The 249,365-nt window shown below is 33.5% G+C and overlaps 12 protein-coding genes across 19 annotated transcripts; 3 read left to right on the plus strand and 9 right to left on the minus strand.

Moving 5' to 3' along the window:
• Positions 1-2,258: 2,258 nt before the first annotated feature.
• On the minus strand, positions 2,259-30,318 carry LOC123714254 (probable metabolite transport protein CsbC). Of its 2 annotated transcripts, none has more exons than XM_045668453.1 (9): positions 30,093-30,318; positions 21,687-21,809; positions 12,409-12,638; positions 8,904-9,020; positions 8,088-8,294; positions 7,386-7,518; positions 6,394-6,623; positions 4,995-5,189; positions 2,259-4,613 (listed from the first exon to the last, which is right to left on the minus strand). In XM_045668453.1, the coding sequence occupies exons 2-9, from the start codon at positions 21,766-21,768 to the stop codon at positions 4,326-4,328; spliced, it is 1,482 nt and encodes a 493-aa protein (XP_045524409.1). In that variant the 5' UTR covers positions 21,769-21,809; positions 30,093-30,318; the 3' UTR covers positions 2,259-4,325. The 2 variants fall into 2 exon arrangements, with proteins under 2 accessions (XP_045524409.1, XP_045524410.1); XM_045668454.1 differs by lacking the exon at positions 30,093-30,318 and adding an exon at positions 23,467-23,491 and having other exon boundaries at positions 21,687-21,808.
• A 4,377-nt stretch (positions 30,319-34,695) lies between these two features.
• Positions 34,696-47,086, minus strand: LOC123714595 (facilitated trehalose transporter Tret1-like). Its single transcript, XM_045668932.1, has 8 exons — positions 46,966-47,086; positions 41,547-41,776; positions 40,185-40,354; positions 38,634-38,787; positions 38,105-38,237; positions 37,496-37,725; positions 36,579-36,773; positions 34,696-35,611 (listed from the first exon to the last, which is right to left on the minus strand). The coding sequence occupies exons 1-8, from the start codon at positions 47,036-47,038 to the stop codon at positions 35,369-35,371; spliced, it is 1,428 nt and encodes a 475-aa protein (XP_045524888.1). The 5' UTR covers positions 47,039-47,086; the 3' UTR covers positions 34,696-35,368.
• Positions 47,087-55,546: 8,460 nt separating this feature from the next.
• LOC123714626 (mannose-1-phosphate guanyltransferase alpha-A) lies at positions 55,547-63,210 on the minus strand. The gene is made up of 9 exons (XM_045668979.1): positions 62,797-63,210; positions 62,249-62,447; positions 61,756-61,924; positions 61,034-61,245; positions 60,006-60,096; positions 58,939-59,097; positions 57,865-57,985; positions 56,932-57,075; positions 55,547-56,047 (listed from the first exon to the last, which is right to left on the minus strand). The coding sequence occupies exons 1-9, from the start codon at positions 62,834-62,836 to the stop codon at positions 55,947-55,949; spliced, it is 1,236 nt and encodes a 411-aa protein (XP_045524935.1). The 5' UTR covers positions 62,837-63,210; the 3' UTR covers positions 55,547-55,946.
• A 555-nt stretch (positions 63,211-63,765) lies between these two features.
• On the minus strand, positions 63,766-91,168 carry LOC123714612 (E3 ubiquitin-protein ligase RNF123-like). Of its 4 annotated transcripts, none has more exons than XM_045668959.1 (35): positions 91,001-91,168; positions 90,230-90,338; positions 89,867-89,936; positions 88,028-88,170; positions 87,286-87,479; positions 86,469-86,594; positions 86,053-86,203; positions 85,017-85,130; positions 84,252-84,434; positions 83,378-83,530; positions 82,618-82,727; positions 81,820-81,938; positions 81,108-81,161; positions 80,575-80,687; positions 79,908-80,027; positions 79,341-79,462; positions 78,802-78,909; positions 78,186-78,274; positions 77,704-77,809; positions 76,909-77,056; positions 76,359-76,458; positions 75,790-75,884; positions 74,848-74,994; positions 74,058-74,155; positions 72,518-72,588; positions 71,690-71,815; positions 70,103-70,265; positions 68,832-68,969; positions 68,382-68,455; positions 67,337-67,476; positions 66,688-66,873; positions 65,891-66,061; positions 65,389-65,494; positions 64,672-64,864; positions 63,766-64,004 (listed from the first exon to the last, which is right to left on the minus strand). In XM_045668959.1, the coding sequence occupies exons 1-35, from the start codon at positions 91,129-91,131 to the stop codon at positions 63,908-63,910; spliced, it is 4,368 nt and encodes a 1,455-aa protein (XP_045524915.1). In that variant the 5' UTR covers positions 91,132-91,168; the 3' UTR covers positions 63,766-63,907. The 4 variants fall into 4 exon arrangements, with proteins under 4 accessions (XP_045524915.1, XP_045524914.1, XP_045524913.1 ...); XM_045668958.1 differs by having other exon boundaries at positions 79,341-79,447; positions 85,017-85,151; XM_045668957.1 differs by having other exon boundaries at positions 85,017-85,151.
• Positions 91,169-92,273: 1,105 nt separating this feature from the next.
• On the minus strand, positions 92,274-123,666 carry LOC123714538 (glucose-6-phosphate 1-epimerase). 2 transcript variants are annotated; one of them, XM_045668818.1, is made up of 8 exons: positions 123,587-123,666; positions 123,023-123,074; positions 101,563-101,621; positions 98,449-98,605; positions 97,477-97,657; positions 95,613-95,769; positions 94,554-94,705; positions 92,274-94,069 (listed from the first exon to the last, which is right to left on the minus strand). In XM_045668818.1, exons 1-8 carry the CDS (start codon positions 123,651-123,653, stop codon positions 94,061-94,063), a joined length of 834 nt encoding a protein of 277 aa, XP_045524774.1. In that variant the 5' UTR covers positions 123,654-123,666; the 3' UTR covers positions 92,274-94,060. The 2 variants fall into 2 exon arrangements, with proteins under 2 accessions (XP_045524774.1, XP_045524773.1); XM_045668817.1 differs by lacking the exon at positions 92,274-94,069 and having other exon boundaries at positions 94,530-94,705.
• A 318-nt stretch (positions 123,667-123,984) lies between these two features.
• Positions 123,985-128,237, plus strand: LOC123714092 (protein disulfide-isomerase A3). The gene is made up of 9 exons (XM_045668219.1): positions 123,985-124,229; positions 124,307-124,515; positions 124,742-124,970; positions 125,638-125,748; positions 126,066-126,198; positions 126,379-126,539; positions 126,954-127,182; positions 127,478-127,615; positions 128,066-128,237. Exons 1-9 carry the CDS (start codon positions 124,081-124,083, stop codon positions 128,168-128,170), a joined length of 1,464 nt encoding a protein of 487 aa, XP_045524175.1. The 5' UTR covers positions 123,985-124,080; the 3' UTR covers positions 128,171-128,237.
• Positions 128,238-129,707: 1,470 nt separating this feature from the next.
• LOC123714094 (adenylate kinase isoenzyme 6 homolog) lies at positions 129,708-131,096 on the minus strand. Of its 2 annotated transcripts, XM_045668222.1 has the most exons (5): positions 131,049-131,096; positions 130,875-130,948; positions 130,599-130,750; positions 130,323-130,468; positions 129,708-129,908 (listed from the first exon to the last, which is right to left on the minus strand). In XM_045668222.1, the coding sequence occupies exons 2-5, from the start codon at positions 130,912-130,914 to the stop codon at positions 129,719-129,721; spliced, it is 528 nt and encodes a 175-aa protein (XP_045524178.1). In that variant the 5' UTR covers positions 130,915-130,948; positions 131,049-131,096; the 3' UTR covers positions 129,708-129,718. The 2 variants fall into 2 exon arrangements, with proteins under 2 accessions (XP_045524178.1, XP_045524177.1); XM_045668221.1 differs by lacking the exon at positions 131,049-131,096 and having other exon boundaries at positions 130,875-131,030.
• A 2,964-nt stretch (positions 131,097-134,060) lies between these two features.
• LOC123714093 (elongation factor 1-alpha) lies at positions 134,061-136,401 on the minus strand. Its single transcript, XM_045668220.1, has 2 exons — positions 136,304-136,401; positions 134,061-135,697 (listed from the first exon to the last, which is right to left on the minus strand). The coding sequence occupies exon 2, from the start codon at positions 135,684-135,686 to the stop codon at positions 134,292-134,294; it is 1,395 nt and encodes a 464-aa protein (XP_045524176.1). The 5' UTR covers positions 135,687-135,697; positions 136,304-136,401; the 3' UTR covers positions 134,061-134,291.
• Positions 136,402-139,132: 2,731 nt separating this feature from the next.
• LOC123714753 (FERM domain-containing protein 5) lies at positions 139,133-150,723 on the plus strand. Of its 2 annotated transcripts, none has more exons than XM_045669255.1 (12): positions 139,133-139,474; positions 139,561-139,665; positions 139,797-139,839; positions 139,923-140,099; positions 140,414-140,514; positions 140,756-140,896; positions 143,776-143,928; positions 144,523-144,611; positions 145,068-145,203; positions 146,328-146,409; positions 146,536-146,727; positions 147,525-150,723. In XM_045669255.1, exons 1-12 carry the CDS (start codon positions 139,385-139,387, stop codon positions 147,860-147,862), a joined length of 1,647 nt encoding a protein of 548 aa, XP_045525211.1. In that variant the 5' UTR covers positions 139,133-139,384; the 3' UTR covers positions 147,863-150,723. The 2 variants fall into 2 exon arrangements, with proteins under 2 accessions (XP_045525211.1, XP_045525212.1); XM_045669256.1 differs by having other exon boundaries at positions 146,557-146,727.
• Positions 150,724-151,497: 774 nt separating this feature from the next.
• Positions 151,498-153,262, minus strand: LOC123714754 (STE20/SPS1-related proline-alanine-rich protein kinase). Its single transcript, XM_045669257.1, has one exon. It carries the CDS (start codon positions 153,260-153,262, stop codon positions 151,796-151,798), a length of 1,467 nt encoding a protein of 488 aa, XP_045525213.1. The 3' UTR covers positions 151,498-151,795.
• Positions 153,263-153,340: 78 nt separating this feature from the next.
• LOC123714393 (acyl-coenzyme A diphosphatase NUDT19-like) lies at positions 153,341-157,047 on the minus strand. The gene is made up of 7 exons (XM_045668633.1): positions 157,022-157,047; positions 155,377-155,443; positions 154,831-155,018; positions 154,499-154,643; positions 154,221-154,418; positions 153,642-153,849; positions 153,341-153,552 (listed from the first exon to the last, which is right to left on the minus strand). The coding sequence occupies exons 1-7, from the start codon at positions 157,045-157,047 to the stop codon at positions 153,341-153,343; spliced, it is 1,044 nt and encodes a 347-aa protein (XP_045524589.1).
• An 80,730-nt stretch (positions 157,048-237,777) lies between these two features.
• LOC123714311 lies at positions 237,778-240,199 on the plus strand. Its single transcript, XM_045668531.1, has 3 exons — positions 237,778-237,968; positions 238,736-239,750; positions 239,824-240,199. Exons 1-3 carry the CDS (start codon positions 237,794-237,796, stop codon positions 239,996-239,998), a joined length of 1,365 nt encoding a protein of 454 aa, XP_045524487.1. The 5' UTR covers positions 237,778-237,793; the 3' UTR covers positions 239,999-240,199.
• The last annotated feature ends 9,166 nt before the right edge of the window (positions 240,200-249,365 follow it).

Here is a 249,365-nt window from a genome sequence, read left to right on the forward strand (position 1 = left end):
AACATTGTATTTTTCCTTTAATAGACTGTAAGTAGAGTTATTGGACACTTTCTTATGTTAAATAATTTTTTTCTGTGAATTAGGTTAGACTTAAATTACTTATTAGTCTTAAGTTAGGCTCCAATAATTTTGGAGATACCATTGGGAAGACGAGGACATAAATAGAGTGCATACAATGCAAAAGAGATAGAGAGAGCTACGTTTGGTGGCCATTGTTTATTTCAAATACGGCGTTTGTTGTAGTTTCTGTGTAAATTGGGACTCTATTTACTCTGATTCCAACTGAAGACAAGAGTCCAGCGTGCAACTGTGACGACTTTCCGACTGCCGACTGCCGACTTTCGAAAAGTAGAAACGATATGAAGCTCGAGACATGTTCATGTTCGGATCTCGGGGTGGGCTATCGGACATGTTAAACACAGATCGCAGCTGGAAGAATTGCCACAGAATTGTCAAACATGTTAATAGGGTAAATAGCACAAGGGATGACGCGGATCCCGCTGGACAGCGGCCTACGACTCGGCCATAACCATCATGAGGATATATCCGGAGTAGTTGTCACCCGCGCCCGGCGGGAGACGTCAAACCCACCAGACCTAGTTTAAGTAAATTAAGTCCCTTTTTAGTAAAGGGGAGATTTGACACTTACCTCCTGCTTCGCTTTTCTGCCACAGATCTACCTGATTGATCTGAACAGTTGACTTTATAAAAAAAAACTTGAGTCAATAAGTTGAATTAACTTGTATTAAGATACTCTGTCCTATTTTTACCACATCTCGGATTTCGAAAAAACCGAATAAGCATTTATCAAATAATAATAACTTAATTAGTTCAGATTATATTTACGTCCAGTTTTAGTAACAATTTAGTCTTAGTTCAACAGTCTTCAATTGTTAATATTAGGTCCTTACATATGAAATTGACGTTTTGTATGGGAGGAACAAAAAGTCGAATCTTTTTAAATATAATATATTTAATTAATCAAAGTATAAACCATTGTTTTCTATGGCACTTTTTCCATCTCATAGGTAGTTCATTGATCCCTTTATTAAAAAAACCAGTAGGACGGGAATCAATAAAATCTGTGAAGGCGATTTGTTCTGCCCCATCAGAGTTAAATTTTTTCCCTTGAAAGAAGTTGTGCAAATTTCGAAAAAAATGGTAATCTGTTGGAGCAAGGTCAAGGGGAGTACCCGGACCTTGCTCCAACAGATTACAACAGATACGGAGGATGTCTTAGACATTCCAATTGAAGCTCTTCTAATTTGGTAGCCGAGCAGTGTGTGGTCTAGCGTTGTCGTGAAGTAGCAGTGGCGTGGAGCGATTGACCAGCCTAGGTTGTTTAGCCCCTAGCGTTTCCATCATGGTTTGCAATTGCTGACAATAGACATCAGCCGTAATAGTCTGGCCAGATTTGAGAAAACTGCAATGAACAATACCGGCACTAGTCCACCAAACGCTTACAAGTAACTTTTTTGGGGTTAATTTTCGCTTGCGGCAGGATTTGGCTGACTGGCCAGGATTCAACTATTGCGCTGAGCACTTCCGATTATCGTAAAGAATCCATTTTTCATCACAGGTAATGATTCGGTTTAAAATACCTTCATTATTGTGCCGGTTCAGTAATGTAACGCAGCAGTCGACGCGCGTTTGCCGGTTTGCTTCAGTCAATTCGTAAGGTACCCACCTTTCAAGCTTATTAGTCTTCCCAATTTGCTTCAAGTGAATTAAAACAGTTTTATTTTATACTTGGGTCTCAGGCCGTCCACGGACCTTGTTCTGCAGGTCGAAATTTCCAAAACGAAAACGTTGGAACCAAAAACGAACTGTGTTTTCTTTTGCAACATGACCACACCAACATGGCCATACACATCATTCACCCTTCGAGTCGTTTCCACAGCACTAGTGCTACGGCGGAACTGGTACTTGTAAATAATGCGATACTTTAAGTTTTCCATTTTGTAAAATGAGTGACGCAAACGGAAAAAAACAGAAGAAAAAAAGAAATGAATGACGGTCATCGAAGCACAAATACATGAGTAAATAGCTGTACAAATTTGAATTTGAAATTCCTAACCAAAGAGGAGGTATTTAAGGTCAAAGTGGCCAGTACGACAAAACGCCAATTTCATATGTAAGGACTTATATTATTATAATAAAATGTACTTGTGTGTGACTTTGGAAGGATGCTAAGAGCAAAATACTGCTGGTATTGAATTAGTTTAGGTAAATAAAATCACAAAATATTTCAAATAATTTTATTGTCCATCAGACAACGTAATACTATAAAATAAAATTCGCAATATCACATTCGTTTGTGGCACATAATATCTATCACAGTTGACAATACCGTATTAGGTAATAGAAGTGCTTACTTAGTATGTTGACTGCTAAATGTAGCATGAGTTTGACGAAGCATTACACGCGAGTCATCGATACCAAATATATGTTAAAGATTTTTGAACCGAAAACTTGTTTAGCATCGTTGTGATTTTAAAGTCAATGAAACGAAAAAGCGACGGTAAAAAGAGACAGACACATGAATTCATAGGATCTAACGTGAGAGAAAATGAGATAGGAAGCATTATACAGTGTATATACTTTAAATTAGTGTATTTGATCATTTTCCGAGGTGAAAAAATAAGAAATTTATGAATTTTATGTACTTTTTTTTACACTAATTTAAAAAAAGTTTCGTGAGGTCTAATTTACATATTATTCATTATCATTGTAGTTTTTATCAAAATTAATAATTATTAAACTAAAAATAAAAATGATTTTTTTAAAAGGTTTGTAGACTTTTTTTTATATTATGGCAATATTTTAAACTTTATGCCAGATTTTGTAGACGTTTGACACTTCGTCAAACTTTCGATACTTTAGCACATTTATGATAACTTCGTTAAGTTTTCGAATACAATACGATAATGTTTTTGACAGTTGGATTCTCAACACCGTTTATATAATCTACGATGTCTGCTTTCGTTTAATGCTAAATACACAAAACGTTCTCAAGTTTTCACTAAATATAAGCCAACTTATTTATCAAACCTAAATCATTGTAATTTAAATTTTTTTAAATATGTATAACTTCATCCCTTCCTAACAAATTGTAATGAAAGAGATTTACATTTATTGATTTTTTTATGAATAATTTATGCGTTGATGCGTGACATTATCGTATTGACCCATACTAGACAAAACAATAGTATCATATAAACTTTGCGTATGGTGGTTATGAATAAAACTCAGTATTGAAGTTATACTTCTTTTGGCGTGTTAGGGAAAAATGATGATGACACCGTCACAAAAATCCGACACCCTGAAGTTAGCTATAGTCAAAATTTTAGGTTTTTTCTATTGTTAGTATAATTTCGTCTACAAACGTAGGATCAAATTTTTGAAAAGATTTTTATCTTGTTACACCAAAGAAGTATAACTTCTAACGCGTGTACATACACACGTTTTTTGTAAGCAGCAAATACGTCATTTTTACGACTTTATAACTAAATAAATCAGAATGTATGGGATATAATATCCAATAAAATAATAATCAAATCTCAAGACGTTGTGATGTTTATGCAAGTCTTTTTTTATTGGTATCTACCCACATTTCTTAAAAAGTTTTTAATAGTTGGAAAATACAATATTTTAAAGATTGATTGTCTTGAATAGGTTTGAAAGGAAAAACACACTTTTATGGGCACTTTTTGTTACTAAACACGATTAAGGCTAAATACATGAATTTTAATAACACTTTTTTTTAGTTTTTAGTCATCAAAGGGTATTTTTAATAAGTTACAAAAATATATAAACGAATATTGAAATGTTAAACTAACAATTATTTTTCTGGTATATTCTATGACAATCTATGTTCTGTATTCAATACTCGTCAATCATTCTTAGTGAGGATATTTCCATACTGGAAATACTTAAGTCACAACTTTAGTTCTGAGTATAAAAATATCGGTACCGAAAACAAAACTATAGAAATTTGGACATAATTCTGAAATACATTAGAAAGTTCCATCTTTAACTATTTTTTTAAGGAGTACTAATTATATTTGTTAAGAAAGAAACGTGATGAGAAGTAAGAGAGTCTTACTCTTGAAAATTCGGTCACTGGACTCGGAGCTAAGGGTCAAATATTTTTTTATTTAATTTGGCTGTATTAAGTTAAGCTATGAATTTTCCGAGATCTTATACTTAGTAATACAATTAAAATATGTGGGTAGTTATTAGTTTGCTTACATTTGAAAAAATATGCGTCAATACAAATTATTTCTAGACTGCAACAAAATAAATTATCTGGTACAACAAAAAATCTAAAGCCGACTCATTTCATTGTCTTTGTCTATACCATTCTCTACATCTTTCCTTTTCTCCTTCTGTCTTCCATCTTCTAGTAAAGCATAGATCTCTTCTACACTTCGGTCTTTAGTCTCTGGTACGTAGAGGACAGTGTAAAATGTCCCTAAGAAGCATACAAGCGAGAAAAATATGAAAACCCAGTGTATGCCGAAATATTTCAGCATTGGGTCGTAGGCCTTTGTTTGTAGGAAGTCGCTGAGTGCGTCAACACTACTGATGAAGGACGTCACCATGCCTCGATGCTGGAATAAAAAACGTTTAAAATGTATAAACTACTGATAAAATATATTTTAAGTTAATAATAATCCGCTATAGCGGATTTAACTTAAATTAATCTCGATATGAAGATACAAGATATTATATAGATATATAATTAAGCAATACAAATAAAAAATACAAAGTAATTAAGGGGGGGGGGGGGGGAGATTGGGGCAGCTGGCAACCACGCATACAAGACAAACCTTATTTTTTAATTAGTTAGAAATTTAGATATTTTTTTAGTTAGGGAACTGCCATTTTTGTAACCTAATTAAAATTGTAATAAATTATAAAATGGGTTCAGTATTTTTAGTTATTTTATACATAATTTGAACCTATAACAAACATACATAAAGCGAACTTACTTGAAAAGAAAATAGTTCTGACATAATAACATATGGGACGGGTTGGTAGCCAGCGGCGTTTGAAAATATACACAAACACATAGCCAATACTGGCAGCCATCCCGGCAGCCATATTGATAGTGAGGTAACATAGAACCATGCTCCTAAAGACAGCATAGACAATCCCGTCGCTAGTGATGTGCCAGCGAGAAGCCACTGCAAGTCAAATGTTAATTTAAAAAAAAATCCAAGTGCGACGTCCATATTATTAAAGTCTTTCAACCTATCTTGCACTCTTTTGACTACAATAATCTTTCGTCTCTTTTCAAATAGAGTTAACGGTTGATGAAAAGAGACAGATGAGTACTGAATAACTTTCTTTCATTCTTTGATTTCTTTATATGAATTAGAAAAGTGAACAGAAAAGCTGGCTTTAGAATAACATTAAGATAAGATATTTTTATAAGACAAATAAAATACAATTGTTTTTTTCCGATAATATCAATTTCTGACACAAAAACGTAGAATTAATGGGAAGTTTTCTAATAACACACACAACTTAATTGTATTGATTTGTTTCGCAAATATTTGAACTTTTTTGTATATTTTATGTACACGATCTTTAGTATAGTTGTTTTTTGTTGTATATAACTTATGTTAGCTGTAGTATTACAAATAAATATGTGAATACACGATTTTTTATATAAATATCTATCACGATACTGCTCAAGTTATCGATTCAACAGTTTTATTACTTTTAACTATTCGAATTTACGTATAGTTCCATCTGAGGTTTGACAAAATTATCGCACAGACTGTACGGACCAGTTTTTTATTTTTCGTTTATACGAAACCTTAACTTTAATCAGTCACTTTGATAGGGTAACACTGATCATAGTTATTTATAATAATAATAATTTATTTGCAAGAAAATGTTACAAAAATGTTATGGTGTACAATGTAAAGTTTGCATATTCTGCCATACATACTGGGGGCCAAATTCGTCTTAAAAGGAATTTTACATAGAAGTTATATACATTATGAGTCCTATCATTATAGTTAATTCTTATATTAAAATATCACATTATATATATATATATATATATATATAATGATATATATAACGATATATATATATATCTATATATATATATATATATCGTTATCAAAGTATTATTAATGTTTCACGCAAAAAATAATTAATACAATAATATATTTTTTCCCAGAGTTGATTTTTATACACTCTATTAGGAAGATATTTTCATATATTTCGTAAATAAACCTTGATTGCCATACCAAAGGTGTTTTATCCTATACAATTCCAGATTAATTTTTAGCACTGCCAATGTTTCCCCATGTCTAATTCGATAGATAGATATCCCCGTTGACTTTATAATTTGTTCTATTATATATATATTACCTTTCGTCCTGTCTGCTCCACGATGCAACTAGCGACTATAGAGCCAATGAGCTGTATGGCCCCCACCACTATAGTCTGTTTGTTGGGACTGAGCTTCAAACTAATAGATTGTGAAGCCTGGTCAAATATGGAACCGGCGTACATCAATACAACTAAATAGCCACAGGTCTCTTGAGACAGCATCACGCTGAGCGCTATACGGAACGCTTGGAATGTTGTCTTGTCTTGGACTGTTAATGGAAATAATTTATATATAAAATAAAAAAAATTATATGTAAAATAATAATCAGTGGCGCTACGATTATTATTTTACTATAGAAATAATGCGTCATATTAATGCGTAATTTATATACAAACAATTAAATTATTAATTGAAATCAACTTTAAAATGTATGCATTTTATATATACTAATTGACCTGGCAAACGTCGTTTTGCCATATACAATATTTCCAGGAAACATTTTTTTAGTTCCATAAAATTAACTATCGTAGAGGAGTTAGGGAGGGTTGTATGTATTTTTGTATGTTGCAACATAAAAAAATAAAATTTGGGGTGGACACCCCTTATCACTTAGGGGTTTGAAATATAAATAGTAGCCGATGCTCAGACTTATTGAAAAATTTCATAAGAATCGGTCGAGCCGTTTCGGAGGAGTATGTATAAATAAAATTATCGTGTCACAATGCTCGTTATTGTGACACGATAATTTTATTTATCCATACAGATTTGTGATGCAATGATTTTCAGACAACAAATAAAAATTTATTAACGGTCTTAGCTTAGCTAATAGTTTCCCACTGAAGTACTTCCGAACCAATTCGACTGAGGGCTCCTTCAAGAAAAGCCGGCAACACACTTGCGAGCCTTCTGGCAATGTGAGTGTACATAGGCGGCGGTATCACTTAACATCAGATGATCCTGTCCGTTTGCCTCCCATTACAGAAAGAGTTAATAAATTCATATACTAAGTGTAAATTATATTTATCCTTACATAAACTTTTCCAAGAACTCTTTTTCATAGAGCGTGCGTATTCCTCTTCTCTTTCCATCTGCTGGACTTCCTCTTCAAGATTCTTGTCATCCGGTGTTGTGTGGCGTAACCATGCTAATGCCACACGGGCTTCCTAAAATATAATTGTATAACATTTAATTTAAATAATCTTTACTTACTCATATCGTAGCTGGGAAAAAAAATATATGTGCGAGCTTCGGGTACGATACAGTTATCGTTTTGCATAGAGTTTTTTTATATACGACTCTACGGGATACCCAAACCTAGGGCATAGACACCCATTTTAATGGGTGAGTTGCCGGCCTATGAGGGAGGAGTGAGCACACAGATAAAAAAAAACTTGTTTTGATAATATAGAGAATGAATATTGGTTTTATTTGGAAGGCATAGTTAAATATTCGTGTTTTGTATCTTGTATCATAAATCTGTATACATCAATAAGTTTTTTATTTAAACGAATACTCGTTTATGGTCTTGAATTTTGCAGATTCATGGTTCGGAGAATACAACCTAATAAACAGGAAATAAATCTTTGTTTGCTTTTAAAAATTAAAAATGGAATAAAAGTTCAGCGTATTTTGTCGAATTTTAATTCTCTACTGACTACAGGACTTAACAGATACCACAGCTTATGCAAGTGTACTAATTATGAAGCATGCAGATCAACAAAAGATACCTTACCTTATATTTCCCTTGTTTGACTAAGAACACTGGTGTTTCCGGCATGGTTAAAAAGACTAGGAGATGCAGCACAGGTATAGCCGTGCACAGCCACATTACAGTTACAAAGGATAGTAGGTCTCCAGCCACGTAGACCAACAGGTATCCTAGGTTTTGTACCAGGATGAAGAGGGAACCTAGGGCGCCTCTTATGCGGTCTGACGCTATCTGTGGAAAGGTGATTTCGAGTAACTCGTTTGGCACCATAAAGATAATTTTGGACAAGTGCAATGCCAAAAAAAATATTTGTAACATGATACACCATACGATTTTTGTGTAAACATAGGTCTACCCTCAATTTTAAGTTAACGTTGGCGCATTCATCAATCAGCGCTACGGATTTTGAGAAATACATCGAAATTTCAAACGAAATTGTCGGCTTGGGTATCGCTATTGGTACTCTATCAGCGCAGTTTAGTCCATAAAAAACTAGTGGCGCTACCCTGTCTACCCACTTAGTAGCAGATTTCTGTATCTGTGTCGTAATCATTTACTTTTACTAATCAAGATTCTATGGCTGACACACGCCGTCGACTTTTTGGGGTTAATGCCTGCCTCACCATGTTTTCCTTCACCGTCGGAGCGTGTGTGCAATGCACACATAGAAAAGTTGGTTCACAGCCGGAGTTCGAACCTACGACCTGAGCGATGAGAGTCGCACTCTCAAGCCGTTAGACCAATACTGATCAATAAATCTTAAAATCTTAAAATACAGAATTGTATCTAATTAAATTGCCAATTTTTTTATAATTCGTAATTAATTAACATTAAAATTACCTCTTTTAAATATAACGGTGTGACTACATAGCAGCCAGCACAGGCCAACCCAGCAACTGCCCGTGACGTGATCAGCGCCCATGGGCGAAGTGAGAAAAGGGTTATACTCCAACTTATCTGTAACAAAATTTATCTCTATGTCAAGTTTATTATAGATAGATATTAAAATATATCTTAAGTGCTGTGAAATACAAAAGAAATTGTTTGACAGTTCTTGAAACTTGAGATTACTTGACTAGATTTTGACATATGAGATAGTTATTTTTATTTATTTATTAATTCATATTTCGTTACATTTATACAAAACAGTTAAGGGATTCAACGGGCGGCTTCATCGCAAGCGATTTCTTCCAGGCAAAAAATACTAAATAAAAATATTTATGGATAAAGTGTAAGGTCATAACCAAATCTAATAAAAAATATTTTAGAACCTTATAATAATATAAAAAAATATTAATAAAACAAAGTAAAAACTAAAAAGCTAATGTCACGGATTCATTAATTGCGATGCAATTGATCTTTTCAAGCAGCTCTTCATTAATATCAGAAGCGCATGTGTCGCAGTGTGTGTGCGCAGAAATGATTGGGCATATTTAACATAGTTTTATTTTATTTATTATTTATTAACACTTCGTTACATTACAATATAAAAATTGAACATAATTAAATCAAAAGGAGGGCAACTGGCAGCCTTATCGCTTTCGAGCGATCCCTTCCAGGCAACCACTGTGAGTAAAGAAAAAAATGTATTAAATTACATAAGGTAGGCAAGAAGTGCAAAAATACATATTACATATAGTTTAGATCTAAAAGGAACTAATCAGGAAAAAAATAAAATAAACTAATATACATGAAAAACAAAAATTAAAAAGTGCACATGAATCACGATAAACAAATTTAAGATCAGTCTCACGTCAGTTAGTAGTTAGTACGAAAGTTACGGATACGGTGTGGACAGGTAATGTATGTACAGAAGAAATTTAAAGGAAGATAGAGAAGGAGCTAAGCGAATAGGGACGGGAAGTGAAGTTTCTATAGACTCACCAACTAAATACACAATTACAAATAGCCCACCTGAAATACATAAAAAATAAATCAATGGCGCTATAACCTTTTTAGGTCTGGGCCTCAGATTTCTGAATCTGTTTCACGATCATTTGTTAATCTAATGGGCAAGTAGGTGATCAGCCTTCTGTGTCTGACACACGCCGTCGACTTTTTGGGTCTAAGGCAAGCCGGTTTCCTCACGATGTTTTCCTTCACCGTTCGAGCCAATGTTAAATGCGCATAGAACGAAAGTCCGTTGGTGCACGGCCGGGGATCTAGCATAAATGCAGTGACCTTAGAGATAAGAAGAAAATTAGAAGTGGCATATAGTTTAGTAAGATAAGCGCACGTGGTAGGACCGTTATTGCGTAGTTATTTTAATATTTTATCTCCTAGGACATTACAAAACCACCAAGGAGAAGATGGCGCCCCAAAAAAAGATGGCGGTCACTTCTCGATTACTTTTGTTTAAACGACACAGACACACGTATTAGTCTGGTTTTTTCCTTTCATGGAAATTAACACGTTTAAACTGAATAACGTAATAATGATTAATAGGAAGCATTATAAAATATAACACATAAAATAATTAAAGCTAGGAATTATATATATTGTAGATAAATGACAATTGTTGTTTATTCATGTTTGTTTCACTACTAACGAGATAATTCAGATTTAATTGAGCGCAGAGTGGTTAAAACCGCTTTCAGGTTTGTTACAAGTTATAAGCGGTTTAGTTATTTTTTGTTTGCAAAAGAGGAATAAAAAGACGGAATATTTAAAGATATCCTAATAAATACACATTATTGATATTTAAAAAAAAGAAATAAGGTTTGGTTTTCGTAAACTGACTAACATACACACCTTATAACTTGAAAGTGGCATAAAGTTAAAACTATTGCCGTTATATAAAAAAATACATATACACATTTTCATTTGTTTTCTTCCGTTAACGTAAGTTATCGATCGTTTAAGACCACGAATAACAAACACTCGCCAATTTACACCAAAATTACATGGTTGTTTTATTTTTCGCCTTGCCTTTATAAATTTAGTTTTTTTAGGATAGTCTCTGACTGGCACATATTATATATTCTGTCCTAACTCTTACGAGTAGTACATAGCGAGATGGTATTTTAATTCAAATTAAATCAAATTCATTTATTTATGAATTACACTTATGAACGTCAAAAAAACGAAATACATATTGAATACTTCTAACTTCATATTTACTGCCAGTTTTCAAATCAAGGGCCTAGAACGGAATAAAAGAACTGGCAATAAACTCTCCGCCACTCTTTTTCATCTCCAAGTTTTTTACTTAACACAATGTTTGCAGCTGCAACCATATGAGATCCATATGAGATCTTAAGTAATTTATAGTTAATAAAAATAAGATATGCCATATCTCACCATGCCTCCTCTATCAGCAGGCATGGTGAGATAGGAGCACGCATTATAACTTACATTCAAATTAATGCACAAGCAACCCATTGTCCGCCTCTAATATAACACATTAATAGCGCCAAAACCGAGCACACCACAGAGCGGATGCGTCACAGATGAGGTAGACTTTAACTACGCTAAGCGATATTCCACACATAAGTAAACAATGATTTTTTTTACTATAGATAAAGCATTCTAGTAGCATTGATGGGAAACAAAAAAAAACCTTCCTGAACTTTAAGTTTCATGACAAAAATATAATGTTTTAATATTATTTTTGGTATATTGGAAAAGTATTTATTGCCGTTATGTATTACATGCTAATATATACATTTTACATATTGCGACATATCTAGATTGAATGTTATTTATTATATTTAAATAATTATGAATAACTTAATAATTAATATAAATAACAAATCAACCTATATGAATAACAAATAAATCGATTAGTCATTTTTAAGTCCTAGCTTAGATATGGATTTTTTAAGTTGCGTTAAAATACGTTACGTCTTACAACTTAAAACATACCATTGCGGCAATATAATCAAGTAAATAATATATTATTATCTGTTCCCATGGCCCAAGGTGTCAAAGACCATTTGTACTTTTTATATCACTTAAAACGCGCGGCAAAAATTGTCATTTTTCACAATAGGTAGGTACATGATGTGCGTTGGTCAGAATGATTCATTTATTCATAAATCTTTTTTGTGCTTATTTACAAATCAAATCTTTTAATGACTGGGCGTGATGTTGTAAAAGGCGGACTTAAATGTGTGCCTATAATTTCTTTGTTTTGTCTCATTAAAACGTAAGTACAGCACAGTTAAAGTTATATGTCAAATTAGATATAAATTGGTTTCCGTCCGTGGTAGTCCGTCCGTATATGACGTACCTGGAGGTCCTAATGTCGAGACCTGTAGTTTTATAAGCAGCTGTTTACATGAAAAAAATCAGTGCCAGAATTCAAAAAGATGAGTGAAATGTTACAGTGTGTATTGAAACTTACCACCAGCATAAGCGATGTCAACATTGTAGTGGTTTTCCTGCCCCATCTATCAGCCAGGTCTCCAACTAGAACACCACAGAAGATGGATGGAAAGAATGTGATCGATGCCATCCAGGATATGGTGTTATCTGTGATGGGTTCCGGGGCTGGTCCGTCCGGGGACTGCAATATTGGCGTCATAGGTGACTGCCATCCCATCAGCATACCGAAATTTAGCACAGGAATTGTCACTGTAAAGAAATCAGTATTAATGTTAGCATTATTTATTTATATATGTATAAGTCCTTCGAAGTCCTGTCAAAGACTTATTAAAACAGTGTTTCTATGCATTATGACATTCCTCGCAAATTAAATGTTCCATAAATTCCTTTAATTTATACAGTTAGTAGCATTCTATGATAGAGAATATCATAAAAGTAACACGTATTGTTTATATCAAGACTGCAATATAGTTAATATGTCTCAGCATGTGGTCATAAAGTCATCACGTGTGCCAGAGATAACCCGTCCTTAGCTCCACAGATCCGACAATAGACACGTCCGATAAGGCTGTCACTCGTCAATAATCCCGCCAATATTTTTCCCGTTAGAAAGCTTTTAAAATAAATATAAAGTAAATAAGTAACCAGTCATTAGATGCGTAGATGCGTCTCCTATAAATAATTTGCAATTTACAACTAAAAAGAATATACATAGCCATGGCTTATCACTTAATATATAATCAGTTTAATAATGTTAAAAAATATTATAGCCTTGACTACGGACTCGGTTACATATGTCGACCCAAATGCAGATTAACCGATGAACCAATTTGGATGTAGCCTTGTGCAGTTATTATATAGACAAAGTAAGAACGTTTACTCACTTCACAGTTAACCGAACGTGTTATCTTTAACTATCTGCCACCGCGACCTTGGTTTCGCCAAAATATTTTTTTTATAATGAGCCTAATCTTTAAGCATTAATATGGAACATTGTGCTACCCTATACTGGACTCTTTGCTTGTCCGTAATAAAAACTTAAGCTAAATTAAACTAAATATTTCTATTTTTTGTTTCAAGGAATAAATAAAAAATACTTGAATCGATCCAGCCGTCTTTTTGTTTTGCGCTTAGCAACATATATTGCGATTCATTTTTATTTATTTGTTATATTTATGTTTGTTATGTATAATATATAATGCTGTCTATTAATGAACGATATGAATATTTAATTTTCTTTTTAGATAAATATAATCAAGGTTTCATAATTAAGATAAGTTCCCGTCACCTGCCACTTGAATGTGAACTCAGATGACCTCAGGTTACCCGCTACATTGGGTTATAAATGTAAGATAATAATTATCTAGTAAAAGGGTAACAATAATTTTCTATATATCGGGAAAAATATAAAAAAAAAATGCTTTGTAGATAGAAATTTTTAATATTGCAACTGAGAAAAACCTTAGCTCACTCTTAGTAGACTAGGAGTCTGATCTTATTTGTTGGAGATTCTATATTTTGGTATTTTTTTACAGGATTGGGTAGCAAACGAGCATCCAAAAAGGGTAGTCATCGCAGCCCATGGACTGTCATTTTAGTGGGTGAATTGCCTTTGAGGGAAGAGTATAGCTCGTATCTTCAACCGGGAGTCGATTCAACAGTTCGCTAGTAACAAAGAGCAAATGTGTTGTAATGTGGACCGTGGAACACTAGAATACCATTGTATTCAATAGATGTAACAAGCCGAAATGGTGGAAACGGTGTTCTAATACAGTCTCTGGCAATTTTATATTGAGAAAAATAGCAATGTTGCCAAGTGTCTTTTTTATAATAGTGAAGTTGCCATTCAACCGACATATTTTTAATCTGCTGCACTGAGGCAAAATACAAAATACCATCCATCTCGACGTCCGGTCTCCATCGTTCCACAACTGAGCGTTTTCTAAGGCAGTTTTTGCCACGCACCACCACTATGTGGAACCAGCTGCCCACTGAAGTATTTCCGAACCAATTTGACTTTCCAGAGGATCCATCAAGACGCTTACCAATTCTTAAAAGCCAACAACGAACTTGCGAGCCTTCTGGCAGTATGAGTGTCCATGGGTGATGGTATCACTGAACATCAGGAGAGCCTCCAGTTTGCTTCCTACTACATAAAAAACTTATAAACAAAATAGATGAGCCTATGGCTATCATATACATTTTACGTTTAAAGAATCCACACGCATGTCTATTATTTTTTTATACACTGTTTATTTAATTTTTCTGTCGCTGTTTTATGCCCAGTGTCGTACTCGCGTATGTAGTACAATAAACGAAATCATAATAATCTTATTGATCATAAAATATTTATTTGGGAAGTTCATGTTTATCACTTAACAGTGTAAACGTATCTCAAAGGGAAACCCGTTTTCGAGACGGTTCCTTCGCTGAGTCACTGTTTCGCATACCTTCAGGTCATTTGCGGAGCGGTAACTTTAGTTAACCTCAATGAGTATTAGATTGTTTCGCGACAAAATACTAATTAACTATTACAAAATATTGTTCCCGTCTAATTTACTGTAGTACAGACGAGCCTCCCTTAGATTCGCAGTACCTGAGTACGACTTTCGTCGTTTCGTTGTTTTTAAAGGGAATTTAAATAGTTAATTAAAACCAAAACATCACAATGTTTCGATCAAAATTTACAATTTTCTTGATCTACATAGTAATAATAAAGATATTTAAAAAAATAATTAACATAAATAAATTATATTCGTTGATTCGTCGATAATTATTCGTTGAGTGTAGAAATCACCAGCTCGGTGGTCACCGCGTGTATCGGTTATTATTCGGGAGTTAATCTTACACTAAGGGTAAACAAATAGAGAGTGCACTTATTTTAATTGGGTTATTCCTATGGGTAAATTATAGTTATAAGCCGCGCACAAATTATTTGAAGAGGTCGATTGGGTATGAGGGGGTGCAACTGTTTAATCAGTTGACATCTAAAATTCGCAATATTAGAGTGTTTGACAGATTCAAGAGGGCATTAAAAATGCATGTAAGAGTGAATGTAATGGACTAAAATTGAAACGTGTATCTTGCTCGTTAAGTAACATTAAGTTTCTCATGTAAATAAAATATAATTTTGTAATGAGAAATAAAGTTATTTAAACATTAGTTTCCCAGAATCTTTATTACTTATACGCGAAGTTTGAACAAACCAATAAATTTAAGATAGATGTATTTATGAAAAGGAATTTAAAGAACTTTGTACTGCGGTATACATGGGCGGATCGTGAATTTGTGGGGCTCTGGGCTATTACAGGGAAGTCTTAGTCCCTAAACACACGTACACGCGAAAAAATACACCTACCGATAACAAGCGATGGAGAATTTACCGTTCCATTTGATATAAGCCTGCCGCCGAAGAAGCCGCCCCTGGCGGTATAGTTCTTTAGGCACCAAGGTTAAGCCCCTGGTTATTTCTGTACTTTTAGTTTTATTATAATGTTTTTTTTTTAATTATTATTACCTATACATAGTTAGGAATATGTTAAATACTGTATGTTCGTGTGTTTTTAACAGATTTAATTTGTATAATGTTCATGCAATAATAAATAAATAACATATCTTGCTACGTGCCGATACAAAGTTATTTAAATTGAGACCATAACTATGTAGCCCAGTATCAAACTAAATATAGTAAATATATATAATATTAATTGCTGTCTAATTTACTATGCCTAGAACACGAACAAAAAAAATTGTTAACGAGAAATGTAACGTAGTTAAAACTAAAGGACAAGATGAGAAGTACAGACTTATAACAAAACCTATTAATAAATTCCTTCCACATGGATAGGTACCATGATGGAAAGGGCCACCAGGTAGAAGTTGGTAGGGAAGATTGGAAGGAAAAGGCCTAAGATGATGAGAAAATTATTTGTATATAAATTTTATGTGTGTGTATCTTATGTAAACATGAATGAATGTTTCAAGGAATAAATAAGGCTTAGTTGTTACTATAATAAAACAGCGTTTACACCATAGTAATAGTTGCGTGACAAAGTTGTTCAATATCGACATAAGTAGGGCCAATAAGGGCCTCATAGCCTTATGTGACTACTGTGGTGAGGGGCACTGGGTTCGATCCTGGTTCGAGTGCTAGTTTTAAATTCATTTAAATTTGTTCTCAGCCTTTGGTAGGGTTGTACGGTACCGGGCGAGTGCTTAAGCCGTACATGGAGGGCACGGTCGAATTTCTATAGTATGCAGTGGGCATCGAACTATAGAAAGGAGACTGTGTAGGTTTAGAATGTAGCAATACGTTCTAGGCCGAGCATGGAAAATACAAGTGGTCAGTAATTCAACATTCCTTTCCCGGGTCCCTTGGGTAGAATGCCTGGCGAACCCCGAGGGTCCATCTTAAGGGCGTGTGAAGGGCTGAGGTGTTTTTAGTGGGTCGGGTCTCACTACCCCTCTGAATAGCAGAGGGATTTGAGTGTAGACCCACAGTCCCCGCGTCAAGCTCGATATCCTTAGCGCGGGCCTGCGCAAGCGCATTTTCACCTCATACAAAAAAAAAGGGTTACATACAATATTAGCGCTCTGTCAAACTTACGGTTAACATACCCGAGTCATATTTCAGTCAGTCTGGCTTTCTAACTCTCATTCTATCATCGGCTTTAAAGTCCTCTTAAAGTAGGCATTTGCAGCAAAGTTTCTATTGCCTATCTTCAGTTCTGTTACCTAACATTAGGTTATATGTTTTAGTAAATAATTAGAAGTTACGCTTCTCGCTCGCTCGCGACGAGTAATCGTCGCAAACGCTTGAAGCCAAAATGAGCCCATTAGTTTTTTCTACACTCATAAATTGTAATACAACATTGTTTTTTTCGGATTATGTCTTTGTTAGCGTCGCATACGCACTACCCGTCATTTTATGTCAGTTATAAACTCATATTTAAAACGATATAAGTCAGTTGTTACCCAGCTTTAAACAAAATGTTCCATTTAATATATATATATATGATCATATTCATACAACAACCGCCTCTGTATTCGCGACACATAAGGTTTAGTAGTTTTTTGATATATTTAGATTTACTTATGAATCGATTATTACAATGTGTAATTAATATTCACCCCCTTTAAAACACGGATTTTAAAGGGGGTGAATAATTAATTCGGATTAATTATTTATAAAGATACATTTCAAAATATGTTAGCTCAATGTTCATAACTCGAAGATGGCTGAACCAATTCGGATCATTTATAAATTTATTCCTTGTACTCTGAAAAAGGTTTTTTATGGAGAGATTGTCGGAAAAATATTTAGTACATAGCTTTTTATTACGGTAAAGCTAACCGTATCTATGGAATAGCATAGCAAAAATCATATTAAGGCGAAACAAAGTTCGCGGGGGCAGCAATTACACACATATATTAGAGGACGTATTTTCAAAGTATGTAAAATCTATTTAATAACTATACTATGACACATTTGTCAGTAATTTAAGCATTTTTTTTTAATTATAGCAAACCTAAAAAGCATGAATGAATAATTGTGCAATTTGTAGAATCTTAATGCAACCAACATTGCTTAATATCGTGTTCATTTGTTATTCTTCCCACATATAAGTGTTGTGTCACATGCGATTCTTGCTTCATAACGCATACTAATATTAAGCTTTGCACTTAAATCATGACATCGACCAAAAAGCGATTTGAATTTAGCAGACGAGACAAGATAGATTATCTTCCTTCTCCAAATTTGTCCTTGTGCACCGACAAACTTGAAATAATCAATTTTAACTAGCGGATCCTATAGACATCCTTGTCTCACACCTTGGCATTCTGATAATCCGTAATTACACGGATTCTCAGAATGCCATTAGAGACTCCTTTTAAAGGAAAAAACTAACTACATATTTTCTTATAGAAATACCTAAACCAAAAGTTGTATTTGTAACGTGGTAAAGTTGTAAAGTGATATTGGGAAAGTGAAATTCACAGTTGATTAGCTGTTAATCGATATATGGAACATATTTTCCTCATTTCAAATATGTGAGCAATGAAATCCTAATCCTCAGCGCTATATACCACTATCTATGTATGTAACGGTTTGAGACAAGAGCCAATATTTAAGAGGTACTATCGTAAATAGAAAATAAATGTTAGTTGTTTTATTCCTTTTAGTATTTACAACCCTTAGTGAATTTGAGTGATTAAATTGTAAAATTCACCAAAATTCTATACCCAGTGGTATCATATATACACATACATTTGATATACCTATGTATATTTTTACATCGAGTAGTTTTGAGTTCGTTGTTGTTTTATTTACGTTTGGGTTGTCTAAAAGTAACTGCATTTAGATTTCTTTACCTTCATTAATTTAATTTTACTTTTCGTGTTGTGATGTAATTAAAGTGTAATTATTCATATGTAACTCAGACCTCTATAAAGACCCCTCGGGGGTCTAGGCATTCTACCTAAAGAGACCAGGAGACAAGGAAATTGCTGAGCCGCAATTACTGTCTTTGGTTTCCGACATACGTCTTTGACCTAACGGTAAAATATTACCAAGCTTTGTGAGATGATTCATCATCAGATACTGACAGCTTTTATTTCTTCGACAACGTTATTATTACAACCTACTAGACAATTATGTATATTTATGTGTTGTAAATGATTAACGTTAAAAGTATGTAATAAAATTACAAATTGTAATCGCTTTGATCGGGAATCGAACCCGACAGCCGCATACAAGCTGATTAGGCTCGTGAGGCTTTAATTGTTTATTTTTGGCATTGTATTGGAAAATCTGTTAGCTACATTGTTCTGTCGAATGTCACTTTGTGATGTGTTCAACCTTTCTTTGTTTAATTAGAAGCCTTGTATAAATTTTATCTCACAATTTAAATTTATAATTAAATAAAATTTATTACGTAAAATGCTGTAGTACAAAAACATACATTTCACAGTCATACACAGGTTTTGATTTTTTCTATGATATATTTATTTGCTCTAAATGTTTAGCCAACTTATTGCTAACAATATAAACGACTGTTAAACCAGATCAAATTATTATTTATTCATTCCTTTCCTTCTTCTCTTCTTTTGTGCAGGTGCGCAAGATGTATCTCTAGTATGGCGCGTGCCGGGGAGCCCTAAACGCGTGCTGACTGTAATGAAAATGGCGGCGGGAAGTCTGATCCTTACATGGGTCATTGCAATTGTATGCATGTGCCTTTTGTTTTACTTTAAGCTAACCTACTAATATAATATTTAGTGCAATATTGTAACTAACACAATAACCACGACTTATGATTGTAATCAATTATTATTATTTAATTAATCAATGGCGTAGACAAAAGAACTGGCAATAAAGTCTCCGTCACTCTTTGGTTTGGTCAAGGAAAAACATTCGTTCAAATTATTTAAATTATCTATTGTTCTAAATTATCCGGAAGAGGCAAAGGTTGAGGTTATTATTGAAAACATTTGCACATGTAGTTATTGATTGATACATTTAAAAAATAATTCAGGTGGCAATCTGCATGTTGAATTTCTGTCTGAATTTGTTACAAATGATTCATTACAAACAGTCGCTACACCCGAACTCGGCGTTATATCCAACGTCTTAAGTCGCTAAGCCACATGAATTTTGTACTAAAGTATGCTTTAAACACAAAGGACTTAGATTTAACGTCGTTAAAACTAAATGGTCAATACAACCAAGGTAAATGAAATCGATTTTATTTGTATAGAGCAGTTTTGCAACGTGAAAAGATTATCCTAGTATTTGCTCAAATCAAAACCAACATAGTACAAAAGCAGTATTTTCTACACATATATTACGTATTTATGAAAATCGCAACACCATTGCATCTAGTCACTTGTATGGAATGAGAAAGTTTCCTCATAAAGTAATACAGCGAGTTTATTTTTAGTCGTCCGCGGTTTGCGTCTAGATTATATATAGCCTGACATATGACCATTATAACTATTAGATATGTCAGTAAATTTAATTATTAATACAGATCTAATGTATCTTAAGAATAATAATAATAATAATAATAATCTTTATTTCTTCTCTCACATATACATACATAGCAGGTTATTATGATTAAACTAAGATGATAACATGATGATAAATGTCTCTTTAGGAAAGATATCTCAAAATAATTTCAAATAAAAAAATGTTTCAATAAAAATAATGCTAATAGAAATTACAGTAATAATTTTTATAAAGAAGTATATATTTTATGAAATAAAATAAAAAATATAACTGTGGCACTACAACTGAGTATCGAACCTTCGGCCTCAAGGATGAGAGCTGGAGCTACTGCTATATATATGTGTGTATTAGTTTTCTCTACATGTATTTGTAATTAATCTTCTCCTAAACAGCCGGACCGATTTCGATAAAAAAATTAGTGTGTTCAAGTGGAATCGAGAATTAATTCGATTTTTTTATATATTTAAGACGTATGTTCAGGACAATGTCTTTATGGGGTCCGCTTGTCTAAAAGTGTAGCTTCATGTAAGTTTAGTGCAATTTATGTATCTATCTATCTCAGGTATAAATGAAAACGAAATGTCAAAATCAATGGAATAGGAAATGATGTATGTATACGAGTAGTGTTTATAAATATGAGGAAGTCGTCGAGCCATTGGAGGTTAGCAACAATATGCGTTATGAATAAATTATATGACATTTATTAGATGAATTCATTCATTACATATAATCTTGACTAATTAGTCTGTGACGTATTTCGTACAGTATGTAACGTAAATTTCTACGTCAGTTGGATACATAATCAAAAAGCCGTATTATTTATAAAATCTAACATAAAGGTTTTCGATCCAAAACTATAAATTATAATAAAAAAGAACATAAATATAAAACATATTAACAGGGTCTAATTTTATATGGCAATTGTTTTAACTAAATGCCGGTTAGAAGTAAAAGGTAGGGAAACTAATCTAGAGAAAAAATAAACAAAGACATCAAAAAGAAACAAACGGATAAGCTAGTTAAAATTAAAATATTTACATAAACATATTTAATCTTAATATGTTCCGGATGCTTTACTTCTGTCTGTGTCATTAATTTGCAATAGATAAGTAGAAAGTCTATGTTTTTTTCGGCATATTATGTAGTCTGTGACAACGGGAAATAGGCGGGAGTTCAGTAAAGCTCAGTACAATCATTTGATAATCGTAATATTGCGATTTAAAGAGAAAGGAAAATGCTTTATACATACATGAGTTTTACTAATATTATATTTACGAAAAATTACTTACCCATAATAGCCATAAAGAATTGATTGGCGATACCGCCATGTTGAAATTTTGCGAACCATCGTAGGGGGAAGATGTCCAGCATAATGTAATTGATGTTGTTACTTCACTCTTTCATTTTTTTTTCTGAAACAAAACACAACTTTATGGTGATCTAAAGGTTAGGTTTTAAAATTAAGACTCAACGATATAAGAACATTTAAAAAATCATTTAGCTTGGGAAGTTTATTGTTTATATATATATATAAACAATCTTAGTTCGTGGTTCCGGTTTTGTTTATGCTCAGTACATTTTACTATAATTTCAGCAATCAACAAGATATTTCCAACCGGATCCTACGACATATAGTCATGTAGTACATATCAAAAGCTTAATTCTAATACCATATTAACAATGAGTAACTATATCATTGTTAATTAGTCATTCTAAAAAAATATTTGGAATTGGGACTAGCCATAGATTCCTAATTTGGTGGGAACTTGCGTCAGTCAATGTTCAAATGTTTTATGATAGACGTGAAGTGCATATCAATTGTCAAGATTTTATTACCTACGCTGTGGAAAATTGTTATTTTTGCCTGAAAGTTATTTTGGGATCTGTAGAAGAAATTGCTTAGAATCAAGTCATTACAATTTTATATTACGTTATTGTTTCTTGTTAACCTCAATAATTAATATTGTACGACGTGAATAATAGTAAATGCCATGTTTATTTTTAAAAAAATGTGTGTGTGTACACTACACACGTAAGAAGTGAAACTTCTTTATGACCTAATTTACGAAAAATGGTCTACAATATGCTACTTCACAGAATTTGGTTAAATAAATTTAAATTAGTTAAAGTTTAACAAAAGGCTATTATTATCATAGACATGAATACAAATAATACAATTATTTCATTATTGGTAATTTTTTTTCCAACGCCGATAAAGAAGTTTCTCTTCAATAATTTTTTTATATAACATATCACAATGAATGTAACACGAAAAAAAAAGCAAATGCCATTTTTTAATGGGATGCTTTTCAAGATTGTCCATACTTTAACTTAATCTAGTTTTTATGCCGACTGAAAATTAAATTTATTTAAACACTAAATTATTACGACAATATCCGCTGTTAAAACTGAAACAGACTGCATCACACCGGAATCGTTTTACGGAACTTAAATATCAATTTATTTGTTTGATATGGTAAATGCTCGTTATTGATTAACGTTTGTTAGTGACAAATTATCTAGATATAAGCCGAAAGAACTTGCAACCAGATGATATAAATGATATATTGAAAAGTAAGTTCATATCATTTAATAAAAAACTATTATATGTTGTATATAAATTAGGATAACAACACGTTCTACAGTAAATAAGATAGCTGCGAATATGGATAATGATACAGCTATCAGAGAGTAGTGGAGTATCTAGTTCAGGTACTCCCAGGAAATGCTACAATTTCTACGACAGCACCAAGACATGGCGAATAAGCACTGCCATTAAATAAGTGTGGCCCTAGCATGGTGGAAGCAGCGAACTAGCGTCTCCTCAATTGGACCTCCAGAGAATGAGAACAGTTGAAATCCATCCAAATAGTTGTCGTATAGTGATTGCCAACCCGCCGTAGCTGGTGTGGCAATTACGGCTTTTTCTTCCCCTTGATCAACTGTGACAGTACAAACGCAATATCGGGCGTACTGGAGCAAATGGAGAAGGCATACGTCCAGAAATGGACCAAATAAAGGCTGATAAAGATAAAGGAAGAAAAAAGAACTATTTAAAGCGAACAAAACCTTGAGCTGTCATAAACTAAAATGGTCGTGTGATTTTCTGGCAAAAATATCGTAAAATCACATGTAATAAAATTATAAGATTTTATTACGTTTAACACAATGAAATACATAAATATTTAATCGCATAATTGAACAATATTTTACGATTTGCCTTTATCAAATCGAAACTATTGTTTGAGCGTTTTATAACTTTAAAAATGTTAGACCGTATCAAAGTCTATCGATTTGGAAATCTGGACAATGGGTGTATTGTTAGAAAATTTGCACAGAATAAACTTAACGTTGTTTAGTAAATGTGATTTGATTGAAGGTCAGCAATGGCAAAGTTGATTTGATATTAGTCGCGTGTAAATTGAAAATTGGAGGAAATAATTTAAAAGATCAGAGGCGAACGCCTCAAGGTCTTGGAGCTTACTACAATCTCATATCTTATCTTGTTCATATTATTACTGTAATATGAATCTAATACGTGAGACGACTGTACATAAAAAATAAAAATGTATTATAAAATAAAATAAACATAGTAGGTTAACAAGTACTACATAATTAGGATTACATTAAGGCCATGTAACTAGTATAAGTTTAACAATAGTTTTTTTTTAAGTAATGGAGGCAGGACGATGATCTGATGTTAAGTGATACCCATGGACACTCGCATTGCAAAAAGACTCGCAAGCGAGTTGCCGGGTCACACACGGGTCGGTTTTCGGTACACGACCTCCGACGGAGTGAGGGAGTCCATCAAATGTTTTCACTTCTAAGTCCTTGTCACATTGCCTGCGTGTGATCACAGATGAGTCAAAAAGATTTACTAGGAACAGCCCATAAAAAAGAGAAAAGAGGAGGACCAGAAACCTAGGTAGATGGAATAATACCCTCTAGAAAAATGTAAATAGTTTTGGAGATACATCTAAAAAATTATCGATATTGTAACTAAACTTCTTTGACACGTAACGTACCGTACATTAACAAAAGCATTGATATAAGCTAAAATATACAGCTGTAGTTCGTGTAACTACTACTTACAACTCGCAAGAACAGTATTTGATAACCTATGTCGCAAAATGGCTTAGAAAGCATGTTTATATCAAGTCAGGAAACTTTGTAGCAGTTAGACACGAGGAACTCTTTTCGCTGTTATAATTGATGATCTACAGCAGTGACAGTGACGCCTAAGTAGTCCAGTCACTGGCCAAATTAGGCGTACGAAATCTAAGTCGTCGTAATTGTCGTCATGATTTATCTCTTATAGCCCGCTTTAAGAAGACAGACGTTATCATGATATAATGTCTTTATTTACTATATCTACATTATGTGGTTTTCTATTGTTTTATCATCTATGATGAGGATAAACACGTGAGTTGATCCAATGTCATTTTATCTTTTAGAGACTACTTGTACCTTGATGACGTAACGACACTTTTGTAATGAGTGGCTAAATTCAATGCCGAAAAGTTTATCGACTTTAATCACTTTAAATGGTCTCTTAACTTTGAAATTTCCAACAGTATGTCTAGGTTATATACTAGATATAAATTACTGTCTAACCTCGATTGAAATATTTTATATATACATATAAATATACATTTAATGTTTATGTTACTTTGGCATATCGTTCTTTTGGTCACTGTTTTTTTATAAACCGAGGACACATGGCAGAAGTCTCGTGATTTAATTTACTAAAAAGGATGCTGATTTTTTGAAGGACCGAAACTTAGCGTTAACTATGATTCTCGGTCGAAATCTAATAGCACTCACTTTGAAGCCTAAGCCAAATTCATTAAAGAAAAGTTATTTCTCTCCCACAATACGAATTAATTACATTTGGCAATATAATAAACACTTGAAACACAATAGCATTGTAAAAAGCTGAGAAATAAAATGTCGCAACATCTAAGTGATGGTGGGCAGGCCACATAGCGCACAAGGCTTAGAACCCATGGAACCGCAGGCTACTGGAATTGAGACCTCGGCAGAAGGAAAGACCGCGCGGCCGATACAGAGAGGCCAGTGCAGGGCGTACTGGAGGAAAATAGAGGACGCCTACGCCCAGAAATGGATCGAATAAATAGAGGCTAATGATAATTATGATTCACACAATAATTATTACAATTTACCGGTTATTTGGGATATTCAGGACATATATAAACTTCTATTAGAGAAAATTTAAAATTTGGTCGTCTTCCCCCAAAGCCCCTTTGTAAATAAATGTTATATAATTTAACAAATAAATTGAACAGTTAAGAGATTGATAAGACTTTGTTGTGTTGAAAATTTCAACGTGAAGTCTTATCATTACTCGTATTTGTTTGTTTCGATGAAAATTATAGGCCGGTGAATGCGCTGGCCTCGGTCTATAACATGTTATTGCAAACCGGATATCTGAACCAATTAAGGGGTATGTCAAACAAATGAGTCGGTTTTTTATAAACCGATATTATCTGTAACTATATCTAATCAAAATAATATTATTTGGTTCTCTATTATCAAAAATGTATTCAATCAGTGTGTGGAGTTTGTATTTGCTTCCAAATTCAGTTCCAAGGGGAGGCCGCTTCCAGACTCCAAACATCTAAAACTACAAACTTTAGGTAGGGTAAAGTATGAAGTATGACTCCCATCTGTCAAAATCCAATATATTTCATATGCTAACTCGAGAAACCAGCCAATAATATAATTATTTTTTTATTACATATTTCCAAAAGTTGTTAGGCTTAATGTGGAACAAAGTGAAAGTAGGCTTGGGTTTTTTCCAATTATACAATCATCTCAAATGAAGCTTAAAAATATGTTTTATCTCTCAACGTTGCAAAATAAAAATATTTCTCATTAAAAACTTTTTAACTATCTATAATCTACGGAAGCTACGAACGTTTACGGAAAGTAGCCACTTTAATTCTTCTCATTAATGAGTTAATAAGAAGAACTAAAGTGGAATTATTATATTATTATAACATCATTACAACAGTCACTCACATAAGAAAATATACAAATACATTAGGCTAGCGTATACATTAATTGTGTAATGTAATACACAATTCGTATACATTATACTATGTATATGACATTAATAAAAATAGTACGGTAGACAAGAAATAGGGGTCTTATTCAATTAAGTACTAGTTTAAAACTAAGTCTATAGCCAAGTTGTTCACAGGTCACAAATATATGGGATCAGGAGGAATGTTTCAATGTTTCTTTACGACTGAACAAAATCGCTGCCGTCTGTATACGACAAAGTTATTAAGAGAAATATTTATATAATAGCGTTGTATGTAGATGTCTAAAATTATGATCATATGTGGTAGAATAAAATAATTCTGCTACATAATGAATTCTGATAGTCTGTGCGAGAGGAGAGGCAGTTTCGCAAACTAATATCATTCGTGTTTGCTACGCGGAATTAACTCACATAAATATATGCTATATTTATAACTACTGTCGATTTATAATAACGTAACAGTGTTGTCTACGTAACAAAAAAGGTAATTTTGTAATCCGGCGACCTCAAATACCCACGGTGGTTTATTCCGCAAACTCTACGAGTACTTCATTCATGTCAAACGGCATACAAAAATAAATTGCATTGATTGTAATTTATTTTTGGCAAGGACAACAAATTTTTTGTTGTCATCCAGAGATTTCTTCTTACACATACTATAAAATGCGTTTAGTTATATAAAAAAATAATTGTAACATACATATTCTATTGATATATGTAAAATATATATTTACTAGAATAGTCTATAAATAATAAATAACGACTTGCGGTTAGATCTACAAGTTAGCGCAATAGGTTACAGATAAAAATCCTTCAATAAAATTCAAACAAAGAAACCACCATTCACATGTACTGTTTTTAAGAAACTTATTTCTAATACAATACATAGCAAACATATTTATAGTATGTACAATATTCTCAACCTACAAAGTATTATTAATAATAATTACAAATTGATAGATATACAATCAAAACAACATCTGATAACTGTGGCAGTGTACCTTTATTGCTGGCAATTCCTCGTTGTATTGGTACTTATTTGGTAATCGAAGCAAACAAGTGCTCTCCGGTAATACCTATTAAGCCAACTTAAACCTTTAATTAGCCTGTTCACTTGAAACCCACAGCCCAAGAGTACCTACGCCAAAGGGAACAAAATCAAACTTGGAGGAAAGACATATCTCAGTCGTTAGTCGGTAGTATTTTCCACCTGCTATAATTTAAAACTACAGATAATGAATTACGCATAGATTATGAAGTATGATATTATACTCAGTAAAGCTTTTATAATGTCAGAGTTATGAACAAATAGTGTTCTTTATAAATTAATTCATAAACTTACTTTATAACTAAGTTTTGACAGGAGAATCATAATTATTTGTTAGATATTTGATGATTATAAGTACGTTTTGTTTATTTTCTAAGTAACTTATAAAACTTACCCATGGTCTTATTACGGCGGGTGCTATATGTTTAAGTATAACTAGGGATACAAATCTATATTGCTTAGATTTTACCTAAGAATAACAGTCCTTTAAAATTATTAACTCGTTTGAAATATAAAAAGGAAAATGTTTTACCAAGACATTTAGGATCTCAGAATGAATGCTCACTCTTTTTAATCAATTCTATTCAAATTCAAATCATTTATTCATATAGGTCACAATGTCCACGTCAAATACGTTGTCAAAAATTAAATATATATGAAATGCTTCTAATTTTAAATTAACTGCCAGTTCTCAAATCAAGGGCGTAGAACGGAAGAGAAGAACTGGCAATCAACTCCCCGCCACTCTTTTTAATCGCTAAGTTTTTGTTTTACTCAACGTTTATCATGTATCAACTTATCATGTTTATCAACATTTATATGTACCACATACTTCTTAAGTAATTATTAATAATAAAATAAATGAAAAGCAAAGATTTGTTCTCTATCAGCAGGAGGCATGGTGAAATAGGTGCACGCACTTACATTCTCGTGGGAACAACACGCAAATACATAGTCGAAATAACTAACATCACCGCATACACGAATTCAAGTCCGACCAGTCACCACAAGTAGCACCCGTTCATGAGTATGACGCATGGCCAGTAATCGGCCCCCTCGCCATATTTTAGGGAGAGAGACAACTCGACGCATGAACGCAATTGTCTTTAACATAAGTTGCCCAATAACTTCAGTAACGTGCTTTTTTGTTTTTGTTTTTATATATGCATAATTTTGTATATAATGGTAACGAACTGTAAATAATAAAAAAATAATACATTTTTAACAAAATTGTTAACAGATATAATAAAGGCTATGCCGTGTGTAAGGGATTTGACATACGAATCTGGAACATCTAAATCAAAGATATCGTAACAGTATGTTATAAAGTACATAGCTAATCATAGAGATTGTAGACGAAACGATCGCAAGTAGCGAGAGAGATACCTTCGAATGCCATTTTAAAATTGAACTTCGATATAAAATATAACTTATAGATATATCTACTGAAGAATTCCTTAAATTGTAAGCAATATGTTACGGTTCATTATCTAACGACAGCTAACAATCTTGCGTGATACATTGCCTTGCGGTAAGCAAACGTATTAAACTTAAAAGCGTTTTCTTTCGTTCAAAGAAAGAAGTACGTAGTATTTATTTTAAAACATTCAATGGTATCGCTACTACAAACTTGTTTGATTCTAAATACAGATTTAGTCATTAAGTAAATAATAGTAAAATTTTATATCAGTTCGTTTAACAAAGAGTCTTCTATTTTTGCGGTTAAATTAACCATCAATGTCAAATTATTATTTATCTTAACAAGTTCAAATGATAACTCCCGAGCTCAGTTATCTTAAGTACATGATTTACGCTGATATTCCAAATACGATTACACAATGTTTTTTTTGAAAACTGTTATGTTAAAAACTAATCTTAGGCAAGTATTCTAAAACCTGTATTAACTTGATGAACTTCTAACTCGTGCTACGTCTCTTAATGTGAGCCTTGAAAAAAGAAATGAATAACTAAGCAGTGTGTGCATAAGGCGTATAAGACGTGTTAGATTTCGATAAAACATTTATTAATTTACATTGGTAACATGTAAACCCTGCTTCGATCAAAGAGATTTAAAAAACAAATTGGATTAATAGTAGAAAATACCGCTGAGCGGAAAATATATGTACATATAAATAACCACCACAAAAAGATGCGTCGCTTATAAAATAATAATTCTATAGTTTTAAGAATTTACGACGCAGCTGGTGGAATAAAGGGAACCCTTATACCGGGACCCGGTTTATGACAAAAAGGTTTTGTGTTATAAGTTTATTGTCTATGAACACGAATTTTGTATGCAGCCAGTATTTCTTATAAAAAAAATCTTTTTGTTATTTAACGGGAATATTGGATATTAGCTTATATTGAATTAAGTTTAAAATAAATACTGTTGCAATTAATAATTATATATCCAGCTGAATTCGCGCAAATAAATTAAGACTTTTTTTTAGAATTTATATTTATTTGATAAACTCATTTCCTCTAGTGTCAATTTACTTAAGTACGTCAATATTTTTAAATAGATTTTTAACGACACCTACTTTCTAGAATTTATTAATGAAATTAAAATATACTCACATAAATCAGTAGAAATCGATTAAATCCTTTTTTAAGCCTGGGCCAAGGTGGAATGTCTCCTTATTTTCACTTTGACACTTTCACAATAAATATTTTATAAAAAATATATGAAATAACAATAATAGTAGTAATAAAATCCAAATTGCAGTCAAGACTCGGTTAGATCGTAAATCTTAAAAGTCTTAAACGCGTGCGCCCGTTACCAACTTAATTAACACACTGAAGTTTATACTCTATAGTCCACGAAAGTCCACAGAGACCATAAGGAATAGAAGCGAATCCGGTCGCTGGTTGTTTGGCTAAAAAAAGTAAACAAACGGTTGTTCGTACTGGTTGACTTTTCATTGAACTGCCAGTGACAAATAACAAACGTTTTGACTAAAATAAACATATGGAGCATAGAGGCTGTTTACAATATTTGAATTTAGAATTGAATTAATCGGGTTTCCAGGAAGAAGAGCCCAACATCTATATTTGCATAAGTTTCACTTATTTGGCCTAGCTTTGAGTCTAAGGATACAAAAAATGGGGCTTGAGACGACATTTCTTTTACACACAAACAATACGTTTAGCGTTAGTGGGTCATGTCTGTCACAAAGTAATTTTGTTTCAAGCCCATGGTCGCATTCGAAAGTCAAGGTAGTATAAGTTAGAGAAATAGGCCAGTATGATTTTCATATCCCGTATACATATATAAAAAAATACTTTTTGTGCAGTCGTGTAGTCGGTTCATAATCTGTAAGTATCGCTCGAAAAGGCGATATTTGTGTACATAGCATTTTTTAACGAAACTCGGAACGATATAATAATAATAATATTTTTTTCCATGAAGTCGATACAAAAGATTGATTAAATTAAATTTCAAATAACTGTTGAGCAGTATGCAATTTTCTAAACATTCATAAAAACAATTATTTTTTATAGTTTCATAATATAATGAATTTCAAAAACAGAGCAGCTATTTAAAAAATATATTTTAAATAGCTTTGCATATCCTGTTACCGTAATTACTGACTTCCAGAATATTAGTGTCGCAGCTAACTAGCTTAATTAGCGTTTAAATCAACAGCCTAGCCTCTTAACTATCTAGCGGCCTGAAAGATATTCAGCCAATAGATCAAACATTTAGGCAGACTTTCGATCGATGACGTTTAATTACTTGCCTAGTCTATTGAGTGTTAATTTAAATTTAGTTCTACTTTCTGCCACTCTCAAGCTCGAAACGAAACACTTTAATAGGGCGTCGGCAACTTTGATGGTGTTTTGTAAAGTTTTATGAAAAACAACAAGTGCAATGGAAGAGTGCAGTGACAATGATAATGTAAATTAAGCTGTACACAAGCACAAGCAATTTAAATTTTAAAGATATATTTTTTTATGACAGATGTTTCATATTTTTTATTTCTGCCACATGATCACTATCGTACGAATGGCCTAAGCATTAGCCAGCCAGTTTATTAGGTGGTGTTACGCTACAGTTGAATATCTTTCAGGCCGCTAGTTAAACGGCGCTGTTTACTGAAAAGGCCAGGCTGTTAATTTAACGTCTGGCTGCGACATATACATGGAATTGTCAAAATAACGAGTTCATCAAGAGTTAGTCTACAGCTAACGCGTAAGAAAAATAAATAATTAACACATTTCAACAGTGTGAAACGGTTTTTGTCACCTAAGCACCGTACATAAGTAAAATTGTCATTGCCTAAGCTGGGTACACATTAATTCGTAACATAACGTGTATGTTTCACAAGTCCAAGAATGGTAATGGAAATTTATATCTGGATCTTTAGATCTGGAATTACTGAGATGGCCAACAGGCTATATGGAAATAACTGTATAGATATGAAGTCATCAATTTGATCCCATTCTTCTCCATAGTGTTTTTTTGAGTAAAGTCTAAACATCTTGCAAATTTTTCTATTATAGTCCGTCGTTCCCGTCAGCTAGACTTACAGGCTGCGTAAATTGGTTTAAAAGTTTACCTCTTTTTATGATTGATTTGGCTACTCCAGTATCCGCGACGCAAAAAGGTTCACCCCTGACAGAATTATTGTCTTCATCTATGTTACGCTTCAGAAAAACGCTTTGCTCGATTAAACCCGATTGCCACGATCGAGGAGGTTTAAAAGTATCAGCTGCATAAGACTTCCAATCTTGTATTTCAAATTCTGTTCCCACTTTGTTTACAGCACCGTATTCAGAAAAAAAATTGAGGTAGTCGTGGGGGACAACGATTACTTCTTTTTTAATAATGGGCTCCTAAAAACTGTGTGGTAGTAAAAATTAATGACTCACTACAGGAAAATTTATGACCACAAACTTCAGATGTGATGCTGCTTGTGCTTGCAACTATTTGCAGAGCATTCCTATGACAATGATATTCTTATTTTGACTGGCACATGACTGGTAAATAGATACAGTTTCGAAAGAAAACTGTTTTTTACCGGAATGAAGCTATGTATTATTATAAACTCCGGTAAAAAAGTGTTTTCTTTCAATGTGTTAAAGCTATATACAAAACACAATACTAGATACAGTTTTGTCTTCCAATCAAAATTTGTATTGTTTAGTATATGCTACAAAGCCAATGCTACTTCATTAAACCAAAAATTGGTCTTTCGTCTTCAGTCCAAGAGTAAATATGAGTTTTTTCTTTACTTTAGTCCGATTTAGAATTTCGTACAGCTATTCACATACAATCGTATATGCAAAGGAAATGCAAATTCTTATGTAAAAATGGTGAAGGTAGTAAGAGCTCTGGTCTGATAATTTTTGAAGCAGTAAATACTTTTGGCAGAGAAATGAGATAATTAGAATATTAGGATCATCATTTTTTTGCGCCTTATAGAATGCATGTGCTCGTAAATTGTGAATTCTGTATTCTTTGCGAAGATATTGTTTCACCGATTTAATTGGAGTATTTTTAATTGATAATTCTGTTTCAGAACTCCATGAATTTGGAGCACTTGGTTGCAGGAGTACGAAAAGATACATTGTACTTTTATACAAATATTTTTCTAAAGTAGCTGTATTTCACTTTCAAGGAACGAACTACTTTGTCATTCTACATTTTATGCAATTTTTAATGCTCATAACTTGTGGTCCGAAGTAAACAAGAAGTTATGATTTGAGAAATTTTCATTTCGTAAAACTTAATATTATCAATTCGACTTAGGGTCCTTCAAGAAAAGAGCGTACCAATTCTTGAAAGGCCGGCAACGCACTTGCGAGCCTTCTGGCAATGTGAGTGTCCATGGGCGGCGGTATCGCTTCACATCAGGTGAGCCTCTTGCCCGTTTGCCTGCTATTACATTAAAAAAAAAAATCTTCAATACACTCAATAAACAAACATCAATAGCAAGTCTAACGCAAGGACTCATCAGTACCAATATAGTGGATATTATGAAACAGATAGAGATATTTTAGAATTTTAATAAAAATTAGTCGTCAGTAGTTAGGGGTCGAATTTAAGGACCTCCCGTAGAACAATTTTTTGCAGCTGATGACCCCATCTAAAGCCTAGTTGCGTTTGATCCACGGCTTTTTGGCCAACCTGTATATAGGTTTTCTCCAAAGATACGGTAAAAGAAAAATTACATATTTTATTATAATTTAATTAATCTACGTATATACAATGAATCAATTAAATTGTACTTTAATATATTATGTTTATTACATTAATTTAAATTAACATTTGAGTGTATTATTAAAGCTTTACAATTTTAAATATTTTTGAGTCATGATAAAATATAGCATTCTTACGTTTAACTTATTATATATGTACACAGTTATTTACAAAACCTTATTACTCAGATTTTCAAGGTTATGAGTCAAGTCAAAAGCGTGACCCGCTATAGAACTATTATTTGTATGGTCACTTGGTCACAAAATAATATTCTTACAAATCTAAATGCTAAATCGTAGTCATAAATAAAAGGGTACTTTGTTAAACGAAAGGTTAACGCGTTTAATTATGGGCAAATGGTGGGACGAATCGTGTCGCGTGTTTGCGATTGGACTACAGATGCTGTTGAATAAGAATGAAACGAAACTAGTGCAAGCAAATCCAGTGAGGTTATTGGTGGCCTAAAAAACTTCGTAGGCTGAGACATAGATGGCGCTACTAGTATACATAGTAAACTGATATGATTTTAAGCTAGCTAATTTTATTTTTAGTTCGTGTAAACTTTTGTTTGTTCAAAAAGCGGATAAAAATTAATTTCGTGTAGTGCATTGCACCAGGAAAATCATCTGTTGCGTGGTTAAAAACGAGGCGATAAAACAATGACGTTGCACGGTAGACAGCCACTTTGGGAGGTCCAAAGCGTGCATCGTAACAAAATAATTTTGGATAAATAAAACCTATTTTGAGGCTAAAGAAAAAACGTACTACAAAAATGATAATTATTAAAAAAATATGATCGCTATAATTCTAAAAAAAAACCATTAAAAAAAAGAGTTTTTTTTAAGGGGCCTACGAACTTTTTAGCCCAGTAAGTGACCAAAAGGCAAATGCTAGATCCGCCTTTCATGGTAAAAATGACAAGGAACGCATTAAAATATGAGTCTTCGGTTTTAGTTAGCTCAAATTCAAATAAAAGTTGAATTTTTAAATTTAATATTTGTTGTTTGGATATTGTCTTCTCTGATACGGCTTTGATATTTTGTACCGGGCCAAGCAAAGTTTGCTCACTGGTATGGATTTTCGTAGCACTAAACATAGGGTACAAGGTAGGGTACGTTAGAATTACTAGTTTTGATGTTACAGAGGTCTAGATTTTTTACACTCTTACAACATTAATTACAATATTTGTCACGAATGCAGAATCAATAGTGCCATAACTATTATTTGACCACTATCAAGATATATCATTTTAAATTCTGTTAAATTATGCACAATTATCCTAAATAATATTTTACCAGTCTTGAGTTCATGCTAACCTGGTATAGTAATATGTCAAGTTAATTATTATTTTATCTGATAACGTTAGTAGTCCAACATCGAATGAAACGAAAACTATCGCGTAGATCGTAAGAGTTAAAACCGTTTGAAAAATCTTCAACTTCTGTGAGTTATGTACCGAATGAAATTTGGACTTTGTACGTTTTGCTTTAGTTTACTATAAACGGCATAGTTTTCGTTACAGTAAGTTAAGTGATTAGCATCTTAACTTCATGTAAATACGAACACTAGTTGAAGATTGTTTTGTCATACATATTTATGGAATGTGACACGAGAGTGAAAAGGATAAAAAATACTATTTATGAAAGATGATCTATGCGACCTCAGCGCGCTCTTTTTTCTTTTCTAACTTCGCATATATTTCTTCAACAGATTTATGCCTCGTTTCTGGAAAAGCTATTACAGTATAAATACAGGCGGAAAATGATACAATAGCAAAGAAGAGGAAGGTCCAATGTATGCTGATTAGTTCGCAGACCATCGTGAACCACTTCGTTTGAATGAAATTGCTGAGTTTCGCGCAGATGTTTGCAAATGATGACACAGTCCCACGAAGCTGTAATAATACAATTTAATCAATTCTAATAACTATAAAAGCCTGGCTTATATAACTGAACAGTCTATTGACAATCCTAAGTTCAAATTTTAATAGAAAAAAGTTAGAAGGTCCAACGTTAAAGCATTATTATGGGGAGCCGAAACCCTCAAAAAGCTCACATGAAACAAAGGCCAAATAAATAAATCTAAATTAACAAGATCTAACTAATAAATAACGATAAAGATATATTTAACGGAAAGTACTAGGATTGTATAACAAAAGGAAAGTGAACATTATTATGTTGAACACACGAAGTGAAAGTTGGTTGCAATAATCTGTTTATTAATTTGACAAGTATAGTCTAAACTACTGAACTGTTACTAAAGCATTTGTCTCTTTTCATCACAGCGTAAACAGCATTTGTGAGAAAGAGACGAACCATTAAAAGGGTACAATTTCTGTTCTTGATGAGTCTAATTTATTTTTTATTCATATGAATAATAAGGTTCAAATTATAAATTTCATGACGAATTTTATTTATTTAAAATTATATCGAATTTTGGGTTTCTCCGCTTCACCGTTCGAGCGAATGTTATATGCGCACATAGGCAATAAAGTCTATTGGTGCACAGAAACATAACCTTAGGGATAAGATTCGTACGCTAAAGCCACTAGGCCAACACTACTCTCGACATAGAATTTAGATTTAGATTAAAATCATCGAGTTAAACCATTATACTATCATAATTTTAGTATATAGTGTATATTGTTAACATATATTTAATAAAATAAAACAAAAATCAATTAACGAATAAAGGTGTTTTGATTTCTTTGTTTTAAAATGTAATTCGAACGATTTTTTTAGATGTATACAATGTATATCCAAGTCCCTATGTACTTACATGCCGTTCGGCTAAACATATATAGCTAAAGGGGAAAATAGATCAGCGTCGTTGTCGTAAATAAATATTATTAATGAACTTACTTGAAATGTGAACAAATCGGTGATAATAATGTACGATATTGGTTGGAATCCAGCCGCATCAGCGAAGATACACACACACATAGCCACCACGGGGACCCAGCCAGGCAACCAGCTCCCCAAACCAGTGAAATAGAACCACGCTGACAGAATCAGCATACCAACACCAACAGCGAATGATGTGGAGACTAGTAGTAGCTGAAAAAGTTAAATAATGCTTTAGAAAACAAGCTTACCACTTAATCAGAGCGATTTAATTCAGTTTAGATACTATAATTCCAAGATAGATTCATCGGATATTTAAAGAATTCTTTTAATTATGGTGATGACGTCACTAGGGTTAAGATAACTTCCAAGGTCAAGTCGACTTCGCTCTGCAACTTCCGTGTGTCAAAATCAAATTTTGGCATATGGGACTCATACCTCTAGTCTTGGTGTAAGTTATTATTCATTCAATAATTCTAATCGGTCATGTTAAAATATAATAAAAAAATGAATAACATTTTGGTTAAATATCTACAATATATTCTTTAACCCAACTTTAAATAAATTTTAGGAGGAAAAAAAAGCATTTAAAAAATCGTTTATTTGACGCCGTACAACTTATGGCTTCAAAAATGCGCCTGATTTGCCTCACAATATCTACAAGGTTCTCGATTTTATGTACTACTTATTAGCGTAAAACGTAATTAATACAATAAATACATGCTTGAATACACTCAATACGTATAGAACCTAAACTTAGGTCTTAACTACTTTGGTCATATTGCCAGGAGAGAACCTAATATTGTCAACAAACTGGTAATGGCAAGAGCAAAGATGTCGGGTTCGGTAGACCAGTTGGTCTGACCAAATCAGGCTCAGGCAGCTTCAAAAACCTGGTCATAACTAAAACCTGGTTATAAGAAGAACTTGTTTACCTTTCTTCCAGTCCGTTCAACAATGCAAGTAGCAACTATAGATCCAAATAATTGCACCAGACCAATCATCATTACTTGTTTGTTAGGAGTCAGCTTGAAGGTGATGGATTCAGCGGCTTTTTCAGTAACGAAACCAGCGTATATGAGAACAATGAGGTAGCCGTCGAACTGTTGTGTGATTTTGATAACCAGCGTGATGATGAAGGCTTTGAACGTAGGCCTGTCCTTCCCTGAAAGCATTGTAGTAAAATAAATTATTGAGACCTATGTCTGATGTATGATAAAAGGTTTCAACTTTGAATCCCGGGGCTAAACTATACTAATAAACTAACTATAAACGTGTCGGTAGCCGTCAATGGCATTGGCTTTGGCGATGTTTATCAACCTCAGATGTCAGGGCTTTAAAGAAAATAGTAGTTTAAAGTTTTGTTCTCCATCTCATCTCTAAAATATTCTCGAAAAATTATTATTTTAACTCTGTAGAATCCAAGCTATTCAAATATCTAAAGCTAGAAATGTATTAAGAAAAGCCACAGTTTTTTTCCCTTATTCTTTGAACCAAGAATCAGGCTATGATAGGCTCGTTTATGGAAATCTTTAACAACTTACATATAATTTTCCAAACAGATTTTTGTTCAGCTTTAGTTTGTTTCTCAACTTTAACAATAGTGTCAATGTCTTGCTCAACGGAACGGTCAGTAACAGGAACACCACGAAGCCATGCAAGTACTGACTTCGCTTCCTGTAAAATAATGTGGTTAAAGTAGGTGGTTGTTCCGATGTTATTCTAATTGATTAGCTATGTACTGTTTTATTAAATTGAAGTTTTAGTGAATTCCTAGTGAATTCTGTTTTTTGAATCAAATTGTAGATTTCTTAAACATATGTATGACTAACGAACACTAATTAGGTAGGGTAATCACAATATGAATAAAAAATTAAATCTTCATTCATCAGGCATCATTTATAACACAATATACATGAACGTCAGTAAAAAAAGAATGCTTCTAAATTTGTATTACGTAACAAGATATTCTAATATAATATTCACATAGTTTTTATGTCTCACGACTAAAAACGGATTATAAGAGTATTACTATTAAAGATCCAAAAAAAACGATTAACATATAATACTCACGTCAACTTTTCCTTGCTTCACAAGGAACTCGGGAGTCTCTGGCATAACAAAAAATATGAAGAACACGACTGTAGGTACCAAGAAACCTATCCATAGCATTGTAGTAATGTCCAAAAGATCAGCGAGCACGTAGCTCATTAAATATCCAATGTTTCTGTAAATTTCAAAATTATACTCATTGATATAAACATTAAAGAATATAGGCACTAAGAGTAAACCTTGGGCAATACCCTATTATAGTAAAGAAGGTTTCTAAAATATCAAACCCAAAAGAACATGACGTGCTAAATGGTAAGAATGATATTAATAACTTTAAACGATTTCGATATCGAACTACTGACAATAGTATTTATGAAAATCTCAAATACCAAAATATGTTGTTACCTAAAATAATGTGTCCTCGATTCCTCATAGACGGTAGAATACGCAAAAATATATATGAATAATATGGCAGATAATTAAATATTTATTTCGTGTCAAAGTTAAAAAATGTAATTATCATAATATCTTATTTATGTTAATTCTTCTACGCCGCACAATGCAGGCCTTGGTTGCCAAATAAATTTAAATTGAATTAAAAAGCTCTACATTAAGACATTGTTGAAACAGATTAATATGGTAATAATTACGACATATTAAAATTTATATAAAAAAATAGTATATCAAAGCATCGTCAGTGTTCTTATATCAATAATATTTTAAATCCGCCAGCAAAACTTAGACAAAGTTATTTCGAAATCAAAAAGTTAAATTTAGTACAGCCAAAAAGTTTTTGAATAACGAATAACGATATTTTATTATTAAGGTATTTAGGTTATCATGATTCGACTTGGTATGCCACTTATCGACTTGTCTTTAAAGTCCCTCACATAAAACCTTATGTGAACCATATTTCATTGGGAATCAACGAAAGGAAAATCACCTTCTAACGCATTTTCATGGAACAGGAGGCTCATCTATGTTACGTGATATCGCCGCCCATGACACTCTGAATAGTGGGGCTGGCGAGTGCGTTGCCGGCCTTTAAAGTATTGGTAGACTCTTTTCTTGAAAGAACCTAAGTCTAATCTGTTCGAAAATACTCCAGTGGGTAGGTGTTTCGGTTCCACATAGTGGTGGTGTGCGCAAAAACTGCTTTAAAAAACGCTTAGTTGTGGAACGTCGTGGTTATACGGATGGAATTTAGTATTACATTACATTATTTAGTTAACTCAGATGCAGGTATTAATTCGAACAACTCCTTTAACCACTCTCTGTGTTGCTGTTTGGTGCGATAGTAAATGCGGTTGAAGATGCAGAGGGACACATCTCTACACAATCCGGTATGACGATAAGGCATAAGAGAAAATCCAATCCAAGAGAACTTCCACTGGGCCTGAGAGACCATCTAGTTTGAATTTACCAAATTCCCGGAAAAAGATAGGATCAAATAATCATCTAATTATATAAAGTTGACAGTCTCTCGCTACGATTGCTGAAATCCCATTAAGTATTTTTAACAAATTTAAGAGCGCTTAGTCCATTTATAAGGTCTGATAGATGTAACATTACCTGTTTAGAATAAGCAGAGAACCCAAGGCACCTCTCAAATCAATGTCACTGATTTCCTTCAAATAAATTGGCAGGATGATGTAGCAGGCCGAGCAGGGTATACCAGCCACTGCCCGGGCGAGTATCAACGCCCATGGTTCCAGGCAGATCAACTTTATTTGCCAATATATCTGAAAATATCAGTTATGTATCAGAATATATTGTTTAAATATATTTATTTTATTAATAATAGGCAAGTTGTTGACAAGGCAATGATTTGTTTTAATTAATGTATTTTCTTATTTAATAAGCTTTGTGAATTTAGTTAAGGACTTCTTGTACTTCTAACTTAGTTATGTAATGAAGTTAAAATAAATAATTTCATACGATTATACACACAATAATCTTAAATTATTCAGTACCCAGAAAAACTCGAGTAAAAAAACAAAACAAGTTTGATAATAAATAGTACACAAAAAGTAGAATATTTACTTTCGGATTCATAGAGGTCAATGTCTAGATCAAAAAACAAGTTCAAATAAAAGATTAATGCTATTAGGAAGGAACTTCATCTTCCGCGAAGACATTCCACAACATTGTCTTTTGTTCACAAAAACAAACAATAAACCACCATTGTTATTTTTTGTTCAGTCCAATTTTTGTAAATAAATGGTGATCGTTTCCCGTCGGAAAAACAGTGCCACAGATTAGGAAAAATTCAGCTTTTTTTAAATTTCAAAGCTTGTCATGTTGATTATTCAGCCGGCAAACGTACTCGCGAGCCCTGTTATATCGAGCATAATATATAATATAACCATGGGTGTATAATAACTGTATATGGAGTATCACTTAACATCAAGTATTTATCGTATATTATGTGATGATTTAACTTATTTTTTGGTCATAAGTGATCGCGGTACGCCGAATATTGAAAAAGAAAATCTAAAAAGTCTACAAAGTTTTATAACTATAAAATAAACTTATCTCTATAAAAATTATAATTATGTATCGTCATCTATATTATTCACATAAATAGTCAAGCCTTGACCAATAAAATATGAGAATCTAGGAAATATCCGCAAACCGGAAAGGAATTATAATTTGTACGTGATTTCAATAACTCATAAAATATGTTGCGTTGTTTTGATGAAGCCTTCGCGATGTGTTTAACAGAAGTTCAATCCCGGGAAGCAAATTTTTAAAGAAACAATTTCATGTTATATGTATTTGTAATAAATTCTATTATCAGACATAAACGTTAATTTTGTACATTATTTTAATAAGTTTCTAGTGGAATCCAAAATCAGCTAAAAAATCATCCGTCGCACACTCAAGGCACTAGGCCAACAATACTTTGGCACAAAAAACATGGCCTATACTCACAATTAATGACAGAGTAGTTATTAAAGTCATTGCTCGCCTCCCGTATCTGTCCGTGAGGTGTCCCATTGGCGCCCCAAAGATGATTGCTGTGATGTAAGTTACGGATGTCATCCAGGATATGTCTGATGATGTGAATGGCACTGGCGCGGGGCCATTGGATGACTGGAGCACTGATATCATTGGTGACAGCCATCCTTGTACCATGCCGAAACTTAGTAGTGGTATTGTTACTGGAAAATAATTATTTTTGTATTTTCGGGACCTCATATATTTTTTTATTTAACAATCAAACATAATTTAGCTTTTTCGTCTAGGTATAATTGTTAAATTAACAGATTTATTACACATTCTATCTTTTACAGCATGGTGATTTGAGAACGTCGTAACTTTAATATAATTAATTCAAATCAGTTTTATATTTGTTCAATATTACATTCATCGCAGTAAAGTGTTCTACTTTTGCGACAATTGTAAACCTTTAACGTAAACAAATTTGTATCGGAATGACATTAGCTCACGCTTAGTCACGCGACTATTTTCTTACAAATTCGGAACCGTAAGGTTACTCAACTTTTCGATTACAGCTGAATGTGTAGTTACATTACCTTTAATATAAAAATCTTTTAACAAGTGTCTTGTTTTTAATGAACCAAACGATATTAAGGAAATAAAATATACATAAAATGTATGCACCGGGTTAACGTCCGAAAAATCAAATTCCGGAATTGGGAAGTCTTACTTGTTATGCTAAATTCAAGCGTAAAATACTCTGGACTCGTACATTTTATGTTTTATACGGTTTTATTTAGCTGGCAAGAACTAATGACACGATTTTGACAACTGAAACGTTAAGCTGCCATACAATTGTTACAATGTTATACTATTCGAATGGCATTTGTGTCCTTTTATATTCAATTCTACGGAACGATGCTCACGTGTTTCATTCTTGCTGCAAAATTACTTTAAAAGTTTTACCATCTAAAAATATTGATAGTATGGTGTTTACAGATCAAAAAAACCATAAACTTCTTCATTGGTCTAGAAAGTTAAGTTTAAGTTTTTAATCTATAAAATTGTGTAGCTGCTATACGATACCAAATAAACATTGATATAATTTATGCGAACGTTTTGTTAATTGTTACAATAAAGTACAATTAACAAAACGTTCGCTATTGGAGGTAGGTAAAAAAATATAATTAAAATTGACAAATTAAGTAGTACAAACTCTAAGACTTTTTGAAGTAAATACAAAACAGAATTAATTTCCGTTTCATTTTGAATATTTTAATTGCTTGATACGAAATCATATTATTTTAAAAACAACTTGTTGAAGCTTGCAGCACCGTTATAAACTAAATTGCATAAAATGTACATAGCCATTACCGTTGTACGTTGCCAACACTCGGCACACTGATACATTGTTATTTAATGAGACGACTTATAGGCAAATATAACGAAGAGAGAAAAAACAATAGATAAAAAAACTATAGGGATTTGAAAACTTGAAATCAAAGTGTGAGGGAGCAACGATGAATATTCAAACCTAGCAGAATCAGGGAGCAGCGTTTGAGCATTCTGGATATCGGTTTGACCAAAACGCGTTCTTCTGAAAGGAGGGACAAAAATGATAGGACCCATGGGGTATATAGAGGGTATATGAGATATAGATTTAGAGAAAAGTTTAGGGCAATCAACGTGATTATATTTTAAACATAAAAGGTATTAAATATGTAAAAAAGCCATCACCCGAGGTATTTTCAATTCAAATTCACTAGGTACATTAGAACACTTGCTAAATACATAGATCGACAAACTTTATCAAAAAAAATCAGTGGCCCTACAACCGTTTTAGGTTTAAGAATGGTTTCCTCACGATGTTTTCCTTCACTGTTCGAGCGAATGATAAATGCGCACATAGAAAGAAAGTTCATTGGTGTACAGCCGGGGTCGAACCTACGATCTTAGAGATAAAAGCCGCACGCTGAAGGCCGACGTCAATAATCTGCAATCTGTATATATACCTAGTCCAGCCATAGGTTTTGTTTTGATATTACTAAAATTTACACCTACATATTTATTAAAGTATCAGCAAAAAATAATAAAATATTATATTCGAAATGGCCACCTTTGGCTTTTTTACAGGCCTTTAATGTAATGTCGACAATGTTACTCTAAAGATTTATTAAGAGACTCAAAGTGGCCGTGTCTTTTAGAGCTGGCCATTCCCTCCAAAACTGACCATAAATTGAAGTCTTAAGGGTTGAAGTCCGGGCTAGATAAGGGCGAGTCTTCAGCTCTTATAAAGTCCGGAACGTTGGTAATAAGCCAAGTCAGGCTTGGGTAATTCGTGCAGAATCTGAATGCTGGAAAGTCCACGGTATCGTTTCTGGTCTACGACAGACGAAGTGTTGTTGTATATATCTGTTAATAGTACGATATACGAACATACGGCTGAGACTAAGCTTTTGAAGTGTCTGGAATATGACCGACGGCTACATACCCACTTTGTTCAAGGCGATAACTGCAATCTTCTTTTCTTTAACACCCTACTCCATATTGTAATTTAATAATGAACACGTCATATTTAATTTTATTTAATAATGAATATGTCAAATGCGGCAAAATCAAAAAAAGGTTTTTTTAAATAATGAACGTACGTGTACGGTACGTGTTCCAAATTCAAAATAAATAAAAAGTTAAAAAAAAGTTTTTATATAACAGTATTTATGGCCAGACTATATATTTGCAAGGTTATAAGGGGAATAAGGGCTTATTCTTCGAAACCGAGTCAAGAACACCCATAACCGGCGAGTATGAGAGTAAAGGCAGTGAGGTATGTAGAGTATGAGGTATGTATAGTAGAAATTGGAGTTATGTGGTCTATGCCTTTAAATTTCGAAAACAGGCTGTATTCATATTTTTTACATAGACGTAAAAATATTGTCCCTAAATAATAGTCTTATTCAAGTGTTATATAATCCTTTGAGTTCATTTCATTCATATATTATCGAATACATTAGGAGTAATACAGCATAATCACTGGGGAAAATGATAAAGCTAACTACGAAATTACCCATAAATAGTTGATTGATACAATTTAATTAGACAACTAGGCTGTATCACGAAATGTATGACGACTTAAATTATTACCAAAGACAACTTAATTGTCGTTGATTATACTGCGATGATCGTGTATGATCTGTGGTCCATCACAGGGGTTTTATTAATAAATGTTATTTTGAGAAAAGTTCCGTTTAATTCATTACATATTCTAACGGTTTATGTAACTAGAAAGCCCTAATGCAAACTGAGAAGTAGACCAACTGTTGTATAACTACAATGTTACACAGCTATGGACAAGTGCAGATTTCGCGTCAGAAGAGTCAAAGTCAAAGCTTAAATTGCTATGAATAGGATTATAAACTTGATTAGAAATTGTCTGATTTTGATTTGTACGGTATCTTTAATTATTTATTGAAATAACAGTAACAATTAAATGTTTGTGAAAACTTGTGCCATGGTCAAAGTTTTGCCGCTTTACGATATTCACTATGGCTATTCCCGGGGTACTGCGAGGTCAGTTTAAAAATGATGAAGTTTGTAACTTGATATTGCTATCCTAGTACTAGATATAATATATACAAGAAAGGTGGGTTTGTGAATTTTCTTTAGTAAAATTAACATAAGTAGGATGATACTCGTGATATGACTAAGAATGTGGTTTTGATGAAAAATTATCTAGTTTTAAACACAAAAGCAACTTTCTATTGGACTAATTAGGTTATTATTATGTTTATGATCTCATATTAGGAAATATAATATTGAAATTTACCGCTCTTTAAATAATATACATTTATAGAAATAATATGTATATAATGCTATATCATATACATATATTTTATAAACAAATAACATAATACTACTAACATAAATTAATATAACAAAAAACCATAACTGACCATAAAATATAATTATAAAATATAGACTTTTGTGTTGTACGTTTTACAGCCCATAATACTTATTACCTATTTTAACAGTAACTTATTAGTAATACAATAGAAAACTTATTAATATAAAAATTAAACTAAATACACAAAACAAGAAAACTTAAAACCTTAACCTTTTTATAACTTATTCTAAATAATGCAATTCTTGTGAATTGGCGCTTCTCTGAGTAAATTTGTACCGTATTATTTTACTTATCCTCACCTAGGGAAGATGAAGTTCTACCGAGAAGAATGGGCAACAACACTAGATATTTTTTTAACCCGACATCGTGTAGGACTCCCACAGAATAGGATTAACTACCTCTTGTTAATAAAAAAAAGTTTTTACTTGGAATTACATAAAGAGACTATTGACATAATATTAAAAAAAACGTCCAATTGCATTGTTTTAACTTTGTTATCTGTTTTCACCACAGCAGTAAACACAATTTGATTTCCAAATTGACTATTTTGGCACACTACAAAAAATCATCGATGAACAATATTCATATTTTGTGTGGGCTTTACGCATTGGCTGATGTGACTACATACATTCGTAATTCGTAGCTAAATTGCTTGGAAAATCAGTTGTCATAAGTTTAAATGTTATATTCTGTTGCTCGTTTTGTTTTTATTCGTGTATTATGGAGGTTTTTTTATGTTTAACATGTGTACTCGTATCACCTTGACGTCCGTTGTTCCACAACAGAGCGTTTTTAAGGCAATTTTTGCCGTGCCACACCACTATGTATAACCAGCTGCCTGCAGCTGAAGTATTTCCGAACCAATTCGATTTACTTCAAGAAAAGAGCGTACCAATTCTTAATAGGCCGGCCGGTGTTCATGGGCGGCGGTATCATTTACATCAGATGAGCCTTCTACACGTTTCATAGACATAGATGGCCTATGTCAGGATAAAAACGGCAATCAGCTTCAGAAATCTGAGGCCCAGGCCTAATAAGCTGTAACGCCAATGGTAATTATAACCTATTATGATTTATTTTAATTGCTTTTAATAAGCATTTGTTACAGGTATTATTATATATGTTATTATATAAATTGTAAACAACTTTTGAGTGATTCAATTCGGTGTCTTCTTTAGGTGTAATTTAACGTTTTAAAATAATCATTTATTATTTACGGAATCTGAACGTAGTTTTGTTTTTACACACAATTAATTAGTCGAAGAGGATTCTAAAGTCAGTGTATTTTTAATTTTTTGTTACAGAACCGAAAGCAAACAAACATGTTCACATATATATAATTAATGTTAATAAATTTGTATTTTTTTATGTTTATTATTCTACTATTAGCCTATCAGATTTATCAAACCTACCCTCAATTTCTTTGACATAATGACATTTTTCATAATTAATATAATTAATTCAATAATGATACCAAAAACGATCCAATATTAGGCAAAAAATACTTACTTATAACAGCGAAGAGATACTGATTAATCCGACTTCCATTTTTCCACATCAATTTTGAAATTATAATATTCATTTTATAAACACTGATCAACAGTCATCTATGCGCGACTGTGTCTCTTACACTGCGCGGGCGCCGCACAAATCTATAGTTTTAGGTAAACATTTTTAGCGATAGATCTAAATATGTACTTAAATTAACGTAGCGAAAATTAAAACTTTTAACTTGTTGTGTTTTTTTGTTCAAATTGCGTTTGAACTCGAAATTTAATAAATCAAATTATATATTTAATTTTGAATTTACTAATAAAATTGCAATTAATGAGTTGTTTTCTATGTAATTAGTCGTGTATGAGCTATCTAGAATTAACATAAATAGATTAAATTATTTCATTTTGAGTGTTTTTTTTTTCAATTATATATAGCTAATTTACCAATATCAGACAAGAACTGCATCTTCTGGCACCAAAGGCAAAAGAAAATCTATAACGTAAGACAAAGCGGAAAGTTTCTCATTGTGCCCCACAATGGGGCTATGCAAAAGTTTATTAAAATTATTTGGAATTTGAATTTGGGTTTATATTATATGTTTTGAATATTTACTGTGATACACAAAAATTTCTAGTAATTTCTTCTTAATAGGTTTTAATTTTTAAGTTTATTAAGTAAACAATTTCATTTTTTTTAATTAAAAATTATGTGTTGGAGCTTAAGATCTTAGAAAGGCTTAGGTGGGACATAAACATGTTGGGAAACACTACATAATGTAAGTTAGTGATACTGATCAAACGAAATAAGGAATTCTTGAATGAATGTATTATATCACGCCGTTAAAGTGCAGTGTAAATAAATTGAAACAATTTAACATTTGCGTCACAAATTTGTTTAAACAATTAGATATAATTATAAAAACTATTGAGTTATACTTACAAATTTAAAATATACAGTTTTGGCTGCCTTGATCCATTTGTATGGAAAAAAATCGTAAATTGTAAATATACTTTGATAGGCTTCATTTTCGAATTTAATATATATTTCGAAATAATACAAGGTTGTTGATAATGATTATGGTGTGATGGAGGAAAAAATTATTATCAATAATCTGTTAATTTAGTAGCCATATACATTTTGACAGAGATATAGAAAAAAAAACTCTTTTATTTACAAATACTATTTTTATGTTAATATTAATCTAAAAACCCAATTCCGAATTGTTTAAAAAGAGAAAACAAATATCTAGGGCGATAAGACGAAGCTACAAGGACACGATTTTATAATTTTATTATTACATCAAAACTTTAAAAAAATATCAGAGAAAAGTAGTTGTAGGTAAGTCGATAATTCAAGTTTTGTTCGTGGGCCTCTTTATACGTTATTCAACAGTCGTACAAACCAATTTATAAATACATTTTTATTGAATAAGTAAAAAAACGCGTTGGAGAAAATACTTGAGATACTTTTATTTTTACGTTGTTTATTTTGTTCTCGAAATATGTACCCATTATCCTAGCTATAAAACAAATGCGTGGCTGAGTAACAGAGGCGATTACACGTACGGAAGTTAGAACGTGATGTATCTCCATTTTGTGTTATCGAAAATTCTCAGGCTTCAGGTGCAGTATACTATGTATACAAAGTGAAGAAAACAGTAAAAATATTTATTCCGCGGACACAAAAGTATGAGTAACACAAATGAAACTATATAATCGTACCGAATCGTACAGAGATTAGAAAACCAAGAGATTTTTATGGAGAATATTTAAGAAGTCCTTTACGGGAAATACAGACAACCCGAGGTTCAAGGTTAAGTTTATTCAATCTCTTTAAACTAAATATAACTTGAATTGTAAATAGATATATTTTAATTCATTATGTTAGGGTTTATTGTATTGATAGAGCAATGTTGGCCTAGTGGCTTCAGCATGCGACTCTCAACCCTGAGGTCGGAGGTCCCAGCTCCGGCTGCGCTCCAATAGACTGCGCTCGAACGGTGAATTAAAACACCGTGAGGAAACGGGCTTGCCTGAAATTAAAAAAAAAGTCGACGGCGTGCATGCGTGCACAGAAGGCTGATCACCTTCTTGCGTATAAGATTAACAAATGGTCATGAAACATATACAGAAATCTGAGGTCTAGACCTATAAAGGTTGTATCGCCATTGATTTTTTTTATCGTGTTTACAAGAGACATTAATGTAGATACTAGAGTTGGGACAAGTGTATAATAATGCAACAATGTAGATTTTATATTATAGGTTATTAATTATAAGTTATTACATGATTGTTATACAAATATAACTTTTGAGTCAATTAAATTCATTGTAGAATTGTAGGCCGTTGTAGAAAAACCAGTGACATTACAATCTTTGGATCAGGCCTTAGATTTTTTTATCTGTTGTTTTTTCTAATGGGTTTTTTTTTATATCAGCCTTCTGTTCCTGCTCCTGTGACACGCAGTCGACTGTTTGGGTCCAAAACATCTTTTTTCGCACTCCTCTACTGCTTCATTTAAGAATAGGTTAAAACAACTATTCGAGTAGTAAACCTTGTATCTTTCTTCTTATTTTGGCAACTAGTATATCTGTCGTTCTACTGATTTATAAACTTTGTATTGTATTGTCTACGTAAATATTTTGTTCTGCTGTCATGTCATGTTTTGTTTTGCTTTATATCTTATTTTTTTATCAGTGAAACTTTTTGTGGATATTTCCAATGCTTTAATTTTATGTTTATATTTCTTTTCTGACTTATACTTTTAGAGATGTATCTGTTTGTTTCCCAAATGAATAAATAAATCATACCAGTTTCCTCACGGTGTTTCCTTCACTGTACAAGCGAAAGGCAAATGTGCACATAGACAGCTACAGTCAAAATCTATTACAACGACATCGAAGGGACTACTGATATTTGGTCGTAAAAACACAGCCGATGACGTTGTTATGAATAAAAAATATGATTATTATGGTATATAAGATACAGATATCAATTATTCCACGTCATTAAATTTGTATCGTAGGCAACCCTACTCATCGGCAAAGAAGACAGAGGGTGTACGCAGAGAGAAAATGCCGGAGTACAAAACTCTCGATACTTTTTTAAAATATCAAATCATCATAACACTTATTTAAAACAAATATCGCAAATTAATTACAAGTAGCCTGTCTAGTACAAGTCCCAGGCCATTTTATCAAATACATAATCATTAACTTTGAAGTAAGCTTTATACACAGCTTTACTTTAATACGTCTTTAATTTATTAAAAGGCAGAGATAAAAGAGACTGGGATTTTATTAAAGAAAAAGATCTCTTTTCCCATAAAAGAACCTAATTTACCTATTGATTACCAATCAATTCAACCGGGACCTTTGATTTTGGTCAATTCAACCGGTATGTATGTTCTAAACGATGTCGTTTGAAACAGTTTTGACTGTAATTCCATTGCGACAGCTGGGGTTCGAACCTACAGCCAATGAAGCCACTTTGTCAACACTGCTCTGAATCTAAAGAATATATAGTTATTTTTATATAACCTAGTGTGTCCGTATCTGAACCTTAAGCGTTCCTCCAATTTGCACCAATCAATGGGATTTACAGGGCAAATAAATTTTGCTATAATGGTGAATGAATCGCAAGGCAGACAACGTATGAAAGAAAAGAAAAAAAAACATTTATTCAGCCACACTACATCAATTTCACATTCCTAGTTAGAATACAATTCTAAAAAATAATATAAAAATAAAAAGAATGTAAGACTCTCGACATTTGCCGATATTCAATGGTCCTCGGGCCACGGAAGATCTTAAAATTATGATAATAATTTTTGATATTTTAGTATTACACACATCCCTACTACATGCATTATTAGAATTACCTATATGCAATCCAGTTTTTTCGCTATCACGGTTAGCAAGCTGTTGGGAATACCCCGGACTTGCCAAACAAGTACTGTTATTTGTATAAACAGTCAGCAAGCAAAATACAATTTATTTTCAATTATACTAAAGCGTTGCATATTGTTTAGAAAACATATAATCATATTATCCATATAGTAGCTATTATAAAGAAACAAGTATGAATGGCTAAATCATTGTTCAATTTTCATTATTACATTTAATGTAAATATATTTACCACTAGAAACGTTTAACTGAAAAACTTTAATACGGTGAAATGAGACTGTTTATGTTATTATTAATAAAGGGTCGGCAAATATTGTCGGCAACGCAGTTGCGTTCTGGCAATGTGACTATCCATGAGCGGCGCCACAGGTTACATCAGGTTTTCCTCCTTAATAAAAAAAATACTAACCTTATATTTAGTTACGTCTCTGAATACGATATTATTTGATAATATTAACCACAACCGCGTTTTAAACGGTACAAATATAATCACTTATGAACGAGAATCAAGACAGCCAAATTTCTAATTTATTTTTAATACGTTAAAACTACATTACTATATTATTGGGATTATTAAAAGACTTAGATTATATTAAATAAACATATAAGTGCACAACTGTTTTTGGAACAGGGGAATTACTGCTTTTAATTTTATAAGGAAAACGGACTTACGAGCTTTAGATTTCACTAATGTAATTAAAAACTTTAAAAACCTCATTTGCATATACAATTTATATGTAATAAGTGAGTGAACAAAAAACATATAAAGTATAGGTAAAAGTACTTCGAAATTAATAATAATACTAAGTAGAAAAATAATGGTGTTAAACAAAACTTGAGACTTGACAAAAATGCTACCAAAGAAATTCCATAAATATTTTTTGGTAACTGACGCGCCAATTTTTGTAAAAAAATTAGTATTTATTATTTTTTAATTTATTTTGGCAACTGTACCACATTCCCTTGACATATGGTGCAATTTTATTTTTTTCAACATTTGTTTTTTTTTAATTTATTCATTAAAATGATTTGACGCCTTGTGAAAAACAGATCCTCTGGTATTTTGAGGTGCTGCAACGTAATATGACTCATACGACCGGCAAAGTCAACAATTGCCGGTATACATTTGTATTATGTAAATGCTTTTTAAATATATATAGTTGCTTACAAACATTTCCACATGGCTACTAACCGTAAGACTACATAAATATTCGATATTAGCGACAAAAAAACGTATTGTAAGTTTCCTTCGCGTCAAAGTATACAAAATTATATAACAGCCAAGATTCATTTTTTTATTTAAAAAACTTATTCAATACAATTAAAGCAATAAATTTGCCTCAACTAATACTAATGCTACTAATACTACAATTACAACTTATACAATTGAACAAATGACGTCAAATGATTCGACATGGTCTTAAAGTGCATGTTAAATTATGCAGTCATTAAAATTATATACGTTTCATTAATTTTTCGAAGACGGCGCGTCGGTAAATCTTTTTTTAAACACATGAATTACCGCATTCGTGATTTAGAAGTGGAGAACCGAGGCGAGACAATATTGCTTTAAGTTAAGCTAAATCTATTTGTAAAAGGTACGAGAAAAACCAAAAATCTAAAAGCTATAGAGAAATAGTAGTAACGATACATTTTTGAATGAATAAAAAAAATTAGAAGCGAGGGCGGTTGTTAGAGGAAAGTTCAAATGTACAGATACCGGCAAGCTTCTTGAGCATTAAACAAGGGAGTGGGGGAAAGTTTGCGCATCGTACACAGCGCGGGACACAAACGTCAACTGATTTACCAATCACGCGATCGTCACGTCACACTCCCGCTGCCTCCCATTTGTTCAGGATGTTTGCCGGTATCTGTACAATCAGATAACTCGCTATATATGTCATGGCTGGAGCATGTCAATGTATACATAGATATACAACATACAATTAAAAATATTTCATATTATATAAATATTGTAATTTATGATCGACGCATTAAATTTAATATTTTGTTACTATTATCCTTTAACATAATAAAACTAGTCATGTGGTCAACTAAAACCCATTGTTGATTCGCTTTTAAAAAATGCTCTTGACAATTCAAAGAAATTGTTTTACGGTTCTGATGACCATTGATAATTATTGCGTGATTCTAATTAGACATCAAAAGTACGCTATCTTTCCATTGAGGATCTAAAAAAGCCTTGGTTGTAACCTTGTTATAATAAAATTATAATGAACTTCTGAGGATTTATTAATCGGCTCAGTCGAAATTTAGTACTAAGGTATATGCATAAACTATAAACTCTATTAGCAGTTTTTTTTACTCTATTTTAATTAGAGTAAAAAATAATATTATGGTCTATTGGGCCTCGTCTTAATAAATATATTATGTCATGGTCGCAACAAACAGTCTCAGTCACCGGCATGCCTAAGCACCAAAAGTCGACGGCGTGTGTCAGGCTCAGAAGCCTACGTTCTAAATCTTCAAATGATCACGAAATAAATACCAAAATCTAATATCCGGACCAAAAAAGTGGTAGCGCCATCTAATAGTGTTTTTTTAAGGTAGGACACATCATAAAAGAAACATTTTTACTTACCAAAGTAATACTAAGGTCTCAATTAAGATATTTAAGTACGCATGTGAATTATTAGCTTTGCGCGTACCCACAAGAGGGCCCTGAAAAAACAAATCTGTACAGTTTTACGTTACCATTGAATACGAACTAGTAGTAAAACTACTGCTCTTTAATATGTCCAAAAAATTGTTCTCGTGTAATCTAACAGATGAGAAATATATAATGTATAGGTATGTCGGAGCAATAACGTGCTTAATGATATGTTATCAAACTATGTTATAACATAGGCTGTAGGCTATAGCCTACAGGAGTTATAAATGTTAGTTAAATCAGTCCGAAACGTTATACTAGTCGTTCTATTTGACAATGCGACTAGATTTAAAAATTAACGACCATTCAGTTGTCGATAGGATAGTCATTAATATTAAAAAGTATTTTTTTTTTATAGTGCTTTGTCATTTCAAAAGATGGCGATTATCATGGTTACGTTAAATTTTTATGCGACACTACAATTACTGTGCTTTGACCAAATCATTGCTGAAAGTTCTTTATAATTGTTTCAGCGAGAAAAAATTATTGTCGTGGTAATTGTGTAACAAGGCGACTTCCAACCAATCTCAAAACAATGATAGGGACAATAACGAGCCATTGCCTCCTTAATAAACATCTTTTTGTTATAGGCGCAACAGAAAGCCCTTCATCCCAATTCAAAGTCATCTACGTAGTCCTGGAATGCGAGGCTGTGGCTAAACAACGTACAAAAATCCAGTGAGGTCGCTCCGTCAAGCCTGTGAAGTGCCCAGGAGACTTCTGTGCTTGTGGAAGGAGCTAGGCTGGCTAAATTAGCCAGGACTTAACGCACAACGGACCAATTATGAGTCTGAGAGCGGAAAATGAGTCCAACCATACCATACCATGTGGTGGTAATTTATTAGTCAGAAAGCTTTTTTATACACAATAACAGGATATTCAGGTAAAATAAAGTGCATGTGTTGTGGTTGTGGGCAGCCAGTCTCTACCTTTTGACATGTTAACTATATTTTAGGATTTCTATATAACACAAATTTATAAATAAACTCTTTTGCACGATAAGAAAATTTTCTGTATCATTGGACTAGTTGACAAGATATTGTTTGAGATTTTTAGTGAATGTATGTAATGTGAGTTTTGATATGATAGTGATAATTTTGATTTAAGATAGTGGTTAAAGATGAAAGTACCTCGGAAGGAGAAAGCCATTAAAGCAAGAACTGTATTTCTAAATACAGTGTAAATACAATATAACGACACTTATGGCGTTACAGAGAGTTGTCGTTAAGTGGAGAGAAGAAAAACGTATAGAACGTATACCTATTAGTCATGGTCAACAACAGTCTACACGTGCAAGCAATCCCAATTTGTAAACAAAATAACGAATTTCTTAGATAGTTCGTATGCATGATGCCGACAGTCGAGTTTATTGCGGGCTAGGATAATAAATCGACAGAGGACAGCACACAGAACAGACGGGACACAGCTGCGCAAGTTTTACTAATTTTAGCAACTTAAAAAGTCCTTTACTCAATTCTTGTCGTTATTGAGAATGGATGTAGATTATATCATTGTATGGAAGACAAGCTAAACCAACCAAAGCCAATTGATTTCGACGCTTTAGGGAGTTCGTCGTTAAACCGATACAAGGAGTATACTGTATATATTGTTATAGCTTAAACCATTTTTAAAAAACCTTTTAGGGGCCTCAGGTTTCTGATAAGTGTTCAATTGTTTTTTCTAAGTAGGTGGTCAGGCTTTTGACGGACACACGCCGACGACTTTTTCTCTCGATATATTTTCAATTTTTTTCACCGTTCGAGAGAATATTAAATGCGCACATAAAGTCCATTGGTGTACAACCGGGAATTAATCTAAGACCAACATTACTCTGTCTGTTAAACGAGGCTATAACATTGTTTATCATTAAAAAAGGATTTAATGAAAATGTAAAGGAAATTGAAATAAAAAAGGAATAAATCAAATTGTGCTTTGTTTTTAAGATTATTAAGATTTACAAGTATGAAACAATGACAATTCCTTAACGATACATTTTATTTGTATATAATTAAGAACTGTATCTTAAGGTAGATATTATAAATAATTTTACATATACTTGATTAATGGCAATTAATATGCAGTCTCGTTTGTTTTCCTTTGGTGCAAAATATACAAAAATTCAATATAAAAACAGTAAAAATTTCATCTATAATTCTTGACGTATATCTCTTAGAAGTCATACAAACAACTTTCAGCATATAAAAAATATATATGAAGGTATTTGATAACTTTAAAAAAATACACCTTAAACATATAAACTCCTTCTTCGATTTTGAAATTGCTTAAATCTGACTCAATCGTTTTGCGTAATGTGAAAATTAAAACCGAAAGACAAAACTATGGCGCGTTGCGTTGCATTTAAAATTATATTAATTCATAGTCAATTCCTTTACAAACGCTGTATAAAATAAACTGGACTATAATATTATTTCGTTCTTATAACTGCGATTAAGCTGTTTGTGTGGTAAAACTATTGAGTTCAGGAGAATCCTCTCTGCTGGAACTGTTACACCTGCACCTAGAATTATTAATAACAAATTATAATAGATTTCATACTAAAACATAGTAAGGGAAAACACAATTCATATACATGTAAAAAATTAACGCTAAGCAGAATTCGTGTGTTGGGGCACACGTGTTGGAAGGCTTCTTTGGTGTAACAAGAAAAAATCTTTACAAAATTCGTATTCTACGTTTGTAGAAAAAACGACACTAACAATAGAAAAAAGGTATTTAAAACATGGAAAGTTTCATTATAACGCATTATTTAGTTTTGAATCAATTTCAATAAAGTTTATTTAAATATCATAAAAAAAATATTTCCACAGAATTAAAGAAATGGACATTTTTTATTTTAATGTTGACTGTGCTAACTTCAGGGTGTCGGTTTCTTGTGACGGTGTGCGGGTGTCGGTTTTTTGTGACGGTGTGCCCGCGCCAAAAGAAGCATAACTTTAAAAATATATGTAGCATATTTTTTTTTGATTACTGCCATTCGTAAATAAATAAATTTTAAGCAACCTGTGAAGTTATATATCATCCAATCATGCTGAAAAGAAGTACAATATTGGCCATAAAGAGGTGGCCGCATGTAGTCCGAAATCAAATGAATATCAGACGTTTTATGTATGTAACATCTTAATAAATACAGATAACACAACTCTCTCTACAGCTACAGCTCGATACTTTTTAACATTCAACACCTCTTGTCTTCAGTCACACGGAAAAATTTAAATTTAAAATTACGTAAAATAATAAAACATAGCTTCAATCTGGTAAAAAAGTGTTTTCTGTAAATATTTTTTTTTACTAACAACCCCACTACGGGTTTTTTCAAGTCGTAAAAATGTCAGTTTTGACAGAAATATGATAATTTTTGTATTAGGACCTTATATCACTTACCTAGTATAGTGACGGAAGGATTAAGACGTCCATCGTTATTGAAAAGGGGAGTGTTATCCATTTTCGCGAAAGGTTTATTCGGATCAGGATCCGATGGGGTACCCTCGACCCTGGACCATTCCCCAACAGACGAATCTTGACCCACTGTAAGGGTTTCAATACATTATAAATGTATGAGGTTAACGCAGTAACTCATGAATATAGTGAGTTGGATATCAGTAGAAATAAAAAATACAACCCAGAAATACCTTCGGAACTTGCCTGTTTTAGTTATATAATGAAGGTTATCAAAAAGTTTTCCATTGTATTTGTGTATGAATAAATATAACAGGTAATGTTATGGTCCAAGTTTGACTTGAAATTTTTACGAAAAATAAAATCAGTTAAGTAAGATACATTATAAATCATCATCATCATCATAAAAAGATGAATATTTTGGACACGTTTTACGTAACACAAAAAAAGCTCTACTCATCATAGGCAAGGTAGAAGAAGACATGGCAGCAGACTGGACAGGTCAATGGCTTGGTGAAAGCACCAAGTCATTGTTTACAAACGCAACATCCAAATTAATACTAGCCTTGATTTATTTATTCTACCTTAACAGTTACAACTAATTCGATAGAACGTCAAAATACCTGATGGTGGCCAACCTTCGAGATGGTACTACAAGAAGAAAAGGCAAAAGTTCGCCCCCGCCTGTACCCCAAATTACTTTCTTTCACTTAGCACTCGCGCGTACGGTGAAAGAAAACATCCCCAAGAAACCATAAACCCAAGAAGTAGGCGTGTGTCAGTCACAGATGGCTAACCTACTTGTTTGTTTGATAAGATACACAAATCTGAAGACCAAGGGTGATTGTCATACTGGCTCAATATTTTGCACATTAAAAACAAAACGTAAAAATCGATAATTAATCTAAGTACACTCACCGACAGAATACATAACAAGCGAATGTTCATGTACAGTCGCGTTGTTAAGTACTATTGACTCTTTGATCCTCACTCCAGCCTTTATCGTCACTCCTGCGCCGATAGATACATTGGGTCCTATCTAAAAAAAGTATATAAAAAAGTGATTTTCAATCCTTGAAATTGTATGTTTTTCCCCCGGAACTAAACCTAGGTCACTAAACGTTATTCAGTTTTAGGTCTAGTTCTCAGATTTCTGTGTCTGTTTTATAATCATTTGTCAATGTAAGTTATTTCGACTATGTATTTGCGTGTTGATCCCACGAGAATGTAAGTGCGTGCTCCTATTTCACCATGCCTCCTGCTGATAGAGGATCTTTGACAATCTGAGACAAATCTTTGCTTTTAATTTATTTTATTATTATTTATTACTTAAGATGTCATGTGGACCATGGTGTAATGGTTGCAGCTCCTTACAAACGCTGTGTAAAACTAAAACTTGTCAATTAAAAAGAGTGGCGGAGAGTTTATTGCCAGTTCTTCTCTTCCGTTCTACGCCCTTGATTTGAGAACCCGCAGTAAATGTAGAATTAGAAGCATTTAAAATATATTTATTTTTTATTGACGTTCATAAGTGTGAATATGAATGAATAAATGATTTTTGATTTTGACTTTGACAATCTAATACACATGTAGGTGATCAGCATCCTGTGCCTGACACACTGACTTTTTGTGTCTAAGGCAAGCCCGATTTCCTCACGATGTTTTCCTTAATTCGAGCGAATTTTGGATGCGCACATAGAAAAAAATTCCTTTGTTTCACAGACGGGGATCGAACCTACGACCTCAGAGTTAAGAGTCGCACGCTGAAGCCACTAGGCCAACACAGCTCGTAAATAAGTTACCAAATATAATAATAATATATAAAATACTAGTAAATTACATTTTGCGTTTTATTTGTAATTACCTAGTATCAACTCAAACAGTATGCATCTTTTTCTATACTAATCATCTCAAGAACCACGATTTACTATTACGCTAATAAATTAATAAACGGAATAAATATAAGTTATTTTATGTAATTCATATACTTACTACAGCAGTACTATGAACAATGGCAGTGGGGTGTATGAACACATCGGGCAGTATCTTACACGGGGCGTCGCTCGACTTATTTTGATGTAATTCTAGATAGTGCCTGTTTGCGTATATCGCTGAACCAGCGGTCTTCACTTGAGACCACCAATTTGTAACCTAAAATATAAATTATTAACTAAAAATCGTATTCATTAAAAAATTTTCTCCACATCAACGTAATACTGACAATTTTTATTTTAATAACAGTGTATATTTGTAATAATCGCATTACAAGGGAAACAATAAATCAATGGCGCTACAGCCTCTTTTTAGGTCTGGGCCTCAGATTTCTGTATCTGTTTCATGATCATTTGTCAATCTAATAAGCAAATAGGTGATCAGCCTTCTGTGCCTGACACACGCCGTCGACTTTTTGGGTTTAAGGCAAGCCGGTTTCCTTATGATATTTTCCTTCATCGTTCGAGCAAATGTTAAATGCGCACATAGAAAGAAAGTCTATTGTTTAAAAGACAGGGATCGAACCTACGATATCAGGGATGAGAGTCGCACGCTGAAGCCACTAGGCAGCACTGCTATCTTTTACAAGGCATACACATCTTTATACAGCGTTTATTTAATAAGACATTTCTTTAATTGATCCATCATCATGTACCACTTTCAAGGCAAATGAGAGATTTATTTAGTATTGTCTTTTGTTAAAATAGCTTTTGTGTGTCTATGTATTATTATTAAAAACTTATAATTATTTACATAATTTTAAATTTTAGTTTTTTTTCAGACATTTCTCGTGGTAATTTTTAAAATTTAGAATTATGTAAATAATTATAAGCATACATAGCTTTAATCCGTTCAAAAAGTGTTTTTCTTAAGAGATTTATTTATTAAAAAAATGTTTAACTAAGCCACAAGGGCTGATGAGGGAATATACACAAAGCTGTATTTAAATTGTACATCTATTAAGATTTAATATCCGAGATTTTAAGCTTTCGACATAACTATCGATAAAGAAAAATGGTTAGTAAAACAGAGAGGCATGTACTCCATATGTATTAAAATATTCAAACCTGTAGTGCGTACAATTTGTGAGTTCCTGCAAGTTGAGACAGCACATCTTGTTCCCAGGACATGTATTCAGGACCTCCATGGCCATTGGCACTGTAATATTTAAAGCAACATTAAAACTTGTCCGCTTATAAAAGAGGAAAACTATTTCGCTGAATAATTGTTCATAGACAAATGAACCTTGTCTTATCTACGTAAGACCCTAATTTGAATGGCAGATTTAATTGAAACATCAACGTCCAAGTGAATCAATAATGTTAAAGAACAAATTAATGTTAGATTTTTAGAAATAGGTTCTTTAAAAATTGTTTGCAATAGTTTTAACCTCCTTCAAAAAAGAACATTATAAGTTTTATGTTTAAAAAGAAAGTGATATTATTGGAATGGAACTTGCGTTGGAAGCTATGAGACTTGTGTCCTAGATTTTAAGCGTCTTTATATTATGTGTGGAGCAGTATTCGCCTAGTGGCATCAGCGTGCGACCCCTGAGGTTGTAAGTTCGATCCCCGGCTGTGTTCCAATGGACTGTCTTTCTATGTGCGCATTTAACATTAGCATCGAACGGTGAACGAAACCGGATTGCCTTAGACCCAAAAAGTCGACGGCGTGTGTCAGGCACAGAAGGCTGATCACCTACTTGCCTATTCAATAAACAAATGATCATGAAACAGATACAGAAATCTGAGGCCCAGACTTAAAAAGGTTGTAGCGCCATTGATTTTTCTATATTATGTGTATATCCAAAATGTATTTTGTTTATCCATAAATTTCTCAACAATTTAGTTTTATCAAGATGAGGTTGTTTCCATAATAAAGATTCCATCTTCATGAACTTTGGTATAGATTTACTCCCTTAAAATTAAAGACTTAATCAATGTTTAAACTAAATTACATATTTATATTGTGTTACAAAATAAACACAATTTGACAGAAAGATACAAAACAGTAGTTAAAGTGCAATTAGACAGAAGAGTGTTAAAATATTCGTTTTTATAGTTTAGTATATTTTAGTAGTTTTCTAATAGTTTACCTATAAAATCTATCCTGTTTTCTCTGAAATGCTTCAGCCATTACTTGGAACACTTGTAATGAACAAACATACACTCCACAATTTATTAAAGTTGAAACATAACTGTTAGGCTTCTCTACATAATGTGTTACAGCATTTGTGTTTGTTTCTCTGACCATACATCCATAATATACAGACTGTTGCCTTGTTGCTTCTGTGCCCATTATTGTGACCTAAAAATATGTATTGCATATGTATCACATTCCTTTTGTTTACTATTATAGTTCATGTGACCAGTAACCAGTTATCACTCGCAACTTTGTAAACTGTTGATAAATTGTGAAACATACATCTTGTATATGTAAATAATATTATTAAATTTTGCACCAAATTATCTCTGGTTAAACTAAAAATGTTTCAAGTTTATTGTAGTTTGTTTATTTAATGTATTTGTTTTCAAGAAATATGAAGGTGCAGATGAAACAGATACCCCAGGGGGGTACCACACGAGCTCGCGTTGGAGAAAGAAGAAAAGACAACAATTAGGCTAGCAACACACATGCGAGCCTTCTGGAAATGTGAGTATCCATGGGCAGCGGTATCACTTTACATCAGGTGAGCATCCTGCCCATTTGCCTCCTATTACATTTAAAAAAAAGTTATTTAACTATACACATATTTAATAGGTTGCAAATGCAATTTTCTTTAAATTTATATCCTCTTATAAACATTATAAAACTTACCAAACCATCTGGCTTTTCATCATGGAACTTCCACAACTTTTTTAAAGGAAAATCTGCACACACATCACCATTTAATAGGAAAAATCCAGTGGGATTACCAGCTCTTACTTGGTCCCTAAAATGATACAAGCCACCTCCTGTGCCTAGTGGCATAAATTCATAGAGGTATCTGGAATATTATTATTAAATTTTGTAATATTTACTAGCTAAGTTAGTTATTTATACTATAAGCAATTCTAAAGTAGTCACCTAACTGTAATTAACACAATACTTAATATTCAACAGTAGCTGATCTTTATATTTAAATATGAAAGTAATTACATTTGCAACATTAAAAAATGAAAGTAGTCATTTGTATAATACAGAATGTAATGAATTATTTTATTTAATTATAATATTATTATATTATAATTAATGAAAGAGCAGTACAAACATGTTTACCTATCCTATTATTTTCGATTTTCTCAGATCATATATTATTTATAGTTCACACCTTATAATCAAGCGATACTCTTTCTGCATATCAGCAACAAATTGGGTCATTACAGTAGTTGGGTAGGACCCAATTATCAATATTTCCTTACATTCCTCTAGTTTAGCACATGCTGCAATGTGATGCTGAATCAATGGTAAACCCGCTAATGGAAATAGAGGCTTGGGGGTGTCCAGTGACAGGGGCCGAAAGCGAGTTCCTGAAATTATAAAAGATCCAATAATTATATACTAATGCAATCATGGTTTAGGCTAAATAAATAGATAAAAATGTGTTAATTGATTTTAAGTACATTTGTACATTTGGGAACTCCAAGGAGATCCAAGATTAACGGTAAATGCAGTATCACACTGTAACAATATACTATCTGATAAAACTCTCTTCAGTGGAATTAGAGCGACACACTAAAATACAAACCTTTTTCTACAAATAGTACTGTACGGTATAGTATTTACATTATAAAATAATTATTATTGTACATCACAGTTACAAATGAATACCGCTTAATTTTGAAGAACACCGGACATACTTTTGGAGTGCTAACTTACCTTTTTGTGGTCCACCAATAAGTATTACTGCCTTGAGCATTTTTATAGACAAATACACTTTATTGAACTGATATTCAATGTTTACTACTACACTTTATTAAGATAACATCTAATAAGTACTGAATTTAAATTTTAAATCTTAAATATGACGTGTAAACTTTTAAATACGTCAATATTCTTGAACAGACTATGATTCAAAAGATTGTTTTTGACAATGTCAACTTACTATCAATCAAATGATAATAATTGATAACAACTAAAGATTGTTATGGATGTTGTGCCACTATGTGAATAATTGGCTGGATTGGATTAAGAGCGTTTGACAAAAGGTAATATTCAGAAACGGGACACAGTAGACAACGCGAACTATGACTGAGGTAAGGTAGTTAGTCAGACTTAGCGCTTGGTCTCGTTTCTGAATCTTACCAGACACTGCGACAGGAAGGCCCGCTAACGCAAATATAATTTGTATGTATTTGATGGATCACATGATAAAGCGTATCAATGCCAGATAATAATTAATAATTAGATATGTAGGATTAGGGCGGTTACAGACTAGCGTATTTATCAACGCGTATACACTTCAGTTGAAGCGGGTATGCTGAAACGACCGAAACTGACGCGCGTTAACTGGCACATCTCGGCGAATTCTCTCGAACCGATAGTGGCGTCGTGTCAGTATCAACATGGATACTGAAGAAGAAACATTGCTATTTTCTTCTACGAGATTAGAAGTTAGAAGCGCGTCAACGTTCATACGAGTTGAGCGTGTACCAAAAGACGCGTCATTACGTGCCTACAACCTCTTTCAAAGACGAGCTTATACGCGCTAATTAAATAAAAATATTACGAAACGTTTATTAAAAACTATACAATTTTGATTCAATTTTATTAAAAGTAAAACATTACAAAAAATACAAATAATATAATAAAATATTAAAACATTGACAAAATTAATCTTTATATAAATAAATGGTTTATTCAAAAATAAAAGCAAACAAATGCTAAATTACTTCAATCTGTCTTTTAGATTTCTGTCGATTTCAGAAAGCTTATGCATAGATAATATCTCTAAAGGTCTCAGGACGTCCCACGTTCTTTGAGTTTATATTCAGTTGTTGACAACTTCGATTTCATGCACAGTGTCAATATCAGCCTTACAAAAGAAGCACTGTTTGCTGTTGAGTAGATGTTGCATTATGCAGGCTCTAAAAGCATAGAAATTCATAATATCTTTAACTTATTATTTTACCAGCCTGGTCATAAACACAAGCACGAATGTTTTTCCTATACAATATTTTTTAAAGTGGGGTCGCTTGCGAAGTGGGCTTTTATCTTAGCCAGCTTAACGATCTTTTTTGGCTGTAATAAGACAACCAATATAGACTACATAAATTTTATATGATAGCCGTTACATCTTTGATTTGTTTATTGTGTGAGCATGGTTTATCCTCTGGCTCCAGCATGCAACTGTTATCCCTGAGGTCGTAGGTTCGATCCCCGGCTGTTCACCAATGCATTTCTTTTTATGTGCGCATTGTCCTTCGCTCGAACGGTGAAAGAAAACATTCTAAGGAAATCGGCTTGCCTTAGACCCAAAAAGTCGACGGCGTGTGTCACGCACAGGAGGCTGATCATGCCTATAGGATTGATAAATGATCATGAAGCAGATACAGAAATTTGAGGCCCAGATCTAAAAAACTACAGCGCTACTGATTTATTTTATTTTATTTAGTGTGCGTTTATCAAAAACATAATTCATACATAAATTAAGTTCGAAGCTAGACAGTAGCATTTTACTTAGATAGAATGTATGCCAAGGCAGTATTATTAATAAATGAAACATCAGAATTATATGTCTTCTCAAAAAACAACCTGCAAGAGTGATGTCCACATGGTACAAAGGCTGTATCCGCGGGTCGGGCATAACAAATAGTACAAAGAAGATCTGACTGAGCTCCACTGGAGCCAGGCGATCTAGTCTTCAAATAGTTATCACGGGCTGAGCGTAATTGATCTATCGCCGCTTCTAGTGCTTTTAGCTCTTCTTTCTTTACATCATCTGGAACTGTATCTTTAAAGGTGAGTAGTGTACTCGGTGTTAAAGGCATACCCGCTTTCCACCTAAGTTGCTTAGCTATATTTTTAATATGATTGATAATAAGGCGGCAAAAGGAAGAATCTCCAAGTAGCACGCAAGCCGAAGTTATATTTGCACACAAAAACCTACACAGAAAAATTGCACGGGAAATTATCAATTTATAAAATTACCACCTACTTCGGGTGTAAAATTTATAACGACAAAGCAATGAAACTTTTTTTTGTACAATATGCAATAATTTATGTGTATACAGTATAACTCTTGGACTTTGGACCCTCGGGAGGACGAGAGCCTTTTCGACGCGCTTTAAATCACCAATCACATTCCCACATTGTGGTTGGTCAACAGCGCCTCTGGACCAATCATTAGCGACATGATGTATTGTAGGTTTAAGTACAGTTGAAACTCTTTTTAGATATTATTTAAAAAAATAAGTTTTCGTATTATGTCTCATTCGGTTCTTGAGAATAATGTATCTGAAAATAACTTACATTTATAGAACGAGAACTGTTTATTGTTCTTGGAGATCATGAACTCCATACCGTCGATACGAAACAATGGTTCAGTGATGAGGGATGTTTTTGCTTTGGTCAGATGCTAGAAATATACACATGAATTGTCTTACATCAAAATTGTACAATCATTTTGTTTGAAATATAAAAATGTTTACAATTTCGTAAGTTTTACTGATCACTGGATGTTACTAGGATTAAAAAAAAACAATATTAATAATTTAAACTGTCAGATTTTCTTGCGCAAGAAAATGTCAATATTACTCGAACGTAATAAGTTATACGTCGAATAAGTTTACATTTTTATATGAACTAGCGAAAATTACTAGCCGGCCACATACTTCAATAAGGACGACGTTTCTATATTAATAATACGGCACTACTTGGTATACATTAGACTCTTTACGGTGAAGAAAGCTACTAGATACTATATTTGTGATACTAAACTTAACTCCCATTTTACATTTTCTAATAACATTACCTCAACTGGCAATTTCGGGTCTAAAATCTTCACTATACACCCAGCCACTGGAGCAAGCGCAACGTAATAATGGACCCTGTCTGTATCAGGTAGACCTCGGGATACAAGCCTACTGAACCCCCCACTGCCCCCTCCACGTACACAAATACGCGAAATGACTGCCATTAGAATCTAAAGAGAAACGTAACTATTAATTTTTTTATAAGTGGCAAATCTCAGAAATTGCAATTTAAAATAATCTTATATCTTGTAAATATTTCCTTTACATGTTATTATACAACATTAAACGCAATAAGTATCAAAAAGTCAAAAAGATTATGAACGCTTTCGTCTTCAAATATAATGTTAATCATTTAGACCAATTATTCACATCAACCACGGTCAGCAACAAATGTAAAGCTGACTCCAGACTTGCGAGGCACCTCGCCACAAATATGGTCTGCACTAGTGGTAGCCATCACTTTATGTAGTTGCTCGCTACATCTACTATAAGTAAATAAATATTACATATGTATTTCATAAATACAAAAAAAAATCTTATCATGCATTTTCCTTCTTAGGAGTCAAGATCGTAAGAACGATGTTTTTTTTTTAATTCTTAACTTTTGTTTTTTTTTTCAGAAATCGTTACTCCACAACATCATTATAAGAACACGCGCGTCAAGAACATAGTTATCAAGCGCGACAGAAAGAAGTTTTACTTCTGACATGTGTACTTTGTACCCACGCATTTTTTTAAATATGTTAAACAGTTTTATCTGTATGCTTCCATAAACCCAAAAAATATAATTCCTTACCTGACATGTTCGTCCAAGTAACAGATCATTTTGGCCATCGCTTGCCTCCGCCTTTGTCAGCAGCATTGGTGCTAATGACATGGTCATCTCCAAAGCCCGTGCCAGTCCGTGGTAAAGATCGAAGCAAGTAGCACAGAGCTTTATTTGCCGCGGTTCTAAGTGGGTATCTATTTGAATTCTGTCCATCTTAAAGAAATTATGAAAATGTTAAAAACATATTAGGTAATGCTTATTAATATGGCAACATTATTATCTTGGCATACCTACTACAGAATTATACGCAATTTCAAATTATTTTTGTTAAATGTTTGCTGGTATTTATAGCGGCAGCAACACTGAAGCGAACGAAAAGTGTGTGCGCGTCGACACGAGTCCACTACTTGTACCGTGTGCGCAATTTGTTTTTGTTCGCTTGAGTCGACCAAAACAAACATTTATGCCGTACGCTGTACAACACTGTGCCGCACAGTTCTACACACTGGTGGAATCGTTCCTTAAGATTCGAATTGGTTCGGAAATACGTCTGTGGGCAGTTGGTTCCACAAAGAAATGGTCCTTGGAATAAACGCCAATGTAAAAATCATTGTTTCTAGTTGGGTTAAGTCATACTGACACATTTGTCATACTGAGAATTAACAAGTGCACATACCTCTTGCATCATTGTAAAGAACTCTGAAAACGCCCAATTTAATTGGCTTAGAAGAGAATTTAAAAATAATGCAGCTTGCTTCGGATGTGTTGATAGATAATCTCTGATCCTACTTTGTATTACTTCGGATGGGCATGGGCCTATAAAAAATCTGAGTTAGATCATAAATAGATTTCGTTTCACACCAAATATAACAAAAATATATGCAGTGTAAAAAAAGAGTCTTATCACTATTAAAAACAATAAAAATTATTTAATAAAAACTTTTTAGTTTTACATTCTTATAATTTTAAACTCTGTGACATCTAAGAGAACGAATTTAAATATTGAATCAATTTTTATTCAGTTTTACCAATATCCGTAGCGCTTCAGTCGGAAACTTGGGATTGCGTGTATATACTCAATATTAAAATTGAAATAAGAAAAATGTGTGCGTGTACACACGTAAGAAGTGAAACTTCTTTATGACCTTGTTTTTCGAAAAATGATCTACTATATTATGCAACTTTACGGAAATTGGTTAAATAAAGTCATATAAGATAAAGTTTAACAAAAGGTTTTTATTATCATAGACATGAATACAATTAATACAATAATTTCATTTTACCCTATTACTTCTAAGGTTCTTACTATGATTGTTATCGTTATTATATATTTTTGTTATTAATAGCTTCAAATCTCTTCAAATCAACCTTGGTAGGGACAAGAAAAAGATGGCACATAACGGAAAAATGTGACGCGTAACCGAAAAAAACCGAAAAAACTTCAAAAAACTTATTAATTTATTTATTTTATAGCTGGAACTTGGTCTATAGACTCAATATTGAAGACTGAATTACTATGACTATGACTGAATATATAGAGTGGAAACAAGGAAAAGTCCCAGTGTTTTACATATAACAAACAGTCTGTATTAGGTATATAGTATACGCTTTGAATTTAAAATATATACTCATTTACCATGCGCTATAAGTATTTTATAAATAAAGAATTCTTCATCAGCCTCATATAATATTGTTGATTAATAATATTTTTAAGTCGTTACCAAAACACTGACTCATCAGCCCCGCATCCACCTTAGCACCAAGATTATTAACTGTTGGTTCCCGATCTCCATATCTAATAAAACATTTTACTATCAATATTATTAAAATTTATTCAGAGACACATTAAGGAAGTTGCGCACGAGTTTTAACACTAAGGTCATGTATCCAGGCTGTGTAAGTATCCACTTGTTCATATAGGGAAAGATTACATGTATCCGAAACAGAAGCCTGAGTCTATAAAAAAAACACAGAAATCTTAAAATAAAATATGTTTATTATGGAATATAAGATACAGGTATCACTTGCTCCACGTCATTAAATTTGACTAGGTAGACATCCCTACTCATCGGCAAAGAAGACAGAGGGTGTAGAGAGATAAAGCTGGCGTAAAAAACTCCCGATACTCTTTTTAAATATCAATAAGTACCTACAATTTAAAAGATTTATACCTGGCAGCTAAGTGCGGCCATTGTCTGTGCCGGAAACCGAAGCCGGACCCGTGCCAGAACCGTACCAGCACCCAATTGGACTGAGCCCAGGCACGATTCTGATATGGACGTACTAGTTCTTCAATCATCGCCATTTGTCTGTTAAATTTTTTAATTAAGTAGATAAAGCCGACCTAATAAGATTTTTTTGTATGATATTTACAGCCAAAAACATAGCGGACGAGTAGCCTACGAAAAAAGTGGGATCGTCGATGTCTACGTCGTCGTGGCCAAATGGCCAGTGAATGTAGGCGTCGCTTCAGTTTTCCATATAAAAATCAAGAATTTCTCTATTCTAATAGGTTAGCAAATTAACTAAATATTTACAAAGGCACTTAACTGCCGTCTCTTTATAAATAACCACTAGCTGCCCCCGCGAACTTCGTTTCTCCTTAATGTGGTTTAAGTTAGCCTAAATACCGTGACACGAAAGAATAATTTCTCTGTATTATCGTCACTATAATTTGAATTTGATTTACACTTCGGTCTAGGTAACACGTGGTTGGCTATGCTAACACAAAAAATTAAAAAAAGTAGAAATAATTGAATTTCACGGTATTTCGTTTACTAAAAAATAAATTTAATTTATTCTTTAGCCTCAATAATAATCATGATATTGAATTGTAGCTTATATGACACGTTTGTCGGTTTACCATAGCAGTGCCATCTATTGATTACTTACTCAATCCAGTCGAAAAGTATCGACATCTGTTAGAATCTTTTGGAGTTAACAGATAATTGTGACTGTCAATTAATTATCGACAAATAATTTGCAATAAAATAAAATTGTAACTACAATTAAAGATCTAAGCTATCCTATCTCTTAAGTTGGACCAGACTGCTCACGGTGTGCCAATTTAATTTAAAATTGGTTAAGTAGTTTAGGATTCCATCGTGGACTAACATCGTGACAGGAGATTTATATATATTAAGATTATATGGTTAGTGTGACTTAGTGTGGGAGTCATGAATTAATAAAACATTTTTCAATATGAATGTTATCTTATCTAGGGTTCGTAGCAGGCTATTATCAAGTCCTACACTATTTTTCTTATTTATTTTATATACATACGCCTTTTTACCGCATTGGCACCACGGATCTCCGCTTTATACTGTCCAGACATCTCACGATTCATCCACTTTCATGACTTTCAAGCATTAATTAAATTCCTGTGATAGCTGCTACGCGCTAATGAGTTTGAGTTTTCATTTTATTAGTAAACAATGCTTACTGTTTGAGTGGTACCCTCTCAATCGCCCTCATAGTGGCGGGTTGGGTGGCAAAAGAGGCCAGCGTTTGTACTAACGATTCACGAGTGCTGGCCAACACGATGCGCGAGTCTGCAAACTCAGAGCAGAGGAATGCCGCGCATGATACCACTAGGTCGTCCCATTCTGAGAGAATATAAGAAATCAGATCGAAATTTATTCTTATGAACGTAAATATGAAAAATGAATTATCTAAATGTACCACTTAACAGTTAAAATGTTAACCAGTTTAAAATTCCCAAAGTTCCGCCACTAATTTTTTAATTTTTTTTTTTAGTTTACAAGGAATTTTTTTATATGTTCTATAAATTTTTTTATAGAACAGGAGGCTCATCTGATGTTAATTTATACCGCCCACGGATACTCAATGCCAGAGTCGCCGGCCTATTAAGAATTGGTACGCTATCTTTAAGGACCCTAAGTCGAATTGGTTCGGTGATACTTCAGTGGGCAGCTGGTGCCACAAACTGGTGGTGCGCGGCAAAAACTGCCTTAAGAAATGCTCAGGTATGGAACGACGGACGGATACGTGTAAAGTTACTGTTTGAAATTATTAATAATATAATAATACCACCACATACAAGAGTTCAAGCACGACAAAACATATATCACAATTACGACAATACCGCCATTTGGCATCATTTGGGTTAATTGTCAAAAACCTGTTTAGTTCTTGTAAAATCTAGCCTAAAGTAAGAAATAATATTATTATGTATTTATTCCACATCATTATTCTACCTTATTAGTTGCAACTAATTCGATAGAACGTCAAACTAATACCTACACCGATTATCCCACATAAAAAACATTTAAAAAAATATATTTATATGCCTAAATCTTATAACTAATAATATAGCAAGCAACTCTTGTGAAGTCAGCCAGTGTACAAACAAATAGGTCTACCTCAGTAGAAATTTTGTTAATTATTCGTATTGCTCGCGTGAGTGGCGCTTTGCTAACCAAGTTGGAATGTGCGCGCGGTACACCAAATGTTTTGTCAGAAGCCTCAGGTTGGTAACACTTCTAATAATATGATCTATTTATCAAAGATACAAGGTATTTCCAATATTCTTAACCTACACAGTAATAATAATAATAAAAATTAAAACAAATTTAAAAAGTTGGGTCCCTATGGCAGTATTGCGATACTTATTCGTTGAGTGAGGAAAGCAATAGCTCTGGCATCACCGGTAGTATCTACCAGGCGTCAACTTAAATCTTTACTTAGCGCCCCAGGAATCTCTACTCCAAAGAGAACAAATGTTTTTTTCTTTTATCAAAGTCGTTTTGTCGTTGTTAAAATCCCGAGAAAATATTTTAGGGTTTGAGTGTTTAGATAAAAGCAGGTATTTATATAAATTGTCATAAGAATTCTGTTAAATCGTATTATTAAGTAAAGTTCGGAATTTTAAACGAATTATTTTCATTTAAAAGACATAAGAATCCTTAAAAAATCTTGAAAAACACTATATGTTTTACCCAACTTCTAAACACGCAACATCCTCCAACTTATACCTTCCTTATTAATGTTATATGATTATTGAACAAACCGGAAATCTGATGTATCGGCACAGTAGGATGCATGTACAGGCGCAGTGTATTACAAAGTTCCAACATAGCGTCCACGTGGTAGTCAGGTATGAACGCGAACAGAGACTCCGCAAACTCCTGTGTACCTGTTTTACGCTTTATATTATTTAAATATTGAAGCAGTTTTAATCTGAATATGTCAATTAAAGAGCAGTGTTGGCCTAGTGGCTTAACGTGTGACTCTCATCCCTGAGGTCGCATCTCCGGCTGTACACCAATAGAAAGTCTTTCTATGAGCACATGTAACATTCACTCGATCGGTGAAGCCGACACATCATTAGGAAAACGGCTTGCCTCAGACCCAAAAAGTCGACGGCGTGCGTCAACACAGGATGCCGATCACCTACTTGTCTATTAGATTGACAAATGATCATGGAACAGATTAGAAATGTGTGGCCCAGACCGAAACAGGTTGTAGCGCTAATGATTTTTTTAATGTATGTAATTATAATAGAAGAATACTGTAATACGAATGATTCCATCTGATTTATAATCACAACATATCGTATTTATATTTTTAAAAAAAAATTTAAATAAAAGAATAGCCTTTTATTTTTAGCAAAATCAAAGTAAAGAAAACTTAATTCTATTATAATTTTTATCTGTCCTTTCTAATTAGTTTGCAAGAACCCATCCGCAGATGAAGGTCCTCGTCCAAGGAGTAGAGGAGGAGATAGCACCTCGTACTTACAAGGTCAAAACTTATTGTATATTACTTATCGTTTTCAAAGAACTTTTTTCAATGTTAAAAATGTTACTGCTATATAGTAGTATTAGCGACGTCATACCGGTCCTGCCATCTAATTGAGAATGTGACACAGCTCGTGGAGTTTCCGTTCTAGATGGAGGACTCAGAGGGCTAAAAAATGAGCATAGCGTTAGGGACATTAAATAGTGATTGTCATTCAAGACAGACCATAGATACGGCCTGAAAATTAATCGAATTGTTTCGTCAGAAAGCGACCCACGGCCTTATAAAATATATATACCATCCAAGCCTTAGAAGCTGTAATAAATAAATTAATAAAAAGTTCAAATAAAAAGCGCGATCGCACGTGCAATAGTTCGTCAGTCTGTTTCGATAGTCACGCTGTAATTACTGCTGCAGTTTTTGTTATGTAAATACCACGACGTCTAGTCATATGACATTAGTGAGAAACTCAATCATTGCGTAGGACTCGATGGCATTGTATTTATTTTACTTGTGTATTTATTTATATCAAGTACTGGCGCAAAGAAGCGTGGTGTTCTCGTCTCTATGGAGCGATAGCGCTGACTTGTAATTTGTAAAACAAACGTATGTCTAGTCATCCAATCCTGATAAATCGTGACTTTTGTAATTCTTGTTTCCTTTTCTTTTTATTGCATTTGCATCGCTATTCGCTATTCATGAATCTGTAAGATTAGCTTTTAATTTTTAGTTTGTTATTAATAGATATATATATATATATTTGTATTATTTTATACAAAAATATTGGTACGCTTTTATGGCCATAAAACTGTTACATAAAAACTTTTTCTTTTTTTTCAACTTTTTAATTATTTTGAATTTGGAACACGTATATTATTTTAAAAACTTATTTCGATTTTGCGCCATTTCACATGTTTCTTCGTGTTAATTATCAAATTATAATATGGAATGGGGTGAAAATCGGATTGCAGGAATGGCCTAATCGTCGAATATTATTTTTATTTTTTGCTGAGAATTTACATATATATATTCTATTAGTGATATTGATTAAGGATTTAGAAAGATTTTATATAGCATTTGGTTCTGCGCTTCTTGCACTCATCATTTTTCTTTTTCTCTTACTAGGGTTGCCTGGAAGAGATCGCGATTAGCGATAAGGCCGCCCGTTGCATCCCTTGTAATTTTTATGTATTGTGTTATTTGTGTTTATTTTATTTTTTGCAACGAAGTATGAATAAATAAATAAAGTTGCGTGACATGAGACGGACGATAGAGTGTTTCGGGGACACAAAAAAAAGCAAGCAATAAATACTTTTCATTTAAATATTTAATAAAATTACTAGTAACAGCCCTAGACCAAACTAATGTAATGTAATCGAATGAATTTTTGACTCCATAATACTTGCCATGATTGAATAAAAACCAAATTAAACAAAAATTATATTCATAATTATTATTTTTGTATTGAAGAGTTTATATTGTATTAATATCATAATTAGAGTCAACAATGGAAATTATAGTGAAGGATCAATACATATTTATTGTCTTTCAATCATCAAATCAATGATGAGTGGTCTATAATCTATGATCTCTAGGTCAACAAAGAAAATAATTTTTTATTAATGATATCAACACACCTTTGATCAGAGCTAGAAGTATATTCAAGTTGAAGTGATTCATAACTATTTTTCCCCAATAACGAGCTTTTTCCTGGCAATATCTCCTTACTTGCCACCTGTAACACAGTCCATATAGTCTTTGGTACAAATTTTAATCAACGCCAACAAATTTTTTTTCTAGATCTGATTTCAGTCCGTCAAGTTTCCGGAGTATTTATCCTTAATATTATTATATGGTCAAAAATATTTTAAATTTTTGTTATACTGTAGTGATGCTACATCTATACGCAACGCCAAGGGGACCAGCCACTGGGAAAGGGATCTGTCATCGACGATTCCAACCACTACGTTGAATACGGTCATGTGGAAGGAGCTGGTACTGGGAGGTATGGGAGTCTTACTCGTAACTTCACTTGCTATTTGTATCATCTGTGGCGATACGCTTACTAATATAATATTTTATAGGTTATAAAACACTATCAGATATTTTATAACCTATCTAAATTAAGCCAAGTTCCATCAATAATATTGTACAGATAACTGTTTGTTAATCTCCCAAGCAGCCGCCGGATATATAATGTTTAAATGACGGATGTGATACAAAGAAATATATGAGTTTGAATTAGCTGTCTCGCTCTATTTCGTACAATTTTAATTCGGTTGCCACGAGCCCATTATTGTTATGTCCCGAGACGTTTCTAAAGAACGAAGGAGGCCGTCCTTTTTGTTACGGGAATATTCAAATAAACATGCAAACAGAAGCCTGAAATTGTAAGTAAATAAGATTGTAGTGCCGCTGGATTATTACCTGCATGCTCGCGTAATCCGGGTCCGAAGCAAGCCTCAACGAATGCAGTGTTCCAGTAAAATGCTTAGCTAATTCTTGTTGTCTTTGTTTAGTCCATATTGCGCCAATCACCCATCCCATTTGTAGGGCACTCGACTCTAACTTTTCCTGCATTTAATGCCAAATTTCTATTTCAACTAGAATCATTAAAATTTAAATGTATGAAAATGTTTCAACCAATCGACTTACATAGATCGAAAACCTTAAAATAGATGACAGATAAATGTCGCCCATAATACATTTCAGATTATACATATATGGACCATATACGGGATATACCACACACACATATACCTTGTCCAGCCATAAGTTCTGTTACAAATGAAAATGCGTTTTTTTTTCTAATGAAGTAATGTTATATATAAATATTGTTGAATTTTATTACTACATATTAATTATTAAAGAACAGCAAAAATAAAAAAAAATATTCGATGATAAAGCCATTACTGCACTCCGATTTTCACCCCATTCCATATTATAATTTGATAATTAACACGAAACAATATCAGAAATGGCGCGATAACGAAAAAAACTTGTTCCAAATTCAAAATAAAAAAGTTGAAAAAAAGTAAAGTTTTATGTAAGAGTATATATGGCCAGACTCGTTATAGATAGATACAATAAAAGCGTACCAATGTTTTTGTATAAAATGAAGCAAATAGGCCGGATATAATAGGCTACGCATTGCTAAAAGGTTACAATTGGGTGGCGGGCCTTTTCACAGCTTACTACTTAGCATTTACAGTGCTACCTACAATTTTAATTACACTATTGTGTCTTATTCTCTAGACAATGTTGGCTATCATTTATTTCCTACATGCAGCGTATAGGTTATTCTAAATACAGCGATAATTTGACTGCGCAAGCAAACTACAGTAAATACATGTATTAACACTCAAATACCACATAAACTGCTTTCGACCTATCCAACTCTTTCAAAATTTTCTCCATTAACACCTTCCTCATTTTCTCTTGCTCCGAAAGCTCCCCGTTTGCACCTATGGAATTGAAACTTTAAAAATCGTAATAAGCTTATGACACTGAAAGACTGGTCCAACTCCTTATTAGCAATAGTTTAGACACAGTTCCCTTCGAATGTTAGATACGGTTGCATAGGTACCAAAGAAATATATGTATATGTTGTGTTGGGTGAGTAAAGGAATTTCAATGTTTCAGTGTTGAAAACGTACAAACGGACGGATACAGGGCGATTGTGATTGGTCAAACGAATGTAATTTGACCAGTGATGCCAACTTGCCAACACTTTTGTATACAATGTAACTCTCGAACCCAACTAACAAAACACTAAATATAAACTCCAATCGTGGCTATTTATTTTTGTCTATGCCTACTTTTATTTTTTTTATTAAGCCTACCGACCCGGTACAATTGTTTTGCGAATCTAAAGTTAATGCACGATGAGAGATATCCACTAAACTAGGAGACTTATTAAAAGTTTTTATATGTATAACCTCCACTAGATTGGAGTTCCACGGATACAGCTTGCATCCTCTGTTCAATATCATGGAGACAATCAGCCAAATCCAACTGGTTATCTCGTAGCTCACACAGCTAAAAAAATTAACTCATTAATAATAAATAAGACAAAATTATTTTGATTATATTGTCTTTGATTTACGCCAGTTACTAATTAAGCGTAATTAGTGAGACTATAGTTAGAGCAGGTTTAAAAATTAAGATTTTCCTTATCTAAGAAATATAATAGAAAAGGTATGATATAATATATAATTCATATATACTAGATAATTTAATTCAATTAAAACTGAGGGTTGTTAAAAGGGGTAACATTAGGGGTTATATGTATTTTTAAATGCCAAATCATTAATTGACAAAAGTCAATATATGTGGGTAATATAACCACATATATTAACTTTGGTCAATTTATTGATAATTTACGTTAAAAATACAAATTAAAGTGTTTATTTATTTTTAAGCTTTATTTAAGAAATATTCGTCAATAAAATGGCAATACTGTGGGCCCTTTTCACGTTCAGAGCTTACCTTTTCAGCATGTTTGATGGCAGTCCCGTGGTACAACGCAAGTAGTCCGTCAAGAAGACGGAGATAAGCAGATCTTACTTCTATGGAACCGGCACCAGGCATCATTGATCTTGCACCTTTGAGAGCGAGGGCTGTTTCACCAGTTGTTCTATAAACATTTAGCTGTTAAAATAAATATTAACTAGATGCGCTACATTCATTGACCTCAGATTTCTGTATCTTAATAAAAAAACATTTTGATTAGGCAAAGCTCTTCTGATAGACGTCGATTTTTAGGGCCTAAGTCAGTTTCCTCACGATGTTTGAAACTTTTCCTTTCCTTAGTTTAAAAAAGCCGTGAGTCAAACGCAAGGCTTTCAGGGTTAAGCCAATAATAGACTGCTCTCATGTTACAATATATATTACAAAAATGGAAAAAAATGTGTTAGAATATAGAAGAACTTACTACTAAGAACAAAATCAGAAATTAAATTTACAAGGCGTGTTGCATTTGTTTAGACATTCTCTAGATCGTATTAAAGTCACGTGATTATTCAATCCATTTGAACAATCACAATCAAAAGACACGATTTTACAACTTTTTCTCATATTCTTCATTCTTTAAGACTTCAACAAAGAAATCAAAGTTTAAACACAAAAACTCCGGCTTTAGAAAATTCTAGAGCAATCTAGCAAGATATACCTTCAAAGTATTTTCCAAAACTGAGAATAATTTAAGTTCTAGTTAACTCAGTTTGCCCCGTTTTATAATATATATATATATATATATAAACTCTCTTTTCTGTCTGTACTGACCTATTGGGCATTGGCGGCAAAGTCCCGTTCATAAATCGAGCCATTGAAGATATCACTTGAGGAAGGGTGGCCAAACCTGGTGAGCCGGCAGCCATTTCACTGACTCCTAAAATAGTATATAAACTGAATAATTTTGTACTAGTATTGTCTTTTGTTAACATAGCTTTTACACATTAAGAAAACACTTTTTAAACGGATTTAATTGTATTCACCGAATATATTGGTCACCGTGACCACGCGCGCTGTAAAGCACGCGAAACGTCGGAAAAAATTAAAAATTAAAAGTTTATTATAATAATACATAGCTTCAATCCGTTTAAACAGTGTTTTCTTAATTTTGTACTAATTTTATGTACGTATATTACCTCCTCCATTTAGTGGGCAATACCAAATCTGAGAGTTCGATTCCCAGAAGAAAAAAGAGAAGATGTGTCAGCTTGCTTTACTTTCGTAATACAAATTGGGTGACTTAATACCTGTACCTGTATCAATTCCACCAGCACGGTTGTAATTTGGTTCAAAACTTTGTACAAATGGATTGTCCTCACCCAACATATTTATCAGATCTTGTCTGAAAAAATGGTTTTTTTTTTTTCATTTTTTTACAGAATAATAAATGAACCTAATATGCATTTGAAAATCACTGTGGTTTGTATTAATGTAGCAATAGTCTTGCTGCGTAACGTTAAGCTATCTAATAACTGACTTAGTCCATTTATTAGCCGCGGCAGCAAATAACTCAACGTTCTCTCACACTGTTTTCTCCCGAAGTAAGAGCTCCATTAAGATCAATAATTCAGCATTGATCAGAATAATTCGATTTACATCAAAGACAATAACGTTACAGTTAACAGGAAAATAATTCCTGACAACCATTGATTGATTTACCTAACAATCGAATTAATTTAGAGTTTTTTTATTCAAAATACGGCCAATAAAAGTTCTATCATGAAAGTTATTTTAGATTAATTCGAGACAATGATATAATAGAATCTTTCTTAAACTCTTAGGTATACATAAGAAGCATTTATATTGGGCGGATTCATGTTTCTTTGCTGGAAAAATAGTGTTGAACTAAAATCAGTTACTCAGTTATACCGTAAAGTCCTGACTAGAAATGGTAAGACACCCCCTAATCGGTCCACATTGTAGAAGTCGAGTTCGCCATCGATAAAGGTACGTGGAGGGATATGGGGTGGAGCATTACTGAAAAGATTCTTAAATTTAAATTCGTTACACAGTCTACCAACATGTTTTATGTCTAATAAAAAGTGTTGGTAGATTTCACAACTTTCTCACTGCTTTTGAATTAAAACCGAAACTAAGACATCTTCTTCTTGCTTCTCTACATAAAACTAGCGTACTCTTTCTTAAAAGTCGAGAACTTTCTCGCGGGCTTTGTGGAAAAATAGATTTTTATGAATAAATTTGAAAATTATGAAATTATAACATTTAATTGTCAATAAGTCTGATCTTTAATGTGGCAATAGAATTTTTTTTTGTCAATGTAAATAATTGATTTGCTAAATTTAGTCGTAAAATTCAACATTTCTGCGTCGTTTTAAACCGACTTTCAATAGACTATATTTAATGTTGACGTTACGTGGAAAACACAGATAATAATTAATATTACTAACGGATTTCCAAGTGGGTTCTCCTGCCACAACCGCGTGACAGCTGTCAATAGTCGCGCATGACAGCACCACGAAATAGCGGGAGAATTTCGGGAGACATTAAACAATCGCTGCAAGAAATGTTCCTAAACGCATTTTATAGGCTTTTCTATTTTTAAACGTTCGTAAAGCATCATTAATTATTTTTTATAGTTTTGTTGACAAATAAGTGAGGCGAGGAGTATACGTTCGCCAAGTCGAGAAAAAAACTGTACCATCCTTTTATTGAAACAGTATAAGTCACTTTCAGCTATATATTCAATATATTTGTTTAAAACATAAAATATCTATAACATTGATATGGTCACATATAATATGTTGTCAGATTAGCTAGTTACGTAAAAACTTAAGACAGACGGTCCCTTAAGTAGGGACTGAATAAATTAACCGATCAATGTTAATGGATCTCATAACTTTTAAGAGTAACGATAGAAGAACTGCGTTTCGAGAGGTTTTATTAACAAGTTTTGATAATATATGTAACAAAATTTTGACTTAGATACTCCGTAAAAAATATAAATTTCGCGTTACCATATCTAAAATACAGTTGTCCATTATATATCTGCGGAATTTTTCTAAAAAGATCTTCCTTGTTGACGGGACCATGGTTGTGCCGTCGGAGTTATCCAACAACATAAGGAGAAACTCTAACTAGAAATAACAAATAATTTATTTACGTTTTATAAAGCTTCATATTAATTGCTTTGTCATTAGTTTTCCTGATTACTTAAAGTATAAGCAAAAAATAGTTTTAATCAGCGTGTAACTCTCATCCCTGACGTCGTAGGTTCAATCCCTCCGGCTGAGCACCAATGGATTTACTGTGTGCGCATTTAACATACGCTCGAACGATGAAGGACAATATTGAGGAGATTTTTGAGCCTATGCTGGTTTTCTCCCGTTGTCCTTAAGATAGTCCAGTGGACAGCCGGGAATCGAACTATGGTATGATATTATCATGATTTGCACTTTCCCTACCCGAACGGAACGGAAATAGTCATATCGCCCAATTACCTTCATAAGTGGCATTATTGGCTCAACTATGACTCATTGGACATCATTTTATAAATGATATCCTAACGTGCAGGTTCCGCAAGGGGTCTATTGATCGGCCACGAGGCCAACACATGGTATTATAACATAGTTTAAGTAATATTGTCATTAGCTTCTTAATTACCATCCCTTTACACTTTATTACCTGAACTCGTTCCAATGGGGCAATGGCTTTTGTGATTTTATCACAATCTTCACGATATTCAGCTTCAAGTTGTGCATCATCCTTTGTGGTCGCTCGGAGTTTAGATATTTTTTCTGAAAAAAATAATTTTTTTTCTTGTTCTGTGGATACTTCCATGGATGGTGTACTTTTTTCTAACTTTCTGGCCTACAGACTCGGTTAAGAAGTTGTATATTCATTAGTCGTTAGGGATGGCATAAAGTCAAAACTATTGGCATAATATTAAAAAAAAAACTTTGTTAGGAAATATTGTCAATACAATCAATCTTAAAGTACTCGTTTATTAAAATGTCAAAAATGTCAGCCAGATTTGACAGAAAGAGAGGAAACTGATTTAGCATTTATATAAGAGGTAAATCGTAAAAATCTTTACATTACATTGCATCAAAATCTGAGATGAAAATGAATTTTAAAACATTTCTAACAATATTAACTTTGTTTAACCAGTACTAACTTATGATTCACAGTTAAAAAAGTATTATTAAAGTAATCACCAGTATCATTATGAGAAAAAGCACTCCGGCCTATTACACCTTTCTCCGTCATCTCTGTAAATGATACAATTCTATAGATTAGATAAATCTCTATAACTATGATACTATAGAACGATTTATACACAAGATATAGTCTCAGATACACAAAAAGATAATTATTTAAAGTACTATACCTTAGTATATTGCAATACACATCGTAGTATATACTACTATATACTACGATCCGTAAACATAATTAAATAAAAGATACTCAGTAAAATACGTTGTATATATAATCGTGTAGAAGATTTTTTATACAAAAGCGTTACACGTGCAAATAATTTGTAAAACTGATGCCACGCAACAAAATTAAAAAAAAAGAGTATACAATGTTTTAATGAATAAAATACCTTAGTATCAAATTATTCCAATTGGAGATGGAATTTTTAAAATTTAGAAATAAGTTTTAAGAAACATAATATTACAAAACATAGATTAATTTCCAATGCAGGAATAGTAATAACTAATGAAAAGTTTTTATATCCGAGTTTAAAAAAAAAAAATTAAGATAATCTGTAACTCCTAATAGTGATAGTAATTGAGATTCCAATGTCGTGTACCACAAAAACGTTGCGCGATGTGCAGCGACAACAACGGTACTACATCGAAATTACATACAAAAACACGTTACTATTGGATGTTACATGGTACCCGTGCAGGTTCTTGAACTCACCAGCAATTCTGGGATCGGTCTCTCCATGAACAGGAGTGGGTCTTTGCCACCAAGACTTGCGAATTACCGTCTTCAGAACACTATCATCGGGGCACTTAATGTTCATGAAGTTGTCAAATCTACAACCAATGCTTCTTAAGTATAAGTATTCTGTACTGTACACTTAAATATAATTAGAGAGGAAATTTGTATTTTGGACCCCTTTCATCTGTGTTAGTTTCGCAGAGCTATCACTTCCAAAAAAAATCAATAGGTTATCATATATATTTCTCGCTTTTTAATCATTATAGTTATTGAGTATAAAGTATGACTGTTCAAGGGACTACAATTATTTTGCTGTTACAGTTAGTAGACCGTAGGCAAAACTTTTTTTAAATTATAAATATGTTTATTAAATAATACCTCTAAACTACTAAACATATTCTTTATTTTTAACACCTGGAGGTACAAATACGATGACACGATGTCTTTATTTCAATAGCTAATTGTAAATATTTAAAGCTTCTATTGTATGTGGAACAATGCTAATTACAGATTGTCAATTGTCAGTCTGTTTTAAACCTAAAAAAGGATACGACCTTATATAAAATTTAAATTTACACCGTTTTAAATATAATACCACTTTATTTACTTACTTTACTTACTTACTTACTTACTATACTTACATTACTTACTTCACTTACTTTAGTTACTCTACTTATTTAATTCACTTTCTTTACGTACTTTAACTTACGCTGGTTAAATGTACAATTAGAGTTTTTGTGAATAAGGGAGATAATTTTTACATTTGTTACTAACGTTATTTTATTGAAGAACACATATTTAACTAAATGGTGTCTGGTCTCCCGGTGCTGCATTAGCCCACACAGTACATAGATACCTTCGATCTGTTGCGTGAAATTCATGTCCTGTAAATATAAACACCAACATAAATAATATAAGTTTGATATTAAATTTGACTTGTACGCAGTTGTCATTTCACGATTGTATTAACGCGGGAACTGCCACAGATAACATAAAGCAGAATATGTCAGAGATAGAATCTCCTTTGTTACATTGACTTGTTGGATTTTGGCCTATGTTTCTAACGACAAAATATATGCCCTATATGTTTCTGACAATTGCAGATACAATCCGTGTAATTATTAACGATTAAATAAATTTACTATTAAGGGCTTAACAGTGGTAAGTCAAAAAATAGTAAACAAGAATTGAGTGTCTTCCCCAATAGAGACTGTAAGTAATGTTATTGGATACTTTCTTATGTAAATTAGTTGTATTATTAGTAAATTGGGTTAGACTTAAATAACTTCAGTCTTAAAATAGGTGACGTATGTTCGATGCTGTCTCAATTAAAAGGCAATAACAAAGACATAAACGTATAACTATATCATAGAGCACATCAATATCTAAATTACATATTAACATGACTAGGCCCCTAGAAAAGGTTTTATAGTGGTATTATATTTTTAAATTATACATTATAAACCATTTTTTTAAGAAAAAAATAAAATTTAATCTATAATTGTGTTAAGTGTAAGATTGACAGTAAACTTACTGGCGACACCATATCGAACATAAGGCACTCCCTAACAACGCAATGTTCCAGGATGTCACACAAAGCGGCTTCGTCGAGAAATGTCCATAATAATTCCAATAACATACAAAGCCGTGGCTGAGGCTGATCTAGGAACTTCTCAGATAATCCACTCTGTAATTAGTTTTTTAAAGCATTATCACATTTTGGTCTGATAATGTATATAAAAATACGATATTCTATATTTATAATTAACAAAGCGAATTTTAAAATTGATCAACATTGTAAATAATTTAATACATATCAGTCATGCTACTCTAAAAAGTCTCCGATAAGTTGGCCAGAGTCATTTTGTACTACAACTACTAAATTTATGCTAAAATATACACTCCGAATCTAAAATATTTAAAGCTATTTTAACATATCGATTCGATATGAATGTGATATGTTTAGTCTGGCCATAAATACTTTTACACTTAAAACAAAAATATTACAATTGAATTTGGAATCTGTATTTCTTTTTAACATAAAAAGAAAAAAATACGGGCTCGTTTTATAAGGATTTTGCTATTTCAATCCCGAAGGACCAAATTCTTAATTTAGAGAGATAATTTCCCTTCACAAAGTTTCTTTATAACAGAGAACAAATAAAAGTACCATTTAGCCTTATCTGAAGGCAAATAGTAATAATAGAAAAATCTGCTAAACAGCAAATTTTTTATATATGGCGTTTGTGATAACAAAATGGTGTGTTAAATTAAATCTGTTATATCGCAACATTATTGAAAAATACAAGTTTCGATACTTGTATTTTTATACTCCACGCGAATATAATAATAAAATATACTTTACTTGTAACAAATATTAACAAGTTTTTTTTTATAAAATTACTCACAAAACCACGATCTCTCATTTTTGAAAAGAAATCAACAGCATGCTGTTCTTGTGTGAGTCCTTTAATATTTAACCCCAAAGCCACTCTAAACCTGGGCAGCAATTCAGATACTACCACGTAGGACTGCTTCAGCACCGTGCCAAGTTCTATCACAACCAGGCGAGCCAAGGACATGAGGAAGGCCTGGTAAGCGATTTAACAATATATCTTATTTTGCTTGCAGAATATTTACGACTTACTTCAAAGCGTAAAAATTCTTAAAAGGCCGGCAACGCACTCGCGAGCCATCTGGCATTGACCGTTCAAGGGCGGCGGCCTCCTATTCGTTTGGGCCCAGTATTTCTGTAAAAAAAATACTGCGCCATCTCAAATTTATATGTATCTATTAATTGAAGCCAGCGCATTGGAGCACAGCTTAGTTTCTTGGCTTATACAGATACCGGCAAACTTCTTGAGCATTAAACAAGGGAGTGGGAGAAAGTTTGCGCATCGTAGACAGCGCGGGACACAAACGTCAGCCGATTTACCAATCACGCGATCGACACGTCACTCTCCCGCCGCCGCGCCTCACCCTAAAAATCGCTTCTGCGCAGGCACGGACATTTTTTCAAGATGTTTGCCGGTATCTGTACCAAACACAAATTTAATAAAACAATATCTCTTTGTGGCATCGATTCCAGGACCACTTAATACGAAACAAGCCACAGACTTGATAAGTTCATTTAAAGCTGTAAGCGTTGAAATTTAATTTGACTTAACACTCACTTTCCTCGACATTTTCTTCATATCAATCCCCTGAACATCCATATTGTGAGGTGAGGACCGGGGTGAGTACACAGAGTTGGAGCTGTTGATACGGAGAGCTACTTCCTCTTCCACCTTTGACGAATTTGATTTAATCTGTTGTATAACAAATTAACCGTCATTGGATAAGATTCAGAAGCCAGAGTTACCGGTTTATTATTAAGTACATTATATATATAGTTTCCGCAATGAAATTGAAAACATTTATCATATGGAGAAGCATGGGCAAGAAACTCCATACTTTATCTTTAAAAATAGTATTAGCAATATTTGTATACATTGATTTCATAATTATATGTAAATACCATGTATGTAGAGCAAAAAAAACTACTATCCTAAAGTAAAATATAAACCGATAACCATAGATCATGTTATCAAATCATCAACACCTTGTCTATAGTTACCAAAACTAAAAGAAGATGAAAAGTAGAAATAACAAAAAAAATATTTATTCACTACCCATTCTAATGAAATAGCAAACATAACTGGAAATGGAAGGGCCATCGAACGACATAACTTGCATGAACAATCAAAAATGGACAAACAGCAACAAAGTAGAAAGGCCAATGAGGAAGGTGTATGGTGTTTACCTCCAACATAGAGGGAGGATTCACCAACCAAACCGTCCCGAAGGTAGTGGCTATTTTTTTTTAAATAACAGTCTTAAGGGCCATTACAACTGTTTTAGAGTTCAATTTTGTACAGTGGGCTGATGTATTTATGTGTGGTGTGGAATATTTGCAGAAAATGCTTAACAAGAAGAGACCTTTACTCTTTAAATGGTCCTTGAAAAACAGTGTTGTTAAAAATTTGTATCTATGTTAAATATTTGTTTTCCGGTACCGTGTTTTTGCTAACTTTTTTTTTTGTTCCACTCAAGTTTATTATGAAGGAATGCGTTTAGAATTGTCAGTCAGTCGTTCAGGTTCGTCGTGCTTAGATCAAGTCTATGCATTATTATTGAGCCATTCAGGAAGTAATGCAAAGTAAATCCTACCTTGCTAGTCTTTGCGCTGGCGTTTGGTTTGAGTGTGGATAAGTGTGTGAGTTCATTCAATAAAGCGTCAACTGATCGAAACAAGATGGCGGCTTTTGCGCAATCACGTTCTGGTGCCGCTTGGAGCGGAGAATAACCTTCTATTGGAAACCTGAAAATTTAATTTTGATGTTTTCCAAATTTGCAAATTATCTCTCAAAAAATATGCATATTCTTTGACCCGTAGATTTAATGACATATGTATATCACACGTCACACGCGTATAAACATATCTTAAATCATCTTTAAGAGTTCATCTTTAGGTTTAGCCGACGAATATCGCGTAGGATAAATGAAATCTATAATGTGTATACTGTAATTTATTAATTACGTAATGTTTACGTTACAAATAGCTATCATTATAAAAAATACCTTACACAAACGGTACATGTCCAAAATTCGCATATAAATGTTCCTGCATGGCCAGGGACACAGCAGGGAAGTAAGCTAAACCCGTTCCATGTGTCACCTTATCGAACGCCATTCCCAGAGAAACGCCATTTCTATAACGTTACATTTCAAAAAGGGTAGCAATATATCGTTTAAACAAAATAATACTAAAATTGAGATATTTTATGAATTCTTTCACATATAAGTTGCGTCTGCACACACTTGAGCAGTGTTGGCCTAGTGGCTTCAGCGTGCGACTTTCATCCTTGAGGTCGTAGGTTCGATCTCGGCTGTGCACCAATGGATTGTCTTTCTATGTGCACATTTGACATTCGCTCGAACGGTGAAGGAGGAAACTGTCTTGCCTTAGACCCAAAAACTCGACGGTGCGTGTCAGGCACAGAAGGCTGATCACCTACTTGCCTATTCGATTAAAAAATGATCATGAAACCGATACAGATATTTCAGGTCCAGACCTAAAAGGTTGTAGCGCCATTGATTTTTTTTGTCTCTGCACAAATACACATTAATATTACGAATTATAAGTAATTTAAAACCAAAATATTTTACTAAAAAGAATATTTAACATAAGAAAGTATCCATTAACACTACTTATAGTCTCTATTAAGGGGAAGACACTCTGTTCTTGTGTTTAATTTATTTCCACTTACAACTGTCTAGCACTAAAGGGTTTTTCAATCTTCTCACTAGGCCCGCGGTGACCGAATTTACGGAAATAAGTAGTAAAATACAACCAGCAAGCAAGTTTTGTTTAAAATAATTATATTATATAAATATTGATACCTGTAATACTCCAGGGTTCCCTTATCCAGGTCAATACAGGAAGCGATGACGTCACCGGGTAGCCATGCATAACCATACGGTGAGGTAGCCACATTCCACTTGCGCACTCGCCCTCCATCGTAACCGTAAGAATGGGCGGTGTCCCCCACGCCTGTGTCCATTGAGAATGTACATGCTGCCGTGCACCAACCGACCTAGGAAATATATTTTGATGACATTCTAAAAATATCGTCGCTTAAAGGGCTGAGAGCTGAGACATCGCAATAAAAATAGCCCTAAAATAATGAATTCTTGAACATAATAAATGATCATTTTAGTTTTCGGAGGATTTCACTTCCCTCTCACTCAGCAATCTCTCTGTAGTCTTCTGTCTCTTTCTGACAAATTGTGGTTACGCTCCTATGTGTAAAGGCTTTAGACTCAAACTATATTTATTCATATAGGTAAACAAGTACACTGATGAACGTCAAAAAGAAGTTCAATTAATTGTAAATTTACATTTACTACCAGTTCGCAAGTCAAGGGCGTAGAGCGGGTAAGAAGAACTGGCAAGAAACTTTCCGCCACTCTTTTTAATCGCCAAGTATTGAGTCATACAAATTGTTAGAACTGGAGCAAATCTATCCCAAGGATTAGGATCATTTAAGTATTCAAATTTTTTATAAAAAGCTTTATTGTTTACTCTACAAAGCTGGTTTCTTCAAATGTAACACGCAATTCTAATACTAATGTTTTATGTTACCTGCATAATTCCTTTAGTTCCGAGTTGGACCTCATACATCCACTTGCCAGCATAGACGCAAGCCGTTGCCTTAATTGTGGCAAAACTGGACAATCCTTGTACGCTCACTCTCTCATCACCTACCAACACCAGCCGACCCGTTCCTGAAATATTTAAAATTTGTAATGATCGTAATTATTCGTATTTAACGTAAGATTTGAGTCTTGAATACTTAAAATATTAATATTATATACATACACATATACACATATTTTATAGCCATATTTAAAGAAAACAATTTTTTAACCGGATTAAAGCTATTTATATTGTTATAAACTACTACTAAACTATAATTATACGCAAAGTAGATGGCACACTAGGTCACACAATACACAGAAACGCAACCCACACGGATAGGTACCTCAATGGTGAATCCCACCACCACCCTTCACAACTGGTTTATGTCAGTAAATGAGCCCTTTGTGATGCTGCCCACCTCGAGGAGGAACTACAGCTTGTAAAACAGGTGCGAAACAAGCTGCGCATCCCCCGGCTGCATCACAGAAACAAAAACAAGACACAAACAGTTCCCCGCCAGCCAGCCTACCTGCCATATGTAAAGGGAGTTACAGATAGAATTAGCCGAATCCTAAAACGAGCTTCTATTAATACAATTTTCAAGCCGCACAAGAAGATTCTGCAATTCCTAAGACCAATCAAAAGTAACACCCCGTTGCAAGATGCAGGTATACACAAACTGGATTGCGACTGTGACCTGTCTAACATAGGGCAAACTAAACGCAATATGTCCAGCAGACTCAAAGAACACATTGCAGACATAAGACATAGATGAAACACAAAATCAGCAGTCTGTGAACACACACAGGCCTAATCACTACATACGCTTTGACCAACCGAAAGTACTTGCGAAAGAAAAAATATTCTTCCCGAGATTGGTACGCGAAGCCATTGAAATAAAAAAAACACCCGAATTTCAATAAAGAAGACGGCCTTAAATTGTCAAACACCCCAGGTGTTTCCAATACTATCCAAATTAAAATTCCAAGACAAACAATCAGCGAAAATAGAGGAGAATCTCTACAGCTGTGATACTTTTGACTTCAGTCACCGTGACCACGCACGCTAATGTAAATAATTAATGGTTTATAATAATACAAATAGCTTTAATCCGGTTAAACAAATTGTTTTCTTTCAATTTGTAAGAGCTATGCTAACCAAAGACAATACTATAGTCATATTTACTTTTAATGTAGATAATTAAATATGTAGTCTTGCAGTGAGCAGTGGCTTCAGCGTACGACACTCATCCCTGAGGTCATAGGTTCGAACCCTAGATGTGCACCAATAGACTTTCTTTCTATGAACGCATTTAACATTCGCTCGAACGGCGAACCATGGTAAGGAAACCGTCTTGCCTTAGACACAAAAAAGTCGACGGCGTGTGTGAGGCACAGAAGGCTGATCACCTACTTGCCTATTACATTGACAAAAGATCATGAAACAGATACAGAAATCTGAGGCCAAGACCTAAAAAGGTGGTAGGGCCACTGATTTATTTTTATTAAAAAAATCGGTGATATATTTCTATGATGTTTGTGTTGTCTTATAAACGAAATGGCACGGGAATGCATTTCCGTGTTTCACTGTTCGTATTAATTATGAACAAGTAGGTGATATTTCTTCAGAGCATTTCGATACGAAATTATATTCGGAATCCATTCTAGGAACCTTACCAAGCGATGCCAGACGAAACCACGGGGGCGGTATGTATTTTTACATCGTATTTCAGAAATGAATTCTATTTTATACAACTCAACTCAAAGAAATGTTAATAAATACCTGTAGATGCATCAAAAACAACAATTTTAGGACCGATTCTACCCGGCCTTTCGTCCGTAGACTCAGTACCCTGCAAAATATTATATTTCGTAATTATTATTTAAAAAATTAATAATTTAACTTATGTTTTTAAATTGGAATTTTTAATGAAACTTTCCTCTTAATTGTCGAGTAATTTTGACATTTTGGATCGCAGAGCCAGCGTATTGTGTGAGAATTATTTTTAATACATTTAAATTTTTCTGTGGCGGGTGATCTTCGTTGTGAAAGGAGGCTTAATTTTGCATATATTTAATATTATACACCATTCAAATTGTTAACAAAAGAAGAATACTCTCGGAACTAGCTCATCTAGAATAATACCTCTGTAACAGCTTGTGTATTCTTTTTCGATTTAAGTTTAGTGTTAAGTATTTTTGCGTCCAACATCTTTGGAAGGTTATCTCTGATATGGCTCACGTATTTCGTCCTTCTGCAACAAAATTTGTGGACAATAGACCCTTAGACACTCCCACATTGAATATCTAATAATATTAATATAATATTTTTTCTTAATGGAAATGTATTCCCGTGACCTGTCGCCAATCAATACCTTTCAAAGACATAACTTATAGTTACGTCGAGATTAAATTAAATGTCTTATTACAGACCGTGTTCCAGAAAAATATCCTTTTTTAGATCTATAAAAATACTTGTTTTGGTTTGGTTATTTATATTTATTATTAATTAATTAAAAAACAATTCATTCAGCATATAACACTTACCTAATATATGGTAGGAATGCTTTTCGATATTTGGAGGAAGAAAGGTGTACTGTTTCCCCAACCTAAACCTACAAGTCTAACCGTTTCAGTTTCATTTGTATGCGCAAATTGTAGGTGACAAATACAAACCATGTACGATGCACTATTTTTTTTTAAACAAATTTTTACCTCAAATATATAGACGAGGGAAATAGATTTAAGTGTTTTTAACTTTAGGAAATGTACAGATTTTTGGTTCCAGTATCGTTATTAATTCAGTCGTGATATCATTTTTCAAACACTAAACATAGAATTTATTTTCACTAAGACATTTTTTCATGCCAATTCTATATTCCTAATAATATAAATTAACTACTAAGATGATTCTTACTGATTATGTCTGTCAGTATTATCCTTCATGACCAGGTCATTACCAAATATCTTCTTTATCATATCATGGACCTCTCCCTTTTCAGCTGAGCTGCTGCAGACCCCAAACATGGACCGGAGGACGTTCATCATCACTGATTTGTGAACATTAGTACAAAATAACTAAATACAGTTCACCTGTCTGATAACAAATGTGAAATTGTCTATTTATATTTGACATCATGAAACCTTCTTTATTATGTGTTTAATGAGTTTTGTTTATTATCTGTGCAAACTGTCAATAATTGTAAAAAACATTTTTTTTATACGAACTACATGACATATACTTATTATTAAGTAATGACAGTTACGATGTGAATCAACCAATATCAATACACAAACTAAACAGTTTCTTTAAATAGGACGTTAGTGCGGTGGTTCCGAATCGAAACACAAACTTTGTCTTACATACGGGATACTAAATTTCTCTACCGTCTTCGATCCTGTCAAATTGTGTTGTTTGTATGAATACGTATACTTTTTTTTGTACTGGTACGAGACCTTTCAGCCAATTCTTGTTTTCGGCCACAAATTTCCACATATTTATACGTATACTTATAAAGAAAGGATATAAGAAAATAATGTGAAAACTTATGGCGCAGGAGTGTTAAATCCATGCGACATCCTTACAATCATAGCACACGATGGGAATCTTTGAACAAGTCGCATGGGTTCGCCAAACATCCGCGAATATACAATGTATTGATACCGGCAAACATCTTGAACAAATGTTCTTGCCTAAGCAGAAGCTATTTTTACGTATCACTTGGGCCGGGAGAGTGACGTGTCGATCGCGTGATTGGTAAATCAGTTGACATTTGTGTGCCGCACTGTGTACGATGCGCAACTTTCCCCCACTCCCTTGTTTAATGCTCAAGAAGTTTGCCGGTATCTGTACATACCTAATTATGTGGGAATCATAATAATAGAAAATAATTAACACAGCAAGGTTGCTGAAACGACTCAGTGAAAGGTCTCCGGAAGGAGGAGGAGGAAAAGGAGTTACCGAAACGACCATCACTAACTTGAGTGGTGTAAATGGGATATTTGGGTTTAGTCAACCGTGTACTGCAGTGTATAGGGATTTTAACAAGTAATTCCGTATGAAGATTGGCATCACGTTGCAATTGAAACTTGTGCTGGGCGGTACCTAATATAGGGCAAAACACATTTCTACGACTATTTTGATATTTTATACTTAAAATAGTATGAGTGTAAAAATAAAACCATTTTCAGTGTCTTAATCACTTTATTGCACCTATGGAAGTACACTTCTTGTTGCTAAGAGTCCATTATTCAGACCACCAATTTAACCCTTAATACAAAATTTATTATCCATAAAAAGGATATTACATGAACATTAATACTATTTTAGTTGCTAATTGAGTCATACAATTTTATAATTGGTAATTCTTAAACTATAAATTGTCAAAGAGAGCACATTTTCGATAACAAACCATGAAAATCCCTTGATAATATAGACCTTAGTGACCTTACATCAGAATTTTTGTAAATAGGACCGGAAACATGATGCTACGTAGACCATCATTTTTATGTCGCAACCCACGAAACCAAAAAGTAGCTAAAACAGTATTGCAACCCCGTTACAGTAAAATAATATGTACATAGCGCGCTATTTTTAACGAATCTTTTGTAGTTTGTATTTTTTTTCAACAGACTGCGACCTCCTTTTAAAACAAACTCGACCCCCCCCCCCTCCCCAAAGATCGCGACCCCCGCTTGAGAAACGATGACGTAGACATACACCGTACAAATCCGCTGTCGCAAATATCTATTGATTTTTATTTTGACTACTATTTAAAAAAAATATTTATTTGTATAATACAGTCGAGATTACTAAAGCACCAGCGCTATGAATGAATAAAGATACATTCGTTTTGTTTCTCAAATATAATTTAGTTGAGAACATTATATGAAAGGTCACTTAGGACTATACGATGACATCTGTAAGGACCATAAAAAAAGCAAGGAACTAAGTACGTATTCTTAAAATTATCGTATACTTTAAAAGCCTCCAAAAGTACCAAACAAAAACTATAAAACATTTGTACATCCCCGGGGCTGAGTATCAGTACGTATGTACAAGATAATTCTGAAAGCTTATATCACCTTAACTTAAATAGGAATGAAATTGGAACGTATACGTCACATCACAACCGAAGCAAATCAAGTCTGAGAATTACGTTGGAGAACAATTTTGAAAAAATGTATTAGCCATTATTATATATAGATGTAATAATTTCCAATTAACAATAACAATAAAGGAAGACGTATTATGGAATGGCAAGAATTGAGAAATAAAAATGTTATTTACATTTTTAAACTTTTAAGATTCGAATAGTTGAGATTATTTTTAAGTTTAAATATAATTAGATGTTTAACTGCGAATGTATTACCGATTGATATTCTATATTTATAGCCTAAGGCGATTACAATTAAAATATTAAAAGACCTACTAATGAGTAGTTAAAATACAAAGTTATGCTAATTCAGGATGGATGTAAATGCACTGGACTTATGAGAGTGTATTAAAATGTTGCAAGATTTTATTATAATGGATAAATAAAAATATCATTCAAGAAAATATGTGGAGTACATATGTGGACCTCAAAGATATTGAAAAGAATTTTAACTTTAGCGCTGGGAAATTTCACAAAAAAGTCAATTTTTTCTCGTTCCTTCCATTAACGAGTAAAAGGCCTTCGTTATTGCAACCACACGAATACTATTCGAACGTAATCCGTCCGTTAAAAAATCTCTCTCAGAGCGCTACTTAAACTTTCCATACATGTATTAATCGTTTTGCGTACTGTTCGTCCTAAGTACGTACGTACAACGTATACGTGCGTTTATTCAATTTATCCATTATAATAATCATAGTCTGATAACTTATCTGATATAATTAACCAGGTTTCAATCAGATAGGTGAGTCGGCAATATTGTCATAACATACGCAAATTGACTTCACATTTGGACGGCTCTGCGCGATTTGACGCATCTTTTACATTACCTGAAAATAAATAGACGTTTTTAATATCTAAATCGGATAAGTAATTTATCAAAGTTAAATTAAATGATTACACCAATTTAGAATTTGTTAGATTATAACCAATTATTAAGACTAATAAGTTTGTTGAAATAAAGACGAAATTCTTAGGTTCAAAATCCGGAATAGGACTGAGATGATATTATGCAAGAGAGATTGCCTGTAGAAAGTTTGAGTGACAGCTTTAGTTAGGGAACATTCCACGCACGAAATAGAATAAATTTTCAGTGGAAAGCTTTCAGGATGGACACATTGATAAGTAATATATAAATTATCCCAATACAAAAGATATAAAAAAAGCAATCAGCCTTCTGTGCTAACAAAAATCGACTGGGTCTTTAGTGTAAACAGCGCACATGAAAAAACTTCATTGAAGCACAAGATTGACGACTAAAAAGCACAACACTGGTCCGAAGGCATATAATTATTGATGATCATTCTCCTTTACCTGTAGTATCTGACTGGCCTCAAAAGCTGTACCAGGCAGAAGTACAATGGGCGCAGCGATACGACCCGCTTCCACACACACCATATTCGGGAACTCATCATCACCCAGGTCTGGGATCTCCTTTGCCAAGTCCGCCCATGGGTTCCAGATTACTGAAATAAATATTGTGGTTTGATAAGTTACCGTTACATTTAAAAACCACTGTATATGTAACAACAGTTTTGTCAAAAGCCAGACGAACACGTATAAAAATCCTTGTTTTTAAGTTTGTCACTTGTATCGTATTTGTTAATTGTATCGTAAGTTATTTAACTTTATTTTATATATATGTGTAATGTTCGTCGCGCTTTTGACAAGACTGTTGTTATATATGTAAACACTAACATATAAATATATATTAGTTCAATGTAAGCAATTATCTTAGAGCAAAAATGAGCCCTTTAGGTTTTCCCACACTTATAAACTGTAATATAACATTCTACTACATTTATATTGAAGTGTCACTTAGATTTAAGGACCGTAGAATAAGCCAAGTTAGCTTATTTAATGTTAGTTATAAGCTCATATTAAAAACGAACAAAGCCAGTTGATTGCAAGCGTCAAACAAAGTTTCATTTAACATATATATGAACATCGCTACAGAAGTTAAACTCGTATCTTGATTTTGTATTATTTAAATATATGTCAGGAGTACAATGACAAATGGCTGTCCATTGCACGATATTATTGTTCGATTTATTATAAAGAGAAAATATATATAAACGAATTGAACATTACAAATCACTAATCATGATGTCTTTAGAAGTGAAACCATCGAATAATGTACATAACCTAATAAATGTAGGTTTAAATTTGTTATCATTTTAAAATTAAACATGTAGTACTCGTAACAACGAGTAGAGGCAAAAAAATCTAATTAAATGTTTAGCCATAAATATTGTTGAAATAGACGTGTGCAAGAGAATACAATTTTTTTGTTGGCTTGTCAAAAGGGGGTTTTAATTCTTTCTAACTGCAAAACAGAAGTTATACGTGTAGTAAGAAGAAAAAACAACTTACCAGTATCAGGGAAGTTGTACTTCTGTATCCTCATCTTCCTTCCACTCACAACATTTGTGATGATGTGCTCTTGCATCGTGTTCTGATAGATGCGAGACGTGCATTCGTTTATCGTCACCACTTCACGCGTGTCTTGGTACATTACGCCGTCTCGACTCTAAAAGAAATTCAAGCTTAGCAAGAATATCTACGTCCCTATACATTGATTATGTCGACTAAAGGTACCGTGTTTAATTTTGTACATGTACATCGTAACCATGGTAACAGATGTGTTATATCGTTTAGATTAATTATAAAAAAGAGTCATAATTTAAACCCGAAATTACATTTAAATCTATAATAGATAGACAAACGGACCAACTCTAACAACACAAATACTAAAGTTTCCGCCTATTACCGTAATGTCCCGTACGTTAACAAAATTTTGCATCGTGTTTAGTGAAATAAAATAAAAAATTATTGTTATTGGTAATTATTAGGGAATGCAATCCCGAGATCGACATCGATCCGTGAGATCGAGATCCCGCGAGATCCCTGGTAATTTTTCGGGATCAATCCCGAAGCATAATATGACAAGATCCCGTTCGAGATTGACGGGATTGGGCTGGAATGGTCAGCGATTCTTCACACATCCGCTCGGGACGCTTCACGCGACATTGCACATTACATAGGGTACATTGCAATGGACATTATATGCCGGTTAGCAGATAGCACTCTTGATACACTAGAAGATACTCTTTTTTTAGAAGTTACTTTCAAAATCACCCGAATTTCAATCACTTTTTAATCTCCTTGAGCTATACCTACTTTTGTTTTGATTATGTTCATGTAACTAAAATTGTTAGTTGTTTAGTTAGTAATATTAAAGGATAAAGGCTTTTGTTTTCTTTCAAATAATAATTTATTTTAATTAACCTCACTATCACAAACATGCAGTTGTAATCGTATTCAGTAATGTGAATGTTTTTTTAACTATACGAGATCCCGAAAATTTCGGAATCTCGCGGGATTGATATTTCTGACCCGGCGGGATCTCGAATTCACGATCTCGAATCGATTGCATTCCCTAGTAATTATGTACACATATGAACATCAATATTAAAAAATCAATTGAAGACATAAATTTACTTTACAACAACCGAGACGACGCGATTATAATCCAATTCATAAAGTGCAACAGGCTCAAGTGGCATTTGCACCGAATGGTGAACTACAGAACCCCAAGGTCCTTACTGAACTCACAAACCCGGTGACAAGAGAAAACCCGTTTGACCGTGGGTCCGTGGGTGAGATGGAGTTGTCAAGGACCTCGAAACAATAGGGGTTCAAATTGGACGCGGGAAGCATTGGATAGATTGCAATGGCGAAGTGTACTCGAGGATGCCCACAAGGGGCTGATGATGATGATGAAATTTACTACCAGTGGTAAATCAAGGGCCTAGGGCGGGCGAGAATATCTTCCAACCAACTCGTCTACACTCATTTTAATTGACAAGGAAATTGTTAGGAACTGCAACCATTACGCAATGATTCACTTTACCTTAGTATTCTTTTGTTAACATAGCTTTTACACATTAAGAAAAACACTTTTTGAACGGATTGAAGCTATGTATTATTATTAAAAACTTATAATTATTTACATAATTTAAAAAAAAATATCCGACTTTGCTTTTCAGCGTGCGTGGTCACGGTGACTGAAGACAAAAGGTCGCGAAACGTTGGAAAAAAAATGTAAATAATTATAAGTTTTTAATAATACATACATAGCTTCAATCCGTTAAATAGTGTTTTTCACTTTACCTTGCTAATGTCATAATAAATTTAAAAACATAGCAGCAGGCAGTAACGAAAATAATATACATACCTTGTCGATAAACATGCAGCCATGCAAGCCGGTGATCTGACAACGACGGACGTCCGGCACTTTGAAGTAGGTGTGGAGCAAGAGCTGGCAGCTGAATGTCAACTCCTTGCTCGGGTTGTACACCCCGATGTTGAAATGAAGCTCCTTTTCACGGAGTATCAACCGATACGTCAGTCTGAACCTGTCAATAGAAATCTAATATTCATTGTTCGTTCAACGTATTATTACAAAAGTCGGGTCAGTAGGCTAAAAAAATAAAAGGCCGGCAACGCATACACTGACAAAATGGGTGTCCATGGGCTGAGGGAGCTGCCATATGGCCGTCGGCTCATTTATTTGTTATGAACAAAATTAAAAATAATCATATTTTTCATATAAATCATCAAATCTTTACATGGTATATTCTGTGTGTTTGTAATTAAAATCCTCCTAAACGGCTGGACCGGAATGGTTTCTGTTGAAATTTTGTATGTCTGAAGTGGATTCGAGTATTGTTTAGAACTTCAATTAATTATTTTTTTGTTTTTTTGGCTCGAAATTTTTGTAGTGTTTCAAGGGAGACTTTCCGATGCCATTGCAGAGGCACGTGGTTGCTTTTGACAAGCTCTAAAACTGAAAGAAAACTTTTTGCATCCGGATTAAAGCTATTTGTTTCTATTCGATATTATATAGAGGACACCGTAAGTCATTTCTGCAAAAACCCGTCATCTTTTAGTCGATACCAACTCCGGGGAAATAAATACAGATAACACAACTTTCTCTACAGCTGTGATACTTTTGACATTCAACACCTTTTGTCTTCAGTCACCGTGACCACGCACGCTGTAAAGCACGCGAAACGTCGGAATATAATTATTTACATAATATTATAAGTTTATAATAATACAAATAGCTTTAATCCGGTTAAAAAATTGTTTTCTTTCATGTGTAAAAGCTATATTAATGACAATACTAAGCTCTAAAACTACTTACTGAAAGTGCCACATGGACCGTGTAAAGTCATCATCCATGAGGCTAAAGACCGCTTCTACGTCTCCGCTGGGCAACCGCTCCGGCATTTTCTCCACATGCCAACGAGCGATCCGCGCGAATCCGTGCATCGGTCCGAAGGCCCAATCGCCAAATTGGGCTGAAAAACAATAAATAGTAGAATTATAATTAAATCTTTTATAACGTTTTTATTTACTCTTGAACGTAACCAATACTGACTGTACGGTAATAATACAATAGCATATCATTAATTTTATTATTATTTTGTAACTGTACACAATATAAGGCATCCCAATTGCCGGCCTTATATGGTATCGACCTTCCACAACAACATCTTAAGACATATGATTGTGTTTTGTCTTTTTTTGTTTCGAAAACCACACACTACTACTACCATAGAATAATCCTGGCCACTCCAATATAATTGTGCCAAAAATTAATCTGGAACTGTATTGGAGAAACGCCTTTTGTATGACAATTACAATAATTTACCAAAAACATTAAAAGATCTTCCGACCAGTTTTTAAAAATCGACTTAACAGCTACGAATGGCAAAAATGTATTACTCGGTAATTTGCGTTAAACGCTATAACTAATAATAATTTGATAACATATAAAACGATACAAATAATTTAAGAATTGACTAATTGATATGACTCAAAATGTATAATTCCTATTAAGACAAGTATGCACGCCATTATGTGAGGCAGAATATGGGAACTTTAGATTGTACCACCACATTTTTGTACCATATTCTTACAATAAATAAATAATAAAATGTGTGTGTGTGTCAGCTACGACGCACGATTGGAGTTTACTCCTTACGAACGATAATTATGATATATATCGAATAGAAAAAAAGGGTAAATCAACGCATCTGCTAAAATGATAAGAGAAACAAACATATATCTGTAATTATTCGGATTATTTATATTACTTCAATAAAGCGTATTTCATAAAGTATGTTGCAAAACAATATAAATAATAATAATAATAACAATAATAATTGTGTTAAATATATACAAATCCAATTTTAGAGAGAGAATGAGATGGAATCATTCTTTTACACGTTGAATCCTACAGATATATATGTTTGTCTCTTTCTACGTAACGCCTCAACTTTTTGTGTTACACTTGATTTTACTCCTCATAAAATTTCCGTACCGGGCCTTATAACTCAAATCGTTTCTTAAGGAGTAAACTCCAAAATTATTGTTCAACAATGCAGCCCGGTCCAAACAACTAGACATAGAGCAGCACACTGTTGTTCTACTACAGCTACACTGTAGATATTTCTGCATATATTCTTTATTAAAAAGATATCGTCCGGCGTCCATGCGTCGCTTTGTCTCTCTCCCTAAAATATGGCGAGGTGCCGATAGCTGGCCATGCGTGATACTCGTAAACGGGTGCTACTTGTGGTGACTGGTCGTACTTGAATTCGTGTATGCGGTGATGTTAGTTATTTCGACTACGTATTTGCGTGTTGTTCCCACGGGAATGTAAGTGCGTGCTCCTACTTCACCAAGCCTCCTGCTGATAGAGGATCTTTGACAATCTGAGACAAATCTTTGCTTTTAATTTATTTCATTATTATTTATTACTTAAGATGTCATGTGGAACATGGTGTAATGTTGGCAGCTCCTTACAAACGTTGTGTAAAACCAAAATAAACTTGGCGATTAAAAGAGTGATGGAAAGTTTATTGCCAGTTCTTTTCTTCCATTCTTGCTTTAAGAACTGACAGTAAATGTAATATTAGAAGCAATTAATTTATATTTCTGTTTTTTGTTCATAAGTATGTAGTTCATAACCTATATGAATAAAGAATTTTGGACTTTGACTTTGATATATGATATATATTCCGTCATTTTTACTATTTTTTTCCATTCCAACTTCATTCGAATTTATATAATTTTCATTTATAAGTTCGGTATTTTCACTCAAATCTTTTTAGGTAAACCTACTAACAATATAAATGAACACTAAAATTATACAATTAATTTATTAAAATTGAAGTTGTAATAGGAAACTGTTAGTTAAAACTAATATTGCAACATTCTAAGACCAATGCCAAGGGCACATTAATCTGATTCGTTTCGCTCATAACACATATTAGACGGTTATTATGTTGTGTTGGGTGATCTACCAAATCTGTTAGAACACGACTCAAATGTAATAAACAGGAAATAATTATATTACTGTGTGTGTTTTAACTTCTGTAACTTCGTGCGCAGATGTCGTGATTTTTTCCTACAATATACAAGTGTAAGCGTATCCCTACAAGGCCCCCATCACTACCACTACAAAAATCGGGCCAAATTATGTATAGGTTTTCGTCGGTTAAACTGAACTGATCTGATCTTCTCATGACAGCGTGAAAAAGCTGTACATTAGCTAAAATGAGAATGAATTAGTTTTAAGGATAAGCATTATACTATGCCTACGGCTTGAAATTGTATCTACACCATCGATATAGTGTCTGTTATAGTCTTCGATATAGTAACGTAACTGATATGTCTCTTTTCGTCAAAGCGTTGACACAATGTGACTGAACGAGACAAAATAGTACTTATCTAAAATGAGTCTGAGTTTTTGGGGTTAGGCGTAATGCTTACACGCTCTACATCAGAATTATAAAATCTGTATGAAGAGTTTTTTTTTTAACAGAACAGGGTCATTTGAACATATACTTATGCTATGTAAACAGTTTCAGAAAGATAGTTCGTTGAGTTTCTCGCTAAAGTCCACAGAGTATGTTATACAGTTCTTTTCGATTCTGAGGGAGAAATAGTTTGGCACGTCCAATGTATTTCATATTAACTCATGCCTTGAGGCATAAACTAGGGTATAATCAACGTATTACTTGAACTCTCTCCACCTCTTCTCTGACATGAAAGATCAGTAGGAATCATCTCGTTATGCTCTTAAGATAAGAAATAAATTTAGAAACAAGGCGGCGCTAATTAAATCTACGTCAGAATAGTATTTAATTTTGACATACGGGCGTAATAGTCGTAAGTCTCGTCTCTGAAGCTCAGTCCTAACAGAACACTCATGGAAGAATACACAAAATTCAGTAAAGAAAATACTTACGGAATACAAACGGTACTCCCCCTCGTATCGGTCGTTTGCCATCGAAAATTGCTTGTTTGCTGAAAAAGAAAAGAAAAGTGAAAATTACTACAAAATTAACATGTACTGAAAATTTGCTGTACGTCGCAACTGTGACCATTTCCACACAATGTACAAATTTACTTATTCCTTACTTTGGCTTTTTTAATATCATAATCATTAAATTCTTATATAGTAACCGTTTATATACAAGTCTAAAGCTTCCTACTAGACAATATATATATACAGTACATACGGTTATGAATAAGACCATTGATGAATCTCTTTCTATCACAGAAAATACAATTTTATTCAGCTCTATAGAGAAAATAAGTACTTCAGTTAAAATGGTGTAATTAGACTCTCCATAGAACGCCTTGTCCTCCAGGGGAAGGTGGAAGGCAAGAGACCACGCGGAAGGTCACTCACGCGTTGGACTGACCAGATCAAGTCTGCCGTTGGAGGTTGACTAAATGAGTGTAGCAGGATGACCTCTAATACGGAACGATGGCAAAACGTGGTGAAGCACATCTACCTCTTCTAATACCACTACTACATAGCGATGACGACTGCTCTGTCGAGAGTGTACCGGATTAGAAGAATTAGACTCTAATTACATCATTAATAAATCTAGCATTTGTTTTCTTTTCCGCGTTTCGTGTATTATATGCGACCTTTTCAAATGTAAGTTCTATTTTAGACAATTTATATAAAACCATTAATCATACACCTAAACCTTCCTCATGGATCATATATATTTATGAAAGTCGAACATTCGAAGTTTATTGCGTATATACAGGACGAGGTCGGAGACTCATATACTAAATGACCATTTAATACAAAAAATAAAAAACAAACCAAAACGGACCTAATACTTAAGCTGAAACACAAATTTCTGAAAGCATATATTAATAAATATCTATCAAGTCACAAATTATGAGTTCTAAAAAGACAAAAGATATTAAAAAATCAATTGTCTGTTTAAGTATTTTTTCTTTATTTATTATGTTTACCATTTAAACCTACCCTAAACATCCACAAATATTTCGAGATTAGCCAAGTGGCTTCAACCATTCTCGAGTTGAAGCGGGAGAGCATTTGATCGCTATATATTTATCTATAATACATATATAGAAATGAATTGCTGATTATCGTATCCATGACTAACAGAGACTCACGTCTCGATGTAGACATTAACAGTAAATGAGTATAAATTCCTATAAACGAATGAAAAATACTATAATTCAGTGTTTCGTGCGACGTATCGATTATCGCATTTTCGATCGCCAATTTAAAATAATTTACGATACTTGTAAATGAGTTTCTTATACGTTGAATAAGTTTAAGGACGCCATCTTTTTGGTGTCATTTAAGCCACGCCCAATGTGCACGCAGACACATTTCTGTGTTTACTTTATTCGCAATCAACACACAGCATTTAATGCATAAAACTGTTTTGACCAGAATTCACCGGATTTCCGCTTTATGTATTAACAACTAAGTCACAGAGTTGATTCTACGAGATACATGTTGCTGTGCATTTATTAAGATTTTTTACATCGTCAAAACTAGTTTAGATTACGACGCAAATTATCCGTGAAAAAAATTTATACACAGTTATAACTGAGAACCGAATTTTATTTAACGCTTTATATATGGTTAGCAATTACAAAAATAATGAGTACATTATTTTAAATCTTTGTCCATACATATATATCGTATAATAAATAAAATCTGTGAAAACACGCACAAACGTAGTGTTTCAAAACAATACTACTCAACTACAAATAAATAAAAAAAGTAGCCATGGCAAACCAGAAACTATTATCAAATCGGCGCTGGTGGTGCCCAGTACATTCAATCAAGAGGGCAACCTATCATCATCAGAGTGAAACGGTGATCATGTCAGTTTGGACTAGAGACCCTTTCGACCAAAAAATAAACCCGCTCTTTTCGCGAACTTTGCGATCTTTCGTTTTGTTTTCATCGAACAAAGAGACTCGGAAGATATGTTTGTATCATTCTACACTAATAATTAGGCATCGATAAATAGATTGTAGTGGTCACAATATCAGAGGAAATTTCCCATTAAAATTCACATCTCATCATATGCTGGATATACTCTGTAACCAGAACATGGTAAACCATTGCTTTCCACCTCACGTTTGGAACAAGATCAATTTTAGCGGTTGCATTCCAACGCGGCCGGGAACAGTGCAAAAAGCACCCTTATATTATAAATGCATCAGTGGTCAGGTCGGAATCGCGACAAAAACTGTCTCGAGCTGGCCGCGTATAAATTATTTATGCCATTTTTAGCATTTCGGAGTTTGCGACTGGTCAGCGGACAACTGACGGGAGTGAGGCAGATGTCATCACACCCGCTACGCTCTTTTACACGCGGCTCATCGCTTGTCTGGTTCGCTTTTGTTGGACATTTAAAATAGGATTATCAAAATCTATCACTAATGTTTCAATCCATCCACTGTGTAAAGATTATGTTTTTTATTTCATTATGTATATTACATCTTACATAGAATCTTTTCCGTCATCAATACCGTAGTAACAGAAAAAAAAGCTGTAAAATCGCTTTCTATATAAAAATGTACGACGTAGCAAATTTGGCTTGGTATTTTAAATTAAAGGACTTTAATTTGATAAATGTTTTGTATCGTTAATTTGAGTGAAACTAAACTAAAAGAAAATCTCTGAAACATATAATAGAGGGTTTATTATCACTTTTATTTATATACATATAATACAAGTTCAGTTTATCGAACAGCCAATAATCAATATTATCTCATATAGCTTTAATTAGAACCGTTAACTGAAAATAATTATGATATGGTTTTAAAAAATTTACATTCAACGACAATTATCATATCAGTTTTGTAAAACCTTATCAACAATTAAAGAATACCACAAAACATTAAAAAAATATCCTGGATTAAGTGCATAAATAAAGAATGCAGCCTCGCAATGTTAATTCTCAATAGCCTCTTATATGTTCCATACATGTTCCAACTTCTACAAAGGAATTCGATTTTTATAATATAATCACTAAGGATTATAATTCCGTCTTTCATGCTGATCCTGATGTCGCAGGATCGTGCCCATTTGTTAGAGAATATTATTCATTATTTCCATAATATACGGAACAATTTCTATTGACATTCGTTGCAATTCTATTGAAGTTACACTATTGGGCAATAAAATCAACATTTTATTTACATTGTCGTAAACACTTATCGACTTAATAATTTCATTACCAGAGATACTACACGCACTAAAGCTTTTAACAAGCGGTAATGGCATATTATAGAAGTTGTACAAATGCTCGCGAGGCGGCCACCTTCGCCAATACTTATTAGTAGCTGCTCCCGCGCTTTGTTTCGCCTTAGTATGACTTTTTACTTAGCCTACCTTGAGTACCTACATACCAATATATGAAAAAAAAAGTTACCCAACCAAGACTTCCGCTTTTCCAGATTGACACTAGTTTTTAAGTTTTTTCTTACAGATTTTCTCTCCATAAAAACTTGATCAGATTGCAATAAATAAATTTTTAAAAAATACACGAATCGGTCCATCTTCAAGGTTTGCGCTTAGCAACATATTTTGCGATTATTTTTTATAGAAAAGTATATTATTTGTATCAAATGGGATTTTTAAGATGTAACCGCAAAATTTATTCGACATAGTATTCACATTACATACCAAATCATGTTTTTTTTAAACTTTGGAATATTTCATACAAACCAAACTTCATATAAAGCAACATAGAACAATCTTTATAATATAAATCAAATATCAGACTCAACAATTGAGTAAATTATCGTTAATCCAAAATGGTTATGATGTAGACAAGAAACAACACCCACGCATTGTATTAAACAATTTGCCATTACAGTCAAATCGTTTGACGTATTTCTGATGAACAAATAATAAACTATACAATATTCATTCATGTATATAGGATATGCATCGTTGAACTCCACCAAAATAATTATTATGATGGGGGATGAACCACGGGCCATTAACATGACGTGAGCGATTAAGTTGGTATATCTCAGCCACAAGATTACATTCAGAGGTACACGGAAAGACTCAATTACATCATGATAGCATGGGAGCATGAGTAATTCTCAAATTTAACCAGCGGCGCTACCACCTACCGTGGTCTTCGCTTGGGTTGTTCATTGTGGCTGCCACGCCGTTGATTTGTAGGTAAGGCAAGCTGGTTTCCTCACTATATTTTTCCTTCACCCTAACGATTGTTAAATGCACTCTTTCCGTTTATACACGAGTAGAATAACCTTAAAATTAAGTAGATAAATATTAGAGCAAGTAGTGCTTGGGTCGTATCGGTTCTTAAATTCAGATTGGGAAAAAAGTTGGGCTAAGATTAAAGATGAGGTGTACAACTGGGCAGGATCAAAAAATACCGAAAAACTACGCTTTACATAGCTGTGTTTATTATGTGAAATAATGAGAACTATTAATAACAATCTATTAACATTCAACTACCTGACAGTTGAACAATTAAACACAACTTTAGTATGCAACACGTTGCTATCATTTAAGTACTTATAAACCGCATAAATTTAACAGGACAACGGGAGTTATCATTAAATTACTGGTTGCTAAGGCATTATGAGTTCGATATAAGCATTGACTATGCAAGTATTTAGTAAATGGCAACACCGGTTTGACGAGACGATATGACATTTCAGGGACGAGAGCATCTAACGAATTATTACGGTACCTTTATAATACTTAAAATAGTAGATTTTTGTATGAAAAACTTAAGCGAATCTTGGACGTATTCCGAACAAATGTACATACAAAATTCGGTGTGAATGTAGAAGTCGTTTCTGTTTTACCAATTAACTATAAAGCGTTACTAATTGGGAAAATTATGTAATAGGGATTTATTTTAAAGAAAACTTGACTATTTATTTTCATATTGGTTAACTATGAAAACAGTATATCTTGCTAAGAGATAGCATTTAGATATAGCACTAGTATAGCAGCAGTTAGTTCTGGACGTTCACCTTGTGTTGTCACCACGGACACTCACACTGCCAAAACGCTTGCAAGTAGGTTACTGGTATTTCAAGATAAATTATACTATTACGAACTTAAAGTTACAGTATCAGTTAGCGAAGTACATATCTCCAATAACAATTATTCAAAATAGCGTCCGTAGAAATGAGAAAACAACTTAAATAAGCTTTAACCACCATGACGTACAAACTATTTCAAACACTACGAATTTTTTCCAATTTAAAGGTAACAATTCAAAGTTGGGAGTGTATCAACAATCTACTGCGATTCCACGAATTCTAAAGGGACTAGATAAAGTTTTAATTGGAGATTCCGGGTGAAATTCTTTCATGAACGGCGGTCGGCGAGCATGATACATTCCCGAGCTGGAAACGAATGACTTTTTACCGCCCTGGAAACTCGTTATTTCTACCACGCACCTCAAAGCGCGCTAAGTTTGGACGATTGATTAATTTCAATAATTATTACTTAACCAATCAAAACCGCACTTAATACGTACGCGACGTGATGCAGGTATTTACGTTTAATATCTTTATCTGTATCCCAAAAATGCTTAAAGAAATATGACGATTTACAGAAGACAATATTAAACCGCGTACTTCTAAGCCGAAAGTTATGTTTGGTTTTTGTTAATTATTATTACTATGTCATATGAAACATGGTATAATGGTTGCACCTTCCTAGTAAAGCACGAAATCTCAGCGACTTAATCAATGTACATGTATGAACAAATGATAATTTGATTTGATAAACTTTAGAATAAAATCAATAAAAATTAGTTTAGATTCAAAGGCAATCATAACCGGCTCATCCGAACGGGATATCGCATAAAAACTGCATCAATGTCGCTCTCATACTATTGTTGTAGACTTTCATGAACCAATCGAATGCGACTGGAACTATTAAAATTTCTCAACATTGTTAAGCCGTCGTGAGATGCTGGAACACTACTATCCACCATACAATGATAAGCGAACCAGTAATTACTCAGATGTAATGAATAGAACCTGTTATGTCCACGAATGGTGTTTCATTAATGCTCAACTCATATCTATTCGAGTCAGGAGTCTGACGGGAAGTTATAAAATTAAAAAAAAGACACAATAAAATTGTTATACCAATTACCAGTTTTACTCTACGTGAAAATATCTGCGCGCGTTTAGCGGATATACGATTAAAGTTCCCATTATAACATTTAATTCCTACTAATTAGTTTCAATCCTATTTAGTCAAATAATATGTATAAAAAAGTTCAAATCGTACATTTAAACGTAATTTATTTTCTACTCATTTGAATTGCCATCAAAATATCAAATAAACAGATAAAATAAGCTAAAACTGTGAAAATAGACAAATTAAACGGTTTAATATTAATTTCAGTTGAGTTGAATGAAAGTGCATTCAATTAATTTCAAGCGAGCTGTATATATTTTGCTTGAATATAAGACATTCTATAAACAGCCACGCCCAACTGTAATCTAATTATTTTCACCTTAAAGAAACTTGAAGCTATGAGTTAATGACTTGTGGCGTGATACTGACATATTACAATAAACTGGTTTGATAGAAAATAAAATAAAAATATGATTACTACGGTACGACAAATTAAAGGTCGCATAAGTGATGCTCTTGAATTAGACATCCCCTCAGTAATTGTACCCTAACAACATCTATTAAAAAACATAGTAATTACTTAACAAGAGAAAAACGCTTCAGCAATTAGGAATTATGAAAAGCATTACTTCTTTTGACACAAAATGTAAACCCACTTACATACAGTGTATTGGTGTGTGTAGGCGAAGCACCAATAGGTGAGGTTTCCTTTAGAAAAACGCTAATTATCTTTCTTTCTATTAAGCTAACTATTGAAAGAGTGACTTCGTTAAAACGTGTTGCCTGATGTTATATGATACTGACCATGGGCACTATAATCAGAAGTTCGCTAGTGCTTTGCCGCCCTTTTAACTTTTCAATATTAATGGCATTTATGGCCTATGCCACTTAAGATACATTCTTAGTGTCGATTTTATTTTTTTATAAACAAACGGGCAGGAGGCTCACCTGATGTTAAGTGATACCGCCGCCTATGGACACTCTCAACGCTAGAGGGCTCGCGAGTACGTTGTCGGCCTGATACATGCGTAGCGTAACATGTAGGTTAAAAAAATGAGTTCAATAGTTAGAGACATTACCTACTACCAACAGATAACGTACTAGTTTAATTTGAGGTGAGACTTTTTCATATTAGTATCAAAATTAACTTAATTTGATTTTCGCCGTTTATTGGTTTGCTAATTCCATATAAATAGTAATGATTTTTCCTAAAAAAATATAAATGACCTATGTACTATAGAATATTGAAGTTCGAAACAAATATTCTTATGTTATAAGTGCGTAGGCTTCGAGCAGTTAGATTTTGTAACACCCCAATCTACCATCTACATTATGAGTCAAATTATTATAATTATGCACATAGTAATAAGTTTAGACAAGGGCATGTTATGTACTTGTTTTGAAGTAGTTAAAATATATTTCGTAATACTGAGGATATACAATAGGTTATGAGTTTTTGAATTAAAAAAATAATGTATATGTAAAGAAAATATATCTCCATTTCATGTATTAATGAATTAATTAAATTAGTCTAAATGAATTTATTATTTTTAATTTGTTTGTCGTAGTTTTGTGAAAACTGCATGTATAGATAATAGAATAGAAAACAAAAGAAGACTGAAATCTAAAACAAAAACTAAATAAATATTCTCCCATACGTCAAAAATGTATTGATGACTTAAGCAAGACAGTTCCAGTCTGTAGACTAACTCCCGTTTCTGAATTCCACATATTATAATATACCTTTAAGACATTATGCTTTGTCTTTGGGTTACTTGAGTATATTGGAAAAGTCGAGTTATGTAATACATACGTTAATCGCTATTAACTGTTTTATTGATAAACATAAACAGTAACATTTATAAGTTTTCGACCGCGATTTCTTTCCAAAAATATACGTTAGTGTACAAATTTTAATTTTACATTACTATACCTATAAAATACCGCATAGCAATTGTATAATGATAAAACAAAACGCTAGTAACATCTATCAACTATCCACTAACGAAAACGAATATTATTCACAAATAAATACTTTAATTTTTTTCATAAGTATCAAGATTACTGTCAATAATGACGAATCACTGCTGCGACCTCGAATTTCTAAACGATTCTCTTTCCGCACTTAAGTTCCGTCTATATCAGTGTATCCTAAACGTTTTTAGGCCATGAGACATGGTCTAAAATTGCTAAAATTCTTATGCTCCCTCTGTGTAACATACATAGCTTTTAATATTCAAAATTTAATATAATTGTTCACTTAAGAAACTTAAATCATAGGTTAAGAAATTATACACAGTGAGTAAATTTTCAAAACTTATAATAAAAGCGGAAATTGAAACTCCAAATTAATAAAATAATATGTTAATCTTAAGTATTATTCTCATGTAAGTAATATTTGTCTTCATTGATAAATAAAGTCTTCAAACACAATTATTATATTTTAGTGAGATCCTTAAGCTTGGCGCTTGCTACAGAGGTTTTTATATTAGGTTCCAATTTGATTAGCGACTTCTAAAGCCTCCACGCTGTGTATATCCAGCCGATTTCGATTGCGCCCTTTAACAATCAAATTGTCCCCACGTTGGTAAACACTGGTCAGTTAAACGTCATTAAAAATGAATATATTTACTTTTATTGCCAGATCTCAAATCAAAAACGCAGGCCAAATAAGGCAACGTTTCATTGCCTGTTTACAACTTTTAGAATGTAAGTACAAAATGTAATATTTTTGAGTCAAATAAAGTAATTTTCATTTTATTTATTTTAAATTTAGGCCATAAATTTTCCAGTATTCCTTTCAATCGACAAATATTGTATGCAAGTTGCTTGTAGATGCAATCATTACGCCATGCTTTACAAGAAATTTAAGAAGTATACAATATAGATTTTTTTGTAAATATTCTTAAAAAAATTGGTGATTATAGTATGTTTATGACCAACCACATTCAGGATGTAATAAGCAATGATAAAGCGTTAGAGCGAATGGTTCAGTCGGTCATTTCCAAATTGTACGTGGCGTTGGAACCCGTTAAACCACCCCCCTTGCTGATATTTAGCCATATTTTGTTTAAATAAATATTTTGTATTACTAAAATCCGGAGACACAACCTTAACTTAATTTCACTTCAATTCTCTGAATCTTTACATAATTATTAGTAAATTACGTCATCACGAGTCGACACAATTTTTTTTTTGAAAACGTATTGTCTTCTTATAAAATCTCCACATAGCCAACCATATCAAAATAATAGCACTTGCTTAACAAACCGTGGCCAGAGACAAACGCCCCGAAAGGTTTCTAGAAGAGGGGTCAGAGCCAGATGGTACAGACAGCAGATTAATGTCCGCCCAACCCTACTACTAGATAAGCGGATTACCAGCCACCGAATCTCGAGACGCTAACAATGTGGTCTTTATTCATAATTATATGCATTTTTCAATGTTTATTAATTGTGAACACTAGAGAGGATAAAATTTTTGGACGGCTCCAATTTTGAGGGGACTGAGCTCTGGATGCGAAGGGCTATTTTACAAACTGTATGTTTAATATATATATTCCAAACACACACACTACTACTAATAATAATAATCGTTTACTTGCCAAGTAAGTGGTACAGTTTTTAGATCGATCAATTACAAATTTCCGCACAATTAGGCATTTATAAATAGGCATTCAAATGTCATATAAATTTTTACAATGTCTTATAAAGAACATAAAATAATGTCAAAGTTAAATCATTTACAATCGGTTCAAATCTATGGACTAAATATTCGCCTACGCTATAAAGGCACTTTGCCTTTAAAAATTTAAAAATACAATAATTAATATTTATAAAACCCTGAACCCTGTTTCACTGTCCGCGTCTAGAAGAGAAGTTTTTTTCCATAACAGAAAACAATCATTTTATATAAAATTTAAACAGGCATTCCAATATTCGAAACTAAAACTTTTTCTTCACATGTGAACAGTGTTATTTACATATTCAAACTCCAACAAAAAAAAATGGTTTTAGTATTGAAACGATTTATCTACGTATTTTAAAGTTACTTTCAACATGAAACTAAATTCAGTTCTGTAATAAATCGCTAAACAAATATGATTGAAGGACCTCGTACCAACATATGAAAAATGTATTAAATTCGACTGATTAATAACACTTCATGTTTTGCACACTGCGTCCACAACGCTTTCATTTATATTATTTCGTGACGATAACATTGAAAACTTTGCCGTTTTTAAATCAATATTTAAGTGACTGAAAACGACTAAGTTATTAAAATACATCACCTTTACGTAGTTAGTAGTAAAATCGACGTAGTTTATGACTTTAAATTGAGTTTTTTTAATACTAAATATCATAACTTTTTATTAGTATTAACATAGTAATTCTAAATCTTCGTAGGTTCGAATCTCTGCAGCAATGTTCTTTTTTTGAACGGTGAAGAGGAAAATCGTAACAAAACCGGCGGTTCTTAGTCGTGACTTGGCTAAGTATTACTTCCGCATGTCACCTATTGAATTTTGACATCCAAGAGTTATAGTGCGCGCTAAATTTCGACTCTGAACACCCAGGCTGCGACAGGAGATTGATTACTGGTACTAAAAGAAAGTGCAGCGGATGTGGAAATCTGAGAACCACAAAGGGCTATAGCGCCACTGGATTATTGTGTTAAAATAACATTTGCCAATAACTAAACCAAGAACACTGATATGAAATCATCAAAAATACTAGTCCTTATTACGTGTATTTGACTACCAATATCTTATATATAAATTTGTACTTGTAGCAACTACGACTGGTTTTTGCATAAAAATACCGGGCGATTCAAAGAAATACATATGTTTTTGTTTATATAGGTACTTACGTAGGTACTCTCCTAGATAACGTTTACATAAATTACTTCATTATTCAGGACTGTGCAATCCATTACAAGAAGCGACTACACCGTATCGGATAAGGTCAATTTATTAGCTACAGCTACCGAATAATCGAAGCGAAGTGTCTCACCTTACCATTTTCGGCAATGTTTCAATACGTCATCCCAAAACAGCTGAGTATAACCATTCAATAGATCATACAGCACCAAATAAGGCGGCACTAGACAAGACAAATCTTGCTGATGTCATTCAAACCACTACAGCCAAATCGCGTGTCAGAACAACAATCATTACCACAGGATATTAAATCTTAGATCGTAACAGGAAAAGATGATATTCGTGTGACGATGATATTGCTAGATAATTACACGCCCAAACAAAATGAACTATCACGAACCAACGAAAATTATATTCACGCAATAGGCGTAGGTTGCATGAAAATTGTACACGATAAAGCACTTATTATAAATCTGTTGAAGACAATGTACAACTGGTAAGGTTCAAAGAACAAACTTAAATATTCCCTTCGTATATATAGGATTGGATATAATCTGACGAGTGCCACAGATCCAGAACGATCTTGGCGATAATATCTAACTAATTCATAGAATCAATATCCATAAACACATGGAAAAACAATATACATATATACATTAATGTGATTAACACTTTTTGTTCGTTATGGATAAATTTAACATTATAATGAGCTGTACTGTAAATTATAGCAAAATTGTCAGATTCTTAAGTGTTCAATTTTTTGACTATTTATCCACCTAAAGACAAATTTTAAACACTACATAAGGTTCCTGAAGAAAACATAACACTCCTACCAGCATAATTCACGTTAATTATCAATTAATCATCTTAAACGGGTTTTACTTATATTATCTGTACGTGTATAACATCTGAAAAAAAATTAACGAATATTTAAGTGGTTTGTTATTATGAAACTGTTTGAACCATTCAAAGGTCACGATCGTGTCGATATTAGATACTTCACAGCCAAAGTGAAGGCTTATAAATTATACACATTGACGTAATTATTACATATTTATAAATAGACATAAGCGGTAAATTTTATAATGAAGTAATTTTAGCAAATTATGGTAGTTTAAAACGAAGTTAATAATTAAAACGTTTGGCTATTGATTTTAAGATATTGAAATGTTTTAGTACCATGACTAGAATATAATACATGTATTATATATATTACTGGAATTGGTACGTGCATTATTGTATCCTTAAAACCGGGATAGCGTTCAAATCCATGATTTCCAAGCTATTGATTAACAAAAGAATGCATTCAAAGTATAAAATAATCTAAATTATAATTTAGATAATATGTGAATTTTGAAAATTGAAAAACTTTTACCACGAACACGGCACTTGCTCGAGTAATAAATAAGCAATATAAATCAATACATATTCAGACGAATGTTATTCCTTCCAAAACACATTATAACATCGGCAATGTTTCACAGCATCTCATATAACCGATAAATCGGGCGGTCAGACGCTTCTAATATTTCATCACAGCTGTGAGCTGTCCTAACGTGGAACAATCGATGTCTTGGATGTCGTTGAAAAAACGAACATGTGTCGGACAGTAATGGCACCAGCACGTGCAACTTGACGCCTAATGATAACTAATTATACAAAGAAAAAGTTACTTTCGAAATGTGAAGCTAGCAATATTTCGCTTAATACAGAAGTTGGTAATTTAATTACGAGTTGACTTTTGAATTTAGAACGCCAGAGGTGTTTTATTTCCTCGTGACGTAAATCAGACAAAGCTCAAGATCAAGTGAGTGGAAGCAGATAGGATGCCTATTCACTGAAATCAATGGTGTGTGACGTGAGGTCGACTGGGTGACGCTCACATTCCAAGTCTCTTGAGCTGGGAGATAACTATTCATTCAACTCCTTCTTAACACCTCTTATATGAAATGGTAAAGCAGATTCGTGGCATTCACGGTGTTATTAGGTTTACGATTTTATATGTCAGCAACATATAACATACTGTCTTAGATTGAGATTTGTATTCTGTGCTTTTCTTGATGGCTTCCATTAACTTAATTATTACAATTTTCTTTAATCAACTTATAACTACGAAATGTACATTACAAAAGATGCGCTAGCACATTCGCGATGGTATTAGATTAATGTTTTTAATGACTTTGTCTTAGATTAAGTATATGATCTGTGATTTTCTTAATGTCTATGGACCTTACAATGTTTCACTATGCAATTAAATAATTAACTCTAAAATACTTCTATTTAATACCCAATCGGCAATCAAAGTATGCAAAGAACCATTACTCTATAAGGACAGACGACTGTATCAAAGAATTTATTATTAAAGGCGCACTTGCCTTAATACAGCATAACGAGGATTCAATCTCATTACTTGCGATAAAAAATCACTCTCTTCTAAAGGATTTTGTTGCTCGTATTACAGTGTTGCTACCGGTTACAGTCAATCAGCGTAGAAAATGATTATTTTCATCAACGGATAGATTCCATAATAGCTGTTTGCTAGTAATTTAAATTTGACATAATGAGATTTTAATACGTTGTTTTATATAGCTACGCCTTTTGAACACTTTAATTTATTCTAGGGTGAAAAAGATTATGTATGGAATGTTTTTTTTTTTAATTTACAGATTATAACAAATTAATGTTGAGGTTTGAAGTACATTACAGTCCGTTAATCTTTATTTAAGTAGGAAGTGTACTCGGGCCGAGTTAATATTTAAATGTACACTTACCCAGAGAACTTTGTACCGCCCAACAGTTAATAAATGTCGTGTTCCGTGAACTTAATTTATAATTTCATGAAAGTAACATATTACAAAATAAATATTAAGTTCACTACTTATTCGTGTAGCATAATTGACATTAGTTTTCATAAAATGTCTGAACGCACGCATAAATTCTTAACAAGCAATATCCATTAATCAATTTTCATTACTGACTTTGGAAATGTGGAATACATTTACATCATCTAAATACGCCATTATACGATTATTATTAGTTAAATACGTTCTTTAAGTTGAAAGGAACAACAAACATAAACGAAAGCTTAAAGTTTGACTGCCCCATACTTAAATCATCGAGTAATATTTAGCAAACAATTTGTAGGGTGTTTTCTTAATCTTTAAGATTATTTGACTCTAAACTAGCTTAATACGCTCAACGTTATAAAGCTTTCTTACAAGAAATGCCAAGTTACATATTTAATTAAAGTTATAGCCCGAATAGGGTTAGTTAATGAATGAAATTATCAACGTAAATCTAATGGTGCGATAAACCCGTTTGAAAGGCTGCTGATCCGTGAACGTATAATGATGAGTCGGCGACGCGAGGCGATGGGGCCATGTAGACACTAAGCAATATATCTTTACTTAGAAACTCCTCAATATCAATGTTCCCAAGACATTAAACTACAATTAAACATAAATGTTATGAAAATTACTAACAAAACACACGCACAGAAACACATAATAAAATAATAATAATCAAAGATAAAAAAACAATTAAGAAAAAGATACGTTTTTATTGTGTAATGCGTGTGTGCTGTGGTTATAATTGGCCCTGGCTCAGCATTATGCTGAGGAGCAGAGTTGTTCCACAGCGCTGGTCAATTAATGAGTATAATCTGTACATAATACAAAAGATTAGATCTTTTTTAGGATACATATATATTATTAATTCATATAATTATATTGTTATCTAGTTTCCCACAGCACGGGATCTTGCGATATATGACTTTTGTCACAATCATATTTCTGTATATTTTAGTAATATTATATCTCGTCATAAAAACAGCTGCAGCAGCAGTTCAGCCAAATGTCAGAAGAAAAATTAATCCAAAAAATTTCAAATTAATCCAATTTTAAGCTAGAATAAAATTGAAAATTATTTTCACTGTTAAGATGATAGTGTTGGTATGTAATTAGACCGATTTACTTATCAATGGTCGTAATGTCTTGGTATAAAATGATCCGGGCATTAGAGGGGTGGGGCCATTTGTCATCGGCGAGGGGAGATATCCCGCCTGGAGGCTGCAGACGTGACCGCAAAAACATGCGGTTAGCTGCCGGTTGGCCGTTAGGGGCATCTCTGCTTCCACTTATTAATGTTTGTTGTATTCGATCCAATGTCAGCTTCGTGTTCAGTGTTTCAGAAGCAAATATTGATGATAAGATTTCTGATTAGATACCTATTCATAAACATAAGTAATATACTGGATAAGTAGACCTAGATTTGAAACTTTTTGTATTCCATATTTGGCCATATTTTTTTTATATATAATTGATGTTTTATATTAAATTTCAGTACGTAATAAATAATATTAAGTATGTTTATACATTAAATATTCAGATCACTTTAGCTTAACAATAATACACCTAAAAAAAGGTTTTATATACAGAGCGTATATGCGTATATGGGATGCAAGATGATCAGAGAACAAATACAAAAATTCACTCGAATAATCTAACATGCCAACAGCTACCAACAAATAATCGTGTCTATATCGAATCACGTCATTAAAACTTTGAAAAGATTTCACGCCCCCAAACCCTCTCATGAAAGGGTCAAGCGATCACGTCGGCTCCGTTACTCCCACAAAAACCTACGAACTACGTTTAATATTAAAACAGAAGGCGTCCAAGTTTTTGCTACTGACAAGGGCCCTCGCAAATTTTCTAACCCTTCCAATATTTTCTATGATAATCTAGGGCCGCCTTTAAACTAATATATGGGAGCTAACATCTCTCCTTAAATGTGCCTAGAAGTTCTATTACAATTAACCTTGGGCTTTTAAGTCCAAGACTCGTTCTTGAATATGATAGCTTTTTCAATGGAAAACATTTATCAATATTTTTCAATCTCTTGGTACTGTGTAGTCTGGACTCAGTTTCCGCACGTAGACGACCATTTGGTCCGATGAGCTGTCTTGTTATGTTTAAAAAATATGTTACTGAAACATACTTTGCTTAACGTTATAGAGCATTTTATACAAACGACCGTGATTTTTTTAAACCGAAATTGTTTTAAATATACTTTGTAATGCTAGTGTCAAAGCAAATTTATAAATATCAGCTAATATATATAACCAAAGAACATAACGATATCGAAATAAAATTAAAATTATAAATCCTTTCCTTGTGGCGACTGGCAGCCACAGCGCAATCTTCCAGAATTGTTCAATTTCCGGTTCCAAAATTAAATTATTGAGATGCTCTCTCGTTTCATTGTAATGACACTATAATTCCCATTTCATATTAAGGACATTCTAAGTAGCTATGACAAAAACTTATTACACAACACTACGGAGTAAAATAGAAAGATTTCTAAGAAATTACCAAGTGGACGTTGTTATAGGATAATATAGGTATAGTCAATGAACAGTTAGGGATGTCGACTACCGCTTTCAAAGTTTATCTTCATTTACTAATAGTATAATAATAAGCCTTTATTTATCCACATCTTATTGACATATATTTAACTATTCAAAGACGCGGCCCCTGTCCGGGAGAAGGTCTCCTCCAATTTTTTCCAGCTACTCTTTCGACCCCATCAGCCCATCGTTTTACTAATAGTACAGTTAATTATTTTAGTTAAGTTTTATGTAAGAAATGACCGCGGCCATTAAAAAATATCCACTATGAGCAATACATAAGGAAATCATATTTATAATTTCCCCCTTTTAATGCTAAAAGGTAGACCAAAATAAATGAGAATACATCGTTATACAATAACTTTTCGCTTTTCTAGTTTGTTATTTCGTTAAAAAAAATATTTCACGAGAAAATTTCTTTACAAACATCATTTCTATTGACAATAAATACCACCACTATGTGAAACCAGCTGCCCACTAAAGTATTACGGAACCAATTTAAAAGGCCGGCAACGCACTCGCGAGCCCTCTGGCATTGAAAGTCCCTCCATGGGCGGCGGTATCACTTAACATCAGATGAGCCTCCTGCCCGTTTGCTTACTGTTATATAAAAAAAATCTTGTTCGAAAGAACATATATTAAATGAATAAAACATGTACCGCATTGCAAATTCTAACGTTTTAGTTATTGCTCCGTTAAATCATCTAAACCAAAGTTTAGCTCAACAATAATAGACAAAAAAGCTCATTCCCGCAGCAGCCCTATTCGTTCATAGAATCATTAGCGTCAGTCGGGTCGTTTGTTAGAACCATCCGCGGGCCGAGACGCGTTTTTGTCCCCGAGCCAAATTGCATCCCAACAATACGTGCGCCACTAAATTGATTTTCAACTAATTGCGCTCTACACTGGAATTAATTACTAAAAATAGAGATTTATTGCCTTAAAGAGATTTGCAACATATACAAACAACATAGTATGAATACAACATAGGCAGACAACGATCACGAGCAGTGGCGGATTAACAAACTTTCAAGGTACCGGCTGTGAAGTTTTTGCCGGCCTTGCCTACAAATTTTCACGTTCTAGAATATTTTTCAATTCGACAACTTCATATATTCATATATACAAACCATCCAGTTTCCAGCCTCCAACCAGTAGGATTGACATGTATACATTTTCTGAAAATTGAATCCGACAAAGTGTGAGCTGAGGGTGCAGAATTCGATTACTGGTTGGGGAGGCGCAGCAAACTGTTTTACTGTGAAAATGGAAGATTGCTACACCGAATGTACAATCACAAGTGACTGGAAAAGTCATCAACAAAATTTGTCCTCACCTGTTGCAGACATCTATAAAACATCAGAAAACCAGAAAAAAAATACACAACCTGCTGATAAATCCGCCCCGGATAGCCTGGATAGCTAACATTCCCGCAAGGAGTTTCTGTTTTTACAGTTGTATCTTAAAATAGTGTATATTTATTATAGCTACATATATTTAATTTTGATTGTGTTATTATAAAAATCAGAAAAAAATTGTTATTTGTTATTTAAAATAACGCAGTCGGATGCAGTGATATATGCCGTCAATTTGAACTCATTAATAGATATAGTATATAAGATTTAAACGCATTATGCCTCTTGCTCGAGGTTTCCTTTGAGAAATTTGATTTCAGTAATGTCAGTCAGACTTTAAAGTCGTTAGATCCTGACAAATTCATCAGAGCTTTAATCACAGGTGTTTATTACACCATAACAATAAAAAGATTTTTTGGATAAAGGGTGTTGATTACTCGTACATTACAGTTAAAAGCATAAACGTGTGCGTAAACGGTGGTAGTTAGTTAGTAATATTCTCTTAGTAACATAGAATCTTGTGGGTCGTGTATAAAACTAGGAACGAATCCTACAAAATCTTAAATCCCAATAAATATTTATTGGGTTTAGTGAATAAAGCTTTCTATGTGTACATGTTTAAAGTCGACTAAACTCGAAAATGTTGTCGTGACGAGTGGACAGGTATTGCGGAATTGCTGCATCGGGCACAGGACAAGCCACGCTTCACCAGACTGACGGCCAACCTCCAGAAGAAACCCCAAATTGGGCATGTGACCGCTTCTTTATAATTTACCTTCTACCCTAGCCTTACCTCCGTCTTTTTTGTATGAAGTTTTTTTTTTATATAAAATAGGGGGCAAACGGGCAGGAGGCTCACCTGATGTTAAGTGATACCGCCGCCCATGGACACTCTTAATGCTAGAAGGCTCGCGAGTGCGTTATTGCGAATAGGCTTTGTGTTACATAATTGATTGATATGCAGATAAGAGGACTTGCCTACGTGCACAAAGCTTATTTTTATTCCACAACTTATTCAAAAACGCTACTTGAATGTACACTAATGCAATATTAATCACTTGATACCTTACGTAACCATGAAAATTACAATACGTCACCGTGTAATAGTAACAATATATGTGACGATTTTGAAAACCTACAGAAAATATTGAAACATTTTTTTTGATCTCTTACGTCTTCGATAGACACGTCCGCATTTTATAATATTCACGACGAGAAGGCCGTTAATCTAACTAAGGAAATCGTAAGATCTATGAACCGAGCTGTGAGATAATGGAGCATTAATTACGAGTTGCTAGGGAGGCCCAAATCCCCACTAATCGACATCGCCACACACGGATACATTCACGGTCGCAATTTTTCAATATAAATCATTCGCTTGTAACGATCTGTGTTATATTCTATGAGCACTTTAACGTGGCTAATAAAAACAATTTCGAAAGTATCCAAAGTTTCATTCCAAAAGGATAAATTGAACCACAACAAAGCGGTATTGCGTCAGCGAAAGACCCAGTTTCTTTATCCATAACTTCAGTACATTTTTTCCATAACTCAATAAATGATTATTTGCGTGTAACACTGTAGTTGATATAAATTTAATAACATTTGATATGATATGTACGATACAAATAATATAAGAATTGACCAATTTTAATATGACTATTAATGTAAAATGTAAAACTCATTTAAAGACAAATTTGCGCGCCACTGTATATGCGAAATTACTATTGTACCACCTTTTTGTACCATATTGTTGCAATAAATTATTATTATTATTGTGTTTTGTATAGAATGCCTATTTTATTACCGTAGTTACTAGGTACACAAAAAAACTGTCTGTACAGCAAAGCCTGGTCACTCGAGCTGAAATCTGTGTTAACTTGTTTTAATGGAACAGAGTGCATATGTGCAAGAGGCTGTTGTAAAGATACCATGGACATTAATACTGCCGGAAGGTTCGCAAGTGCGTTGCCATAGAAAATAAGTCTTGTGATCTTTGTTACCATTTTACGCCTCAATGTTTTGAGCTGGTTTCATTGAGTCACATTCTTGTTCAACGGTACCATTGAACGATTTTGGTTTAGCGTCACAAATTTTTGATATGAAAAATATACAATTATGAATCATATTTAAACGCAACCGTATAACATGATTTGCGTAATCATGTTTCTTTTATATTCAAATTTAAATTCATTTACGTCATTGGCAACACTGAAGTTAAGATTTAATGTAATTTTCGTAATCATCCGCGGGTAATTAAATTTATAATAGCATAATAATTCTTTAAACATTCAGGCCGTTTCAAACTTCAAAATTCGAATTTCGAATCACGAAATTCAAATATTTTAGTTACAATAATAGTAGGGTAGCGGGATGGTAAAAACATTTTTTGATTTAGGTTATAAACTTTTTTTTACTACGAAAAACTAATAATTCTTATTTGTTGTTTTAATAGACCTTACCAATAAATCTTTTTTCTTTTTGTTAAAAACCAGGCATATACTGAAATTAAGTGCGTGGGTATCATTAATTGAAAATAACAGAATTCGATTTTCGGCCAAAAGATCGGACAGGTTTCGTTGCAGACAACTTTATAGATATAAAAGAGTCTATGAAGAAAGCGGCAAAATACAAAGCGAAAACGTGTAATACAAAATGGTGGCCGTTTAGATTTGGTGATCCTGTAATCTACTCTGTACCAAATGATTTTACATCTAGTAAAAAATTATCATACAGTGCCTTTTTAAGCGGAGGGGGCGAGGATTATTTCTTTAGTTGCGTTTCTGTTCGAATAAGGAACATGATAATTTGTCAAATCGTTTCCGCGAAAAAATAATTTCATAACTATTATAATTATCTAAGCTAATGCATTAGCCACATTTTGGATGTACTGAAGGTTAAAAACTAAATAACGTCAATATCGACTATTAAACTTGGAAATCCGTCTTGGAAATAAGCCTTCAGTACTTACCAGCCTCAATTATTAATATTCTGAGAATTGAACTTTCCATCAAACGCCGTGTGCGATAACATGAAATGGACAGTTTACATTGCACTAATAATTTATAGATAAACTCCTGTAGCATCTACATACAACAGGTCAAAGATATATTAGTTCCTGTATACTTGTCCCGGACACTTCCTATTCATTATGCATGCAAATAATTATACTGTAACCTATAATATTATGGTATGAATTGAATTTATTATGGAACATGTTATCTATAATGTTTTCTTGTTGATACCATGTAAATAAAATTATTTTAGATGCTTTGGTTTTTTATTCATACATTTAATATTTCTATGACATGTTGAATTTTATTATTAAGTGGGCAAAAATACTGCAATAAATTTATAATAACTTATCATATATATAATACTCATGGTTGCTTTATGTATTGCAATTAAATTAATCCATAAATGAAGTCCATTAACAAAAACTCAGGTGATCAATTAAGGAGATTTTTGTATGGAAAAGGCTGCATTTTGTAAGAACTTATTATGAATAAAATTATGGTAAAGATAACCACCAGCACCATTATATTATTTTCAGTAAAAAAAATTACTCAAACTAGTTTCATATTAAGACATTAATGGATTTAAAAACTACTTTCTACTTACCTAACAAATAATTGCTCCTGGTTGTTGACTCTCCATGATACCACACTTGCACCTATAAGAATAACATAATAGAAATCAACAAGCAATGTATCTATTCACCTCATAATACAAACTAATTTATTATTAATGTTGTTAAACAACTTATCAGATTTTTTTACAAGTACATCAAATAATCATTTACAATTTAGAAGTATCTACACTTTACTTCCTACAATCCAATATACAAGGTCAAATAGCCGCAGACAACTTGGTCTATTCAGTGAAAAAAAAACTCGTTACCTCCTATTATACTAAACCTGACACCACAGCCAATTTAACTTCACATTCTATTCATTAGTTAGTCGGTAAATGATGCGAACTTATTTTTTTGTAGTTACAAAGGTTAAAGATATATTTATAAATTATTAACTTTTAATAGTTTTGAAAGTTCCGCGCATCATTTCGAAACAAAATAAACCTTTTACAGGTTAGCCGGTATTTACTCGTTATAAGTAAAAAAACAACGAAATAAAAATTGTGCATGCATGAGAATACTTTATAAAATAAAAAGTTTTATTTACTTACCGAAAAGATTTACGGTACAAGTTGTATTATTGCCTCTGTCGAGAACGACAACACTCGTCGCTGCCATTTTCCGATTGACAGCGAAGCCAACTGCCAAATTATGCTGAAGAAATTATAAGTGTTACCCTCGTTTGTAAAATTAAAATCGGTAAAGTTTAAACGATACTAGAGCACTGTCTATGGCTATAAAAATTTATTAATTACTTAATAAATATATTAGTGATATTTTGATAAGAAGATTAGTTATGTACTTATTGCAATTAATTTTCTGTGTTTTATTACTGGTAGTTATATTCTTTCTAATTGACTACATCATTCTATACAAATACAATTATTCTGAACGCGACTATTTTAAACCAATCAAAAGACGACAACGCTTTGCCGGCTCATGTCATTTTCGGCATCATACCTACTGATACGTGTATTTTTCCGGTTCTCCTTTCTCATTTTTTAGCATTCATTCGTTGGCACGACTTATCGTGAAGCACGGAAAAATGTTAGGGTCAATTAAATTGCTTTTATTTCTAAGTGTAATTTATTTAGCTAAGGCTTCGGAAGACGATGTATTAGACTTAACTGATGCAGACTTCGAAAGTGTTATTTCTCAGCATGACACGGCTCTCGTCATGTTTTATGCTCCATGGTAGGTACTCTAAAGCTGAATAATTTCTTGTTTATTAATTGGGAATGTTTCCTATAAGTTTTATAAAACTTTACTAGGTGCGGTCACTGTAAACGTTTAAAACCCGAATATGCAGTAGCGGCCGGCATTTTAAAGAACGATGACCCTCCTGTAGCGTTGGCTAAGGTAGACTGTACTGAGGGTGGCAAGAGCCTTTGTGAGAAATATTCGGTCTCTGGATATCCCACCTTGAAGATCTTCAGAAAAGGAGAGCTGTCCCAAGAATACAATGGCCCAAGAGAATCAAGTAAGAGCACTTTATTGTGTCCATTTCATTTAAATCTTAACAAATAAATTAAATAAAATCTGTATATTGATTAGATTATGAATGTAAGTATGTATCTAATAATCTGAAAAGATAAAAAACTAAGTAAAATAAAACTAATGTTAGACGTTCCACTACCACAACATCGGTGTCTATGCTAGTGAAACCCCTCGGTATTGCTAGTATTATATAAGACCTGCTTATTTAGATGGAATCGTCAAGCACATGAAAGCCCAAGTTGGACCCAGCTCGAAGGAACTGCTCACAGTAGCCAACTTTGAAGACTTCCTTAAGAAGGATGAGGTGGTTGTTGTTGGATTCTTTGAAAAGGAGTCTGATCTGAAGGGTGATTTCCTGAAGGTCGCTGACAAGATGCGGGAAGAAATTACCTTTGGGCACTCCTCAGCTAAGGATGTTCTAGAAAAGGCTGGATACAAGTAAGTAACTACACAACTTAACCAAGAAATCTATATGTGATTTTACTAAATTACATTATAAAGTTATGGTAATCATAAAATTATATTTTATGTACAAAATTATTTCAATTAATGGATATTGCAATATGAGTCTGTACTTAATTATTAACTTATTTTAAGCACATGTGTAAATATCAAATATCAAAGAGACCTGGGTAATAATATAAATTAACAATAATGTTTATCCAATAGGATATAATATTATTTTTAATGTTAGCACATTTCCCTTATTTTTTATTTGTGTTAAGATTGAAGAGCTATTTTTGGTCAGAATTAATATGTATATATTAATAATATCCAAATACATCATAGTCATAAGCTTAGATTTATCATAAATCAGAAATGTATACATACATTATATTTTATAACATACATATTTGGTAGTAACAATTATGATTAAACTTAACTACTAACTTCTGGTACAAACTGATAAGATATCAGTGTTATTTAAACCATAATATATTGGTGGTTCTCTAATCATGTCTGAAACAATTTTTGTTATGTTGGGAGTCCCAGTAAGTTATCTACGTTAAACACCTTGAACAAAATCTAGCATACACCAACTGACCACAGAGCAGAGGTTCATAATCTGTTACCCTCTTTATAATATAACTTTATTTTCTATTAGGAACAACGTAGTTCTATACCGTCCTAAACGCCTCCAGAACAAATTCGAAGAGTCATCAGTGGAATACAAAGGGGAAGAGGACTCATTGAAAGCATTTATTAAGGCTAACTAGTAAGTAATAGTTTTATTAACCATTTGCAAAACATTAATTCGGTAGAATGATTTTATCTAGCTTTAATTGATGTTTTGATAAACACTGTAGTGATTTTTGTTTTATGTGTACTTAAAATTTTTAATTGCTTGTGCAAACCTTTTAGTTTTCTTTAGAATCTATATTTTAATTAAAAAGATGTCACTATGTTTCTTTTTATACAAGTACTACAATAGAATGTTCTTTCTTATACATGTACATGGTACATAACTGTATCCTAAGTAGTGCTATTACTTTTAAAATCTATTACTTAAGATGACTGTTCATGTAATTACAGCCATGGTTTGGTGGGAATTCGTCAGAAGGACAATATGAGGGACTTCACTGACCCACTTGTTGTTGCTTACTTTGATGTGGACTATGTTAAGAATGCTAAAGGTACCAACTACTGGAGGAACCGTGTGCTGAAGGTAAAAAAATCTCAATATTTTACTTTATAGTAATAAATAATATTCGTAATTGGTATTATCCTGTTTATGAAAGATTCTTAGGTGAATCACAATAATTAGAATTTGAGTATTTTTGACATCTCATCTTACAAAATTGTAACAGGTAAACTTAGACTACCTACATTAGAAAAATATTCTCAGGTTGCCAAAGAAGTAGATGAGGTGTCATTCGCCATTAGTGACAAGGATGATTTTACGCATGAGTTGAATGACTATGGCATTGACTTTGCAAAGAGAGACAAGCCTGTAGTATCTGGTCGTGATGCAGATGGCAACAAATTTGTTATGAGTACAGAGTTCAGGTATATTTCTTTTAATTAAAATATGCTATATTAGGTTAATAATTAAAGGATTTTATAAAACATTATGTTAAGTTTCACCAATGGTGTGATTATTTTTAAATAATTCTAGAGTAATTCAATCAAGAAAATTTTACTATACAGTAATAGTAATAAATTTAATATGTACTTCTTGTATTATAGCCACAAAGACACCTTTAAGGAAAATTGACTAATGAATATTAATTATATTTCCATTCTATGTTAATCATTAAAGTATAGTCCTATCCAGTTTAATGTCTAGAAAATCAACAAACAACAATTATCACTTATTGCTTCAATTGATATGAGTATTATTCTCAAATAATAGAGTGACAACATTTATCTGTACAACCTGCACCATTAAGATTTTTAATTATATTGTTTTATATTTCATAGCATTGAAACCCTACTGGCGTTCAGCAAAGACCTTCTTGCTGGCAAACTGGAGCCATTCATCAAGTCAGAACCAGTACCAGAAAGCCAGGGTGCAGTTAAAGTTGCAGTTGGCAAGAACTTCAAGGAATTAGTTACTGACAGTGAACGCGATGCTCTTGTGGAATTCTATGCCCCTTGGTGTGGTCATTGCCAGAAGCTTACACCAATTTGGGATGAACTTGGTGAAAAGGTACAAAATAATTTAATACTGGGTAGAAGTTTCCCTGTCAAAAATTATCTGAATCATGATGTAATGTAGGATACACATATTAAGAGTCTTCAAACTTAAGCAATTATATAATAAATATTATAATTTTAAAACATCATATGTAGGAGGTAAACATCTTCACAAATTTTACATCAAGTTGGTCAGATTTTTTTCTTAATGCCAATACTGTAAAAATAGACACAATGGCTAATTGCCCATTTAAAAATCAATGAATGCGTGTGACAAATATACTTATTATATATATTTATATTTACAGCTTAAGGATGAAGAGGTAGATATTGTGAAGATTGATGCAACCGCTAATGACTGGCCTAAGTCTCTTTATGATGTTTCTGGATTCCCAACTATCTACTGGAAACCCAAGGATTTAAGCAAACGTCCCGTTAGATACAATGTGAGTACATTTCAATACCTCTGCCATAAATTACTATAATACTTACTATGTTAAGAAAGTATACCTATTGTAAATGTGATACCCTTACAATGTGTACACTGTGTGTAAGGTGTTTTTTGCATTTAGTGTCTCCTTCCTTTATAATAAAATCTCTGGATTCTGAGATACTCAAACTATCTAGATATAAAATCACAAAATGCATAAAAGTTATGCTAGATTTCAATTCTACAGAGTATTACATAATTTGGCATGACTTAAAACTAACCCAGACACAACACACACCCCCATTCACATACAACCATTTTCACACATACTACCTACAACCAACATACCTTGTGTGTGTTCTAGCGGTAAATCAATTTATTTCACAACCATATTTGTCATGAATAGTTTTATTATCATTAATTATGTCACCTATCTATTGAGAAATTAACTATTTTTTTTTCTCAGGGTGGCCGTGCTATTGAAGACTTCCTTAAATATATATCAGAACAAGCCACCAATGAGCTCAATGGTTGGGACCGAAAGGGCAATGTGAAGAAGGATGAGCTGTAGAGTTGTGATTTACTTTCCATGAAAGATCTGTGAGCTGCGTGTGTGAATGATTTAAATGTTAAAGATTTTAAATGTGAAAGAAGAGACACTTTAATTGTAACAAATGGAATGTGTGCAGAGTACTACAAACAAAACAAATGTCACCAGTGCAAACCATTTTTATACGATTGTAGTACCTCATTTTTGTATAGTGAATACAATTTTCTAAATTACATTCACTATCTTAAAATTAGTTTATAATTTTCTAAACCCTAGCAATGTATGTATCCAAGACTTTCTCTTGTATAATGTTTAGAAACATTCCATCCCCTAAATTTTATATGAGAGTTATTTTAAGTGAATTGAGTATCTAAAAGAATGTCTCAAATAGATAACTCAAAATCGAAATACAGTAATATTAACGCATTTCTTTATATTTTGTCAGTGGGATAATAAAATAGAATATTTATATTGTTCCTTTATTTTATCCCTGTATATTTTAGCTTAGCTTTCTTATACAGATACAGCATGTTATCTCTAATAGCATATTTATAACCATACTTTATTAAGAATGGTGCATATTAGCTACGATACGTTAAAACTTAATGCCGTTTTGGATTTTTTTTAATGGAATCTCGCTGTTGGCCTTTACAGCTCAACTCGGGCTGTTTTGGCGAGCGTAGCTCGGCCTGAAATGGCGTTTTATCCCGCGGCTAGCGCAAGGGCGTCTCTTGTGAGAACCTCGGCTTCGGCCGTCGCGGTGTGGTCAATCGGCAGGACGGAAGATCACTGGAGTGAGCGAAGTACGGAGTAAATAAAGGCCCTCGCCTTTCCCGGTGCAGGCGATTTTTTATCCTAATCTGTCTATTATTATTGGCCGCGCGGGCGGCTTTTAAGTGGTTGCTAGCTACGGTAATTGGATCATCCGGATCAGTTAGTATGTGTCGAGGCCTCCTACGAGTCTTTTTGGGAAGGTGTAGTAGTTGATGCTCTTACGCACCAATGGGTTCGAATGGTGTTTAGCCTTGTCGAAGTGGCGTGTGGACGCCAACTTCATCTATTGGCTATGGTAGGGAGCTCCAGGTCGTGCTGGAGATCAACGTTTCTCACGTAGAAGGGCGCACCATTTACAAAACGTGCCAATCTCGTTGTCTTGATTTGACTTGGCTGATTTTAAAATACCTTCTTTTTCTGCGTTAATTTTACTTATGAAATTCTCGTTTTGGTACAACCCGATTACAGTTTTTCTTTAGAACAAGAGGGATATACGACACATATGTACTTACTTGATATGTTGCTCGTCTCCATGAACAGACTGAGCAGTTAACACCCCTTTGGGTTCACTGAAAAAACACCAGCGCACCGTTACACGCTCCGTGAGCATAAGATTTTCACTATGTGGAGCAGTTGTATTAAGATATAAGTATTTGTTTTAACAGAGTTACTTTTTTTAAATTTATTTACATTATTTTATTTTGGTTGCCATATGTAAAGCTACACAAAAAACATGCTCTAAATTTTTTAACTTAACTTTAAATGCCGAAAATAAAAGCTCATACATTTTTTAAATTATATATTTTCTTCCTTCCACCTCTCAATCCAATCAACAATACTTTGAACATTATTTATCAACTGTTCTTCTGTTTCATTCTGTAACTGTACAACAATCTCAGGCTTGTATGATGACTGGGCCTCTTCCAATATTGTCTCAAATATTTCACATTGGACATTATCGTCTAGTTTTTTACCAGTATAGCCTCTGAAATATTTTAATCTCATTAATGTTTGAATTTAGAACAATTCTGTATTTTTTAAGTAGGTCCTGCGAGTGTATACACAATGTGTTGTTACCTACTAAACCATGGAGGTGGTTAAGATTATGATCTTTATAAGACAGTATACAAATCAACATCAGAAACATTGATTTAACTTATCTAAATTTTAATAGTAAATTTATTTATTTTTCCAGTTTGTAAGTTTAAATTTTTTGATAAAATGGTCTGACTTTAGTCATAAAACTGCAATAGCCAGTACATTTGGTATGTTCTATAAGTTTAAGTATTATATATTCAATGGTTAAATTAAAAGATATTCCATGTGCAATATCACATCAAAGGACTTCATTTGTTAATTATAACTAGAGAACAATTTTTAAAATTGAGTGAATAGTTACCTCACTGCTAATCTATCATACAGAGTTGTGTTATTTGTCCTTATAACAAATACACCATCAAACCATCGCTCAGGAAAGAATTCACATCCATGATAATCAACTACATTCCCTCCTTTAGCCATCATTCCTTCCATAATATCTAAAAGCTTTAAATATATATGTATTAAAAAATTACGACCACCCACATAAATTATTATTGAGATTATGAAAATTAAGTGCAATCCTTTTGTATCCTTAACATTTTTTCATTATATTATTTTAAAGTTTACGAGTTACCTTATCTTCATTGAGGAAAGGACATTGGTACTCTGGGTCATACTCATCAAGGCAGTTGTACTCTTCAGCTAGTTTTGAAACATCGCGCCACGTAAATTTAGTACGATCTGCTAATTTTTTACTAATAGTCGACTTGCCCACACCAGGGGTCCCTGTTAATAATTATGCAAAAAATAATATATTGTTTTAATTTTAAATGGTACGTAAAGTAACTATAACCTATTTATCTTAAGAGAATATACTACCTGAGTGCAATTAATTGAAAGAACCCCTCACCTGTGATAAGAATGTTTGGAAGACTTCTTTTTAAATTCATTTTTTTATTTTTGTGTCTTCTATTCAGATCTTTGCTGTAAGAAATTTTATTTAAATTATACAGAGTGCACGTAGATTGATATATAAGTAAACACTAAACGCTAACTCCTATAAATATTTCTGTATAACACTTACGTATCTGGTGGAAACAAAAAACGACAGTATTATCCACAGACAATCACAGGAACAGCTTAACGAACAATTCTTTATTTGTGGAACGCAATGGCTCGCACGCAAATATTTGTGTATTATAATTTTACATTTATTTCAAATACCATACATTAAATAACAAAATTTCTTATGTATATTGATTATTGTATTATCAAAAGGCTTAAATGTATAAAACAATACTTTATATATATTCGTATTAAGATCATATTAAGATATATAGTTTTAAACTTCATTGAAATTGTCCACAAAAATAAAATAAACAATACATTAGACTTTGATGGGGTCTTAGATTGATGTAGGCAAAATAAGATTCACCTCAACCTCTATACCAGTACACGCACCAGTAGCTGAGCAAGTTGAGTTTTTGCTTAATTGGTATTTATACGCTATGTAGCAACAAAATACAATAGGTATTTAAATATGAAGACCTACTGCAGCTGAAAGCCAGCAATTGGCGGGCGGTAACACTGGACAGGGAGTGCTGGAAGTGCTTGTCATTTCGGAGGCCAAGACACTTCTTGGGTCACAGAGCCAGTTGAGTAAGTATGTAGGTTGGTATTTAAATTATTAAAGAAAAGAAGAAATTATTCTTCAAGAAAAGAATGTACCAATTCTTAAAAGGCTGGCAGAATACTTGCGATCTTTCTGACAGTATAAGTGGGCGGCGGTATCACTTTACATCAGGTGAGCCTCTTGCCTAATGTAACATAAAATATATTTATAAAAAAAATACGTGTAACTTTTGAGTTTCCTGGCTGTTTGAGACGCCGATCGAGTTTAATTTTTTTTGAAATAATCGTCAATAGCGCTAGAATACCTACCTACGTAAATTATATTTCTATTACTGTACCAACACTACAATTAATTATAAATTCAAAGTCGTATGTATTTATTGATATAATATTTATAATGATTGTTAACACACAATGGTTTAATTATTACGTTTTGGCACCAAAAATACACCAACAACAAATGAGTAAAAATGTGAGGAATGATCCATTTGGCTTTTCATAAATCAACATATTTTAACTTTTTTGTAATATCCTCTGAATCGGTGGAACTATAATCATTCTGCTTCTAATATTTACTTATACCACTTCATACCTCCATTCATCTTGCATTCAAACCGTTTCATTTATCGATATATGTTAATAAGCGACTAAACACGACGGCGCGAGTTTTAGATTAACATAAGAAAGTTCAGTTAATATCCTGAAAAGTATCAGACCGATAACGAAACACTGTTGACCCATTTTATTTGCAACAGCTGTTTTGAAACAACTTACCAGTGCCAGATCACCTGAGATTACAGTGAGTTGGAACCAGATGATGGCTGGCACTTGCTGGTGTTGATTGATACTGAAGGCAGGAGTAATGCTTTTTATGGCGGAGATATCATCATACTTTTCAATGTTGAGAAGTAGTTCTGCGTTCTTTCCATAGTCTTAAAGGAACTTCCTCGAACATTGTAACCGACTGTTCAGCCCGAAGGCTCCAGTGGCTAAGGTCAAGAAGTTATAAGTATATAACCTTAGCAACCGGAATTAAGTTAGCGCTTTTCAAGGTATGAGGTCATCGCAATGCTTTAAAAATCATAGCCGTAAATTGGTGTCGCTACATACTCATATAATAAGAAATAAATTTAAAGTGTTGTGTCTAGTGTTGAAACATGTTGGTAGCTGATAACAGCTGGCACGGTGCTTACGACTTTTTAGCTACATTCTATATTTTTTATATATATAAAAAGTAAAGTTATTTGACATTCTCACATTAGAAATAAAAAGATTCACTTTTCAAGTCAATTAATTTTTACCTCAAATATAATAATTAATTCTAACAAATAATTTATCAAAAGACTACTATGAATTTTCGCTGTTACGAGCTAGTAACTTTTATATAAGACTCTGTGGACTTCACTAAGTCTGTGGTCACTGGTCTGACTATCTTAGTATATTATCTGTGTATACTGTATATCTATATATATTGGTTCATGTTTCACATTCTTAGAACTTATAGGTTATGATGGAAAAAATATTGTTTGTAAAGTACATGATAGTTTAAGTTTTACAGTAAATGCAAGTAATTTTATAGAGTATGAGAATACGAAGGCCCCGATATTTAACAAATGGACAAATCGCTTTGGTCACTGTGTTAGGGGTTCTTGGCGGAGTCTACATTTGGAAACCAATCATAAGAGATTCCATTATAAAATATCGAGCGGTCGAAGAATCAAAGAAATAGCACTAGAAATGAGTGTGTTTAATCGTTTTAAACAATCTGGGCTTTTGCCTAAGGCATACATGGCAATCGCATTTACAGGTGTTACAATTGTAACATATAAGATGTGGTTAGGACCTTACGTAAGTAAGCAACGTTATAAACAAGCAGAAGCCTGGGCTATGACGGTGATTGAACAAGAGGAAAGGGAGTTAAATGGGGAATAGCTCTTATTTTTGAAATTAGTAACTTGTTTTATGTAAAAATATTAATAATAAAAAGTTTTATGCAACAAAGTATGTTATTTTTTAAATTCCCTCGCGTGTCCGAAATATAGCTCGGGTTGTAGTCAACTATCGTGACAATTGTGTCGTAAATAGGGTAAATGTAATTAATTACCAAAGTAGGATTATTCCTTAATATTTATTATTCTTGGCCATTGTTTTAAACAGTTTATTGACTTTTGACAATATGGTAATAGTACTTTTTTAAAATTTGATAATAGTTCATGGTGTTACGAACCGAGGAAGTTTTATTCTAATTTGAAAAGGTGTAAGTCTACATTTCCATCAAGTTTTTATATTGTAACTTTTATATTAATAAATGTAGTTCCATTCTAGTTTACCTAAGTATCTATCTACAGTAGTAGTTGTAACACTACAATGTTTAAGTTCTTGCAAGACCGATTATGACAGACAGCTTCAGAATAATCTATAGTAGTATTCAAATGGAGTATGGTAATGGTAATGAAAGAATGTATAATTTTGTAGGCTACTTTATTCTATGAATTTACATATAGTTGGAAGTCGTAACAAAATATCTCAGATATACGATATATTAAACCCTTATAAATTATAAAATAATGTTACAGTATAAGCCATGTAAAAAATATAGAAAAGGAATGAGTTTGTAGCCTTCTTTCCTTCGGAACACCTTGCGGTGTATGAAGTATCGCAGCTGTATGAAAAATTGTGCTGTTGACAATGTTAGCTACTTCTTGCCGCCCTTGGTGGCCTTTTCAGCAGCCTTAGTGACCTTGCCACCACCAGCTTCCTTGAAGTTAACAGCCTTGATGACTCCTACAGCCACGGTTTGTCTCATGTCACGGACAGCAAAACGTCCAAGAGGTGGGAATTCCTGGAAGGACTCCACACAGAGGGGCTTGGAAGGAACAAGGTTTACAATAGCAGCATCACCAGACTTGATGGATTTAGGGTTGTCTTCAGTTGATTTTCCAGTACGACGGTCTACCTTCTCTTTGATTTCAGCGAATTTGCAAGCAATGTGAGCTGTGTGGCAATCAAGGACTGGTGTGTAACCGTTGGAGATTTGTCCAGGATGGTTCAATACAATGACCTGTGCTGTGAAGTCAGCAGCCCCCTTAGGTGGGTTGCTCTTTGAGTCACCAGCGACGTAACCACGACGCAATTCCTTGACAGAGACGTTCTTTACGTTGAATCCGACATTGTCTCCGGGCACAGCCTCTTGGAGAGCTTCGTGGTGCATTTCAACGGACTTAACTTCAGTGGTGATGTTAGCGGGGGCGAATACGACAATGGTACCAGGCTTGAGGACTCCAGTTTCAACTCTGCCGACGGGCACTGTTCCAATACCACCAATTTTGTATACATCCTGGAGCGGTAAACGTAGAGCCTTGTCAGTGGGACGGGCAGGTGGCAAGATAGCATCAAGAGCCTCAATCAGGCATTTACCTTCAGCCTTGCCTTCCTTACGTTCAACCAACCATCCCTTGAACCAAGGCATCTTGGTTGATGGCTCCAACATGTTGTCTCCGTGCCAGCCAGAAATGGGTACGAAAGCAACGGCAGCTGGGTTGTATCCGATCTTCTTAATGTAAGAGGAAACTTCCTTTTTGATTTCCTCAAAACGAGACTCGTTGTAGGGAGGTTCAGTAGAGTCCATCTTGTTGACACCAACAATCAGCTGCTTGACACCAAGTGTGAAAGCGAGAAGGGCGTGTTCACGGGTTTGACCGTTCTTTGAGATACCAGCTTCAAACTCACCAGTACCGGCGGCAACGATAAGTACGGCGCAGTCAGCCTGGGAAGTTCCAGTGATCATGTTCTTGATGAAATCTCTGTGTCCAGGGGCATCAATGATGGTAACGTAGTATTTGCCGGTTTCGAACTTCCATAGAGCAATGTCAATGGTGATACCACGTTCACGCTCGGCCTTTAGTTTGTCCAAAACCCATGCGTATTTGAAGGAACCCTTACCCATTTCCTGGGCTTCCTTCTCGAACTTCTCGATGGTACGTTTGTCGATACCACCACATTTGTAAATCAAGTGGCCGGTGGTGGTGGACTTGCCGGAGTCGACGTGTCCAATGACGACAATGTTAATGTGAATCTTTTCCTTTCCCATTTTTGGTTAGTCTGGAAAAAAAATAGAAATAAGCATACAAGAAAACTTCGCGATATTTCAAGACAACGATGCACCTTAACAAGGTCGTTAAGTGATCGAATACGCGGCCGGCAATATGGCGGCCGCATGGCCGCCTCGCCCTATCTTGACGTTTAACAATGGACGTCAGCCATTACGATAAATTGTGAACATAAAATTGCGCAAAAAATAAGACTATTAAGTAACGAAGTTAATAAAATTATAATACACAAGAAATAATTATTGCTCAACATGCGGTAAAACAAAATGATTCACAACCACGTGGTGACATGTGCCGGTCTAACTTTCATGCCGCGTAGGCGATCAAGTTAGAAAAAAGAACATCAAATTTTAATTTAAATAGAAACAAAAAACGATCTAACAAGTTATGTTGTCTTTTTATTTGATTTTAGTAGATTTAGAAGTAGATTCCACAGAATTGCACATTTTAATTACTCATCTACACCCAAAATATTTACGATAAACATATAACTTCAGTAATTACAATAACGAATAATGACACTGATACTAAAACTTTGAATGAACTATAGCAAGAATCACTAAAATAAGCACTGCACTTTGTTGCTTTTGACACTCACCACGGATAGCGTGTATAATCCGAGAAAGACTCCAACAGAATGACCGAGGTATGGATTTTCACTCGTCTGGAAGGAGAGTAAAAGGAGTAACTTCCGGTTTTTAGTGTTGACATGTTAACAAGTTTTATTTTCCACTTACTGTTACTATGATATGTAGTAGTTATTCTGTGATACGTATTCGTATTTTACCATTATAAAAAATTGTTGTTTATCTCTATATATGTACCTTAGTAAGAGAAGTTAATACTTTATGTAGATTAAATTCAGAGAAAACTCATAAATATGCACAGTCAAACCTGGATAACCGAGGTTTCAAGGGAGCACAATCTCATTCTCACTTATAGAGGTTTCTCGCTAACCCGAGTTTCTCGATAATGCTACCTGCATTACATGGCTACGTTTATCCCTTATAGAGATACATAAGTAAGAAGAATAACAAGTCACAGCAAGTACGAATGTAGTAAATATGTAATATGATAAAATTATGCGCACAACATATATTATGTACATACATATTTTATATTATTTAGAACTTATTTACATTAAACCGTACCGTCAATTTTGCTTGGGTTTCTGTTTTTGTATTTTGTATGTTTTTCATAAATTTTGTGGAATATTCCTTGATCAACAACCGCCGCGTATTCAAAGTACTGATAGACCATCTCCAACGCATTTAAAGCTAGCTTCATTGGAATGATCTTTACTATATAAATAAGACTCGACTGTCATTTATAGAGGTATAGATAAGTAGCAGTCTCACTTACGGAAGTCCATGAGGGAAAAGCGACTTTCTCTTACAGAGGTTTCTGTTTCTTGCTAATAGAGGTTTTGGGAACTTAAAAAGACGGGTCCCAGCTATCACTCTCACTTATTTAGTTCTCACTTACCCAGGTTTGGCTGTAATAAGTACTCATGAATGGTTGTACGTTATTTTTTCGCTTTAAAAATTGAGTAAAAATACTAAATTATAATTTAATTTGTGTCTTTAATTTGGGCTGAGTGTCCGTTTTAAAAGTATTGCGTTTTTATTAGGCTAAAATATATTAAGATTTCTTTATATCAGAAATAATGCCTAAAAGATGCACGCTTTCGTCATTATTTCTGTCACATCAAGTAACTTGAGAACTTATTATAAAAATATTGTATTTTAATATTATTTATTAAAAAATACGAAACCCGAGTAATGTTCGGTGGTGGTTGTTGTAGGGATGTTTAAATATATGTTAAATGAAACTCTTTCTTTGAAGGTGGGTATCAACTGGCTTGAAACGTTTAAAATATGAGATTATAACTAAGATAATTAGGGGTATTGGGGTTGCGATGCTCAAACAAAAACGACGAACAAAAAAATAACTTGGCCTAAGGGCCTTAGTTCTTACATCTAAGTGACACTTCAATTAAAGTGTAGTCAACCTAGTGGATTTTATAGGAAACGAAAATGTTACATTACAATCTATGAGAATGGGAAAAGTTTATTTTGGCGTCTAGTGTGCGATGATGTTAGTAATATTTGGTATGCGCTTCTAACTACTAAAGAGAATTTATATTTATGTATCTTAACGAATGTTAGGTAACATAACGTTTACAAGAATTATTTTCCCTAATACGTTTTAAACATTTTGCATAGCCACCCTTAAGTTTACGTCAAATCCGTTTGCGTTCGGAAACTTACGAGCAATCTGTAATTCCGAGCTGTAAACTTTTTTGGAGTCGAGTTTTAGCTTTTAATAATTAATGAAGGAGTATTTCTGGATTTTCTATTTACTAATTTTTAAAATGTATTTTTATATATAAAATATTATTATTTCATTATAAAATATTGAATATATTTTATAATTAAACTAGTATGTCCTGATATACTAGTTTACAATAATTAGGGGTTTTCTGTAATTGAAAAGGCTGGCTATATGCGATAAATATAGCTAGTAGTGAATATTACACATAGGTAGCCTGTTGTAATATCCATCCTGTCCCTGTTGCCTTGCTAGTTGCTACTTGCTCTAGCTGCTACCAACCACTTGCCTTTTTGTAGCGCGAATTATTGGTAATATATTTAGGATTAAGAGTAGAGCGTGGAGACGAGACTTAACGTCAAAACTCAAAACACATTGGATTTTGATAAACGGGATCTAATATGCTATAGTTACATTTTACTCTTAAGATAAAAACAAAACCATAATAACCGCGCAAAAGAAGCCAACAAAAGTATGTTAAAATTATGTTCCTTCTTTGGTATTCCGTATTTATATTTAACGCCGTCTATATTTATATAACGCCATCATAATGGGTACATACCGAGTTATAACAATAATTATCGTGTCTTAATTTACGTAGCTTAGCGGTAGTATAGTTCCGGGATAAAAATATTAAGTGCTTCTGAAAGAAAACAAATTTTTAACCGGATTAAAGCTATTTGTATTATTTTAAACTTATAATATTTACATAATTTTAAATTTAAATAATTATAAGTTTATAATAATACAAATAGCTTTATTCCGGTTAAAAACTTGTTTTCTTTCAAAATGTGTAAAAGCTATGTTAACCAAAGACAATACTAAGTGCTTCTGAAATAAGTATGTTTTAGATCTTGATATGTTGATAATCTCCAGACACTGGGGGATAAGATTCTGAATATATAGCGCCAACTATGATTTCTGTATGTCAAAAATCCATCCCCTTTTTGACTATAATAAATAAAAGTGTTTTCGGCAGCGTTTTAGTTTAATTAATTATGAGAACATGACATGTTTAAATTGCAAAATGCCAAATAACCAGCTGACAATTCGTTTTTAGACATATTCGGATAACCTAGTCATATTTCCTTGATTTTCTGAAGAAAAAAAAACATAACATGCAGCTCCTTATAAATGTTGTGTAGTTTTCAACGTTTTTCCATTAAATTTAAATAAAGCCCGTGCATGAATAGTTAAGCAAGTATTTAATATTTTACTAGGTATTTCTGGATATAATAATTAAATTTTATTTTAATAATTTGATTAATATCATGATGGTCAGTTATAGTGATACATTTTTTAAATTAGTTTAGTAATTTTTGTATTGATTTTAACATTCAAATTCAATATGTTTAAAAGCCGCGGCGATAGTAATATTGTTTATAAATGTACAGTACGGTTATTGGAGGATACAGAGATTTTAGAATGCGAATTTCACGTAAGTCTTAACTGTAAATGCCTTACTTTTAATATACTTTTTAACTATGGTTGGCTATTAATCGTTAATTTTATTTTTGGTTTTAGCCTAGTTACAAAGGAAAATTCTTACTGGAACATGTTTGCCAACAATTAAATTTGACTGAAACTGACTATTTTGGCCTAAGATATGTGGATGCTAATGGTCAACGGGTAAAATATTACATTTATTGTATATCCGCATCTCTTGTATCTTATTTTATTTAAAATACAATGAAAACAGGCTACCTTATAGATTCTTAAAAATTATGTTTGAAAATTAATTTTTACATCTTGTATTACAGCATTGGCTACATTTAGCCAAATTAATACTAAAACAAGTTAAGGGTAAGTTGAGTGTTTACTTTTTAACCTTTTAGACTTGATGTAAAAAGAAATAATAAACACTATATATTAAACTTTGTTTGTAGATGCAAGTCCAATATTGTTTAGTTTCCGGGTGAAATTTTATCCTCCTAATGCATTGTTGCTAAAGGAAGATGTCACCCGGTTTCAAATTTATTTACAATTGAAAAGGGATTTACTTCACGGAAGACTTTATTGTACTGCAAATGAAGCTGCAATGCTTGGTGCATTGATCATCCAGAGTAAGCTTATAAAATATATCATTTTACTACTGCTGTTAATTACTTTTTAGTAATATAAAATAGTACATATGTATAATATATTAAATTAATTTTCTTAAAGTATTAAAAAATGTAAATTTCTTATAAACCTATAAGGTAAATTGATTGTCAATTGTCATATTAAATCTTTAAAAGGAAGTGCTGTATGGCCTAATTTTATGTAGATACACCAAATTAAATGTATCATTATGATTCTGATTTTGTAATAATGACAAAGCTGGGTTTTTTTTAAATCTGTCATCTTATAAGATTGTAATATTTCATACAATTTTTAGTTGAACTTGGTGATTATGATCCAAATATACACGTCGGGAATTATGTGACAGAAATGAGGCTTTTGCTAAGACAGACTGATGCCATTGAGGCTAGAATACAGGTTAGTATCTGTTTATTTATTGTTTCTGATTTTACCTAACTTTTAATTTTATTTTATTTTTCATTATTATAGACAAAAGCTTCATCACCATAGAGAATCTATATGATTATTTATATAAATTTTTATTAACTTAAAAAATAAATAGACATGAATTTCTTGAACATTTGTTTCATTATCAGTTTATTTGGTGATAAAAAGACAAAATACATCCAGAATTTGAATGGTATTTTTTTCTTACTAGGAACTACATCAAGAGCCAGTGGAAGGTACTCCGGGTGGTACAGGTGGAGTTAAAGGAATGTCTACACAGGAGGCAGAACGAACATTCCTTAAAATTGCCTGTCAACTTGACACTTATGGTGTTGATCCACACCCCGTTAAGGTTTGCTTTTTTTACATAATTGTATTATGCTTTTAAACGGTAACAACTTTCTTGCGGTTTCCTTTGTAGAAAAGCAACCAAAAACTAAAAACCTTATGAGTTTTGTAAAAGAAGTAATTTTTTTTCTCATGATATCTCCTCAATAAGTCCAGTGCGATTCCATCATTGTATGCACAGGGGGAATGTCGGACTTCAATTTGATCCTAAATTATGCTGATTTGTAATTGTCCTGATCGTGTCATACATTTTGTAGAAACATACATACAAATATATTCTTTGATCTATTGTGGTCAAACCAATTAACGTTTTACCCTGGGTGAATTGGGTTAATTTGTGTAGTCCCACACCTCAACTAAAATCTGCAACTTCCCTTTCTGTTAAAACTATTAAAAGGTCTGGAGGTTAGGACAAATATACAAATCCATAAATATATAAACATCCGGCTTGCCAATCACAACTTTGACATTACTAAAACAATAAGTTTTGTATATGAGTACATGACTAGTTAAAATCTTTTTTAGAATTTTTATTTTCACTTTGTTGCAACTGTTAAAACAATAAATTAGGTGAGCACAGGAAGTACGAAACTATATAAGATGTACAATTATAGTAATCCCCTATATAAATGTGTTATCGGGTTGTATGAGTATACTTATTTTGAACAATTCAAAAAAAAAGTTTATAACAACACAATTGAAATAGTTGCACAGGTACGCAAAACTAATTATGAACTTGACAAATCATTATAAATTTGACAGTACAGAAACATAACTTGAAAAATCTCCGCGTTCTAGGGGGGAATAAGAAGGATTTTAATTTCCTGTTTTTAACTTTGTTAAAGACATGATAGATCTTCTGGGTAAAGAAATAAATTTGATCATCATTTCATGTATGCCATTGTGGAGGAAGTATAAACAGTTCCTCTAACCTAAAAGGTAGATCTTCAATAACAACTGACTGGCTGGCCCGAAGTGGTTATTTTTGAAAAAATCGCTGTCGGCCTTGACAGCTCAGCTGGGGTGTTATTGAGCATAGCTTGGCTGGAATGGGCTTTAAAGCGACCGGCGCAAGGGAGTCTTCTGCGAGACTTGGACCTCGGGGGATCTTGGGGCGTCGTGGGGTGGGGGGGGGGTCAATCGCCAAAAGAGCAGTTCCGTTCTGCCCACTGGAATGTGATGTAAAGGACCCCTTCTTCCCCGGTAAAGGCGGTTTTTTTTACCCTAATCTCACTATGCTTTGCCGCGATGGCAACTTTTAATATGTTGTTCCCTGATGGATCATCAGGATCCGTCACAACGTGTCGGGGCTTCATTGTCTTCATTCATTCCTTCATTGGGCTATGATAGGGCTGGTTAAAGTCGAAAAGTTGTATACTCCTTGGCGGGAATAACTTCGTTAACGTGTTGTGTTTCAGGGTTTCACGTTATCACAGTGATTCGCTTCGTATAGATCGGTGTCGCTACACCATGGTTTTATCTGTGTGACGTTCTCCTGTTACAAGATTGCGTAATTATAGCGTCATGGTAAATTTGATAAAATTATCAATGCTATGTGATAATATGATGGTCATGTCTTTTGCCCGAGGGATGAAGTATGAATAATAAATTATTACTATTTTTTGGTTCCCGCCGAATGTAAATTTTTCCTACAATAAAGTTCACAAAAAAGAGTGTAACTTTACATGAATTACAATCTAGCCTATGCGATAATTGTGACTAAAAGTAATATTATGTTGACTTCTACAATACTAATGAATTATTAAACTAAGGTAATGTTCATTAACAGTCTGAGTGTTCTACAATGTTTTGACACTTATATTCACTACATTTGGTTTATTAACTAAATTTAACTAGTTTAGTTCTCTTTAGGCGTCATTCCTGTCTGTATATATTTAAGGAATTTTGTTTCTTAGCTGACTGATTTGTTTAAGTAGGTTTATTATCTTAAGGTGTGTGTGTGTGTGTGTGTACACAAGCACCTGCACACATTTTTGTTTTGTCTCTGTCATACCCAACATTTACTGTTATAACGACGTTGGGGCAAGTAGACTCGTTGAGCCTTATTTGAGATTTCATGCCGCATTTTTTATTTTCTCAGCATTCCCTCATACTTTCCAACCTGAGATACTTAGGGGAGTAATTTCTATATTATAGACGTTCGAAACCCAGCACAAAGGACTTTCTAGGTGCGCATTTAACATTCGCTCGTGAAGGGAAATATAGTTTTTTTTAAATGGAGTCTCGCTTTTGGCCTTAAGGGCCTTTACAGCTCAGCTCGGGCTGTTTTGGCGAGCGTAGCTCGGCCTGAATTGGCGTTATATCCCGCGGCTAGCGCAAGGGCGTCTCCTGTGAGACTCGAACCTCGGCTTGGGCCGTCGCGGGGTGGTCAATCGCCTGAAGAGCAGGACGGAAGCTCATTGGAGTGAGCGAAGTGCGAAGTAAAGGTTCTCGCCTTCCCCGGTGAAGACGGTTTTTTACCCTAATCTGTGATTGGCTATTATTAATATTATTGGCCGCGCGGGCGGCAAGGTAAATATAGTGAGGAAACCTTAGCTTTTGACCCAAAAAGTCGATGGCGTTACTATAGAAAATAAATAAGCTCGAAACAAATACAGAAACTTAAAAGCGTAGGTTGTAGCGCCACTGGTATTTGGCTACTATAAGATGTCGTTAGGTTGGTTAATTACGTTATAACTTAATAAACTCAAAATAACTTAGTACATTTATGAACATTAGAAAATAAGATATATGAATTCTAACTTTATATTTACAAAACGGACTACTTGAGTAGGCACTGAATGAATTGACAGACTTGGCATTCACAACTTTTTACGTGGCCAGACTCGGTTGTTTTACAAGTTATGGCATATGTATTTTCAGGATCACAGGGGCAATCAACTATACTTAGGTATTAACCATTGCGGTATATTAACATTCCAAGGAAGCAGGAAGACGCATCATTTCAAATGGTCGGAAGTGCATAAAATCAATTTCGAAGGAAGAATGTTCATCGTTCATCTTAACTATCCAGAGGTATATTTATCTGATATAATAAAGAAGTTAAGTTTGGATGAATCTATTGACTATCTTTTTTTCAATAGAAACCCGTTATTTGTGTAATAAAGGAAAAGTTGCGAATTTCGTTGTAGTCCAATTTGCAGAGTAGGTGAAAAACCTAGGTGGAATGAAATTTTTTTTATAGTACGGGACAAACGTCTTAATGCCAGAGGGCTCGCGAGTACGTTGCCGGCCTTTTTGAAAATGCTTAACGAAGACATATATGATTGAGTTCTAGAGACAGTTGTGGAGCTTGTTATACATAAAGGCATTCGTTTAAAGTCAATATCATTTATATTATATAAAATAAGTACATTGCCGCGTTTATCACGATAGATTCCTAGCGGATAGGTTTAAATTAGGTACTTATATTGTCGTATAAAATTACCAGAGTTGACGAAGAATTTTGACATTTATTTGTTTAAAGGCTATTTCGATTTTCTAGGGGAGTTGGCCCCCTGGGGACGCACTAGTGCAGTGCACACGCAATCATAGTTGATACATAAAATGGATACCATTAAAAGTGTACCAAAATATACCATGTTTTAACTCGTGTATCAAATATTTCAGAAAAAGCATACTGTTGGTTTCAAGTGTCCGAGTGGCGCCGCGTGCAGGCACGTGTGGTGCTGTGCGATTGAACAAATGCTATTTTTTACGTAAGTATTAAAGATATAGTATAATTATTTATATTTACACTAATCGCAGCAGTGCAAATGCTGTCAAACCACTAAATTTCGATTTGCAAATACTTGTGAGGAATATTTAACCATAAATTATATTTTTTATTACATTATGTTCTTATCTTTAAGATTTTACAAACATAGTAACTAAATACGTTTCATATAAATGAAGTCCGAATCGATCGTTCACTTACTTCGATGTATATAAGGCATATGGCGCCAAAACAGACAGATGTCAAATGTCATCTATTGAATTGGCCCTGCTATAGGTTAAAAATTATACGTTATTTGCACAGATTTTGCTACACGGGAAACAAGATTAATCGATATTTGAACAATATTTACAGATATTAATGAAGAAAATTATATGTTTTTATGGTAAATTAATCTGGTGATGAATATTTGCTATATTGTCTTTTGAATATTTTATAGATTACCGTCGTCATCGGACGCTTGCGTCTACTCCGGTGGAGGGTTATTCTCATGGGGTACTAAATTTAAGTACGTGGGCCGAACAGAGAGGGAGATATTAGAAAGAGACGGACTGCTGGCGTCTAGAGACTCTCAGGTAATACTAAGATTTTTAATTTAATATATGAAAATCTTTGCAATTAGGATACAACGTGGTTTTAGAGACAGACATATCTTAATAAAATTTGAAATGTCTTTTAGTGTGAAGTCTTGACAGCTGTCAAATATCCGTGCAGAATATATAGTATATATATATATATTTATATAGTAATAAAGAAATAAGGAATTTGTATGGAAGAGATATTTGCTCACCCTTTGTTACGTGACCATTTTCATACAAATTATGTTTGTGTTAAGTTGTATGATATTAGTTAAGACTATTAAAGCAAGAATCTTACAACATGACTTTATGACAAACATGTCATATTGAGAATAAAGCTCTAGCTGAAATGGAATTGATTGGTACAAAATTTTTTAAATTCAAAATAATTTATTTATTTAGGTACATATATGAACGTTAATAAAAAATACACATGAAATGCTTTGACATGAAATAATTTTTACATTTACTGCCAGTCCTCAAATGATGGGCATAGAACGGAAGAGAAGAACTGGCAATAAACTCTCCGGTACACTTTAATCGCCAAGTTTTTTGTTTTTACAAAATGTAAGGCTGCAACTGTTACACCATGGTCCACGTAATTTATAGGAGCCATCTATCAAGTAAAACCTTAATAAGCTGTTGAGAATAATTACCTCCTTAAGAGCCTCCATCATATCGTAGTTCATAGACATATGCGTTTCCAAGGAGCATGTCAGACGTAAAATCGTGATATTAACTTAGCGAGGTTCCCATATAACTTTTAGACCAATTCTACTCAGGGTCATTAAAAAAGAGCGTACCATTTCTTAAAAGGCCGGCAACGCACTTGCGAGCCTTATGGAAATGTCACTCAAATCACATAACATCAGATGAGCCTCCTACTACATAAAAAAAAACCTATTAGTTAGGCTAGATGTTCAATAATGAGACATCATGAGACGTGAGACAATTTATTTAAAAAAAAATATGACGAAATTAGTATTTTTTTAGTACTAATGTCAGCCAAAGGTTTCAATGGAAAAAAAAAATGGTTTTGCTATCCCTATTTTTTCGTCCATTTTAACGTCAACACAAATAGTAAATGTCAAACACCGTTTATAATCACGACCTTTTTGTAGGATGAGGGCTCAAGTACTGGCGGGAAACGAAAGGCATCAAGCGTACCAGCAACGCCTTCCACTCCTATGACTGGAGATTTCGGTAAGTTCACCAATAAATGTATGAAAACTTGAATTAAAACAAATAAATGAAGAACAAAACAAACGAACCTTACTCGTAAGAAAGAGATAGCTGCATAAACTGATCTAACCGTCCTTGTCTTCCCAGCTAAATTCAAGATGTTTGTAGGCTACAGCAGCTTACCAAGATCCACACACAGTGCCCCATTAGAAGAAAGTGCAATTCCAGGATCTAATATACCGGATGGTGAGGCTTGTACTGGCGGATGCTTGCTTAGCGGCGCTGCCGTTGATATTGCACTTTGTGACCACTTTAGGACTGTATCTGATGATAAAACAGGTATACAATTTATATATTTTAAATATAAACTATTAAATTTGAAAGTCTATATGGAACTTTTTGATTTTCCCATATTGATTTTATATGGTGATTATTATTTGTGAGAGTTGTGTTGGCGTAGTTCGAGTCGTGCGTTTAATTCACGCCCGTGCGCCAGTGGACTTGTCATTCTTTACGTACAATTAACATCCGGTCGTAAAATGAAGGTAAAAATCGCGAGGAAATCCGCTTCTCTAAGACCCACACATTGTCAGGCACAGGAGGCTGAGCGCCTACTTACTCCATTAAGAAAAATGAACACAAAATATATTCAGAAATCTGCGGCCAAATGATAATGATTGTAATGACACTGATTTTTATTTTATATTTTTTATATTCCTAATTGATAATAAACCCAATGTTAAGGATAAAAAATAAAATAAATCAATGGCACTACAACCTTTTTAGGTCTGGGCCTCAGATTTCTGTATCTGTTTCATAATCATGTGTTAATCGTATAGGCAAGTACGTGAGCAGCCTTCTGTGCCTGACGCACGCCGTCGACTCTTTGGGTCTAAGGCAAGCCGGTTTCCTCACGATGTTTTCCTTCACCATTCGAGCTAATGTTAAATGCGCACATAGAAAGAAAATCCATTGGTGCATAGCCGGGGATCGAACCTACGACCTCAGTGATGAGAGTCGCACGCTGAAGCCACTAGGCCAACACTGCTCAATGTTAAGGATAGGATTTTTTAAACGATTTATCTCATATCTATAAGAAATATAATTTTGAAAAACCATATTGAAATCTTCCACAGCGTGTGCTGAATACACGCGCGATTCATTCGAGCACTCTTCAACTGAGTCGGGAGCGACAACCCACGCTACACACGTGTCACACGCTTCACAGCATGCGGACGACTGGCGACCTCCCGCCCTCCAACCTCCCCCCCGACCTTTCAGCCTGCTTCGTGCTTTCGTTCCATCCTTTTTGTTTGTATGGCTCTCTCTCGCTCTAGGAATGCTTCTTCTATTCGAAACCGATTGGCCCCTTTTTAGACCCTTAAAGCGGAAACCGGAACTTGTCTCGCTAAGGCATCACTACTACGCGCCACTGAAGGAGTACCTCAAAAAGAAGGTTGTTGAGCTTTTTTGATTCGCAAATTCGAGAGATTGTGGAACATTCGAGAAGACTTGTTTCAGGGGTTTTTGCTGAAATTTTAGCTGGACGTTACTGTTGCCAAATGGCTTGAAGCAAGTTTTGTCATTTAAAATAAACACTAAAATTAGTAATATTTACAAAATTAATGACATTAAGTGCAAATTATTTCTAAAACAATTTTAGAATTGACATGAAAAATGCAGTAAAACTGATTCTGTGTGTGTAGAGCCTTTATCCAGCTGTAATGGTGAATCTACATATATTCTTCTATAGAAATTGTTTTTTGTATTGATTATTGATTTATTAGCTGGCCTAAGTGTTTGGGATTCGTTAAATCTCTATAATTAACGGATACCGATAGGTAAACGTGACAGTAGTCAATTCAGATGTGTCAAATTTTTGGACACGTTTTACCAAAGAGAAATAAATATATTATGGCATAGTATAGCAGAACTTTTTACATGACTTCCGTATGTATATCCAATATATACAAACGTACAAAACGACTTAGGACGACGACGATAAATCTCCTCCCATAATATTAACCTGAGTCTTGACCAGCGTTGCCAGAAAAAAGCGGGATTCTTTTGTCAAAAGCGGGTAAAGAAAGTATTTAAAAATCGGGACGACTGGCAACGCCGGTCTTGACTCACGACAAGTCTCAACTCGGCTCTGTTAAAAACTCTCCCAGATTTTTTTCAAATATATAATTTTAGTGTTTCTATATAAAATATTAATGACATACGCCCTAATATATTTAAATCGCTTTGAGTTGCGGAAGTAATCCGTGTTATGTAAGTTTTATAACAGCTTGCTTTAGAGGTTATATTGCACAAATTTGGTAGTTCACGCGATATTTTAGCAAATTATTTTTTGTAATGCAGAAGCTTAGGTTAAGATAATTATAGGAACAAATATTATTCTATAAGTGTTGTATGAAATTTACGTTGCACGGTTTTGAGTTTTGGAGGATGTTCACGCGTCTCGCAGTTATGGGCCATTTTAAGGTTATTTGCTACTAAAAGTACTATTGAGCATGTATCAATAACTACGTTGAATTCTGAAGCGAGCTAGTGAAAATAGTGGTTACGTACACGTTAACCATATGAATATTTAAATTTGGGACTTGGAAGTCCATGTTAAATGGGAGTCGCCTATATGTTGAAAACCTATAGGTATTCGTACATGAGCGAACTATTTTTTACCGCTTTTAATTCTGCTGCGATAACGCTTGTCACCTTGCCTTTACAAGAAATTTGATTTTTAAATAGAAATATCATTCCTGAACGCAAGTATTTACGCTTATATTTACGAATGTTTATTTATTACGCATATTTTTTATTAACTTTATAGATGTATTTATTTCAAATGTGATTTTATAATTGCACAGATTATTAATATATTACTAGTGGTAAACAAAAAAACATTTAAGCGCTAGTCGCAAATCGCTAGCAAAATTAACTTGTTTGATTTGTTTAGGCAAATAATCAAGTGCACAAATTCAGTTCTCTAGATTAAACACGCTTAATAAATTAGTAATCCACTAAGAATAGGTAAGAATTATATCTAGTTATCTTTTTAAATAATATTAATTTCAAAGTCTATATTCTGAAAATTTTATGGTTTTCTGAGCTTTAAGAATATATTTCTGAACGTAAATAGCGATATTAACATTCCCAGATGAATGTGCTATGAAAAATAAGAATTGACCTAAAGGTTGTAAATGCCAGGTCGTAAAATCCCAATAAAAATAACATTCTAAATAACCGTTATTTTTTGTGGTTTTGATTATATTGACTGAAGTGTAACTGCATTTATTAATATCATTGACATTATGAATGAGGTGTTTCTTAACCAGAATCTCACGTATAACATGTAATTAATTGTATATTAAAAGTTTATTTTTAAGTAAATAGTTAAGCACTTAAACTAATGCTTAAAACGCACGTAACGCCTTGATGAATACCTGATTACTTTAGCTTTCCTAGTCACTTTTGTAAATAATTTAGCATAGATAATATCGGTATTAATATGTACAAATTCACAAATAGCTATTGAATGTTGTTTGTTAACATTTTATAACTGTTTGAGTCTTAATATATGTGTGAGTGTCGATGAAAACGTTGAGTAATAAGAATCACGTCCTACGTTATTGCAAGCTTACGTTGTTTTATTAAGTCTAGTCAATGGAACTCGCAAGTTTGCGCATAATTGCAATGAATTGATGCCGCGTACCAATTGAGTAAACAGTATGCAAAGGTTAATTAATTGACTTATTGTAATGTATACTCTATGGCTTGGGAATAGAGTCGAGAGTACAGATAGAAGTATTCTGTGTTGCCATAGCGCTATTATTTCTGTGGACCAACATTAATTTTGTACCTGTAAAAATGTTATTTTTTAATACTGCTTTACAACTTTTACATCTCCAGTAGTATTAAGACATAGTAATGCTTGTACTTGGAATTTTTGTAAAATGGATTAGCCTAAAGACCAGTAGAGACATTGCGTCCATATTTCATTCAATTTGCATTAAAATGTTACAACGCAACAATTTTCGTTTAATACAGTGTTAAAATAGCTTTCTAATATTTATGTTAAATTCATATTATTGAAGTAATTTTTATGGTTAATAAACTTTTTTTAGTAATACGAATTATGGTATTTGCGCTTAAACGCTAAAGCCAAATATTTGTAATGGATATAAAATGTACAATATCGGCATGTAACATAAGCACAAATTGAAATAATATAGCCATTATAAAGTTTGAATAAAACACTTGCCAGTCTGTTTCATGTTTTATTATTTAGAAAATAATTCCAAAATAAGCAACAAACAAATACATTAACAACATAAAAAAACATATTTAGTGGATTTGCGTTTAAACACTGCAATGATAATTTAGTCATACAAAAATATTAATCAAATTAGACCAAACATACATATTTAGAATTTCTAAATATGGCACTTACAGGGGTTATTGTTAGGTGAATTATGTACGTATTATTTGATGTTGGCAGTATGAAAATATGTATCATTAAAATTCTGTAAAATCGAGCTGAATTGATAATTTTGCATATAATATTAATTATTTTAGCTTACGTTTTTAACTTGACATTAGGATATGTATTTGTTACAAAATTTTTAATCAACAAATAAATAAGAGAACCCCATTACATAAGCTGGTAACCCAAGCCTTACCTTCATTCAACGCGTTTAAGTTATTTGATTAATTTGTTAAATAATAAATTCATGTCAAAGTATCAAACTTATATTACTCTAGATAATTGTGTATCTTGAGCGATAAAATCAATTACAGTGTTTCATATACAGAAGAGCAAAATTAACACGACAGAATATTATATAAATTCATATTTATTCCTATAATAATCGCATCCACTTGAGCTATAAATGATAAAACTAAGAATCCATATTCACCCATAAATACGTAGGTACTTACACAGCGTAAAGTAATATAGTGCTTATTATTATTAAACTACAGACTAAAATGGCGCGCGGCGTTGCACCCTTATATACAGTGAGTCCCTGAGACTTCTCATAACTCAAATATATAAATTATATAATTGAAAAACAAACTTTAAAAAATTGATTCTAATTCACAATTCATTTATGGTTTTCTTCTAATGATACCTATAAGAATACTAAGAAAATATTCTATTGGTGCCTTTTCCCTTGGATTTATCTGTACTTGAAGAATAAGAGTCTCAGCGATGCGCTATATAGCTATATACGTGATACAACAGTGATTAAGATAATTTGGAAGCCAACGACTCGCGACTTAGTATCGGTTACCATTTGTGCTCTCATGCTTCGTCAATAGGTAAATAGCAAAAGTGCTCAGTGGCTAAACGCACTATGGAAAGTTAAATACTCGAGTTATTGTCCTTTAGGGAGGTAGAAAAGAATCAGTCGACGATAGATAACTGCGCGTAGCCTATGAGACCTTTCTCATCCAGTGGCTCTGCGGGATCCGCGGATTCCAAACGGAAAGTTAACGTGCGAGGTGCCGGGGCTCCGCTGGGGAAAATGTGGGAGTCGACAAGGACTTGCAATTGCTGAGCGATGGTTGCCGAATCGCGTCCGTCTACGAGACCAGCTCCAACCAACTCGGTAGCGATGCCGTCCGCTGAATCCTTTCCGGGAGCGAACTCGAAGCGGATGTCGTTGAGTTCCTTTCGCGAGTTCCTCATTCTTAAAACGAGGTTGATAAGTGGCGCTTCCTCGGCTTCTATGGAACCAATTGTAAAGCCAGCGCGGCCCTCACTATCACTTTCGCTGTCGGAAGAATCCGCTCTAAGTAATTGGTTCATCGGACGATCGGCTGCTTCTCCGTCCTCGTCGTCATCCTCTTCATCACTCTCCCACACCCATTCTCCAGTTTCCATTCGGTGTAAACGTCCCGAAGTTCCCGGTTGACGCTTGCTAGCCTTATGTACTCTAGTCTCCATGCTCGGTCCGATTGACACCAATGTTTGCACGAGATATTTACGATCTTTTGCTTTCTTGAAGAATGAATGCTTAAGTAACTCGGTCGCTGATGGTCTCTTAGTTGGATCTTTTTGGAGACATTCAGAAATCATTTTCCTGAAAGTTTTGCCGTAAGCCTTATATTGGTCTTTTTCTTCCGCTCCCGTGTCTAATGTGGGCGGATCGTTCTGTAAAGTCAGCATCAATACTTTCATAGGAGGATACTTGTGGTAGGGAGCCGTTCCGGTGGCCATTTCAATAGCTGTGATTCCAAAGGACCAAATATCAGCTTTAAAGTCATATCCATGATTTTGTTCCATGACTTCGGGCGCCATCCAACATGGAGTCCCGACAAACGTGTGGCGGACCTTCTGCCGCGATAGATCGCGTCCAGTTGCCAGCCAAGCGGAAACACCAAAATCAGCAATTTGCACGATTCCATCATCTCCAAGGAGAATGTTACCAGCCTTGATGTCTCTATGAATTTGTCCATTTTGATGGAAATATTCAAGACCTTTCAAAACTTCTTTTAGTACAGTAGCGATAGTTGCTTCATCAAAAACTCCATGTTTACAGTTTGAAATTCTCATCTTATGCTTGATGATGTCGAGCAAGCTTCCACCTTCAAGCAGTCTCAGTACAAGCCACAACTCCTCCTTCACTACAAAGCTGGTGTAATAGGTTACGACATTCTCATGATTACAGCTGGACATTGCCTGGATTTCTTTAAGAAGTTCATCCATGGAAGTGTTCCATTTCTCCAAGTTGATCCTTTTGATAGCACACTTCTCACTTCGAGGACGGCAGAAGGCTGCATGTACAACGGCCGTAGCGCCAACTCCTATAACCTCCAATAGCTCATAATCATCTTGACTGTTCGGCCACATGTGTCCGGATCCTGCCATTTTGTCTTTTTATGTACTAATTATGAAATTGTTTGACAATTTTTTCAACTACTAAGGCTGTAAGACTAAGGCAATAATTTATTGATGAATTGAAATGTTGACAGATTTAACTTGATTTCCCATATTGATATGGTTTTTAGGTGTATAATTGTGAGTAACAATTAGTCTCTCAGAGCCAACAATTTCAATCCGGTGCAAAGTTTTAGTGGTATCACGAAGTTCTAGTGCAGTTTTCTCTTTAGTGATTATCTCAGAGTTATAATCTACATTCGTAGGGTATAGATGATCACCTGTAACAAAAAAGATGATTAGTACATATAAACCCTCTGATTAAATTATGATATAAATCACAATAATACAAAATATAAAATCTACATACCTGGTAAGAGAAATACCCATCCATCCTTAGTCCGTGTAGGTATGGGAAAAATAAGCTCATTACCCTGACTTGTAATATTTTTAGCAAAATTTATTATATTATCTAAATCAGTAATACGGCTTAAGCGATTAAGTTCATATGCCTGTGGTGGATGTAGCTTTATTTCACCCTTACTGTTTCTTTCTAACAAGTCAGATGGATTTGCCCACTAGAAAAAAAAATTTAAAACTGTTAGAAAAATTTGGAAACTACTGAAGTTATTCCATTACATATCTCAATGATTATAAAAATTATTTAAATTCTATCACTTATCTCGAGAATTGAATACTGCATAGTAATTTTTTGTCAGATATGTATATTAATAAAAAGCATAATGACAATTTATACATATAATGTTTATATACATTATAATTTTTGTAACATGTAAGTTAAGCAAATATAAAGTTCACTTTCTCATAATAACAACTCAGCACTTTTTTCTTACACAACAATTCCAACTACAACTTGTCTACCTAATATATCAGATTACACATACTTAGATATGTTGATTATGCAAAAAATTATAATTTTAAAACTTACTTCAACCTTTACAACTTCATTACTGCTACTTATGACTGTTGGTTTATCCCTAACAGCTGCCACATAGAAAGCTGTATCAAAACGCTTTGGTATTGTTACTGGACTTAACCAATTGCTCCAATAATGAAGCGACCAAATGTCTGGGTAACAATTTAATTCCTTACATAAGTTAAAAAGTTCAGTTGGATCTTTGCTCACCTGAAATGATATAAAGCTGTTAAAGTTTAATATACAAATATTTGAAGTTTACAATTAGGCTTCCAATAATGATACTGTACCTTACTCTGCCAATATTTTGTATCAATGTTAGACAGAACAGTACACCAAGAGTCAGACGTCTTTTTTTTGTGATCAGAGGAACAAATTAGTAGACCGAGCTCCTCAAAAGTTTCTCGTATAGCACTAATTCTTAATGCAATGTGCCTAGATACAATAAAAAAGTAATAAATTTATTTCAAGGCCAGTCTCAATTTCTCATAAAAGCTATTAGACTAATTTAAAGCAGACAATTTGGACAACAGTTTTGTAGCATACATAGTAAACAGAAACAAACATACAGACTATCTAAATCAGATATTAGTAATTTAATATTTTACTTAACGAATCATACCTCCTCACGGGGATATCCTTAAATATGAGATTTGTGTATGCGCCAGGACGATGCAGTGACTCAAAATCACGCTGTGTGTATCCAAAATTGGTGAAAAGTGGCAACCAGTGGTCGCTGGCGTCAGCCTCTTCCGTCACACCGCCCGGAAACACTACACTATTCGAGAAAGATGCGTTATGCGTTCGTGTCTGCAACAAGATATCATAGTTACATGCATTCGTGACATTCTTCGATAACGCATCCACATTTCGCTTAGCAAGCACTATCAGTGAAGCAGAATCACGCCAATGTTTTTCGATTGCTCTTTTCACGACCATATCTATCACAAAATAGGTTGATTGCTAGAATTATTACAAACCGCACTAGGGTTACTGACAAGGCCGAAACTTACGTTGTCGAGAGTGCCTTTGATTAGTTAAACATCGGTCTTATCGCTTATGTACGAGCAATGATAATATTGTTTTTTATTACATTATAAAGTGGATGAAACTACAGAATATAAAAATAGAAATAAAATAATTGACACTCACAGTAATGTCGACTTACAATTTCACATTTTTCGATTTTCGACGCGTTTGCGAACCACGGCAATTGACAATCAGTCAACGTCAGACTGTCAATTGAATTTTGATATGTTATGTAAAGACAATTATGAATATGACAATGACAGTGATCTGAAATCTACATGCGAGGCTTTTAGAAATAATTGTAGTCACAACAAATAATACGTAGATCCAAGATATTATCATCTGTAGGTTTTGGCCGATTTTAGAATTGAACAATTCAAGAAACTATTACCAATATTGTTGAATCATTCATGCTTAACAATATTTCGATTTTTCATAACAATATGCTACTTATTGTAAACTACATTTATTTGATCCTTTTCAAAAGTCCGATCTAATGTCCAATCCAATAAAATAAGTCTAATAACACACTTCCTAACCTTTTTCCATGGCTGACGCAGAAACCGTGAAGGCCAAGAAAGGGGGATAAAACAAATATTTCTATAAATGTTTATTTTATTTCATGAAAATATTAATTTTACGATCAGACATTGTGTTGCTTGCCAACATAATTGATTTAAGAAGGAGAATCGACGGATGACGACACAAGTACTTTAAGTAAATTTAGTACAGAAAGTTATTTTTAATTATAAATCTGTGGGTATGTAGTTTAAAATAACGTCGATTCTCGCCCTCCGTACGCTTAGACTTTTACAATATACAGATTTAAGAGGTGAGTTGACATTATATAAGAAAACTGGTAAACTTGTATGTCATTATATTCATTGCCGTCAAATATAGAACATCATTGTTATTCTATCCACGGTCAACAAAACTTTGACCTCATTCTTGCGATTAATGTGGATAACTCTATCCCCTAATTCATGGGAGCGAATGAATGGTAATTCCGTGTCAGTTGTATTTAATTACCATTATCTTTTTGTTTTATAAAACCATAACCAATATTTTATCTAATGACATTAGTTCATTCGCACCCAGATAGATTGATATTTTACAATCTAAATTACATAGTTAACAAATCAACAAATGTTGTCTATGATTAATACAATTACATACTAGGAAGACTATACTATTAGCAAACGTTTACTTGTTAAATAACGTGAACGATATGCGTTCGTATAATTAAAAAATAATGTCAATTATTTCATACAAATATTAATTGTTATAATATTGTGTACATTTGCACGAATACTATTTGTAAAAGGCACTTTATACTTGTAGCTCGGGCTGAAAATTTCAAATTCATTCAAGGATAAAGTTTGCGAGAATCTAATTTCCGACACGAACGCTCGCATTGAATTATGTAAAGTGCACAAGTGCATACCAGATTGCCAGAGTACACTCAATTAGGGCGAGATTAAGAGATTTAACAGAAGACGTGGCTTCGAACTGCTCGGACTCCGACTCTATTAGTAATCAATCACACTGTGCCCGGTCAAATGCGCAGAAAATTGATGTAAAAACTAATGTTAATGGTGAACCGAAATGTATGACACAAACTGCTACCCTCACTAAATTAATGAAATACAATATTGTTTCCGTAATAGAGAGTTAAAGAATACATGATAACATTATGTTCCGATCATTAATTAATTTAGGATATTAATAAGTGTATTCAAATTCCGTTTAATATAATTGACACGAGATCTGCCACGCGATTTTACCCGTTACGTTGTTTTGATCGAAGCATGATTTTATATATCTCAAACAATGAATATCCAACAAAAAGATTATTTTTGCATTTCAGTAGTTGGCGGAAATATCGCGTTCAAACAAATAAATATACTATAAATGTAGTATAGATGAGCATCGTTTTATTTGAACGCTACTAATGAGTTTATAAACAAATATAGAATAACTGTATCAATATTTGTTTATGGTATTTAGCATGTAGCGACATCTAAAATCTGCGTTTACAAATTAGTGCGATAACGTCATACCCTAAAACGTGTTGACGAACTTATTCCAACTAAAGATATAAACAACTTCTGGACTTTAGAGTCAGTGGCTAACTCGTTTAAGGAAAAGTACACCATCTTTCCTAGATAAGCACTTTATAAATCGCCAAGATGAAGCGCCGCCAATTGGGTCCGATTTTGGTATATAATCCAGCAGGTCACCGCTAACCATGTACACCTGCAGCACTGATGAGAGGCTTGTATGAGCGATGCCACCATAGTAGTATATTATCCAGTGTTTTAATGGCTTAAGTTAAGTCGTAACGGTTCGGAAATACCTGGAAGCTGGTTGCATAGTCTTGATAATTTAATATTGATCAACGGAAAACATGGACAAAAGAAAAGAGATCTCTACTATTTTTTGGTTGATTTCTCAGAACAATAAATATGTTATTTTAAATATTTAAACGAATTTCGACTTTGAATTCTTGTACATATTTCAAATCGGTAAGTATAAAATGTATTATATATTAATATCTTTTATTGTAAATAAAATATTGCTTTTTACAATAACAAGACACGCTTTTCAAAGTTATAGCTAATTCTTATGTTAAGAAACAGAAAACCGGAATTTGTATAATCGAGATATGTAAACCGAAACAGCGAACGTTTCGTTCTCTCGAGTGCTTTATATTCCATTTGAAATGGAAAATTCAGCTTCTTCAACGTATTGTGTATCATTCAAATTATATTATCCAAGAGGTTTTCCCTTTTGGATAGTATATATATAATAATACGCATAAATGCTGTGCTAAATAGCACAGTGCCTAGTGTGTGTTTTATTGATGAAATCTTTCATATTACAAATTGGTCAATCATTATAAAAAAAAAACATTTTCAATTTTACATCATATTTCCACATAAAGTATTTTTAATTAAAACAGGCTTAAGAAAACTTAAGAAAAACTACGTTCTAAGTTCCATTTCAGTTAATCAACTGAAAACTAATTGTCTAACGTAGTTTGTATACGTATAATCGTGGAAACTAATACGGTTGTAGTGAATTCTGCTAATTTAAAAATAACTTTAAAACTGATGTACACGACCAACAGGTATAAAACCAATACAAAAACCTAACAACATGTGTGTCTTTCTTTCGCCACAACCAGAGCTTGAATCCTTCTGGGCATGCATTTAATGATTTCTTCACAATTTTGATAAATACGTTCCCACTCTTCTGAAATTACTCTTTTTAGCTCCCTGATGTTTTGTCGAGTTGTATTGCTTACTCGTCTTTTAAACACCTATGCTTGCTCATTCATTGGATTGTGAGTCTTGGAGCTTGGAGCCAATCTAAACGACGGTTCCCAACTTCTTGCATGTACTCTTTCACGTCGCCAGAATGGTGCGGGCAAACATTGTCGTTCATAAAAATGGAATCTTATCCAATTCCCTTCTCTTCCTATTTTTTTATGAGCCTCCGATAGTTGGGAATCTAGTTTTGGCCAATAATAGATAATTTTTTCTATGGAAGGATAATGTAGGCTGTGGGGTTAAGATTCAGAGACGACACCTACCCACAGATAGCCTTTGACTTTTATATGTCAAGAGCCGCTGGCTCTGAATCTTAGATCTGAGTATGATTCCTGTATTTTAAAATTGATAAAATTTTAAACATACGGATGTTTATGCATTCTTACCGCCCTATATATTGCATAGTTAATATTTCTTTTTTTGTACTGTTGTACCATTCCCGCTTTAAACTTGACGTAAAAGTCGTTTGACGTTTGACACTTTTATTTAACAGGACCTTCAGAACTCCTGGGTCCTCCCTTGGACATTTAAACACTACAGTATGTTTGTCAAATATTTATAAATTTATTCGATCATTGTTGAGAAAAATTGTCGTATAACATTACCATTAATCGACCTCAGTGGTAAACTAAACAGATTACCCAAAATCCCGAAACCGTAATAGAGCACGGGCAGAACATATTTTACGAGTTTCATGGATCAGATTAAAAAGAATCCTTACATATTGAAAAATGAAGCCACTTTAAAAAAATCCGAACGGATTTTTTACGGTTTAATGGTACGGACCGAATAACATGTACTACATAATTATAAAACAAAGTCCGTGTTTGTTCGTGATAAACTCATAATTGCAAGGATTTTAATGGGGGTTTTATAATAGATGCCGGGTCTCACAAGTACACAAGCCTTGTGAAGGCGGGGTACACTAGGATAAAGGATTAATCGAGTCCAGAGTTTGTTACTTATTCGATATACACAAAGAGCTAGTGAAAAGTCAGTGCAACAAGCCCGGAAATGTTATCAAGAACTAAGGAAACAATTACTCGGCCATAATTTTTCTGCAAGTTATTTCCAACTATAAGAGTAAGCGCGCATATCCATATAGGCTATAACTCTATCTATATAACGCTTTAGCGTTTACTTTTCTTAGTTTCATTAGGTCTTTTTATTGGCTATATACAATGGCGTTGCAACCTTTTCGGTCTGGGTCTCAGATTTCTGTATCTGTTCCGTGATCATAGGCGAGTAGATAGATCAACCCTCTGTGCCTGACACATACCGTCTACTTTTTGGGTCTAAGGCAGGCCAATTTCCTCACGATGTTTTTCTTCACCGTACGAGCGAGTATTAATTGCGGAAATAGTTCATTGCACAGCCGGGGATAGAACCTACGACTATAAGAATGAGAGTCGCACGTTAAAACCATTAGGCCAACACTGCTCTATTGGCTATTATTTATTTATGAACACTTCGTTACATACAGAAATAATATATATATCATAATTAAATAAAAAGGCCGCTTAAAGGCCGCCAGTTGGAGGGGCAACTAGCGGCCTTTAAGCTTTCGAGCGATCTCTTCCAGGCAACCACTGTGAGACAAAAAAATAGATAGTGTAAGTGCAAAAATGCATAAGACAAAGCGATTAAAACATATGTACATATATATATATATATATCGTTAAAAAAATTACTCATAAATAAGATTTCTTTACTATTAATTGAAAATATGACATTTACGATATCTTAGACAAGAACAAAAGGTGTATTTTGGTGGATAAAATGTTTACAGTAATGGATGATTTGTTTTTATTTTATGTCTACTTATAGTTTTCTTTAATAATTTAATCTTTCTACTTTATTTAAGCTTATAAACAGTTATAGTCTATCATAAAGTCTAGTATATTAGTGTCTTTAACGAACTGTCTGATAAACCTAATACTTATGTGTACAGTGTTCACTAGTACTTAAGCTTTTCCGCATATTCGCACAATATAGTTGCTAAAACTACAATGTAAAAAGCTCTCACAGTAATCTCCAAAAAAGTTGTATTAATACAAAAAGTAAGCCTTGTTTTTGTACGCAAGTTTTCTCCCCTCACATTGACAGAACATATAACCATCCTGGTTTTGACGTAGAGCGTCAAAAGTGTTTTTTTAAATCTATTTATTAAATTTTACTACATCATACATAATACTATATCAACGTTATATGTTACAAGCTCTTTTGTTTAAAATATATGACAATTTTGTTAAACATAAATTGTACAAAAAAAGTACCAGCAAACAGCGGAATTAGATGGACACACACAGACACATAACGATGCTTTCTTTAAAATAGATCACTAACGAATACATCAAGTTCCGAAATTTTTCGCGATTATAGCTTTTTTATCCGTTATAATCGCGAAAAATTCGAAAGAGAGGTGCCTGAACTCCTACGTTGGTTTTTAAACAGAAAATATATTAACGCGCAAATATTCTATGTATTCATCAATACAGTGTCACAAAATATTTTTTGGTAGTATATCTATCTACTTATAAAATGTATAGTCTGTAGCGCTACAACCTTTTTAGGTCTAGGGCTCTATATATAAGTAGGTGATCAGTCTTTGACTTTTTGGGTCTAAGGCAAGTTGATTTTATCACGATTTTTCCTTTATCGTTTTAATTAACAGCACAGCACATAGCCGGAGGTTGAACCTACGACTTAAGATGGCAGTTGCACACTAAAGCCACTAAGCTAACTTCTTACAGTACTTCCTTCATTTCTATCTAATTAACGACTTTAAAATATCTGAAGGAGTTTTGGAGTGCTTTTTTATAATTAAATTTATAAAGGTACGAAAAAAATGTAAGGATACAGTTTATGAGGGTTAAGCTCTTATCGGCCATATATTTGTGTCGGGTAAGTTACTAAGTTAAACAATACCTGAGGCAATAAATTAGCGGTCGTAACTTGGGAACATCTGTCCACCTGGCTTTAATATTAATTTAATATAAATTAACCTGTCACTTTGTAAATATTGAATGATATTTTAAATATTTATTTAAAATAGAACTAGTATGAATAAATAACTTACAATACATATTCGCCTAAGCATAACATGCGTAATAATTGGAAATAAATAAAACACCAATACAAATTCAAAAAAATTGGTAGAGTTATTCTAGACAAATATTCTGGCAAAATCTATTACATACAAGTATTATTATCCTAAGACAGCCACTGCTAAAATAAGGAAATTCATTTTTAAAGTGAAACTTCCTTACCGGCGTTGGAAAAAAATTAACGTCTCATTTTTATTACGCGTCACATTTTTCCGTTACGTGCCATCTTTTTCTCGTCCCTACCACGGTTGATTCGAAGACATTCCAAGCCTTTAATAACAAAAATGTATAATAACGATAACAATGATAGTAATAAATATATTCCAATTAATGAAATTCTGTAATAATCTTAGTAGTAATAAGGTAAAATGAAATAATTGTATTATTTGTATTCCATGTCTATGATAATGAAAGCCTTTTGTTAAACTTTATCTAATTTTATTTTATTTAACCAATTTCTGTAAAGTTGCATATAGTAGATCATTTTTTGAAAAATAAGGCCTGAAAGAAGTTTTACTTCTTACGTGTGTACACTAGTACACGCACGCATTTTTTTTTATTACACACCTTCGTCATGTTGCTTCAGATAAACTTTCAATAACAAAACCAAATTGCTACAAATAGAAAGGAGATAACGTAGTTCGCTTAAAATAATTAATTTTACACAAATTTCCAGCACAGGAACTATATTCTATTAACGTACGTGAACGCAACGTTCTAGCAAAAGAAGAAAAGACATAGTTGATACTTTTATAAACATTACGAACCCTAATCGGTTATATTGTTTAATAAAGTTAACAAAATACTTAATATATTAAAGTCGTTAATTAGATAGAAATGAAGGAAGTACTGTAAGAAGTTAGCTTAGTGGCTTTAGTGTGCAACTGCCATCTTAAGTCGTAGGTTCAACCTCCGGCTATGTGCTGTGCTGTTAATTAAAACGATAAAGGAAAAATCGTGATAAAATCAACTTGCCTTAGACCCAAAAAGTCAAAGACTGATCACCTACTTATATATAGAGCCCTAGACCTAAAAAGGTTGTAGCGCTACAGACTATACATTTTATAAGTAGATAGATATACTACCAAAAAATATTTTGTGACACTGTATTGATGAATACATAGAATATTTGCGCGTTAATATATTTTCTGTTTAAAAACCAACGTAGGAGTTCAGGCACCTCTCTTTCGAATTTTTCGCGATTATAACGGATAAAAAAGCTATAATCGCGAAGAATTTCGGAACTTGATGTATTCGTTAGTGATCTATTTTAAAGAAAGCATCGTTATGTGTCTGTGTGTGTCCATCTAATTCCGCTGTTTGCTGGTACTTTTTTTGTACAATTTATGTTTAACAAAATTGTCATATATTTTAAACAAAAGAGCTTGTAACATATAACGTTGATATAGTATTATGTATGATGTAGTAAAATTTAATAAATAGATTTAAAAAAACACTTTTGACGCTCTACGTCAAAACCAGGATGGTTATATGTTCTGTCAATGTGAGGGGAGAAAACTTGCGTACAAAAACAAGGCTTACTTTTTGTATTAATACAACTTTTTTGGAGATTACTGTGAGAGCTTTTTACATTGTAGTTTTAGCAACTATATTGTGCGAATATGCGGAAAAGCTTAAGTACTAGTGAACACTGTACACATAAGTATTAGGTTTATCAGACAGTTCGTTAAAGACACTAATATACTAGACTTTATGATAGACTATAACTGTTTATAAGCTTAAATAAAGTAGAAAGATTAAATTATTAAAGAAAACTATAAGTAGACATAAAATAAAAACAAATCATCCATTACTGTAAACATTTTATCCACCAAAATACACCTTTTGTTCTTGTCTAAGATATCGTAAATGTCATATTTTCAATTAATAGTAAAGAAATCTTATTTATGAGTAATTTTTTTAACGATATATATATATATATATGTACATATGTTTTAATCGCTTTGTCTTATGCATTTTTGCACTTACACTATCTATTTTTTTGTCTCACAGTGGTTGCCTGGAAGAGATCGCTCGAAAGCTTAAAGGCCGCTAGTTGCCCCTCCAACTGGCGGCCTTTAAGCGGCCTTTTTATTTAATTATGATATATATATTATTTCTGTATGTAACGAAGTGTTCATAAATAAATAATAGCCAATAGAGCAGTGTTGGCCTAATGGTTTTAACGTGCGACTCTCATTCTTATAGTCGTAGGTTCTATCCCCGGCTGTGCAATGAACTATTTCCGCAATTAATACTCGCTCGTACGGTGAAGAAAAACATCGTGAGGAAATTGGCCTGCCTTAGACCCAAAAAGTAGACGGTATGTGTCAGGCACAGAGGGTTGATCTATCTACTCGCCTATGATCACGGAACAGATACAGAAATCTGAGACCCAGACCGAAAAGGTTGCAACGCCATTGTATATAGCCAATAAAAAGACCTAATGAAACTAAGAAAAGTAAACGCTAAAGCGTTATATAGATAGAGTTATAGCCTATATGGATATGCGCGCTTACTCTTATAGTTGGAAATAACTTGCAGAAAAATTATGGCCGAGTAATTGTTTCCTTAGTTCTTGATAACATTTCCGGGCTTGTTGCACTGACTTTTCACTAGCTCTTTGTGTATATCGAATAAGTAACAAACTCTGGACTCGATTAATCCTTTATCCTAGTGTACCCCGCCTTCACAAGGCTTGTGTACTTGTGAGACCCGGCATCTATTATAAAACCCCCATTAAAATCCTTGCAATTATGAGTTTATCACGAACAAACACGGACTTTGTTTTATAATTATGTAGTACATGTTATTCGGTCCGTACCATTAAACCGTAAAAAATCCGTTCGGATTTTTTTAAAGTGGCTTCATTTTTCAATATGTAAGGATTCTTTTTAATCTGATCCATGAAACTCGTAAAATATGTTCTGCCCGTGCTCTATTACGGTTTCGGGATTTTGGGTAATCTGTTTAGTTTACCACTGAGGTCGATTAATGGTAATGTTATACGACAATTTTTCTCAACAATGATCGAATAAATTTATAAATATTTGACAAACATACTGTAGTGTTTAAATGTCCAAGGGAGGACCCAGGAGTTCTGAAGGTCCTGTTAAATAAAAGTGTCAAACGTCAAACGACTTTTACGTCAAGTTTAAAGCGGGAATGGTACAACAGTACAAAAAAAGAAATATTAACTATGCAATATATAGGGCGGTAAGAATGCATAAACATCCGTATGTTTAAAATTTTATCAATTTTAAAATACAGGAATCATACTCAGATCTAAGATTCAGAGCCAGCGGCTCTTGACATATAAAAGTCAAAGGCTATCTGTGGGTAGGTGTCGTCTCTGAATCTTAACCCCACAGCCTACATTATCCTTCCATAGAAAAAATTATCTATTATTGGCCAAAACTAGATTCCCAACTATCGGAGGCTCATAAAAAAATAGGAAGAGAAGGGAATTGGATAAGATTCCATTTTTATGAACGACAATGTTTGCCCGCACCATTCTGGCGACGTGAAAGAGTACATGCAAGAAGTTGGGAACCGTCGTTTAGATTGGCTCCAAGCTCCAAGACTCACAATCCAATGAATGAGCAAGCATAGGTGTTTAAAAGACGAGTAAGCAATACAACTCGACAAAACATCAGGGAGCTAAAAAGAGTAATTTCAGAAGAGTGGGAACGTATTTATCAAAATTGTGAAGAAATCATTAAATGCATGCCCAGAAGGATTCAAGCTCTGGTTGTGGCGAAAGAAAGACACACATGTTGTTAGGTTTTTGTATTGGTTTTATACCTGTTGGTCGTGTACATCAGTTTTAAAGTTATTTTTAAATTAGCAGAATTCACTACAACCGTATTAGTTTCCACGATTATACGTATACAAACTACGTTAGACAATTAGTTTTCAGTTGATTAACTGAAATGGAACTTAGAACGTAGTTTTTCTTAAGTTTTCTTAAGCCTGTTTTAATTAAAAATACTTTATGTGGAAATATGATGTAAAATTGAAAATGTTTTTTTTTTATAATGATTGACCAATTTGTAATATGAAAGATTTCATCAATAAAACACACACTAGGCACTGTGCTATTTAGCACAGCATTTATGCGTATTATTATATATATACTATCCAAAAGGGAAAACCTCTTGGATAATATAATTTGAATGATACACAATACGTTGAAGAAGCTGAATTTTCCATTTCAAATGGAATATAAAGCACTCGAGAGAACGAAACGTTCGCTGTTTCGGTTTACATATCTCGATTATACAAATTCCGGTTTTCTGTTTCTTAACATAAGAATTAGCTATAACTTTGAAAAGCGTGTCTTGTTATTGTAAAAAGCAATATTTTATTTACAATAAAAGATATTAATATATAATACATTTTATACTTACCGATTTGAAATATGTACAAGAATTCAAAGTCGAAATTCGTTTAAATATTTAAAATAACATATTTATTGTTCTGAGAAATCAACCAAAAAATAGTAGAGATCTCTTTTCTTTTGTCCATGTTTTCCGTTGATCAATATTAAATTATCAAGACTATGCAACCAGCTTCCAGGTATTTCCGAACCGTTACGACTTAACTTAAGCCATTAAAACACTGGATAATATACTACTATGGTGGCATCGCTCATACAAGCCTCTCATCAGTGCTGCAGGTGTACATGGTTAGCGGTGACCTGCTGGATTATATACCAAAATCGGACCCAATTGGCGGCGCTTCATCTTGGCGATTTATAAAGTGCTTATCTAGGAAAGATGGTGTACTTTTCCTTAAACGAGTTAGCCACTGACTCTAAAGTCCAGAAGTTGTTTATATCTTTAGTTGGAATAAGTTCGTCAACACGTTTTAGGGTATGACGTTATCGCACTAATTTGTAAACGCAGATTTTAGATGTCGCTACATGCTAAATACCATAAACAAATATTGATACAGTTATTCTATATTTGTTTATAAACTCATTAGTAGCGTTCAAATAAAACGATGCTCATCTATACTACATTTATAGTATATTTATTTGTTTGAACGCGATATTTCCGCCAACTACTGAAATGCAAAAATAATCTTTTTGTTGGATATTCATTGTTTGAGATATATAAAATCATGCTTCGATCAAAACAACGTAACGGGTAAAATCGCGTGGCAGATCTCGTGTCAATTATATTAAACGGAATTTGAATACACTTATTAATATCCTAAATTAATTAATGATCGGAACATAATGTTATCATGTATTCTTTAACTCTCTATTACGGAAACAATATTGTATTTCATTAATTTAGTGAGGGTAGCAGTTTGTGTCATACATTTCGGTTCACCATTAACATTAGTTTTTACATCAATTTTCTGCGCATTTGACCGGGCACAGTGTGATTGATTACTAATAGAGTCGGAGTCCGAGCAGTTCGAAGCCACGTCTTCTGTTAAATCTCTTAATCTCGCCCTAATTGAGTGTACTCTGGCAATCTGGTATGCACTTGTGCACTTTACATAATTCAATGCGAGCGTTCGTGTCGGAAATTAGATTCTCGCAAACTTTATCCTTGAATGAATTTGAAATTTTCAGCCCGAGCTACAAGTATAAAGTGCCTTTTACAAATAGTATTCGTGCAAATGTACACAATATTATAACAATTAATATTTGTATGAAATAATTGACATTATTTTTTAATTATACGAACGCATATCGTTCACGTTATTTAACAAGTAAACGTTTGCTAATAGTATAGTCTTCCTAGTATGTAATTGTATTAATCATAGACAACATTTTTATTAATCATAGACTTCGGTCTTTCAAGAAAAGAGCGTGCCAATTTTAAAAAGGTTGGCAGCGCTCTTACCTGGCCTCTAGCACGTGATCTTCCTGCCCACCTGCAAGAACACTGATTGACTTTTGTTATTAATAAAAGAATCGATGCATATTTTTTTATACATTCACAATTTTTGTGGAACATAAAATAATCTAGAAATCAGTACCAGTAAATCAAAAAGTTAATTCCTATAAAGTTTTTCTATTATTTATATCGCGTGTGCGGTTTACTTAACTGGGCTGGAAAAGGGCTTATTGTCCTTGTTGAGTAATTATACTTGTATGACATTGTAGGCTGGTATTAACACTGAATTTAATTAAATTGAAAACTTTATTATTGCTACTTTATCAGCAATACAAGGGCCTAATACCAATTTTAGGAAAAATAAGATTTTAGATACTCAACACAAAACCAACTTCTCCCGCGGTTAAGAGAAAAAGCTCGTAACTAGGTAAACAAATTTGCGCCTCTCTCACACCCCTTGCATACACCCCTCGATTTTACTCATACTTAGTAAAGTGCCCTTTTTAAAAAAACTGTTAAAATGTTGTGCAATTTGGGTTTGTACTCTTAGCGACGGCAAGGAGAGCTCTGAGATCTAAGTTCGTCAGTGGAATGAATAGTGTATCATAAATTTTAATAAGTGTATAAATTATACTACCCTTAGTATTCGTCAACTAATTTTTAGTTAGTTTGTTTGATATATCTAATTATATAACTGTTACTTTGATATATATATAGATATTTAGATAAACATGATTTTATTGTTACAAATCCAGTTAATAAAGTAGTTAATCTCTATATATATGAAATTATCGTGTCACAATATTCGTTCCCACACTCCTCCGAACCGTCTCAACCGATTCTTATGATTTTTTTTATGAATATATTTTAAACCCCTAAGTGATAAGGGGTAGCATAGCAAAATGTTCCATGCTGGTATGTTCTAAAAAGGTAGGCTATAATGATATTAAGGAGAAACGAAGTTTACGGGGGCTCATGTCATAATTACTACTATATAAAACTTAAAAATGTTTCGGAAGTAATCATAATTTCTAGAATATATATAAATATTGAGTTTCATACAAATATACATTAAAAAAACAAATCTGTGAAGTAACAATAAAACTAATTTAATTCAAAAAACAAGCCGGAGTGGAACAAATCTTTAAACGCGAATTCCCAAAATTTTTGTTTAAATTACGTATTTGTATTACTGAGGGTGCGATATAGTGTCTATAATATAAGGGCTATTTGAATTTAAGGTTCTAGTTGTCCTACTGGTGGTGAATAATCAAAAGTCATTCCAAACATTTGGGTGGTCGAAATAGTTTAATTTATAATTATTGCGGTATGATTCGAGTCTTACTAAGTATTACTATCATATGTTAAAAACGATTTGATACAAGATACGACATGGTTTAATTTATAATTAAATTTAATAAATTTACCCTCAGCCTCGAGCGTTCTCCAAACATCAGTTATTACAAATGAAGTCAAGATATAATTTTATGTAAATATTATTTATATTTTTGTATTCCATTCATCGACTGCTATACAGTTTTTGTGACAACAAACTCGGGCCGTTATTTTTTGCATCGTTACCATTTTAATAATTTCAGTATCGATTGAAAAGCGCGATGTATATTAAAACCTTTTAACAAATTGTTACCACACAATATTTTTCTTCGTAATTTATCTAAAAACAAAAGTTATACATTACAATATTTTTTCTTAATTATTATCTTTTTTGATCTGTCTTACGGGAACATTCGTCTTATATATATTACCTCTCAAACAGTAAAAAAAGGGTTTTTTGTCAATAGAGCTAATTGAACGTTTTGTAGGAGTTGGCATCACTGCCATTGCTTAAGATTACAGACAACTGAATTGCTAAACAAATATTATAATAAAAATCCCTTTAAACAATATAATGAAAATTATATACGATTTGACAGAAGTTTTCACGCACACACAGAATTTCTTCTGTCACAACGTTTTGAAAAATAAAATGCGTGTAATAGTGTACCCACGCAAGAAGTGAACTTTCTTTATGATCTTATTTTTCAAAAAATGATCTACTATATGCAACTTCACAGAAATTGGTTGAATAAGATAAAACTAGATAATGTTTAACAAAAGGCTTTTATTATCATAGACATGAATACAAATAATACAATTATTTCATTTTACCTTATTACAACTAAGAATATTACAGAGTTTTATAAAGTGTAATAGATTTATTACTATCATTGTTATCGTTATTTATTTTGGTTATGAATTGCTTCGAATCTCGTGAAATCAAAGGTGGTAGGGACAAGAAAAAGATGGCACGTAACCCAAAAATGTGACGGTATTTTTTTTTCCAACGCCGATAAAGAAGTTTTACTTTAAAAAAAATCATAATTCAACACAGATGTTGTCCAAAACAGTAGAATAATTGTACTTAATAATTCACTTTCCCGGTTCCACGGGAGAAGCCGAGATTTGACAAGCGAACATTTAAGATATAATTAGGAAAGTTTCTTCCAAACTCAATATATTCAAATGGGGCACGCGGGAAATACAACTCTGCCTCGATTTCAAGGGTCAACGGTGACGGTTCAACAGTTTAATGTTTTTCCTAATTTTTCAAAGGGTAATAAGATACCCGCTACGAAAATTTGATTTTTCTAGGCTTGTTTTTTTTATTATATAGGCAGGCTGTCGTTGGCGCAATTAATTTAAGCTTTTTCTAATTCACTGTTATTAATAACACCTAAAGAATTAAATTCAGTGTAACACAACAAAAGAGCAGTGGTGACCCAGTGGTGAGAAGTGACCCAGTGCTACTCTCATCTCTGAGATCGTAGGTTCTCTTGCTCTGCACTAATGGTCCTTCGGTCTTTGTGATTCAATATTCGATTGTACGATGGATGAAAACATAGTAAGGAAACCGTAAGGTATAGAAGGCTTCTACTTGTCTGAAGAAAAAATTAAAAATGATCTCGAAATGGATACAGAAATGAGAAAGACATAGTAGGTTGTAGCGCCACTGGTTCATATTTAACAATTTATTTAACTTCATATAAAAAATATAGTGTGTAGAACCGTGTAAGAAGTATACATTAATAATTATTATTATATTATTTTATTGACAATAATGTAGATAACTTCCAATCAATAGCTATTTAGATAACAAACGGTTTGCTCGAGTAAACAACACTGTAATAGCGTATTGCCTAAAAATATAACGACTGTTTGAGAACCGAACCGTTTGTTTACTTGATACTAGCTGAGACCTGGCGTTTATTCTCCTTTTAATATCAGCATAGATGTTAAATATCTAGACCAGAGATTTGCACAGAAACTACTACTACTACTATTAAAAATACTACTTTAACAACGCGTGGCAATGAAGAATACAGATTTTTGGGGACCCATAAAATAAAAATAAAAATCATTTAATTCAGACCATTATAAGTACATATATTGTTAGTAATACCTATAACTATGTTAGCAAAATTATTAAAACACTTAAACATTTAATATATAAATCTACGTTGATTGGAGGCACCAGGTACATGGTCATTGTGGTACATTCGGGTTTATTAGCTATAACCATCAGGATATTGTTACTACTCGCACAAATCCCACGCATCAGTGAGGCTGTCCGTTTCTATGGAAAATTTGGATTTCATTGATATCATAATATCAATGAAACTCAAAAAGTTTCTTCGAAATCGTTGCCATTCGAAATTTAAACTTATTTGAATTTCGAAATTCAAGATAGGTTTATCGGAATTCCGAAAACCGTACAGCTACTTCGTGGTGGAGACATGGACTTTACTAGACAATTACCAATGACACAAGGTGTAAAGGACAGTGCACACTAATAACCCCGGGTGGGGGGTCACACGCGCAACAGGCGAGGATCAATGCGCCCCCCCTGCCCCCTCCGTACCGCATCTGCGCCGCACTTGTTGCGCGTGTAAAACAAAGAACATATTTTGACAAGTTTCCTATTTTCTATTGTGTATGCTTAATAATAAGTTTTCAACTGAGTTTCAAGGGTTTCAAGCCTTCTTGAATCAAAGTCCTTACTTTGTTTATTAAAGTTAAGTTCACAAAACTCCTTTGATTTAATCTTGTATTTTGACATCTTTCTAATATAATTAATGCCAATCTTGACATGGATGTTGGTTACTATATTACATTGTAGGATTTGGATGAAAATTTGTTTATACATATATAAATTATAGTCTGGCAGACCTATTATCCTGAAAAAGCAGTTAATTATTATGACATTCGTTTATGCTATATTGAGTGATATGCACTTTGTTTTATTGGCTTTTAATTTTAATATTTTCCATTAATAATCTAATTACATTGTAAATTAAACACAAAATACAAAATATGCTAGCCATGATAACGTATATCCACGTTTTTACAGTTCATATCGATAAACATTGATATGACATAAATATTTATTAAATGGTAATGGCTGCTATCCTTACTTAGGATAAGAGTTCTTTTGGCGCCATTTTGTATCGAACTAATGACGGAAATAATTCTCATTCAATTTTTCGCTTTTTACTTCGCTTTGCTTAAAGATTTGCATTGAAGTCTTTCTCAATCGAGCATGCAATGTATCAATTTGAAGTCAAAGAAGGATGAAAATTCTTTTTGAAGCCTCATTATTTAATATTTTTTAATGTTGAAGTTTTGGATTATATGATTGTCTTGATATTATGAACCTGACTTTTCGCGTACTTTAGTCTATGGTTACGGGTTGAAACGAAAAGGTTAAAAGGTTTATTTAAAATAATTCCATTTAAAATTGGAAATTAAATAAATTTGGTACTAATATATCAAGCAGTGACGGTATCAGTGAGTGACTCTTATCTCTGAGGTCGAAATTTCGATCCCTGGCAGTGAATGTTAATAATGTACTTTCTTTCTATGTGCACAATTAACATTCGCTCAAACGGTGAAGGAAAACACGTCGACGACGTGTCTGCCACAGGAGCTTGATCGCCACTCGGTAGCACTGATCGGTAGCGCCTTTTTTATCATATGTATCAAAAACTTGATTTGAAAATAGTTTAAGTACCATACATTTTATGGGATATTTTACTGCAAAAGGTACAACTCAAATATGCCAGGAGTCTTGCGAGTTGCCTGCCTTTTAAGAATGTGTACTCTACTAACTGACTCGAGACTGATCTTAATTTATCGTGATTCATGTGCACTTTTTATGTATTCTTTTTTAGTTTAGTTTGTTTTTTTTTTGTTCCCGTTTAGTTTTGTCCTTATAAATATGTAGTATGTATTTTTGCACTTCTTGCCTACCTTACCTAATTAAATACATTTTTTCTCTCACAGTAATTGCCTGGAAGAGATCGCTCGAAAGCGATAAGTCCGCCAGTTGCCCTCTTTTTAATTTAATTATGTTTAATTTTTGTATTGTAATGCAACGAAGTGTTAATAAATAAATAGTACGCTATTAATAAGAGGTTCAGACTCAGAATTACTATTATATATATATGTATATGTATAGAATAATTATGTATAGACAAAGCTTGAATAAGTTTTTATATTGTCCAAATATTATAATTAAATAAGTAAACTTACCAATATTCTACGAAGTTTACGCGATTGAAAATTAACAGATTAACATATTTTGGTATAGATTATGAAAAAGCGTTCATTGTTAAAATTAAATTTGTGTGGTCTACTCGTCGCTACGCTCGTTACTGAAGTATTTTTCTACGAACCTGAACGATAAGTGGATGAAGGGACGTCTCATGAGATTACTTTAATATATTTCCTATAATGTACTAGCTTTGCAATCCCATAAAAATGAACATTACCTGGAACGTTCACCCTTTCGAAAACTTTTTTAAGACTTATTATAAGAATATCTATCTGTTCTAGTATGGGTTTATGTTCGAGCGCTAAAGATCAACGAAATTATGTCAGAAAATATTATGAACATAGATTTTTGTTAATAAAGAAAGTACGAGACACTGCTGCTGCTGACATGGTACAAAGTCTTGGTAAACAACGATATTCTTGAAATAAATATATTCTCTTAAGTTCTTGTACCAGGACAGCAGGAGGTACAAGGAGGAGCTATAGGTTTATCGTATAATTTTTAGCATGCGTCGATAGCTCCTTGTACCTCCTGCTGACATGGTACAAAGTCTTGGTAAACAACGATATTCTTGAAATAAATATATTCTCTTAAGTTCTTGTACCAGGACAGCAGGAGGTACAAGGAGGAGCTATAGGTTTATCGTATAATTTTTAGCATGCGTCGATAGCTCCTTGTACCTCCTGCTGACATGGTACAAAGTCTTGGTAAACAACGATATTCTTGAAATAAATATATTTTTTTAAGTTCTTGTACCAGGACAGCAGGAGGTACAAGGAGCAGCAATAAACTTTAGTAGATTGAGCAATAAACTTTATTAAATTGAGCAATAAATTTGATTACAAAATCATCAAAAAATTTCCATCTTAGGAAAAACCGGGGAATCGAAGCCCTAAGAGTTGCCTCTCGCATCGAGCTGACCGCACGCAGATCGCAACCGACGTTTAGGTTTTGATTATTAAAAAGATACTTTAGAAGATAAAATGGAAGGCGAAGCTTCCCTAGAGCATTTTAAAATTGCTCAAGATGCATTATTAGATAGGATTTTAAGAGCAACAAATAAATTAGAGATCACCATCCATCGTGCTTTTAAAACGTATTTAAAAGGTTTGAAGGAACCTTTGGGCTCACAAATACGGTGTATAAGACCAGAAATATTAGAAGTGGTGTTGCAATATGCAAAAGAAGAGATATAAATAATTTTTGTCCAAAACAACTTGCAGGAAAAATTAACAAAAACTATTCTTAGACTACCGAACGGTTATAATGCCAAGGTACAAAGTTTTACACAAACGACCCAACAAACTGACTACAGTTAAAATCATTCGAACAGGACTCATCAGTTTAACGAGTCATCATTAATTCATTGGAAACTCTAAATAAATTTATTTCTAAGAATCTTGATCATAATGACACTGAGATATGAGAAAGCTATTCATATTTTAAAATAAAATAAGAAAGAACTAAGTTCTAGAATTTAATCAACTCAGGTATTAAATAATTTAACAGATAATCAAATGAAATTATGCAAAGCCCTTAACTATATAATAAACATGTCTAACTCGGACAATCAAAGTGTAATTCGATACTCTCACTTGTCGATAATATTCAACATTATAAGCGATAACGTGCAGGAGTTATATAATGAGATAATTAGAATAAAAATATATATTAGCTTTTAGTCGCACTATGTCATAGCACCATTCTATATTAATAAAAGGTCCTTACATATGAAATTGGCGTTTTGTATGGGAGGAACAAAAAGTCGAATATTTTTAAATATAATATATTTAATTAATCAAAGTATGTATAAACCATTGTTTTCTATGCACTTATGCCATTTCATAGGTAGTTCATTGATCCCTTTACCAGTAACCAGTAACCAGTCGGACGGGAATCAATAAAATCTGTGAAGGCGATTTGGACTGCCCCATCAGAGTTAAATTTTTTCCCTTGCAAGAAGTTGTCCAAATTTCGAAAAAAAATGGTAATCTGTTGGAGCAAGGTCCGGGGAGTACGGAGGAGACATTCCAATTGAAGCTCTTCTAATTTGGTAGCCGTCTGTTGTGCAGTGTGTGGTCTAGCGTTGTCGTGAAGTAGCAGTGGCGTGGAGCGATTGACCAGCCTATGTTGTTTAGCCGCTAGCTTTTCCATCATGGTTTGCAACTGCTGACAATAGACATGATGACGGCTGATGAGCCGTAATAGTCTGGCTAGATTTGAGAAAACTGCAATGATCAATACCGGCACTAGTCCACCAAACGCTTACAACTAACTTTTTTGGGGTTAATTTTCACTTGGGGCAGGATTTGGCTGGCTGGCCAGGATCCAACCATTGCGCTGAGCGCTTCCGATTATCGTAAAGAATCCATTTTTCATCACAGGTAATGATTCGGTTTAAAATACCTTCATTATTGTGCCGGTTCAGTAATGTAACGCAGCAGTCGACGCGCGTTTGCCGGTTTGCTTCAGTCAATTCGTGAGGTACCCACTTTTCAAGCTTTTTAATCTTCCCAATTTGCTTCAAGTGAATTAAAACAGTTTTATACTAACACCGGAGCCTGCAGCTAACTCGGACGTGGTTTGCGATGGATCCGCTTCCACAATAGCCTTCAATACTTCATTATCAACTTGGGTCTCAGGCCGTCCACGGGGCTTGTTCTGCAGGTCGAAATTTCCAGAACGAAAACGTTGGAACCAAAAACGAACTGTGTTTTCTTTTGCAACATGACCGCCATACACATCATTCACCCTTCGAGTCGTTTCCGCAGCACTAGTGCCACGGCGGAACTCGTACTCGTAAATAATGCGATACTTTAAGTTTTCCATTTTATAAAATAAGAGACGCAAACAGAAAAAGCAGAAGAAAAAAAACAAATGAATGACGGTCATCGAAGCACAAATACATGAGTAAATAGCTGTACAAATTTGAATTTGAAATTCCTAACCAAAGAGGAGGTATTTGAGGTCAAAGTGACCGCACGACAAAACGCCAATTTCATATGTAAGGACCTAATATTAATGATTTAAAATATTGTTAGGAAAATTAAAAAAATCTGTATGGCACAGATCAAATCTTAGATTAGTTTATGTTCATATTATATAGACAGGAATATTGTAGTTGTCCTCACCTAACCTCCAATTTTCCAACTTTATCGATTGTGTCCTGTACCTAATATACATTATCAGGTAATTATTCCGTCCTATCCATACATAGCAACTGATTCTAAAGAATTTGTGTACATAGAGACAGAGGGTCCAGAGATCAGCAGGTGGCACAAATTCGCGTTTTTCAAGGTAATTTTTGCCGCGCACCACCGCTATGTGGAACCAGTGCCCAGTAAAGTATTTCCGAACCAATTCGACTTAGAGTCCTTCAAGAAAAAGCGTACTAATTCTTAAAAGGCGGACAACGCACTCGCGAGCCCTCTGGCATTGAGAGTGTCCATGGGCGGCGGTACTGTCCTGCCCGTTTACCCCCTGTTCTATAAAAAAAATCTGCAAGGCCTTGAGTAGATTGTATGCCAACTATAAGGTCCGTCTAGTTTCTTATTGTACCTCAACATTACTCACTCTACTAATGTTGGGTACATTAACGGATAGTAAAGATAGACGACATAAAGTCTGTAAATAAAGAAAACGGGTTAACTTATTCAGTGTGAGCTCTAACATAAGACAAGTATTTAGTTTTAAGCGGGACTCAAGCAGACGAGTTACACTCTAAAATACTTCTACCCAATGCATTGCTTGAGATGACTTCAAAGTTAGTAAACATTATTTAAATGCACGCAAATAGCGTTGAAAATAAAATCGTTCAGCTGTTCATGTGGAATCGTAATAGACCATTAAAACAATGTTCGTTTCATTAATTTGAGCACGGGGACTACGCTCACGAAGTTAAGGTCTTTATTAAATAGCATGATATAAGTTGTATAAAAAACGTTTGATTAGTCCCATGATATATAACACGAACAGTGTTGGGTTAGGCGAGACCTTTAACCCTGAGGTCGTCCGTTAACTATGTGCGCATTTAACACTCGCACGTACAGTTATGGAATACACCATGAGGAAACCGGCATGTCTTAGACCCAAAAGTCAATGGCGTGTCTGGAAGAAGACTACATACATGTCTACAAAAATGGTTTCCCAGAACTAGAACTAGAACTTTTTTTTTATATATGATGTATCTCTTAGATGATGTCGTGTAGGTACCACCAACATTTTTATAATAATTGTCCAGGGATAATAAATCTTCAAAGGGACCTTAGAGATTTTCTTGTTTGTTTTGATTTTATTTATATTCTAGTTACATCTTTATGTATACTTTATACCTAATTAAATTATTCTACTTCATAACACTCGGGTATTATGAAGTATATATGATCTTCGTTATATTTAACTTAATATATCCCTTTGTTTTGCTTTTAATTTCTATGGTTGAAGTCTTTAAAATAGCCTAAAATATTATCCGATTATTTAACGATTGTCCTATACCAATTCTAGACCACAACTGTTCACTATTACTAGATATTACTAGACGCTTTTACACATTGAAAGAAAACACTTTTTAACCGGATTGAAGCTAAAATAATTGTAAGTTTAGCTTTAATCAGGTTAAAAAGTGTTTTCTTTTAATTTAACTTTATTTAACCAATTTCTGTAAAGTTATATATAGTAGATCATTATTCGAAAAATAAGGTCATAAAGAAGTTTCACTTCTTACGTGTATACACTAGTACACGCACAAATTTTCTTCTTATCTATTCTTACGACTTCCTCTTATCATGTGCTCCGACCATCGTCAGCTTTTAAGTTAAAGCAAAGTATTCTATTTGACGCGAGCCGAAAACTCAATGTTGAACGAGAATACTAAAGTGCAGTGGACTAGATAGGAATTGTAGTGGCAGCTATCCGCATTCCTGTCAGATATTCGGCAGGTACGTCCGAAATGTTGCATTATTTACTGTTCTTGTTATGAATTGGTATATATAAAATATCATACATTAAATTATATGATTGTTGAACATAATTTACATATTACCAGCATCTTTATCTTCAATTAACTGTGAAAGATTTCCAAACAATGGCGTATTTCTTCTATCTTATAGCCGTACTCGTAGTTCAGATTAACAACAAGGTGATCTATTCGGAAGCTAAAAAATGCATTTAGATTTTCCTTTAAGGAGACATTATTCCCTAAAGCAGTAGTGGCAATGGGGGGAGCAAGCAAGCAAGCAACGCAGCAAGTGTAGCAAGATACACAGATAAAAGGTGGATTATAAAGACAACTGTTTGGAAAGGACCAAGGGGAAGAAGAAGAAGAGGGCGCCCCAAAAAAAGGTGGATAGAAGAAATAGAAGCGGTAGCAGGAAGCGGATGAAGAAAGAAAGGCATAGAAAGAGTCAGTTGGAAAAGAGCTGGAGGAGGCCTTTACCCGTGAAGGGGTTCCGATAGACGGTACTGAAGATAGCCAAGATATGGGATATATAAGATAACAAGATAAAAATTATGTAGATAGAACATCTAAGTTGTAATTATAATATTTTGTCATTATTGGAAATTAAACGGTTTTTATTATAATAAATCAGTAATCAACTACATATACGATTAAGCAAATAGTGGATAGATCATATAATTTGTCAAATATGTAAATTTTAGTGTTGGGCTGTTTGGACGGTTCGATTCTAGGCGTAATTTACAATAATAAATTACGTGTGCATCTACGCTAGTACACCATACGTAAGAAGTGAAACTTTTTTATTACCTTATTTTTCGAAAAATGATCCATTTTATGCAACTTTACGACAGGCTTTTAATAAAAGGCTTTTATTATCATAGACATGAATACAAATTATACAATTATTTCATTTTACCTTATTACTAAGATTATTACAGAATTTCAATAATTGTAATAGAATTATTACTATCATTGTTTTAGTTATTATATATTTTTTTATTAATGCCTTCGAATCTCTTCGAATCAACTGTGGTAGGGATAAGAAAAAGATAGCGCCTAACCGAAAAATGTGACGGTAAATTTTAATAATAAAAAGTATCAATAGTCTCGGTGATGGACTGAACCATCCCGAAATCACAAATCTATCAAATTGTTGGACCTCCCGAACTCCATTTATGTCATAATTCAAAAAGCACTTAAATGCACCAAAAATAACCCACAAATTTGTACAATATAAAACCCCATAAAAAAACTGTGTTCTATCGGCTTAGGTCACCAGTCCCAGAATCATGAATTGATCCTGAGCTAGAGAAAAATGTTGCCAATAATAATAATAAAAGACAGATATTTTCAAGACAATATGGTTTTGATAAAATTTAGTTAATGAAAAATGTATCAATGAACAACACGGTTGTGATATTACATATTGAATTCGTGCTTTTGTACGGAAAATATGTATTTTGTGATGTGCCCAGACGTATATCTCATCTGACATTACAAGCTAACTTGTCTTATCTAAGACTCTAGACTTTAACTAAGATTTACTTACATTAATTTTCCAAATGGATCTCGGAATATTAACATAATATTCATGTATTATTCTCACGACGTAAATTACTGATTTAGGTTAATACCTAACTGTAAATGGATTGTATTTAGGCTGCGAAGCGTGTTAACAATCCAATTAGTATCTAATTTGCTTGTTTTGGCTTAAATAATAAATGTAACTAAATATTTCAGCAATCGAAATTATGTAGAAATAGCTAAAATTCACGGTTCCTGAAAATATACGAGCAAGGGCAGCGAAGACCTATGTCAATATCTAATTGACACTCGCGAGTCATACTAACGCTTCAAACATCAACATCAACACCATTCTATAACTATGGTGAGTGCTTTAAAGAATTCAGCCGTAGCTATCAGTACCTACCTTTCCATCTCAACGCCTGGCGTTCCAGAACACAGCGCTTTTTACGGCATTTTCTGCAACGCATCAGCTCTTTGTGGAACCACCCGTGGAAGCATTTTATGTACATTTCTGTTTTTGACGTTCATAAGTTTACATTGTGTGAATATATGAATAAATGATTTTGAATTCTGATTTTTTGACCCAGTAGAGGTATTTCCAAACCGATACGTAGGGGAAAGAGAAGAGCGAACCATTCCCTGAAAGGTCGGCAACACACCCGCTAGGCCCCGGCGGTGCAGGTGTCCATGGTTATCACTTTATTTAAAAGTCCTACTCTTTTGCCTTCTGTGCCATTAAAAAAAAACTATTGTACAAGCCAGTTTTCCTTTTGCTTAATGCAAGTTGCACCTCACTGCTGTTGGTCATTGGTTATATTTAATTTCCATTTGATACGGAATACAACTTCATGCGAGTTGTAGATAGAAGTGAAGAAACTTTTAATTTAAATATAAAACAGAGCAGTTTATAATAGATAAAAATAGCTAATTGTGTTTACGGGTTCAAAGAAAGGGTTTCAGTAAATCGATTAAATTCTTGATCAGACTGATGGGGGTACGGTAATCACGTCAGTATCTAATTAATTAGTATGTAATTAATTGTTATACCTCAATACAATACAACAACAACTGTTATACAACAACTGTTATTTTCACAAAAAATACTGGAGGATTATTAAACCGGAAAAACTCGGTATTTACGTACGCTCAATGGTATAGTGTTTTTGTATGTTGATGCGTCAACAAGCTTTTGTCGGCTTTTGTTGCCAATAGAGGTATTTCCGAACTGATACGACTTGGAGCCTTCAAAAAAAGAGTATCATGCCCTCAAATATCACCAACGCACCCGCAAGTCTCCGGTATTTCAGGTTTACTTTATTCAATGTGACCAGCTTTGCCTTCTATCATATAAAAATCTACGGAACATTTTGAAAGTTTTGTTTGTTTGTATATCAATTTATGGCTTAAATATATGGTCCGCGCTGATAGAATCCAATGGCAGTCAATATTAGCAATTAAATGTTCATATTAACTTTATGACAAAGTCTTTAATTACAAGGTAATTAATTTACGTAATAGCATCACGTTCGTGGGTATGTCTTTGATCAGTCGCTCGGAGGTAATTTAATTTTACATTTCCTTTTCACTTTGTAATAACCTTAGACGAATGCTATCTGGAATGTCGTTAATTTAGTCATTGAAATACTAACATAAATAAACAATACTTAACGTGCAATAGGTTTACATGGTTAAGTAATTCTTTAAAATATAACCAAGATTGCCGAACTCAATATAAATTCATGTGGAAATCCGTTGAGAATTTAGGTTGTTTTGGTTTAGGTTGATTGATCCTTATTTGGTTAAAATAAAACTTCCTAATAATTCGTTGAGAAGAGGTGAAGATGGAATGTGGAATGTGTTTAATTTTTAAAAACTGTAGATTTATATACAAAAGTTATCCTACACTGGCCACTAGTGGTAACATAAGATGCGAAGGGTGCGTAGACAATAAAATCGAGGCGCGGCAAAAAGTTGTCCTTTTCTGCGCGCAACCGTCGAAGGGTACGAACGTGTTCTTCTCAGAACAGTTCGATATCGTGGTCTAACGATAACGCCAATTAACTGTTCTTTTCAGAACAAATTATTGTTTCATGACGATAACGTTTACAACTGTCCTTGTCAGGACACATCACTGTTTCATTACGACACGTACTAATCACCTACAAGAATTTTTATATAAAAATCGTTATAGTAATTTGTTATTGAAAACATACGATTACCTATATGAATACATATTAATTTACAAAAAACCATACATTATCCTTACAGTACTAAGCTAATGCGATAATGTCTAAATAATAAAACTATACTAAAATATATAATACTAAATACATAATATACACGATATCGTTACTATGAACTCAATTTACTAACATATAAAGATGTCGTTTATAGGTTATTGGATATGAAATAGTTTTGTCGTATGTGTAGCTGGTTTACGTAAATAGAAGAGATCGTGTTTTTTAAGCCAATTAGTATGTAGAAATAGCTGAAGTTCACCTGAAAATAGCTGGATAAAATATGTAATTAGGCATAAATGTCAAGCTTTGATATTCAGTCAAGAAGAGGTTGGACGTAGGTTGAATTCGTGATAATTTCATTAGTTAGAACTTGTAACTACTACATGCTATTTATATTGACGTAGCGAAAAACAAAGAAACGTAAACTTCCTTCATTGAGTTGTTTCAAGTCGGTTAAGCTTCATCAAGTTGTTTAAAGTCGGTTAATTTCAAAGAAAATATAAGGAACTGACAAACTTACGGATTTACCTCCTATATAAGAACTCTTGTAATAAAGTAGACCTAAGTTATTGCTTCTAGTCCCCAAGACATACCTGTGCGATCGGCAATTTATATCCTTGAGCCTGGTACTAAATGTCGTAACTTATGAGCTATAAGTTATTTAATTAAATCCCAAGCTGCTTCAATTCTTCAAAGAAATGTTTCTTTTTGATATTTTCAGGTAAGAAAACAATTTTTTTACCGGATTAAAGTTATTTGTATTATTATAAACTTATAATTATATTATAGTCGTAGTAAACATCCTGGTGTAAGCATATAACTAGTTTATGTAGCCTCGTCGTTTGATTCAGTCCTAAAAAAAAGACTTTGAATCTTACCCGTAGTTCAAAGCTATATATTTATAACAATATGATTACAATTATTGTCCAAATAAAAGGAATCGTTATCATGATAACAAAAACGGGGTTTCTCCGCGTTTTATAATGTGTTAAAGTCGATTAACTAGATCATTGATATTGGTTAAATGACCGACAATGCACTCGCGAGCCCTCTGGTATTGAGAGTGTCCATGGGCGGCGGTATCGATTAACATCAGGTGAGCCTTCTGCCTGTTTGCCCCCTGTTCTATAAAAAAAGATATTTTACTAAATGCATATATAAAATCCCTGTACCATTATAGAAATGTAAAATCCATCCTCTCCTGAACTATTAGCATTCCACAACACAGCGCTTTTTGTGAAACTAGTTGCCTGTAGAGGTATTTCCGAATCGACTTAGGGACCGTCAAGAAAAGAGCGTACCATTCCCTGGAGGGAACAGGAACAGGGACAGCAACATCCAGGCTAGACACAGATGTCCATGGGAGGCGATTATTATTTTATTTCAAATCGCCAACTCGTTTACCTAATGTCCCATAAAATAAAAATTATCAGCTCAACATAAATTCATTTCAAATATTGAAATTATGGTCGCTTTTGCATGCATTAATTAATGTATAAACTCTATTAATATATAACCAACCTGCTAATTTCAAAGCATATATGAAATGATTCGGAACAAATTATTAACGTTGAATTATTCAGTTAAACTGTCCATGTCATTGTTTTGATTGGGCTTTGATTATATTTCAATCAGTTATAAAATATTCATATGTCAATGTGTTGAACCGTATGATTTGGTTATTGCAGGATGTGGCATGACCAAGGGTGGTCAGAATGTTAAACAATAGACAAGAGATGAAAACTTGCGCTTTATTGTGAATGGACACACAGATTGCTGTGGCTAAAATTTTTGCGCTGTCGCTATTAACGCGTTAACGAAGTTGATGCGACCGTCAAGGTTATATTCAATTTCTCGACTCATTAATGCTTCGGGGCGACCAGTCAGGCGTCATGTCGCGTGTCAGCACGCATTGGACTAATCATTATCAAACTGACCGCGTCGCCGCTCCGTTGTTTGTTTTCAATTGTCACCCCACATAATTCATAATGAGGATTACAAAGTAATCCTATACATACGAAAACAACACATTTGTATCAAATCAAATAAATGTTACACACAAATGTACAATACATAACAGAATCTGATGAAGGCAGGAATCACCCGAAGTGCTGCGAAGCCCAAAGAAAAGCCGTAAACGCCGCCCAAGGACATCCATTTTAGTCGTGGCAATGCCTATCTTTTTGGGAGGAGTATACTCTTATTTATTCAAATTTTATCATTGTACTAATTGTAGTAGGTACTTTGGGTATATTGAATTATTGAGCTTAGACGTTTTTTATTTCAGTTTGAATCACAGTATTTCTCAATTTCATCTCCGTATCAATCAGGTCTTCACCTGTGCTTATAAAATGCGCTGTTACAGCGGTCTTAATTAATATCAGGTTATTGTTTGCTTGAAGTTAATAAAAATAATATAACTTTAGATTTAAGTTAATACAGGTCTCTCTTGAGGTGGAGTATGCGTCACTGTTTAATAACAGGGCTCTAATGGGCCCTAATGTCGGCCTAGTTGCTTCAGCGGTACGACTGTCATGATCAAACCTGTCAGGTTTGATCCCCGGCTGTGCACCTATGGACTTGTGTCTGTGCGCATTAAGCACTCACTCGTACGCTGAAGGAAAACATTGTGAAGGCTTCAGCTTGTTAAGACCCAAAACCTCTCCGGTATGTGTCAGGTACGGAAGATTGATAACCTATTAGAAAAAAACAAATGATCACGAAATTGATACAGAAATCAGAGGCCCAGACCTAAAAGGTGGTCAATTTATATTATTCTTTATAATTCAGTAAAATGCTAACAGCACTCACATATATTAATTATATTCTATGAAACAAAGCTTTCCTCTCCAAACACTCGATTGAAGGACTCTTGACTTGCCTCCGCCAGCCACTTAGCGTCTGATACTCGATTCCTTGCATAAGCTTTTGTTGATATCAATTACGTTGATATTTTATTACCTACATAATTTTTTTTCTGTATATATGTATCCCTATTACGTAAGAAGGGAATAAAGTTGGCTTTGCTACGTAACGAAGCTATAATTTATGTAGGTATTTGGTCTATATGAGGTATTTTGATTCTATTATCTCTTCGACGGCATTCTCTCTGCTATTTTCCATAAATTTCCAGTAGGACCGATACCCCGCGCTTAACATCCAACACCTGTCATCTGTCCACCAAGTGGGAGGCCGTTCAACGCTTCGCCGACTGGTCTTTGGACTGGATTTTTCTCTATCGGCCATCTAAAGTGTATATTAGACATTTACATAGTTTGTGACGTGTCTTACGAATATGAGCTTCGAGAAGCTATTGAAACATTAAATTTAACAATATTTTATCTATTTGTAATTTTCACTCATGTAACTTGGTTAATGCGTAATTTGCGGAAGACTGAGGTTCGTTATTTTATATATTTTATTTTAAAAAATCTGATTACTCACATAGACTCAGATTTATTTTTATAATTAAGATAAGTCCATAGGAATGTTTTCTTTGCTTTTTAAGTAACAACTAATAACATACACACATACAACTCACGCAATAACAAGAAAATAAATAAGGTATTTAGTACTAAATAGATAGGCTAAAAATCACTATATTATTATAATATTAACAAAGTACTTCGAAAGTTTCAAAAGATTCAGTTTTATTTAAGTCATAAAAATCTATAAAATATTCTTTCGTTATGAAATTTAAACTTATTCAAGAGAATATCTCTGAACTAAAAACTTCGTTGCAATATCATTATAACGTTTAATACAATGGTGCTGTAGGAAAATCATATGTATGGTATCTCTAATAAAGGTACATAATTTTATTCGAGGTTTTTTATAGTTTAAACAATTAAATAAGATAACGCTAGATGAGAGGGAACACACACGGTCTTAAAAAATCAATAATTCTAGATAGAACATTTTTAGCACAACACCTTTATTGGTGTAAACAATGTACAACCCAAAATGGCGCCCAAAATCGAACGGCGCCTTAGTCTCCATTTTGCCGCCATTTTTTGTTTTTCTTATTAATCTAGACATTCAAATATTAGGTCCTTACATATGAAATTGGCGTTTTGTCGTATTGGCCACTTTGACCTCAAATACCTCCTCTTTGGTTAGGAGTTCAAATTCAAATTTGTACAGCTATTTACTCATGTATTTGTGCTTCGACAACCGTCATTCATTAGTTTTTTTCTTCTGTTTTTTTTCTGTTTGCGTCACTCATTTTACAAAATGGAAAACTTAAAGTATCGCATTATTTTCGAGTACGAGTTCCGCCGTGGCACTAGTGCTCCGGAAACTACTCGAAGGGTGAATGATGTGTATGGCGGTCATGTTGCAAAAGAAAACACAGTTCGTTTTTGGTCCCAACGTTTTCGTTCTGGAAATTTCAACCTGCAGAACAAGCCCCATGGACGGCCTGAGACCCAAGTTGATAATGAAGTATGGAAGGCTATTGTGGAAGCGGATCCATCGCAAACCACGTCCGAGTTAGCTGCAGGCTGCGATGTTAGTGATAAAACTGTTTTAATTCACTTGAAGCAAATTAGGAAGATTAAAAAGCTTGAAAGGTTGGTACCTCACGAATTGACTGAAGCAAACCGGCAAACGCGCGTCGACTGCTGCGTTACATTACTGAACCGGCACAATAATGAAGATATTTTAAACCGAATCATTACTTGTGATGAAAAAAAGATTCTTTACGATAATCGGAAGCGCTCAGCGCAATGGTTGGATCCTGGCCAGCCAGCCAAATCCTGCCCCAAGCGAAAAGTAACCCCAAAAAAGTTACTTGTAAGCGTTAGGTGGACTAGTGCCGGTATTGTTCATTGCAGTTTTCTCAAATCTGGCCAGACTATTACGGCTGATGTCTATTGTCAGCAATTGCAAACTATGATGGAAAAGCTAGCGGCTAAACACCTAGGCTGGTCAATCGCTCCACGCACCTGCTACTTCACGACAACGGTAGACCACACACTGAACAACAGACGGCTACCAAATCAGAAGAGCTTCAATTGGAATGTCTAAGACATCCTCCGTACTCCCAGGACCTTGCTCCAACAGATTACCATTTTTTTCGAAATTTGGACAACTTCTTGCAAGGGAAAAAATTTAACTCTGATGGGGCAGTCCAAATCGCCTTCACAAATTTTATTGATTCCCGTCCGACTGGTTTTTTTAGTAAAGGGATCAATGAACTACCTATTAGGTGGCAAACGTGCATAGAAAACAATGGTTCATACTTTGATTAATTAAATATATTATATTAAAAAATATTCGACGTTTTGTTCCTCCCATACAAAACGCCAATTTCATATGTAAGGACCTAATATTTAACGAAGTAAAAGAACAAATTGTCGTACATGTAATTCTCGATATTTTATTTATATTATAAAAAGAGCATTATAGTTTAATTCGAATACTAATAACATTAGGATATCTATTGTCTTATACACATTTATTTAGACTTAAAATAGCAGCAATTTGATCTACATGTTGTTTTTGTTAACCTAATATTTATGAGGAAATTTATTATAGTGTGGTTTTCATTAAATGAAAAGTCATGCGTATTAAAAAAAACTGTTAACAAAAATATTTTATTAAATGGGTATTATTAAATTATCTATTCTAAAATAAGTAATCAATATGATAGTTTTCGTTAACACGATAAATGTTGTAAAAGTTTGACGTCCAAAGACGAAACATCCATACTCGAAATTACAAAATAAGAGCATGTCTGGAGACCGTCATTTCCAAACATGTTTATCGGGACATTCTGTCGTAAAACTTTCCCAGACTTTGGAATACAGATATCATAAAGCTATATGAGATTTATCTTCATTTGAAAAGGTCAAGAAACGTTTGACTTTTGATAATAAGATCTCTTGAATTTATCATAATAATCATTGTTATTACTGAATAATTAACCATTTTATTCATTTAGTTTTACTACCACATTATTCTTTACTTTAACTTAAAAGAGTACTGGACATAGAAAATACTATTGGACGTGGAAATTGATTGGACAAGTTTTAAGAGATTTGGTAATTGAACAGAATTATGTCGTTTTTGTTACATTATATAATTAGGTTAAGTAATACTCATACTAATACTGTAAGTATTTTATTATCAGAATAAACGGCTTATTATTATTATTACAAAAGTATTTGTAAAAATTTCTAATTTTCCGCGCAATTTTCAGATTTTTTTATTTCATAAGAACCACAAAAAACCGAAATCGATGATGCCGCCAAACGCGTGATGCCGTGACCAAGGGAAATAGGGATTAATTTTTGTATATATATATATATATATATATAACTATCACAAAATATGTGGTAGAGGGGTTGCGACGGTAACTGAATAAAACTTGGCTTATCTAAGGGTTTATAAATCTAAATGTCACTTATGTTATTGGACATTATCGGAAACGAGAATGTTAAAATAAATTTTATTAAATGTTGTATATGTTAAAACTAAATGGCTAAATATTGGCTTCAAGTGAACAATACTTGTTTAAATTTGGTTTACGCTTCTAATTATTACCTAAAATATTTAAATGTAACTTAACTAAAGTTTGGTTATATAACTCGGGCAAGAAAGACTTTGCTACAGAAAAATCTACTTGTCGCAATATCTATGCCAGTCCATTCCCGTACGATCTTCTCCTCTGTTTGTGTTCCTCTTCTGGGACGGACGTCGGCCACTTCAGGCAGAGCCCCTACTGGTGGTGTGGTGGTTCGCGACCGTTGACGCGGTGTTGATGCAGGACTCCACTGGGGAGGGCGTGTAACTTTTGGTATGGTGGAAACGAGGAGCAACGGGCTCGACTGGTCAGAGGTTTCTTGGTTTATTCGTTGTTTATCGGGCAGATTCACGGCTCCTGATCATGGATGACCATGACCTGCGAATAATGCTACGTTACCTATCGTATGGACACCGTTGCCCCAGTGTCTTGTCCGGTGGTAGTGGTTACCCGAGTATAATATTTTGCGAGGATACGGAAGTCCTGTATCTGCCTGGAGGCCTGTAGTGCCACGGTGCGAGGTCCTGCAGGAGCGGGAAGCGGGATGCGTCTGCCTGCTCGAACATACAGCAGACTGATCAAGCGACGAAGTCGTCGATCCGGTCTTCGGTCTACCTGTACTCCAAAAAAGATGACCGTGCTCTGCCCTGCCAGATCTTAGTTAATGAAGCGTAGCGGAGGCGTGGGTAGCTTCGCCAGTTAGCCGATTGCGTAAAGCGTTGCTTCATCCAAATTTATCTTGAGTAAAAATTATTCTTCTACCAGCCAGCCGATAATTAACAATTAATAAGGGCGAGCGTGAGGTGAACTAACGTCTCGGTCATTCTCCTGAGATCACTGACCATACCATGCCGCAAATCACTACTTCCGTCATCAACACGGAGCTTGAAAGGTCTACGAAAAAAGCACGCCTACGCGTTATTCTCATTTCTCATTTTCCCTCAAAATGTTTTCTCATGCATATAATGCGGATTAATTAATTCTAAACATTGTAAAAGATGTAAAAACAAGCCGAATAGAAACTTTGAAATGCCAAAGTTCAACAAAGCTTCGTAACTTTATTAGCCCTGTCAAAGAGCGTTTCATAATTCTACAGAGAATTGCAATTTAGGACACCATTAGAATAATATAAATGATTAGTAACTCTGTGTAGTTAATTTATATTTTAAACTGTCTGATTAAATAACAGGTCCTCTTTCATTTACATAAAATATTATGAAATTGAACGTGAAATAGTATGCTTTTTTGCAGTTTATATAAAGCGGTAATGTTATATTCGATACTCCTGAAAAATTATAATTATCAAACTATAAAAAATATATACGTATATATGTGTCTAATAAAATAGCGCTTTACACAAAGTATTATCGCCGCACTGAAGCCAGGAAACACTGCCTAAACACCGTGAGCCAGAATACGTGAGGAAAATATCGTCATAGAGGACATAAGAGAAATGAATCGTGAAAATAAATGCTTTGATCGGAGTTCTTATATAATAAATAGTCATAGTTAAGACAGGACAACGTCCGTCGGGTCCGCTAGTAAGATCATATTTTAAACCAGTCAGTTGTTACCCAGCTTTAAACAATAACTTTTATTTAAAGATCTCCATACAACATCCGCTACCGAACTTAGCGGAACTTAAACTTATTCCCGTTTTATAAAAAAAGAAATAAATAATAAACTACACCAATGCAATGAAAAGTTTTCAATACGTACTCTTCAGATACTTTTGACAAACAGAAATTGTTGACCTAATTATTATTTCAATATAGTTACATATAGCGTAGTAGACCAACAAGGCTCTGCTGTTACTGAATCCTACTTAGAGCAAGCATTATTGATTCCGAGGGGTTTTCGTAAGTATTCACAATAGCGAGTCCCATCTTACCCTCCGCACCAGATAATATCATCACTTGCTCTGTATAATTTATAACAATTAAGAAACTTGTATTGTAACAATTTAAAATTAAGGACTTTGGTCCATGTAAGAAGCTGCAAAGATGCAAGGAACGACTAAGGTATCAAATAGCCACTTCTTCTTTGCGTCTTTATCATTCTGTGTAATAGTACAGTGTTGCCTATCAGCTCATCCAAAACACAAACGCTACTTTGAATAAAATTAAAAGAAAACCCTCCGCACTAAGCAGTCGCATACGTTTGCGCCATACCAAAGTCATATTATCATAGTGATACAAATAACTTTTTAAAGATCTCTACCGAAACAGCTTTTTATTTTACTAAAGTACTTTTATATACGTCTGAAACACCTGAAATATCTTTCCGTAATGAACATGGTTTCTATTTTGTAAAGTTTAATTTTTGTTTCGTTTTTCTGCGGTTAGGTTTAAGAAGCTGGACGTTAGAGGATTGCTGAATAACTTCACAAATTACTACGAAATAAGAACCAATTAGGTATGTTGAAATTTGCTTAAGAAAATTATACGTATTCGAATTTATTATGTGATAAGTTGAAGAAAGAGCACAATATGGTCGGTGAGATTTTTGACTTTGACGTCGTGGTTATAATAGAATTCTTATTTGCACCAATTCATTTTATTTATTTAAAAAAACAAGTGTAATAATAATCAACATACATACTTTTTTATATTAAGTATTAAGAAATTTACGTCGAATAATGACGTTGTATTGTCAACATAACCTCAAATTCTACGATACAATATGACATATTGATCAGCTTACAAGAGTTACTTCTATAACTTACGTGTCTTACAATAACATTATACTTTTTTAAATATTTAAATAATTTAACATGAACGAAGGTTGAAGGTTGGTTACCTTCAACTGTCATCTGTCAAGAAACTTCCATTTTGAGTTAGCGCATAATTTGTTTTACTGAGTTATGAATTCTCTCGTTAATGTTTTTATTTGTCTTATTATATATTATATACTCATAAAAGAGCAAGATATGGTATAATATGATTACCTGAGATAGAATTTAAACGACTAAGTTAATAGTTTGGAAATAAAAATAAAATATATTAAAACTTATTGAATATACTGAGAAGACCCTATTTATATAATTCTAATTTTATAACATAGATAAATCGCGAAGATGTTTCTGTGAGTCCGTAAATTTAATTAAATTACCGCGACCGCAAGCCACTCGAATTTGTTTCTCCTGTTTAGTTTATGTCGTATTGTGCGAACAACCGAAAGGAGGAATAAACAATTGGGCCGCATGAAACCATAGACAAAATCATTATTTAACCAAAGTAGACTATAAATTCACTAAACAGCTCGTAATTGTAAAATAATTACGTCCCGGTTTATAATTGTAAAAAAAAACAAATGAAAATCGATCAGTTAGAGCATCGACTAAATAACATATAAAACTCATTACACGCATTTATTAATAAACGAATGTAGTATTTTGAATTCTACTTTCAATTATGTAATTTAATTTCGTCGAGGTATAAAAATTATATCAAAAATAGAGGCTGAAAATCACTTACAATATGTTTCAGCGACGTAGGGTGAATTCACGCTGATGGTTCTAGTATAAAGCCTGGTATAGATAGTTAGAGATGTTTGTTAAAAATAATTTATATAATTGACGAATGATTATACATTACATTTGGAAAATTTATTAAAACCTGCACAGAGTGCCTCCTGTGTATCGTCAGTCCCCCCATCAGAGACCCTCAAGAAAAAGGCACTCACGTTCTGATGGACAATTTATAATTGTAGTCTATGTATTGGTCATATTATGTGGTAGGAATACTGTGTTACCAAGCATCAAAGCAAACTCTTCTGTTTCGTCTGTTGACACTCTCTTCGTCTATCATTATGGTCGATATCGATGAGCTGACAGAGTTTATGGGCGAAACACTACTCGGCAAAGCGTCATCTCTCCCCGTCCATAGTTGGTCGACTGTAATATTTTTGGATACCCTGACTCCTGGGTTGGCTTGTTCAGCAGAGTTAGCACTGCGTTTATTTCTTCAATATCTTGTGTTGACTTTATTCAAGTGAGTTTATTTGTGATTTTTAGCGAAAGATGAATGATTATGAATTCTTCTTAAGGTGTTAGTTCATTTAATATATCTGCCTCCCTTCAATAGAACGCGGCCTTCTTGCGAGGAAGATAGATCTGGTCATCGCTGCCGTGTGATTCGTATATTCTCATATCATTTTACACGTGTATATCTTATTTCTAACTTATTCCAATATTTATTTTTTTTATACATAAAAAAACCACAAAAGTTATTTAAACCTAACAGCTATTTTCAGCAGTCTATAGCTACTTATATAAATGTTACGTGAAATATAATTATTATTATTTAATAGAATAAAGGCTTATTAATTCAGTGGTTTATGAACGTCATTATAGAATCGTATTGATAATGCAAATATTACTTGGATGATTTAGACATAATATGGTTGTACGATTCTCGATAGGTCTAAGGACCAAAATGTACGGTTCCTGGGTCACCGGGGTGCTTTAAATAATAGAGGATTTTTTCACTCTAAACCACTCGCGTACAACAATAAATTATAAGCGAAATAATGAAATGAAATGATGATTATATTGACTAATGAATGCAAAGTAGCAGTTGAAGAGTGTGCCTGCATCTGGCTATACTCTCGGGGCGTAGCTCTCATGGTTTATTTAATTGCTACGTTTATAAAACTAAGAAAGCCTGGGTGAGCAAAATGTACAGTCTTGCCTCGTACAATGGGAATATCGCATACTATATGTTCAAAGGCTAAGCCGCACCTGTGTCTGCTTGTCAAATGCTGGAGCGAAACCTACAAGGCACGCGTGCGATCAATTTGAACGTGAAAACAATTACCTTTTGTTTTCTCTAAATATTATTTCACTTGTTATGAATTACAGGATCTGTAAGATTGCGGGCGTCATTTTTATACAATTACTAGGTGTTCTCATCTACTTTATTACCAACCACTAAAAATCTCTGCGGTAATTAGTTTAGCCGTTTTCATCATACTCAAAAACATATTGTATTTGTAAATATTGTTTTTTTTGTAAACGTTGGTGTATCATCACGTCGAGCAGTGTTGGCCTAGTGGCTTCAGCGTGCGACTCTTATCCCCGAGGTCGATTCCCGGCTGTGCACCAATAGTTTCTTGCTATGTACATTTAATATTCGCTCGAACGGTGAAGGAAAACATCGTGAGGAAACCGGCTTGCCTTAGCCCATAAAGTCGACGGCGTGTGTCAGGCACTGGAGGCCTGAAACAGATACAGAAATCTGAAAAGTTTAAACCTCAATCCGATTCGCAGACCTAAAAAGATTGTAGCGCCGCTGATTTTTTATATTCTTATAATAATGTCTTTTTTGGGATTTTTTGCAAATGGTTATTATTTATTATTATCGCACGCTAACAGAACACACACACAAGAGGTATTTAAAATAAAATAGCACTTTTCTGAAACAGATAAATCTTGTTAGTTGTATTATCCCATTTATTGTGACTGCACAGGCTAATGGCTGAAGAGATTAAGACTTTATTGCTTCAAATGTAAACTGCGGAAAAGCACGTTAAGTTTCCTTGGCTGGATTTACACTAAAAAGATTTTCAGGAAGAAGAGCGCAAGAATTTAAAGACCACTTTTATTTCCAGGTAATGGACGGTTTATAGCACTGACAAACCTCTGTTTAAGTAAATAAATATATAATATATATTATTGAAGGTTTTCAAAATAGAATACAAATTGTTTCTCTGAAAGTTTTTGTTTCATTTTTCACGCCTTTACAATATTACAATAATTATTCTTAAATCTCACCTAAAAATACAAAGAAATGACATTTGAAGTCCCCTAATACCGCATCCTCAATTACATCCTTTAATTTATCTCTCTACATGTCTTTATAACAATAAAATGCACAAAATAATCTAAACGTCTTCCGCCATTCAATCGCGCGTCACTCCGATGCGTCGCCTACCAACTACCATAGACAACTTATATAAACGCAAAGCGTGTCAAATTCCAATTAATATAACGTCATTTCATTACTTACACTTATTTAAACGTCAAACGAAATACAGCGGTAAGGCGTTTAGTATTTTTGGATTTTGTAGACAATTAAAATCATTGTTTATTTCAGGATTTGATTATGATATAATTGGTTTATGTCTCAATATCAAATAAAACTTATCATGTGAAGGAATTCGACTTATTGTTGAAGTTATACTTATTTTGGCGCGTTAGGGAAAAACGATGAGAGTAAATTAAACGATGAGCGCGCACACCGTCACAAAAAATAGAAATACCTTTCAGTCACTGTGCCGCCTAAGAATCATATTATCTCAAAGCCCGTTGACGTTGTTTTGCACTATCCAGACATAAGCGGTAGCTCAATTAAACTTAAATGAAAACAGTTACTCTTGTAAATAGCAGACCTGTATTATTAATTAAAATCACTAGCATGCTTGAATAAATAAAGCAATGGCGCTACCACCTTTTTTATGTCTGGGTCTCAGATTTCAATATCTGTGGCATGATCATTAGTTAATCAAATAGGCAAGTAGGTGATTAGGTTTTGGGTCTAAGGCAAGCCTGTTTCCACGCGATGTTTTCCTTCACCTTTCGAGCGAATGTTAAATGAGCACACAGAAAGAAAATCCGTTGGTGCACAGCCGGGGATAGAACATACGAACTCAGGGATGAGAGTCGCTAACGCTACTCACTAGGATCTATACTATGAATTAAACCAGCGATGGGCAAAGTACGGCCCGCGGGCCATATCCGGCCCGATGGTCCATCAGCATGGATTGCATATGGCCCGTTATAATTCAGTTTTGACAGTCGAGGATAAAAAGTAGATTCTATTTGTATTGTTTTTATTATATTATAATTGAAAGCTTTAACAACAATGTTTTTTTTTTTATAATTCTGGCCTTACTCTAGAATGTTTTAAACTTTGTGGCCCGGCATAAAAAAAGTTTGCCCACCACTGAATTAAACAAACGTTTTATAAGGAGTTTGATTATCCAATTTATGCCTAAGTGTAATCTAAAGTATATGGGTCAGGGGTAATCAATCTTCTCGTTATTTGGCAGCACTTACATTTAATTCAATTTATATTTGAATGCCCAGCTGTGTCGTCACTCGTCCATATTTGACAAGTGGCACTCAGCCGAATATACCAAACGCTACCTTCATTTTGAAATATCGTCCCTTTTTACGGCTAACCTAATAGTTTTAGGCGACGATTAGGCTTTCACCTCTGTTACTCAGTTGAATAAACCAATATATATAATATACTATACATATTGGTTATGAACAGCCTGTCCCGGCTTCACACGATAATTCATATTTTCGAAATAGCCTTTTCTACCTGGCGATAACGTAGGGTGAAAGATTTTTTAGTTAGATTAGTTTGATATTCTTTACAAATATACAAATCTTTCCTTTTTATAATGTTAGTACAGATTCGGTTTATTAAATACGTTGTTAGCGGTTAGAAGCGTAAAAAATTAAATAAATCAATGGGGCTACAACCTTTTTAAGTCTTAGCCTCAGATTTATGTATCTGTTTCATGATCATTTCTTAAACTAATAGGCAAGTAGGTAATCAGCCTTCTTACCTGACGCACGCCGTCGACTTTTTTGGGTTTAAGGCATGCCGGTTTCCTCACGATGTTTTCTTTCACCGTTCGGGATAATGTTAAATGCGCACATAGAAAGAAAATCCATTGGCGCACAGACGGGGATCGAACCTACGACCTCAGGAGGGTCGCACTCTGAAGCCCCTAGGCCAACACTGCTCTTAGAAATGCGGTTAGAAGCATACTTGTATTTACATGTGAAAACAGTGTGAAACAGTGAAAGAGGGCTTTTTGATTTTGAAAACTTATTAATAAAATAATGTACAGCAATGTTGTTGTAAATAAATAAATCACTGATCACTTGAGTAAACCACAGATAAAGTTTGAATCGATTTCGTCTAGGTATTTTTGTCATAATCGTAATCATTTCCGACCGCCATCGTCCTCATATCACCTTCCAAAATGTTGTCTTCAGACAGCGATATGACTCCTTCTGTCAATTGACATACTTGTATTGTGTTGTGTTTTCTAGTAGTTTCATTATTAGTATATTTTTCGCAAACCGTCCTCAGGAATCAATTTAGTATTAAAACATCTGACTACTTTAACGCTCAATTTAATTTTTGAAGTTAAACTCCTTTATCGGCGTTGGAATAACATTTACCGTCACATTTTTCGGTTACGCGCTATCTTTTTCTTGTCCCTACTACAGTTGATTCGAAGCCATTGATAACAAAAATATATAATAACGATAACAATGATAGTAATAATTCTATTACAATTAATGAAATTCTGAAATAATGTTAATAGTAATGAGGTAAAATGAAATAATTGTATTATTTGTATTCATATCTATGATAATAAAAGCCTTTTGTTAAACTTTAGCTAATTTTATTTTATTTAACCAATTTCATATAGTAGATAATTTTTTGAAAAAATAAGGTCATAAATAAGTTTCACTTCTTACGTGTGTACATTAGTACACGCACACATTTTTTTTAAATTAAATTAATACGTATCCTAATTGTTGGCATTTCTATAAAAATAATACCTTTCATTTCATTATAGCATTCGATAAAAACGCAAGATTCAGGTTGACATGGTTAGCTTTCACTGATACCCCTGAGAACAAAGGAAAACATAAAATTAACAAGGGAAATCAGTCGTCACGGTGGACTGGTCACTCGATCGATTTCATTAGGGATGTAACACAACGAAAAGATAACAAAAGTATAGTTTATTTTTTACAGAATACGCTGTTTTATATGTATTATTGTAGTGATTATTCAAAACATTTTTACAAGGAATTTTACAAGTATGCGTATAATATTTGTGAAATATGTCACACCCCTGGTTACGCGTGAAACTACGTGTTTTTGCAGCGGAATATTAGGGCAACCTTTGCTGACCGCGAATTGATTACTTCCGTATACCCAGAAATCTTTGCTGTGGGTTGCCCTACGTCTCTTGGACATTTGTCATAAAAACATAATTATAAAACGAAGTCTTATTCGTTTTAATCGTAAAAGTACACATAAATAAAAGACAATTTCAACACATCTCCATTACAACATTTAATCATACGTAGCTTGGTTGCACACCAATTACTCTGACGTAAGCAAAATAATATCAAACAAGGACCCTAATACATCACCTGTTATACCGTACATCTTCCGGTGGCGGGTGACGCAAGTGACTGATGATGGGCAGCAGGGGGCGGCGTTTACTGAACTATACAATTATTATGCTAGGTATGGGTCGTTTGTATAGCTTTATCATACATGGCTGGGTCTAATAGTGAAAAGCACTTTATTTCAACACGTTTATAGATTTTGTATACCCATGGTAAGCAAAGCTATGACCTATATATATGTAATAAAATTTATTATTATTAAAGACGCCTGTATTACAATAATTTGTTTGTATAATTACAGTAATTTGATAAACTTAACTTTTAATAATAGCCAAAGTAATATTTAAGATAGGTTACCTATATATTTTAGAAATGTGTGAGCCGTTGCGGAACAGCTAGTTCAACTGTAACATTGAAAATATTTCGTATATATAAAATAAGGTGTAAGATTTTTGTTTTCAAGAAATAGGTGGCTGCTTAATCAATGATATTTTTATAAAACACAAGTATACAAAATGTTTGTTTTTAAATTGCGACAACTTTAATCCTGATAATCGGTCGGTTGAAAGTGTGGTATGTCACATCGTTCAGACGGACCCGCTGCCATAGTGTTTCAACTGATTTTAAAGTATAATAAGGTCAACGTGTCAGTAATAACCATCTTAATCAAACGAAAACCGTTTGAAAAGTTATTTTATGTGCGACCTTGCGCCTTACCAACTACTGGCTACGAGAACTCGTAGATCTTCTCATGTCTACGTGGAATGGGGGGCCACCAAAAACATTAAAAAATAAAAAAAATCAATGGCGCTACAACCTTTTTAGGTCTGGGCCTCAGATGTCTGTATCTGTTTCAAGAGCGTTTGTTAATCTAATAGGCATGTAGGTGTTCAGCCTTCTGTGCCTGACGCATGCCGTTTTTGGGTCTAAGGCAAGCCGGTTTCCTCACAATGTTTTTCTTCATCGTTCGTGTGAATTTTATGTGCGCACATAGAAAGAAAGTCTATTGGTGCACGGCCGGGATCAAACCTACGACCTCAGGGATGAGAGTCGCACGCTGAAGCCACTGGGCCAACACTGCTCAATGTTATGATAAACCAACGTCAATATATCAATACAACGTTTTTTACTATGATGAGAAAGGCTTACTAAAATCCCCAGAGATATCTTTTTTATTAGTAGATCCTTTGGTAATAAAGTCGGTAAGTTGGTATAAAAATTTTATGCAATTACTAGGTCAAGCCACTAGGCCAACACTGATCAAAAACATAACTTGTAAAAAAAACAAGACTCAAGCTATGTTCAGTGGCGGTTGTTGTAGATATGTTCAAATATATTAAATACTTTGTTAGAAGCTGGGTGTCAACTAGATTTAATTGTATAAAATAAGAGCTTATAACTAACATAAAATTAGGGGTACTAGGGTTACGATGCTACCAAAAACCTATTTTGACTTATTTAAGGGTACTTAAATCTAAATTAAGTGTGTTCGACCTTTTTGGACATTATCGGAAACAAGTATGTTATATTACAATTTATGAGCGTGGGAAAACTAAAGGGCTCAGTTTGGCTTGAACTGTGCAATGATTGGCATTTGGTTTACGCTTTTAAATATTTATTAAAATATAATAATACATGTAACTTAACTAATGTTATGTTACATAACTCTCGCTACAATTATGTAGAAATTATCTTCTAGATGAAGAATTATCTTCTACCGTATAAAGTTGTGTGTGTAATAATAAAAAGTGTAACCAAGTAGGGCATTTTATTCATTCAAGGCAACGTCTGTTTTAAGTCATTACGTAATTAGCTAACCTAAACACATCTTACACAGGCCATATAAATATTAAAAGTCTTTTATGTTTTAATATATACGTTGACTTGCACATGAATGTGTATATATTCATGGCCAAGACAACATATTGTATAAAATAATATATATGTTATGTATATATTATTTTTGGCTGTAAGGATAATGTATGTATTTCTGTAATAAATAAATATATTTTTATCAGTGAAAGGAGATCTGACTAAACGTTTGGTTCTAAGCATTATTATGATACAATTCAAAGCATTTTGCTGCAAATATTAGTTTCAATTATTTATACAATAACTACTTACTGGAGCGATAATAACGTCTTAATAGCTATGAGTTGTTAATTTGTATATACAATATTGTAATGTAATTAATTGTGTAAGAAAATAGTAAATTTTTAAATTCCTTTTTTCGTATAATCTGTATTTTTAGTCCGTTTTGTTATAAAACATTTTTATTCATAATTTAAAGAAAGAATATCGAATCGTATAGAATTTAAAGAATTATTTTTAAAAAGTTTGTATGACCAAACAACTGCTAAGAATGTCTAATCCAATTTATTCTTAGACATTTAAAGTTTGTAACAAGATTTTATTTTTCACTGTCAAGGTACCTAACCTAATTGAATTGGTCGGGAATTACGTGCCATAATTCATATAAAAATATCTTCTACTTTCCATATTATTTTAATATTAGGAATAGTATGGTTAACACTTAGCGCTAGTTTTTGAACTTATAAAATGTGTAATGTGACAGCTGACAACTTTAGTTTTTATTTTGAATAAAAGAGTTGGGAATACGTCAAAGTCATTTGGCTGTTGAATTAGCATTTGACATTTTGCAACCTATTTGTTCCACTGCACTGTAGATTGTGGAACTTTCAAGAAAAAAATATACGTATAAAAATGTGTGCATGTACTTGTGTACACACGTAATAAGTGAAACTTATTTTTCGAAGAAAAGAAAAATCAATGGCGCTACAACCTTTCAGGTCTGGGCCTCAGTTTTCTGTATCTGTTTCATGATCATTTGTGAATTGAATAGGCAAGTAGGTGATCAGCCTTTCGGTCAATGATTTATTATGACTTTCGTTGTGGGGTTCCGCAACAACAAAGCTATGGTACTCTGCGATTATAGTTTCTCAATGAAGCCCCATCACATGCTACTATTTACAATGTACAATTTAACCAGTTTAAGCGCGGACGTAGCAATCTCAATGATGATCCGCGTGTGGGACGTCCTTTAACAGCGACTACTGAAGATAGCATCAGTACCGTGCGACGCATGATAGAGGAAGATAAGAACCTATCAGCAGATACGGGCAAGCCTAGGCATTAGTATGAGTCAAGTTAAAAAAATATTACACGAACATTTAGGCGTCAGGAAGCTTTCCATCAATTGCGAGGATGTCTAAAGACGAACGGAGATTACTTCATAAAACAATAAAAGTATTGGCAACTTCCTACATTAAGCCGTTATTATTTTCTAAACATTTTCAGTGTTACCTAGGTAACAGGTATTTTATGCTAATTGAATGTATTTTCAATGCATAGGTATTTGAAATAACCATGACAACTAATACAAACAATAAGTTTAAGGGTTTTTTTATCAATACTTAGAGTTATTTGAAGTTTGTCCTAGGGGAACTTTCTGTAGGAGCTGGCATCACGGCATTACCCGTTGACACGCGTTGATGCGTGTCAATGTGTCCATTTATCAACCAATGTTTTTGTTATTCCAGAATTTATTATATATATAAAAATGAGTTGCTTTTCGTTTGGCTAATTATGATCTTGAAGTATTTGTGGTAAGTTTAGGGAAGGTTTAAGCCTTTTTATAAGTAAATTAATTGAATTTTTCGATAGAAACTATTGCTAGCTGAGCGATATTTGATTTCTTTTGTATTTTTAGAAAAAAAATACTGTCCCTTGGTTGTCATGTTTATCAACGCCTTCAGAAATTTATGTTTCATTACTGTAGTATGAGGTTCGAATTCTTTGATCTGTTGTATAAATAGGTGGTATAAAAGTTCACCTGGTTATCTAGTATTCTAATAAATAAATAACATTTTGTTAAATGTTATGACTGCAACGAGATTGTCTAATAATAACTGCAAATACACGTTGACAGAAATTTACCATTTTCCTTATACGGAGATTTTAAAAATAGAATCTTTGAGTTTTCATTTGAGTGAACGGAAAATTTCTATACGGGATCACCCGTTGGAAAGATACTGTAAAAGTAATTTGCTCAAATATTATTTATTGCAATATGTTTTAGATTTACGTTGTCTTTCTTTATTCAACTTCTCTTTAGGTTACTTTTGATTGTTTAGACATAAACAACACCTTTAATAGTGTTGAAACACGCAGAATAATAATAATAATAATCAAAAATAACAAAAAATATAGAATTAAGAAAAGGAATAAAGTACATTTAAAGTGTTTAATAAGCCAGGGCCAGTTACAACCACAACGCTGTGTGCAGACGTTTTCCACAGCGCTGGTCTTTGTGCCAGAGACCACAACAGTTGTTTTACTTTCGAATTCAACTAAATAATACAATTATTACACTATGACATTATCAATGAATATCAGCTGATAATTTGATGGTTTTTGGTGAAGTCTACGAGAACTGATATAGTATTATAGGCCTTTTTTTAGACCACAAGCTAACAGCATTTAAGCCTTAAATATATTCGTTCGTGTATACTTACATATTATACAAAATCAGATCCATTCCTCGAATTTTATTTTAGTATCAAAACAGATATTGCATGACAACCTCAACTGAGTGATAGGTACTAGGTACAAAACACGACAATTATTCTTCTAATTTGTCAGAAATTGAATTCCTTTTATGTAATACTTTCCTGGCGTATTACTTTCTCTTACGTAAGCGTCGTGTCGCTAAGAAAAAACAGAAAAAATACAAATTTACCAACGAATTTCGACTTGCCATTCGAAATCTGTCTATAAATTACCCCTTTATGGAGTCTCAAAGGCATTACATATATTATCACTCTTATCCTCATACATATATGTATTTTATTTCTGTAATATACGTTTGCAGTTTTTCATACGAGTTTCATCAACATTATTTCAAAGAAACGACAGTCCATGAAAAAGGCTTTATATGCAATGTACAGAAATGCTTTACACAAAATACCATCCGTATCACCTCGACGTCCGTCGTTTCACAACTGAGCGTTTTCTAAGGCAGTTTTTGCCGCGCACTACTATGTGGAGCCAGCTGCCCACTGAAGTATTTCCGAACCAATTCGACTTAGGGTACTTTAAGAAAAGAGCGTACCAATTCTTGAAAGGCCGGTAATGCACTTGCAAGCCTTCTGGCAATATGAGTGTCCATGGGCGGCGGTATCACTTAACATCAGGTGAGCCCCTGGCCTTTTTCTCGTTTACCTCCTACTACAGGAAAAAAAGTTTTCGCTTGCTTTGTTATTTTATTATAATTAGTTATAGTATTAGGGCTCGTAACCACAATGGTACTTACCAAATGAAACTCGTAGAGGAGTTATAAATGTACTGTTTATTTACTTTTACGGGATCAAATACCTCTAAATATCGTTTAAAAAAGCTAAAGTTTTTGTTGTACACTCTGTGATAGGTAATTTCAAATATGCATCAAAGATTCATTCAAGTAGAACAAACATTGATCTTAGAGTATTAGTTGTGTATATACTTTCTGATAGCAGTGTTGGCCTAGTGGCTTCAGCGTGCAACTCTCAACCCTGAAGTCGTAGGTTCGATCCCCGGTTGTGCACCAACTTTCTTTCTATTTACGCATTTAATATTTGCTCGAACTGTAAAGGAAAACATCGTGAGGAAACCGGCTTGCCTTTTACCTAAAAAGTCGACGGCGTGCGAAGGCAGGCACAGAAGGATCACCTACTTGCCTATTCGATTAACAAATGAACATTAAAGAGATACCGAAATCTGATGCCCAGACCTAAAAAGGATGTGATGCCATTAATTTTTTACTTCGTGATACTTCAGTTCCACGATTTACGTGGCTATAACTGAAGCTTATTTGGTTTAGTTTGTTAGTTGGGATAGGCTTAATAAAATCGTTTAAAGATTCTTGCGTTTTTTAAGAATTTTTTTAAAAATAAATATACATCATAAGAACCCCCTAGAACATCTTAATTTCCCCCTCTCCCTAAATTTGGAGGGAAAACCCCCAAGTTGGCATCACAGTCATCAATAACTTAAGCTACCTTAGCTTAGCTATCTTAGCCTGAAACTACAAGCTATTAACGGGACTCACCGATCCTTCCGCTTCCTTACCTATAAACTGGTTCTTGGAACAAAATCTTGCTGCCAGCCTCGTCTTGGCCCTTGGTACTGAGCCTTTTGTCCGCAACAATAATGTACTTGTGCTATAATCACGATCTATCTTATACCAGAACATATTACGACGAAAAGAATAAATTTGTTTCTCGTCACACTGTCATCGATCTTTTAATACAAATAGTTTTTTGGTTGTCTTTATTTATATATATTAGTGTAATTAGTATAAAGGTAGAAGGTAGGTTACTTTTAAATAAACGTTTAATTTTAACTGAAATATTTTCTATTAGAAAATTAATTAGAAACTAAATTAATTTCCGAAACCTTTAAAGTGAAAATGAAATAGAACTGTAATGTTTAGTTTCCGGTTGCTCCTACCCCTGCCAGATTTTCTATGCGTTAAGAGTTGAAAGGAAGAAAAAAACATCGTTACACTTAATAAAACGGGATATTTATTTAGTCTCTTCCATTTGACATACTCATGATTTTAGGTACTAAAGTAATGAATTCTACATACCACTTACAATTTTATAATTAAACTACTATTGGACAAGAATACTTTCGGTTTCATTAAAGGACAGGTTTAGAAGATGATGCTTAAGATTATAAGTCAATGTAGAAAGTTTTGAATCGATAGTGAATTTTTTTAATTGAGAAAGTGGTTAAAGATGAAAGGGCCTCTGAAGGAGAAGAAGCGTTGCGCGAAAAGAACACTAAAAGTGTGTTGTTTGGGTAGTGTTTAAATTTGCGTAGTGTATGTGGTGTGGTCGATGTTTGTTTGCTGCAATTGCTATTAAGTATAGTAGTCTAACCGTTACAAGTTTTATTTCACTTTGAAGTTGAGTAGCGATATATACCTATAAGATTTCTAAAGAGGGGTATTTGTTAAACTTTATACGCAAGATAACTAAAAATATTGTTAATTTAACATGTCAGGATCGAACAATAGATCATCCTAACATAGAAGGCGTAAAAGGCGCCAGTAAAACGATACTTGCTTGAATAACCGGACTATAAAGGATTATTATGACACTAAATCAATAATGAAGCATGGCGGACCTTAATTTCCAATTACTCAGCGTTAATGGTAGTTCAAATGCGATAATAAAATTTTGTACTTTCTTCCGTCCTACGATCCTGCAGTTTTTATTCTATACAGGCACACAAAGATACAAACCTTGACAGTATAGACACAGATTTAAAAGCGACCTTGGCGATTCGTTTTAAGGTACCAAATGGTTGTAAACATTTTGCTAATATAATGTTCTGGGCGGTGGTGATAACAATATTAAGTTGGTAATTCTGATAGACGTATCAAATCCCTAACCTTATTAAACTTTACGTAAACAGATTGTGTTTTTGCGATTAAATTAATGAAGTTGTTTTCACTGCGAGTTAACAGGGGATTAATAATAAATTAGGAAGGTTAGACGCGGTTAATTAAAAGGATATATTCAGTTGAGGTTTCCATTCGGTTTTTATTTATGTTATGGGGTTTGATTCTATACTTTTATATTTGTTAAACTGGAAACTCTGCTGTTTGTAAAAAAAATAAGTTAAAATTAAATATACGCTAGCGACATCAATATTTTGAAAAATTTGAAAAAAATTGTATTTATTTTTATGTTGAGTTGAGAAACCGTTGGAAATTAGAAGTTTGGAAATGTATGCGTTCTTGTTACAATAATTAAATAATATATTAGTTATGTTTTAAAAAATTTATTCGAACTTAAATCTATTCTGTGTTTTATATTTATTTATAAGTCCTAAAACAACATGTATGCCTAAAATATTCAAGAAAATAGATATCACAAATTTTACACACATATAAATATCAATTATATTAGAACATAAAAATAACAAAGTAGATAAGAAAAATTACACAAGCAACCACAAAAAAATCTAAAACTAAATAGAAACTTAAACTTTAAGAGCGTGATACACAAAAATACGGTAAGCATGAAGATTGTTGTAAATATCAACATTCTCATCAATGTTAGTAATCAAGTTGTAAGAGCGAGATAGCTCAGTCACTGGACCATTTAAACTAGCAGATAAGCGAGCAGTATGTTCGTATAGAAGAGTTTTAGTTGTAATAACTCTAGAATTACAAAGAATGTAATGTAATAAATAAATAAAATAAAATATTTCGGTCTTTTTTGTCGGAGGAGGAGGAGGACAGGAGGCTCAGTGATAACGCCGCCCGTGTACACACAGTGCCATTGGCTCGCGAGTGCGTTGGCCGGCCTTTTAAAAATTAAGTACGCTCTTTTCTTGAAGGAATTCGTTCAGAAATACTTCAGTGGGCAGCTGGTTCCACATAGTGGTAGTGCGGGGCAAAACAAGCCTCAAAAAACGGTTATTTGTGGTCACAGAACGACGTGATAAGTGTGATTTTTTTTATTCTACCTCAATGTCCGATGATGAAACTCAGCTGCAAGTATTAATCCGCACCACTCCTCTGATCATTTTGCAAGGTGTATTAACGTTACTATACTGTGGACTTACATGTATGTTATGTAATACAATGATTAACATGGTAATCAATTTTGGTCCACATCTAGTCTTAATAAATACACAAATCTTTTACCTAATGCAAAATAAAACCGCCCAAGAAACTATTTACAAATGTAATTTTCCTCTAGGATTTCAATCACGGCACTGAAGTTACACGAATCTATGTTAGTTTTCAATTTCCTTGTGTCGAAGCTAATTTCGTGGATGCTCTGACACGCGTGACAGGACGATGCGACGTCTGATAATACGGAAATTGTTATTTAGTTTTTAATATTGATGAGGTAATAAAGAAACGCATGCATCACACGGCTCAGACAAGAAACTTTGCGTGTTAATTTATTTCCTTTTAATGGTATTTATATTAAGTATTTCAGTGTAAATTCGCGGATGCTTGGTGGACCCACGCGACTCAATAGAAATACGTGAGTTGTGTGCTGAGATGTTGCGGGCTACTCGATTGTGAGGAAGTTGCATGGATCTGGTTAGCGATGCCTTCGATGTAAGTTCTCATGTTATTTTCACACATTTATATCCCTTCTGTAACTCATAAGTGTGATTGTCCTCTTTGTAACGTGTGTGATGTTTGAGGGCAAAAATAATATAAAATATAGAGTAGATAGAATACCGTTAGCCAACATAAAGAGTAAATTAAAAAACTACTTTTATATTCATTTGTCGCGCTCCTAAACAATACAGCTATGGTTACATTTATACAAACCACAGCGGTTTTCTTATTTAACATCATGATTCTATTTATTATATTTTTCTGAAAAATTTATGAATAAAAAAATGCTATAAAAAGCAATAATACCATATTAACAGAATCATTAATTAAGTCTTAGTCTAATTTACACTAATTATCTTTGATTTAGGGTCCTTCAAGAAAAGAGCGTACTCTATCTATGCTAATTTAATAAAGTTGGAGTGTTTGTTTGGTAGAACGCGTAACTCTCAGGTCAGAATTGAGAAATTATTTTTCAGGGTTATTTAATCGCTGTCTAAGCCGAACTCTGGTTTTATATAAGCCCAGGGATTTCGAATTTAACGGAGGGCAACCGGGGCTACAGATCCGAGGCCTCCACAAAAGAGGAGCCCTAGAATAGAGACTTTCGATTCCGACTAGTTGACATTAGCTAACTTTTAACAATAGTATAACTTTTCTTTATATTTTTATATTTCTGTTAAATACTAAAAGTAGATACTTGGTTTCACAATTGATTGAAAAACTCGAATTAAATTTTTTCTCATTTTATGTGGAAAATAAAATAACTCCTTTGTTGCCTCGAGGTCTCCAGATCTCTAAATCCGGTCCCGTACAAGCTGTAGAATTCTCTAGCGAGAAATTCTTAAAGCGCCGTCTCGACTCGACTGAACCTCGATTTCTCAACCGAATAGAAAGCGGTATTGTGACCCACACCAACCTTGGAATGTACAGTTATACAACGAGATATGGAAAGACTACGAGAGGAAACAAAGTATACCATTGCTATCTTTGCACTTTTGCCATCTTATAGGGAGGTATCCAAGTTTAAAAAGAAGTTTTGCAAGAATGGAGGGAAGAGTTAAGTGAATGTCGGTTTGGTTTACATACCGTTGATCTTATTCGTCCCTTTTTGAAACACTGGGTGGACCGACGGTGGGGATCGCTTTCCTATCGGCTCGTGCAGGTTCTCTCTGGCCATGGATGCTTTGGAAGTTATCTGCATCGAATCGTTGGAAGAGAGGCGACACCCGCTTGTCATCATTGTGACTGTATAGATGATACGGTGAGGCATACAGTGGAGGAGTGTCCGGCTTGGGACTACTTTCGCTCGGTGCTTGCTGATAGCATTGATGGCAATCTGTCGCTTCCACTAATTATTCAAAGAATGGTGGAAGCTGACAATGACGGTCCTTGGAATGCCTTCAAGGCTTTTTGTGAGGCCTTCATGAGTCAGAAAGAGATTGCGGAGCGTCAGCGTGAAAATGATTCAGATGCTCCGCCAGTAAGGAAACGACGACCGGGGCAGCGACGCCGTGTTTTCCCACGTCTGCCCTAAGTTAAGATTTGGAAGATTTGTGTGTGAGAGGAGTCATGTGGCATTGTGGCATTCGCGTTTGGCGGGGGTAAGGATAGGGCTCAGCTGTTACCTGCCGTCGCCCTTTGGTCCAGGTCCAGGGAGTACGGTGGATGTCTTAGACATTCCAATTGAAGCTCCTCCAATTTGGTAGCAGTCTGTTGTGCAGTGTATGGTCTAGCGTTGTCGTGAAGCAGCAGAAGCCATGCTTAGCTAGCTGAAGCTTTTCCATCATGGTATGCAGTTGATGATAGACCAGATGTCGTAATTACAGTCAACAACCCCGGCACTAGTCCATCAAACGCTCATAAGTAACTTTATCAGAGTAAATTTTCGCTTGGGCACGATTTGGCTGGTCCAGCTGGGTTTAGCAACTGCCATGATGAGAACAACTCCGGTTGAGTAATGTAACGCAGTAGTCGACGCGCGTTTGTCGATTTGTTTTACTCAAGTCGTGAGGTTCAACATTCAAGCTGTTTCACCTTCCCAATTTGCTTCAAGTAGATTAATACAGTTTAATCACTAACAACGCAGCCTGTAGCTAACTCAGACATAGTTTGCGATGGATCCGCTTCCACAATAGCCAAACTCATTTAATTCTTCGGTATCAACTTTGGTTTCCCGCCGACCACAGGACTTGTTCTGTCCAGGTCGAAATTTCCAGGAGAAAAACGTTGAAACCAAAAACGCACTGTGTTTTCATACATAGCTTTTGTTAACACGCTGCAATTTTAAAGAGTATAATAAATAAGCGTACATTTCTTTATGAATAGATGATATTTTTTTTAGTTTTGTTCATTCAATATCTTTTAAGGTAAGCAGTTAACAAACCATCTGTGGCTTATATACAACGAAAACGTCTAAAAAAGAGTTATACCGTCACTGCACTAGCATGTGTTAGTTGGTAAATGACCCATTGGTCCCAAAAAATCACGAGTCACGCAAACACTAGCCTCAACTATTCTGTAAAACTGTAAAAATCTGTGTGTCAAATTGTGCCTACAGTGTCCTGGTAAGAGACACAAATTAGTATAAAAATGATACCTATACGTAAATACAGCTCGCTAACAGTTAATTCTGTTATATTGGTTTGCTAGGCAGAATTTAATGTAATTCGAAATGTTTGCCGCAGGGAATACTATCGGATAGAACATACGTGCAGAACCGATATTGTCCTGCATTGTTACTATTAACTGAGGAATTTCTGTGCTCTAGTTTCTCGAAGCTACGGATTTGGCAGGGTATTAGTTTGTAATGATAAAGCTAGTTCCGTTGTGAATCTTGTATAAAGCCAATGATATAAGAGAAACACACACTATGCTCTAAAGCTTATATATTATAAGAGTGACGATCGATGGATCATAAAGGCGACTCGGTGGGGAGGCCCTATTGGGAAACGTAACAGAGGAAGATCGCTCATTAAATGGGCGGATGATATTACTAAAAAGGCTGGCTCGAGCTGGATGCCGAGACCGAGATACCTGGAGATCCTTGGAGAAGACCTTCACCTGAGGAAGGGTCCTTGCAAAATAATTAGGAAATAGATATAAAGTAGGAAAAAATAAGAAATTAGTGTAAATATTTCTTGTAAAATATATATAAAGGGATTTTGTTTTTTTGCAAGAAATATAAAGGATTTTTTATTTTTTTTATTATTATTATGAAGAAAATTATGTATGTCCGTATAATGAAGGTACATATAACGGAGTGGTAAGTGAAATGGCTTCGTAAATTGTAGGTTTTCCCGGACATCTCTTAAGATGTCATGAATCTTGTGCCCTATTAGATAAAATCTTTTTAGATTAAGGCCTACGATTTCTATAAGTGTTTCATGATCATTTGCCAATCTAATAGGCAAGAAGGAGATTAACTTACTTTGCCCAACAAACGCCATTTGGGTGAAAGCCAAGCCGGTTTCCTCAGGATGTTTACATAAACCGTTAGAGATAATTTTAAAACCATTACCATGAGCGAAAAAGAGTCCATAGTGGTGCACTTAGGTTACATTCCCTTTTGCCATATTATGCTATTTATGTTTACTTAAAATAAATAAACTGTCGTGAAGATTTGTATAGAAAACCCTTTTAGGGACAATATGATAAATAAACTAGTGACGCTACAACCTTTTAGGTCTGTGCCTCAGATCTCTCTGTCTGACACGCCGTCAACGTACGGTCTTCAAGATTTTATCCGTCCGTACGAGTGAGGATTATATGTGCACATAGACAGAAAGTCCATTTGTGCAAAGCCGAGGTTTGAACCTACGAGCTCAAGGATGAGATCATGCTGAAGCTGAATTCTAAAACAAGCACAGCGAATTTAATATGCACTAAAATAGAATAAATTTTAATACAAAGCATCCCTGTGTTAGTATATAAATATAGACGTATTTCCCAGACGTACTCAGCGTCGCAAATTATCCAATAGTAGATAAATAATTTACACATCTAAATAACGATACTCCGAAATTTATGCTCGGTTTGCCAACCATTGCATGAAGAATTCCACTCGTCTTGGCGTCCAATCATATCTCCATTTCTACATAATGACTGCCGTTAAGCTGTTAAAGAGATTTTAGAAGTAAAGTCAGCTTTGTTCACATTCGTTCTAACATATAAGACTTTTATGTTGTGTCCCTAACTCGGAAAATTAATGCGACAAAATATCACGTAAAAACTGTAAAATTTATTTGTTACAGAAATACATACATTATCCATACAGACTATGCCTATACACATATTATGAGATAATAAATTAAATAATATGCAACACAATATATACAATATCGCTACTGTGAATTCTGCGAACCTATAAATATGGTGTTAGTGTTTTGTCCCCTAGGCCTTCGCCGTCGCACATATCCCATAGGTACAAAGAAACATAGTTTTTGGAGTACACTTGGGTTGCACACTAACCGGCCCATTGCCCTTATGACTTTCAGTACATAGTAGACTAACTATAAGTCTCGTCTTGTTACAAATTTATAGTACCCCATCATCCCTAAGACAAATAATGTTGGGTACATTAGTAGGGATAGACCCTATAAAGTCTGTTATAAAGGTATCGTGTAAATTAATTATTTCCAACATAAGGCAGTATTTAGCTTCATGCGGAGCCCAAACACAAAGTATGTTAATACTTCTAACAAAATGATTATGTATACCCATAGTAAAATAATCATTATTAATATCTACTAAACTCTTTGGTATTTTTGGCTAAACTAGAATAGAATATATGAGTTAATCTCAGCGTTAAGTTAAATATGAAAATAGTTGAATATTAACTTTATCAGTGCACTCCGCGAGCAGGCGATGCAAGCATTATCCGGCTTCAGCTTAAAAGCGTTGTTTAATTGTTATTGAAAAGCTTTTGAAACTATATTCATTCCATTATACACAGGTCATGTTCTGTGAAATATTTGCTATCTTTGTTTATTCTTTTGTTTGCTATGGATGAAGTTTTACAATCACATATAAATGCTTTTAACGGATAAATAATATTGCTATAGATGACATTTTACAATCATATATAAATGCTTTTAACGTATATAATAAGGCTAATCGTAACATAACTTGTGAGCCCCCTGGTAATGTAAGTGTTTATGGATGGTGTCACTTAACATCAGATGAGCCTCATCTTTCCTCCTCATAAGCCACCTGGTCTATAAAAAAAACATTAAATACTTATGTATCAACTTAATGATCAGGGTTTGAATTTTTTATATTACAAGGGCGAACGGTCAGGAGGCCCACCTGATGGATGACACTCTCAATGCCAGGGGGCTTGCGAGTGCGTTGCTGGTCTTTCAAGAATTGGTACGCTCTTCACTTGAAGGACCCTAAGTAGAATTGTTTCGGAAATATTGTTGTTGAGAAACACCTTTTGTATGGCAATCAAGGTCTATAATAATTTACCAAAAACATTAAAAGAGTCCTACTAGAGTTTTTTAAAATTCTTTTAAAACTGGTCAAGATTATTTGCGTGAAACATTATAATTAATATTAATTTGATAACGTATAATATGATATGACTCATAATGTAAAATTCCTATTAAGACAAATTTTCACCCCATTATGTGTGACAGATTATGGTACATTTAGATTGTACCACCGTAACATTTTTGTACCAAATTCTCGCAAAATGGGTCATGGAGTTTCGGGATTGATCTCCGGCGAAATAAAAATGATTAACACAGAAGTTATACCATATATTACGGAGTTTTGGAAATTTAAGAAATGTGTAATGTCATCATCATCTATTATTTTCCATAAATCAATTACGGGTAAACCAAAGATTGAAGGTTTTAAAAATACCAAAGCCACATCGGAGTAATTAAGATCTGTATGTGAAGCTTTGAATCTCAAAGGCGTCTATTCTTATGAATGTCATTCTAGGTTTGTAGGTTAAGTTCTCTAGTAATTGGAATTTATATTGAAAGGTACGGATATAACACAGACCAACAAGTTTATTCATTATTTGGATAATTATATCTAACCTTGAAATTCCATTTTTTAAATGTGTGCGATAAATAACCTATAAGACAAAAATACTAGCAACCGTTTTACCTCGCGTTTGGAGCTACAAAAGATTCCTACCAGAACCTCACATAGTTGATTGAAATATTCATTTAGTCAGTTTATAACTCTCTGGCATTGTTTTTCCAAACAGACGTTACACTTTTGTTTCTCTCAATCCTCTATGTCCAGTATCCCTATTGAAATTAAGAGCACTATTTAAACTTTCTGGACCTTACTTCATCCGTTTGTTCGGTTCTTTTTTAATTGCTATAATGTTAACACTGTTTAAAATACGTAAACGAAATGAAAGAAGCGTTTTTAATATCAACTTTTTAATAGTCTTTTAAAGTTCGTTGTTTTTCCTTTAGTGTGTAATTAAATTCTATAACGAAATAAAAAATTGTACTTTCAATAAACTGAGGCAAGGTATTTCATTATGACAGTATTTTTTCTTGTCGATGTCGAAAGTATAAGAAATTTATGTAACTCCACAACCCTGCAGATTTCTCAATTAATTAACAATAGTAAATTATAATTCTTATAGCATCTCCTTTTGAAGTCTAGGGCAGTGAAAGACCTACAGTCCGATAATCTACAGTAAACTTGTTTAATGGTCAATGGTTTGTGGACTCAGTTTCCGCACTTAGACTCTTAATAGGTCCGTTGTGCGGCTACTACTACTAGGCTAACTAAGCCAGCCTAACTCCTTTCAAAAGCACAGAAGCCTCCTGGGCTCTTCGAAGGCTATACGGAGCGATCTCACTTTTCCGAGGATTTCTGCACGTTGTATAGCCACATCCCCGCATTCCAGGACTACGTGGGTGACTGATTCCTCTGCGCTGAATCAACCTCTGCACATGGGGCTGTCGCGCCAATGTCGAGACAATGGCTCGTAATTGTCCCTTTCAATATTTTGAGATTAGGTCTGTGTAGGTTTAGAAGTCGCTTTGTCAATTGCGGGTTAACTGCTGGCAGAGCCATTTTGGACTGTCTACAGTCAGCGCTTCGCGACCATCGTTTATGTTGGAGTTCTGAAGATTTTTGGCAAGGGACGGAGCGGATACGGCCACCAGGCTTCATTCCGGAGCCTCTCCTCATAAGTTCGTCCACAGTGACCTTATTTTAATGTAAGTAAATGTTACTTCTTAACACTCTTTTAGTGCAATTAGTATTAGTCATAGAATGAGAATTCTATTTGATTACTTACGCACGCATAAACGCTGGAAACACAATTGCGACCCTTCGGCGTGAGTGTCCATGGGCGTCGGTGCTTGGAGGAGCTATAAAAAAAGTAAAATATTCATTTGTTTTCACTAAATTATAATTGTAACGAATTGACGTAACATAAGTTACGTTACGTTAATTCTGTATTAGGTCTTATAACTTCTCTTATAAGTTTTTATAAGAGAGTTATTATTCTATATTTAAGGTAAAGTCTGCTAGGAAGTTATTTAGGAATTAAATCCTCTTGACCCTTTGGTATACCATTGTATAAACACATTTCTTCATGCTGAAGATTTTCTTGACAGGTTAATAGGTGCCTGTGCCTGACACACGTCGATAGTTTGGGACGAAATGGTAAATGCCTACAATGTTATCTCTCACTCAACGATTAAGTTTTAATCTATTAATATCTAGTCCACGCTCGCTACACGCACTACCTTTGAGCAAATTACCAATACTATGAATTAAAAAAATAATATTTATGAATATTATTCAATACAAACACGATGCAATTTAAAAACTTGTCTCCAATGTCGAAATAAAAGACATTTTCTTCCTCGTTTCACCTGCCACAGTGCAATATTATGTTTCTGAATTGCGACACTTACCTGAGATGGAATTGCTACATTTGGCATGTTGGCTATAAAAACTGAAAATACAGGATATAAAAAGACGAAGCATCAAAAAGCGCACAAAGCTTTCTGATGTATAAATGGTACTTTTAAAACCTCAACTTTAATGGCTATTTTAAAAAATGTGTACTAATAAAGATCAAGATTTTTATAATATTTCCGTAACGAATAAACTGTTCGAATGATTATTTTTTTTCTCTTTTTGAACGCTTTTGTTAAGGATGTTGAAATGCCTTTATACCTGCACCTTAAATGTCAGATTTGATGGGAAGATTGTGATACTGGGTCTATACTCAAAGCCCTCTGCTATTCAGAGTTATAGCTAGTGGGTATATACTCAGCCCATGCCCATAATGGGGCTCGGGGTTCGGCAAGGCATTCAACCAAAGACATTGTTAAAATGCTGCATTAACCCAGAGTAGAGTAGTAGAGTAACATAGGCATCCTTGCGTCGGGTTGTTTCTCTACCTTAAATATGGTGAGGGGGCCTATGGCTGGCCATGCGTCATACTCGTGAACTCGGTGCTACATGTGGTGACTGGTCGGTTTTGAATTATTTTATGTGGTGATGTTAGTTATTTTGATTATGTATATGAAAAAATTGTAATGTTAAATCAGCCATTGAAAATACAGGTTGTATATATATATATATCCTGCCAAACTTTTTTATACTTCTAATTGAAGTTGATGTAAAGCCAAAATAACGTTATGTTCATCGTATTATCTGGCTTTAATCACAGGTCCATAACCACAGCTTTACCGGCGTTAAATTCCGCCATTAATATTGTCTCTAGCCATCGATTACAACACCCTGTCACATTTGCATGTAAATGGACAATCAGATATCGGCTTACGGGCGTCGGCAAAACTAATTCATTAGAGAAAATATAAATACTTTACATACAATAGCAAGTCGTAGCAGTATTTTTTAAGTCAGTGACATTTAATATTAATTGCAAAAGAAGTACAACAATTTTAAAATAAATTTACTTATTACTAAATAGTAACATAAGTGGAAAATTTTAAATGGCAACCCAGTGAGTATCGTATTACATATCATACCTACAATACTCATAATTACTTACGTTTCTTGTATTGTGTTGTAAATATAAATAGTAACAAAATTCAAATTTTCAAGGCGTCATTATCACTCATTGGAGATGACGCACACGGCACACAGCACTGATTTTAAAGTAAGCCCATATGTAAATAATCGATTTAATAGTCTGTAGCAAAGCCATATTGAGTAAAGTGTAAAATTCATAAATACTTCTGTGTCCGCCTGATTCTGTTCCTATACTGAAATCATAAATATCACGATAAAATGACATTGTCCGAATGTTTTAATACCAGTTTTTATTTTAGATGTATTTATGTTAAATAAAAAACGTTTTTAACTATCACATTTGGGTAAATAACACAAATGATGTGTAAGGAATACTATGGTTTAATAAACCGCTATAAGATTTTAAGTACTACGAGGATTTCAAAGCATATTGAATTTATTTATAATGTTCGTAGGTATTTTTTATTAATCCATTCTATTAGAATCCCAAATATTGCAAATAATATACATGTATTTATGTCATTTTAAGGTAGGTATGGCATTAATATGTACTACTTACGTAATTTATTAAGTTCGATAAGAGTGTAGGGCTTTAGCTACAAAAGCGTAGCACACGCTACGGATTGATATATTAACCGATAAGGATTTGTATAAGGTGACTAACTTATACATTTTCTCTTTAAACTTTATTTAAACACGCAATACTTAATTTTATAAATCGTCTAATAACTGTTAATTATTCAGATCAGTGAGTTCTATAAGGAATCACCGTAAGTCACCTGCTCGAACATTTCGGGAAATTGCCTTCGATTAAGAGAATCGATACCTCATTCAAACGACACTTCAATCGTCGGAGAGATTAGTCGCTCGTGAAAACGATTGGGAGGCTTTTATTGGCTTGTTTATCCAATGCCAATATAGTGAAACGTAAGCAAACAGTTCAGAGGAAATTCATTTCATAAATCGAATGCGAAGTTTGTAACGCGAAAGTTGGAACTTGTTGAGCTGTCAACTTTTTTATTTCTATTTACAGCGATTGGGGCAGGGGAAGGAAAGTCGAGTTTGAAGTCGTTCATCCGGCATGGGTACTGTCTTCCGTTCCCTCCCATCTCCCCTGGCTTCATTAAAGCTACCCGGGTCGCAGGGGCGCGGGGAGACAATGTTGCCAATTACCGAGCTCCCTGCGCTTCCGGGGCACGATGTAAAACGCGCCATTACGAGTCCATAGAGGAAGTTATTACGAAGGTTCATGAATTATGAGAATTTTAATGCGTATGATGACGTATATATACGTATATGATCGTGTGCCGCCTCAGTAGTATTTTATTCATATGATATTTACATTTATTTCAAATATGGTTTGACGTTCAGTCAAAAACTTTTAATGTGTTTTTAAAAATAGTCTCTAAATAAAATAGTAATATACTAAAAACAATAATACACATTTTTGAAACGATCGTAAATTAAACCTAATAAAATATCTTACAAAAATGCCACAAATTGCGTCTTAGCAAAATAAAATGTCATAAACTGACAACACTGGCAATCGAGGGCGCGTCCTGGCAGGGCGGTGCGTTAGTCCGCGTGAAGCGGCGCGGTGGCTGAGCGCTCCGCAGTTCCCGGCCGACCGCCTCAGGTACGCGCCATCCTGTTGCGCACAACCTATACAACCTCGCACCTCTTTCAAACTTCTCTAGTATTTATAGTCTGTGCTCTTTCGCGCGCTGTCTTTAACTTTCTACGTGTTGTTCCGTAGTTGTGTTTATTCTGTAGTATTATAGAATATTAATTTTAAATTAAATATATTTGTAGACAAAATTTTAAGTAAGTACCGTTGTTATATTTTATACAACAAATTATTAGTACACATACGTGTTGCGCGACCCAATTTGGTTCTTTACAAACGTGACACGTTTAATAATTCTGCAATAGCCCAATAAATTGAACATACATATTAAACTCGTCCCTCGTTCCATACATAATTTATTAGGCATAAATATATATTCATTTTTGCTATTCTATTTTACTATACTTAATCTCAAATTTGACATGGAAACAATATAAGCTACAACTCACACTTAGATAATAATAGCTCAGTTATTTTTTTTATTTTTAAGTTAATTAGCATGTCGAAGTATATCTGAAGTTTTTATTAATTTCTTAATAATATATTTTATGACGTGTAAAATCTAATATAAAACAAAAACCATTTCACTGAAGGATAAAACTCAATAAAACCTCACCAATTGCTTATTTTTAAATTTCGAATTCTGAATAGAATTTTATTTGAAATTCTGACGTTATGCGAAATAGCTTTTAGCGCGCATTGCTCGGGTGACAGATTTTTATTTTCATATCAAACTCCGAAGATGAAATCAGGCGGGAAAAATGACATCACTTCTGACACAGAATAAAACATTCATTTTATATAATATTTGGTCGCAATATGCAAATTTTACGTGAGATTTATATTATTATTTCATGTGATTGTTAATTATGATACCACAAAATTAAGCCGTTAATCAACCAAATTTTTTGATACTTCTCACGTATGATATGATCGATAATATTTTGCCATAACTTGACTTTGCGTTTAGCTGACGTATATCATCAACATTGATTATTATTGACTTGACCTGGCCGGCTGTAATCGGTGACCAACTCTCCGATTGGGTCATTATGCTACATTTAGATATAGGATAAGTTCAGCCCAAAATCTAACTAATACATTTTGGAAGGTTTTCTTCACAATTTTCACGTTACAATAATTATAGTTTTGGCTCAAGCCAAACAAATATAGATAGTATAATTTCAGAAGTCTCATTTATAATACGTTCATTAATAGCATACTAAACACGAACAAAATAATAAAATTTTTAGTGAATTCATTATTATTTATCTAGACTTAAAATCAAAATCTTTTTTGACTGATTAAAATTACATTATTACATTAGAAATCACGTCAAGTTAACTTTATATTGTAAAAAGTCTCTGATGCGTGCGTGAACAAAAGATAAGGCTTTTAGGTCTGTTTATTTTTTGTATTTAAGTAGTATTAAAATATCAGTAATGAAAAATTACATTGTCAAAGTCCTCTAGTTATAATTTTCTTTGTTATAATTATAATATCTTCTCTATAAATCCAACACACAACTACAGAGTATTAAAAATACCTACATAATAATAATAATAATTAAAAAAATATAAATATAAAATTAAACCAAATTTAAACAGTTTGTGTTGCCTCCTCGCTGTATTGCAATACTTATTCGTTGAGCGAGGAAAGCACCAGCTCTGGGGTCACTGGCACTATCACCAGGGGGCGAACTTAAATCTTTAATTAGCGCCTGTGCACTTGAATCTCACGGCCCAAGAGTCTTTACTGCAAAGGGAACAAAATCAAAGTTGGAGGGAAGACTTATATGTGAGCCGTTTATAGTCAAATACAATATTGTTTATTAATGGTAACTTATTGTATACTGATAATAAATCGTTAATGAATGAAATACTTCTGAATTTAAATTAACAACCTGTTCTCACATCAAGAGCATAGAACTGTCGAGAAGAAGTCGTAAGTTAAAAGATAACGATAAAAAGAATGCCAAGTACTCTGTATATACACAAGGCTTGATATCTTCATCTATTTATAACTAAAAAATAAAAATATAGCTTCCATCTACGCCTAAATTTCGGTACAAAAGATATTGAGTTTGGATAACTCCGTATAAGTTTTTATGGCCATTTGGGATTACTGTTATAGCCTAAACTTAGTTCTCAGAATTCCATCTTCAAATTGAGAGAAATATATTTAAAAAGGTTTCTTTTATTAAGTATTTGTGGCTTTACTTATATACAAATATACAGTTGGATAATAAGGCAATGAAACCTTTTTTTTGTGGTTTAAATTTCTTTATAATTAAAGTATATACATAGTATATTACTTAGGCAATTAGGCTGTTAACAGTACTTTTAAAATCAATAACTAATAAAGGTAAATAGTCGTGGGAACCGGTTTAGAGGTCTAGAGGCTTCAGGGCAATAAAGTAGTGGAAGCCCCGAATTATTTTCCGTCGAGTATTTAAATCAATTGTGAAACCAAGTAGATTGGTTGATATTCGAAATTTAAAACATATTTTTCTCCGAAGTATCTATCGTGGCCCCTGTTTTAAAGAGGGTAATATATTCATATATGTTAAGCCTGTCCCTACAGTACTATATTATTAAATAAAACACCTTCGACATATATGATCGCGAATATTATATATTACGGAACATAATCAGGCGTACAAATCCTTTTCAGTAGTGTTTGTCAGCGAGAGACTTCACCCAGATATATCTTTCATAATACTACTTACCGTAATCTGTAGTGTTAATACAGCTATTATTTATGTTCCATCATTTATTATGTATTTTCTATGATCTGATATAATTTAAGTGTATATGTGACTAATTAGTAATGTAATTTTTCTTGTAATTTTTAAGCGTGCATATTGTTTAGGGTATAAACACATAATCAACTTTATTGTCATGATAGGGGAGACAGTTTCGGATCTGGCGAGATATTTTTGTGATAATATTGTGCTTATATCGTTATAAAAGGTTTTATATAATGTTATTAATTTGCGTAAAACAAAGAAAAGCTTTTTACCAAAACTGTTTAATAGTTAATTAAAAATCAATAGAACGTACACAAATGTTTTATAAGAAAGGTCACGCGATGGCAAATATGACAATGATAGATGAGAAAACAAATATGAAATAAATAGGAATAGTGCGTAGAGATGTACACATTTAGAGTTACTGGCATTAATTGCAATAATAATTCGTGTGCATTTAATTAATTAATTAATTAATTGGTATTATTACCAAACAACGGGTATTGTTTTGGTACTTGGAATATGTATTAAACAAATATGATCCTCTTGGCAATGAGGGCCGGTCTCCGATTTACGCAAATTCTATAAAAAATAAAACATCATTATTAGAGTGTTGGCCTAATGGTTTAAGTGTGCGACTCTCACCCCTGAGATTGTAGGTTTGATCCTCGGCTATGCACCATGTAAATAGACTCGCACGTAAGGAAAAGAAAAAACATCTTGATGAAACCGGCACGCTTTAGACACAAACATTTGTTTCCTAAGGTCTTTTTAAATCAAATACATTATTCACAATTAATATAATACTGTCACAAACTAAAAGTCAAATGTCAAAATGAGTCTTTTGAAGGTCGGGGCTAACTAAAAATCATATTAATTGAATACTAGTTGCGCCATCTATTTGTCAGCCTACGTACTTTTCAGCCCACCTGATATTATACAAAATAAACATATTCATATAAATAGACAGTGATATTTGTGACGTTGACCAACCATTAGAGTCCCACTCAATGTTGCTATAGATGATAAATTATTCAATATTTCCAACTTACCCTTTGATAAATTGTATTTGCATTACGTTTGTCGTGTTGCCTAAAGTAGGCGAGCAGGTGGAATCGCAATTAAGGTATAAGGGCTCTAATGGCTTAACTCTACGGCTTTCAGATGTTTGCCAAATCCAATGTTATGCGAAATCGTGCTTGTTGACGTCAAACAGATAATAAAGGGAGACCCATTCTCCCTGTATATTGAGCTTTCAAATTTCGAATGTTTTGTCAATTAATGTGAACTTTATTTGTCATTAGGGAACGTGATAGACAGTTCACAAATACAAAATTTCATCATACAAATTATAATTACATAAGTTTCCTCAAATTGTTTTATAGATAAGATAGAAATACGTCAATAATGGGTACTAAACTGCAAACAGCAATTTATAGTAAGTACACAACTGGACTGGACTGAACTAGTTTGTATCTACCTACCGGACAGTATCGCAAAACTTAACAGAGAAAATAATGTCGTAAAAATTGCTGGCATGCATTATATATTGCATTTACTGCTAAAAAAATAATTATATTAATTCAGAAATCCATACAAAACTTTATATTCATATTAAGTAAATATATGTATTGGTAGGTCCAGCACCAGTTTTTTGTTATTAAAATAACGATCTCATCTACGGTAATATTATAAAGAAGAAATATTTGAAAATTTCTTATACCAACCTTACGTTATCCTTGAGAAATATAAACTATAGAATATTAAAAAAAAAAACGTAAGTGTAATATGCAATTACGATAGTGTAATCCTTTAAAATCGCGTAGCATGGGAGACTATTGACAATAGAGTAAAGTAATGACACTTTTATATATTTATTAAATTTGCCACATCATACAAAATGCCACATCATAATTACGGTATATGTTTCAAACTCTTTTATCTAAAATGTATGACAATTTAGGTAAACCTAAATGTTACAAAAAATATATATTTATAAGATAAAAAAAAAATACAATAAAAAAAAAACAGAAATCTTTGCGAAGCAGAAAGAAAATTACCAGCAACACAGCGGATTAGTGACGAGATTAGGCACTTACCAATACTTTCTTTAAAACCGTTCAGCCCACTACTGAATATATCCAGCTCCGGATAAGTACTGTTTAATCCGTTACAATCGCGAAGAATACAAAAGGGAGGTGCCTGGACTCCTAAATAGGACATCAATCTATTAAAAGGAATATATATAAAGTAAAGGACTATTTTTGCAATTAAAAGTTTATTTACGGAATGAAGTTTCAGGCTATAGAATATCAATATATATGCTACGACTGTATCATTGCGAGTGAAACCGCAGAGCACAGCTTGTCACTCATAAACAGCTTAAAATGTCTAGCGATATTTAGTAAAGTAAGTCGGATATTTGATATATTTTAACACAAAAGCTATAAAAACAAAGCATTTATATACTATAAGAATTTGTTCTATTTTTATCCGAAAAGACAATCAATACATAAGGAAAATATTGTCGAAGTTTAAATAACAGATAATTTTAGGGCTTGTAACCGTTCATTTTTCTACGAAAGCAAAATGATTGAGGCGTCATTAATTCTTACCACAAAAGGGTCGTTTAGCCCGTATATTTGTAGTTTCGGAAATAAAAGCAGCCTTTGTTCTCTGGGGGTTTGATCTTTCTTCCTACTCTGTTTAATAAAAAATTATTCTCCAAGGAGGCAGAGGAAAAGTTTTACTGAAAAGCTTGGAGTTTTGTATTCACGTAATTTTTGCATTCGTTGCATTATGTCGAGGAAGAAATGTGTCAAGTTTTGTATGTCCAACACATAATCGATGTTTAGGTCTCCAACCATAGCTTCCTCATTATTCTTCACTGTACAAGCAAGACAAATGCATATATGAAACTGATAATTGTACAACACACCTCATTACGTCTTAGGGACAATGATGGATATAATCTGTTAATATAATAAGGACACAAATAATATTAAAAAAAACTCAGCATACGAACAACAATCTAATTTGTCCAAGGAAAAATTACAAAATAAAAATGTAATTATGTAAAATCTTTTTAAAAGAAGAAAGAGGTCGACCACAAAGTTAAAATAAGTTCTTTTTTCTATTAAAGTTTCTCAATCAAGCTTAGACAATGGATACGAACAAAGACATGACTGTGATGATACCAGAATTTTTTAGACTGAAAACTTTTCGATTCGAATATAAATGGAAGTTCGTGACGTATAATTTAATATATTACTTTAAATTGAATTTATAATACTCTCTAACTAGGCAAAATATTTAATGTGACTTATTTTTTTAAGGTTTTCATATTTGCATATTTTAAATTAAAGAAAATGCAATTACCATTAAAATAATATAAGTTGGAACGTCGTTAGTGTAGAACTTATTAACTATCAATATGTAAAGATTGTTTGCACTCTGGTAGTATTTTTTGAAGTAAGGTTAATGTTTTAAAAAATATTTATTACGACTTTGTATTCCGATGATTGACTTTTAATATTATTTTGATGTTCAAAATACAATCAATACCACATTAGATAAAAGTTCATTCAACTTTAATCTCCCTTCGTAATATGCAAAAATAAAATGCCTCAGAACTTTCCGACTTATGAAAGCGGTTTTAGAGTGATGTATGAGGTTACGGCTTCATGAGTAAGCAGTATTACCCGTTTCATTTCTAAGTATAAAGAAAATCGTTTTGACTCAGAATTTTCCCTATGAAATTCGGAGAAAACATGTAACACATTCATGAATTTTCTATGCAAAAAAGTAATTAAAGTCATAGGAATGGGAAAACGTATTATACATAGACTTCGGAGACTGCCGTTATGTAAATAAATATAGCCGTATTTTAAAATGAATCTGAATTATTAAGCGAAATTGTTATTTGTTTAATTGAGATAAAATAGGAAATGTCTAAAAACTCATCTATACAGTTGTCTGGATAATTTAGTAGTTATAATGCCGCCTGTTGTATCATGTATTTGTTTTAAAGTTTATCAGACTTGTATTAAAATAAATATAAGTTGAATTGTCCTTACATTGAACCTTAGTATTGTCTTTACTTTTTTGTTATAGCTTTTACACATTAAGAAAACACTTTTTTAACGGATTGAAGCAATGTTTTATTATTATAAATAATATTATTATAAACTTATAATTGTTTACATAATTTTAAATTTAAAATTTTCCGACGTTTTGCGTGCTTTACAGCATGCATGGTCACGGTGAAGGTGTTGAATGTCAAAAGTATCACAGCTGTAGAGAAATTGTGTTATCGGTATTTATTTCCCCGGAGTTCATATCGACTAAAAGGTGACGGGTTTTTTCAGAAATAATACTTGCAATTACTTGACTTTTGCTGTGAATCAATAAACTTTGTAATTGATAGATGTTTTATTACAACAGAGGGTAGATTGTTAGGCTCACCTAAGCGGTACCGCCACTCATGAACAACAACAAAAGTCTCTAGAAATACTTTATAATTACAAAATAATGAGTTACTCACGAGGGGACTTAATTGAACGTGGGCAACGTTGATACAATCTATTGAAAATATGAACCATATTTATAACGAAAGGTTCTAAAGGTCAGATAGAAAAGACTCGTTAACATTTTTAACGACGACGCTTTAAACGTAATGAGTAAGTGCTAAGATTAAAAATTATAGTATCATGTGTGTATAGGTAATATGGCCAAACAGAATTTTAACAAGCTAACATTTGAGTAAGGCCCATAATCGACAACATGTGTTAATAACTCTAGGCTGATCACGTACCTGTCAAATATCAAACAAACGAATGCAATGCCAAAACATTTTTAGGGTTGTAGCGCGACTGGATTTTTATTAGATTAATAAATATATATTCTGTTGTGGTTTTTAATAAACTATAACCATTGTTTTACTTATATTTATACCGACATCATGTATTACGAATAGAACGCAAGAGATCACGTACTTCTCAACAAAAAAAATCAAAGAAACATACAATGGCAAAAAATCTGTGTAGGGTAATATCGCGACTGGATTTTTATTTGAATAACGAAAAATCTGTACTACAATAGCGTTTAATATATAATTTTTAATTCCAAATTATAAATCAATTCCAGATTTAGGTCTGTAGGCTCATGCCTACCGTGGTCAATACGTGGTCATCCACAGATTGACTGAAATATTAAAAATCATTGTAGTAACCGTCGAAGTTTGTGTGATCCTAATTAGTTTTTTGATGTGCATTACAAGAAAATAAGACATGCTGGTTGAAACTTACAAACATTTTAAAAGATGGGAGAGACTAGCTGCCCATGACAGGGAATTCTTATTGCCAGTTCTTGTCCGTTCTTTAAATCCAGGTACATTTGAGAACAGGCGGTAAAGGTAAATTTAAAATTTGTTGTAATTGACGTTAGTACATTGTACATTACATACATGTACATTATTACCTATATGAATTAATGATATTTGGATTTCCTTAGAAAAATATTTTAAAAGAGAAAAAATATTTTTATAAAATAATTATTTAGGCTACATTTGGTAGCCGATAAAATTAGTTTTAATCTATATTTAGAATACATCAATCAAAAACCTAAGAAAACAATTATTATTTTTAGTTAAATCCGCGGAAACTTAAGGATTTTGGACCATTAAATTGTAAATAACTCTGATTATTTTTAATATACGCCCTTGATTTGAGAACTGGCAGTAAATGTAAAATTAGAAGCATTTAGCATCTATTACTTTATTGACGTACATTGTGTTACCTAAATGAATAAATGATTTAAATTATCAATTTCTTGCACTTTAGTTGGAGAAGTACTTAATATTACTTCACTTATTTATTATATTTGTTATTTTATTGAATTATTCAAGTAAATCCTATATTATTATCAACTATAAAAAGATTAAAAGAACATTTTTACAGTTATTATTTATTTTGCCTGGTGATAAAAATCCACATTTTCATGTTGAAGCAACACTCAGCAAGAGGGTCTTATCCGTTGATGTTATTTGTAGTTTCTCCGTTTATTATGGCCACCCCGAACGATATCCAAACATACATAACATATTAGTATACAAACTAAACATTATTTTTTCCAACACAGAAATATACAGTATTTACAATATACTTAACCTACATGGTAAGTAAAAGAAAATTAAAACAAAAGTTTGGTTCATTTGTTTACATACTTATGTTTAATCAAAAGAATTTTGTGTATTGTCAAAATCAATGACGTGATACAACCAATCTGGCATAGGAAATCATTTTTGTTTTAAAGCCGTGTTCGACGCCTCATGCGAAACAGATTTATAAAATATAGTGATAGGTCTCCAGTGTTGTCCTAGTGGCTTCAGCGTGCGATTCATACCTGAGGTCGTAGGTTCGATCCCCGGCTGTGCACCAATGGATTTTCTTTCTATGTGCGCATTTAACATTAGCTCCAACCGTGAAGGAAAACATCGTGAGGAAACCGGCTTGCCTTAGACCTAAAACGTCGACGGTGTGTGTCAGGCACAGAAGGCTGATCACCTACTTGCCTATTCGATTAACAAATGATCATGAAACAGATACAGAAATCTGAGGCCCAGACCTATAAAGGTTGTAGCGCCATTGATTTATTTTATTTGATAGGTCTACAGTGCTTAAGCAAATAAATATTATTTTACCTGGAGTTACCAGGGTTATTTGTACCAGCCAGGGCAATACAATACAAGTTATTTTGCAGTAAGTTAAATAGTCTAACTTGGACCTCTCGAAGCTATTTTCTTGAATAATATTTAAAAGCTCTAAGGCATTCGCGGCGAAAAAGAATTGATACGGTTTGTACCAACAGAAGGCTTGCAAACAACAAGTAACATAATTAGTCTGATGCGTGTCAAAAACAATAAAATACATCAGCAATTTGCACACCACAGACAACCCAGTATACACGTGGATACGCCATCCCACGAGGCCTAAAACGTTAAATAAGAAAATAAAGATAGAAATCTAAGTGCAAAGTTTAGTGGTAAGGGCGAGATCATTAATCTTTATTGGAATTCCTTTATGCCCGAAATCTCCAATATCGTAACCACTAACAGTTATTGCCAATCCATATATACTCCATTTTCCTGTTTTTAACGAAATCGAAAACTACAGTTTTTGATGAGAGTTCTGATTTGTGGTGAAATCGAGCGTGTCACGTGGTAGAAGAGTCTACGCCGTAGCAATTTTTCTACGGTTATGTTCTTTGTAATTTGTTGTAATGCGACTATATGAAGAAATTGTAGCTACTTCTAAAAAGGTAATATTACATTCAAAATAAATAGATGTAGCAATACTAAATACAATCAATCTGAAAACCAATGAATCAACTAAAACTTCAATTAGAATGCTGTATAGTATAGCTGATAAATATTTACTTTTGTAGTTAATATAAATGTCTAGTGACTAGCTTACTATAAAGAAATAAACAAAAGAATATCAATAAAAAAAAACATAAAACCTAAGAACTAAATGGTAGGTAGATACTACTAAAGATTAAGGTTTGCATCTGGTATAGTACCTGTGGACCCCAGAGCTGGTGCTTTCCTCACTCAACGAATAAGTATTGCAATACAGCGACGGAACACTGCTAGCGTTAAAAATACACAGCCACAGGGACCAAACTTTATTAATTTTGTTTTTATTTTATTCTTATTATTACTATATAGGTTAAGAAAATTGTAAATACTGTATGTTGGAAATAAATTGCTTAAGTTTTTATAATAAAAAAACACATACATTGAACACAGAAAAATCGCATGTCTCGTCTGTCACAACATAATCTTAAGTAAGCTCTGATATATAATCTGTGGATTATGTTTATGTAAGTTGTCGACTTTCCACCGAGCTTCGGAGATGTTGTAGTGGTAAGCTTATGAGAATGAAATTTTATTAAAATATTACTTATGTACTTTATAGTGGTTGCCTGGAAGAGATCGCTCGAAAGCGATAAGGCCGCCAATTGCCATCCTTTTGATTTGATTATGTTAAAAAAAATCTATAGTGTAACGAAATGTTAATAAATAACAGCTTTTACACGTCAAGAAAACACTTTTTAAACGGATTGAAGCTATGTATTATAAGTTTACAATAATTATACATAGCTTCAATCCATTTAAAAAGTATTTTCTTACTTTATAGTTATACTTCTTAGTCTGTGTTCTAATGCCACATCTTATAGTTTCCTTATATTTAATAAATATTAAATATTTTTGGTTATTATTTTGATAGTATTAAATTCTATACTAAACGGTATTTAAATGATCTTAAAAAGTACTTGTAATCAATACTATAGTATCTTGGAAAAATCGGGAGAAGTTTATTTAATATTTGAGAGCTATGTTGGTCTAGTGGCTTCAGCGTGCGACTCTCATCACTGAGGTTCGATGAACTGTGCACCAATGGACTTTCTGTCTTTGTGCATTTAACATTCGCTCCAACGGTGAAGAAAAAAGTCTTTCCGTAGACTCAAAAAGTCGACGGGTACGAAAGGCTGATCACCACTTTGTCTGAGATTAATGAATGATCATGAAACAGATATATAAATCTGACACACAGACCTAAAAACGTTGCATAACCAGTAGCTACTGATATATATTATTCATAATCATAATGTATGCTCGATTATCGTTACGCATTTGAACGTAAATGGCTCATCGTAACCACTTAGTGATAGGCGCTATATAAGCAACCTAAATGTTATCTATATATATATATATACAATATTGATAGCATTTTCATTTGCCGGAAATTAATTGTTGTGGTTTTCACGGAAACGTTTCTCCGATGCTTTGTCTTACAAGATTGACTTTTGTGTTGTTAGCGTTTTCGATTACATTTCCCTTGATTCACTTTTCAAAGTAATTAGAAAGGTAGAAATGGAAGAATGATTTCAATACATCTATACCGAATAGAACTTAGTCTATTTAAATAAAAAAAAAATATTTAAGAAAAACCTTCTTCGTGAAAAGTAAATATATATCCTTTGTGGGTGCCATCATAAAATGGAAGATACCTTCGAATAAGGTTATCGTTTAATCGTTCATGTATCAAATATAAATGTTAACTATGTTGTGGCACCAGGGTACTGAATTAATCTCATTTATATTTTTTTTTAATATTTATCACGTAATCGATCATTTTAACATTGAATACTAAAAATGGCGGTTAGTTAGTGGAGTCATTAAAAATACATCTAATGTATAAGAGCGTTATTATGTTAAGGTTAAATCAGCATACATTTTTATATACTTCCCCTTCCCTTTCTCACAGGATAGGTTTTTAATCTTAAAATGATCGATTAACCGCTGCCAAATTCATATTATGTTTACAGATTTAACCTTTACATCACAACGCTCTTATCACGTTAGAACATTATGTAAAAATGTATATATCTCAGTAACGAACAGGTTTAATCAAAACAAACAATATTTTTAGCTCATAAAAATTGTTTACGTCGCGTTAGGCACGATCAAGCGTTATAATACCAGATCATTAAACATTCTCGGAAATTTGTAAGGAAAAAGCGAATAACAGAAGCAATTATTAGCAACGTAGTAAAGTAGGACGTTAATTCTTTTACAGTTGCGCTGTAACGATCCCTACGCACGATTCTCTAATTCAATATTTTCCGATACTTTACTGCTTAGAACTTCCGTTAAGGCCAATTCAGAAGGTTATATATAAAAGCTTTTTGTAAAATGTGAGCTTAAAGTTTCGATACATAGGTTTATGTGCTAGATTATCTACCGTACAGAGTATTAGATTTATTTAGTGGTAGCAATTGCGTATCAGCCTTGTGTATAGAGTAGTAGATAAAGACTACTGATCTCCGCTTGCTACGGCCCTGTCATCAAATCTAAATCTACTTCACTCCACTTTCATGACACTCATCATGCTCGTCGGTTATGCTTTTAACTTGTCCCTTCTGTAGTACCTCTTGGATTTGGTCCATACATGTTCGACAAGGCCTCCCCAATCCGATTTTACCAACCAGTGTTGCCTTGTATATTTATTTATTGAAGTGAAACTCCTTTATAGGCGTTGTAAAAAAAATTACTGTCACATTTTTTCGTTACGCGCCATCTTTTTCTTGTCCCTACCACGGTTGATTCGAAGCCATTAATAACAAAAATATATAATAACGATAACAATGTTAGTAATAATTCTATTACAATTAATGAAACTCTGTAATAATCTTAGTAGTAATAAGGTAAAATTAAATAATTGTATTATTTGTATTCATGTCTATGATAATAAAAGCCTAAATTATAAAAGTTAAATTAGATAAAGTCTAACAAAATTAAAGCTTAACTATTTAACTTTATTTAAACAATTTCTTAAAAGTAGCATATATAGATATTTTTTCGAAAATATAAGGTCATAAAGAAGTTTCCCTTTGTACACGCACTCGGGCGGCCTTATCGCTAACAAGCGATCTCTTTCAAAAGTGGTAATGCACCGCGGTAAGAAGCGCCTAACCAAATCTCATAAACAAACTATAGAACCTAAAAAAATTAATAAAACAAACTAAAACCTTCAAACCTTATCTCACTGATTCATGAATGGCGATGCAATACAAAAGAAACCTTTTCTTATACAAAAATTACAAAAGTCACGATTGACCAGGATAGGATATGGTGAAGAATGTTTGTACAGAAGAGTTATACTTAAAGTGACCATTTGTTATTTGACTCAAAACGGGACATTGGTTAATTTAGGTCAAATAGTAAGTAATCAATGAAAAAAAAACACTTTTTTAATGTTATTTATTTAGAAAAAGTTAGTTGGCTTAGTTACGAATCACAAAATGTTAATTTAGTTGGACAGAAGAACAAATTTGTTGTAATATAGCTGGTGACGATTTCAAATAAGAATGAAACTCTTGGCATTTTTTTTAAATTCTGCTGCTCAAATTTTCGCGCGGTTTCTCATAACGGGACAATTTTGCGTCCCACAGTTCATTTGGGGGCGCCGGGACTCGTAATTGGAAAAAGTGGCAGTCCCGTTCAAAACGGGACGTTAGTTATAGTACAAGCAAACCGCCTTTGATTGCCTAAACCACCTAAGCATTCCCTTTCGTATCCTTGTCATTAGGTCTTATTTTAACCCACGTTACTCACTATGACTCATCCTACCATGTATTATTGTTTTATTGTTAGTCCGCTCTAAATATTTCCTTGCTCGATGCTCAGACATGAGCTGGCGACCGAAGAGAAAGTTGCAATATTATTATATAAAATTCATTCATAATGTGTCATTTTTGTGATCTACACGAGCATTATACTCTATATGAATTCTTCCTCCAAATTCCGATTTCCGTTTAAAGAATTAGAAAGGGTTTGAGCAGTTTATTGAAACGTAAATTGTTTGTATAAAAAGGATTCAGGATTGAATCAATGTAGGTTCTGAATGGTTCATTACACGACGGATCTTGAGTTTGTACGATTTTTATATTATCGTAGAAAATTGGGATGAAAGCTCCCGTGAAAGTGGATTTAAAATGTATAATATTTGCGTTATATATATATATATATATTATAATTCTATATCGAATATTGCATGTTTTAATAGACAAATTCTCATATATAAACTAAGTTTTGAATGCTTTACGACCAGTCTATTACTGACCAGGTTAAGTATTATTTTTTTACAGTACAGAGGGCAAACGGGCAGGAGGCTAACCAGATGTTAAGTGACACCGCCGCCCATGGACACTGTCAGCCAGAGGGCTCGCGAGTCCGTCCGTCCCGTCGTTTCTTGAAGGACCCTCAGTCGAATTGATCCGGAAATACATTAGTGGGCAGCTGGATCTGGATCTGGAATTCTTACATACCGTAAAAAAATAAAATTATATTTACCCGTAAAATTGTACTTCTCCTCCTTGGGGTTGCAGGTTGAAATAACGAGACTATTGCCACTTGTACTAGTTTAATTGATCTAGTTTTCATTACAACTATCTAGTTGTACGTGTATTTGATATCGGTAACATTCTCAAAGAAACGAAATATATCTCCAGTTAGACCACTAGGATCAAAATAACTAGCTTAAAATATGACGAAAGAAACAGGCGCAAAAATGTGTCTTTCCTGAGTTACTGAGCATCAAACACAGTCCTAATACTTGCTGTAGTATACGAACAGAATATTGTAGTTTTTAAGATGAATTAAAAATATAAATTGCTAATACTGTTTTTTATAATTCACCTGGAAAACTTTTAATTATTAACATTTTATTTGAAATTAAAAACCTATTTTTATTCAGTATTTTAGTGTTTCTAACTATAATCGAGCTTGTCCTATATTTGCCCCTAATATACAAAATTTTCAGTCACGATCCACCCATCAAACCAAATTGTTTTAATTCAAATGCTGGGCACTCACGACATCTTAAATGAAATCTTGAAACTGAGTGTTTCATCACCAACATTCTTGTTTTAGGTCCCACTAAGGGGATATGCGATGAACAATATAAGTAGATAGGTATTACGCTACGCGGGCAGAGCAGTTTTTGGCCGATAAATATCGTTGATTTTTTCTAATACACGTTTAAGTTTAAGCCGTTATGAACGCTTACTCTCAGCGTCGATAATCGCTTAGACAACCATTTAGCTTACTTAGAATTTGCTTACACTGAAGTATATATTTATTATCCTAACTATTCGAAATAAGTCAGTAAATTAGTGCAATTAGCTAAGCGCTAATATTTAATAAATAAGGTTTATAGCGATATTTATTTAATCTCGTTATTTCGCTTGATTTAAATTATACTTTCGGTTAACGTTTGGCAATTATTACAATGTGGCGGTGCACATTTTCATTCGTTTCGTTTGTTTTAATAAACCACAGAATAAATTTTATTAATGTAATTTATATTGTCTGATTTACGTCATACGATATGTTGTTTTGAAATTTTTGAAAAATATAAAAAAGAAGTGTTGCAGTATTGGCCTAGTGGCTTCAGCGACTCTCATCCTTGTGGTCGTCGGTTCAATTCCTGGCTCCGCACCAATGGACTCCACTCATATCAAGGGCGTAGAACGGATGAGAAGTACTGGCAGTAAACTCTCCGTCACTCATTATAATCGCCAAGTTTTTTTACATGTTGCATGTTCCACATGACATCTTAAGTAATTAATAATTATAAAATATAACAAAGATTTGTCCCCTATCAGTCTCTATCCTTGAAGGCAAGGTGAAATAGGAGGACGCACTTACATTCTCGTGGGAACAACACGTAACAATTAAAGTAACATACGAAATTTGCTTCATAATTTATAATACGGTTGAAAATTTTAATTGGATATTATAACCCAATTGAAGGATTAATGAAGGGATTAAACCATTGTGACGCTTTGGAAACAATCTGTTCAAGAGTACTGCAACTTGTATGAGCGTCTACGGAACAATATATAAAGTTACTGTTTTAATTCGAATAACTGTGGTAATATGCTTGGGTAAACCTATTTGTATTGTGTATATGCTGGGCCAATATTTATATTTGATATTGTATAGTTTGTTAGCGATGTCAGTATGGACTCTTTTTACTGAAATAAAATTAAATCTGAACTGACTCAATCAATATTGAATTATAGAATAATGTTGTTAAAATTTAAAAAAAAGGTATATATTTATGTAATCCAGGTGGTGTTCGCGAAATGCTTATAATATATGATGGTACACTGATGTACATTTGAAAGTCACAAATTTATGTATTTTTTAACTACATGTATACGTTAATTTCGTGCGTTACGTCTGAAAAAAATATAGGAAAACATGCAGATGGAGTTTCTACCCATTTACATCTGTAATGTATCTACATAAAAATAAAGTTTTTCGGGCCTATTTATTTGGTCATTTGATTGTCCGTGAGCAATTAACATAAGGTTACTTAACTCTTATCCGTTGGTTCCCTGTAATATAAACAAAATATAAATATTCTAAAATCTGTGCAACAAACAATATATTTCTAAATATCTTAACATTATTACTAAACGTACATATTCCTGTCCAGCTCTGGTCTCTGTCTCAACCATATAGACCAAGCCAAGGTTCATTGTTAGACTACCTTGGTATTCGCCAAAACAATTACAAAATATTTCTGAAATTTATTTAACTCAAGCATATAATAATCATGACATGACATATGATTAGTTCAATTCTGTATTTGATTTTTGTTAAATCAATGTTGGCCCAGTGGTTTTAGCCTGCGACCCTTATTCCTGTGGCTGAGTATTCGAATACACAGATATTATTTCATTTCATTACATTTCCAATCACCAATATAATTTTAGTTCGGAGAAAGCGAATGTCGCAAGGTAACGAATATATTTCAAACTCAAAAAACGATGACATGTCTGAATGAATAATGATCGAAGAAACTGCTGCAATCTAAGGTCAAAACCCATATAGGGTTATAGCACCACTAGGTTATTATTGTTTATATTTTCGTTTAACTTAATTTCGCTTAAGTTCAAATTCAAATTTATTTATTTAGGTAATACAATGTACATATATGAACGTCAATAAAAAATATACATTAAATGCTTCTAAATTTACATTTACTGCCAGTTCTCAAATCAAGGGCGTAGAACGGACGAGAAGGACTGGCAATAAACTCTCCGCCACTCTTTTTAATCGTCATAATTTGTTTTACAAAATTTTGGAAGGAGCTGCAAAAATTACACCATGTTCCAAATGACCACTTAAGTAATTAATAATTCTTAAAAAGTTACATTCAGGTTATTTTCATATGAAAACGTGTTTAAACTATGTGAAATAGCTTTTTATTAGCTTATATACAATTTTACGACACCATTTCTAACAAAAGCGTAAAAGCCAAGGATACTTTTATATCAAAAGTTATTGAATAAAGATGTCGATGTGTTGAAGCTTCATTCGCGTGTTGGGTGGATAAGCTTATCCCGAGTTATTATCATTTTATGTCACATAAAATCAGGTTCGTTCCAATAAAGCTTCCGAGACTACCCTCCGTCAATGTCCGATAGTGTTGTCATGTAAAATTAAATGTCAACATATTTGTTACGGGTAATAACTCTGTGACTAATAACGATGTACGTTAAAGATACACCATAAATTTTATTGATAGTCTGTGTTGGTCCCAGATACACAGAGCTGTCAAATCTGTTTATAAGACAATTAACATATCGTATTAGGTTTCGATATCAACAGTCTCACCTAAATCTATGATTACTAGTAATGTAGATATCGAATACCAATTTACGTAAGAAAAGTTATAATGTACTGAAGTTTCAATATAATTATGTACTAAAGTTTCTCAAAGAACGGGAGTTTCTTTCAAAACTGAATACTGTAAGACATTAAAAAAATGAGTAATATTTTTTTAAGTATGGTTTTCTTGAAAATGAAGAATAAACTACTTAGACGAAGCATAAATATAATTTAGAAGGTTCTAGAAACCATCATCACACCACACTCCTCATCAATCTAGAGCATAAATAAAATCATTGGGCTCGCGTAACCTGTGAATAATATTAATATGTAAATAGCATTTATTATGATAAAGCGGTCGATTTAATAGAAATTTCACACGCCTATAATGTCTAACCCCCTGTTACATTTCAATTTTGACCCAAACAGGTCAAGCTAAATAAGGCATATAAAAAGGCATATCAGTGGCGCTACAACCTTATTAGGTCAGGGCTTCATATTTCTGTATCATTTCTCTATCTAATACGATTAGGCTCCTGTGCATGACAAGCGTTCGACAGCTAGGGATCGAACCTACGACATCGGGGATGACAGTCGCACACAGAAGCCACTAAGCCAACATTTTGTTTAGTAAACTAAATTAACAAATCACAATCTTGTTATGGTTAAGATTTTCATACAAACATTGTTTCTAATTAACAAAGTTAATAGCATTCAAAATGGAAACTTTGTTAGGTGAACTTTTACTAAAGCGGTGTACTTAGTTGTTTTAGTTACAGTTTACAGAATGCATTATAGAGCAAATGAACCGACACAGTTGAAATTTACCGACGTGTGAAATACCTGTCTATTAGTTTATTAGTCGGGAAATGTTTTAATGAAGCGGCAGTATTGGAACGCATTCGTATGTTACATGATGTACAGGTAACGGTTCTAGCAGGTCCTGCTCTCAGACATAAATATTGCACTGATGAAGAGGTGACCACCAAAACTATTTTGAGGTTATAGACAAATCGTGCTATAAAAATTGTATGACCGCTATGATAAACTTTTTTTCACCATCTAAATGTATTTTATTAGACTTTTCTTTCTTTATTTAAAATCAATCTTAATTTTGATAAAATAATCTTTATTAACTATTAAAACTTTTTGAAGTGAAAACTTTTTTATCACTAAATTAAAGTATGTACACTGTATAATGCTTCCTATCTCATTTTCCCTCGTTACATCTTATGAATTTATGTGTTTGTCTGTTTTTAATGTCGCTTTGTCGTTTCATCTACTTTCAAATCACAACGACGCTGAGGAAGTTTTCACTTCAAAAATGCTATGTTTTCTTTTTATTGATAAACCGATGGTTTGTTAAACATAATTAAAATACGTAAGCCTACTCAAAATAAGGTAAGCGTTAAGCGAATTCGAAATCGATTGTATGATACTCATAATAAAAAATAAATTATTCAGGGCCGTTTGAAAACGTTTGTATTCCGCATTCGTTTCAACCGAATTTTTTCCTAAAGGCGTCGATTAATTTCAAATATCCCGATATCCTAATGTCTCTATAGAACCTTTCCTGTTGGAATATTTACGACTACTGATTTATGTAAACCGTAAAGCTTTCGTAATAAATGGGAACAAGGTGCTTATGGGAAAATTTAGATTTGATTTTACATGCTACTTGTACATGTTTCAGAGTAGTATATGTGACTATAATATTTATTAACGATTAAGCTTTAACGGTAGGATTGTACATGGACATGGATTAAATACCGTGTGTCTTTAGATACGTTTAGAGGCGATATACAGCCCGGTATTTAGGGGAGGACAACCGAGGATACAGCCCCGGGGCCACCACAATATAGAGACTTAAATAATGAAAGAATCTATTTCACAATAAATTATTTATTGAAAATCTCGGCTGAAAATATAATTTGGAGCTAGAGGGCTTCTACTCCTTTGCTGCCCCGAGGCTTCCAGACATCTATATATGCGGCATGTGCGCTCATATATAATAACGATCTTGAAATTTTTACCTCGTTTTTAATAGAAAATGTAATTATATTAAAATGTTTACATGAATATTATATATTCATTGTCTCTTTGTTTTCTACTATTGCTACTTTGAAATACAATATAATCTCTATATCGCGTACACTGCGGAAATGATTTACAATAGAAAAAAAATGATATACTACATTTTTAAAGAAGATATCAATGTATGTATTATGTGAGTCCGAATATGTCGAACTATTTCAAGTTAAATAATATAAATGTCTAGCCGTGTCCGCTAGTTAAGTATAATTCTAGAAAATATTTGAATGTATTTTGTTTTATAGTATAAGAAAACGTTATTCCCGCAATGGACTTTTCATACCTCGTGGGGTTGACAGAACAGCATATACTTTATTACATGATTTTGTTTTATGACAGTTGCAGGCGGGGCGGACGTGGGGCGCGCGGGCGCATGGCGCTGCTGTACCGCGCGACGCGGCTCAAAGACCGCGCCGATACACACGTCTTTACCTTCGTTGTGACGAGATCGGCGACACGTGAGCCCGACCGTGACGTCACCTCCAAGGACTTCACATGCGCGCACCAGAGATGGGCCGTTGCTTTCAGCCGTACCGACACATCTCTAGGTTGCCAATTCATTAATTAATTATTTTAATAAAAAAATAATTGAAAAAAAATACCGGATTAAAGTATTATTATAAACTTATAATTATTTTACATAATTTTAAAATTTTCCGACTTTCACGTGCTTTACAGCGTGCGTGGTTACGGTGACTGAATACAAAAGCTGTTGGATGTCAAAAGTATCACAGCTGCAGAGAAAGTTGCGTTATCTGTATTTATTTCCCCGGAGTTGGTATCGACTACAACAATACAGATAACGACGAAACGTCGGAAAAATTTAAATTTATGTAAAAAGATTATAAGTTTATAATAATAGATATAGCTTAATCCGGTTAAAAAAATGTTTTCTTTCTATGTGTAAAAGCTATGTTAACCAAAGACAAAAAAACCTTGTTGTGGTGTTGGATTTATATAAATAGTCATTACGTTATATTATATGAAGTAATTTATATATTAGTTACTATCAAATACTATGAATACAGGACCGCTGTGTGTGAGTAAATAAATTTTCATGCTTTAGTGTGAAAATACAATATTGTTTTAAATAGTATTTAGGTCGGAATATCGGATCGGTTAAAGCACAAGTCGTTTGAAGGAATTAATTGGGATGAGTTTCATACATCATTATGGTTGAACAATTTGGCAGTGGATAATACGAATAATGATATTCATATCACACTTAGAAGACAAAGATCAGTTTTTATTTAGTCACGTCCACAGCTACTAATAAATAATTACTTTATAATTATCATGTTATTTTCCTTTACAGGCATCTATTTAGTATGGCGCGGAGTTTGCGAGGGCATGAGAGTGTATGTCGATTTCACCTTCACTCTTTTAAGCCGAGATCACTTCACTGCAAATGAGGGCTTCTCTGGGAAGCAAGTTCGCTTCAACGCAGGATGTGCTGCCCAAGGACGCGGCCGATGTGTCTCACTCGCCGAGCTGAACTCGAAATTCGCAGACGCTCGCGGGGAATTTCAACTCGAGCTGAGCATGTCCCGTGTCAGAACTATCTACTCTTGTGAACTTCGTGCACCTCGCCTCGATACACCGCCTTTTGCGTTCGCTAGCTTCGATTGGTCTGTCTCTGCAACTGGTGGCACTGGAAAAGAGCCACTTTCTTTACGACTGGTGCGATTATCAGGAGAAGGACAGTTAAGCAGAGTTAGATACGCTCTTGCTCTTGGTGAAGGTGACAGGCGGATACACTCAGGGCCGCTTGAATGCCTTTGTGATGGTGAAGGTCGCACACCACCGTGGATACCGCGACCACCTACAAGACTCCTTCATAAAGGCATGCGATTATCTGTAGAACTGGTTTGGGCGAGAGCTTTGGCAGAGTTAGCAGTTCCAGTGGGTGGTAGAGCAGCCACATGCTACGACCGAGACAAACAGGCATGGGCCTTACGTTGTGATACACATTCTGAACTAGTCAGACTTCACATGTTGTACCGTGATGTGCATCATGTGCCTAGAAACCACTTACGTTACGTGAGCTGGTCAGCGTGGTTAGTTCGAACAGTTTCTGCATCAGGCGAGCCTGACGCAAGCGAGCTACCAGGTGCACCCTTCGAAAACTACTATGCTCAAGAGAGTGCTGATGAGGGTCTTATGATGGAGACTGCCTTGCGCGTGGAAGAGGTGTCCCGAGCTGGATGTGCCTTCTTGCATCCCGGAGGAGAAGTTAGAGTTCGAATAGAATGGGGTGATACTTACTTGCTCTTCCAAGCTACTTACCATGTTTATGACGATCTTTGTCGTCTACATGCTCATCAAATGAGGTAAGAATATTACTTTGCAACTTATTACTTTATACGCTCATTCATGCTTATAATAACGCAAGTTTCTTTGCAGACGAGAAGTAGCTGCATTACAAGCTGAGAACTATTCCCTGGAGCGGCAGTTATTCAGCTATCAAAAAAGCCTGGCGTATGCCCAAGCGCAGGCAGGCGAGCCAGCGGCTGCAGAAGGTGGGGGCCGGCGGTCTCCAGCGGAACGCTCCTTGTCCACGGACACGGAGTACGCCTGAGAGTGTTCTCTTCTTCAAAATACTTAAATCTTCTATCTTCTCGACTGAATCTGACATTTTTGAGCGATTTATCTATTTTTCTAAGATTTTATGGCGAGGTGCGCCTTGTTCGCACCGCTTCTCGCCCACGCCGGCCCCCTGCACTCTCGCCGCTCGGATCTATCGATAGCTAGTAGTTATATTCGACTACTTTTTCTATTTATCTGTACATAAAATATATTTAGATATTATATATTATGTATATTTCTTGACTTGAAACTCGAATTCATATACTGCAAAACAGTCGATTATGATTAAAATTATTTAAAATTCTTAAGTGGTTTTTTTGCATCTCCTTTACAATAATTGATTTAATCGAAAACTCATCCTAAACCCTTTACCGTAATGTAACTTATTCATATATGGTGCTATCGTTACTCTTTTATGACGGCCAAAATTAAATGTACATTGAGATGAGGTATTACATCAAAATTGCATACAAAAACGATGATATTGGTATTGCACCTACAAGCTGCAGAGTACCGGTGCTGAAAACTTCAAAATGGCTACTGAGTAATTATGTTGCAACACCTACAATTTGCCTCTACAAGCATTACCATAACGTCGTACCCTTAATTGCGCTGGTCTATCGGGTATCGGGTCGGCCTGCTGGACCCTCTGTGCTCCCATTTTGGTCGTCTTTCAACAAATATCTATGTATATAAAAATGAATCCCTATTTCTCTTAACTGTTTAAGACAGGACAACGTCTGTCGGGTCAGTACTTATTCATATATGTAAATAATATGAAAAAGTGTGCTAGTAAAAAGATTTAAATTGATAGATCGTTGATACTGAAACTTACAGCATGAGGATTTGAAACCATCATACGTCAATGTTTTATCTATGTGAAACGTCAGTTGACTATTGTCAGTGTCAATTCTGATTCACGTTTCCTTTGAGTTTTGTTTACAAATTTTAGCAGTTGAGGTTAGATAAGTATTAGTTGATTGTATAAAATATAAAACAGAAAATATTTATAAAAAATGGCACAAGGAAAAATGAAAGTTAAGAGTAAGTTACCAAAAGGAGCTAAGGTAAAGAAGGTGAAAGGAAAAGCTGTAACTAAGAGAAATAATGCACCAGCCCCAAACAAACTAAAGGCTATCGAAAAGAATAAGATGAAGGCCAATGTCACCAAGATGGTAAATGCTACGGCAGAAAAACAATTGAGGTCATTAGCTACTGACACTCCACAACTCTCAGCGGCTCAAAAACGAGTCGCTTCAGCACCTACAGCGCCTGTACCAGCTAAATAATCAATAAGCTACATGTGAGTGTAAATATGTATACAATGTAAGAAAGTATATTTAAATAAATGGTTTCTATTAATAAATGGTATTTTCCTAATAACCTACATAATCATACCATGGTCATTTTGTGTAAAATTATCTCACTATATTATTACTAATGTTACTCTGCTTGCAGAGTGGTCATTTCTATTACTGAGTATGAAATTGTTACAACTTGTGTGACAGATGATTAGAGATTGGCATAGAAAAAAACACTTCATGTAATATTGTGTGCTATAAAAACAAATAATAGTATATCATACTGTTCTCCATATTAATGTCACAAGTGTTAATTTTAACTTTGCTGAATTGCTATGGATACTAATAAAGGTATTAATTAAACTGAATAAGGATATAATGACATAAGGCTTAGGATACTATAACAAAAATCTTTTCACCATATTTCATTTCGGATGGAATGTAGTATATTTATAATAACATTATGGTAATCTGGTTTGAATGGTGGTCAGTGCTAATCTTTAGGGTTGGTTAAAATTTATTTTTGTATTGGTAGTATTTATCTATTGCCATGTATATTATTATGCTAACTGTGAAACCATAGGCCACAGGTAGTATTAGAAGCTAGTTTATTTTATCTGAAAAAGTAAAGGTAATTGCAAATGTAAAGAAGCTTCTATATGGTAAAATAAATAATTTATAACTAATAAAAATAGTTTTTATATCACATATATTTGGTACGTGTGTAATTTTATATAAAAACTTAACATAGATAAACAAATCAACTATAAGTAAAAGGTTAACAATTGTGGTATTGCCTCCATAGCTCAGTGCTAGTTGGGTGTTTCGCACGCTTCTATGGTGCTAGACTGCTTAGGACTTTATAAATCATTCAATGAGTGCAATATAGATTTCTTCAGTCTAGGTTGATTAAGCCACCAATATCAAGAGATACATGTAAAAAAATAAGACTTGACAAGAGTTTACATCTACGTCTTTTAAGTGGATCCCTGACCAACAGTTATTAACTAGTATACCCTGAAGCTTTATGGCTATTGTGAAGTACATAATATACTCCAAGCTTAAAGTTATACTTAAAATCTTAGGCAATATATTTTAAACAAATTAATAACACACTTAAATTACTCCTATAAACTACTTTAAAAGTTAACAGCTTTTTCTTATAAATTATTTGCTGCTAACTATGTACAATTTAATAAAAATTATTTTTATAAAACGGGCTATAATGGATTTTATAAAAGTAGGGTGGTGGAAATATATTTGTTAACTAGTTCAGTTATAATATTTCTGAGAAATTTTTTATTAGAAAAGATATACATTACCGCTGTTAAACATACAAAATAAAAAAAAACTTGAGTTACTTAAATCTTGCATTGAGAATGTTTCTTTATTTTTATAATTTAAAGTCATCTGTTTCGACTGCAAAATAAAAAAAAAATACGTTTATTTAAATTTTTGCACGTAAAGAAGCTAACGGCTACATTTTACACCAGCATGATCGAACCTTCATTTAAATATCGGCCTTAAATTGCACTTGATATCAATTAAAGATAAAATCAACGCTGGCCAAACCTGAACTCCATTTTTGATTACAGATTAAAAATTCTTTTTATGGCAAGTACAGTGAAATTCGATGAAGTCTGTGCTGGTTTTTATATTCGGAACTTTTATTACCTGTCTTGCGTATGTGGGTAACATATTCAAGGTAATGTCGCATGCTGAGTGAACGAGTACTAAGAGATGTGTTACATATCGATAAAATCTACATTTTAAGATATAGGGTATGTTACTACGGGTAATATACCATTTTATCGATTTAATATATACCTTACCTTCTCTTTTATTAATATTACTTGCGAAATTAAGGTAGAAATGATTATATCATACAAATGCACTACGGAGAATATATTTTTTCAGATTTTTTGGACAATTCTTATATATTTCCCATAGTTAAAAATTTACTACCTAATACATAACTCAAAATCAATATTTGACGAAAATAGATGTGGAAAGTATGGCGATTTTTTTTATTATGACATGACGCTATAAACATTGTTATTTCCAATAAAATATTTCACAATTTTGAATACTCCAACATTCGATGGGCATATTTAAGTTTAGATAACTAAACATTTTTTAACTCTTTATTCGGATCGCGTTTTTAATTATCTATTTACGTTTTATTAAAATTGTTAAATGAGGTAAGACCAACTATACTAGTACCTGTTTTGTGACCTCTTGCGATCATTGTTAAACTTTGCCTTACCCCAAAAATTACTCATAGGCGGCAGTTCATTTCTAATAGTACGACAAGTATCTAGGTGTCTATAAAAGAAGAGTGTATGGATAATTATGAGTTAATTTAACAAGAGCCCCTGTTCATTTCACATATTTTTAGTACACATTTTATAATTGTAATATAGAACCTAATTAATTTTATTTACCCTAATATTGTTACTAAAAGTGTCTCTTTTAACGTAAAACTAAATTAAAAACTTGTAGGCATTTAGCCAAATTTTTTTTCGATACCAGCACAACACTAACCGCGGCTCCGGACATCAAGTTGCGGGGGGGTGATGCGCCGATTTCTCCGAATAAGATTAATAAATGCAGGCGGGGCGGGGAGTCGCGCGGCTAATGACACGAAGCATGCTGCAGATATTTTTTATCGCAAATTTAAAACACAAACTGGTTGTGGTAACTCCCCTCGCTGCACTCTGCATAGTTCACCGCTCCTGCGCAGCCGCAACTCGCCAATTATCTTTGACACCTAACTCAATCTCGTCCTATCGTTTATGAGACATTTATTCGCTGGTGAAATGTCACAACTTAATTTGCCTTACGTTCTGAGTGTTAGCTATAGGTACTAAACTGCAAATCGTTTAAAAAAAGTTTTTATGTGTATTTTAACGCAGTGTTGTAAGCGCAATAAAATAAAATTACATTACTTTTTGCCAGACTGCCATTATCCAATATCAGCAAATTAATTCACTCATAAGTTAACATAGATTAGATATTAAATTATTTATTATTATGATTAACAATTTAAATTTCTGTATAAGACCCCATTTGGGACCTTACATTGTCTATTTTTCATAAGTGGATCAGCCTTTTTGCATGTAATGCTTATTCCTTATAATGTTTTTCTTTAACTTATGAAGAAATGTCAACTGCGTATCTACTTAAAGAGACATTAAAAGCCTCTAAGTAACACTGTTCTTTATTTGTTGACGTGCTGATTCTGAAATCGTCTGTTAGTGTAATATTGAACGAAGATTGGCGGCGCCTTAAACAAGGTTTTAGTTAAATAAGCAAGGCTTTTGTATAATTAATTATATAATATGTAAATAACACAATTTCCGTCAAATTCTGAAACGATTTACTTGTATTCGAACTGATAAACTGATAAATTATATAACTCACCGCTCTGGCTTTCATTATCACGCTCACGACGCGATCATGGGTTTGATTTCCGATGAAACAATAAATCTTCAAAAATACGCTTCGTCTAAAATTATCAGAATCAAAACACACACACACTTTTTAAAAGCTTTTAGTTATGTACTTCTTGTACTGTACCCACACTAGGTATTTTTTTAGACTAGGGTTGCCTGGAATAAATCACTTGTCAGGCAGACCGTTGTCTAATAATTTATGTGTTCAGTTTTCTTATATATATGTGTGTAATTGAATAAATAACTATAACCTTACAGAAGGGTTTGACGCGATCAGATACAATGGGTTCGACTTTGATAGCAAATGTATACGCGTAACTTCAAAAAAGATAGATCTGTCCGAATTAAGCTAAACTTTTGTCGTAACTTTGCTAACAGAAACATTTGCTTCACGTTTGAGTGGACATCCAACTTAATTCCCTGAAAAGTGTCGCGAACAAAGAAAGTAATAAATTTGGATTTAGAACTGATAAAAGAGTCATAAAATTTTATGTAATTTTAATCGACTTTTTTAACAGTCTTTTATTTAAAAAGACGTTTATTCTGCAACTCTACCCACGACAATATTAGTAGAAATGCATCTTTTTAAGTAAAAAAGGCCCGTGACAGGGTTTCCAGCTCTTCCATAAACAAACTTTGTGTATATATATTTTGTTAATTACAATTTCGAAACTGTTTACAACAATGCTTGAAGGGTTCAAATAAAAGCCACAATTATCAAAGTATTTAGGGGATCAGACCTTATAATGAGCAACTGAAAGCACTTGATCTCACTGCTTCAGGATAAACGCGATTAGGAGGTAATCTCGTTTAAACCTATGTAATCCTTACTGACCACTATAATGATCCAGGAATTGAGAAGCTTTTTATTTTAAGTGAAACCACACGTTGATATAATACAAATTTCCTAAAGAACCCAAACCCAGTTGTGGCTGAGTGCAATAGACTTAGAAGTGTAATTAGTGCGTCCTTTTAAAAACTGGTTGAATAATTTCTTCAAAGCCGCATGAAGCGTGCATTAGCTTATTAATTTGCAAGTGTATTTATCTAAATGAAAATAATGCATAACAAGTTTTCTCCTGTTTTTTTTAACAGAATAAGCGACTCGTCACATGCTTCAGTACATGAATAAGTGTCCGGATCTATGTGGGTGAATTAGAGAGTGTAATGTGTACGAATCAAGTTCATTAGGTCTCAATCTCTCCGACTTTGTGGAGTTCTCTCTAAGGTGTGTTTAGAAGCCAGTCCTTTAACCGTTTCTTTAAATTGTGGTGAACGGGAAGATGTTAAGGATTTAACTTATCTTAGATGCAGTCCTGCAATTGCGTCTGCCCTCACTGACTCACCTCACACATATTGTTCAAATGTTTCCTGGTCAGTTATCAAAAAGGAAACCGATCTTCAATTGTTTAATATGAAGGGAAAAATGACCTTAATGTTAATAAAAAAAAGCCAATGGCATCAAATTAAATTAAAGCATTAAATTAAATTGCCATGCCAACACCATGAGGGCTTTATTAATTAAAGAGTGGGCTATTGAGATTCATACGTGAGCTCTACATTTGATGAAAATGTATACAGACATCTCAAAACCGTTGTTTTTTACGTTATCTATGTCAGCACATAATGTTCTGTTTAAAGTAATAAACAGTGATACTAAACTATTTTTCATGGAAGTATTTTAAAATGTAAGCTTTTAAGCACCTAATTTTGTATGACACGAATAATGAAAAGGCAGGATGAACGCATCATGCTTTAAACAAAAACGTCTCGTTGACTTCCGTAGTCTGGTTATGAGTAAAGCTCCATTGAAAATATATTTTACTACTAATTGAGTTGCGAGATTTATGAACATTGCTTAGTGAAATTCTAAAGGAAGGTTTCTTTTGCCACTTATATGCCACGTGTGTCAACCATTAAATCACGGAAGTGCGATGCGAGTACATAAATATTTATAATTTTAGTACCAAATCGGAATAAGAGGTTTATGTTATAAGTAGTTTAGATTTGGAAAGTGTTTTTTTTTTATATAACAGCGGACAAACGGGCAGGCCTCTGATGTTGGGTGATACCACCTCACATGGACACTCTCATTGCCAGAGTCACGAGTGAATTGCCGTCCATTAAAGAATTGGTACGGTAGAAGATAAAGTAAAGTGCACTGGCACAAGGATTCCCTGTGTTGTGAGCAGCCAGTCTCTTCCTTTTGACATGTAAACAGTATTTAACTTAATGACTTCTACATAACACATTTATATTTATACTATTTTTGAACACTAAGAATATTTTCTGTATCAGCTATCAGCATAGGACAGGTTGACAGGATATTCTTTGAGATTTTTAGTAAATGTGATTTTTGAAATGCTAGCCATAATTTTGTTTTTAACGAAGTGGTTAAAGATGAAAGGGCTTCGGAAGTAGAAAAAGCGTTGGGTGAAGAAAGTGCGATTTTTGGGTTGCTTATATATGTTGAAGGACCCCAAGTCGATTTGTTTCGGAAATACTTGGGTGGGCAGCTGGTTCCATATAGTGGTGGGCTACGGCAACAACTGCCTTAAAAAACGCTTGTGGAACGACAGAATAAGAAATTCCCTGTATCACCTCCATATTCATCATTGGATACTCAGCTGCGGGTATAATTACGAACAACTCCTCTGAGCAATCTCTCCATATTGGCATGAGAAGTATTTATAATGGAAGTAGTTTAAAATAGGATCTATTTGGAAAGTGTTTAACTAAAATATTAATTTTAAGCCAGATCTCCCGGGTTCGTATTAAGAAATGTGGCTAAAGTGCAACTGCGCTGCATGCATAGTTGCTTTTTGTTATCCTAAATATACGTTATACAGGGCATAAGATTGGTTGGCGAAGAACTAAGTGTTGTTTGCGTTTCGCGAGACTTAGCTTAGTATACGGTAGTCCTACTTAGCGCTTATTTGAACAATCATCATCTAAGAATGTAAATATTAAATATACATACATTACAATCAAAATAGACACAACTTTAAGGACATCTATACGAAAAATCCTCAAAACTCTAAAGTTCTATGTAACAAAGTTTTTATACGTAAAACGATTTCTCGGTGCTCCACAATATGGAGCTAGACAATGCGATGTAGCCCGCGGGAACAGAGTAAGATGGATCACTGCGTAATGTTACATTTTACACCGCAGTGTGATTTATATTCAATTACTAAATAGTGTAGAAACACTACACAACATATTCTATGTTATTGTACTTATATTATAAGATAAATTAACGAGAGAAACTCGAATTTTCTTAACTATATCTTGAGGAAATATATATATCTATATAGTATTTACAGTATTCTTAACCTACATAGTAATTATACAATTTTTTATATTGGCCCTTTTTTGGCAACAGTCTCATCCTATCAGCACTGTGCCACTCTCTGCCATATACTTGCTGTTTCCTTAATATGGGCTATTCACCTTCTAAATTGTCTTTCTGTTTTGCGTTTATTGCACCAGTTTAGTACATTCTTGTCTATTATGTTCCTCTTGCTATGTGCCCTACCCATTTCAATAACAATAATAAAAAATGTGTAAATAGTATATTAAAACAAATTTAGAAAGTTTGATCCCTGTGGCAGTGTACGTTTAATGCTGGCATTTCCTTGCTGTACTGCTTACTGATACTAATTCGTTGAATGATTATGTATATAGATAAATTGTAATATTTTACGGTCATTAAAATGTCATAATCCATTAAAAATGTAGTCATTGATACCTACAGCAGTCGGCATAGAAACTTGGGAGTCAGCGACTCGCATTTTAGCTCAGTTACAAAAATCTGTTAATTTGCGTTATATATATATAAAACGCAAAACAGAAAGACAATTTTGAAGGTGAATAGCCCATATTATGGAAAAAGCAGAAGGTACATGGCAGAGAGTGGCACAGTGCTAATAGGAGGCCAAAAAAGGGTACAAAGATATAAAAAAATAAAGTGTAAAAGTATCAGAATAAAAGGCTAATATAATTACTATGTAGGTTAAGAATACTGTAAATACTATATAGATATTTATAAATTTTGCTACATTATGTTATTTTTTAATTATATATTTCAAACTTAAAATAAACATATAATAATCTGTTTAGAATATAAAGAATAAAATATGAACATCAACTACTAATACTTGCTATTTATTGTAAAATAAAAGAATATTTGCCAAGATTTTTGTATTCTTAAACTATAAATCAATCAACTAAGCCTGCGGCCTAAATCCTGTAATCTTTTCTTCACTAGTCTTGTATATTGACAGGTGAAGGTAAAACGCACGCAATGCACTATAATGATTATAATGTTATAAAGTGGATACAAATAAGCTCACAAACAGAATTGATACAATTATTTTTTATATACAACTAAAATCTAGAACAGACTGTGATAATATCAACACTGAGCCTCAGTTCAAGCATGGACTTTATGGTCGTCTCTCTTCATCCACGACCGCATTTACCATGGTGTCTTCACAGGAGTTGTTTGGATTAATACCAGCAGCTGAGTTTCATCATTCAATGTCAAGGCAGAATGCGAAATTCTACCCGAATCACCTTGACTTTCGTCGTTCCACATGCG

Source organism: Pieris brassicae, chromosome 9 (assembly GCF_905147105.1).
Source record: "Pieris brassicae chromosome 9, ilPieBrab1.1, whole genome shotgun sequence".
Lineage (NCBI taxonomy): Eukaryota > Metazoa > Arthropoda > Insecta > Lepidoptera > Pieridae > Pieris > Pieris brassicae.

Coding starts and splice junctions, on each gene's coding strand:
- LOC123714753 (XM_045669255.1), top strand. CDS start 139,385: ATGTTTAAAAGCCGCGGCGATAGTAATATTGTTTATAAATGTACAGTA. Junction 139,475..139,560: donor TTTTAGAATGCGAATTTCAC/GTAAGTCTTAAC, acceptor TTTTGGTTTTAG/CCTAGTTACAAAGGAAAATT. Junction 139,840..139,922: donor AATACTAAAACAAGTTAAGG/GTAAGTTGAGTG, acceptor CTTTGTTTGTAG/ATGCAAGTCCAATATTGTTT.
- LOC123714538 (XM_045668817.1), bottom strand. CDS start 123,653: ATGGCAGCGACGAGTGTTGTCGTTCTCGACAGAGGCAATAATACAACT. Junction 123,075..123,586: donor TTGTACCGTAAATCTTTTCG/GTAAGTAAATAA, acceptor TTATTCTTATAG/GTGCAAGTGTGGTATCATGG. Junction 98,606..101,562: donor GGGAGTACCGTTTGTATTCC/GTAAGTATTTTC, acceptor ATTGTTTTTCAG/CCCAATTTGGCGATTGGGCC.
- LOC123714754 (XM_045669257.1), bottom strand. CDS start 153,262: ATGGCAGGATCCGGACACATGTGGCCGAACAGTCAAGATGATTATGAG.
- LOC123714311 (XM_045668531.1), top strand. CDS start 237,794: ATGGCGCTGCTGTACCGCGCGACGCGGCTCAAAGACCGCGCCGATACA. Junction 237,969..238,735: donor CCGTACCGACACATCTCTAG/GTTGCCAATTCA, acceptor TTTCCTTTACAG/GCATCTATTTAGTATGGCGC. Junction 239,751..239,823: donor CTACATGCTCATCAAATGAG/GTAAGAATATTA, acceptor GTTTCTTTGCAG/ACGAGAAGTAGCTGCATTAC.
- LOC123714595 (XM_045668932.1), bottom strand. CDS start 47,038: ATGAATATTATAATTTCAAAATTGATGTGGAAAAATGGAAGTCGGATT. Junction 40,355..41,546: donor TAACTACTCTGTCATTAATT/GTGAGTATAGGC, acceptor TGATATTTTCAG/ATATATTGGCAAATAAAGTT. Junction 38,238..38,633: donor TGAAGCAAGGAAAAGTTGAC/GTGAGTATTATA, acceptor ATTATTTTACAG/GAAGCGAAGTCAGTACTTGC.
- LOC123714254 (XM_045668453.1), bottom strand. CDS start 21,768: ATGCTGGACATCTTCCCCCTACGATGGTTCGCAAAATTTCAACATGGC. Junction 12,639..21,686: donor ATTCTTTATGGCTATTATGG/GTAAGTAATTTT, acceptor ATTTCTTTACAG/TGACAATTCCTGTGCTAAAT. Junction 5,190..6,393: donor TGGAGCAGACAGGACGAAAG/GTAATATATATA, acceptor TTTGACTTGCAG/TGGCTTCTCGCTGGCACATC.
- LOC123714612 (XM_045668957.1), bottom strand. CDS start 91,131: ATGATGAACGTCCTCCGGTCCATGTTTGGGGTCTGCAGCAGCTCAGCT. Junction 89,937..90,229: donor ATACACAAGCTGTTACAGAG/GTATTATTCTAG, acceptor AATATTTTGCAG/GGTACTGAGTCTACGGACGA. Junction 67,477..68,381: donor GCTGATGAGTCAGTGTTTTG/GTAACGACTTAA, acceptor GATTTTTTATAG/GCCCATGCCCATCCGAAGTA.
- LOC123714393 (XM_045668633.1), bottom strand. CDS start 157,047: ATGCTTCGATCAAAACAACGTAACGG. Junction 154,419..154,498: donor CAAAATATTGGCAGAGTAAG/GTACAGTATCAT, acceptor ATATCATTTCAG/GTGAGCAAAGATCCAACTGA. Junction 153,850..154,220: donor ATGAAGTTGTAAAGGTTGAA/GTAAGTTTTAAA, acceptor TTTTTTTTCTAG/TGGGCAAATCCATCTGACTT.
- LOC123714092 (XM_045668219.1), top strand. CDS start 124,081: ATGTTAGGGTCAATTAAATTGCTTTTATTTCTAAGTGTAATTTATTTA. Junction 124,971..125,637: donor CTAGAAAAGGCTGGATACAA/GTAAGTAACTAC, acceptor ATTTTCTATTAG/GAACAACGTAGTTCTATACC. Junction 126,540..126,953: donor GTTATGAGTACAGAGTTCAG/GTATATTTCTTT, acceptor TATATTTCATAG/CATTGAAACCCTACTGGCGT.
- LOC123714093 (XM_045668220.1), bottom strand. CDS start 135,686: ATGGGAAAGGAAAAGATTCACATTAACATTGTCGTCATTGGACACGTC.
- LOC123714094 (XM_045668222.1), bottom strand. CDS start 130,914: ATGAATTTAAAAAGAAGTCTTCCAAACATTCTTATCACAG. Junction 130,751..130,874: donor TCCAAACATTCTTATCACAG/GTGAGGGGTTCT, acceptor AATTATTAACAG/GGACCCCTGGTGTGGGCAAG. Junction 129,909..130,322: donor TATGATAGATTAGCAGTGAG/GTAACTATTCAC, acceptor AAAATATTTCAG/AGGCTATACTGGTAAAAAAC.
- LOC123714626 (XM_045668979.1), bottom strand. CDS start 62,836: ATGCTCAAGGCAGTAATACTTATTGGTGGACCACAAAAAG. Junction 61,246..61,755: donor ATGAAAAGCCAGATGGTTTG/GTAAGTTTTATA, acceptor ACATATTTTTAG/GTCACAATAATGGGCACAGA. Junction 60,097..61,033: donor AAACAGGATAGATTTTATAG/GTAAACTATTAG, acceptor TAAATATTACAG/TGCCAATGGCCATGGAGGTC.